This window comes from Polypterus senegalus, chromosome 15 (genome assembly GCF_016835505.1).
Source record: "Polypterus senegalus isolate Bchr_013 chromosome 15, ASM1683550v1, whole genome shotgun sequence".
Classification (NCBI taxonomy): Eukaryota; Metazoa; Chordata; class Cladistia; order Polypteriformes; family Polypteridae; genus Polypterus; species Polypterus senegalus.
Window position 1 is genome coordinate 61,132,500 of NC_053168.1, and position 288,358 is coordinate 61,420,857.

General features: G+C 37.6%; 2 protein-coding genes across 2 annotated transcripts; both read right to left on the minus strand.

Annotated features, from left to right (window-relative positions):
• Positions 1–37,929: 37,929 nt before the first annotated feature.
• arl4aa (ADP-ribosylation factor-like 4aa) lies at positions 37,930–39,906 on the minus strand. The gene is made up of 2 exons (XM_039736894.1): positions 39,770–39,906; positions 37,930–39,040 (listed from the first exon to the last, which is right to left on the minus strand). The coding sequence occupies exon 2, from the start codon at positions 38,937–38,939 to the stop codon at positions 38,337–38,339; it is 603 nt and encodes a 200-aa protein (XP_039592828.1). The 5' UTR covers positions 38,940–39,040; positions 39,770–39,906; the 3' UTR covers positions 37,930–38,336.
• An 81,318-nt stretch (positions 39,907–121,224) lies between these two features.
• scin (scinderin) lies at positions 121,225–241,828 on the minus strand. The gene is made up of 16 exons (XM_039736324.1): positions 241,497–241,828; positions 225,229–225,383; positions 199,980–200,141; positions 190,311–190,460; positions 177,806–177,898; positions 177,066–177,198; positions 171,091–171,179; positions 169,034–169,249; positions 164,033–164,154; positions 161,241–161,331; positions 154,470–154,640; positions 149,687–149,864; positions 141,558–141,679; positions 138,323–138,400; positions 128,632–128,692; positions 121,225–125,792 (listed from the first exon to the last, which is right to left on the minus strand). The coding sequence occupies exons 1-16, from the start codon at positions 241,684–241,686 to the stop codon at positions 125,620–125,622; spliced, it is 2,184 nt and encodes a 727-aa protein (XP_039592258.1). The 5' UTR covers positions 241,687–241,828; the 3' UTR covers positions 121,225–125,619.
• Positions 241,829–288,358: the final 46,530 nt, after the last annotated feature.

Below are 288,358 nucleotides of genomic sequence, written 5' to 3' on the forward strand. Positions count from 1 at the left end.
TTTAATTTTATTCATCCATTTCTATGTGCACAAGTGTACCAATGAGTGCAATGAGAGCACTTGAAGTTTAACTGACTGCCTCAGAAACACACAGTAATGTCATTGGTTTTAATAAGTTCATAATGGTAAGATTTATAAGTGAATCAGTGCAGCCGACACGTGCAAGCCACACATTACTAATTTTACACTTCCTTTTTTAAGTTATATGCCATGGGCAATAAAGGCATTTTAAACTATAACGTCCACAAAAATAGAAGTAGCATTTATTTTGAACGTGAATTATGATATATCACCCCACATTTTTAGTATAGTGTCAAAGAAACCATACATTTACCAGCAAGTTTAAATTTAACTGTTCCAATGTGGTGCTGTGGTTTCACCCGCTGCACTCAGGTCCCAGTCTAGGTGATGTGGTGGGTGCAGCAAGACGCTATCAGTGCGTGCTCCCAACCTCTTCTCTTAACTTCAAGTGATGAAAGGTACCATTTCTAAAGAAAACAAGTCAGTACTAAAGCTCATAGCCTTAAGCTGATATAATGAAGAACTTTGTGAAGCTGCAATTTAATGACAACACAAGATATTATAATGCCTTACTGTACATGAACCTAATGTACAGGTACAGTACATCAAAGAGGTTGAAGATAACAAAAAGGTAGAAAATTAAGTGGCACCATTTCAATGAATGACTTTTTATGATGCTAAAAATAAGTTCAGGATTTTTTTTTGAATATTAGGAATAACAAAGTGTGAAATGTTGGAATAGGTCATTTGTCTTGTTTGTTTTATCTCTACCTGTACAGTCTTACAGTTCCAGATACAGCAGCTTATGAAAGTATAACTGAAAAGAGAGGATAGAAACCGAGCAATCTATAATTAATTTTAATTAAGTAAAACATTTCCTCTCACATTTTTATAGTCAGTGTAGATTCTTGTGGATAAGAAGACTAAATCTACACAATTACATGTTCAGATGTTACTACTTTAGTCTTTCTCTGTTTGCTGTTTCACACAGCATGTAAGAAGATAATAACATAAGAAATTTGACAAACATGAGGAGACTATTCAGCCCATCAAGTCTGTTTGTTCAGCTCATAGCTAAGCTGTCCCAACACCTTACCAAGATTCTTCTTAAAGTTTCTGCATTAACTACATGTCTCAGTAGTTTGTTTCGGATTCCCACAACTCTTTAGGTAGAAGTATCTCCTGGCTTCATTTTTAAATGCACTTCTTGATTATGCACGTCCTTGAGTATGTGATTCACCCTTAAGATGAAAGAATGTTGCTGGATTTAGAGTTAATTGTAATAAAATGAAAACATTTAACAAAAATAACAATAACAATAATTGAAATGCTTTACTGCATTTTAATATGTTTAGGCAGCCATTCATTTCTCAAGTCCAATACAAGACCTTGATTTCTCAATTTATTGGTGGCAAATAGTTTGTATGTAACCAAAAAATGTTTTTTAAAGTAAAAATGCATAAACCTAGTTAAACATTCATTAAATTCACATACTAGCTTGTTTCCTATTCTTTTTTGAAATAATGAAAAATACAGTTAGAACAAGTCATATGTGATTTTTTCCAAGGGTCAAAACTCCCTAGGATAACTTTAACATAACATTACTTTTTAAATATAATTACATTTTCTAAAGAAAGAAACCTATCAAATGCAACACATCTATTATTAATCTGTAAATAAAAAATAGCAAAGAGAACCAGCTAACAATTTTTTTTTTATTAATTTTATTACAATCCATACAAAGCAATCAAGTTTTTACAAAAAAAAGAATTATGTTAAGAACAGATCGATCCCCACCCCTGAGAGAGAGAGCAAGCTAAACGGTGTAAAATTTAAGGCTTGTAAACATACCTAAATTAATAAATTCTCTGTGCTTTATAAACTTATTTTAAAATATTACTGATTAGATCCTGCCATGTTCTGAAAAAAGTCTGTACGGATCTTCTAACTGAGTATTTGATTTTTTCCAACTTCAAATAATATAACACATCAGTTTCCCACTGACTTAAAAGAGGAGAGTTTGGGTTCTTCCAGCTTATCAGAATAAGTCTGCGTGCCAAGAGTGTAGTGAATGCAATCACAATTTGTTTGTCTTTCTCCACTTTAAAACCAGCTAACAATTTAAAAGAATAAAAAAAATCCCATTGTAGATTACCTAAGACAACCTTCCGTTTTTCACATGACAGTAATTATATTGAAAAGCAATAAGTCCAGAGTGGTTCATTAAAGGAAAATATTCTCTATTGCAAGTTGGCAAAGTAGAAACACAGCAACACAGATGATTATTGATTATTCATTATTTATACTCAAAATAATATTAGTAAAATACAGTAGATGCCCAGACATTCCTACATAATTTAACAAATCGTCCAGTGTTCAGAGAACTGTGTGATAGAAGCATAAATAAAAAAATGGGGAAAGACCATCAGCCACATACAGGTGACGTTCTTTAAAATGAGGCAAAGCATACAATAGCTTGCCATCATCTTTAAAAAACAAGCAACTAAAAATATAATTTACTCTTTCATGATTACCTCCTCATGCCCAATAGAATCACAGAGTTGTAGAAAAATGTAAAAACAATATACAATATATGTCATTTTTATTTTTTAGAGAGTCATAACAATACAAAGAAATTTAATAAATAATTATGTCTGATCTTTTGCATCCTTTTCTATGTATACATCTGTACAAATGGAAGCACTTGAAGTAAGGGTCATGTCTTTTGATTGAAAACTGCTCCTGATGTTACACTCAAATCAATGGTACCAGAGCATTTAGATTATAACATCTGAGTTTACTTTAATACTTTCAGTGTTTGGAACAGTGTGCATAGAGATAGATAGATAGATAGATAGATAGATAGATAGATAGATAGATAGATAGATAGATAGATAGATAGATAGATAGATAGATAGATAGATAGATAGATAGATAGATAGATAGAAATGTTATAGTTCTAGTATGCCTCAAAAAGACTGATTTAGGCTGTCATACACTTACTGTATGTATATTAACAGATTTATTCTAGATAATTCCCTAAAGCACTGACCGACAGAACTAAAAACTATTACAGCTATAAAATTTATGAGATTTTTAGGTTTATAAGCTTTAGGCTTACTAGTTTGCTTTTAGACTTTCATAATTACTCCTGTCCACCACTGTGACATAAATGCTTGTGACATCTATTTTCTCAAATACTTGAGGCAGAAAAAAATGTTAAAATCATCAGAGCAATGCCATATAACTTTGTCTCTCTCATGCCATGGAGGAAAGGTTGATGGACAAGCATCTGCAGACAAAGAGATCAGCAGGGATGTGTGCCCAGTGAACTTGTGAACCCCAAAGCAAATTTGCATTTGTTCTGTATTCTACTGAAAAAAAAGGTTTCCTCCGAGGCAGTCCTCCTCTGTTCTTCTAAGACTTATCACTGCCTGTATGCAGAATTTTTATGGTGCAAGTAATGTAAGTTTAACTCTACAGTTAAAAGGCCAACGGTTCAAGTAACTATTAAACCAACTAGGAACAATAAGCCTGTGGAGTGTCTATGCTTGTGAGCATAAACCAGATAGTAATGCATTATTATTTATATTTATGCATATGTATATATACAAAGATGCTTTAACCTAAAAAGACCTACTAATCACAAGTGCATGAATAGAAATAATAGAGCAGCTATACAAGTGCTAACTAAAGTACACTATCCCTGAATCTTATTTACAAGTTAACAGCCATTATTAGTGGGCCATCCTTGAAGTACACAGCAATCTTTTGTTATTTTAATGTTTTTAAAAGCCCACAAAGGAAGTGCAATTCCTCTTTTCTTTTTACATTGTCTTTAAAAACTATCTGATCTTTAAAATAAATAATGAATTGGAACTAATGTTAGATTATTTAATTCTGAAAAATCATACTCCTAGGTCCTCTTATTGATGTTCTACTCTAAGCTAAATTTGCTGTTCTAGATTATATGGTGAACAGCTTGTCCTTTTCTTCCAGCCTTTTAAAAAACGTATAGTTGATTCTGTGTTTCCAACTGCCTCATATTATCAGTTAATAAATAATACATATTTTGGCTGATGTGTCTGACAGTTTGTCAATTTTATGAGAAGAGGATTCCCCAACAAAAAAGGAGAAGGAGCATGAGTAACAGAAAAAGAGACTCTAAGCTATGTGTTCATTTTTGCATCAGCCTTTATTTATTACATGAGTTTGTGCATTCTCCTGTCTCCAAATGCATCCACAGTGTTGTGCTCACACACAGCTTCAGTGACCCTTGCGCAGCACCAGCTCTGCATCATTTAGAGTCAAAATGAATGTCTCATAAAACATAAGTGCATTTAGTATTTCTTTCCCTTGGTTCCAAATGCACTCCCCATTGATGTGCAATGACAAAGAATGGCACATGCAGAGAATTCACTAAATGTTTACTACCTGCTGTCTTTTAATGATTGCATGCAAAATGACTAGGGTAGTACTGCATATGTTTTTTCTGAATACATAGGTACATTTAAAAATTGCTGTGAAGCCTTCTGACCGTAATGGAGAGGACTAGACAATTTAAAGGTATCTGTCATGTGGAATGTTAGGACTGGTTTTGCTTTATTTTCCCATTTAATCAATTAAGTGTCCCTGCAATTGTACAGAAATGGCACACAAATAGTTGAATGGCTTATGATCAATGTATTTGTAATCTTCAGAAGTAAACTAGTAAACACAGGTATAGCTTTTGAACCCTATCTCAATGTTTGCTATAAGTAAGCCATTGGACGATTACCTTCTTGTCTGGTATACCTGTTGTAATAATAATATGTTGTAATAATGTTGATATATGTTGTTCTTCCCATGTTATATTATATAGCAACACTATTGGAAGGATGACAATAGACTCTCATGAAAATAAGTCCACGTGCATATGCCGGTTGTCTATGGAGATCTAGCGGCGGAGACGTTAAGCACATGCATAGTGTGCAATCAAGTAACAAGAGCTGATCATAAGTGCATTTGCTGAGGGGTAAATTTAGTTTAGGGTCACAAAGAGCTAGTGATTATAGCAGCTGAACTGGGTATAAGGAAAGAAGTAAACGTGGTAGACTGTACATCGGTACACCTTTGTAGAGCACAGTTCCACAGCCAATCCAATCCAATAACAGAAAACTATCAAGTAAAGTATAAATTTTGATAAATCCAGTTACTGTATTTGCAATAGATATTTTACAACTAGTAGTGCAGCGGCTAATGTTCATACATCAAATCTTCAGGGGCTCAGGTTGGGAATGGAAAATTGAGATGGATGCTTTTTACTTTACAGCACATGAAGAACTAAACATTTCTGGTAACTGAGAAGTATGAGAGTAAATCAAAAAGCAAAGTCTATTTGATAATTATGCAGCGACAGATAGAAGCTGACGCAAAACGACATGTTTGCAATGGTTTATGGTTAGTTTGAACTCACACAGTGTTGCGCTCTGAAGTTAGTCTAGTTGATGCAAAGGTCAAATGAACATGGATGTTCTGCTGTAATGGCACCATTACTGAACAATGTGCCGTGATGTGATTTCTTTCGGCAGAGGAAGTGAAACCTGATGAAATTCACCAAAGGATATCATCTCAGTATGGAGGTGAAAACAGCCTGACTCAACAAAAGAGTGTTGAGTGAATGGGTGGAAAGGTTTAAAGACAGAAGAACACGTGTAATTGACAAAGCTGGATCTGGTTGACCATCAGCATTGCGCATACAAGCCCACATTTTCATGGAGAATACCTTCATCAGAGAATACCAATGGATTACTTTGTCGGCTGTTGCTGCACATTTGGATATCTGCTATAGGTCTGCACACACCATAGTGCATGATGACTTGAAGTCATTGTGCAAGATGGGTACCCAAACAGCTTACTTACTATGCAAAAGCCAACAACCTTTAACGAATTTCATCAGGTTTCATTCCCTCTGCCTAAAAAAAACTTACTATGGCCCATTGTACAACAATGGTCGCAATCCTGCGTCCATGTTCATTTGACCTTGGCTAAAAGCAGAGTGCTGCACTGTTCATGATCAAATTACCCATAAGCCATTGCAAATGTACTGTGTTGCAACAGCGTCTGTACTTTGTGGTTAATGCATAATTTTCAAATTGACTTTACTTTTTGATTTACCCTTGTATTTCTGACAAATTTTCAGCAAGTATTTTTAAAACAGATAATCATTCACAGTAACCACACTCAGTAATACTAATCAATCTCCAAATGCATGATGAAAACAGGCAAGTCATATGCAGATCTTGGTGCTGTGAAGTAGGGAAGTTAGCTCTGTGCTGCCACTCTGCTTATGTAAAAACATCTGTACTAAACTATTAAACTTTAGCCTGATTAAAACTAAATGTTTGTCTAGAACTTTTGTTCAGCTCTTGTCACTTGACTGCATGTTTGCTTAATCTCCACCTCAATAACAAGACAACTGAAGCACAGCATACATGATGTTACCAGCAGGAGCAAAATAGCATAATCTGGGAAATAACACAATAACAAAATATTTTTTGAGTATAGAAAATAAACCTTAGTAGTGAATAATTATTACAAATACAATTATATATGATTTTAATAATCCAAAAAAAAAAGATTTAGGTGAAGTTTATTTATTTTATGTGACTTAGGAAAATATTGCAGGAATATATAATATAGTGAAATGTGCATTATACTTTTAAAAATGCCATTTAAATAAAATCATTGCACATTGCTGGCAGCTGAAAAGAGTGAAAATATAATCTGTATATAAAAATGAAAATAAGATGTTAATGTGCCTGATAGAAACAGTGAAACCTTGAATAATTACATTAAAATGGGCATTGAAAGTCATAGCATTCACAGTTTTACAATAACTGCACCAAACATGACATTCACATGCATATTATATTCTATTTCAAAGAAGATGTGTAGTTCATTGGTCTTTTTTATTAAATAAAGACATTTCTATAATTGTTTTTTCTAGCTGTGTCTTTGGTAGCCAACGACTACCTTAGCTACAACTGGCTAAAGGAAATAACCCCCGCCCTTAAAGGGATAGGAGGAATTGTTATTAATATTAATGACCAATTTATAAAATAAAAATAATCTGCCACCAATCATCAATTAAAGATATATTATTACTAATCTTATTTTTACTATCAGATTTTTATGTGTCCTAGTGGAATAAATGTTTCACCATGTTTTATAGAAGAAAAAAGAAAACTTTTCATCAGACAGCACAGCTGAAGCAATACATATTAGCTAGTACTAGACTACTTACTGTAGCTGTAATTTACCTGTTTTTCTGTAAAATCAGTTAAGTTTTGGGTTTATTAACTTCCCTGACATTTTCACCTTTACATCTTTTCTTAGGTTCCCCGGTTTCCTCCCACAGTCCAAAGACTTGCAGGTTAGGTGTATTGGCGATCCTAAATTGTCCCTAGTGTGTGCTTGGTGTGTGGGTGTTTGTGTGTGTGTGCCCTGTGGTGGGCTGGCGCCCTGCCCGAGGTTTGTTTCCTGCATTGTGCCCTGTGTTGGCTCGGATTGGCTCCAGTAGACCCCCGTGACCCTGTAGTTAGGATATAGCAGGTTGGATAATGGATGGATGGATGGATCTTTTCTTAGATTCACTTTCTCTGAGAGGTCTTGTGTTATCTGATTCTTATTACTTTTAAATCTCCGTTGCTAAATGTCTCCTCTAATGTACATATTTTTGTGGGTAAACTTCAAGGGTTCCTATGAATTATACAAGTGTATGGAAAAGGGGTGCATAATTTAGTTATGGTGGTAGTTAGAAATGCTGCTTTACAATTCCAGCAAAGTGGACTTGAATCCCAGTCAGGTCACTGGCTGGGTGGAGTTAGCAGTTTCTCCTTTTTCTGAGTACATGCAATTCAGGTTAATCGGTGATAGTGTAGTAAATTCGATATGTTCAACATGAGTGTGGATGTGTGTACCAAATTATGTCCTGTAAAGAACTATTGCTTTGGGGTGGTTTCTGTCTTGCACCTGCTGTTGCCAGGCTGGGTTCCTGCTCAACATGACACAATGACTGAATTGAGCACGTGAAATTAAAAAAATAAACTGTTCTCCTATTAATGTTTATTTAAAAAGTCTAATTATGTAGAGTATCTAAATGCATATTGATTTAGCCATATTTGTAACCCCTTCATTTACTGAACACATTCATATTCTTCTAAGCTGTCTGCCAAGTTTTACAATCTATGAATATTCTTACATATGTACCTTCCGAAAGCTGCTTGTTTTCTTTTCCTTGTCAACAGTGAATGCCAGCATTAAGCTTTATCTGAAGTGCAGGATGAAGACAGATGCAGTACAGAAAAATGCTGGTTGTGCCTGACAAAAGGCCAATGAATGCAATGTTTATTTTAGACACAAGACAGCAGTAAAGGGGTTGGGACAGCCTCCCAACAGACTTGAATTACTTTAGCGCCAAAAACTTTACATACATCCATGGAAGACAAAAGCATTTTCACAGCTGAAAGTATCCCATTCATGTAGCAGCTGTCTCGGCTTTAGCTTCTTTAAGGAGGCAAGCAGAACCATCTTTAGAATTCAACTGACTCTCAAAGAATGGTCATCACCTTGACAATGAAGCTGCAATTAAAGGACTGCTGGTGCTCTGCATGAAAAGCACCCTGGCTAGACAGCCCAATGGTGACTGTCAAGTAAGTGCATTCATGCAGGATCCAGAGATTCGGGCATTCTACTTTCTTTTTCATTTAAGCAACATTAATCATTCTGGAGGCTAATGGACAGGCAATATTGAAGAATAATACAGCCTAATTAAAAGATGATATTTTCAGGTGTTTAAAGCACATAGCACACTTTAGGGTAGAATACGCAACGTGACTCGTGGCTGTTTATGCTAAAAAATGCTTTCAGTCAAATTAATGATTGTGATGACGGACATGCTGGCTTCATTTGGGTTATTTTGCAAGTAATGAGGAAATGGATATGCCTCTGAAAGAACATATGGTTATTTAATTAATGCATGCAATGTGCTTTGTGAAGAAGTCCATGATGCATACTGGGATAAGATGAGGGAAGTAAGGTGGGAGGGTACGATTGAAGGGTAGGATGTTCAGAATTATCATGGTGCTTTCCGTAAGAACGATCCTGGAATATAACAGAATTTAAAATATACTACTGCCATGTAATACATGGTGTAGAAGCATATATTTGTATTAAAATATTTAGATTTGGTGTGTATTTAATAAAATGGATGGGTGAGTAATGCAGATTTGTTATAAAAATTCAAACCTTGAACTCTGTCATAACTGAACTATAATCTTTGCCTGTTGAAGTTTATCCAAAAAATGTACACATGAGAAGAGGTATTTATTAGCTCAGATTTTAGATTAATACAAATCAGAAAGCTTAGAGCCTCTCAAGAGACTGTAAATCTAAGAAAAGATATAAAGATGCAAATATATGGTGAAGGTAATAAAAACATATCATCATTTTTTCACCATTCATGCCAAATAAGATATTTCTTTGCTGTGAATTTGATTAGCCTTATGAGACCTACTGCTGATTTGCTTATTTCATAAATGTAAATGAATAACTTCTAACATTTTTCAGTATTATATGGTAAGCAAGCCTACAACGCATGTCTAACTGTTCAATATACTAACATGTTTAGTAATTTTTGCTAACACTGATAGTTTTCCCACTATACACTATAAGTGCTGCCTCTCAGCTTCACATCTTCTCTACTTCGAGCTCAATAAAGAGCAGCCAAATATCTGTTTTATTTGATGAAAGAGTCTTTCTGTACACAAAATGGGAGTTTTTTTTTAACTGAATATAATTGTAAAAAGGTTCAACAAAAAATGTCCTCATTTGTTTAATCTACTACAATATTTTCAAGCATTGAACCTTTCTAGAAAAAAACTTTATTTCTGGTCACAAAAATCATTTGGACAATTTTCTGTATGCCTCACAAGTATAAAAAGATGGAAGCTCCAAAGCATTGTCATGGCTAGATAAGATGGGAAAGTGCAGGAAATAAAAGGGAAACAAGCAGTACACTTAGACAACGAAGGGCAGCAGAAGGTTATAATCACAACACTTTTACCCACCATTTCCAAAGGCCTTGCTGTTTATCCATTTTTCTTCCTTAAATATAAAGTAATTGAATTGTAGTATGTTGAAAATACTATTGATAAATCAGAAGTGTTTGAGAGTTTGCCTATTATTGTTAGTCAGCAAAATAATCTTTAATTATTAATTTGTGTGACAAGTTAATATTCTACCAAGTTTGTTTGGCTCAATCTGCTATGCTGTGGATTGCCGGAGGTGTAATACAAGCTCAAGATGCCAAACACATGGTCTGTTGTCCTGGAGCACATTGAAACAGCACTCCGGTCCTGATGGACCACAGTGGCTGCAGGTTTTCATTCTAACCATCTTCTTAATTAGTGAGCCATTTTTGCTGCAGATTAACTTGTTTTGCCTTAGTTTTAATTGACGTGACTCAGATTCCTTAGTTCTTTCTTTTTCCTTAATGAGCAGCCAAACAATAATGAGACACAAAACAAGCTGCCACATGACCAGCTATCCTGAAAATAAAAAAAGGTGAAGGTCTCGTTCATGTTGGTCTGCTCAGGTCACTTAAACATCTTGACAGTGATCTTAGAAAAAACACAAAATCAACAGTCTGCTGTGGCAGAATGAGAGCAGCAACAAGTCATGACATTCAATAACGGCTTCAATTAACAGTAACAATTGGCTTCTCATTAAGAAACTCTAAGGCTCTTTTTATATTGGTGGACAACTTAAAATCGGAAATACCAACATTATTAGCCTTGATATACATGTATACCCAGCAATACTCACCAATGTCACATTCAATCAACACTCATTCTCATCACTGATGGCAAGGGCTACCTCAAATTCAGCATATTAATGATGGCCAAGGCTGACTACCTTGGCGCCAATAGCTTAGCCAGGGCTGGAAGTTGCATCATTTAGAGACAGCACTCCTGTAAGGACACAAGAATCACTATCCCTGAGAGGGCTACACTTCAAACTAACTTAGAAAAGGCCAACAGCTAATTCAAGACCTGCAATCTGTGACAGCTGGGGATTTTGCCCGGCCGGGATGCCCTTTTGAAGAGAAGACCGGGGGAGGGGACATATGACCAGCAGTACCTCACCTGGGACAAAAGAGGGCAGCCCCCTTGGTTTACAACAGCTCCAGAGTCTGGGCATGAAGCACTTCTGCCATGTCCGGAGGTGAATTTATATGCAGCACTTCCACCACCGGGAGACACCTGGAGCACTTCCGGGGTTGCAGTATAAAGGAGGCTGTCTCACTCCTTTCGGACGCCTGAGCCAGGAGGACTTGGACAACATTTAGAGAAGTGGAGTGGAGAAGGCAGAATGAAAGAAAAGAAGAAGACGAAAAGAACTGTGTATGGTGGAGACTGATACTCTGTGTTGTGTGTAGGAACTAAAAGAGAGAATAAATTTGTGTGTCTTGGGACAATTGGTGTCTGTGTCTGCCTGTGTCCGGGGTTCAAGTTCACACCATATATCTACCTTTGGAAGGGTTGAACTGTGGTATAGCGGGACCACAGCTCATAATTGGTGCCACTTTTTATAAACAATCAATTGGCTGGCTGCTGGGAGTTGATGAACCAATTAGGGTGAGATGCACCTGCACGTGAAGATGCTATCTTTCTCTATTGTTTCATCAGCTTCCTGCGGTGCATGATTGAGACGCTACACCCACACATCCTTATAAAAACGAGCCAGACATCAGAAGGGAGGTTAATGAAAGATAACGGCAGGAAGGTGTGAGAGTGAGCGCCAATGCAGGAATGAGCGACCTAAAAAGAGTGGGTTTAAGAGAGAGAGATAAGGCAGACAGCTGGGAGGAGAGCCCCTGAAGAGGAGTATGTGGCATACACTCGAGGGCGGTTTGAATTGGATCACTCCGGCAGAATATATATGAGGGGTGGGAGTGACTGGGAGTGCAAATGGCTCGCGGCAGAAGACCGGGAGGGCAGCGGGGGTTGATGAGGTTTTTTACTGAGTGCCCCAATGTGAGTGTCATGGCCTTTGGGGACTCAAGCCTAGGTCCACAGAGAGAGCGAGCCTTACTATAGCCATGAGGCGGCAGGGACAGGGGCCTGTGGAAGGTTGGCTGTATCTGTTAGGGCAGCTCCTCTGCTGTGAGGCCCATTTGGGATAAGCAGAGGAGACAACAATTTTATGAAAGATACGCTGGGCTCTTAGAAAAGGACAGTTTCCTGCCAGATGGTTTTTAGCCTAATTTTTAATGGGTTAATTTATTTGAATTTTAACCTCCACAAATTCACCTTTTTAATTAGATTATTTATTTATTTGGGAACTGCGCACTGCACTTTTGAGCAGTTTGGTTTTTAAATAGTTTTAATAAAACACTTGATCACTTTGCACCATCCCCTTGCTTTGTGTGGTGTCCTCATTTGCCAAGCTCATCCCTCAGAAACATTACTAGCATTGGCGGGTTGAAGAGGCTCCCAGAATGAAAGTGGACCTGGAGCCGACCCATGCTGTCACATGAACAAGTCAAACACATTAGCAATATGGCTGAGGCTGGCTTCCTCAGCTTCAATTATTTAGCAGGGACGAGAGGCTGACTACCTCATTATTACTCCTGAAAGAGTTGCACAACAGAGGGTTTAAGGATATCCTGCTAGGTTACCTTTTTTGGTTTGAAAAGAAAGCTAAACAGATAACAAACCACTTGGATGGACAACCCCAATAAATAAAGAAAGTTTCAGTAAGACAATATTTGAACATTAATTTAATCAATACTTATATTTTTTGCAAAGAAACCAGGCATTAAATACTAGAAGTCAAAAGTAGAGCAAAACTTACAACTTCCATCCATCCATTTTCCAACCCGCTGAATCCGAACACTGGGTCGCAAGGGTCTGCTGGAGCCAATCCCTGCCAACACAGGGCACAAGGCAGGAACCAATCCTGGCCAGGGTGCCAACCCACCGCAGAACCTCCAACTTGAACAATTCAAATCAATGGCAATAAAAGCAAGCTTCACTTCAATATAACTTGGAAGGAGATGTCCATATAATTTGAAGAATCCATTCTTCTTTATCCACATAAAGCCTGGTTTATACTAGTTCCGCCCAAGATTGTCATGAGGGCTGTACAGTAAAAATGATGTCAGACATAGAGATACGCCACGGCACTTATCTCATGCGTAGTGCAGAGAATTTTTCCTGACTAGGTAGCAATGTGGGCGTGGCACTATGAATCCAAAATGGCAAATTTTGAGGAGAAGCTGATGGCAAATTTGATCCTACCACGCTTAAGTTGGATCCTGGAAGATCGAAAGGCTGAATATGATGCAACAGGTCATCATAATACAAGGAAGACATGCAAAAATAAAATTATCATATAATAAATACACCCCTTCATCATGCACACCACCCAGTCATGAGAATCATATACTTGCCCTCCCTTTGCTGATTTTGGTTGATGTGTCTGACACTCCACCTTGTCTTTTTTTTTTTGTTTAAATAACGCCAGTAATAATAGGGTTTGTTACTACCCAGTCTGCGTTACTGTCAATATCTTTTGTCGAACAATCATGTAAACTATTCACTTCCTAAGCTGAGACATTGTAAGGTATGTGACATTGACCAAACACTGTCACACACTGACCAGGAGAATATCAATATACTGATTGAATGGGCCACCACAAGTATAAATGTGTTTTGGTTGCTAATAGCCCATGCACTTTACATTGCATTCTGTGTGAAAGCTTCATGTGGTAAGTATAAACAAGGCTTTACTCACCTAAAAGAGGCATAGACAAGTACAAGAAACAAAAAATTGAGATGAATGCAGGAAGAAATTAAGTCTAATAATTACAATAAAAAAAATAGCCATTATACACTGGGTGAAATGTGTATATACGTTGTTCTTCTTCAAAGACAGAAAAATATACATATTTACACAAAAAATAGCCCAAAATAAAACACCACAGGGCAACATTCACACAATATGTATACATACATATATCAATGTAAATTCACAGTAAAAAATGATTAAGTTTAAAAACATGTTATGGGAAAAAGTAAAAGAAAAAGGCATAAAAAAGCTTACACCACACTCTGTTACAGTGCTCAAAGTGGTCACCACCTGTGAGGGGTTTATATGTTGTTTCTGTGTCTGCTAGCATGGATTTCCTGCAGGTATTCCAGTTTTATTCCCCATCTGAAAAGTGTAGGTTAAGTTCACTGCCTGCTCTAAATTGACTTTGGGTTAAGAGTTGAAGTGGGTTTGCACATGAGTGTGCTCTGTAATCGAGCGACATTCTGTCCGTTTGATTCCTACCTTTCAAACAGTATTGCTGGGGTACACCATAGCTCTCTAGCAATTAGATATAATTAAATTTTAAAATAGTAAAGCAGCAAAATATCAAAATGTGTTTTTATTCATTTTTTGGATTATGTTTTGTGCCAATTTAGGAAAAAATTGCATACAGTTTGGGCATGGGTGTGTAAAAGGAATTTATAAAAAAAAATGCATTTATATTTCATTGACGTTATCAATATTTAACAGCTGAGTAAAGGTTTAGGAATGCAGTTATTTCAAAATAATTGCTGTATCCATGGCATAGGTTCTTTATAGCACAATGTACAAATAAACACAACCACAAATGACTCAGGGCAGGGTGTGCATTTTTATGATGATAGTTTGCAAAATGTAGTGTTCCAAGACGGTAGAATCCAGTTAACTGTATTTCCTGTTTTGGCCTTTAGTACTTTCATTTATTTAAAAGCATGTGACATTTTAGCAAATGGTTATATCCAGATAAGAAAAGGATCATTCAAATTATCATTCATACTGTGGAAAAGCCCATAAGGGAAGCAGTAAACAAATAATATAACCTGACATTGCTGTGCATCAAAATAAAATGTAGCAGTAATATATCTGAGTTTCTCTTACTTCAAAGAATGACATATGTTTTTATTAAAATTATAAAACCTAACATATTGCAGAGACAAGAAACTGCCTCATACATTTCTGTATGCACCGAAAGTGATTTGATATGACAGAACCAGCATGAAATCTTTGTTAAATAGCAATGTATGCAAACTACCTAAATACTGGGAACAAAACACTCTAGGGTCTAGCCTTGATTTACTAGGCTTTGTAGTGTATAGAAATGAATGTGAATGCATCCTTACTTTGGAGAGACATTCAAGAAGGAAGCTGTTCATTTAACACACAAATGAATGATGCTGTCGTAAAGGCTCCAAACTGGTCTTTGTAACAATTAAAAAATAAATACGTAATACTGCTATGTATATTAGACAAAGAAATCAAGAAGATTAAATCAAGGTGTTAAAATGAAATAAATAGTGGCAGGTATTAAATTATGTTTATATTGTAAAATATTAATTCTAATTAATAAATTAAAAATATATATATAGTCATTTCATTATATATATATATTATCAGAAACATCAATAGTAGTGTATTATTATTATATCATTAGTAAAGTATTTATCAAAAATCATTGGCAAAAACAAAAAAGTAAAACATTTCTGCATTTACTCACCTCTAAATTGTCTGTGCATGTCAAATTATGAATGTGAGTCTGTGATGACTGGTACCCCGTCTGACTGGTCCTGCCTTGCTGCAGATAACTCTAAGATAGACTCTGGCCACTAATAACTCTTAACTGGATAAAAGAATTCAGAAACTGAATGAATAACTGTTTATATTAACATATTGCTGCAGGGAGCACAAAAACAGGAATACCATTATTAAAAGATCCAAAGAGATAAGCACAAGAATTGAAAGTATCAAATAAATAGAAACATAAAATAAAATAGAGCAGCCCCATGGGGCCTAACTATGCAGATGTTATTTTCCCAACCTATTTGGTGGAGAGCTTTCTTGTCTTCTTGCCTTATCAATCAAAAGTCTTTTGCTTTCTTTTCCAAACCACACATGATTGTCATACTTGTTACTTGATACTTGTTACCTACATCATGGCTAAATATCATACTGACACAAAGTGAGCTTTAAATCTCACTTGGTGGTTATTTTGGGTCAATTTCTAAAATCACTTTCAGGGTCACCAAGGCCTAAAATACTGAATCCTTAAACCCTTCTAGTCAAGGCCAAGTCCTGCATGACAGCCTGCTGGTGGGAATCTCCGTCTGACAATTGCAAACTTTGAATTCCTGGCTTCCTCCCACTCTTGTATTTCCTTGTTGCCAGTTGATAGCAAGATCTTAGATGTTTCCTTTAAGGAATGCTCACTGATTCTTAGCTGCAAAAGGGATATATATATTCATTTCTCTCAAGACCCTATGTGCTCCGAAAACACTACATATTGGCATCACTTCCCCTGTTGGTAGCTCTCTCAGTTGAGTTACAAAGGACCTCCCTTGCCTGGTCAGGTATCACTTTGTGGTGGAGTATTCCTTTTTTTAAAGGCTGGAAAAACACTGTTTGTGGGCCATACACGGACAGTACCTATATCTGGTTCCTTCAGCTTGTGCAAATTTCTCCTTTCTAACTACCAAATGGACTTCACTTTGTCTCCTTTCAGAATGTCTGACATTTACAGAGTATGAATGAGTGCACTATACCTTTTAATGTTTTTGCTGCTTACACTTCAATGCCACCATACAGTATGTATACCCGTATAAAGAAAAAACATACTTTGTTATAAGAGCTGAAGGGTGTAAAATTGTGAAGTGGCTTGTAAGTCCATTTGTTGAAATAAAATGTGGGTCAGGCTATAGACCAGCACTGAAAATGAACAGAGCCAAGAAATGGTGAAAACCTTATTGTTTTTTTTTCCTAAGGCTATGAGTTCAGTAAGAGTACTTATATGTGAATTCACATTGCTTTTCATGTGCTTTGTCTGCTTTGAAGAAATCAGAATTAGCTGCCATTGCCAGCCCCTTTCGTCTTGATCTTATGATCAAAAGCAGTTGACTTTATCTTTCTGCACATTGTCATAGACCTGGCTTAGGCTCACTGATGTGTTTTTCGGAATGGCTTTGACAAAAGCTGACAAATAATACAGGAAGACATTCTTAAAAATGGAAACAGAGACCCATAAATTAACTGGTAAGATCAGTAAGCATCAGTTTATTATTTTGTACAAGGCAATTAACTAGAACAAAAATCTCCACAGTATTTAGTTTTAAAATGTTTGAAAATCAAGTGTACTAAACCGTCTTACAAAGAAGTCATTGTGAGAAACTGATAATGAAAATTTTCATTGATTTAAAAAAAAAACCCACTGAATATTAAATATAACTGAAAGTACTTGCTTAATATTTATTTTTAAAGGCTTTCTACTGGCATAATATACATCACCACCATAAAATTGCAACATTCATGACACACCAAGTTGGGATAATAAACAATAAAATTAATTTATTGTGATGAGAAAGGACCATCCTGTGTTGTTCCTAAAACTAAAACCAGCAATGGAGATTCAAGCATAAAAGTATAAGTAGTTTTATTACAAAGACATAGTACAGGGAGAACAAAACATGTAACGGAAATGGAAAAAAATGATGAAGACCTGGTACCCCAAACTGCTTACCTATATATATGGATCTTCTAAACTACTACATCGGAATCACTTAACCAAAAGTACTTTCCTTCCAACAACAAAACCTCTTCATACTCTGGCCTCTCCTCTTGCTTGCTAAAGTCTCACAATCCTCATAGCAAAGTACTTTGTGGCTGAAAAGGGCTTTTAAACCTTGGCCGGTGACTACATTTCAAATGCAGCCCTGAGGAGACCCCAATGACTGCAGATTTTTATACCAACCAATTTCATAATCAGTGGGTCATTCTTATTTTTAATTGTTATCATTTTTTAATTATCTTCCAGCACGTATTTCCAAAGGCTATGTCATGTTACATGAATTTTCCATTGATTTTCGTAGCTTTCACTTGCATACTGTAATCTTAGCAAGTCAGAGAAAGTAAACAGCATGCTCCTGTCAAGCTGGTTGTGTAAAGTGACATGCCCAGCAACTCTCTCCAACTGACCCAAGGTTCGCTTCATATTTCATTTTGTCTTAGTTGTAGTGGTGAGCTCTGTGTGCAGAAGTGCTGACAACCAATGAATGCTTATTCAGATATAAAATTAATCTAATGCAGCAACAAGGAATAATGAACATGGGTATTTTGGACCACATAAACAGAAGAGAAGCTCATCTGTCTGATGTCTCATCTTATAAATACCGCGATAGAATGGAAAAAGAAGAAAAAAATCCATACTTGTTAACTTTTGGGCTTCACCAGTTCCAATTAAAAAGCTCATTATTGGCTGTTACAAAAAGGGGTGAGTGTGATTCTTCTGGAAGATTGGTAAATTAGACATGCCCAGCAATTTTCCATCGCTAAAACTGACATGGTCCAGAGATGAGATCAGCAACAATGGATGGCAAGTCTGACATAACCCACAACTAAAAGTAATGTAATGTGACATCAGCTTAAGAAATTTAAAACATGCAATTAGACAGCTGCCTTGGAGACATAAACCCTTAAGAGTAATGAAAAGTTCATGGATGTAAGTACAAAAAAGACCATGCTAGGACACAATGGAAAGTTGCTCTAACAGCAGACAAAATTAAGAGATGCAGAATTAAATGCAGAAGTAATATTGAAATGGGGTTCAATGCTGTCTCAGCAGCCATGGCCTATCGAGTTAGGAAAAGAGTGGACAAAGAAACAATGAACTCAATGAAAATACAGCTAGAGTCTGGCGATGGAAGGAAACTAAGAAAGGTGAGTAGTAAAAAAAGAATTTGCTTGGATATGCACTAGTGTGAACAAGTGATTGACCAAGATGTGGTTCTGATCAATTAAACATTCAGCGATAAAATAACAATTCCAAAAACATTATGATAGTGAAACTAAAAACTACATAATAAAAAAAGACACACAAAAATGATTACGTAAAATCTTAAACAATAAAATTGCTGTTTGGTTGCTAAAAGACAAATATTCATAAACATACAAAAACTTCAGTGTTTTAAGATGAAAACCTGTTACAAAATTATAGTAAATAGGTGTGTATTCAACTATTTTGTAAGAGATCAGAGGGACAGATGGGATGAAGTGGACAAATACATTGTTCTACAGTTTAGGAGCAATGGATTAGAAATCTATAATTCCTAATTGCTGTTTAGTGTTGGGGGATTCAAATATTATTTAAATAGTGACTAGTGTGGAGACTGGCCCGGCCACAGACAGGTAGACACGTTGGTTTCACCACACACATGTTTATTATACATTATTTACAATTATTAAAGTGCACACAACCCAAAAGACCCCACAAAGTCCTGCCACAACAATGCTTCACTTTCTCTTCGGACCGCCTTCTCTCCCTTCTCCTATTTAGTCCACTCCACTCCCGACTCTCGCCATTATATGAAGGGACGCGGCCCCTTTTATAAACACCCGGATGTGCTCCAGGTGCTTCCCGGCAATCTCCCACCGACATGTCCCCATGTGGCGAAAGTGCCGGCTGCGTACCAGGAAGCATTCCAGGTGTCCCCAGTCTTCTTCCCACCAGCACTTGTGTGGCGGAAGTGCTGAGGTCCAGGGCTCTAAAGGCATGGGGCGCCCCCTGGCGGTGACCACGGGCCCCTACAGGGTGGAGCATCAAAGCACTGTACCCGTGGTCCCCAAAGGAACCAGGGCGGTCGCCCCCACATGGTCTGGGGAAGGTGTAAGCCCTCCTCCGGTCTTCCTAGGCGTAACGGACAGGTCGCCACCCCAGCCATCTCTCACACTGGCCTGACATATCTTTGATGTAAGTAGATTATAAGCAATTGTGAGGAGCAGAACGCCAGGGTAGAAAGACAGCAATCCTGGTTGCAGTGTATATCCTGCAGATGCCAATATGAGAGGTCAGAACGTGGTAGAGCTTATTATGCCCTGTATGTGTTCTAGGTGACCCAGAAGGGCAACAAGCAGAGCTTCAATCTAGGAGAGAATGACATGCAGCCTAGATGGAAGTGTGCAGCGTTCCCACAACATAGCAGACGGGATGTGACCCTAGACAGTCAGTCATGAGGCCAGAAAATGTCCTCGCTTACAGATGACAGCCCTGTTAGATGTATAAGCCTGGCCTAGTTTCCCATTCAAGAGTAACTCCCAAGAAGACTGATAGAACTTTCACCTATCCTCAAGGGGGCAATCTAATTTTACTGCTTTATGGAAATGAGAAGCTGAAGGATTGTCTTGTAGACCTGGCCTTTTAATGGCCAAAGAGGTTTTAGGGATGTCTGGCATTCTGGTATCAGAAACAAGGCCAACCTAATTCCAGGACTTTCCTGGAATGACCTTTATTAAGGGTTTAAAGCCACGGATTGTCCAATGGTGCATTTGCATATAGAGTTGTGAAGAAACTAGGAGGTGCCAGGGTCAAAAGTACGAGAGATGCAAGAGAGAGAACATCCAGAGATGACAGTGTGAGTGCTTTTTGGTCCTGGAAATGTCGAGGAGCTACCTACTTAATAGATTTGGTACAAAAGCAGTACAAGTATTTGCAAAAAATCAGTTTGTTGTTTTGCCTCTCTTTTATTTATACTTCATATTGTGGTGTTCAACCCTCCTTTTGTTTATTTTGTAATAAAGTTGCCATTTTTGTTTCATTTTTGGCTTGCTTGATGTTATTCTGTTATACAACTTAAAGCTCAACAATACAGAAATACGGAGTAATGCCACAACTGAAATGTTAAGACTTTGCTTTTTTAGTCCTAGTTAAGATACATTCCAGTAACTACAATGGTTTGGTTGACAACAGCATCACATTGCAGCATTTTAGTCTAGAAATGATTAAAGACTACATTACAATTTTTTTATCTGAAGAAGCAGGGCTACTTCCAACATGGATGTCTAACACATAGCATCACCTTTATATTTCTTGGGAATTCTTACAGTTCATTTGTACACACACATGCACACGCACACAAAATGTTAGTTATAATTTTATTTTTTAAATCGAGCTCTAATAATCTTTTAGCGTAGTAAGAAGCATACATTATTAAATGTTTCTCAAGGTGTTGTGTAATGGTTTATGAAAAGTATTCTTTGTTAGGGATGCTGCATAAAATAATTAATTAAGTGATCAATGGCACAGGATATAGAAATTCAATCCATAAAATCTAATTTGGGCAAAAGAAAGGAGTGAATACTGGATGGAATGGCAATCCATCAGAGGATAACTTAAACTGATAAAGATGAAATGTATCTATTGACTGAGTATATAGCACTGTATGTAAACTGTTGTGATAAATAACTAAAAAAGGTACACTTAGTAACATTATCACCACATTGTATTCAGTAATAGTTATCTTTGAATGCAAAATAATAACAGAAACTACCAAACTCATATTTTTGCCTGTTTTAGAAGTTTCAAAGTAACACTAAAACTGAAAAGAGTGTAAAAATAGACTCCCCACCTCACAGAATACTGTATGTTAGCTGGATATTAAAACTGTTAAAACAAGTTTGATACGTTGCTTTAAGAAAAACCCCCATATTTTAAATTCACTATTTCTGAACAAACAGACATACAGGAAAAAGAATACAAGAAAAATACAAGAAGCCACACTGAAAGAATTCAGAACTATTGGGCAGCTGCCTTAGCCTATTCATCCTGAAAATGATTCCTTAACATTGCTTTAGATATCTATATTAGTAAAGCAGACTGACAAATCATTGCTCGTTACATTTAATAACTGGATTCGGATTAAAAGGCAACATTCAGAGGAGGTTCAGTATGAAATGACCAAAATCATTTGACCTTTTCTGAATAGGTGTCTCTATGTCTTTTACCACAAGTCTGCTCAAATTCAAATGCAAATAAAGCTCCCTTCAGAGCCACTGTAAAAGAATATGGATGCTGACACAACATCTCTACATATGCATAATCATGATAACAGAAAAAAAGAGGCAATTACTTCATGGTGTTTGCTTTCGCATTATTCATACCCATCACCTGTCACCTTCCTTTTTAAACAGGGCACATCAGTTATTCTGGTCATTGGCCACAAAATGCTTGTGAATGAGAAGCAGAGGAGGAGATTTTAATTCATTATGCACTTTGCTGTTCATTTTGAAAAGGAATATAATTACAATTTTAGAACTCTTATGACAGAAAAATACTATTAGGAAATAAAGAACATTATGTTTTAATTCTTCAAATAAGCTGCCTTTAACAAGCAGTTCAAACAAAAACACTTTCAACATGCAACACAAAATAGGGCACTATACTTTATTAAGCTGTACTCAGATCCACCAATTCTTTTTTTTTTTTGCATTTTTCTTTACATACAAATCAGTTTTCACATTTTTTTTATATAAAATAATCATAAAATAAAAATGTCTTTCATTGTAAATAAAATTAGACCTTCACCTATTGTTGTAGTCATTACTTGACTACACTAGAGTTTAGTTACTGAATTTCACATTCATGACCTCAGCAGAGCTTAACTGAACTGTTTCACATCCTGGATGATAAAGTGGGCTCTGTCTAATCAGCCCAGAACTGTTCTCAGGAAACGTTAGGAGTGGCTACAAATATCTATCAAGCCGTTCCCCTGCAGGCAGGGCCCTCTAGTCCCACCCATCCTATTTCAGTGAAATGGGAAACAGGGTCCCTTATCTTTGCATTACATTTTGTTCTGTTTCAAGAGTCACTGAAAGAAAATGAAACATCCAAAGGCCCATTAATAAATTCTAATCCAAAACCAAATATGATCTCATGGTGATGGTTTAAAAATTCTGTTTAAATTAATGTAATTAAAAAATAAAACTACATTTTATTTCAGATTAAATAACTTTATGATCCACACACACACACACATATATATACAGTATATTTATATACAGTATATAACTAAACACACAGAGAAAAAGTTATAATAATGTATATGATAGACAAACTGTTCTAATATGAACTACAGAAGACAGTAAAGCTCCAGCTAAGAAATCCAATGGATTTTGCACTGTATGAGGTTTTTTTTTTGTTCACAGTATTACCCACGTTTAAGGACAACTTTCAAGGACATTTGATTGAATTCATATTATACTAAATTTAATAATGTGTGTAATTTATTCAGGGATTCTCCCTGCCTTGTACCCGATCATTACTGGGATATGTTCCAGCTCCCTCATGACCCAGTACTAGAAATGTGTACTCTGAAGATGTATTTATTGATGGATGGATAAATTGAAAAGGAAAAATATAATTATGAAATGGTGCTTTAAACTGTCCATTGAATTAAAAAAAAAAAACTATCATACATAACTAAAACAATGGCATCTTATTTTATATACAGGTACAAATATACAGTATAAAAATGCACCTAAAAACTCCCCTTTGTCTCTTACATTTATTCATTTTTTATAACAATGGTGACTCTAACCTAACTGAAATTCAGATCTAATATTCATGTCATTATATTTTATTCGGATTATTTTGTATTTGAAGGCTCTTCTCAGAGCTTAATTATTGCCTTTGATTTATCTTGGTTTTGAATTATCTTAATGAAAATAAATCAAGATTATTAGTTAATTAAAGTCTTATTGTATCTGTCTTATTATGGGTAAACTTAGTTTTAACTCTTCACATGTTGCTTTTCTTTTACCTTATTATATACTCCACATATGATGAAACTACCACACAAACGTTTAACTGTTGACATGATGCACATGAGGTCTTTCTAACCTCAGGCTGTTCTTGTTCTTCACCTTTTCACACGTTTACTTAAGTGCACAGGAAAGCCAAAATGAATGGAAATTAGAATTCTTGTCAAACTCACCTATCCACAATTTTGTTTTAATTGACTTCTTCAAACAAAAGCAACTCTTCAGGCTTTACTGCATGGCTTTCACAATCAGCTCAATTTTAAACCATTTTATTATGTACCCATTTTTACAAATGCATTCATGACAGATGAATTAACTTGTAAATGTTTCTTCATGGGTCCTCCCTGCATGGAGATTGCATGTTCTCCCAGTGTCTGCGTGGGTTTCCTCTGGGCGCTCTGGTTTTCTCCCACAGTCCAAAGTCATGCAGGTTAGGTGCATTGGCGATTCTAAATTGTCCCTATTTTGTGCTTGGTGTGTGTGAGCCCTGCGGTGGGCTGGCACCCTGCCAGGGGTTTGTTTCCTACCTTGCACCCTATGTTGGCTGGGATTGGCTCCAGCAGACCCCTGTGACCCTGTAGTTATGATATAGTGGGTTGGATAATGGATGGACGTTTCTGCAGTGAGACCTGAACATACAACAAGCCAGCATCTTCGGCAAATGAACTGTACAAGCCAAAGTGCTAGGGAACATGACACATACAGTAAAATCATTTTAATTACTGTGCAAAGGAATGGCAGAATTGCTAGCATTTTCGTTGCACAACTCTGGAGTCCTGGATATACTGTAGTTGAACTACAAATACAGTCTGCATCCTACTGACTGTCTCTGCATCTTCTGTTTTTCTATCAAAACTAAAAATGTGGATATTACTTTACTTTGTAACTCCAAACTGGAATAGTATGACTAACTATGTGTGTGCTGTATGATGGGCTGACAATCTTTCTGGTCTAATTCCTGCCTTATGTTCAATTCTGTGGATAGCATTTGTTATTCTGTAACCCAGTGATGGAAAGGGGGAGTTCAGAAATTAAGTCTGAGTTTTTATTTGAATTTGCTTACACCAGAAGTAAAATGTAAATGTAGTGCTGTATTCTTTAGTGCTTGATACATAAAGACATTTTAGTTTGGTACTCTTTTTTTGTGCATTACACAATCTTCAGCAGTGTCCTGTTTGTTTCAGGAAATGAACAAAATACAAAAGGAACACTTGTCGTCTCGTTTTGTCAAACACCGAGCAGACTATCTTGGATTGTTTATAAAGGGAGGGACAGTGCAGTTTATAAATGTGAAATTAAGGGAACTGAATGTTTGGATTTTGCTACACTGACTCAGCTGTTAATGGTGGGAAAGGAAGCTTGTTCTTAGATTTCTAAACTCCACCAAAAGCATAATCCCTTGCTAATTGCATCACGAGTTCAAAGCACAGGGACGCACCATTCTGCTTATAAAGATTATGAGAGGGAAAAATGACTTGTGAAAAACAGAAAGCAAGCCTCATTACTCTACTATTGTTTTCCTTTTATATGTTTTCTCTTTTAGCCATTTTAAACTGCTTTTTGATTTTTGCCACATGAACCATTTCTGGTCCATTCATTATATTTTCAGACACATTAAATTAGTAAGCCACATTAAGTTAATATAATATTAGCTCAAAGATATTCTATTTGCAGTGGGTAAGCTTTAAACCATGCTGTTTTGAAGGAATAATTTACATTTGCTTTTTTTATTTTGTTTGCTACTCTGAAAGACAAACCAGTTACGCAAAATATACTGAAAAACAATTTTTAAAATATGATTTGGTGTATAACCAATAGATACATTTACTTTAGCATTGGGTTCAAAAGCAAAGACTGCTTAGGAATGTGAACAAATACAACATTATACTGCTCCTTCTCTGATTGAGTTACTGGATTTTTGTTAACAAAATCTTTGCCTTTTTAAACATTGGTATTATTCATATGGAAAATACGGGAAAGGGTATAATCCTTGAGACATGATTTCTATTCTTCAGGTATAAGGTGAGGACAAGGTTATGGGATGATGTAGTCTCTTGGACTCTGATTAAGTTACATTAAATAGAGATGAAGATGCACTGATGACCAGAGCTGCCTTACAGCATAGTCAATGTATGTGTGGAATTTACATATTCTTGCCTATTATCTACAAATGAATTTCTCTGCATTTCTTTATATATGCCAAAGACTTCTTTCTGCCAAAGCATTTTGTTTGACTGGCAACTCAAAGTTGGCGTAGCATGAGAAAGTGTGTGCAAGTCCTATGATACAATGGCACTCTGTCAAGGGCTAGTTCCTTCCTTCCTTAAGCCTAATTCTTCTGGGATAGGCCCTGGCATTCTATGAAGCAAACCTGCAATGAAAAAAAAGAAACATTCAGTAAAAGGACAGATGCAATGCATGGACATTGTGGTGAGAAGGCAGCTGACTAGGTTAAAATACAGATATGGTCGCCATCTTTGTCAAATTTACCCATATAATTTGTGTCTACATATATATTTCACCAGCTTTCCTCATACATCATAAGACTTGCATGCTACTTTAACTGCTGATACTAAATTGTGGTAGTTGAGTGACTATTCTGTGGAAAAGATATATGGTAGAGGTACTAGAAAAAAAAAAAAAATCAATCCATAGGTTGTTAGAAGTGGGTACATAAAAATGGTATGTTCACAGGTTACAAGTGCAAGCTTAAACTGTAGAAAGTGTGTGAGGAGATGCAATATAGTACAGTACCTGACAAATATCTTGTCACTTATGTACAAATTGAACTGAAGTGCCGCTAAAATATATTTATAATCAAGATTAGAGATTTACCCAGAAAACAGTGAAGTTTGGTGGAGGCAAACTCATGGTCTGGGGTTACATCCAGTATGGGGGTATGCGAGGGATCTGCAGGGTGGAAGGCAACATCAATAGTCTAAAATACAAAGAAATCTTAGCTACCTCTTATATTCCCAACCATAAAAAGGGCCAAATTCTGTAGCAGGATGGTGCTCCATCGTATACTTCCACCTCCACATCAAAGTTCCTTAAAGCGAAGAAGATCAAGATGCTCCAGGATTGGCCAGCCTGTACTGTAAGTGTAAAGGCTGCCATTCTCTAAAGAACCATCTTCGACAGTAAAGAGAAACGTTTATGAAGGTTGTGTGAGGTGTGGCATGCTCTGTGTCATGGGAGTAAGACATTGCCAGTGAGGTTAATACAAGAAGAACCCAGTGTCTTTGGGCATTTTATGTTCTCTACATGTCTGCCTAGATTTTCTCTGAGCACCATTCGTTTAATGGCATCTCTACGCTGACCTTGGTTGTGTTCATGTGAGCCCTGGGTATATACAGTGTTGAAAGGCATCATATCCGAGGCTGGTTCACTGCCTGGAGCTCTGTGCCACTGGAATAATGCAATGCAATAATGCAGAAATGGAGATTCCCCCCTCCACCCCAAACTAACAGCTACAGTAAAAAAAAAAGGGTAAATAAGAACCAATATTACTGTGTGATTATACAGTCCAAGCAATACGAACCAAAGCAGGGCATAAATATAATAAACGTGATATTTTTGGTTTATGGCTTTCTCATTTGTTCCTCTACTAAATAAATTTGGTGATAGTTACCCCTTTGTTTTTAAAACAAGAGAAGAGTTTATTAATTTATTTAAAAGAATATGAAATGTCAATAATATAAACAATGCAAATAAATATATAAAGAAATCATTTAAATCGTTCCTGAATTCTTAACAATTATGTTACTGAACAATATGCCTGGACATTAGAGACACCTAGAAAACAGCTGAAGACTTGCTTGAAAACTCCCTATAGAATTATTAGTACCAGAAAAGGGGTTGAATTAAAATGTAATAATACGTCACAGAAAATAAACAAAATATATGCTTCCTTATCAAGTGTGCACAAAAAGAGGTCAACTACATGTTTAAGAGGCAAGTATTTATATGAATGTGGCAAAAGAATCTACTTCATGGACTCATTTCTCCATTTTTTTGAAAATATAACTGCGTATGTGAAAAGGTTGACAGCCCACAGCTACTTGATTTCAATCGGAGCACGTCCTTTAGCCATAATTTATTTATAAGTAACAACATGCTGCTGACAAAATTTAGCCCAATCTCTTACTAAAACCATTTTCATTTACTTCTTGCAGTCTTAAAAATTTAATCTGTCTTGTTTGTGAAGGACTTCATGCTGACTTCTTTTCCATGTTTACTGTGCTCACTTCATTTCCATTTGCATATCATAACCTAATTGTTCATTTGCAGATCATTATCCAATGTCTCATTTTGTCAATCTGATCATTAGCAAATATTCAAATGAGAAGTAATTTGCAGAGGGTTGTTAAAGCTGCATTTTTACCTTTGAATTCAATGAAAATTTGTGTTTTAATCATTTTTGTCTTTCCTTAAGTGTCAGCTAAAACCACCAGTCTACCGAATAATGGTAGCAAAGATTGTAATGTAGACTTCCTTTCCACTAAAGTATATAAATATATGATCCTGTTAGTATTTCTACTGCTGTGAGAAAACAGAAGGAAGTCAATAGGTATTTTGAAAATATCAGTTTATTTGTGCTACACATGGAAATTGCTGCCCATGAATTTGTTAGGCCATCCTGTGTTGCTATGCATGGCACCAGCATTCTCTTGCAGGTATCTCTTCATGAAAGTGAACAGAAAGCATGCAAGTTGCTGCAACCATAAACAATTTCTTTTTCTTCCTGGAAAACAGACATAGCATCACACCACTGCAAGGTAACAACTTCCAATATCAGAATTTCACAACCCTGAACCCCACCCTCACCTAGCCCAATAGGCAAGCTTGCTCGAGCCTATCATTTTTAAATAATGCAGAATGAAAAAAAAAAACAAAAACACAGAAGTGAATAAAAAACACTACGACATTATTTGAAAAACTTCCCAATACCAGTATATGGTCAAGGCCAGGGGTGGGCAATGTCAGTCCTGGAGAGCCACAGTGGCTGCAGGTTTTTGCTCCAACCCAGTTTCTTAATAAGAAGTCGATTATTGCTGATGAAGAAGCACTTACTGCTCAAGTGACATTTTGATACTTCATTTCAGTGGTCTCGCTTGTTAAGGTTCCCCACCCTTGCTTATTTCAATCTTAAACAGCTGCATTCACTGTTTTAATGACTCCTTATTAGCAATAAGATGTAAATGACAAAGCAGCCAGCAGTTCTCCTTTTTTATTCCATTTACATCCGCGTGTGTTCATTATGGACTATTTGATTTAATAAAACACTTAAAAGAAAAATGTAACAGACTGAATATTATCCGTTTTAAGCTTCAAATCATTTGGATGATATCCTTGGAAAGGAAAAATATCTATGATATAAGAACCTAACATTGCAGACTAACAAGCCATAAAATTAGATAAGGTCTGAGATTGGCAAGGATTGGTTTCTAAATAAGCAATTGGGCTGGAATGAAAACCTGTAGCCACTGTGGCTCTCCAGGACCAATATTGCCCACCCTTGTTCTAGGCTAAAGAAAAGCAAAACGAGCAAGCAAGAATGTAGGTGAGTCATGCAAAAAGACAGAAGTAATACAGTGGGATGCAAAAGTTTGGGCAACCTTGTTAATAGTCATTATTTTCCTGTATAAATCGTTGGTTGTTATGATAAAAAATGTCAGTTAAATATATCATATAGGAGACACACACAGTGATATTTGAGAACTGAAATGAAGTTTATTGGATTTACAGAAAGTGTGCCATAATTGTTCAAACAAAATCAGGCAGGTGCATAAATTTGGGCACCACAAAAAAGAAATGAAATCAATATTTAGTAGATCCGCCTTTTGCAGAAATTACAGCCTCTAAACGCTTCCTGTAGGTTCCAATGAGAGTCTGGATTGTGGTTGAAGGTTTTTTGGACCATTCCTCTTTACAAAACATCTCTAGTTCATTTCATTTAACTCACACCACAGATTTTCAATTATATTCAGGTCTGGGGACTGAGATGGCCATTCCAGAACGTTGTACTTGTTCCTCTGCATTAATGCCTTAGTGGATTTTGAGCAGTGTTTCGGGTCATTGTCTTGTTGAAAGATCCAGCCCCGGCGCAGCTTCAGCTTTGTCACTGATTCCTGGACACTGGTCTCCAGAATCTGCTGATACTGAGTGGAATCCATGCGTCCCTCAACTTTGACAAGATGCCCAGTCCCTGCACTGGCCACACAGCCCCACAACATGATGGAACCACCACCATATTTTACTGTAGGTAGCAGGTGTTTTTCTTGGAATGATGTGTTCTTTTTCCTCCATGCATAACACCCCTTGTTATGCCCAAATAACTCAATTTTAGTTTCATCAGTCCACAGCACCTTATTTCAAAATGAAGCTGGCATGTCCAAATGTGCTTGAGCATACCTCAAGAGAGAAAAGGCTTCCTCTGCGTCACTCTCGCATACAGCATCTCCTTTTATAAAGTGCGCCGAATGGTTGAACGATGCACAGTGACTCCATCTGCTGCAAGATGATGTTGTAGGTCTTTGGTGCTGGTCTGTGGGTTGACTCTGACTGTTCTCACCATTGTTCGCTTCTGTCTACCCGAAATCTTTCTTGGTCTGCCACTTCGAGCATTAACTTGAACTGAGCCTGTGGTCTTCCATTTCCTCAATATGTTCCTAACTGTGGAAACAGACAGCTTAAATCTCTGGGACAGCTTCATGTATCCTTTCCCTAAACCATGATGGTGAACAATCTTTGTCTTCAGGTCATTTGAGAGTTGTTTTGTGACCCCCATGTTGCTACTCTTCAGAGAAAATTAAAGGAGGTAAACTTACAATTGCCCCCCTTAAATACTCTTTCTCATTATAGGATTCACCTGTGTGTGTACCACAAGACTGAGAAATGCCACACAATGAAAGAAAAGCAGTGATTAAGAGAAGCAAATTAAATAGCTACGTTATCAATTAATAGCCTCACCTGAGTGCATAGTAATTGACACTGCCTGTCATCTGCAACTGATATTAGCATTGGAAAGAATTGCAAATGACATGGTCAAGCATGAGACACGCCATTAGTTCAGTTTTGAACATTGTTTGCAGATGCATTAACCTGTATCAAGAACTTTATATTACTTAGTTAACAGCAATATCTGCTACATAAAATGTAAAAAATAAATAAGACATTGAAAGAGCAGGAACATGTACTGCACTAGTGCTATTGGTGTTAACTTGAAATAATACAGCATGCTCCTTTCATCTTTTGTTGATAACAAGTACTATAAAGCCCGTTACAAAGACAATATTTAAAGGGAATTGCTCTGTTTTAATCCATTTTGTATTCCTTACATTTAAAGGTTTACAAGAAATCATTCCCTGTTGTTTAGCAAAACCATCTTTCACAAAGCTGGAGTCCATGAAAGAAACACAAGGAGAATATGCTCTCTCAAAAAAAAAGCCTGATATTAAACTTAAGACCACGTGCTCAGAGTAAAAAACCATACCTTTTTTGCAACTTGTTATACTGCCCTAAAATACATGTATATTACAAATAAATCATCTTATAATGAAACAGCTACTTGCACATGACAATATACAAAATGACATGACAATAACAGGTTTAATGGTTATAATGGTTTATTATGTTATTTGATGCTAAATTGCACTAATGTGAAGGTGTGTACAAAAATGTCTGCATTCTCACAGTAGAATCCTGTTCAGTACATGTTGAGGTATCACACTGGGGAAAAGTTCCAAGCCAACTGTGACATTTACCAGACCGGTTTTGTACAGTTTCAGGGTTCAGGGTTGTGCTTAGCTGAAGTCAATCTGGACAGAAACCAGCAACCAATCAAAGCTTTGAGGCAAAAGCCAATACAAAAACAGTACATTGGCTCTCAGTAATTACAGACATTATAAAATTACATTATTATGCCCCACTTTGTTACTTATTAGCTATATTTCAAAACATATGTTATTTACATAGCAGCCATATTCTAATAAATACCAAAATCTTATTCCTGTAACACAACCTGAAAATTAAATTTTACTAATTTAAAGCCCACAAAAATATTAACTTTGATGCTCATGGAATTTTCAAAAACCTCCCAGGATGTATTGATCAGCAAAATTGTACAAATTTTCTTTGAAGTTTGGTGCAAACTTTGGAAAAAATACCACTTAAAACAGGGTTGCCCAAAAAGGTAGTGCAGGTCGATTGCGTTGCATTCAAAAAAAAATTTTTTTAACATGAATCTATATATCCTCCCTATGGCATTTGCCACTTGATTGACAAACAGGGCGGCCAGTCTGAGATCTCTTTTCTTCTAACACACTGGTCATCCCGCACACACGATCAAACGCGCAAGCTACTGGATTTTTATTTAAAAGAGGATTTTTTTTCTTACAATGTCACAATCGAAGTGCGTTTGTCTGCTCTGTCAATATATCATTGCTATAACAAAGAAGAAAAATGTGGAAAGGCACTTTCGAACTGTTCATAAAAACTACGAAACTGACTTCCTTCCGAAAAGCAATCTGAGAAAGAGAAAGGAGAGGGAACTAAAATCACAATTAATCGGACAGCCATCATTTTTCACTCGGCTGAATTCAAAAGCAAAGGCAGACACACCGAAGCATCGTTCCGGGTGAGTCACTCGATCATTAAGCATAAGTCCTTCCAAGATGGAGAGATGATAAAAGAGGCCTTTGTCGAGACAGATGGCTAGGGAGAAATTCCTGCTGAGATTTCAAGACCCCTGGCCGGAGAAAAAGGGGTTTCTCCTTGTCATTAAACAGGCAGAATACAAGCAACTTAATAACGATCAATGGTCATTAGACATTTTTTTTTCCGATCTGACCAACATGTTGAATGAGCTTAATTTACAGCTGCAAGGAAAAGAGAACTCCATGGTTAATAAGATTAGCTCAATTAATGCTTTCAAATGAAAAATGCTACATCTGTCCTCAAAGCTGCAGCTCCTTCATTCGCTACACAGAGCAGATTGAAAATTGCTTGTCAGACTTCTGATAGACGGTTTCAAAACTCAGCTTTACTTGAGCCAATCGCTACATTTAAGTGCTATCCATTTAGGGAAGATGTTGAGGGTGATTCACCCCCATCAAAAATTGCAACACTGTTTCACGTAAAACTCCCCTACAGTGGAGAATAAGATTTTGACACTACAAGATGACATTCAGCTGAAGTCTGGGGCACTTGGACAGTTTTGGAACTTACTCACAGTGGAAAAGTACCCAAACATGAGGAAATGTGCTACCTCCTTGACTGCATTATTTGGCTCTACTTATTTATGCGAGTCAGCCTTTTCCTGCATGAAGATTATTAAATTCAAATACTGCAGTGACCATAAATGTATTGAATTGTTATTGTGAACAATTGTTATTCAGTTATGCAAGGTATGACAACATATATTTTATGTATAAAGTATACTCAATATATATTTATATAGCATTTTTAATGTAGGCAGATCATTTTGATTTGGTTATGTTAAAAGTAGCTTGCAAGCCGAAAAAGTGTGGGCAACCCTGACGTAAAACATCAAATGAGCTTAAAGCTTACCTGTTGTAATTTGGTTGGATGGTTCTAATCCATACCATATACCACCCAATAAATATAGGCATTATGGGAAAATATTTTGTGGACTGTTGAAATCACATGCAGGCCAGCAACTTTTTAATGGTCAATGAAATCAGGCTTATAAGAAAAACAATACCCTTCCTACAGTTAAATATGGTGAATGATCCATAATGTTGTGGGGATGATTCCAGTTCTTATAGGATTGGTGAACTATTATGGGAATCATGAAACATAAGGATTAACGGAGCATTTTACAGCAGAATATGCTATGCAGTGGTAGAAAACTAGATATAGGTCAAGTCCCAAAACACACATTTAATTCTCACAAAAAAGGAAAAACAAAAAGTGTCTACTAAACTGGCCAGCAATGGGTCTTGATTTCAATTCGATTAGAAAACCTTTAGAAAGAGGTCAAGTCTAAAAGGAATCCTATAAACATTCAATAGCTAGGGAAAATTTAAACTGAAGAGTGAGAGAAATGTTTAAGAAGCTTATAGATGATGAAAAGAAATGCTTGTGACTGTCATAATATTAAAGGTGCTGTACCTGGTCATTTTTTTCTGTGAAAAAATACTTGCAAATTAAAGGGTTTTTTTATGATAATAGTTTGTCTGAAAGTAGGTACATTTCCATTTACTTCTCCATATATTCTACATGATTTACCTTAAGTAAAAAGTTGTCAATAATTATGACAATTGTATTTTCTTTTTTTTTTTTTTTTTCATTGAACAATTTCACAAAAAAAATCTACTAATCATAGAGAATTGCAGTGTGTAGTTTGTTCAAATTAGAGAAATTACAGGGAGTAATACGCAAAACACTATTTGTATTTGGGTGCATGTATAGACAGATAGCCTGACAGACCAAAAAACACTAGATATGGATATGAAGTACAGGTATATAATTAATTTGAAAAGGAGGTAGCACAGTGGTGGAATGGTTAATACTGCTGTCTCACAGGTCTGGGAAATTGGGCTTAAATTCTGGGCTGGTCACTTTGTGTGGCATTTACATTTTCTTCCTCCTGGTTTGTTGGTGAAGTTCCCTCCCACATTCCAACAAAATGTCATTAAGCACACTATAAATTGACGTGGTGTGTGTAACTAGATGCATGTGTACCTATATTAGACTAGGTGTTCCAAAAGACTATTAAATCAAATATCACCATTTCATAAAATTAGATAAATGATACATTAAAAATCTTTTAGATTTTACTGCAATTCCTTTTATATAATGCATCAAGCAGCAAATATCTTTTATTGACAAAAATGTGGTCACATACATTAAAAAAAAAAAACAAAGAAATGTGGTGAGAAATCAAGATTCTTCCTAAATACTACTGCAATAAATCTGTTTCAAATGGTTGGCATATTAACAATTGCTATATGAAATAAATTTCAAGTATGATGCACCAAAGAGATGCATTCTGCAGTTGTTTCAAATTGAGATGTATACCTTTGACACTAACTTTATTATACAAATTCTGATAAAGTATTCTCCATATTCCATCCATCCATCCATTATCTAACCCGCTATATCCTAACTATAGCTAACACAGGGCGCAAGGCAGGAAACAAACCCCAGGCAGGGCGCGCCAGTCCACCGCAGATTCTCCATATTCAATTCAGCTATATGCACATCATCACTGGCTTATGGCAAAACATTAATGATGAATACCAGATATAAATGTAGTATTCGAGTTTATTCTTTTTTAAAAATTTTGGTCACTATTTGATATGCAAGATGAGAGTAGGTCAACAATATTTATACAGTATTTAAAGCACTTTTAACAACTCATTTATTAAAATGTCAACACGGAAGGCAGGATCCTCATCGGAAGAATGTAAACTCATCCAGTAACCGGTAGGATCAGTGTTCACAAATACATATCAACTCTTAATTAAAATAAATAAAAGACTATTGCTGGAATGTGACTGCACATGCCTGCAAATTATCTTGAAGAGATTTGATTCTTATTTGAATGATGATGTTTGACAATGTGCATACAACTTCCTATGATTACCAATGAAAATGACTCATTTGTTCGGACTAAAAACACATTTCTTCTGCAAGTACATATTTCATGTGTTGTTCCACTAACAAGGACAATACATCATTTTTTTCCAAAACTGGCACTCCAATGTGTATCTATATTAAAATGTAGACTAAAACATTAAAACAAATTTGTCATGTTGCTGTGTTTTTTTACAATTTAAAATGCATACACACAAAGCAGAACTGCAACCCAGTGGGGATCACAGTATAACTGTTAGAATATGCATAAAACCAGAAGCCCAATCTTTCGTAACAAAACTTGCTTGCAGCAAAACTGAGAACGCTTTCATCTATTCAAACGGCAGAAAAAGGACAACCCAATAAATGTTTCAAGAGGCCTAGTTTGTAAGACGTTATATCTAATATCTGTGTGCAGCATACAGTTACATGAAAACTGGGTTACTTGCAGGCAACAAGTCTGCTGTAACAGCATGTCCAAAAAAGACCACCATTTGTAATATCCAAACAGGTTGTATATATGCAATGTTCTGAAATTGATGATTGCTAAAAAAATAAAATAAGCCACAAATGCAAAGCATAAATCTTTTCTACAGGTAGAGGCCCCCTTATTAAAGGGGACAAAAAGATATATGAATATTCATGTGCATTCCCAAGATAACAACAATCTGTACAGACAAGGCCAAGTGCACTGGTGTGAATATGCAAAACAAACAAGTTTCAATGTCAAGGTACATACTGAAAACCAGGTTTCAAAAACATTTTACTCCAAAGGATCAATAGTAATAATAAACCATTTAACTTTAGTGAAACTCTTAAAGCCTATGGGAACTACAGCCTCTTGCTTGTTTTGCTCCAGTATCTATTTTGGTTAAACATTTAAAATACATTTCACAATATAACCAATCACTTTAAAACTTACAAGAGTCATTTATAGTTTTTAGGTTGGGCAATGTACTGTAAGTTGCATATAATGCTATATACACTCACATTTTGAAAGCAGAACCAACAAAAACAGGTCCACATCCACAGTGTTTGAGCAGGTGATCCTACTTTATTTAACTTGATTACTTAAGAGATACTGAATCAAGTTACTGAAAAAAAAAAAAGAACAAAATCCATCAGATGTGCTTTAAGCACATTTTGCTCAATATAGATTAAGCTACATCCTCCAAACATTACTTACCAAAATATATCAACTAATCATATAAACAGAAACTGTGTTTTCTCAAGCTAAACTACCTTACTAAAACAACTGGGAAAAAAATCTAACATGGGAAAAAATCTTACACAGGAACTGGCAGATAGCACTCAACTCTTCTTAGCACAAAAGGCACTCATGTAGCAAGAGACGAAAATGATTAAGCACACGTAACAGGGAGGACAACCAACAAAATTATTTTAAAAAAAAAAACACAAACACCACCACCACACACTAAACAAGGGCACATTTTGCTGTGGAATTTAAAATTACTGATCATTTTATAACTAGGGAAAAAAAAAAAAAAAGGTTAAAAAAAGGATTGAAATAAATGACTTACTGTATACTTTCCGTGAAGATGACGACCATCTTAATTTTACTTTCCATATGTATGAGAAAACAGGAAATTTGTTGTTATCTAAACTACAATGGCAGTTCATGGCCTGACCATTGCCAGTGAAGTTTATTGAAATTGCTTTACTGAGTAAAGAAAAACAAATAACCCACCCATACACACACAAATATGACAAGGGAACACAAAACTACTTTGTTCATGTGTGTCAGGTTGTTTATTAAGATCTAACAAAAAAATCAAATATAAATATAAACAAACATTACACATTCAGTGACTTTAATGCCACTAGTGCAGGTGGTACCCACGTGACTAGTTTACAAAAGCTCCCTCAGAAGCTACTTGATATTGTTTAAATATAAATGTTGAAACTCCATAAAAACTGATGTTACAAGTTGCAGACCATAAAGTGCATTTTATTGTAAAACATGGAAGCCTATTTACAACAAAAACTGTTCAGTTGTTAAACACAGAAACAATCTGGAGAACCAATCATACACAACACCGCACCCCTTTAGAGCAGCTGCCAAAACTGAAATGGTAGTCAAAAGATGACATACTTAGTGTGAAGAGCTCATCAAAAAATACTTCTAAAAACTTGTTTGACTCAAAATATTTTTGTAATTAAAAATAAGCAGTTCTAGATTTTGGTTTTCTGCAGAAAACACTGCACACAGTATGCCCAATAGTATTTAATTTTGATTGGACCAGCAGTGGATTTAAATTTCCAGTGATATGGTGAGCAAACAAGTTTAATTATTGAGTTAATTTGGTACATTTGCTAATAAAAAGAAATTCATAAAAGCTATTACCAAGGAGAAGAGCTTAAAGCTGAGATTATTGGTAAATAAACTTAAGTGACTTTGTTTACTGCTTAACGGAAAAAGAAAAAAGGGGGGTCTTTGGTAATCTACTGATTAGGGCTATTTTGACTTTTCAACAGGTAGCTGATGACTAGGAAATTACTAATGCTGGAAGAACATTTGTCAGTTATGACCTATTGCCTTAGGTTTTACCAGCTGCCAGCAAATTTGGTTTATACGTATATTCGTTTAAAAAAAACCCACACACACACACAAAGCAAAACAATTGCATGGTAGTGCTCAACAGTTCTGGAGTTAAATGCAGCTGCCACACACCCACTTGGGTGATCATTACTCCCGATAACCTCCAGCAGCAGAAGGGACACACTTCTAATATCCCCAACACATTTTAATTGCATTTAAAATCCCTAGAATGGTCAGAAACAAGCCACTTTGAACAGAGACAAAACGGTTGTTTTCATGCATCGAATGCAACCCTATGAGAGCATATGATAAAACTTCTCTTTACCAATAATTCATTGGGACTTTAGTCACCTGACCAGCAATAACAGATCAGATCCCAGATCTTCTGTAGCAAACAGTAACACTAGAAAAACAGCTCACGACGCTGCAATAATAAGTCAATTTGATTTTCCTTCTGAAATCATCTTTTCCTTTTTTGCTGTTTTATCATCTTTCGTCGCTTAATTATCATTTCATATAATTTTTCCAAGCCTTCCCCAAGTCCATCACCTATGATTGCACAGGTAGGTTGTAGATGCCAAGGAGTGGCAGAGCCAAGTTCGTGTAGTGCCAACATTTTTTCAACCTCTGCCAGAGAAAGAGAGTTCCTCAAATCCTGCTTGTTGGCTATCACTAAAACAGGTACTCCTTGGTTTTCCGAAATCTTTGTTATCTTGTGTAGTTCAGTTTTTGCCTCTTCCATCCTTTCCACATCCACAGAGTCTACCACAAATATAATGCCATCAGTGCACCTTGTATAAGACTTCCAAAGAGGCCTCAGTTTCTCTTGGCCACCAACATCCCAGAAGTGAAAAGTTACCGTACGTGATCCCCCCAGCGTTACTTTGATTTTCTCTGTATTAAATCCTTTTGTCGGGACCGTGTTAACGAACTCGTTGAACTGCAATCGATACAAAACTGTAGTTTTTCCTGCGCAGTCCAAACCCAGAATAACAATATGCAGAGACTGAAAAGATGGTAGGCTTGACAAAATAGGATTCTGTTCCGATAATCCATTCCCCATTTTTGGGTATAAAAACAGCAGGCACCACCAGGCTTTTAAGAGAGAAATGCGAGTCCATAAATTATGCAGTGCAAAACAGAGGGGTGGATGAAGTTCGACACCTGTTTGAAAGTTGCAAAAGAAAAATCAGCTTAGAGAGGCAGTAATAATAGAAAAATACAATAAAAACACAACCCTTAAAACACTTTTCACCAATGTACTTCGTGTGTAGGACTGCTTTTTAACTTTGTCGCATACAGCCAAAGCGTCTGAACCGGAGGCTAAGGTGCGACGCAAACACGTGATCATGCGCTTCGTATACGAGCTGCATATCATTCACAGCTGTTTGTGAATTTTGGATACAATTATGGGTGCTTATATTCAACTACCAGCTTTGCAATGAGTCAGCGTCAGACACCTTCTCCATTAAGCGGATGGGCCAAACTGTACAGCATTGTTTTGACAATAAAAATATAAAATATTTCGAGGAGAGACTCTAATGCTCAAGAATGGACAGAGTCGACAAAATAAAAAAAAGGCCGACCTTCCTTTGCATCATCAAGCCCATGCACCCAACACAGAAAAAGCGCCTTTTAAAAGAGTTGCGCTTAAAGACGAGGTTATATTGTATCACTATCTAAAGCTAAATTATTAACTCAGAACCTACAGTCGAATAACAGGACAAATACTGCATGTAAAACATTTCATTTGCATTTGAGAAGATTTATGCTAAAATTAACGTTAACTGCAAAATACTCTACACTCCCTTCCCTCGGGAAAATAATTCATAAAATTACAACACAAACTACGGTATGCATTATATATTGAAACTGCTTGAGATTTCAACCTACCATTTACGAAAACGGACACAGTTCACATCGCTCTTGTGTTTTAAAAGAAGCAAGTAAGGCAGCAGCCAAATCCCTCTTAAAATCCCAAAGGTACCTCTCCACTGCGAGAGCACCACTCTCACACTGACTATGTATTGCAGATGCAATCCCTAATCACCCAAAGCTGCAGACTCCGCCCACCTCGAGAAACTCCAGAATGTAAGGCACTGGCGTCACAACATGCGTCAACAGTATCTCAAAGTCTGATTGGCCACTATGTTTGTCGTTCCAACTCATTGTCCACGCCTAGAACCATGCTTGAGTTTACCTGTTGCTGTTTCGTGCAATAACGCGTGCAGTGTTATTGGTTAGCATTAGGAAACTCAACATTTTCAATGCAAGCACGTACAGCAACTAAACCATATTTTCTGGCTTACTTTTTTGTCTAGGTTAGGCATTTAACCGCTTACATTAATTAACTTTAAATGACAATGATCTGAATGTTTCATTAACAATATGCGTTTATGTTTACGCAGTCGATCGTGTAATACCAGAACTTTTTAATGAAACTAAGATGCCCAGGGATATAGAATACGGTAAACAAAGAGTACATTTTCCACATAACAAGTACCGCTAATGTAATAATGACTGAATCGGATTTAATTTATTATTAAGATATGGCGGCGAATTGTCCTGACCTGGGTTTATCGGCGAGTGTTTTGGACTAGCCGCTCCGCTAGCACCGTAACCCAGTTCCTATTTGAATAGTAATTTTGGAACAGGGTAGCCGTGATCTGTGTCTAGTCCAGTTGAAAACACCCTCGTACCGGCACTACTTCTCATGAGGCAGCTCAGTTTTCCTTGTTAATTACAATACACGTCCAGCCTCGATCGTTTCCACTTTACTGTAAAACTATTCAGATTACTTATCGTATCGTTTAAGAGTCCATAATGTGCATCCAGGACAACAGTGCCACCCTATGGCTGTATTGCATTTTTCGCTTGCCGCTGTTTATGTTTAAATTGATTGGCTGAAAACATGCAAGAAACAAAAGCCTTTTTAAAGATGTTTGGCGGGAAGGGGAAAAAATGTGGGGGCGGGGGCGTGGGGCGGTGACAATTTAATGTTTATAATAAGACAAATGTATGGCAATTTACACATGCTACTTTTTACTATTGGTACTTATATTATTTCATTTCACGGCGAATATGCAATCGTGAAAACAACTTTGATGAAACTAACCTTAATAAGACAAATGTATGGCAATTTACACATGCTACTTTTTACTATTGGTACTTATATTATTTCATTCCACGGCGAATATGCAATCGTGAAAACTACTTTGATGAAACTAACCACGGGGGAAAAGAATAGCATCTAGCTCGACTTTAAGCTCAGAGCTATCCTAATGCTCTATCCACCATAAACGCCGGCAACTCCGGGAATAACATGGCTGGAGTATCCACAATTGAGTCTAGCTGCAGAAGAAACATTTTGACGCCTAAAATGTATTCGCCGTCCTAGTTGGCGGTGTTTCACCTCTTCAAAAAAAATACACTCACACCTACTGCTTGCTTGGTGTACGGCATTTAAGTTGGAGGAGTGAGATCATATTTTTAAAGACAGTTGTTTTAGTCAGTGGAAGAAATATAAATCTAAAACGGCAGCGTGCGTATATTGCAGGCTTCCACATATATCGATGAAATAACGGGTTTAATTTTTATTCACTGCTTGCTTTAGCCAACACTACGTCATTGATACTTGTAAGCTCACGAGGGTGAGAAAGTCGCATTATTAGGTGACATTTTAAGTAAAAGGATAAAAACAAAAGGCAATGACCACAGGATGCGGTTCTTGATTATTAAACAGGAAGAACTTTGTATGTCTATGTGTTTTGTTTTTTTTTTTATATTTTTTAATATGATTATTTTTAATGTGTATGCTTTAGTGTAAACAGATGTAGCATTTATTTATAATAAATGATGCCCTCTGAAGTAGGGACATTACCAGTTCTTTCCTGCCTAGATAGTCCCAGCCCAAGGTTCGACTATAATAAAACTGCAGAGATGAAAAAACAATTCTGTTGCAGATTATATAGGAGCTCCTGTATCTAACCTCTCATTTGTAAGTCACAGCATTTAGTTTTAGAAGTCATGAAATGTATTTGTAGTAGTAGTTTCTAGTCTTGGTGTTGATCGGCCATAGTGGCTACAGACATTCACACTAGCCAATTCTTTATCTACACTATAGACAAATTGTTGTGGCTCATGTGTCATTCCATTCAATTAGATATTCTGCACTTTCTTCTTATTCTAGTCTAGAATATACAATACTTGGTTTAAACATTCAACAGAATGATATGTGAATTGGAGATTTCATTTCTTCAAATATCTATCTATCTATCTATCTATCTATCTATCTATCTATCTATCTATCTATCTATCTATCTATCTATCTATCTATCTATCTATCTATCTATCAGTTCAAATGGTTAGTAAATTTGCTAGTTTATTAAAAGCAGAACAATCGTTTTACTCCTTATGGTTTCAATGCTAGCTGAAAGCTAAACTCAAATAAAACCAAAGCTACTTGATGGTAGATTGGATAAATATAGCTTCCAGTATCCACAAGGAGAGCAGAGACATAAAACCTCTAACCAGTACAAAGATGTTGCATAAAGTGTCAAAAGGCAACTTAGCTATTTAGGAAACAGCCCAGGATAAATACATTAGACATGTGCCCTTGCCACTACGTCAAGACTGAAATATTTGGGTTCAGAAAATTGATCAATTAATTTTCTTTTCTAAATATTTTATTTGAACAGACTCCAAGATTACTAGTTGGTTGTTGAGAGCTTAATGACGAACATACCCATCTGAAAATGACACCCAGTCAGTTGGTGGCTACCTTATTTTTTATTATGTTCCAACTAGCATTAATTTACGTATAGAGTTGTGGAGGTCAGTGCAGTGGTAGCACTGCTGCCTCACAATTTGGAGAGCTGGGTTTGTATTCTGGGTGCTTCCTGTGCTGAGTTTGCTTGTTCTCCTGGTGTTCACATGGGTTTTCTCTGGGTGCTCCAATTTCTTTACAGTTTTACAAAGACATAGATTGGGGTTTCTAAATTGACCCTGTTTTCTATGTTCTGTGTTTACAAATTCTTTGTAAGTTGTGGTAATTATACTTCAAAGACACATGATATTCTATATGGTGTTCCACAAGGCTCTATCCTGGGTCCGCTGCTCTTTTTGATTTACATGCTTCCGTTAGGTCAGATTATCTTGGGGCATAACGTGAGCTACCATAGCTATGATGACGACACATAACTGTATTTATCAATAGCGCCTGACGACCTCGACTCTCTTGATTCACTGACACAATGTCCTACTTGTGTTTCTGAATAGATGAGTGGTAAATACAGAGAAAACAGAAATTATAGTGATTGGCAATAATGGATATAATGAGGTTATTAGAAATAAACTTGATGCATTAGGATTACAAGTCATGATGGAGGTAAAGAATTTAGGGGTAACTATTGACTCTGACCTGAATTTTAAATCACATATTAATCAGATATCTAGGACAGCATTTTTCCACTTAAGAAATATAGTAAAAGAAGACCCCTTATAACATTGCATGATGCTGAGAAATTAATCCACGTTTTTGTTTTCATTTGACTAGATTACTGTAACGCTCTCCTCTCAGGACTACCCAAAAAAGACATAAATTGATTGCAACTAGTGCAGAATGCAGCTGCTAGAATCTTAACTAGGAAAAGAATATTTAAGCATATCTCTTTAGTTTTGATGTCACTACATTGGTTACCTGTGTCATTTAGATTTGACTTTAAAGTCCTGCTTATAGTTTACAAAGCCTTAAATAATCTCGCTCCATCTTATATTGCGGAATGTCTTACACCTTACACTCCAAATTGTAACCTTAGTTCTTCAAATGAGTGTCTGCTTAGAATTGCAAGAGCTAAACTTAAAAGAAGTGGTGAGGTGGTTTTCTGCTGTTATGCACCTAAAATCTGGAATACCTTGCCATTCGGAATTCGCCAGGCTAATACAGTGGAGAGTTTTAAAAAACTGCTGAAAACACATTACTTTAACATGGCTTTCTCATAGCTTCATCTTAGTTTAATCCAGATGCTCTGTATATTCAATTAATTATCATTATTATTCATGGTATTCATATTCAAAATCCGTACTCACCCCAACTTTCTCTTCTGTTCTTTTTCCGGTTTTCTGGGGTGGCGGCCTGCGCCATTACCACCTGATCAAAGCACCGTGATGTCCCTACATTAATGGATTAAAGAAGTCCACATGACCATCATCATCAAGTTCTTCCATGAGAACCCTGAATACCATGAGTACTGATTGAGGTCATTTATGTTAGGTAGAATGCCTAGAGGGAGCTGGGTGGTCTCGTGGCCTGGAACCCCTGCAGATTTTATTTTTTTTCTCCAGCTGGCTAGAGTTTTTATTTTGTATTTTCTGTCCTCTCTGGCCATCAGACCTTACTTTTATTCTATGTTAATTAGTATTCCCTTATTTTAATTCTTATTTATTTTGTCTTTTTTCTCTTTCTTCATCATGTAAAACACTTTGAGCTGCATTATTTGTATGAAAATGTGCTATATAAATAAATGTTGCTGTTGTTGTTGAGGAAATTGCTACTCACCCATTCAGAAATACAAGACAGTCATTGGGTCAGGGAGGCCAGATCATCAGGATTATCAGGTGCTATAGGAAGGTAGAGCTGCATGTCAGCTGCATAGTCATGGTAGTTCACCTTGTGTTTTGAAATGATCTGACCTAATGGGAATATATAGATTGAAAATAAGAGTGAATCCATAATAGTCGTCCTGTGGTATGCCATGTACAATATCATTAATGTTTAAACTACAATCATCACATCTAAATATTTTCAATTGGAATTTTCTACCTCTTAAATAAGACTGAAACCAATTCAGAACACTGCCCGAGATGCCCATACATTGACTAAGGCAATTTATTAGAATACTGTGGTCTATGGTGTCAAATGTTGCACTTAGGTCTAAGAAAACAAGAAGAGATATGTGCCCTCTGTTGGCATTAACCTGTAAATCATTTATTTTAAGCAGTGCAATTTCTGTACTATGATTTGTTCTAAAACCTGACTGTAAATTTTTAAGAATAGAATCTTTATTTAAATAGTCATTTAATTGTTGAAAAACTACTTTTTCTAGAATTTTACTTTAAAATGGCAGGTTAGAAATAGGTCTAAAGAGTTGTCAAGTACAGAGGAGTCAAGATTATTTTTCTTAAGCAGATGGTTTAACTACTGGAGTCTTCAGAAAATTTGGGAATACCCCAGTATCTAATAATGAGTTCTCTGTGTCAACTAGGCTATCAGATGTCTTTAAAAAATCTTGTTGGGACTAGGACAAGGACACAAGTAGAAGGTTATGTGAGACATGAGGAAACCTATTGCAGTGAAAGAATGTAATTCTCTTAAAAGATCATGCTGAGTTTCAAAAAGATTAATTTTTTGAGAGATGTAATATATTATTTTTAATATCTGTTCTTTTGTGTTTAAAAATGTGGCATACGTCTCACAAGTTTCACTAGATGTTTTCAGGAGGCATTCCATTAAATTAACTGGTTTTAGAAGATGGTCTGTCATTGAAAATAAAAATCTTGGATTTATAGCATTATATTTTATAATTTTAGGAAAATAGGACTATCTCTCAAGATGGACTGCTTTGCCATATTCAGCTAAATGTGCCTTTAATATTTTACAGTGGACTGCTAATCTAGTTTTTCTTCATATACACTCAGCTCTGCTGCATTTTCTCTGAAGACACTAAGTGAATGTGATGCCTTTATAAACATCAGAAAGCATGTCTGAATAAGTTAAATTAAATCCAATATAAAACACAGAAAGGAAGGAGTCAGGAAAATAAATACCTACTTACTATAAGCACTTTGAGCTACTGTTTGTATGAAAATGTGCTATATAAATAAATGTTGTTGTTGTTGTTGTACTCTGCATACAGTAGGCGGACAATGATTGCTTAAGACTTAAAGTTTGAACATCTAATGGATGTTTTTTAAAACAGCTAAATGTAATGCAGACTGATTCTTCAAATTAAATATTCTCAATAGAACTGATCTAGAAATAAATTTAGATCACATCCTGCATCCCAGTGAAAAAATTCAAATATAAGCAGTGTAGCCAATAAAGAAACTTATACCTGAACAAACTCTGCTTGTTCCACTTTGTAAAAACATTTTACAGATACAGAGCAGAGCATGACTATGTACATACAGAATATGATATGGATATTTCTGTTAATTCAAACATTTATAAACACTACAATTCTAGATAACGCATAAGTCTACTATAGTTCAAAGTCCAGTATGGTCAAGATCTGAGCCATGATAAAACAACTTTTCAGTCAGATAATGAGCAGTATTTGTCACTTTGGATAAAGGAAATTAAAATGCAAAGTCGACACATTTGCTTTTGTGTTACAGATCCTGAGAAAGTACCAAGTACAAGTGACCACACCCTAGCCATTCAAACAGTCCATTATGAGCAATCATGGCTACAAAAAAAGAACAGGTGTGGTCACTGCCAGGCAGATCAGCTAGAGACAGGCATGCATATTGTCCTACATAAAAGTAAATGCTCCCATAAATTTGTAAGAGGTACCACTATATTTTAAGAAAACATTCCAAATTCACTGTTTGGTCTGTCATAGTGTATTCAGAGAAGCAGTGAGTACCCAATCACGTATATTAATCCGTATGTGTTACACTGCATTTATATGCTTATAAATATAAATAAATATTTAGTTATATATATATAAAATCCTGAGCCTAAAAGTACAACAATTTTGTGCAATGATTTTATGTGACATTTTTATGTCACATTTTTTGTCACGCTTTAAATCGGGTTTATTTTAAAACCTACATATGTATGTTTCAGAATTTATCGAACTTTAATGTGATGTTGGTAGATTTTCAGATTCTTATTCCATTTTTAAATTATAAAATATTATAAACTAAAAAATATCAAGAACTCACGTCCTGCGAGACGAGATTTAACCAAGAGTGCCAAGAGATTTAACCACACCCAGGGCCAGAAATAATAGACAAAGAGTAGGACAGCTGTTGTACAGGCTTTTAAAATGTCCGAAGCACCGTGAGAGATGCAGATCATGTGGCACGGCAGCAGCAGCAAGCCAGCAGCTGATCAAGCCAAGAGGAGGAAAAAAAAAAAAACTGTATTTGTTTCCCATGCCAGGTAATCTGAAAATTGCTACTGTATTTTCAACGTTAAAAAGTCTGGACTTGACTCTGATAGAATAGGTTTCTTCCAGTTTCTCACTTTTTAAAGTTCTTGAGTGTACAGTGGAATCTCAGCTCACTAATCGCTCGACTTCTACTAACTATATGGAACCATTTCACTCCAATATCAGAATGTAGCATATTTGTGTCAAATTATCATCTTAATTCTATTAGACCTTCGATGAGAATTTGATATGGGTCAATCACAATACTGTACTGTCCAGAATGCAGAGCATCCTTGCTATCTGTAGTAACTGTAGATTAAGCTCAAGGCCAATTACACAATCAGTTTTTGAAGGTTTTAAGCTTGGGTAACTGATTTTTTGTATCTACTATACATGATGTAATGTGATCATATATCTGAATTATCATTTTAAAGTGGATTCTATACATATTTATGAGTATTAATCGATGGTTTTTTAAAACTGGCTGCAATATTACATATTACTGGCTGCCACTTTACATGCACTTGTTACATGTAATGTTTTAAAAGCTCAATCCATAATGCCAAGTATTTGATTGCTTACATCTACTCAGAAATTGTTTGTGATGTTTAAAGAAAGGCGTTTATTGTGTGTATGTGTTGGTTAACTGAACTACATCCAGTCTTGAGCAACTAGGTGACATTTTTCCAGCTTCTCAGCAAGCTAGCAACTGTAACTGCTCCACTACAGATGCTACCAGAGATGCACAGTGGCTAAACATTTAACTGAACCAGCGAGATATTTCACATATTGAAATCTTGCACATGAAATTATATACCTTCTGTGAGAGGTGTTGAGTTGCACAGGAATTTTCCACACTTTGAGAACAGATTTAACACACGGTCTGTTGCATCTGTTCTGTTCATTTAATTACCGAATGGTCATTTTGGCTGTAACATTCTTAAGAGGGTGGCACAGTATCACAGTGGTAGGGCTGCTGCCTTGCTGTCAAGAGACAAGGATTCACGTTCCAGGTCCTCTGTGTGCAGTTTGCACATTTCCCCCTTGTCTTTGTGAGTTTCCTGAAGATGCTCCGGTTTTCTCCCACATTCCAAAGACATGCAGATTAGGTGGATTGATAATGCTAAATTAGTTGGTGTGCATATGTTCACATTGGGATGGACTGGGATAGACTCCTGTGACCCTGCCCTGAATAAAACAGGTTTAGAAAATGGATGGATGTTCATAAGATTATTTTACTTCTTTAAACCCCTTTTGTCAGAAGAACACTATATTGTATCTGTGTATGGTAAATGTACATCTGGTATAACATTTTGTAGTTGTTAGCTTCCAGTTTAGTAATAAGCTGTCCTAATGTGTTGTGAACGTGTTTTGCTTAGCCAATGTGTTTTTTAGATAGATAGATAGATAGATAGATAGATAGATAGATAGATAGATAGATAGATAGATAGATACATTATTAATCCCAAGGGGAAATTCACATACACCAGCAGCAGCATACTGATAAACAACAACAACATTTATTTATATAGGACATTTTCATATAAACAGTAGCTTAAAGTGCTTTACATATTAAAGAATAGAAAAATGAAAGACACAATTATAAAACAAAATAAATCAACATTAATTAACATCGAATAAGAGTAAGGTTCAATGGCCAGGGGGGACAGAAAAACAAAAACTCCAGACGGCTGGAGAAAAAATAAAATCTGTAGGGATTCCAGACCATGAGACCGCCCAGTCCCCTCTGGGCATTCTACCTAACATAAATGAAACAGTCCTCTTTGGATTTAGGGTTCTCACGGAAGGGCTTGATGATGATGATGGTCACGTAGACTTCTGCCTTTTAATCCGTCCATCATTGTTTGAGCATCATGATCCTTTCCAAAGAAACCGGAAAAAGAAACAGAAAAGAGAGTAGGGGTCAGTACGGATTTTAGAGCCACCATGAATAGTTATTATGAGGAAATTGAACATATAGAGTATCAGGATTAAGTTAAATTAAGATTAAAATGAGGTTATAAAAAGGCCATGTTAAAGTAATGTGTTTTCAGAAGTGTTTTAAAGTGCTCTACTCTATCAGCCTGGTGAATTCCTATTGGCAGGCTATTCCAGATTTTAGGTGCATAGCAGCAGAAGGCCGCCTCACCACTTCTTTTAAGTTTTGTTCTTGGAATTCTAAGGAGACACTCATTTGATGATCTGAGGTTACGATTTGGAATATAAGGTGTCAGACATTCCGATATATAAGATGGGGCAAGATTATTTAAGGCTTTATAAACCATAAGCAGAATTTTAAAGTCAATTCTGAATGACACAGGTAACCAGTGTAGTGACATTAAAACTGGAGAAATGTGTTCGGATTTTCTTTTCCTGGTTAGGATTCTAGCAGCTGCATTCTGCACTAGTTGCAAACGATTTATGTCTTTTTTGGGTAGTCCTGAGAGGAGTGCGTTGCAGTAATCTAGTCGACTGAAAACAAACGCGTGAACTAATTTCTCTTCTTTATCATCTTTCAGTGATATAAGCGGTCTAACTTTACTTATGTTTCTTAAGTGAAAAAATGCTGTCCTAATGATCTGATTAATATGTGATTTAAAATTCAGATTACAGTCAACAATTACCCCTAAGCTTTTTACCTCCGTCTTGACTTTTAATCCTAATGTATCCAGTTTATTTCTAATAGCCTCATTGTATCCATTATTGCTGATCACTAAGATTTCAGTTTTCTCTTTATTTAACTTGAGAAAATTACTATTCATCCATTCTGAGATACAAGTCAGACATTCTGTTAGTGAATCAAGAGAATGTGGGTCATCAGGAGCTATTGATAAGTACAGCTGTGTGTCATCAGCATAGCTGTGGTAGCTCACGTTGTGCCCTGAGATAATCTGACCTAACGGAAGCATGTAGATTGAGAATAACAGCGGACCCAGGATAGAGCCTTGTGGAACACCATATCGGATATCATGTGTCTTCGAGTTGTAATTCCCACAACTAACAAAAATTTTCTCCCTGTCAGGTAGGATTCAAACCAATTTAAGACTGTGCCAGAGAGGCCCACCCATTGACTAAGGCGATTTCTAAGAATGTTGTGATCAATGGTGTCAAATGCAGCACTCGGATCTAAGAGGATGAGAACAGATAAATGGCCTCTGTCTGCATTTACCCGCAAGTCATTTACTACTTTAACGAGTGCAGTTTCTGTGCTGTGATTTGTTCTAAAACCCGACTGAAATTTATCAAGAATAGCATGTTTATTTAGGTGGTCATTTAACTGCATAATGGCTGCCTTCTCCAGAACTTTACTTAAGAAAGGCAGGTTAGAGATGGGTCTAAAAAGAACAATATTAATTTAAAGAGTGATAAAAATGCAGGTATTATAGACAGTAACTTTGTATAATGTTAACGTTTACATTTACACCTATCTTTTAACCTCACAAACTCAGTGCACATGTGAGTGGCCACATACTTGGTACTCTAGGTAGAGCTGTTATACTATTGCATGGAAACATGATGGCATTGGTGACTTGGAATCACAGCAGTGCCATTTGACAGAACCTATTGATTGTACCTGTTATTTCAGTTAATGTCAATTAGAGATATCTGTCTTACAACTGATCTTGGAAGAAAATACTGAATGAAACACAGCTATTTAAAATAATTTGCAGTACACAAGAATCTATTGTAATTGACACTAATGAAGTTATTTTCTTTCACTCTGTGTAATGAAATGATCATAGCATAAAATAGTTGTCAACTTGCTACTCTGTAACATATCCAGTGGCCGTTATCTTTACTGATTCTGAGAAGCTTGTCCAGCCTTCATCAACACTCTGGATGAATTTAAACAATGCTTTTTATTGGCAGGTGCCCCTTCTAACCTATTATGATAACTAAAGTGCGTTCAAAACTATGCTACAAAATTTTTCACTTTGATTCACAGCAGTGAGGACATAAATCCTGTCATGTTCAATATTCTCTTATTCTTTCTGTTTTCAGAGATTGAGTACAAAGCCACGTTCTGTCTTGTACAGTTTTAAATGGCTCTTTTATTCTTTTTGTTTTCAAAGATTGAGTGCAATGTCATGTTCTGTCCTGTACAGTTTTAAATTGCTTTCTTATTCTTTCTGTTTTCAAAGATTGAGTACAAAGTCACGTTCTGTCCTGTAGAGTTTTAAATGGCATTGGATCAGACTATGTCAGTAACCTCCAGCATTGCTTTACTCCAGTATACCCACTGAGGTCCATTGATGCAAGTGTTTTGTACATCCCCAGGCTAACCTATGCTCTTTACAAGTGACAGAGCCTTCAGCTATGTAGCACTCAGACTTCAAAATGACCTGCTCAATCAATTCACTTTAATAAAAATCCATCTATTCGGGGAGGTATTACACTTACAAGGACAACTCTTTCTTTCTCTCTGTATTTAAAACTATATTACTTTTTTCTTTATCATACAGTCAGACAGTCATCAGTAAGTCATTATCTAACCTGCTATATCCAAACACAGGGTCACACAAGGCTGTGAATTTTATTCCTGTTCATTATTTTCTTGAGTCTACATTTTTGTTTTTCACTTATTTATCTTTTTTTGATTGTTAATATTTTGATAGTTCCTATCCAGTGGTATTTATTAAGAATTTCTGTGCTATTTTTATAATACCCTTTTTATATTTTTGAAACAATTTGTGTGCTGTATTAATAATATTTATTATTATTAGACCTTTTCATACTGTATTAATAATGTTTATTATTATTATTAGACTTTTTCTTGTATCTGAAGTGTTTTACACCAGCCACAGTGTCTTATTTGCTGCTTGCTGTTATGTGAATATTGGTAAATTTGCTTATGCACAGATGAAACTGGCCCTCTTGTTGTGCTGGATTATGTGTCTCTAATGAAATATGGGCATGTGTCTTATCTGTGTTGTAAATTTCCACATTGAATGGTTTAAGGAGTTAAGAGTAAAGTTATTACATCAATTTAAACCCAGAGGTTCCTTTGCGGAGAGGGATACACAAATGAATTCTCCTTGAGAGCAAATATCTATGGTTACTATCACTGTTTTCTCTTGCACCTTCTACCTGCCATAAGCACAGAAGCACAGTGAAGGCAGTCACCTTAACAAAAGCTTGTAATAACCTGTTTCTGAAGAATTCCTGTGAAGAGAAGTGAGGGAAAGAAAGGTGTTAAACTCGTAAAAGTCAAATTGGTTCTTGGGCAAATATAACAAAATGGATCCATATTGCTTTTTATAATAGAGGGCACTCTTAAGTGCTTTTGTGGTTTAACTTGAATGAGACTGTTCATCACCAGGGAAATGTGATTGTGTGACAGATACAAGACCACGTTGGGAGCTGTCATTCTTAAAAATGACAAGTTTTAAGCAATTGGAATGATTCCACATGTGAATTGAAGACAAATGATTTCATAGTGTCATCTAACAAGCGAGCAGTATACAAATGCTTTTTTCAAACTGTTATGGTTAGGCCTGATAGTAGCCATTCCCTTTGATAAAGATGGCATTTACTGGAAGTTTCCAGCATGTCTTGTGCATTATGTACTCTATGTCACATTTTAAGGTAGACCCCTATCTAGAAAAATAGCTTTCATTGTTTTTTATGGACTTCAAATGTGCTTAACATAATAAAAAGCCTGACATGGCATGAAAATGCATGCTTATGCAGGTGTGTAAATATTAAATATAATAATATAAAATATTATTCTATTAAGTACAGACATATCTACTGTTCTCACTACATCATAACAGATTATTTTCTCATCTATAATGAGAAATATATTAACCTCAAGCTATGGTTCAACATGCTTTTTCTGTATAAAGTTAATTGCTAATTTACTCCAACTGCCTCCATCACTCAGTTTATTTCCTCTATACCTGTCTTCATTCTTGAGGCAGCACTTGTCATCTTGAAGGAAACTCTGGACATCTATTAACATGATTATTCTAAGGTCAGCACTTTCTAATGTAACTAAACATTTGTCCTTTACCTTTCACATTTCATTCTCATACATCATAAAAGTCCCTTTGTAGTTGGTACAAAACATCCCTTCAGTGCTTGGTAAGCTCATTTACAAGTTTGAATGGGGGTCATATCTCCTCACCACCATAGAACCTACATCTTTTTTATGCATTTCCAAGTAGCATAGCATCCATACTTTTTCCAGTCTAGATATTGCTGATAACATATTTTATGAACTGATATGTGAGTATTTTATTGTGCCATTATAAGGCATACCTTCAGAAAACCTGATCTTAGTATCCTAAGGTCTGCCCAATTCTTAGCGTATTATATTTTAGCAAGCTTTCCATTTCTGTATACCTGCGATGTCTGAGATTTTATCTCTTTTTGTTTTGTTTTCTTTGGTTTGGTGGGGAAGTGGTTAACACTGTTACCTCATTTATCCGGCATCTTTGGTTCAAATCCAGTGACTCAATTCTGTCAATTTAGAATAATCATTTTCTACCATGTCTGTGTGATTTTTTTTGTGCTCCATCATCCCAAAGATATGTGTTAGAATAGCTAGCAATTATAAATTATATGTGTGAGCATGAGAGAGCTCCACAAAGAAATACTGTATTAGCCTATCTTGGGTTGTGCCCAATGTTGCCAGGATAGCCTCTGATTCAGGAGGTTAAGAAGAACAACTTTTTTGCTTAGCTGTCTAATCCAAGTTTTACCACCCTTCTTTACCAAGGCATTAACATGAGTACTTTCAGTTTCACACTGAATTACAATTAACAGGCTTGAGGAGATTATTTTATATTTTTTGATAATTACCTTATTATATATCTGAATTTGTGTACACTGGGTTATTGAATGTTATTGAATGTTACAAACTGTAACAGGAACATTTTACATTACTGCATATTTTTTACAATGAATATAATCAAATATTAAATAAAAATGGATCCTGAATGGACAGATGACACAAGCAATTTAGTTATTAAATACAGTTATCCTTTATACAATTAACAGTGTAAAAAATAATTTACCTGTATACTCAATAACTGGTAACACTACCTTAATCAGCACTACTTCAAGCAGCCATTTCTTCTGGTTATTTTACTGCACTGAGAACGTATTTTGGCCTGTTATACCATACAGATCATGCATGGCGCATTTCAGGTTCTTCCTCAACATCTCAGTGCAGTTTTGGGTCGGGACTTTACGTAGGATCATTCAAATATAACAATTCTCTCTTTCTACAAAAATTCTCATGACCGCTGTCTTTTAATTTACTTGCCTGAATGATAACACATCATTTCTCTCCTTTTACAGCTAAATGGCAATACAAGAATTGTGCTTGAACACTGTTGTGGAGCTGCTTGTCTAGAATGCAGTGACAGCTTTTCTCTCAACACAGCAAGGAACATGTCGATCAAGCAGTAGCTGTCCATGAAACACTGTTATTGAACTCTCATACACCATTACGATGCATTTTGTCTAACTATAGACAACTTTTTTGGATGTTATTAGTTAGCAGTCATATCTGCCATGATAGTTTACACTTGATCATACTTTTATCTATTGCCTTTCTAATTAAAGAGTTATTAATATTAACCTTAGCAGAAGTGAGACCTGGAGAGCCATAGGTGTAGTTGTAGTAACATTGTGACTTTATGCAAAATTTTGCTGTTTGTTCTTTTGACAGGTTAGTTGCTTCAATAAGGTTTCCTATGGCCCCAGACTTTAATCATTTTGGTAACATGGCTCTGATGTAGTCTGTTTGAGCTCCAGAGTCTTAATGGCTTTACAACTCTTAACAAACTGATACCCATCAAACAGTTTACAGAAATTTCTTTTGATCATGGCTTGATGTGCTGCAAGATTCTTTGTGCTGATGTGTCTCTGTTGGTAATGATCAAAGTCAGTTGGATTTGTATTGGGCAGGGCCAGCTTAAGTCCAGCCTAATTGTTAACTAAAGTATTCAAATGTTTACCCTATTATCCTTTTAATAAGACAGAGTTCACTAGGGGTACCTTTTTCACACCTGATGATTGGATGTTTGCTAATTTTACACACAAAACAAATAGAAAAACCAAACTACCCTCCTGAGTATTACTACAACCAGTTTAAAGATCTGACAAAATTCACTTTGAAAATTATACTCAAATGTGTATAATCAAACAAGCCATTTTTTTAAAAGGCACTTTATCTTTATTTTTAATGCTGAGGTTTTGATTGTCAGTACAAGATCACAGATTACAACAGACTCCGAACAGACACCTAATAACCCCACCATCACCTTCACATCTACTGTCCTTATCTGAAGTGCTTCATTAAATATTGACATATTATCTAGTAATCCACACCTATTTTTTTCACTGACGCACCTTCCTTTTTTTCACAGTACCCCAAAAAACACCATCTCCCTTTCTTAAAAATATGTAGCACACCTGCTTTCCTTTCCCTTGTTTTTTGATTTGTTTTTGGGCATTTAACCAAATTGCATTTAACTAAGGCTCATTTGTTACAAGGCAGGTCTGTTGTGGCTACAGGTTACAGAACAAGGTCTCAGACTTTGTAGTTTGAGACAGTGGGACGTACACAAACTGCTAAGTGTATTTGGAACATGTTTGTTTTAAACTAACATACAAATTTGCTAACAAAATAAATATCCATAAGCAAAAATAAATATGTGCAAAAGTGACTACTGTACAAAAATACTCTCTCTTCAGGATCCACTTCAGACTGGACTTTAGCATTTGGTTCCTGGAAACATTGACGAATGGACTATCCAAAGGCAATAAGCTGGCAATGCCATCCTCAAAACTCCATGCATACATGTGAAAAAAATGTAAAGTAAAAAGTTCCTAATGCAGTGTATAAAAATTTCACCACCCTTCTTTATCCATGGCATTAACATAAGTACTTTCAGTTTCTTCTTCTTCTTTTGGCTGCTCCTGTTAGGGATCATCAAAAATTGTTGTCCGCATATTGATTTGACAAAAGTTTACACCGGATGCCCTTCCTGATGTAAGTTGTTTCTAAAGTGATTAAAACACACTTCACAAGCACCAAAAAAGCATAAGCAGAAATAATACATTTTATAAATGAGCAGGAATTGAGACAGTGATGCTACATCTCACTGCAAGAGTCCTGGATTCAGATCTCTGTGTAGTCAGTGAACCCCAGGGAAAATGTTGGCTTTTTTAATATAACAGCCAAACATTAGATCTTCATATAAACAGTGCCTACAGATGAAGATATACATGAACAAATAACACTAAAATGGCATATTCTCTAATTTAATTTTAACAAAAATGCACATTTGTTACATTTAAACTATTGATATGTATGTTGTTATAATGCCAAGAACAAAAGAGCTCTCTAAAGCCCATGTGACGTTATACGACTTTTTAAACGTCAACATTTTCTATGAGATGTACCTACTTTTTCAAAATTAGTCCTGCCTGAGAGAGTCTGTGTGTGTGTGTGTGTGTATGTGTGTGTGCTTTACAGTGATATGTGTCTCTCTGTCCAGAATAAGCTCCTATCTTGTTTGAGGCTTCACCCAGTAATCCTGAAATTGATTAATTGCGTCAGAAAATGGATGGTTGATTATTAATATGAACAGTAAATTTTAAAATTAATTCTTAACTATTTTCTCCATCATGTTTTCATAAAGTCTTCACTTCATATCATTATAATTGAGTGTACTTTAAATGTAAATGAAGAAGGATGATAAAGTACAAAAAATATTTAGCTGTACATGGAAGATAAAACTTCACATTTGTGTCGGCATGTTACACACTCTCAGTCTACCTGAGTCTAGCCAAATTACAAAGACAACTGACTGAAACCCCTCTGAATCTTCTTGTCACCCAGATCGGTGTGTTTACTATGTGTGGAATTATAAACCTGGTGGAAAGAGATACTGTAAGTCACAAGCTGGGTTGCAATGCTAGTTTAAAAGATGTAAAATTTAATCTGATTTTTGATTCATTCTTTTCAAGACTCTCAGTTATTCTCAGTGCAATGACTTCATCTCTCACCTTCTTGTTGTTCTTGAACTTTGGACATTTGCATTTGTTCATTCAATTTAGCAAGTTATTTGCTTTATTTTTTGGAGTGGTGCTATGACTGTTTCCCTGTTTTCTCTCTGTGTTTTTCTCCTTTGCTCTTCATTTTAAAGCATTTGACTATTTATTTTTGACTATGTCTGCCACATATTATCATATCTACTTAAAGACAATGCTACAAGAAGCTTATGTTGCTGCCACTATGCCTCTTGTGACTACTAAATCCAGATGATTCAATGAGAAGGCAGGTGTTTGAACATGTAGCAAGTGAGGGTCAAGACCCAGTTTGGAATTATGATATGAACATACAGCCATCTGACGCATCTTGACTGCCATTTAATCCCCACCCCTTCTTTGTGAGCCTTACTAGATGCTCTCTGTTGCATGTTTTTACCTACTTGTAGAGGCTTTGTATCTCATATTTTCCATGTTATTCTTTGTTTAATTTCAAATAGCTTCACAACCCATTGAACTTAGTCTGGCCATTGTTAAATCCACTGCCAGCATTCTGCATTTATTTCATAGCCTTTAACCTCATTATTAAATGTGCCTGCATATTAACAAAAGTAGCAGGTTACTAAACAGAGAGTCCTTGAAGAAACGTATGTTATAGGAGAATGGCTAGATGAAGTATGTAATCCTTAGAGATTTGTGGAACATTTAATACAGGCATGCAAAGACACTGTTTAAATATTTATGAGGAATTTCAAATATTTTTAACTTAGAGATAACAAATTTCCTTATTATATGTCTGCTGTTTTTCCAGCATCTTTACATTTTATATTTCCATGCATAAAATTGTCATTATCTAAATTGGAGACATGCAATGTCACTGAAACTTCTCACCCATGAAGCTGTATATGTCTATCCAAGCAGTGATTGCATATCTAAGAGAGAAATAAGGGATTTGTGTTACAAATGACAGAGTACTTCAGCACAGATTCTGTGCTTTTATCTGAAAATGAATATCTGCTCTGTCAATACTTGTGCCAAATATACACATTATAAATTAAGTGGCTGCAGTTTTCTCTCCATATTGCGATATTTTATAACTGTGGTAGCATGATAGCTCACCTAAAGCCATTTACATGACACAACTTTTCCAGCGAATTCCAGTCATAGATTTCAGTTACAAATCTTACTGAGTCAAGGGCAGTCACGGCATGCTCTCGTGACCGCCAGTTATGTAGTGTGATATACCGATGACTTAGTCCAACTAGTCTGCAACTGGCTCCCAAAAATCAAATAAGGTTGATGCGCAGACACCGGCTTTGTCAGACAGTATGTTATTGGCTGTCTGAAAAATGGGCGAGCTTGCCATACTTTGGAAATGTGAGACTGTGTTGGAAAGTTGTGATGCAGTCATGTAATCTGACATGCCTTCCAATTTCTAGTTGTGTAAATTGACATACTCCCGTGCCGAGATCATCTATGGCAGTCGTCACTTTTGACATATCCTCCGACTGGAAATTGCAAAATATAACATCAGCTTTAGATAGTTCTATTCCCGGATGTGGCACCTTTAGCATGCAATTTGAATGACCTTAACATGTTCTCATAAGTTTCCTGCAGGCATTCATTTCCTCTCAGACTCAACAGATTAACCTCTTACACTGCTATCAGTATTGTGGGTATGCTTGCTGGGTTCCAATGACCTGGTACTGAATAAATGAGTGCATCTTACATAAAATTAGTTCAGCTTGGTGTTTTGTGAGATTGGAAAAATGGATATACAATTACTTTATTGAAATCTATGTAAACATCAACCACCAACACTAGCATTTTATTTTTTGACTTGTGTTCTGGCCTTTCACCAATTACTGGCATTTGGTTTAGGGTCTTCTTTACACAAGTCAAACAACCAAAGGTTGCCAAAGATTAAGTTTACAATTCCTTATCCCCTTGCATTGGCCCTCCCTGTACCTGTTTTATCCACAATGACCCTTTGCCAGTAAATCTTTAGACCCAAGTCACACATTGACAAAACCTTTTAAAGTAGTACTACCTGACAAAACCTACTTTTTTTGCAGAGGATAACATCTCTAAGAATGCAAAATAAACTGGAGACACAAGCAACATTTAAATAGTAGCGCACAGACAAAGCTTTGCATTGTCTTCAGTTCATAAACCTCAAGCATTCAATGCCAAAGGTTAAAAAATATTAAAAGTCAAAGTTGTTCTGTTCAAAAATAACTAAAAGTATAATTCATTTAATCTCTGTAATCAGCTATAGCTCAAAATTTACAAACTTTCATAACATAAAAAGCAAAGCCTTTGAATATATATATGTTACAGCCAAAACCCAAAGTTCAGCCAGTTCCCGAATTGGCCGGCCGTTTCACATTTTGGCCGCAAGGTGTGGCCAAAGTCTGAATTACTAGAAATGACCAGCTTATATGCTAGTTTGGCTGGCCATTTCTCAAAGTGGTGAGAACACCCTGGCCAAAATCCGCTGCGCTGATGTAAAACTGTCCGCTCAAGGTGCGAAGATACTTACTAAGTTTCAGATACAGATTCAAAGGTGAGTTTTCCATTCTGCACGAGAAATTGCTCAAGGTGGGTCTTGTTCAGAAAACGGATGCCACTTGAGACAACCTTCCCTTCTCCCAAACACTAACCTTAAGGTCAATAAAATAGGTCCCTGATGTTAAGTCACTGTTTTAGGGCTAAAATGATAACAGAAATGTGAAACCTACTTATATACCTAATCTTTATTATTGCGAAACAACCAAATGATGTCTGCTTTCTGAACAAGAACCGCCAAGACTACACTCGATGCAATTGCACTACTAAGTGTGCAACAAATCGCTGCTCATGCCTTTTTTCTTCGCAAACTGGCTGGTCAAATCTCGAAATCAAGGAAAAGATCGGGCATTGTCTGGTCAATTTACAGCAACAATTGGCCATTTCCCGATTTGGCTGGACACTTCCCGCTTTGGCCGATTTCGGATTTTGGCCATTATATATGTATATATATATATATTGTGGCCATATATATATTGGAACACGTACAAATTGGTTTACGACCAAAAAGTTCGCCAAACTTTTGCATGTGTTCATGACCATAGACTCAGTATATGAACAAGCCAGTTTCCATTTCGGTTTCTGCGCGCCGATGATTTCTGCACGTGTTCAGTCTCTCCCTGTGCAATCCCTGTGCAGCGAGAGAGAGAGACACACAGACACACACACACACAGACACGAACGCGAGAGAGACACATGCGCATGACACACACACACACACACGTGCGAGAAAGAGAGAGACAGCTGGACGCTTAAGGCCGAGAAGGCAGCTAAAGAATGCAGCAGGTTTGTTTTTAAAGAGACAGATTCGAGCATTGTTTTAACCTCGTTGTACTTAATGAAGACTTTTTTCTATTTGATTTTAACCTTCACTTCTGTTTACAGTGATCGGTTCGTAGCATGCATTGTTGCAATGTTATTTTTCTTTGTGGTTTATTAAATTACGGATTTTTCAAATGTTCATTTTTTTCCCTGTGCTTAAAACTCATTAAAAAAAAGTGTTTTTAGCTAGCAGTTCATAGCGCTATAGCGCAAACTCTTGCAGTGTTAGTTTTCTCTGTTGTTCAAGGTTTTCTCAGTGTTATTCAATGTTTTTACATTTAGTTTACTATTACGCTGTGCATTCTATTGTATAATTAACTATATTTGTGCTTAAAAATCTTTAAAAAAATATATTTACATACAGTTGGTACAGCCTGGAATGGATTAATTGTATTTACATACAAGCCTATTGGGGAAATTACTTCAGTTCACGACCAAATCGGTTTACGACCAGAGTTTTGGAACGAATTATGGTCGTCAACCGAGGTTCCACTGTATACGTATATATTGTGGCAGTAGGGGGCGCTAGTGCTCCCTTGAACCCTCAGGTACCACGCAAGACACTGGATAAAAGTCCAATATTCTTTATTCTTCTTTTGCACAGTGCACCAAGCACCCTCCACACTACTCATATATTTAATTAACAACCAACTAAACACAATAATCTCTCCTCCTCACCCAGACACTTCACCCTGCTACCTCCCAGCTCAGCTCACCGTCTGGGTTTTCCCAGAGTCCTTTTATACACCCAGACCCGGAGGTGTTCCTGCCCAATCAGTCAACAGTTCCTTATTCCTTCCGGGTCAGGGTAAACAGTCCTTTTCTTCAACCCGGGAGCACGTCGTTTCTTCCTGTCACGTGACTGTGATGTTCTCCCGGGTTATAGGGCACAGATGAGCCCACAAGCCCCCCTACAGCGACTCCCAGTGGCCCCCAAGGTATCCAGCAGGGCTGTGTATAAACACTCCAAGGTCCATGATGCCCTGCTGGAAGTCGGGGCACGATCCTGCTGTCGGGAGAGCTCCTCCTGGCGGCCTGGGGGGGAGGACCAGAGTATGAAGCCGGCAGTCCTCCACATATATATATATATATATATATATATATATATATATATATATATATATATATATATAAATTAATACAAAGTTAACTGACTCACTCATCAACAAAAACACTATTTCCTATTTAGTTAAAAAGCTAAAATTTGGTAAGATGTTACATCTAGGCTAGTAGGTAATCACTAAGAAAGGACATTTCGATATATATCAATGTTTAGGGGTAACTCACCCCCATAATAGAAAAACTAAATACCCAAAAATCTACCACTTGTGAACTGTTAGCTGCATCAAAAATTCTTACAAGTATTTGAAGTTTACAGAAATTGCGTATTATTTTATGAATTTGGGGTAAAAAGTTGGCCAGTTAAAAGGCTGCATTTCACAGGTGCTTTATGCGAAGGGTCATTTACATGTTTGCAAACCTATTACTACTATTGATAATGCTCAAACTCAAAATTGCTTAAACCAAACATCGCAATTAAATATTTTCTCTTGCTTATCTCATGTGAGTGAATTATCACAAAACTATATTAATAAAGCAAGAAAAAGTAAGCGCTGTAGTAGATCTACCTATTGAGATTTTTCCTCAAAATATTAAGCAACACAAAATGAAAAGAATGTTGCAATATATAAATCAATTGAAAAAAAATAGCCTTCCCTGGTGGCCATTCCTTATAGAAAACACATTTTCATTGATGCCTTCAGAGTCTCTCCTTTATTACACAGGTGTGAAATACTGAATCATCATGTCTTAAGAAGGGGTTTCTGAAGACATCATACAGTAAAAGTAGCCAATGCTTATAAGCCAGGAAAAAGTTACAAGGCCATTTTTAAGTCTGTGGTCTTTATCAATGGACTGCCAGCATTGTATTGACCCAATGAAGAAAATTCAGTGGCACTGCTGCTGTTTCCTGTAGGGGCTGCCTAATTAAAATTACTCAAAGAGCATGAAATGTATTACTCCAGGAGGTCACAAAGAACCTCTAAGGTCATAAATCAGCAGTCCTCAATTGATTTGACAAATATTAGTGTTAATATGTTTATTATTAAAGAAAATACCAAGCAAGAATTCCATTCAATGGAGGACAGCAAAAAACCAACATAGCACACCCCTTCAGTTTGCCCGATGTCACCTGGCTGATTCAGAATGCTGTTGACAGATTAGAAAAAAGAAACACTGTGTTGACATTGAAAATAAATATTATGTTTGGGTAAAAAAATAAAAAAACAGCTGTGAAGAATGGTGTTTGGGGTGCTTCTCTTTTCAGATTCAACAAATGTATGATGACTTTAGTGTATTGAGTGAACAATAAATTTTACATTATACTAGTCACATCAGAGAATATCAGTATATACTGTAAGTCAATTTGCTTAAGTATAATCTGAGCAATGTAGCATATATTAGTTCACAACACAATCCCTAACAAAACGGCTGGACCAGAGGTAATTTAGCAATTTTTTTCTGGCCACTGTAGAACAATTTGTAAAATACAGTATATCAAACTTTTCCTACTCTGAATGTGAATGTTTTTTTCAAACCTTTAAATTATCTTGGAGTAAATTGCATCACTATTCAGTTTAGGTTTTTCCTGGCGAGAATTAAATTAAGTGAGGCCTTTGTGTGGTGAGGTAGCAACACCACTCAGTGCAGTGTTATGCTGTCCACTTGAAAAATATCACATTTTTAATAGAAAAGAAAACTAATGTTGGGCATATAGAAATCATTGAATTTTTAATACTAGAATATGGCAATGTCAAACCTTGGCTTGCATGCCAGTCCATCAGAGGAGATGCCTATGCCCACAGCTGCAATCAGTCTAACTGTGCTAACTTAGGGACACCAGTGAATGAAAATTTTAGTGCTCAGAGTAAATGGACAATTTGCTTAAAGACAGTGGCTGGACCTGAAAACTTGAATGCTGAGGTTTAGGGATTGATTATAAAGCATACTCTTGTATATGCTATGTTATTTAAACTTTTTCCATTTAGTTGTGTTCTATTATACACAATATTGTGCTATTTCCAAATAAAAGGAATTAAAATTTAAAAAATGCAGTGGTTGGTCAAGGGACCTAACAAGGACTAAATAAAAATAATTAAATTGACCTAACTTAACCTAACCTAACCTAAAAAGGATGCCTGAAGCTGTGAGGCTGCAATGCACCAAGTTGCCCATTTAGAAATTTTGTAGTTAGTAATTACAATGAAAACTAGAGTAACAGAATTGTTAATGCTAATGTTTTATTAGATGTTATTTATTTATCATTTTAAACTATAAATTCTAACTATAGCAAAAAAGACATGAAGACTTAAATGAACAAATTATTTAACAACATTGTTAGATTTGTATTCATCCATCCATTTCCCAAACTTTATCCTTCAGCAGTGTGTCACTTGGAGCAAGAGTCTATTTCAGTGAATCATAAATATATTGCTTTTCCTTTGTTACTTCTCCTTTGAGGTCATCTTTTCAGATCTTTAAAATAACCCACAATCAGGATATAAACTATAGGGGAATGAACCAGCCAACACATCAAAAGAAAAAGAATAAAGGGGAACTTATGTTCATCCTAAGAATATCAGTTTTTAGTGTTGAAGTTAGAAATGGCTGGCCTTAGCATGCATTTAATGACAAAGATGGTAAGAGATTCACATACAGACACCATGAGAGAGATCTAGACTTATACAATCCCTAACCTTCAGGCTATAGCTACGGTATGATGTGCTGCATTCTATGATCTATATACGTTATTGCGTAGAATCCGTACATCCTAGTATGTATAATGCAATGAAATGCCGCAACAGTTATAATGGTTATTTGAATATTTTTAATTGTTTGCTTAATTTTTTTATTTGATGTCTTACATATTTAAAACAGATGATCTAATTAATGTTATAGGATAGTTTAGTTGTAGAGACCTCCACAAAATGAGTTATGGAACAGCACTGAATGTGCTACACAGTGCACCAAATAATGTATATGTCAGTTATTTGGGTTTCATACAGTAATAGGTTATGTTATGAGCTGTGTACTTTGAATTGTACAACTGTAATGGAAAGAGATGTATACATAAATGTGTATCCCATACTGTATTGCACTTTTTTCATACTGGTAAAAGTAAATTTTTTCTCCTGCTTTTACATTTTATAAAATTGCTCTTTCTCAGGATGCCACTGTGATTTTTTGCAATACATTTACTTCAGTTCACAGCATGACTGCATTCCATTGTGTCAAATGTCTGGCACCTTTGAAACGGCAGGGCGGGGTGTTACGAGAAAGGGGTGGGCGGTGTTGGGTAACTGCAGAATAGGATTGTCTGGGTAACGTCTAGCTTAAATGAGGTCGTCTCTTTGCCCTCCTCCCTTACCTCCTGAAAAGTGTATTTGGTGTGTAACGTCAGTTTTCATTCTTTCATCGTCACTGACTGGTTGTCACTGCTATCTGGTCGATATAGAGCTGTACTTTTTAAAAGTAACTCAGTTAAAAGAGACCCAATGTCTCAAAATATAATATGACTTTTAAAACATATTAAGTATTATTGTTCTGTAAAAAGTATAAAATAAATGTAAATTTCCTGTTTTATTCTTCTTTTGTTTTAGTGTAGCTTGTTTTGCTACAAAGTAAATACTGCTAAAACCTGTACAGAGTATTATTATTTGAATAGCAAATGTTTAGTTCTTTGCTGTAGTTCACACTAATTATTTGAATGAATGTGTAGTTATGAGTGGAAGTACAATGGTTAGTACTACTACATCAAAATTTTAGTATTCGTTGCTTTCTTTGCGGAGTTTGCCTTTTCTCCCTGTGTCTGTGCAGGTTAGGTTAATTAGTGACTTTGACTTGGCGTTAGTGTGAGTAAATGTGAATGCGTGTGAGTTTTCCTCTATATACTACATCACTTGCAAAGGACTGGTGCCTTGTCCAGTGTTTTTGCTGCCTTGTTTCCAGTGCTGCAGGGATTGGCTTTTGTCCCTCTGAAACCATTAACTGGATTAATCATGTGTTTGAAAACATAAGTAATGGTATGTATTTATTGGAGCTACCCAATTTGTTAAAAGTTCATTTGATTATTGGCTGATTGTAAATTACCAAAGATCACTGTTGTTAATTTTGAATTATTAGGTTTTATATCAGAGGCAGCTCCAGAAATTCTGGCCAGGTCACAATCTGTGTGAAGTGTGTATGTTCTCCTTTGTATAAGCATGGATTTCTTTTACTATGATCCAGGCTTTTCTTGTACACCCCAAAGTCATTCTTTTAAAACCTAGCCAACCTGCAGCATACCATACGCTGCATAATCAGGCCGTTTTTTTAATGATTTTTGAGCACAGGGAGAAAATTAACATTTGAAAATTCGGCAACGTAATAAATCAGTAATAACCTCAGTTGTAAAGGATTGTTTTAAGGATCCCATGGGATACCCCTCGCAAACCATTTTACACGCTGCATATGGCGATTCACCTCCGCAAGAAACATGCCTCTATGAACAGTCAATGTGGATCGGAGGTGCATGTGGCCTCTACGACAGACAAATATAAATGACGCCGTTTTTTCTGTGCAGTCGCATCCGAGTTGGTGGGCGTGGCTCTGCGAGTTGTCGTCGTATGGTCTGCAGTATCTCTATCTCCGGTGATCCCCAAGGGGCAAGGCAATCCTAGTGTCTTTCACAAAAATACTAATGAGATCCTTTACCCTGGAAAAAACGCAAAAGACTTTTACTTGCCATGGTTTTGTGTCATTCTTTTTAAGGTAAGAACAATACCTTCTACTTCCCTTCTCATTCTCATCCATTTTTATACTGCACTTGTTTCTCACTCAGTCCTAGATGCTTTTTAACTTGTTTATGTGTCTGCTGTCCACAACCTTCTCGTCTGTTCCAGACTAACTGTTGTGAGTACCATAATAATTGGACAGGTGTCCCAACTTGAATGGAGGGCAATCCCTTGCCCAGAATGCCATAATGAGAGAAAATGGACAAATGGGCATTCCCGCTGGATTGGTTGGAGAAACCACCCAATAATAATGTCAGTAGGCCATGACAGAAGGACAGAAGATGTCTTTTCCCAGAGTTATATATTTCCCAGATTCGCTGGGTTCACAGCATTCCTCTGGCAGAGCTCCCATTGGTACACCTTCAGGGCATGCTGGGAGTTGTAGTCCAAATGGTCAGCCGTTTTGGTGTACTTGGTTATCGCCAGGGGGAGCTACAGGAGAGCGATGTCTCTACCTTTGGTGGCTTCCACGTGACTTGGAAGTGCTTCCAGCATGTGGGACACCAGAAGTACTCCACAGTTTGTCATTAAAGAAGACACCTCATCTTCATCAGGGAGTTGGAGTCAGGAGAGAAGTTGGACAACACTCTCCTGAAAGAAGTTCAGGAGAAGAAAAGAAAGGGTTTCTTTTGCTGTGCTGTGCTATACATGAAGAAGCTTGTTAATATTACTTTTTAAAATAAAAGTATGTGTTTGAACCCAGGACTGTGTCTCTGAGGTTATGTTCTGGATGTGAGAGGTGCTGCCATGCCCCTTTCTGGTCACACTATCTACCTTTGATGTTTTACTCAGCCATCTTCCCAAGAATATTGTTATTTTTAGATGTTACTTCTTACTTATGTTACTTTGTTCATCACATATAATTAATCTCTTGGTCTGCATTGTAACCTACAAAAATTTTTAGAATCTCATCTGTAAAGTCTGACTTGGTTCTGAAGAATCCAACCCTAACACCCTAGAAGGCATAGTCTATGCCTAACTAATTAGGTGCTTAACAAACAGCCATTAGTTTGAATCTTTGTAGTCTGAATTTTGGTCTCACTGTAGCACTTAGCTATTTTAGACATTGTCAGAACCTCTTCTTTATTCTTGTTACTGGATGCACCTATTTAATTTTGCTTGTTGGGCTCTCTGCTACCTTGTCATTTTTTTACCTTAAATACTCATTAAAATGATGAAATAACTACTCTGGACTTACTTTAATGGGTCTTTCTTAAACTAGTTTGTACATCTTCAGTCACATGCTGTCAGTTGTCTTTGGTAGAAAACAAAAATCTCTTATTTGGATTTCCCCACATTTTCATGTATGGTTCAGTTTTCTTCAATATCTATATGTTGCTACCGGGGTGCTTTAATTGAGCAGGGTGACCTCATATTCCACTAGAATGCTGTTGAAACCCTGCTCCACACGATGATCATTCCCGCATGGATATTAAATGTCGACTCAATTTATTCAGTACACTGTGATATCTGCTAAAGCATTACAGCAGAACACAAACAAAACCTCATAGCTTCCTGTGGGATATCCAACTCGGTACAAAAATCATTGGTTAACCAACCATGGAGTCAAGCTTGACAGCATTTTCTGTTTTGAAGATCACATATCTGTAGCTGTAAATACAACTTCAAGCACCTAGAGATCACAATAAAAGTTTGACTTTTTCTCTCTTCGTGTACATCACGTTAATCAGTTCTAGATTGGATTAGTTTACAATACAGTGAATTCAGAAAGTACTCAGACCCCTTCACTTTCTGCACTCTTTATTGTGTTGCATATTTTATTTTAAAGGAATACATTTGCCATTTTTGCCCATCAATCTACATCAATATCCCATAATGATAGTGTGAAAACATGTTTTCAGAAAGGTTGGCACATTTATTAAAAATCATAAATTGAAATCTGTTATTCGTATAAGTATTCAGACCCTCCAAATTGTGGGCAGATGCATCATGTTTGCTATAAATATCCTTGAGATATGTGTATAACTTTAATGAAGTTCACTTGTAGCAAACTGAATTGATTGGACATAGCTTAGATTGGCACACACCTGTAAATATAAGGTCCCACAATTCACACTGCATGACAGGACAAAAACTAAACCATGAAGTCCAAGATGCTCTCTGTAGGCCTCTGTGATCAAGGTGTGTTGAGACATAGATCAGGGCAAGGGTATAAAACCATTTCTAAAGCTCTGCATGTTCCAAGAAGCACAGTGGCCCCGATCACTGTGAAGTGGAAAACATTTGGAACCAACAGAACTCTTCTTAGATTTGGGTGTCTAGCCAAACTGAATAACCAGGCAAGAAGGGCCTTGGTCGGTAGGTGACCAAGAAACTAATGCTCATGCTAACAGAGCAGCAGAAGTCTTGTGCTCAGATAGGAGTACCTGCCAGAAGGAAAACAATATCAGCAGCACTCCATCAGTCAGGCATTTATGGTAGAGGGAAGCCACTATTAAGTAAAACATACTGTATATGACAGTTTAAAGGACTCAGAAAGCATAAGGAAAAGGTTTCTCTGTTCTGATGAGACAAAATTTGCACTTTTTGGGCAGAACTCCAAGCACTATGTCAGGGTGAAATTATGCACTGCTCTCATCTGCCTAATACCATCCTCACGGTGAAACATGCTTGTAGCAGCATCATACTATGATGGTGCTTTTCAGCGTCAGGGATGAGTTAACTAGTCAGAATTGAAAGAATAATGACTGCAGCCAAATACAAAGAGGTCCTTGAATAAACCTGCTCCAGAGTGCATGCACGCTGAGACTGGGGTGATGGTTCTCCATTCAGCATGACAAGGACCTGAAGCTTACAGCCATGACTATGCTGAAGTGACTTCGGAAAAAGTCATCGACTGTCCCTGAGTGGCCCAGTCAAAGACCTGACTTAAACCCTATGGAACATTTGTGGACAGACCTGAGGATGGCAGTTTACCATCCAATCTGACTGAGCAAGGGATGATCTGCCAGGAAGAATAGGATTAAACTGTCTAAATCCAAGTGTGTAAAGCTTGTAGAGACTTACCCAAGAATACTGAAAGCTGTAATTGCTGCCAAAGGGTCAGAATACTGATAAAAATGATAAATTTCAGTTTTTGATTTTTAATAAATTTGCAAACCTCTCTGAAAATGTTTTCACTTTGTCATTACAGGTTATTGAGTGCAGATTGATGAGCACAAATGGCAAATATATCAATTTAAAATGAAATCTACAACCCAATAAAATATGTAGACAGTGTAGGGGTCTGGATACTTTATGAATCTACTGTATATTTAATGGAGGATATGCGCCAGCTGCCCTGCAACCCTGCGATGCATAAGCTGGTTAAGAAGATGAATGAATGAATATATATATGGATGGTGTTCCTGTTTAAAGTTTGAACAGAAAACAATAAGCTGAAAACTACAAGAATTCTGTTATAGGTTAGACATAAAAAACCCATTACCACTCAACTTGCAACCTCTGCTGGCGTCTTGCATGATATATTATTTTCAAACTCCACTACTGACTGACTCAGTCCAGTAGCCCAGATTACTTATCATTGATTGCACCATTCCAACCTGCCAGACGCCTGGAATCCCCCAATACCGGCCTGTTTGCTGTTTCAAAAGACTTGTTACATAACTTTTACTGACCATTCAGGTCATCTTTCAAAACTCTGGAATTCCTCATGAGGCTCTGTATTTTTTCCTGACAAAATTGAGCCTGAAGAACCACGTTTAAACTTGCCATTGAATCAATTTTAATTCAAGTCTTTAAATGAATCTTCTGTATGTTTAGTACTGATTCTCTTTCAGTTCATACTGTCTATCTAGTGTCATGTTTGTTTTGTGAATTACTCAAAGCTTCTTTAATTCAAACTTCTTTTATACTGTGCTTTATTTTCTTACTTTAAATTGTACCCTTTTTTGCTTTGTGTTATAATGCTGTTTAAAATAAAGATTAAATGAATAAGTAGAATGAGATGCAAACAACTAGCAAGACAGGTATTAAGATTGACCATACTGTGTGTAGCTGACCATTTCTAAATCACAAATGCAATTAAAGGATACCATAGTGGTGCTGTGATTAGCTCCAGACACCCAAGTCTGAATTCCAGCCCAAGAACAATCTGTGCGGGATTTGTACATTCTCCCCATATCTATGTGGGTGTTCCACGTTTCTGCTCACATCCCGTATATTAATTGATGGCGCTTAGTGAACTCTTACATGAATAAATGTAACTTTATGTGAATAAACTGGCATACCATAAAGAACTGATTTCTGTTTTTCATCCAATGCTGCAGTGCTAGACTCCAGCTTCCATAAGAACTGATGTCTTTCTATTGCTTCTGAAATGACGACAGGGCTTACTTATAAATGTTTTAATGATTGGTATGGAATCCAGCTTTTAGGAGGTGGGGAAGGAGCTAGCATTATGCTGAGACTGAAAGTCTGATCTGCAGATCTAACCTGCAACTGCTGCTGTTAGGACATTAATGATCCTCAGTGATAATACATCAGGTTTAGAAAATTTGAAAGCTCTGCTGTCAAGGGATCGATCAATGGGTTGAATTAAAAAAATAATAGTGATTTGAGTGTGCCATATCAAGACCTGAATTGCAGGATTGTAGGGTATGAGCTATGAGGAAAGACTGAATAAGTTGAACCTTTTCAGTTTAAGCAAGCAGTGATTAACTGTTGACATGATTGAAGTGAATTATGAATTATGAAGAGAATTAGCTCAGTGGATCCCAGGGATTACTATAAGCCTGGTTTGTTTCTACAAGAATGTGGGGATATTGAGTGAAAACTGCCAAGGAGAACTTTTGCACAAACATTAGAAACATATTCTTCAGATGAGGTGCTATAGGCATATGGAATTGGTTATCAAGTACCACAGTAACACAGAAGGACTTTGGAAGCCTTCAAAACTTGAATGAATGTCATTTTAAAGAAATTAGATGAATGGGGATTGTTGAATTTGTTTGGGCTATGTGGTCCATTCTCTTCAAAATTGTTCTATTGTTCTAATCATGTACAGTAGGTTCCATTACCTCAACAGCCTCACCTCAGATAATATGAGACGGGATGGCGGCTTTGATGGCAATGTTTGGTGTCTTTTCAAAAGTAGACAGTCATATGATTGCTACATGAAAGAATATCAATAAAAAGATCTTTGCTTAGCCTTTGTCCTTTACCATATGCAATTGGGTGAGTTCTTAACCTCTGAAATGCAGTATTATACCTCAGTTTCTCAACTAGGTAATGTACTGTATATAAAGTTAAATTGCTAAATGTATATAAAAAAACCAATAAAGCCAGATTGATTGACTTAATGATGTGCTTGTTAGGTTAATTTGGAAATATAAACTGTCCCAGAGTGTGTAGATGTGCATGAGTGTGCCCAGCAAAAACTAGTGCCCTGTATGAGGTTGCAATCTGTGCTGTTGCGATAGGCATCGCTTCCCCACTACCCTGAACTGGACGAGCAGGTTAGAAAATGAAAAGGGAGAGGAAAGTAGCAATGCAGAGAATTCACTCGAGCTCCATATGCGCAAAGCATACAATTATACAACTTAAAATTATATATCGAGCACATCTGTCTCAACTAAAACTCTCCAAAATGTTCCCAGGGCATTATCCAACCTGTGAACATTGCAACCAAGTTCCAGCCTCACTAGGTCACATGTTCTGGGCCTGCACCAAATTAACATTATTCTGGACAACCCAAACTCTCCTCTTTTAAGTCAGTGGGAAACCGATGTGTAATATTATTTGAAATTGGAAAAAATCAAATACTCAGTTAGAGGATCCGTATAGACTTTTTTCAAAACATGGCAGGATCTAATCAGTAATATTTTCAAATAAGTTCATAAAGCACAGAGAATTTATTAATTTAGGTATGTTTACAAGCCTTAAATTTAACGCTGTTCGGCTTGCTCTCTCTCTCAGGGGTGGGGATCGATCTGTTCTTAACTCAATTTTTCTTTTTGTGAAAACTTGATTGCTTTGTGTGGATTGTAATAAAATTAATAAAAATAATAAAAAAAAAGAAAATGAATAGATAGAATATTAGTTTTGTTTATAATGTATCTAGGGTATGTCGGCATAACTACAGAAACTAAATACAGAATAGGATCAATTGCTGTTTTGTAGGTAAATCAGAAACCTCAACGTTTTTGGAAACATGTTATGTTTTCTATTTCTCAGTAATAATTTTGTAAAAAATAAGCAGCCTTTGTTGTACTTATCGATTACAAATGAAGTTTCTAAACCAAAATAAAGTTAAGTATGTGACTTTGTGACCTAATCTTCTTGCTGTAAAAGTTTTACATCACTGGTGCCAGGGTTTCATTTTGATTTATTTTGTTAAATTAGGTATTGCAAGGGTGATGTTATGTTAATGAGCTTTCACTGATAATGGGCCGTCTGTTTCAATTTATATGACTCCTCTGGGATTGCTTATCTCTGAAAATCCTGCTCTTGTATCTCTTCAATTGCTTCTTGCAATAAAAAGAATTTTTAGCAGTTAGGAGCTTGAAATTTTCTTCAGCAGTTTTTCTTGATCATGGACTCATTGTCCTTATTAGCAAGAAACACCATATTTCAGGAAAGCTGCTTTTAAGGATTTTTTTACAGCCTAAAGATGTGAAAAGATATATTTTGTGACATTTATGAACAATCCATCATTTAAGGAGAATGTCACTCAGGAATGCTTTTAGTGAAGTGTGATAATGAAGTGGTGTTGCACCTTCTTGAAAACCTAAAAACAGAATAGCTTTGAATCTTCAAAAAATGTAACTTTGTGTGTTTTTAGTAGTTAAGTTGCAATTAAAAGTTCAAAGTGTTCAGCTGTTTATTCTGTCTACATAGTAAATGTTCATATCGTACAGTCCATAAATAATCAGACTCATTAAATCCAGTTAAGAGACACGAGGAGCAGGGACTCATCCTGACTTCACAGGCAGTCAGTCCATCTTGGGGCTCATTCACACACACACACACACAGAACAGTTTGGAAGCAGTAGATAATCTAACCTGCATGTGCTTATAGATGTGGAAGGAAAACTACAATACACAAAAACAAACTCAAACAAACGTAATGAGAACATGTGAATGACACACAGACAACTGGTCATAGAATTTGAACCGAGGACACCAAATCTGTGAGATACCAACTGCACCACCATACTTTCCAGTAAATAATCAGTATGTTTATAGTAATATATTGTACATACAGTACCACTAATAATCAAACTTACCTAATCTAGTTCAGGGTTACGTATGCTATTGTCAACATCAAGTGAAAGGATAAAACAATCCCGGCACTGGGTGCTACTCCATCTTAGGGCATACTCATATGCTCATTTTGTACCCTGTAGTGACTCATACTGCACAATTAATGGAACATTCCTGTCTGTGGGATGTGGGAGGATAACTGAAGGCCAAGAGAATGTGCAAATATTATTGAAATGTTCTGCATCAGCCAAAAGCTCTGATTCTGCAAATAAAGAGTGTCACGGGCATATTGATAAAACAAAGTATATTTTATCAGACGTGATTAACTACAAGGATTACTGTGAATCCTACACAAACTATCAAGAATGTTTTATAATGAATAAAGTAAAAAATGTTTTTTTTGCCACTGAAGTAGACATTTTCCACGTTTTAAAATCCACCGATTTTAAAATAAATGAATGTTCTTAACCGGCATTTTATCCATCCATCCATCCATCCATTATCCAACCCGCTATATCTTAACTACAGGGTCACGGGGGTTTGCTGGAGCCAATCCCAGCCAACATAGGGCGCAAGGCAGGAAACAAACCCCAGGCATGGCGCCAGCCCACCACAGCCAGCATTTTATGGTGGAAAATTAAACTAATTTCTTTATTTTCTTAGTGACACTTCCAATTACTAGTGATTGCTGGTAAGGATACAGAAACATGATACAGTATTAAGAGTAAACTACGGCACAATAAAATATTTGAAATGCCTATGTGATCATTAAACACAGAGCACCACTTGAACAAAACTAGAGGTGCCCCACTCCTGTCCACAGAATACCTCATGTGCTTTTATTTCTTTGTCTAAAATGCTAAGTGAAAATTTATGTAAGCTCTTGTCTCTTTCACAGAAGTTTGTTTTGTTTTTAATCATGTTGATAAAAATTCTTAGAGAGCTTCAATGCTTCTTACTAAAATTTTGTACTTTTCTGGTCAAATAATGTTTACAGAAAAACAGAACACAAGATTGTTTTTCTACTAGTGTGTTGATGTCACTTTGAAGATACGTTACTTATAAATCACAAAACTTGTATTTAATCTACCTAGTTCATGTATGAGTCAGTTAATATCTACTCCTTTAAATATTTTAGATTTTTATTTTTATATCATTTTAAGGGGAAGACAAACCTTATACTGTTACCATCAGGAACAAACCACAAAACAGCTCTCAAATGAATACCTGGTTAATTGTCTCTATAAAGACAAGTCCAAAATTTCAGACAGCATCAGCTATCAGAAATCCCATAATACAATATTCAAAATCAGATTTTGACACCATCACCTTATATCTGTGACATGGACCAGTAACACATAAACATTCATAGCAATACAGGAATTGTGATGCATGTGAGGAATATCAAAGGCAATGTAGTAGTGTTGCTGCCTCTTAACAAAGAGACTGTAATTCAACTCCCAGGTACTCTCTGCTTGTAGTTTTCATATTCTCCCAGTGCTAAATAGGCCCTTGATATGTGTGTGTGTATTTATCCTGTGATGGCCTGGAACAGTGTCCAGGAATTGTTCCAGCTTTATGCCTGATGCTTTCTGAGACTGGCTCTGGATAAGCAGGTTTGGAAAATGGATGGATGAAACATCATGAAAACCTGTTTAATGCAGAAAAAGTATATACAGTAGCAGTGGTTAAAAAAGAGCAAATCCTTAAAATGTCCATGTAAAGTTCATTTATAATTTACAAAATTATGAACAAATTTGAACAAATCCAAATCCTATTATGTGATATCATTTACTGTTGAATTCTTCTATGTACTTGTAATATTTCTTTTGCACTATTATATTGTATTGATGATTACTTATATTCTGTTCCGTGTATTGTATTATATTTACCCTCTTTTTTGACACCCACTGCACACCCAACCTACATGGAAAGGGGTCTCTCTTTGATCTGCATTTGCTAAGGTTTCTTCCATTTTTTTCCTATAAGGGTTTTTTTTTGGGAGTTTTTCCTTGTCTTCTTAGAGAGTCAAGGCTGGGGGGCTGTCAAAAGGCAGGGCCAGTTAAAGATAATCATGGCACTTTTTGTGTGATTTTAGGCTATACTAAAATAAATTGTATTGTATTGTGGTATTGTATGAGGAAGTCGGGAGTGGCAGAGAAGTATGTAAGAGTTGAACAGTATAAGTACGAGGGAAGTGTGACAGTGGTGAGGTCTGTGGTAGGAGTGACCAATGCATTCAAGATGGAGGTGGGATAACATCAGGGATCTGCTCTGAGCCCTTTCTTATTTGCAATGGTGATGGACAGGTTGACAGACAAGATTAGACAGGAGTCCCCGTGGACTATGATGCTTGCTGATAACATTGTAAATTGTAGCGAGAGCAGGCAGCAGGTTGAGAAGATCCTAGAGAGGTGGAGATATGCTCTGCAGAGGAGAGGAATGAAGGTCAGTAGGAACAAGTCAGAATACTTGTGTGTAAATGAGAGGGTGGTCAGTGGAATAGTGAGGATGTAAGGAGTAGAGTTGGCGAAGGTGGATGAGTTTAAATACTTGGGATCAACAGTACAGAGTAATGGGGATTGTGGAAGAGAGAGTGCAGGCAGGGTGGAATGGGTGGAGAAGAGTGTCAGGAGTAATTTGTGACATACAGGTATCAACAAGAGTGAAAGGGAAGGTCTACAGGATGGCAGTGAGACCAGCTATGATATATGGGTTGGAGACGGTGGCGTGGTGACCAGAAAACAGGAGACAAAGCTGGAGGTGGCAGAGTTAAAGATGTTAAAATTTGCATTGGGTGTGACGAGGATGGATAGAATTAGAAATGAGTACATTAGAGGATCAGCTCAGGTTGGACGGTTTGGAAACAAAGTCAGAGTGGCCAGATTGCGTTGGTTTGGACATGTGCAGAGGAGAGATGCTGCGTATATTGGGAAAAGAATGCTACAGATGGAGCTGCCAGGTAAGTGGAAAAGAGGAAGCCCTAAGAGGAGGTTTATTAATGTGGTGAGAGAGGACATGCAGGTGGTGAGTGTAACAAGATGCAGAAGACAATATGATATGGAAGAAGATGATCTGCTGTGGCAACCCCTAATGGGAGCAGCCAAAAGAAGAAGAATACACCTGTGTAACCCATTTATTGTTTAATTGATTAGCTTTATTTTATTTAAATTTTTCATGGTGTTTGAGAGCTGTAAAAGAGAGAGAGAGCAAATAAATACTGTTCAGGCATCAGTTGGAGCATGGTCTCATCTGTACCAGGAGAAAGCTTTCAGAAGAAGCTACGTTAGTGTCAGCATCAAACATTCTTGAATGACGTACAGTATCTATGGGTAGACTGTCCTATAAAGCATTTTCAAATATTTGAAATCTTGGATGTATTATATTACTCAGCTTTCACACATGCTTTAAATGGAATATGGGACATTCCTGGTGAGTCTAACAGAAAAAATGGAAAATAAACCATAAGATGTGTTGTCCTTTAGACTGTTATTGCATTTTCCATCAGCTTCATTATTCATTACACTAATGTAATTAGCTCTCAGCTAATTATAGGTTAGTTCTAATTGTGGTTGGAAGTGTGCTCCTTTACACAGTGATATGTTAGGACAGAACAGCTGACACCAGCAGATTTAAGAAGTTAATCAGGAAGACCAGGTCTATTTTAAAGACTAGCCTGCACTTTCAAGAAGCAATAGTTGACTGACGGATTATGACAAAGCTACTCACCATCTGAAACAGTTACACCCAATGCATCACACCCTGGTCAGCCTGCAGAGCTCCATCACAGCAAGTTTAATTTTACTATCTTACTCCAGGGAGCACTATTACACGTCTCTTTCGCTTGCAGCCTTTAGATGTTATAGCAGATCCTTTGGCTAGAATCAATTTTTCTGAAATTTTAAATAAATTGAACAATTATTTTTTTTATTAGATTATCTGACTGTTTCATCTTTTTTTATACCAGTGCAGCCTTTATGCATTGTCTGCTATAACACTGCACATTTCCTTTGGGAACAATATATAGCTGTCTATCTGTAATTCGCATCTCAGTGTATTTCTCATATGCCTCAAATTTTCTGTCTATGCATTGGATTTAAAACACACCTTAATTTCCTGCATTTTTGCTGTAGTTACACACAAATACTGAGATGCCTTAACATAAGCTTTGTGATGCTTGACACTTCCTGACAAGATTAGTTCATCTATAATAAATCTGCAGCATGAAAGCTGACGTTGGATGACACTTTGTCATTTTTTATTAGGGAAAGAACTAAACAATTTCCATCAGGCAGATGCCCTTTCCGTGACTTATTATGTCACCTCAAAAAGAGTCCAGCAACACAACATACTGTATCCTCCAGTACTCAAAGTATCACAAGTTATCATTTACAATATTGTGTGAGAATGTTGTTTTTTCCTTTTTTTTAAACTTTATTGATTTAATTAAAATGAAATAACATTCCATACAAATAACCCAAAACAAATCATCCCCCACCCCTGAAAAAGAGAGCTAGGCCAGCAGAGTAAAACTTTAAGCTAGTAAAAATAAGTAAATAGATAAATGAATAAAGATGAATGGAGTAAAAGATGGGAGAGAACCTGCTTCCTCAATTGAAATGCTTATTCTAAAATGTTATTGATTAGATCCTGCCAGGTTTTAAAAATGTTTTGTACAGATCCTCTAAGTGCGAATTTGATTTTCTTTTTTCTTTTTTTATCCTCGTGTTGTTATTATATCTCTAGATTTTATTTTATGATGAAATTATTCACTGCAAGTAATTGGCCTCTTTAGATATTGTGTTTTTTGTTTTAATCACTTCTGACTAATATTGCCTAGTCATTCAAACATGACTGATGCATTGTGACATATAAAAGATTATGTGATGCATATTTCACACCCACCACTTATGTTCCAAAGCTGATATTTATGTTTTATATGATAATGTCAAAGTTAATCTCTTCCTTGGCTGTTGGTTTCTCATTATGGTGACACGTTTTAAGAATCTTCCTTGCTTACACACTATTGAAATAAAATCTTTGATTATTTATCAGGCATTCTTGAAATCATAGTAATCCCCAATCATCTACTTGAACTTACACTTAATAGGACATTAAGTTTATAAATTACAATACACTGTTGGTATGCCACATACCCAAAAATACCATAACACAATAGGAAAGTGATGTTCTATTTTACTTCAATTATGAAAAAAATGAATGCACTTTATGAGAAGAAATTTCAAAGTATTTCATAATATGGCAGGTATTTTATAAGTGCTGTTCTTAATGAATGGAATATGCTAAACCATTTTGGATTTCCCAGTATCTCGGAGTGATTACTTCATATTAAAGGTTTTCTTATTTTGCTCTTTAGATGGGTATAGGAGAAGTGTCTCATCTGAATAAGATGTAGTACCGTAAGTGTGACTTTTCAGCAGTTTATACATTGTAATGATTTTTTCTTAATATTTTTTTGTAATGAAGCCACCTCTTATCCATCCATCCATCCATTATCCAACCCGCTATATCCGAACTACAGGGTCACGGGGGTCTGCTGGAGCCTATCCCAGCCAACACAGGGCACGAGACAGGACACAAACCCCGGGCATGGCACCAGCCCACCGCAGACCTCTTATTTTATATTTGACAATTAATACCAAAATAAAAAAAAAAAAAGTGATGTACCCTTCACACTACAGACATTACTTGCATTCTAAATGTTATACACCAGTTTGTCCTCCAAAGCCATTGCATTTAACATTATATAATTTTAATTAAATTTATCTCTGGCTTGTTTGCTACAAAAGCAATTACAAGTAACCTTCTATGCACCATAACACCTCCCTTCTGGGCATTATTGGAGCTTTCAGTACTGCCGTTTTAGTTAATAACACTGAGCCAGTCAAACTGTGATAATCGAACATGCCAGTTATATTGTGCCATGAAAAGGCTTATTTGTGACATAAGGGCTATATACGTCATTCATGCAGCATGGCATGTTCCTGCCTATTTGAAGTTGCTCCTGGGTCATTGAGTCTATTGCTAAGAAACCGTGTTGTAATTTTAGGTTGCTCTAAAACAATCTATAAAATACACTTGCTGAGTGAAATCACCTTCCCGCTATGGTCATCAATCAATCAGTTTAATTTCATACCGTGCCATTAACAAAATGTACCATCACGCAGCACTTTAGAGAGCAAACAATATTAGAATAGACTATCAGGTATACAAACTTAGCTGAATGATAAAAGCAACAGAACAATTTTGAGAAATGCAGCACTCAAAAATACTGTCCAGTAAAATTAGGCTTGCCATTGCATTGCACTGTGCTCTCCTGCAAACCTACTTCATCCCATGCTGTTGGGTCTGTTATTATAAATAACTTCATTAAATTGCTATCTAACTCATTCTTTATAAAACACCAAGAAACAAAAGTAACACTTTAGGTTTTTAGTGTATGCTTTAACAATCCTAAAATACATGTTTCACACTAAGAATTGTAAAGGCAGTTCATTTAGATTTGTATTAAAGGAGTTTAGTCAACTATACCATTCATAAGTAGGATTCATTTTTTTACGTACTAACTCCTTCTACTCCTCCTCTATCACTCAATAAGCCATTCTGTTTTATTTTTCCTGAATGCATTTATTATAATACATGATCCATGAGGCCTGCGCTTGTATTGGTAACTTCAGGAGCAAAGCAACTAAAATGGATTGGTCTCCGATCCATTACTATGCATATTCATGCACAAATACAGACTCTCATGTACTCACATCCAGTTGAATTTCCACTTGAATTTGGCGTCATTCTGTCAACCTAACGTGATCATCATCAGTATGTGAAGAAAACAGCAGAGTCCTGGGAACAATCCATCCTGCAATGGCTGCAGGTTTCCACTCAAACCAATTTCTTTTTTTTATTGTTTTTATTGATTTTAATTAGAAACAGATAATATTCCATACAGTCAAGTCAAATTTAACAAATAAAAGCAAAAATTGACCCCCACTCTTGAGAAAGAGAGGAGAGCCAAAAACCAAAGCTACTCTATTAAAGGAGCAAGAAAAGAAAAGCATCCTTTTCCCTGAAATGGAAGCTTATTCTAAAATGTTATTGATTAGATCCTGCCATATTTTTAAAAAGTTTTGGGCAGATCTTTTGAGTCAGAATTTGAATTTTTCCAAATTCAAGTAGCATAGAACATCAGTTACAAACTGACTTAAGGATGGTGGGGTGGGATTCTTCCAGTTGAACAAGATAAGTAGTAGTAGTGCTAGCAGTGAAGTAAACGAAATTACAGTTTGTTTGTCCTTCTCCACTTTAAGGCCATCTGGGAGTACACCAAACACAGGCATTAATGGATTAGGAGGGATTGTGACACCAAGGCTGTCTGATAGGCAGGCAACGATTTTTGTCCAAAATGTTGTTAATTTGATACATGCCCAAAACATGTGGCCCAGTGAGGCTGGAGCTTGATTGCAATGTTCACAGCTTGAATCTTGCCCTGGAAACATTTTGGACAATTTTAAATGAGATAAATGCTCTTGATAAAAAATTTTAAGTTGAATGACTGAATGCTTTGCACATATGGAGCTGGAGTGTATTCTGTTCATGGCCCCAACCAATTTCTTAATTTAAAGACAATTCTTGCTTTTGATGAAACATATTAATTAGTTCAGTATTTCGTAAAATATGGATCTCAAGCCCAATCGGGTCTTGGACATGTTTGTGGTGGGTGGCTATATGATTGTGTAGAAAAATTATCTTAGTTTGCCTATTTCAAGAGTAATATGCCACCCTATATATAGATTTTTATTCATTGTGCTTATATACAATCCAAGGCATATCCTATCAACAATGCTGTTCACCCATCACAGAGAGATTTTATTTCCCTGCAGCATCACCACCTCCACACATTCCAAGATGACTGACAAGTAAAGACATGAATGATAGAGGGGGAGACAGATAAGTTTGTGAGGAGAAGGCACCATGCAGTTAGTTTGTAATGTCAGAATGAAAAGTAGTGAGTGAGACTCAAGATGTGCTGTCAGGGGTAAGTCAATGGGGTGGGGGTGCAATACTGGTGTGGTAGTGGTGTATGCTAAATGCAGTTTCAGGTGGCAACAGACAACTGGTCAGTGCCTCATTAGGGCCTTTGGTACTCAGCACAATGTTTTTACATTTCAAACTGGAATGTTTGTCTAATTCATTAAGATTTATTCATCACCCGTATAAAATACAAGCATCATTTAGCTCTGTTTTTTTACTGTTTATTGAATTATTAAATCAAATCCAGTATATACTGAACAATTTGCAAACTCATATAGAAGAATGTAGGCCTATTATTAATACTGGAGCTCATTTGAAACATGTTGTTTTTTAAAGAATTGCATTATTTAAGACAAGGTAAATAAACTGCATTAATTAATTCTTTTTTTTTTTCTCTACTTTATTCTTCATCTAGAACCATGAGTCAGTTAGGTGACTGAGTAATGTCATACTTTTCTTTCAAAAAATATTTTATCCTCTTACCAACCATGTTATAAAGAAAAATGGATTTTTCTACACCTTAATAAAATTTACACTGAGCATTTATATTGACAGTGACATACTCAAGAATCTAATACATGTTTTGATTGATGTTATTGTTTTATTATCACTATGTCTGCTCTTCACTTTTCTATTTTAGTAATATTCATGTGAGAAATGCAAAATATGACAATTTAATTCCCAGAATGGTCCTATAGAAAAAAATGTTTTTGTATCTGTGTACTACAGGCTACTGTTGCCTTAGAAGCAATCGCCTTCTGCAGTTATGTATTTAGATCAGGGGTGTCAAACTCCAGTCCTGGAGGGCCGCAGTGGCTGCAGGTTTTCATTTTAACAATTTTCCTAATCAGTGACCAGTTTTCACTGCTAATTAACTTAATTTCCCTTCATTTTAATAGTCCTGTTTTTAAGGATTCAGTCCTCTGAATTGCTTCTTTTCTCCATTAAATGGGAGCCAAACAGAAATGAGATGTGAAATGAGCCGACAGATGACCAGCTAAATTTAAACATCAAACTCTACCCAATTTCACTCCAACTAGTTTCTTAATGAGGAGCCTATTCTTGTTGTTAATTAAACCCGGTATTTATTTCCATGGCTTGTTTCTGCTCTCATTCTGCCACAGCAAACATTTCCAAAACTGTGGAGCCCTCAAAATGTTTTGGTGACCTGAGCAGATTAACCTTACTGAGACCTTCACCTTTCTTTGTTTTCAGATACTGTGGTTAGCTGGTCACACAGCGTCATGTTTTGCGTCTCATTATCATTAGGCTGCTAATTAAGGGAAAATAAACAAATAGGAGGTTCAAGTAAAGTTAATAAAACTAAGGCAAAAGAAATTAATTAGCAGCAAAAACTGGTCACTAGTTAAGAAGGTGGTTAGAATGAAAACTTGCAGCCCTCCAGGACTGGAGTTCGACACCCGTGACTTAGATGGACGACTTTGCCATTGCGGACGGCACGGTGACACACTGGTTAGCATTGCTACCTCACAATTAGTTGACCCGGGTTCACTTCCCGGGTCCACCCTTCGTGGAGTTTGCATGTTCTCTCTGTGTCTGCGTGGGTTTCCTCTGGGTACTCCGGTTTCCTCCCACAGTCCAAAGACACGCAGGTTAGGTGGATTGGCGATTCTCAATTGTCCCTAGTGTGTGCTTGGTGTGGGGTGTGTGTGTGTGTGTGCGCACCCTGCAGTGGGCTGGCGCGCTGCCCTTGGTTTGTTTCCTGCTTTGCGCCTTGTGTTCGCTGGGATTGGCCCCAGCAGACCCCTGTGACCCTGTAGATAGGATATAGTGGGTTGGATAATGGATGGATGGATGGACTTTGCCATAGCTGGAAATATGCCTGGCACATAATGCTGGAATGTCTTAAAGCCTTCATCTTTCCATGGCAGTGTTTTTTTTTATTTGAAGAGCCAGAAATCACTAGGGACTAAGTCAGGAGAAAAGTGTGGATGATCCAATTTGGTAAGTGATTTCTTAGCCAGGAAATTGCGAACACTGAACACATCATGGCTTGGGGCATTGTCATAATAGGTGGTTCACTGCTCGTGATGTCATTCACATCTTCTCGTCCCTCCTTGAACCTCTTATGCTGATTAAACCAATGTTTCAGTACCACTTTTACCAATCTTCATGCACAATTTGATGTTAATGTGCTACTCGAAATTTTTAGTATTAATTTTTACATCAAAACTTAAACACAGACTTCTACAGCTTGTATAGCTTTCACAATTGCTTTCTCAACAAATGACAGTACTGGTCCGGTGTTTACACTTGCATTAGTTGAAACATTTTCAGTAATGCATAGGCATCGTCACATAGGCAACACTACAGGGCCATTGTGGGAATTAAATTATCACACCTTGTATATTTGAATGGAAGCAAAATGTTTATTATTTTTTATTATATGGCCATTGCTATTTGACTATGTATGGCTCTGCTGTCATTATGGTAATAATCCTTTTGGGCCCCAATGTGATAATTGTTTTTCTTATTAAAGTCTTTAGAAAAATTTAAGAGGTTATACGGTATGACTTTCTTACTGTTCTCATTCTGCCAAGTCGTTTATTTCTAGTAAAGAATATAGAATCTAAAGTAGATTTTACTTTTATGAAAACATCATCAGGATGTTTTGTGACCAAGAACTGAATATGCCATAAAGCAAAATAACTTTTTTTTAATCAACTTTTTATTTCAAAACAGTGTTCTTTACTGAATCTGACATCTTGTAGAATCAGTTGGTGCTAGTTAAATTCCAGTTTCACAAATGGATTTAGCACACTTAAATCTATAAGGTGAAGTTTTCTTATGGGAGGATTTTGGTGCAAACCTATGTACAGTAATTTCACATCTCTTCCCATATTTTTCTGTCTTGTTTCATTTTCTGTTCTTGAGTGCTTTATAAATTGTCCTTTAAAAGTATGCACAGTAGAACACACTATATAAAAGCAGAGATTAATTGAAAATAAAAATGTTAAAGAACACTTTGGAATTGTGCTAAGTGCAGCTGTGGTTTGCTTTACACCAGGCATTAACATGCATTTTGTTAATGGATTGAATTGGATATAATTTAGCTGGATTTCTTTTATATCTGCCATTAAAAAGCATCTCCATTGTCTTGCAAAATTCAAATCAGCTTCAGCTTAGGTGGTTGTTGTTTTCATATAAAAAGTGCTATTTGCTTACACAAGATCAGATCACAAAAATGCAAGTTAATGCTGAGTAGAGGGCTTATAAATGAGCTACTACTGTATAACAAGACCTTAATAATGGCTTATTTGTGCTACGTAGCAATGAGTGGTTAAGAGATTGTGCTAAAACAAGTCCTTAAAGCCCTTACTCAATCAAAACTTCAATGTTGTAGAAAAGCAGAACTAGTTAAAATTTATTTTTATTTTTTTGTTGTGGCTGGAGTGATGGCTTATCTTCTTGTATTTAACATTACTTATGTCATTTTAGTTCATCATGCTCAAGAGCTGTATCCACTATATAAGAGGGCTGCATTTTTAAGAACAATCCTATACATAGTAAACTAAACCCAGTTTAGCTAAAAAGCTGAAATTTGGCAGGATAGTATATCTATGGCAGTTGGTATCCACTAAGAAAGTACACTTTGATATATCAACTCCCCCCCCACACACAATAGAAAACTACGAACCTCAAAATTTTAAAAATGTCTTATTTGATTGAAATTTAGTGATGTAGAAATAGAAAATTAGTGAATATGTGTGTTTTTTTTAATTTGTTGTTAAAAATGCTATAGTGAGTAGGACATTCTAACACAGTGTGTCCCCTTTTCACCTGCGATCACACAAAGAAATGGGGTGTGTTGTTTATGCAAATGAAGGCCTTCTGCAGAAGTGAAGTGAAAGGAGCAAAGTCTGGTAAAGCTCAAAAAAGACACGTTCAGCAAGCCTTATAAACCTTAAGTGCTTGCCAGACTCTGTGACTATGAGTGTGGTCAATTTCACGCAACTGATTCAGTAAGAAAGATATTTAATATATACAGTATTACCCACCCTCTTTTTACCTTTTTTTTTTCTGCAACCTTGTGGAAAATGCCAACGACCTGACTGCAATTCCCAGTTTGCTTATCATTACCTATTGTGAAGTTTAATTTGATATAATCTATGAAGCGAGATTCTGGCAGCCGGAACAGGGGTGGCCTCATGGACCTAACCATACATGCACTTCATTTTACTGTGTCCACCATATGTGACAATAAATCTGAGATAAACCGATTACACAACATTTTATTTTTATTAGTGCATAGCCTTGCGTTTTTGGAAACAGCAAGTGTTTTCCACCTACATATTGTCATTAAGTTCACAATACTAATCAACAATAAGTGCTTTTTCAAGTTAAAAAAATAAAGAGAAAATAAAGAAAGAAACCCACACACACACTGCAAATTAACTGATGGAGCCAAATGATAATTGAACAGAATGTGGTTCGATTTTATCTATAGCTGATGGAGAGGCTGTTTTTATGAGAACGTGATAAGAAGAGAACAGGAAAGTAGTTTTGAGTGAGTAATAGTACTTAGTAACTTTTGTTTTGTTGTTTTATTTTTGTTTTTTTGTTGGTACACATTTATTCAGACTCTCTTAAGTACCATCAAATGAATGAGTCACAGACATCATGAAGGTTTGGGGGAAGCCACCCGTATATTGTTTCACTGATGCAAAATGATTAATTTGAAAAGAGATGTTCACAGATTCGAGTTCAAAACAGAACTAATGTTATTGAAGTAAGATGGCAGGTCAGTAAAGGAAATGATGTCAGTGGGGCCGGAAACGGATGTGATGTCATTGGGACTGGAAGTAACATCATCATTGGCACCGGAGCCAGAACTGACGTCATCATTGGCGGCGGAACTGGAAGTGATGTTTTCTTCAGGGCCTGAAGTGACGTCATCATTGGTGCTGGTACCCTGCGGGATTTCCCGTGGATGGTCTGCAAGAAATTAAGAAAGACAGTCAGCGCACCCCACCACCTCCTGGTCTGGTATGGAATTACTATCATTTAGGCCCTTCAGTTGTCTCCCAATCGCATGTGTGTGACAGTATATACTGAGGCAGTAATAATTTTAGGCCTTGGTGCTAATGGAGAGTGAAGATTTTTAAGCTTTTAGATCTGAATACATCAACATTTAATCATCTTTGTAACATTACTGAATACCCCAATTTGGTGATGTCCTTTAATATGATATGGTAGAACTGCTGCCTTGTGAGGAGTCTTGGGTTCACCTCCTGGGTCCTCCCTGAGTGGAGTTTGCATGTTTTCCCATGTCTCGGTGGTTTACTTCTAGGTGCTCCAGTTTCCTCCCGCTGTCCAAAGACATGCAAGTTAGACAGACAGACAGACAGACAGATAGATAGATAGATAGATAGATAGATAGATAGATAGATAGATAGATAGATAGATAGATAGATAGATAGATAGATAGATAGATAGATAGATAGATACTTTATTAATCCCAAGGGGAAATTCACATAATCCAGCAGCAGCATACAGATACAAAAAAAATAAATTAAAGAGTAATAAATCCAAACAATCCCACAATCCAAAGACACGCAGATTAGGTGGATTGATAATGCTAAATTAGTTGGTGTGCATATGTTCACATTGTGATGGACTGGGATAGACTCCTGTGACCCTGCCCTGAATAAAACAGGTTTAGAAAATGGATGGATGTTCATAAGATTATTTTACTTCTTTAAACCCCTTTTGTCAGAAGAACACTATATTGTATCTAAGTGTATGGTAAATATACATCTGGTATAACATTTTGTAGTTGTTAGCTTCCAGTTTAGTAATAAGCTGTCCTAATGTGTTGTGAACGTGTTTTGCTTAGCCAATGTGTTATTTAGATAGATAGATAGATAGATAGATAGATAGATAGATAGATAGATAGATAGATAGATAGATAGATAGATAGATAGATAGATAGATAGATACTTTATTAATCCCAAGGGGAAATTCACATAATCCAGCAGCAGCATACAGATACAAAAAAAAATAAATTAAAGAGTAATAAAAATGCAGGTAAAAACAGACAATAACTTTGAATAATGTTAGCGTAAATTGGCAACAATAAATTGTGTGTTTGGTGTGTGGGTGTGCATGTTTGCACTCTAATGGACTGGGACCCTGTCTGGGGTTGGTTTCTGGGTTGCACCGCATGCTAACTGCGATAGCCTCCAGCCCCTAAACCCCATGCCCCCCCACTCCAAAACCCTGGTCTGGATTAAGCGAGTTAGACATGACATGACATGACAAATACCTTTAACACAAAGTTCGGCTGCAATCTATTTCACAGTAAGCAGTTTAAGTGAAGTAATAATGTTAACCCCTGGTAAAAAACAAACAAATATTGTATATAGAACAGTACTTTGTACGTTTCATATATCTAATTAACCAAACGCACTTTAACTGAGGCCCAATACCAGGCAAAGCTGGGTAATGCAGCTAGTAATACATAAATATGTAATTGTGTTTTTGTCTAGTATGCAAATCCATATTGTTGATCCTATCTCCACTAAATTTTGCAGAGATTCCCAATTTGTACAGAGATAGATTCTAGGTTATTTTTCATTCCAAAAATGTTCCCCTTGGGAACTTAATGTACTGACCACAACTATGTTTCCTTTAGGGAAGTGCCTTGAGTTCTTCCACTTGGGACTTTTTTGGGACTTGGTACAGGTATGCAACGTTGATTCCTCAAATTTTAGTTTTGGGCCAAACTTTGCCCCCTGGGAAATGTATTTAGTGACCACACCTGTATTTCACACCAGGCAGCACTGGGCACCCCTATATCTCTTTTATATTCTATTTCCAATGTCTGTCTGTCTGTATGTCTGTCCGCTTTTTACGAGAGAACTACTTAACGGATTTAGATAATGTGTTTTTCCATAATTTGCTTGAACATTCTGGTTGATTTTGCGAATTCTCTCATCGTGCTTAGTATGATAGTTCACTTGCAGTACCGATTTATTTGCGCAAATTCGAGAGAGACCTCAGGAGTGTGAAGCTGGGTGGGGCCTTCCTTACTTATGCTCCAGCCTCTGTTCGAGTAGGTCTACCTCTCACCACATGTTGGAGTGTACCTTGCCTCCACTTAGCTAGCGATACCTGTTTGTTCAGTAGACATTATCATCGAGAGATTGTTAAGGAGTAACTTTTGATGTGTGTTTTAGAAGGTAGCTGCTGATTGCCAGAGATATCACAGCCACGTGGTTTTCTCCCCATGCAGGGAACACTCTCCTGTCATAGCTGAACATGACCAGATACAGTGCCAGCATTTGATGTTGAAGGTACCGACTTTCCGCTTGGCCAGAATTACATTTTTTTATTTGATTTTAAAGTTTGTCCTGTTTCACTACTATGTGGGTGGAGCCACTGGGGACAGCTTGTTAATATGTAAAGCTGAAGGTATATTTGTCAGATATGTAAATCCACACTACTGAACCTTGGCCAAATTCTCTGCTTGTGGATGGGATAACTGTAAGGCTATGTTTTATTTATTTAGGGAAATTTACTTAGTGACTACACCTGCACTTTATCCCATTCCAGCCTACACCAGGTATTCCTGCTAGTATAAAAAGATACGTGCACAAACTTCTATATTGCCAGTTATGCTTGTTTGCATCATTTAGCAGAAACTGATAATTTTGTAAGACAATAAATACACAGATCTATGAGCACTGCTTTATTTCCTCCGTTAGGCCAGAGGGCTGTGGAAATATAAAAAGAAGAAGGACAAAATTAAGCTGTTACATGTTGGAAATCAAAACCACCCCTATAAACAACAGTTTAATTTAAACTTCCAGCATCAGGGATTATCCAGTTGGCAGAGTAAAAGTAAAATAAACATTCAGTCAGTAACAACTAAGCATGTGGTAATGGGGGCCTCACTTATGTTTGCATTCAGAATAATCTTAAGAGTCTCTAAAGACGCTCACTGTTGTCTCCGTGTTTTCTTCAAGATAAATTATTTCACAAATTAACAGCGTAATGGTTGGGGGTGCACACTTTCTTTTAACGGGAAAGAAAATCAAAGCAAAAGTTCCAGTGTTGACATTTAAAAATAGCACTTAAATGACTGTATATGGGAATGTTTCTATACAGTATGGAAACATTTCCATATACAGACATGTAAGTACTAATTTAACACTCAAAGTATATGTTTAATCCTGCTGATATGGCTGCAAGGTAAGGACTCCAGTAGAGGTGACCCTCTTTGCAAAGACATGTACGCCACCAGCCCTTTTACTGAACCCTGTAATACAGTTGTGGGACAACAGAGACCACCTTGGCACTTTAATGAACACACTTAAACTCACTCATCCTGGGTCAATTTAGAGAAAGAACATTATCTGTATACTGGAGGAATGTCGGAGTACCTCGAGAAAACCCACATGGACGCCTAAGTAAGAACTACTTTTTAAAGCATTAGAAGAAAAGTGCACTGTCATGAACAAAACAGACAGCAAGCCTAATGGTTATACTTAAGTAAATCAGTAATTACATTTATTCATAGGTGAACCATATCAGTTTCTGATGTGGAAATAAAAAAATAATTTACCCCCACTGCTTCTACACATTTAAAACCATGCAGCCCTGGATATTGTACATAATCAAATTATGTAGCTTATTTAAGCTTTATTTTATGTATCCAACCATTTTCTGAACCTTAATGTTCCAATTCAGGGATCTAATCTCTTAATGACAATAGAACGCTCTCGGACTGGGATAACCTGAGCTGCTGTGGGGAGTCTCAATCAATTAAAATTACATGGTACACTCACTGGTCTCTCCAATATCTTTGGCCGGAAGCCTGTCCATTTGACAAGTTGGGGGTTTAGTACTCAAACATCAGGAGTTGGACATCTGAACTTAGGGGTTAAGGCCACAGGAGTTTCCCCCGAATTACATCACTGCCTCACACTTACTCATAACAGCTTAGCTTAGATTTGGCAATCAACCTATTGGACACTTCTTTGAGATACCAAAAAACCTTCACAGTGAGAATATGTAACATCCAAACAGTGGGATTTGAATCCAGGTGTCTACAGAAATTTGGCAGCAGCAATAACAATCACACTATTCTTTATGTAACCTTCTAAACAAAAATAGTATTACTTCACCACACTAAAAACTGAATATTGCTCAATTGTTGATTACTAAATAAATAAGTTGCATTTTTCTTTAGACAAAGTTAAAACAGGTACTTCATTTTGTAAACAAAGTTTTTCATAACATTAAATTATGCTAGCCAACCCGCGGCGTAGCATACGCCGCATAATCAGGCCGCTTTTTAAATTATTTTTAAGCACAGAGGAAAAAATAAACATTTGAAAAATCCGTAATTTAATAAACCACCAAGAAAAGTAACATTGCAACAATGCACGCTACGAAGCAACATACAATTGTCCGTGACTGAAAACCGGAGGCGCCTTCTCCTTCCAAAGCGAAGGACGGGGTTGAACGGCGCTCGTTCAGTACGCACTGCACGCTTATGTGCCCGCCCCCAACTCCCTACCTGAGTCGCTTTTGTCTGTGTACAGTCCACACGCACCTGTGAGTCACGTTGACTGTTAATTTTCCAAACACCGCCTCAGTCGGTTTCCACGTTGACTTTTCATTGTTCTTTGCGGTTCTGGGTGCTTTTTATATATAATCCACCAAGTCACCCAACCGGGGGGTGGGATGGGGTTACAAAGGGCAGGAACGTAATCAGTCCGAGCGTATGACCCGCACGTACTGGGAATTTCTCGTTCGTGGGGAACAATCGCAAGCCACGGTCTCCATCACGAATGGGGTGCAGTACCGGACATGCAAGTGCATCACAGACCTGTTAATGCTCAATCTCACGTGGCTGAAAGCCACTTGTCCCTCTAAGAATTTGGACGCCGACCGCTGTTGGGTCGTGTAACTATTTAGCAGGCGGGAGTCTCGTTCGTTTTCGGAAATAAGCATCCAAATCGCTCCACTAAGTAAGAACTGCCATGCTCCACCACAAACAGAATAAAATACGGAATCGTCCCGTATTTGAGAATGAAATTGCGCGTCCCGTGGTCTTGGCCCCCAAGGGATGTGGCCCCCGCTGCAGTATGCGTCCCTTATTTTTTGTATTAAAAGTGGTAACCGTACCTGTGACTCACGTAGACTTTTCATTGCTTTGTGCAGTTTTGGCTGCCTTTCTATATATAATCCACGAAGACACCCGACCACGGTGGGAGGGGGGGTTGTGTACAAAGTGCAGGAGCATCTAAGAAGACGCATGTTTGTCACAGATGCGAATTGCTGTATGTAGCGTGTAAAACAGTTTGCTATGAGCAACAGTTTCGTCAATGACATTTCTCCAAAAAAACCCGACTGACAGAAACAAACAGTTACCTGAAGCAGGAATTTCTATAACATTGAAAGAAGTGTTGTTTCCATGAAATACATTTGAAGCGGCAGCCATGGAGGGCAAAAGAATAGTCAATGTGGCTCACAGCTGGGTTTGGACTGGAGCACAGACCAAAGCGAGTGAGTATGTGTTTGATGAGCTGTTTGATTTCCTGAGCACATGGGAGGAGGGGTAGAGTTTGTGGGCGGGGCTTCATTGTTCCTTTCGCATGGTTTTTCATGGTGGACGCGGTTGGTGTCGAAACCGAAAAGAATAATGAATAGTCAACGTGGCTTAGACGTGCATGTGGACTCCTAGCACAGACTAAAGGGGCTAACTGGGTGGTCGGTGAGTTTTTGCGTCCGGGCACATGGGTAGGCAGTGTGAATGCGTAGAGAGCGAGGGTAGACGCGGGCCGGTGAAAAGGAGTGTTGGTGGGCAGGAAAACGTCTTCCGTGTTCCTGCAGGAGCATCTAAGAAGACGCATGTTTGTCGCGGATGCGAATTGCTGTATGTAGCGTGTAAAACAGTTTGCTATGGTGCAAGCGGTCATGCGTTGTAACCGAAAACTCGTAGACTGCTTACTTCATTGTGTTTTAACCTCAGTTGTAAATGATTGTTTTAAAGATCCCATGAGATACCCCTCGCAAACCGTTTCACACGCTGCATATGGCGATTCACCTCTGCGAGAAACATGCCTCTATGAACAGTCAACGTAACTCGGAGGTGCATGACATGAACATGGCATTAACCTGACCTGCACCGCATGTGGCCTCCACGACAGACGAATATAAATGACGCCACTTTTTCTGTGTCCTCGCGTCCGACTTGGTGGGCGTGGCCCTGCGAGTTGTCGTCATATCCAATGGTCTTGGAGTTGGTGGGCGTGGCTCCTTCCTGCGTGTGCCATAGGTGTCTCACTTGTCGGCGCTTAGTGAATCCACGCCCCTTCTGGCGTGCTTTTCATGGTTGTCTTGCCTTAGTGAATTATATATATAGATATGGGTCTCTGTATCAAATATTTTTGGAAAAATAAGAAGTCAGAAACATGTTGTAGCTTGAAGCGGGATTCTCACTGTCCCCTGAACCCAAACAAAGGTGGAAAACTAAGAGTATAAAAGGAAGAAAAGAATTATTATAGCCAAAGGGAAGAAATACATGGCTCTGATATAAGAGAAAACAATAAAAACCTCTTTCATGTTCAGCTGTTTAGTCTTCCTTCCTTTCTTCCTTTTTGGATCTCTCTTCCTCCTCTCTTGTTGAACTCTTCTCCACTCTTCACCCAGCTTTAAGTTCATTTGTGGTCAGGATAGTCTTTTGAATCCCTTTTTGGAAGTTTATCTGAGGGCAAGCCAGCTACCCCTACTGAAATCTGAAAGAGCAAGGCAGATCCTCTGGTCACCCTGACAGAATGTCCTCTGCAAGTGCCCCTACATCCCTGGATCCCATCCTTCCATTTTAAGTTCTTGCAACCCCCTAGGACAGTGTTTCTCAACCTTTACGATGTTGCAACCCAGTTTCTCCCAAGTTAGTGTGTTCACAACCCACAAGGGGGTGAATTGAGCATGATTGTCAGAGAATGGGGAGCTTCATGCAGGGAATACAGGTGTGGCACCACCTGCAATATCATCTGCCCTATACACTTACCCATCATTCTGGGGAGCAGAGAGACTCATATTTATATAATCAGTCTAATTCCATGGTGAACTTCAGACACACCACCCAACATTCCCCAAACTGCCCTGAACTTTCATTGGTCTCCCAATTAAACATCATATACAGTATTATGATATACTGCCCCCTAATGACAGTGGCTCCTTTTCACTGGTAAGGAAAGTGCTGCCAGTGTACTGTATGTGCCACCTAGGCATCCTGCAGCCCAATTCCTGTCATGTACTGGGAAACACTGTTACAGTTTCTGTCACCGGCCTTACTCAGCCCCCTTTTACAATGTCAGAAACAAAGAAACAAATTCTTTAGTAGATTTTTGTTTTCCAAATATTAAAGTATTAATTAAAAAATACCTAAAAGGTTCAATTTGCTATCTGCTGCAAACCTAGTTACATTATGTCTATAACTTGTCTATAAATCTGCTTAGCCTTCACATCCTAAGTCCATTTTGCATGAGCAGCACTTTTATTTTATTGAAGTGTCTTTAGTAGGCTAGATTTAGTACATGTTACCGCAGCCATCACTTTTCAACTGATGTCTTTAAATATACATACTCAATATGCAGGGAATGCCATGTAATGTAAAAAGATTTATCCAGGATGAAATCACTGTGTCAGAATGTCAATAGCAGCTTGATTTTCTTCCATTGCTGTATAAAGCTGCAACAGCCACACTGAACACACTGTGTGGCTGCCTTTGCATGTAAGTCCCTAGCAAATGCAATGGTGAGAGCAATTTTTAAATGTAACTTTTCTTTATTTTTTAATTATGTATTTATTCTCAGACATCCACATAGAACATAAAGCTACCTAGCAGTTTAAGTGCTCGTATTTGTCTCTAAGGTGCATTGTTTTTAGCAGTTCTTTGTTTTGCAGATATCTTTCTCTCTTAACCACTTATTTCAATAATCATCATTTTATAATACCCTTCTGACCCTGGTCTACAGATAAACAATTCCTTTTAAATTATCTTTATCTTTATACAGTGCATTACCATTTAGAATGGCTCCATGTATATCTACATCTACACATAAAATACCTTTAAAACAAAATAAAAAGCTCCATTCTATCTCTGGCCCCACTCTCTCTCTATATTTATATATGCTTACATGTATATATAATGTATGCATTGTGGCAGGCGGCTGGCGTCCATGCCCAGCTGGGACGCCCCTGCACACTATATTCAGGGGGAGCAGCCCTGGACAGTGCAATACCTCCCCCTGGACACTAGATGGCCGCCCCCCTGGGGTGGAGCAGTGCCTCAGTTTTCCACAGGGCTCCCTGGGAATTGGAGTTGGGTGCAGCCCTGTTGGTTCCCGCAGGCAACTCCAGGGGGTGCTGTGTTTGGGACCCCTGAGCCCGTTCGGGGCAGCATATTCATCACACCCAGAAGTGCAGTTGGAACTCAGTGATCAAGCACCTGGAGCACTTCCGGGTGAACTATAAAAGAAGCCAGCAGCCACCACTCAGCGGCCAGAGTCGGGTGTTAGAGGACAAGGTTGCCTGGGAGGAGTTTTGGTGCCGAGAGGAAGAGAAAAGTGCTTTTGTGCTTTGTTACTTGTGTGCTTGGGACTGTGTTGTGGCTAGAGAGTTTACGGGGAAGACGTGCCCTCCAGCTGAAGAAAAATAAAAGTCTATTTATTTTACACGTGCCTCCCGTGCCAGTCTGTGTCGGATCGGGCGCTATATAGCGTCCATCTTACAGCATGTATACACATATAGTGGATGATAGGAGGAGCTCTTGTAGCAATTTCAATCCAGTATAAAGCCAAGGTGGCCAAAATATATCTCTCTATTATAAAAAAAACGATACAAGACTTTTTTCCTGCGATGAGACGTCATCTTTGGAATAGAGATCTTTTGAAGAGAGATAGAGAGACACTTTCACATCCCATGAGATGGACGAGTCACATCATACTTACAACCTTTGGAAGCAAGTCCCGTGATACACATGCAGAGCAGGTTAGAGATGGAAGTAGGAAAATCCGAAAGTCTCAAAAAAATGAGAGTGAAGATTGCATTAGCACAAACAAAATGGAAAATTTTACTCTGTGAATTAATGGAACAGGGAAAAGAGATCGCATAGTGTTTGAGGATGTCTGGGGGACAAGAGAAACAAGGCAATGAGACAAAAGGACAGGTGCTGTACAGGCTTTTAAATGTTCGAAGCAGTGCATGAAATGCAGATCACATGTCATGGCAGCAGCAGCAATCCAGCAGCTGATCGAGCAAAGAGGAGGTAAAAAAAAATGTATTTGCTTCCCATTGTATCACCATTTAAAAGGAGTTTCGGAGGAGTGGGCATGTCTCCTTGGGGTGCGTTCAGCCCCCCTCTTCACAACGCCGCATATCGCTGGCAGGGGGGTGGAAGGGGTAAGCGAGCAAAGTGCAGATCATGTGACACGACAGCAGCAGCAACCCAGCAGCTGATTGAGTAAAGAGGAGGTTAAAAAAAATGAGGAGAGGTCTCGTATTCTTGGGGTGCGTTCAGCCCCCTTCTTCACAACTGTGCGTATCGCTGGTGGGGAAGGGTTGGTGAGCAAAGCCCCCTAGTAGTAATAAAGAAAAGGAAGGGATAAAAAGGAGAGATATATAGAAAAATAACTAACTAAATAAATGGATCAGAAAGCAATCCCTGCCTGTGTGGTTATATAAATTGTATCTGCGAGGAAGGGTAGCTAGCACACATGCCTTCCTTAAAGTACCTAAGTAGACATTCCTTGTTCTTCTCCCATGTCTGAAGGCCCTCCGTCAGACTCTGTTTCTCCTTCCATTTGAGCACTTGTCACTGTATTCCTCTTAACTCCGCACTCAAGGAACAGCCTTTAGCAGTCATAGTAGTAGTAATAGTATTGTCATAAGTACAGAGTCCAGTGAAATTATTACTTAGATGTATGTCCAGTTTTGTGATAGACAATAATGTGTTGAAATACACCACTTTATTAATTTAATAGAAAATACACATTAGGTCCCTTGATATACTCCTTACTGATGTTGTCATGCTACTTCTTCAGTTTTGCTCCCAGTTCCTGGAAAAGCTGAGAAAAAAAACTGCAGAAAAGTTCCTACTATGAGTCAAAGAAGTAATCTGAACCTACAACCTGCCTATTATGAGTCAAAGATGGAAACTGAACCTGCAACCTCGGGTCTCCAAGTCCAAAAGTTTCAATGTCAAGGGCAGCCCTATAATTACAACAAAGACACCAGCAGCCTCTGGTGTCTCTGAGCACCCAAGTCTTCCACTGACCTTAAAGTGACACTTCTCCCATGAAGCTCTTAGCTTTTGGCACTATCAGAGCAACATTACTGTTTCTTTTATCCCCTCCAAGAAGAAATTATTCTTCCTTAGTTTCCTGTAGGTAATTTAATACAGTTATATACTTTACTGCATGCTGTTTATGGATCTTATGTAGGAGAGTGGTAGTGTTGATGCATGTTGGTCAGATATCCAAGTAAGAATTTTACTATACTCTGAACTTATGACAATATTATTTTAAGTACTACTGCCACAGAGAAGGCTGGCATGATGTATGGGCGTTTCCCTCTGTTCCCATGAGCATTGCTAAGCCCCAGCCCTGTCCATTAGAATTCCCTCCAGCCTTCTGTTCCCTTGCTTACTTGCATGAACAATACTATAAACTTTACATGTATATACATATTTATCCATTTTCTATACATGCTTATCAATTTCATGATGATGGGGGATGGAATTTTTGGAAGCAAAACTAGAAACCCCCAATCGATTGTACTCCATTCTTACAAAGGCCACACACATGTACACACACTCATGCAGTGTCAGCTTAGAGTCACTAATCAGCTAACCACGCATGTCATTGGGATGTGGGAGGAAGCATTTTTGTACCACATGGACACAGAGATAACACACAATCTTCACACAGACAGTGACCAGCTTGGTATTTAAACCTTGTCTCCTCTAGCTGTGAGGCAGTGTCTCAGTCAAACAATGTGCTACCAGCCTTCACAAAAGTATTTTGCCCACCACTCTACTAATTTTTCACACTTTATCAATGACTGTGATTTTTGAATATGCAGTTTTATTTTTTCTCATCAGTGTTCTTGTTTTCAGCACTCTCTTATTAGACCTTATAATATCCATCCATTATCCAACCCACTATATCCTAACTACAGGGTCATGGCGATCTTCTGGAGCCAATCCACCTAACCTGCATGTTTGTGGACTGTGAAAGGAAACTGGAGTACCTGGAGGAATCCCATGCAGACACAGGGAGAACATGCAAACTCCACGCAGGGATGACCTGGGAAGTGAACCTGGGTCTCCTAACTGCGAGGCAGTTTGTCATTAGACAAAATGGAACTTCCTTTCACTTTAACTTACGTTGTTTTTAAACTGCTTTATTTATAGCCCGTTTTTAAAGACAATCTGTGGTTATCTGCTGATAATCTGCAATATGATGATTGTAAAGTTTTATGTTGTAAGCATATTAATTAATCTTGAAGATCTGTTATTATTAACATGCTGGATTTTTTATTTCTTGTCTGCTTATTTATTGGGAAGGCCAGGAATTGGTCAAAATTAATTAAATAATGATTTTAAATGGTTTGTTAACAATGAAGATAATTACATTTTCTATGCTAATGCAAAGAGAGATAATTAAATCTAGCATATTACAAGATGGACATTTCACTGTTGCCTGAACAGATTCAAACTAGAATATAAAATGTTTGCTGAAGGTGTCATTTCCCATATGATATAAGCATTAAACCACCCATCGTGAATGCATTAAAAATTCAGATAGAAGGTTATTAAATACTGTTAAGAGTAAAGAATATGGTTTAAAAATATTGTAAATTATTAACAGAATTAACCTTGATTTGGTTTTAATATCCAACATTTGAGCCTAACAGCTTTATTACCTTTTTAGAATATATTTAATAAAGAAGCTGAAGGACAGGTACCCTCTCCAAAAACCAGAATGAAAGCTAAAAAGTGCATAAAAAATAGATGTGGGTTAATTTCCCAATCTGTTTATCTGAACACTACAATAAGCACACCTCTGTCCTGATCTCCTCCCATAATCCTCTGGTGTTTCTTCCTCCCAACAATTATGTCTTTGCCATAACTTACCTCCTAAATTCAGGTTCACTGCCTAAGTATCTAGAAGCAACCAGTTCACATATAATATGGAAGGCCTCCTTGCTCCCTCTAGCAGTCCAGATGTCTTCTACTAAATTACCTTATGAAGACCTGCGACCTTCCACTTAGGACTGGCAGGACCAAGATGTCTAGTAGCCAGGACCAAGTACCAGTGAATCCTTATCAGAGTCCAGAAATACCAGTGGGTTTGTGCAAAAAACAGCTTTATTGCACTACAATAAAAATAATGTTTAAAAGACATTAAAAAAATAAGAGTTTGGAAAAATAATATGGACAGACCTGTGACAAAAACAGAGGAAGGAAAAAAAATCTGTCTTTCCAAGTATTTTTACACTCTCTTTAGAAATGAGAGCATGGTCTTTTCTTCTCTGTACTCAAAGAAATTCAACACCTTTTGATTTCTGTGACCCCCTTCAATATACATACTGCCCACTCTTACACCATTTGCTATTTCACACTGTGGCGGATGGGTGGGGATCCTACCCAGCCGGGACGCCTGGAAGAACTGGGAGAGAGACAATACCTCCCCCAGGCCATGAGAGGGAAGCCGCCCTGGTTCACCTCAGCTCAACCCTGTTGGAGCCCGTGGCCACCTTGGATTGCAGTACTTCCGCCACAACAGGAAGTGCTGCCAGAACAGGAACTAAGTACACCTAGAGTGCTTCCGGGTGCAAGGGCAGTACTTCTGTCAGACCAGAAAGTGCTGCCAGAAGATCATCATGGAGCATCTGGAGCGCATCCAGGGCATTGTAAAAGGGGAAGCCTCACTCCAGTTGATGAGCCGGTGTTGGGAGGAAGTGGACAGAGCTTGCGAGGAGAGGAGTGAGGGCGAAAGAAAGAGAAGAGAAGAGAAAGAAGGGACTGAGGATTTGGTTTTGGGTATTGTGTGGTTGTGTGTATTACCAGAAGTGTAATAAATGTGTGTGTTTCTTGACATCTGTTGTCTGTCTGTTTGTTTCTGAGGGCTGGTCTTCCAAAATACGAACACATTGACAACAGTGTCTCATTTATACTTGTATACTTTATTACATTATTAAACAAAGGCTACTGTGCATGTGTGCCCGCATACCAGCAACCTTGCCTGCACACACACATTCACTCAGACACAAACCATGTGTAGAACTCAACAGAACTACTAAGCATGCCATCCTCCTGCCTACCCTCCTCAGCAGGACCTCCAGATCATCCACTATAGTGTAGCATACGCTACCCAGGACAGTTGATTGATCTCCACTGGGAGGAAGTTAGTATGTGTCCAATATCAATTGCAGTTTAAAGGACATTCAAATTAACATGAACAAGCTGCCATCACATCTATATCTGATGGATGAAAAAGAATGGTCAAATCCTATATTGTAAGTGGTAATCTGCATTTAATATGTGGCCACACTCTTAGCAAAATACAACCCCATAATATTACAATGTTACTACATACAATCCATGTAGCCATTTTTATATGCTGTTTCTGGAATTTACTGGTTGTTCCTCTGTTAATGATAAATATTTTCTGATATTTTTTAGGTGATAAAGACAGGAGTTTTGAGGTTAGGTAATTATTTCAAATAAAGGAGGCAGTGCTTTTGGTATAAGATAGTTATAATCACTCTTTATTTAAGGCCCTACTCCTGTCAAGTACTGCCCCTTCACTGTTCACTGTTGCCTAGTTTTCGAAACGTCAGACCTGTACTCCCACCAGCTCTGAACACATAGGGTAGGCCCCATCTGCTCAAATCAGACTGGTCCAAAACTGGAGAAGCAGACTTCACAACCTGTACAGGTGAAAATAGGCCAGACATAAAAAATCACCAAAAGGCAACTATTAAAACCCCAAATGTCAAAAACGTAATTTCTTTCCTTTCTATAATTAAAGACTTTCTAAACAAAACTTTCAAAACAAGAGCTAAACAGAAGCATCATTAATCAAAAAGTGTTTACCAAAAAAGTAAACTTTAAATAAACAAAACCAAGTCTGTAATGCAAAAGCAAAGTAAAATAAAAAACAACAGCCAAAAAAATCAAAAAATAACACAAGAAAAAGGAGATATAAAACATGACTTGAGAAACAAAAGCTTAAATTAATTTCCTAGTGCTAGTAATCTTATCTAAGCTGTAGCATCAGGGGGTCCTGCCTCCTTAGGCTCAACTTGGAGTCCACAAGGCTTATACTGTAACAAGTAATGTATATATTTGTCAGAGGGGGACATTTTTGTACACTGGGTCATTCCATTTCTCTGTTAGGAAAAGAAACATGCAAATATTACATTTAAAGCCCAGCAGATGAACAGGCAATAGGCACCCATTGTTGGCAGTGGGGGTGAGAAGTAAAAAGGCTGTCTGCAGATTGTAGGTATTTGCTGTATTGCAAAGGAGTCACCACTTTGAAGGTTTTGGCTGGTTCAGATTACAAACAATACAGAGTTGTGATAACAGAACTGTCTCCTTCCTTGGAGGATTTCTGCATTTACCTGACTTGGCAATTAACATGTTTGACAATATTGGTTTCTAAACAGCAGATCTTTACTCATTAATGGTTGGTAACAATACATTTTGTTGACTTGTGCTTTCATTAATTGTTAAACCCAGGAAATGTAGATGTGCCATTGTTTAATCTGATTGTCCAGAACTGATAATGGCAGGGACTGAAGGAGATTTAAGCTCTGGCCAGGAGAAGGCAACAGGGAGGACAGTCCACTGAGAGCACTGCCAAGACACTCGGATGGAGCACAGAGGCTCGCAGGCTGACAAGGGTACGTGGCTGGCACGACGTGAGGCACAAGGACGGCAATACTCCCAGGGAGGAAGAGACAGCTCTACAAGGAGACGCCGGTTGTGGGTCCAGCGAGAGAGGGAAGCCGCATGAAAGGACCGAGCAAAGCTGGCAGACAAGAAATAAGGCGTGCCTTAGGTCACAGCAACACAAGGAGCCCAGCGAGGAAAAAAGGAACAGCAAAGAGACGCCAACAGGGATTCCACGATTCTCTTGGAAACGAGTGTCCAGGGAACAGAGTGCATCTGTGGACAGTTGAGCAATTAAGTGTTGGGGTAACACTGAGAACAAACAGGACTTTGCACCACTACAGGTTGTATCATCCAATTCATGTTTTTAATGGACTTTTAGAGTGTGGACTGTGGGCTTTCCTTTCTAAGATAAGAAATTTTCTTCATGATACTGTTAGATTTGGTTTATGTTCATTTACCTTTTTCATGTACTTATTATTGTCTAGTGTAATAGAAGTTACTGTTACTTCCTGAAATTGCAGTTGTGTCTTTCATTGTGTGTTTACTCACCGCCCAATTTAAAGAAACCTGTGTGCTATAATTGGTAAATTTCAGGAGTTCCCAGTCTCTTAATAAAACTGGGTGGCGTAGTCGGATATTTGGATGGTGTCTAGTTAGATTACCTGAAAGTGTGACAGACACCTGTTACATATTAACAGGCCAATATAGAATTCATTAAGCAATGTACACAACGACGCAATACATTAAAAACAAAATAGAGATATACTAAATAAACACTTTACAAAATCATAATGAAACAGAAACAAAAGTACTGAATTTAAAGGAAAGATGCTTGAGCCAGAAATGAAACTGTGGTTATTCCATAATATTCACTTCCCCAACCTGGCATCCTAATAAAACATTTTTGGGTTTGTATTCAGTCATTTCATGTACAAAAATGATTTATGCAGGTTTGCCTGGTAGAAGACCTGACTTTAATTTGTGGTCTCATTATTATCCTTGTGTTTTAAAAGTAATTTCTACTTTTGTTGATTTGGAATCAGTAAAACAAATGATTTTTGAAGTCCCTTGTGATAGTTGTTTTTTGTGAAAGACGGAAAGATGTATTATGCTTTTCCAAAAATAATATATGTATAATATTTTAGAATCCTTTTGTCCTTTTATTTATGCGTCCTTTTTTCCCATTTAAGTTTGCAGCTGAAAAAGCCCACCCTAGATGCCAATATTCACGAGGTGGGACATTTTTACAAATCACCCATGAGTAAAAAATTATTGAGAACTAAGAGTGATGAAGACAAATAGGCTTAGTTAATTGAATAGACTGCAGTGCTTCAGTAGCTTTGTAATTTTAGCTGCAAGCTATTTTTGCTCGCTTATCTGTGCTGCACTGTACCTGACCTGCATTTTGTCATCCTGACCAGTACCTGCACGGTGTACGTAAAGACTTTTGAGTCAAATGTGAGTAGACTGTGGTGCACTAACAAGCCGACCTGCATATTAATTACTAGTCTAGAATAGCTCTAAGGAATTTGGGAGGAGATTAAAGGCTGAAGTGTTCACAACTCTGATTGTATACATTTATTAAAATGGGGGAACACTTAAAGGATATTCTTTTCAAGTATTATAACTGACAGTGACAAGTAAAAGATACCATAAGCTGCAACTTTTAAGAAGTTGACATCTCAGTAAGTATGATGAGGATTAAAATTCCGTTTTAGGTGTGATTGTGATGCGGCTGAAAAAAATTCTGAAGCAACACTAAGGGGAAATGAGACAACTTGATATAACAATACAAATTACTGAATAAATACATGATAAGAGCATTGGTTTATTTTTTAAAGAAATTTTTTCCTCAACATTTCTCCTGAGAACGGAAGCTAGCACCAATTTATTTATCTTTTAATGTTTTCACGTTTTGGCTTTAAAATGTAGCTTTGATGCACAATCTCTTCAACAATCTTACATAAATACATCACTAAGCACATTGCCAGCCTTTCAGCAACAGTACTGCAGTGAATGTTTTTGCTGTTCTGATTTTTGTCACTAGATGGCAGTACAGAAACTGAAGTGGTCTGTCACTACAATGTAACTGATAACATGGACGGCAGGTAAAAAAAAAAGAATAAAATTAATTTTAACTACAGTTTAGTTATATTTTGAAAACCACCAAAACACAAGAATTGGTGATAAGGATTGTACTGTTTTCCTTTGAAATTTTTTGGAAGACTGGTTGGAGAACTGAAATATTATAATCTGTACACATTTATAAATTTCTGTCAGTCATTTTCTAACCTGCTTAGTCATAAACAGGGTAATGGAGTGTGCTGGTGCCTATCCCAGCTAGCACAGGGCACAAGGCAGAAACAAACCCCAGACAGGGTGCCAGTCCATCACAGGGTGAACACACAAACATCCCATCCACATACTAAGGCCAATTCAGTGTCACCAATCCACCTAATTCACATGTCTTTGGACTACACTAAACCGGACCAAACCAACACAGACACAGGGGGGAACATGCAGACTTTACATAAGAAGGACTGGGGATGCAATCCCAGATCTCCTTACTGTGAGGTTAGCAGCACCACCATCATGTCACCATCCCACCCCTAAGTCTGCACACAGTTGTTTCATATACATTAGTGCATGATAAGAAATTAAAACAATTATAAAGAATAACCAATATCCAAACAACAAAGAGATATCAATTATTTTCATTTTGGGTCTTTTAAGCATTGCAGCATTAGTGCTTTGCTAATGACTGTCAAACTGAATCTATTCTCTGAAACAAATTGACCAAACCTGAACTTACTTTTCTTCATGTCTAAAAAAAAGTAAAGCGGATCTTGTTTATTTTATAAAGCAACAGTTGCCACAAATATGGGTCAAACGTACTATAAGTAGCAGTCCCTTACCTAAACATGGGTTCTGTATTTTAGCTTTGTCTGAGCACTTTTACTGACCAATAGTTGCAAATGCATATACTACCTACATTTCAGCTTGTTTTATTTTCAAATGAGGCAATGAAGCTTTGAGATGTCTTCCTTTAATGTTTATGTAAATCCAAAACAAAATAGAACAGAATACACTTTGCAATGATCAAGTGACTGGTTTTAGGATGTGGGGCTGCATGACAGTCAGTCCCATCTCGGTAGGGAGCGGGGACAAAAATCTATTTCATTCATCCATTTTTGGATTTCACATTTATCTTTACAGGATTTTAGATAGTTTTAGCATGTTAAGGTAGTGTCAGGTGGAAGGTAGGAGGTGGGACTCACTTATGCTGTGTATATTTAGAGTCAAGCATTAATCTACCTGAACATTAAAGTATGAGAGGAACATCCATACAGACTTGGCAGAACATGCTAACTTCATACAGTGGTTACTAGGCTGGTAGTCTAACAAGGATCTGTGGATATGCCAAACAAAACTGCAGGAAGTAGAAACTCAGCCAACCCTTTATAAAAAAAATGGAGGGTAAAAGTATATATTGTAGATAATGGATGATAAAATGTGTCACAAATGTTCCTGTTGTCAGAAGATGTGCCTATATCTAAACACAGCTAAATGAGCATTTAGGCTCTAGCAGTTTAGTTAAATCAGTGAGCATCTGAACCCTCCAAAGTGAACAAATTACAATGAAAAGTCTACAATGATTACTTTAACTTAGTGCTGTAACAGTTAAACACCTTAGGAAGAATGACACCAAAAACAAAGAAAAGAAGAAAAGGTTATATTTTTGGAGTAAATACCGATGTTCTACCTTTGGCCACTAGATGGCAGTCTAGGCAATGAAGTGATCTGATAAAGATGGCTGTGATTGATCAAAAGAAAAAAGGTGAACAAAAATAAATATATGGGCTTAGTTACAAGGTGTTTTGCGTTCTGTACACTTCTTTTTTTTACTTATATTTTTATATATATATATATAAATATAACCCTTCAACCTTTTTCAACTTTTTGTTATTTTGCAGCATTGTGCTTAAATCATTTCAATTCATTTTTCCTGACTTCTAGTAACATTCAATACCCAGAATGCCAAGGTAAAAGCAGGAATTTAGATTTTTTTCTAAATTTATTAAACATAAAAATCTGAACTAGCACACTGACACAAGTATTTAGACCTCCTTTGACACCTGAAATTTGGCTCAGATGTATCCTATTCTATTGAGCATTATTGAAATGTTTCTACTCCTTGTTTGGAGTCCACCTGAGATTAATTCAGCTGATTGGAGATAATTAGGAATGTAACACAACTATCTATAGAAGGTCTCACAGATGATAATGTGTATCAGAGCAAAAGTCTAATTGTGATCTGGGGAATACAGTGAAAACATTCCTGCAGCATTGATGGTTCCCAAGAGCACAGTTGCTTTCATAATTCCTAAACAGAAGAATTTTGGAGCATCCATGACTCTTCCTAGTGCTGGCCACTTGATCAAACTGAGCAATCAGGGGAGAAAGGCCTTGGTAAGAAAGGTGGCCAAGAACCTGATGATCTCCAGATAACCTGTATGGTTATGGGAGAAACTTCCAGAAGGGAAGCCGTCACTGCAACACTCCACTGATCTGGGCTTTATAATGAAGTGGCCAGACAGAAGTCTCTTCTCAATAAAAGACACCTGGAAGTCATGTCTGGATGAAACCAGGAACTGCTTATCACCTGTGCAATATCATTCCAATAATGAAGCATGATGGTGGCTGAAGAGAGCACAATACAGAAATATACTTAATGAAAATCTGCCCCTGAGTACTGTTAACCTCATACTGGACTAAAGCTTCACCTTCCAACAAAACAATGACCCTAAGCACAAAAGAACTGCAATACGGGAGCAGATTGGGACAACTCTGGGAATGTCCTTCTGCCACCAAGCCAGAGCCCAGACTTCAGCCCAATAAAACATCTCTGGAGAAACCTGAACATAGCTGTACACCAATGGTCTCCCTCCAACTTGACAGAGTATGAAAGAAGAATAGCAGGAAATCCCCAAAATCAGGTGTGTGAAGCATGTTATATCAGACCCAAGAAGACTCTAGGCTGTATTGCCTGCCAAAGGTGCTTCAACTAAGTACTGAGTAAAAGATCTGAATACTTGAGCCTATGTGATATTCCACGTTTTTATATTTATCAATTATCCTCAAAATTCTAGAATCTTGTTTTTGCATTGTCATTCTGGGGTATTTCAGTGTTGCTTGACTTGTGGCGAAATACGATTAAATGATGTTAGCACAAGGTTACAACTTGAATGTGAAAAAGTGAAGGAGTCTGAATATTTTCTGAATCCATTGGAGATATACACTCACCTAAAGGATTATTAGGAATACCATACTAATACGTGTTTGACCCCCTTTCGCCTTCAGAACTGCCTTAATTCTACGTGGCATTGATTCAACAAGGTGCTGAAAGCATTCTTTAGAAATGTTGGCCCATCTTGATAGGATAGCATCTTGCAGTTGATGGAGATTTGTGGGATGCACATCCAGGGCACGAAGCTCCGGTTCCACCACATCCCAAAGATGCTCTATTGGGTTGAGATCTGGTGACTGTGGGGGCCATTTTAGTACAGTAAACTCATTGTCATGTTCAAGAAACCAATTTGAAATGATTCGAGCTTTGTGGCATGGTGCATTATCCTGCTGGAAGTAGCCATCAGAGGATGGGTACATGGTGTTCATGAAGGGATGGACATGGTTAGAAACAATGCTCAGGTAGCCCGTGGCATTTAAACGATGCCCAATTGGCACTAAGGGGCCTAAAGTGTGCCAAGAAAACATCCCCACACCATTACACCACCAGCCTGCACAGTGGTAACAAGGCATGATGGATCCATGATCTCATTCTGTTTACGCCAAATTCTGACTCTACCATTTGAATGTCTCAACAGAAATCGAGACTCATCAGACCAGGCAACATTTTTCCAGTCTTCAACTGTCCAATTTTGGTGAGCTTGTGCAAATTGTAGCCTCTTTTCCTATTTGTAGTGGAGATGAGTGGTACCCGGTGGGGTCTTCTGCTGTTGTAGCCCATCCGCCTCAAGGTTGTGCGTGTTGTGGCTTCACAAATGCTTTGCTGCATACCTCTGTTGTAACGAGTGGTTATTTCAGTCAAAGTTGCTCTTCTATCAGCTTGAATCAGTCGGCCCATTCTCCTCTGACCTCTAGCATCAACAAGGCATTTTCGCCCACAGGACTGCCGCATACTGGATGTTTTTCCTTTTCACACCATTCTTTGTAAACCCTAGAAATGGTTGTGCGTGAAAATCCCAGTAACTGAGCAGATTGTGAAATACTCAGACCGCCCGTCTGGCACCAACAACCATGCCACGCTCAAATTGCTTAAATCACCTTTCTTTCCCATTCTGACATTCAGTTTGGAGTTCAGGAGATTGTCTTGACCAGGACCACACCCCTAAATGCATTGAAGCAACTGCCATGTGATTGGTTGATTAGATAATTGCATTAATGAGAAATTGAACAGGTGTTCCTAATAATCCTTTAGGTGAGTGTATATATATATATATATATATATATATATACAGTATATGTGGTGGACAGCCGGGACTGTTGCCCAGCTGGGTCGCCTTGGTAAGAGAAGGACTGGAGAAAGGTTCTTGCACAGGGCAATATCTCCCCCAGAACAACAGAGGGTAGCAAGGGGAATGGTTGAGTCTTCACTAGCAGCACTGCTGCCACACCTGTAAGAACACCCAGAAGGAGATCATGGGACATCTGGGGCAATTCCAAGTGCTCTATAAAATGAGCCACCTCACTCCATTCAGAGAGCCAGAGTCAGGAGGAAGCGGTCGAAGCTTGAGGAATGAAGAAAAGAAAGGAATGTGTATTTATTCTGCTTGCTGCTTTGTAATGTGCTGTGCTATAGGGAGCAAGGGAAAAGCATTTCCCCACTGAATTTCTCCGTTTCAAAAAATAGTGTATAGAAATTGTATTCAGGTCTTTTAAATTGCTTCAAGACATTTATCAAGTGGATCCCACACAATTTTTCCTGGTTGAAACCTACACACAGTGAGAAAGAGGCAATTATTCATTGAAGATGGATCCAGAGGACAGTTTTTCACTCATTGGGAAATGGCTATTTGAAACATTCTTCCCACTGATGGACCTGAAGCAGATATTGCTGCTAGGTGTATTTAAGTTTCACCTAAAATCCTCAATCAAAAAACGCTTTTAACATTTGATCAGGACATGATTGTACACAGCAAAATCTTCAGGGTTAAAATAATACATTAAGTTTATATGTGGGTCTATTCTTTCCATGTGTATACCTTAAACCATTAATCAGATACTTTAACAGTTAATTTAGCACTTGCAATTTTGTTGTGTAGTATCAGTACTTAGGATGTGAAAGAAATGTCCCTGGTGAAGAAATACAGCACATATCTAATCAGTGTGGTAGGGTACAATGTGTTCTGTGTAAGATGGAAGTATAAACTCTCTCCCTTACTAACTCATGGCACTAAACATGATGAATGAATAAACAATACAATCTTCTTACTTTCTTATTGCTGTTTTGACTATTAAGTATTTATCCATTGTGACCACTAGGGGGCTCCAGCCGCCCCAAACACCCAAACAAACCAGTAACACAATGTTACACCGTACATGTATTATTTACTACATTTGGGAATGCTTCCCCAACCCATTCCCACAAACAGCACAGTATAATATAGAGTATTCAGAACTTTCTTTTTCTTTTCTGTTCTTCCTTGTCTCTCTCTCCCCCCCTCTCCTTCCACCTTCACTTCCACCAAGCTTTGTCCTTTTCCTCCCGACTCCGGCTCTCCAAGTGAAGTGAGGTGGCTCGTTTAATGCTGTTACCTGGGAGCGCTCCAGGTAACTCATTAGCCAGATCTGGAATCAGTCCCCAATGTGGTGAAAGTCCAATGTAGCAGGGCTCTGCAATCCCCACAGCTCCCTCTGGCGGCATCCACAGAACCCGATAGGGCTGCAGTGAACTCCCATGAAGCTTTCTGTGAATCTGAGGTGCCGCTGCAACCCAGGGAGGCTACCATCTAGCACTTCGGGAAAGACAGTGACCTGTGCACATCTGCTCCCCCGGTCCTTCTAATTGTCACACAAATGAGTCAAAGACATCAAGAAGGTTTGGGGCAGCTACCCATATATTGTTCCAAGGCTACAAAACAGACTTAAATTAGAACAGAGATGTTCACAAATCTGAGTCCAAAACAGAATTGAAGGTATGGTAGCAAAGATGGCATATTTATTAGGCAGTACAGGAAGTGACGTCATTGGTGCTGGAACCAGAAGTGATGTTATCAGTGGCACCGGAACCGGATGTGACATCATCATCTGCACCGGAAACCAGAAGTGTCATTATCAGAGGCCCACAGAAGTGGAAATGACACCATCAGAGGTGCTGGAAAGCTGGTGGGTTTTTCTGAGAAAGGTCTGAAAGGAACTGAGAGAGACAGTCAGCGCACCCTGCCGACCTCAGATCTGGCGTGGGATTATTATTACTCAGGTCCTTTAGCTGCCTCCTACTCGCATGTGTGTGACACAATATACTGGCCTCTTCAAGTGCACACTTCATGTAAAGTACTCTTGGTGAGACATTTGGACGCCATAGCAATTTATCCACCAGATTTGTCAGATGTACTGAATGTTTTGCTCTGGTTTGTTAAATTTTCTTTGCTCTTAAACTCCTTTTTTTTCCTACAAAAAGAATTACTGGTTAGCAAGATTGCTCATCTGTATTTACTATGCTGCAGTTTTATAAAAAGAGCTTTGAACTTCCATTCAAATTCTGTTAAGAAAATAGTGCCCTCTGATCTTGTAACAACATTATATTTTTGGATACAGAAACTTTACAAATAAATATACTGCTGAGTTCATGTGCTAAGAGAAATATGAAGAATTCAAGCTTCCCAGTGGGAAATTTCATATGAACGTCTTTCCAAGTGGTAACTTCAAGTTAGATAAATTGGAGGTCACCTTCATACATGGAAGTGACAAGTTGCAAGTTGATGCAACGCTGACCTGTCATCTCATTTTAATAGACATTTTACAAAAAATTAATTATAAACACATGTAATTTGGCGGTAATGTTTTATTTGGAACAATTCAATACTTACTGAATGTGTTTCTTGTACTTTATATTTGCACAGTTAAAATGAATATGGTGGCACTGGGAATTGTATTGTGTTTGGCATCCCATCCAAGAAGACACTGGGGCATTGCCTGGTTTGGATGTTAAAACCCGATTGAAGAGAGTGATTAATGCATTCCTAGGAATGGATAAGGTTATAAGTGAGAATTACTAGTGGATATGTTTCAATACGAAATCATTCCTCTTGGATAATCAGTGTCAGCGGCTATTATATGCTGATGTACTACAGACTCTTACAAGTTACCTGGGAGCTATAGTTCTCACTGGCTAGCCTGTCTGCAAACAATCCTAGGGCTGTTGGACTAAAATGATGGCCTCAATATTTTAGTACATTTCAGGCTGATCCCATGTCAGCCCATAAAAGAGTCTCCTAGCCATTGTACAGGTAAGTCTGATGCTGAGAGCAAAATGAAGAGAAGGGTTGATTGGACAGAGAGAAAATGGAGGCCAGTGTAATTCTGAAAAAGGACTTGGAAGGTTTGGAAGTGCTTGTAAGGTTGTTAGGCCATTTTCCCCTTATGGTACATGATACACTTCTCTTAATGTGTGGCTTATTAATAAACCCTTATTTATAAACCCTGACTTTTTTCTTTTGTAAAAGGTCTGGCCACATTACCAAGAAAAAGACATGTCATTTTTAGCATCTTTTATTGCACAGCAAAGCAACGACGCCTTTGCTTTTTTCCAAAACACCACCCAGAATTGTGTGTGAGTATGAGCAAGGTGGAGGTGCAACATCAAAAATGGTAACTCCAAAAATTCCCATAGTGTATTAATACATCATACATTTTTTTAAAATGTTCCAGTTAGACAGTTACTTGGAAATAAATCAGTGGTACAAGAGTTGGATATGACACCTATTTGGGGGTTCATTTTAGAAACTCCATCCTTATGGTTGTTACAGGATCGCGAAAACAAGAACTAAGAAAGCTCTCATCTCTGTAATGATGAACAGTTACATCTAAGACTTCATTGATTATCTGCCTGCTTTTAAATAAGAAGTTCGGGTCAGGCATGAAGTTATGTTTGGGAGGAAAGGTTAAGCAAACTACAATCTTGCGCTAACCCCAATCCTCCCAAATCATGTGGACAACTAAGACCTTAGGTGATGTATGAGTGCAGAGATCAGGTAAAGAGAAAATAACACCCAACTCAACCAGGACAGGAGAAGTAAAACAAGCTGGAGGTAAAAAGGAGATGCTGAAAAAGTGAGGCTGCTGGGAAGCTTTTTCTAAAAGCAGAAACTGCATGTTCCAGAAAACCTCCTAAACTAGAGAGATGGTTTTGATCATTTTTGTTTATATGTTTCATACAGTACACTGGCAAATACTCTCAGTGTGTCTTATTTTTCAGTCTCCATTAACTTTTAATTTAAATAACAAACAGCCTAAGATATCGGGTGACTTAGTTTTTGAAACTTCCTGTATTTAAACCTCTTCAGCCTGAGACATTATGTGATGTTTTTAATTCTCATTATAAGTTGTGAACAGTAGGGGGAACCAAACCCCAGTCACACAGGACACAACATTACACAAGTTCTGAACTAAAGGACTTTTAATTCACTCAGCTCAGTACAATTACAATTACAGGCAATATACAGAGTTTTAAGTTCTCTTTCCTTCTCTTCTCTCTCTCCTTCTCTCCTTCAGTTAGTGTTGCCCACTGCCTCCCTACTTTGACTCGTACATGTGTTGCACTGGACTTATTTTATGCTGGACCCAGGATCACTTCTGGTGATGTGACATTGCCATTTGGAAGTACTTTTGGGTCATAAGAAAGTCAAGGAAGTCCTTCCCCGGCTGTACCCTCAATCACCCCCCAGGGACCCACCCATACATGACTGCACTTCTGGACTCCAACTCCAATGCAGCAATGTGGATGTCCAAACTGGGATTCTATTTGAGGGACACTGCCACCTAGTGCAGTGGGAGATGTACTGCTCCCTGCTGTCCTATCTTACTGGTTCCTGTAGCTTTCGGGCATCCCACTCAGGATGGAAATCATAAGGTATCCTAGCTGGGTATTTCCCACACTTAGTCCATCCTTCCATTATGGCATCCCAGCTGAGTGAGAGATCCATTTCTGTCCTGGGCGGGATGTCCATTTGTTCTCTGGGGCATCTACAAAGCCTAATCTCAGCAAGAGTCCCACTGAGCTGAAACAGAGTGGTTTAAAGACACAATTTTGGGTGGGTGAAGAGTTAAATGATTTAAGTAGAGAAAGCTGAGCAAAATTTGTCATCTCTAGCAACTGCACAGTAAGTCAAAGCTGTATTGTTTAAATGTATTTTTATTCTTCTGAACGTGTTTCTGTGTGAATCTTATTATTAAATGAGGAATATAAAGGGAAGGCAAAATAAAATACAATTGTGATACATTATATTAACAATGATATGTCTTAAAATCATAATAAAAGAAAGATTTTGCTTGTCCTTTGTGGACTTCACCTATAGCTGAAATGTTATATAAAGAATGCATTTTGGAAACTTAGATTCAATACATTAAATAGAAAATCACTTCTGTTATTTGCAGGTTAATGACAAAAATGGTGTCAGAGATCTTAACTTAAGGGAGGCTGTGCTGCCTGCTTTATTAACTTTTACTACAGTCATACTGGCTATCACTATGTATTTGGAAAGTTGTTTTTTAATGGATCACAGTGCAGAGGCTGCACTCTATCAGCTGCATGCAACATCACTGCCATCTAGAGCAAATAAATGATACAGCAGCAGCACTTTAAGGGTATGGCTGCCACAAGCAGAGAGAGTACAGTTAACCGTGATGTTCTGTATAGTCATCCAGGGTAAACGTAACCATTTTAATTCCTCAGACTGGGAACTGCTATGGCACATATTGTCTTATTGTACAACTTCAGGTTTAATGACAAAAATTGCATTTATTATCCCTACAAACATTTAAGGAATAAGTTAAACCAATGAATATTCAGCTCCTGTTTGTATGTGGCATGTTATCCAAAATGTTATGCTGAAGTGGCTTGTTTTTGCAGTGTTCTTGGATTATTATTGCAACACACCTTGTTTAATGAGGTAACACAGTTAATTCTGTCCTGGAGTAACCTCACTCCCTCCCTTCAGTCCAATCTGACAATCATTAAAATGAATATTGCCTTTCATTTAAATTTTATTAGTTCAATGCTCACTCTTCCCCCATTTTCCTCCTTTTGGTACCAGGTCAGATAAGCCTTTACCTCTTTTTTTATGGAGTGGCAAAAGACCTGCTATCGAATTTGCCACTTTGTTTTGAGCCAGTTCACATGGCGGTATTTCTTTTCCTGATTTTGAACTTATACTATTAGGCATTTGTCCTATGTCCAATCTCCCCATGGTTAAACCCTTCACTTTCACACTCTCCTAGCTGCTTATCGAGACAAACCTTGTCTCTCCTCATTCTCTACAGCAGCTACCATTTATCAAGTTTAATACAAAAAAAAAGGGGTAGATGAATATAATCATTTTATAAACTGTGTTCTGCATGTTTGGCACAAGGTAGAACAGCACCTTGTCCCCATTCCACAATGGCACTCAATTACACCATTATTTCACAGTAGCTCTCTAAACACTGATGGACAAACCACCTCTTATCCAACTTGGGCTTCATGAGGTATCAGCACACTGTGAGCTCTAAACGGAAACTAGAAGTGCACTGCTCAAAAAACTAACATAGGAAGAACATGCAGCAGACAGTGTTCTGGTATGGTTATTGAACTCCTCACGCTTGAACTGTAAAACTGCACGTTGCTATATTAAAAGCAGTACTTACAAGGAAGCGTAGCATCAAGTCCTTCATCGTACATGTATAGCTGTCTAAAACCCAGCTAAGATTCACACTGCCTGATGATGGTGATTTATTTATTTTTTCGGTGTGGAACCCAGGAACACACCCAGCATTGGCCGACTCATACACACTCAATCACAGAGACAAAAAGCAACCTGAACTAAAAGAGAAATTCACAAACGTATTAAACAATAATAAAGGAAATTTAACCACACAAACCAAAACAATCCTATCCCAGTTCCCTTTCCGGCGAATATACCATAAACATGAACTCAGAAACAACTAACAAATAACAAAAATCACACACGATGAAGTCCATAACAAAGTCCAGCCGATGTAGTGAAATGGAGATTGAATGATACAGAGATCAGCTTGTGTAAGTAAATGTAAAGAAAAGTCCTACCGGTATATCCTGATGATGAAGAATTGGGAGCACTCCTTCTCCGAAGGTTGATGAACAATCCACTTCAGTCCTCACACAGCAGGCAGACACCAGACAGTTCATACACACGAACAAGTACAGGAAGCTAATCAAAGACTTTGTTAAATGGTGTGACTCAAACCATTTACACCTGAACACCAGCAAGACCAAGGAACTGGTGCTGGATTTTAGAAGGCCCAGGCCCCTCATGGACCCCGTGATCATCAGAGGAGACTGTGTGCAGAGGGTACAGACCTATAAATACCTGGGAGTGCAGCTGGATGACAAATTGGACTGGACTGCCAATACTGATGCTCTATGTAAGAAAGGTCAGAGCAGACTATACTTTCTTAGAAGGTTGGTATCCTTCAACATCTGCAATAAGATGCTGCAGATGTTCTACCAGACGGTTGTGACGAGTGCCATCTTCTACGCTGTGGTGTGCTGGGGAGGCAGCATAAAGAAGAAGGACTTCTCACGCCTGGACAAACTTGTTAAGAAGGCAGGCTGTATTGTAGGAATGAAGCTGGACAGTTTAACATCTGTGGCAGAGCGACGGGCACTAAGCAAACTCCTATCAATCATGAAGAATCCACTGCATCCACTGAACAGTGTCATCTCCAGGCAGAGGAGTATCTTCAGTGACAGACTTTTGTCACCGTCCTGCTCCACTGACAGACTGAGGAGATCGTTCCTCCCCCACACTATGCGACTCTTCAATTCCACCCGGGGGAGTAAATGCTAACATTATTCAAAGTTATTGTCTGTTTTTACATGCATTTTTATTACTCTTTAATTTAATATTGTTTTTTGTGTCAGTATACCGCTGCTGTATTATGTGAATTTCCCCTTGGGATTAATAAAGTATCTATCTATCTATCTATCTATCTATCTATCTATCTATCTATCTATCTATCTATCTATCTATCTATCTATCTATCTATCTATCTATATAGCTATCTATATAGCTATCTATCTATCAAGAGATAATCCAGGACAAGAACAATGATCCAAAAGCAATGAACAGAAAGAAAAAACAGGCATGTAACTCCCATCACAACACAGCTTGTCTTCTCCCCATAAAACTTGCGCTGGCCTTCTTGTTCCGAGCAGCCCCGGCACCCTTAGCAGGCATCCGATCAGATCAATGACAAGGACTGCTGGGAGTTTAAGTTTTTATTGCCCAGTAGCACTGTTACACATGTAATTCGCAGTGAGTCACAACTGTGATCAGAAGCTGACTCAAACTTTGTGAGTAATGTTACATAAAATGAGCTGTTGGAGAAGCAGTTTGTTTCCTGTCTTTTGTACACAGCTGTAATATGTTGAGCAATTACCAATCAGGGACAAATATACATGATTAGAATGGGCTGAAATTCAGCTGTCCAATGATACTGAGTCCTTCACTGAATGTGGCTTGAAGAAGGTGAGCTCTTTCAGGTCTAGGGGGCCAAAAAGGGGGGGAACTATAAAAAGCAATCTTGCATTAATATACATCAAGATGAGTCAGGTAGGATATCATATCTGGGGTTTTCTCATACCGGTTAGTCAGGAAGTGCCAGACAATAAAAAACTGAAGTGATTTCAATGTGTTCAGTAGTACTTCTTATAAACACAGTTAGTACATTTTTATTGGCAAGTAGCATGATGGTGTGGTAGTCAGCACTGCTGTCTCAAAGCTCCAGGATTCTGAATTCAAGCACTGCCTAGAAGTGGAGTTTGCATGTTCTTTCTCAGTTTATACAGGTAATGGGTTACTCACATTTCTGGGTTTGCCACTTTCCTTCCACATTCCAAACAGGTGCATATCATCCAAGATTGCTTTATGCTTTGTGCCTGCAAACATGTATTGTAATATGCAAAGTTAGGAAACTCTAGAGTTTTGAAAGAAAAAATGGCATTTGCATAACCAGTCGTTTGCTTTAAAAATGCTACCTTTATAAGAAATTTTAGCCTGATTTCCACCCCAGTTACTGCACAGAAACAGGCGTATTGTGACTGGTGTCACCACTGATTCATGTCGTTACCGACTCGGCGGCAGTTGCTCAAAGACAGTTCGGTAGCTCCTTCACTGCATATTCCTATCACATTATGCCGACAACTGCACACTGACACTCTGTTAGCTGGCTCTCTATTAAACAGGAAACCAATGGCAAAGAAACACATCTGCCTATCAAAAAAACCCTCTTAAATAATGTGAAACAACACACTCTTAACTAGCCCTCTGCGTAATCATCTGCAGATTTGCAGCCTTACTGTGTAACGTTTTTCTCACACAATGTTTAGAACATTTAAGAGACCAATCCCTGACCAGCTAAATTGCTTGCTTTCCTGTCCTCTCTCTTCCAGACTGTGTCTGCCCCAGCCACTGCTTCTGAGCCACTCTACCTGCTTGACGAAGAAGACTTTGTGTTCTTTTAAACTGAAGAAGTGAGTTAGAGCAGGATGTTCGCCAGTTGTAACCTGTCTGCTGAAGACAACCTCCTTTTTTTAAATAAAGTATGAGACGGTTTCTGTTTGATCGGCAATAAAGTTATTGTTCCTTGGAAACCTGGCCTTACCTTCCTATATCTAGTGCAACTTTGTGACTCAAGCTTGACAGTATATTGGGATGTAAATTATATTGTAATATCCTCTTGTATATCCTGTTGTAATATCAAGAGTGAATGCCATCAAGTTACAGAAAGAAGTTATCCATGTCATACTTAAAGGAGAATCTGTTATTGAAATTGAGAGATATCAGCAGGAAAGAAGGAACACAGCTTTAGCAATGACCATGGAGATTTATATTCATGCAGCCTATAATTAGTGTGGGTAGAAGATTTGAAAACTCTGGTTGGGGTAGATAAGATGTCAATCAGGTTGTTCTTATCAAGTGTGAGGAAATATTGACTTTACCTAGGGATAATGGAGTGGTGAAACTCAAGCAGGAAACATCTGGGTCCATTTCTGAGTCACTGCAACAGCAGTTTAAAAGCTCTACAAAGGGAGGCTGCATTATTGGAAGAGACTATCAGAAACACTGGATTGTTGTGTGAATATTGCACTATATCTTGGTTAATATGCCTCTTATACATTGTGTAGAAGAGGAAAACTGCTTTGGGGTTGGCAACTGGGATGGTGTTCTTTTACTGAGGCAGCACACTTGTCAGCCTCTCTGGTAAATATTTCCTTCACTACTGGATTAAAAACACTGGTTAATAATTAGTAACGGTCCAGGCAAGTGTAGAAGCAGGAGTCTTGGAGATAGACAGCCTATTGTTGCACACATGACTCTTAGAAGCTGTCCTATAACCAGAGTGAGTGGAGTTCCACTTTACAGCTCACTGAGATAAAGCAGCTCCTTTGAAATCCGAAGTCTTTACTGGTTCACATTGTGCATGATGAGAGGCTGAGAGAAAAATAGAAAGCTTACTGTTTCACATTTTAAAGTGTGCCCTCGCAAGTCAAGAGACAACTCCCCACTGAACCAATTTAACTTATCTGGATAAGATGGCGAATTAGTATTCCAAAGCTTACTTTTTCTTGGCTGACAGACAGTATTTGGCTGTTACATTATTATCATTACATATGGTCACAAGTTCTGATTAGTGATCAAAAGAATAAGATGGTTATAAAACTAACAAATTCTGGTTCTTCCCCAAGGTTCGAAGCTCAGTTTGTCTAGAAGAATGAGGAGTTTACCAGTATGGAAAGACCTTGAAGTAGAACTGTGGCTTGTCTGGAACAAGAGGAGCTTTGTGAATTGCTTTGGATGAAGATACTACATACTAGAGGTGCCCCTTGTAGGTAGTGCAGCAGAAGACAATGCAGACAGTTTCGTGGGATTGGGTGGTCTGAACTGGAAGACACAGCATATTGCCACCATGAACCTCTATAGAAAAATCCAATGGGAATTGAATAAGCTGAATTGAATAAAGAAATAGATTAAGTCTTCGGAACAAAAAAAAACAAAACTGTAAACACCCATTCATTACTGATGTTGTACCTACTTTTAGTTTTATTGATTTGTTTCTTTCGACACGTATTAAACTTAATGTTTAATGTTTAGTTAACTTCACAAAGAGTTTTGTTTATCTTTAAAGCCATAAGACCTGTTTCATTCCTAAAGAATTTTCTTCTTTCGGCTGCTCCCAATTGGGGATGCCTTAGTGGATCTTCTTGTTCCATATCTTCCTGTCTTCTGCATCTTGCTCTGTCACACCCATCACCTGCATGTCTTCTCTCACCATATCCATAAACCTTCTCTTAAGCTTTCCTCTTTTCCTCTTGCCTGGCAGCTCTATCCTTAGCATCCTTTTCCCAATAATGATTTGGCTGAATTCAAAATTCTTCATAAAACTTTCCTTGAAAGATATGAATTCAGACAGACTGACTATTATTCTGTTATTGAAGAAAACAGAGATTAAGATGGAGCATAGTGGTGAAAGTTCTGAAAGGAATTAGAGCAGATCCCAGTTGTTACTTTGAAATAAATTCTGCAACAGGACACACAGGCAGAGGAATATCGGCAGAGTTTCTTTGCAGCCTTTGTTGGTTTTCGTAAAGCGTTCAACTCAGTTGATCGAGCTGCCCTGTGGGATATCCTTAGGGTTCGCGGGATCCCCTTGAGGTTGCTAGACATCATGGCCGGCCTATACACTGGTACTGTGTGCTGTGCAGAGTGGAGGCAGAACCTCTGTGTTTTTCCCAGTTGATTCTGGGGATCATCAGAGGTGAATTCTTGCTCCTACTCTGTTCAATGCTTGTATGGACTGGGTGTTGGGCAAGGTCGTGGGGTCCAGTGGCTGTGGGGCATCTGTTGGTGAAGAAAGATTCACGGATCTTGACTTTGCTGATGATGCTGTGATCTTCGCGGCATCAATGGAGGCTCTGATCGGAGCACTCGAGAGACTGAGCGAGGAGTCTGAGTGTCTGGGCTTGTGAGTGTCCTGGATAAAAACCAAGATCCAGGCCTTTAATGACCTCTTGGGCACAGCCATCAGCAGTATGTTTGTCTGCGGAGAGATTGTCAACCTTGTCGAGAGGTTTACTTACCTTGGCAGTGACATTCATGTCTCAGGTGAATCTCCCTATGAAGTCAGTAAACGGTTTGGGAGCACATGGAGGGTCATGAGGTTGCTGGAAAGGGGTGTGTGGCACTCCCGATATCTATGCAAAAGGACGAAGGTCCAAGTCTTTAGAGTCCTGGTGCTTCCTGTCTTGCTATATGATTGCGAGACATGGACGCTATCCAATGACCTGAGAAGAAGACTCCTTTGGTACTGTGTCTCTCCGGAAAATCCTTGGGTACCACTAGTTTCACTTTGTGTTGAATGAGCGGTTGCTCATGGAGTTCCGAATGAGGCACATTACCTGCATTGTGAGGGAGCGTCAGTTACGGCACTACGGCCATGTGGCGCGTTTCCCTGAGGGTGATCCAACTCGTAAGAACCTCATTGTTGGGGACCCGAGTGGCTGGACCAGGCCAAGGAGTCACCCACGTATCACCTGGCTGCGGCAGATAGAGGGTTATTTCCAGAGGGTGGGACTGGGCCGCATGTCTGCCTAGGGGGTTGCCAATGGGAATCCCAAGTTGTTTCATTGTGTAGTGGGTGCGACAACACACTGTACCAGTGCATGTTCCCCAACTTGACTTGACTTGAACACAGGGCAATGGCTGAAAGCTTGTTAAGGGCAGATTTCACACAAATGTTAGGAAGTTTCTCTTCATACAAAGAACCAGAGGCAAACTGAATAAATGACGAAGTAGTGTGGTGGAGAGCAGCACTTTAGAGAACTTCAAATCTTGACTTGATGATATCTAGGACATTCTAAAAGAACAGGATGGACCAGGAAATTGGGCTGAATTTCTTGTTCTCATCACAATTTTTCTAAAGTTCTAATTTGACCTGTCATTTCTACAGATTTTAGGTCAGCTTCTTTTAAGTATTTTAGTGTCAATGTATTTCCAAAAGTCAAATACATCGTTTTATTTATTACAGTCACATTGCTTAAATTTTAGAAAAGCAATATTGTTCTGTGCATACGGAGTATTTCTGAAACCTCATACTTTCATACCTGTGCTCTCAGGCAATGCAAAACATTCACCAAATTGTTATATACTGTAAAACATTGTACAAGGCATACATTAAAGATGTGCATATTTTTCTATTAGTTTATTGATTGGTGCTCTCTCCTTGTTTCCAGGGATCCATAATTGGTGTGGCATCATGATTTTAAAGAAGAATGATCACATGCCACCATAAGCATTTCATAATCTTATAAGCTTTACCCATGACTATAATCAGTGATTCAGTTTCCTCACGCTGAGTAGACATCAGTTTCTTGCAGCTTTTTATTTTGTCTCACTTTTTCATTCAGTTGATTAATAATGACAGACTTCAAAATATTTCTAGGGGGAGATTTTATTATATACCCTCAAGTTCGTATTTTTTCAAACAAAGCAAGGCATAAAAAATGTATACTGTAAATTCTCAAAGATGATAAATGAAATATACAATTTATATCTTAATACTAAAGCCATAATAATGACAAAAATAGGAGTTTTTAAAAAATATCAGGTTGGCCTTGAAGTTAATTGGTTACTTATTACATCTTACATATCTTAAAGTAATGTGTCATTATAGTCACTATAATTTGATAAAGCAGTAAAAAAGTGCCTTTAATTATTTAAGTATTAACATGAGTTTCTGACAGCTTTATAACATTTTGTTAAAAAACCTAAATAGTGAAAGAAAGCATGCAACAAAAGTTTGGAATTGTGACTAAACTGGTGGGTATTAGTTTATACCGAAAAAATAATAGAGCAGTATAGTGCTGCCATTCCATATCTTGGGTTTGATCCCAGCACCGTGACCTTGTCTGTGTGGAGTTTGCACATTCTCTTCCATGCGTGGACATGCCTACTTGGTAAATTGGTGACTTTAAATTGGCCCTTTCTCAGTTGTTTGCATGACCAGGCTATGCAATGCAATGGCATCCTGTCCAGGGAATTTCCTGCTTTGTGCGAAGTAATTCTGAAATAAGCTAAAACCTTCTGTGGCTCTGAATGGAATAAACAGGATTTAAGAATGTTATGCTATGATAATATATATTTGTGGATTAATATCCTATGTGATGCACATGTGATTAGGAGCTCTGACAAAGTAAGCGCTACCACCCTGGGACTAGTGGAGGCCCTGTTGTTAACAACCTTGTCTTTCCATCCATAGCCCTGAAGAAAAGCAGTCAGACGATGCCTAATCACGCCCATGCAGCCCTCCAAAGTCCCGCCCATTTTTGGCTGCGGTTATAAAAGCAGCAGTGTCTTCATTTGACTCAGGTGGGAGACAGAATGAGATGACCAAAATTCTCGCCAGTTTAAGGAGTGACTTGTAAATTGTTAGCAGCAGTGGCCATTATTTTACTTAATAACTTTAAATTTATTTTCATTTCATTTAAAAGGGGGTTGGTGGACCCAAAATTTTAAAACTGCATTCATTCTTCTGTTCCACAACACATGCTAACATTATGTTTTTGTGTCTCTCTATAACATCTTTGCTTCATTTGTAATGTTTGGAAGACGAGTGATGAATGTTTAGTTAGCGTGTAACAGACAGGCAAAGGAGTTGGAGTCTTTGTGCAAGTTTTATTAAGACCAATTTTACTTATAATAGTAACCAGTATCCCATGTGTGAAGGGAGTGTTAGGGTATTGTACTGTGTTAGCCATTATGGATGTAGTGACAAGTTAAGTAAAATGACACCTTTAATTGGCTAACAATAAAGATTACAATATGCAAGCTTTTGAGGAAACTCAGGGCCCTTCTTCAGGTTAGATGTAATCTCACAGGTGTGAAAGGAGAAACACAGAGAAGTGTAAAAGTTAATAGAAAAGTGTGAAACTGAATGTGTGGAAAGTAAACGAATATTGAGTATTCTCTTATGAAACAGGGGTCCAGGGGTCTGTTAAAAGTTTTATCTTAAGTAGGAAGCAAGAAAGGAGATTATTAGGTAGACTCAGGAACAGGCTTTGAGGATTCTATAAATTTAGTCAGCATATATAAGCACTCTGCTGAAGTGGGGGCTGCATGCTTGTTAGGCAAGTTTCTGTTCTGTTTGGGAGGTCCAAAACACTTGTGTTCCTTATTGCTTGTTTCTGCATTAGCTGCATTGTGCTTCCAGATGAGCACTGATTGGTTGCCAGCTGTCATGCACACAAAACCCAGCCCTACAACTAAAGACAAAATTAAAGCTTTTAGATGTTATTAGAGTGAGTACCAGACTGGTTGGACTGATCTGCTGGGTTTATTTAACTAGAGGACTGGCTGTCATGGGAGCCTCCAACTTCTTAAGATTATGTAAACAAAGGTTATGACTAAAAATCACTGGAAAAGTCATGTAATGTGACATAGCCTTTAAGGTTTACTCAGGGAAGAGTGTGACATATATCCATCCACATGATGATACTGGCATATGACAATAAACTACTGAGTTGCGACTTACAGTTAAAGAAACTGCATCTATTTAGCTTTTATTCAAACTCATAATTAAAAACAAGGGTGGCATGGTTGCTCATTAGTTTGGGGCAGTTGCCAGTAATCTGGGTTCACTGTCTGCGAGTTTCATGTTGCCTTAGTTTTTGCTTTTGTCAAAGAAATATGGTCTTCCTGTCACATCCCAGAGATGTTAATTGGTGACCCTAAATTGGAGTAAAGATGTATCCCTGACTGTGCTTGCTGAAAGTCTGGCGCCCTCTCTAGGGCTGGTTCCTGTCAATTATTTCATGATGCAAGATAGGTGGGTGCAGCAACTTGCTGTACCAGTGCATGCTCCCCAACCTGACCTGACCTGACCTGCATGATAGGCATCATCTCCCTGAAAACCCAAAACAGGTTGGTTACTACCTTGCGCCTGATGTTACCAGGATGGATTTTATCTCCTTGAGACCCTGAAGTTCAGGGGATGGAGATTAAAAGAACTTATACAAAAACTAGAAAAAATCCTGCACAAAAATTAATAATGGAATCAGTAACTGTAGATCAGCTAATCACATGTAAATTAATGTAAATGATTATGAAAGGCAAAATATATTAAAAACAGTTATCCAGGGCAGTTGGCATTACTTTCGACATCAGAGATCTTAATTTAATATGCTTTATGTAGAAATAATGAGAACACTTTAAAACAATACCCCTACATCTTCTGTTTCAGTATCAAAGGAAGTAATAGAACATCCCAGAGGCATTGGCAAGACATACTCACCCCTACATCCAGGGCCAGTGTTCATCCAGTGTTTGTAATTAACCTAAAATGTGGTCACATGCATGTACGTGAGGGAGAGCTTAAAGGCTTTGGTAATGGTAATTAGCTGCAGGAACAGGGGTTGGTGCTGTATACTAATGCCTTCTCTTCTCTCTCTGCAGAATGAAAGATTGGCAGCCACTCCTCCTCTGATGTCACTTCCACGTTCATCTGCCTGAACATCCCCTTCCTGCCACTTGAACTTAGCTGGAATTCGGCTGTCTTGATTCAGTTGCTAAGTAGAACTCAGGTCTGAAAAGACTACTCTGAGTTTTCTGCATGTTTTCTTTGTTTTTTCTCATTCAGTTCTATGGGGGTCACCAAGGTGATGCCCTAACTCTTTTATCATTGTTTGTGTCCTACTTTACAATGAATTAATTTGGGAAACATCAGAGGAAAGCAGAATAGACAGTACAAATCTACACAGGCACACAAATGAGCTTGACTGTAAGTGAAGGTCAACAGTTGTAACAACCCAATGCCACCATTGAAAGCAATGAAGTGTACATTATCTTTCAAAAAATATTTTTTTTAATGAATCTGAATTATATTTTCAGACGTTTTGCATAAAATACCCCATGTAACTGCTTTTTTCAGCTGTATCTCTTCCTGAATTATATGATGCTAGTTATGGGTTGCCTCATAGATTAGTCCAGAACTGCTGCTGCTTTTAATTTATAGAAATTATTTAAATATAACTGATGTTGGTTAAATTTGCAGTTTACACTTGTTTAGGTAGATTAGCTGAATACTATAGACTAATCACTACAGGTGTGGGAGGCTATGTGGTAAATGAAACTTAATGCAAATAAATGTAAACTTTGTACACATAAGAAATTAAAACATTTACACAGAGTTGTTGCCATCTGTCAATTTAAAATACGTTCTTCAAGGGCACAAGAAACATTTGTTCATACAGATAGCTGTAAATACATGTACACAGAAATGTACTTGAAATTGGCACCTTAAAAGAAACTCAAACCTAATGTTAATTTTGAACATTTCACAAAGCCAGGAATTATTGAGTTGTACATAGTTGTTGTCTAAATGTTTCTTGTACCCTTAATAAAATACATTTATATATCACATTAGGTAGGCATCTTTAATGGACTATACAATATATTTTATATTAACTGCTGTTAAACAATCATCTAGGGATACTTGGGAAATATCGTTATTGTTAAGTAATAAAACTTGCTGGTGTTTGCAACGAAACATTCATTCAAATTTTATGTGTTAATTACTCACAATAGTCGTCTAATCAAATATTTATAGAACTTGCAACCCCTGAGCAAATGTCTCACTGAATATTTTTCCAAATTCACATCCATATATTAACTTTTATTTGGCCGTTCACAATAAACTTAGCTAAAGCAGATATATTAGTAAGGCACAAAATAAATGTTTTACTCAATGCTATATGTTTACTTTAAGTGAAGTGGCTTGGAGCTTTGGGAAGTGAAACTCCATGCTTCTCTGTTAGCTCCAGTTTCCCAACTCTTATGCCACTTTCATAGCAGACAAGGCCTGGGCGACAGGATCACTGTTCCATCTAGTGGGGTCCCATGCTAAAAACCAGCCAGTGAAAGTGCATGGCTCGTGGCCTTGTTTCACAATGACGATCGGTGTCCTATTATCTCTGCCTGATGGATCTGTCTCAATATAGCGTTTTGCTGAAATGAATAACAAGTAATATTATGTTATAATAAACAATCACTGCTATTTCAAGTAGAAGAAGGTGTTCAAAATTTACAAAAAGCACAGCCAACCAACAGGACGTATTTAAAAAAAAAAGCTCAAAAATAAACTCTTTTTCTTTTTCACCTCTTACCTCTTTAGGTGAAGTACTTAAAGTAAAATGTAAAGATAGATAGACAGATAGATAGATACTTTATTAATCCCAAGGGGAAAGGTAAAATCTTTTCCTGGTATTCTGTGTTACATACAACATAGTTGTTCCTTTTCATCTTCCTAGTTTTAAAATTTTTAAAGATGCGCTGTTTATTTCCAAAGAGAGGCACCAATATTGGCAGTAAATAAAATAATGAATTAAATTACATTTATATAGCAATTTCCTAGATGCTCAAAGCATTTTATATAGACCGTGGGGAGATACTTTAACCACCACCAACTTGCAGCATCCACCTCAATGATGTGATGGCAGCCATTCTTGCACAAGTAAGCTCACCACACATTAGCTATTAAGTTGTGAAGGAGGGATGATTAGGGAGGGCAGAATGGATGAGGCTGTGATGGACACTTTATGATTCTGATTCTGAATTTAGCCAGGACATTGGGGTACACCTTATTCTTTTTGAAAGATGCCAAGGGATCTTTCATGACCACAGAGAGTCAGGGCCTTGATTTTATGTCTCATCGGAAGGTCAGTGGCAATTTTTATACCACAGTGTCACTGTCACTGCAGTGGGGCATTGGGATCCATACACAGACCACAGAGTATGTACCCCCTGCTGTCCTCACCAACACTTCTTCTAGCAGCAACCCAAAGTTTCCTGATTGTTCTCCTGTCCAAGTTCTAGCTGGGCCCAAACTTCCTGAGCTTTGGGTGGATGACCTGTTCTGAAGTGCGCCTGGTATGGCTGCTGGCAGGAAAATTACTTCTATATTTCACAATATTTTTTAATACTTCTGTATCTAAAGGAAGATTTTTCAAAGGATACATTAGTATTATTAGCACAGAGGTCTCTAGAGGTCCAGATACTAAATAAATTCCATGAATTTAACACTTTAGGTTAAGCATGGCTAGAACATGTAATTATTGTGCATGGGAGCAACTAATAGTAGCAACTTGGTCTTAAAGTGTCTCTTTTATAAGTCCCACATTTTGAATGATTGACAAACCATCGGATTACTGGTAATGTGACAATAATTAGAAATCATAGAAACACATAGCAAAGCATATAGAGAAGAGGTTAATGAGGATTTCTTTTACATATCTAACCAAGCAGGTTTCATTACTTTCTGCTACCTTCAAAGTAAAAACATTTGTGATGTAGTAATTATATTAAATGTTAGGTTGCGCCATGCCCACAACTTCGGGCCTTTCATTTCCAAATGAATTAAGTTACATTTGTATTTAAATTTTTCACCTATGTATTCATACTCTATATTAATATATAGGAATATATATTCCTATATATATAGGAATACTCTGTAAAAGATATAGTGGCTTTGGAAAGGGGATTCATTAGAATAATATTAATCATACTCACAAAATATCTTACAAATACAAAAACTTATACTAAAATATATTCATAGTTTTCTGTGTCAAAGTTACCAGTTGAATTGATCAAATTAGTTTATAATACTTTATTTTTCTTCCTAGCAAAGTGGATTATGTTCATATTATACAGATGTCCTATGACATACTGGATTATGGCCCTTCACCTATTTAGGATGGTGATGTATAGCTACTGGCAACCTAGGTTTAGGATATTTAAAAAAAAAATGAATGATACAGTAGTGCTGTGTTAAAATATCTCTAGTTAGGGCTCTCTGTCTTCCTAGTTCTGGACTTTTGAAACTTTTTTGGTGTTTCTTTTTCATCTTTGACTTTGGCCTTGTTGATTATATTTTTAACTTCTTGGTTTTCTGACCTCTGCTTGTAAGTTTGACTAAGATATGTCTGTCACTTTGGCCCTTTTCATCTATATATCCTATCTATTTTGTGGACATCTTCCATTTGGAGGTGTTTCATAAATGCCTTTCCTTTTTATTATGCTCTTCTTTTTATTTAGTCTGATCCTTTTGTAAGTAGTGTGAGCAGATGACCCCTTGTTTTTGGGACAGTCCAATTTTGATTTATTGTGTCCCACGTTATGTATTTCTCCCTAGAATTTAACAAAATGTCATGTTTTTAATCACCCGGCCATTTAATTAAAGCTTTTTGATGTAACATACATTTTTAACAACATGGACAAAACTTAAAGGGGAACCACACCACAAATTAAACTACGTCTACTACGCTCACTTAATTAATGACTTATGTCCTGTTTTGCGACTATGAAAATTTGGTTAGCTTTTTTTGTAAAAGTATTCAGGACAAAGTGATTAGTGTTACCCTTAATCGATCTGGTCAATGTATCCATAGTTTTCTGTGGCAATATTTGTCAATAAAATTTACTATGAAAGTAATGAGATCAGGCAGCCATTATCCGTCCTCACTTTAACCAAACTCCATTTGAAATCTCTTTAATACCAGTGCAGTGTTCACTACTTTCCTTGATGTATTTTGTAATTTTACTTGATTATCACTTAGTCATTGTGCTCACTAAGACAGTCAGCAGAAAAATAAAAATAGTTTATAATTTAAGACTAGCTCACAGTTCCTGCATGTACGTAAAATGTCTCTTAATTAATTTTTATCTGTAATTTAGATATGTAATTTGATATGTTTACTGACACTTGGCACAGTGGGGAATCATATTTAATTCAAAATTTTAAGAAATGCAACAGGTTTTGAGTAAATTATGTAAAGATGTGGTCACATACCTGATTTGACAGACTCTGTTTTCTCAACTTCATTTGCTTCTTTGCCAATCCACACAAATACCTTCAGAAAAATAAACTGGTTAGGATGATAATAGATCAAATATTTCAGAGACATCAAAAATATACATATTTTTGGTCTTGATGTATACATAGCTTTCTAAATGTATTTTATTTTGAAGCAATGGAAAAATGCGTTGTTGCTTCTAGCTCAAGTTTATGCATTTAATGATAAATCATGAGTTTAATTTTCATGTCACTCGTTTTCACTTCCTTGACAAACTTAAAATATTAATGTACTTGTATATTGTAGACTAATTGGATAACAGATTGGGCATTGTCTCCAAAAGCTATCAAGAGAATATTTTAAATAAAGTCACCATGAAGCAGTAAATTGGATCATAACCAGATATTATTATTGTGTGCAGCGTTAAGAGGTTAGTGAGCCCAACAGAGAATTTGAGTATGTGGAGATTACTGGAGAGGTCCTCGTAATGGTGATGGAAACAAGCCATGCTGAAGGCTGTTTTTAATAAATGTTCAAACTCACAATGCTGAGGTATAAATTAAACCATATATTGCCAAATGTCCCCGTGTAGACAAATACATTTCTATCTATCTATCTATCTATCTATCTATCTATCTATCTATCTATCTATCTATCTATCTATAATGAAAACTTTAACAGAGTAACTTTGACTTCAAATAATGAAAACAATCCAAGTCTGAACTGTGAAATTTACTTCTCAATTACAAATTAACAAGTTGCTACAAAGACTGCAAATGTTCATAACAATCCATATTTGAACTGTATAAGTTCTTAAACAGGCTGTAGAGAAGTGCTCAGGGAAACTACACTTTCACCTGCTGAAATCTTTATTTGATACTTTTCATCTTTTAAATGGTAGCAGCAAAAATTGCTGGGTATTTGATTGTAACTCTTTATCCTTATTGATTTGAACTTTGTGTTTTTTCTTCATTCTTTTAGAGCCACAGACTGCTAGGAATGTCCAGAAAACAACCTTTGTATTATTCTGGGGTTATTATGATTAGCACTGATATCATCCTGGGAAAAGAACACAATTTTGTAATGCCAACATGATAGTGGTTTTAAGATTATCGATCACTTGTGTAATCATTGTGAACTCCATGTGGAGAGAGAGACCTTTACATTTGGGTTTTATGTTACACAAGGTAAAAGAAAAACAGAGAGAAAAGAAGATCTGCACCATCACCCATACAAGATGTCTGTATTCTCTCCGAGACTGACAGATGCAAGACTACCACAGACTGTACAAATTCTTTAAAAAAACTATGCACCCAAGCTTGAAGGGATTCATCTTCTTTATCATCTATATCCTTAAAGAAAGTATCCTTTTAAATTAATTTGCTATTTTTTCTACTACTGGTTTTACAGTGTTTTATTAATTTTGATTTATTGCGATAGCAACTGTATATTGTTTAGTCAGGACAAGGTACATTGTTAAGTGTGGGCACTTGCCATATAGCCGCAGGGGTTAAGGGGGTATGTTGTTCATGTGGGGTGGTATAATATACATAGTATACATATACGCACCAGTTTTTTGTTTCTTTGTTTTTTGGTTAGAAATTTGTATTTTATTTTTGAAAAGCAGAACATTAAAATATCATACCACTCAATCAAACATAATAATAACATAACAGATACAACTATTTACCTTAACATCAATACAGAGAAAACAAAAGGAAATTAGAAATATAAAACCAAAAAAGCAAAACAAGATCAACCCTGACCCAAGAAAAAGAGAAAAAGAACAAAAACACAAGCAGAAATCCATCCATTTAATTTGTTAAATATAATAGAACAATTAATAGCATATGAGAGTCAATTGTAGCCAGAGCATAATTCTAAAATAATAATATTAATGAATTCTTGCCATGTGTTCAAAACATTTTTTCTCTAACAGATAATTTGACATTTTCTAATTTAAGATAATAAAGAACATCGTCTAGACCCTGTGTTATAGAAGGTGGATTAGAATTCTTCCAGTTTAGCAAGACAGGTCTGCATGCTTGTAGCGAGGAATAGGATACTCAATGGATTTTCCCTACTCACTTTAATTCCATCCGGGATTACACCAAACACCACCGTTAATGGATTAGGAGAGATTGTGACACCAAGTCTATCTGAGAAGTATATGAAGATTTTGTCCAAAGTTATGTTAATTTATTGCATTTTCTAAACATATTGTCTAGTTATACTGTAGCTAGATGGCAATACTCACAGGCTGGATCTTGTCCTTGGTACATTTAAAAAAAATTTAAATGAGATAAATGAGATTGAAGAAAGATTTTTAGTTGAATTATGGAATGCTTAGCGCATACTTTGTAGAGCTAAAGTGTATTCCATATTTGAAATGGCTGAGTTCCACTTCTTTTCTGAGATCCTATTTGAAAGGTTAGATATAGTTAATTACAACTACATAGCGTAGATGAAGCAAATTAGCGGAACAGTGGAACTTCCACCATAATACAATCCTGATTCTGTGTTGGGGAGGCAATAGTACAGCGGTTACCATTTATGTTCGGTTAATTAACAATAAACTCTCTCTGTACATAAAATATCAAGGAATACTCATGTACAGTATAAACTGTGGATGTTAAAAATTTATAACCCTCAACTATGTCACTGAATTGTTTTTTTTCTTAAATACATTTTTTCCATTCATTTATTGTGAATATTCTTAAATTCTTCTTTCAAGGAACATGGCCATATGTTTGTTTCAGATTAATTGTTTAGATTGAGAAAGATTTTTACATTTCTGTTATTTAATTTTAAGTGCACTACATCCCATTTTAGAGTCTCACCATTTTGTTAGCAAGATGCTCAGATTCACTGCACTATTGCTATGTAATGCCACCCTGGAGGCAATGTGTGTGGTGTCATGAAGGATTCGGTATAAAACTTTAAAACTCAGTGTAACACTTCTGGATTGAAATCTTGAACAGCATTGGTCATTACCTCATAGCATTAGGTATTCTAATTAATGACTCATAAATTCCCAGTTCTCAGTTCGGTTCACAGTCTTATAAGTTTGGTTTTGGTGATATATAATATTTGCAACAACTCCTGGCAATTCTAGTTTTGACTTCACTTACAATTTAGCCCTATAGGTTTTGCTTTTGATAAAAGCATTGTTATTCTAGAAAACTGTTTTGCTCCATTTTGCAAAAAAAATGTGCACATCCCCTGGTCCTTACAATAGGTCACAATCCACTGTGCCAACAGAACAATACAATGAGGATGGCTGGAATTAAAAAAACAGGTGGAGCGAATCTTTTCTTTGTTCCAGCTGAGACATTTTGAGAATCCACAACTGGCATAACAGAGTAAACACCTTAACAGATGCACTTCAAGGTGTCATTATGGCCTAAAGTTCTTTATTCAGTTTATAATTCTAGCCTTGATCTCTGCTTTCAATCAGTCATAAATACTGGATGTATTGTGCTCAGATGCTGAAGCAGGACACATGAACACACATTTCAGAATGTAAGAATAGAAGTTTAACAAACAATAGAAGTTCATTATGTCTATGAAGCTTGTTGGTTAGCTGACCAAATTATATATATACATATATATATACAGTATTTAACATCTGGAATGCGTGTTGTGTAAGCAATTCTGGCTGGTGTCCGAGGAAGGCAAGAGCACATCACAGCATCGCTGGTTATTTTGCCTTTCTGACCCACCCAAAAAAAAATCTGAAAATGAAATAGTATACATAACAATATGTCTATGCCAAACAAGGTTGCATGGAATTGACAGAAGTGCAAGAGGCAGCAGGTTGACACAAGACAGAGGACAGGTTCAGCAATGGCCTAAGAGAGATGCATGCAATAGCACCTCTACATGTCTTTATGGGAAGACTAATTCAGTTAAAGGTTTATATAACTATAGAGGCCAGAATGATTGAGATGTACCAGAGAACTAGACAGAAGCGAACATGTCTTCCAAGCTGATAGATGGCAGCAGGTTAATAATACATGGGATTGGTGGGCCCTACTGCCCTTGAACAAAAGAAGTTAGGCCAGAAGTTGCCTTGATGATGCTACTCTTTAAAAACCTTTTAGGAATACCTGAAGACTGCTAGAGGATGGGACCATTTAGTGAGGCATTGTTTTTAGTTGCCAATTCCTGGAGATGATTCTTGTGTTTTATGACAGAAGTTAAGTGTGTCTGGGATCAGGAGTTGGGCTAAAGTTTACTGTCTCAAGCAATAGATTAGAGTCCTGTTGAAAGAGACATAAAACAGAAACGCAGTACATGAGAACATTTGATGATGGAAATCAACCCACAAGGCATTAATAGAAAAGGAAAGCATAGTGGCAATACAGCCTTTCTTTTTTATTGCTGTTATTTTCTTTGTTCCTTTTATATACTGTAAGCATGGGCACTCAGCAGTGACTTAAGGTGGGTAGGCAGGAAATGCAACCCATCTGAGAGGAACTAGCATCTGTTTTTAGTAAAGTTGGTGGGGCAGACAGGAGGTAGGTTGTGTTTTGTTCCTATTCTGTCTTCAGTTTCTCTCTTTCTTCATGGAAGCTGTTAGCTACAGACCAAATACAAATATTTAGGGAGCTTGAACTTGATGTCTGAATTTGTGTTTGAAAAGACTTCCATTACTGTCAGACATTATTTCATAAGATAAAAATGGAACACAATTAAGTGAAAGGACTTTAAAGAGTGTCTTACACATGTTAGTATTCCTTCAAAACTTTCTTTTAAATATTATTTTGATCCAGTAATTTTGTCAACCATTTGCTTAAACCATAGAGAGGTATTTATTTCCTTTTTCAATTTTTACTTTGTTAACTATGTTTAAGTCAATAAATGAAACACATTCAGTGCTCTTTAGAATGCGGAAGGTATGCTGAAGGAAGAAAATAGTTTGAATTAAGAGGAAGACATTTCCAAGTTAATGAACAAATATGTAAATTGTATTTCCTGAGAAAGAAAGCTGGAATGCAAACCAGGAAGGCATCGAATACCTCTTGGAACAATTAAAAGCTACTTTAGTTCCCATATCCTGCTTAAATGTGTTCAGCTGGCATAGCAAGTCACATCTAGATGATGTACCTTTTGTAAATATTGTAATTCACCACGCAGCACACTAGGACACTTCTTTTATTATTGTCTTTTATAGTAAACTAGCAAAATACCCGCACTTCGCATCGGCGAAGTACTGCATTAAAATTTTTATTAAGAAGAAAATTAAACCTTTTTAAACTGAGGGAAAATATGTCAATAATTATTTGTTAAGGATCTCTTTGTATACCACATTGTGAGTTCGGCCCTCCGGTTGTAAAATGACCAAACTGTGCACTGAGCTTACTCTTGAGCATGCAACTTACAGTTGGCCATGTGAACAGTAATCTTGTTTCAAATCTCACAGCTTGGATTGCTGCTGTCATAATCGGTTTGAGTTTCATGATTTGTTTCAAGTACGACAGTATTTGCAGGACTTGTGTTGAAGTGACATTTGGCATCTGTCAAGCGTTGTAAGCATACAATCGGTTTCATCGAAAACTTCACATCCAGCTTTGGAGAGTTTAAACATTCATAAACATCAAAGTGTCCACTACTGAAATAGTCACCTGTGAATCTAAGATGTTTAAGAGGCATTGGCGGTTGTCAAAAGGTGTAAAATATTTGGCCCTTTCGGGACATTTGAAAGCGACAACCGAACAATTCAGCGCCAGCCATCAACTCACATGCAGAACCATTTCACTCTTATAGTGCTCCTGTGTAGTATAATTATCTCCTGTACCGTCATCAGTCCACACCTTGAACCTGTCCCAGTCATTCAATACATAAGACACAATGTTCCTCCGGATATCAAGAGTGAGCCTGATATGGCCGTGCAATATGTAACAAAGAGAATGGAAAAGGTAGGTGCCATCTCTAGGCATGGAAACCACTCGGTAAGTGACAGTTCTTTGAACGATGGTGATCACCTCGATAGACATGGTAATGGGGGTACGGTTGGAATGATAAAGGAAATGGGTACCTGAGCAATGTAAAGTAAGTCTAAAATACCTACACAATAACTATAATCGTAATAAACAAACAATAAAACAGTGGAGAAGCCGTGGATTAAATAAAAAGGCTGTAGTTATCAGTAGGGAGACGTGAATCCCGTGGCGAAGCAAGGAAGGGAATGTAGAGACCGGAGCGACGGACGGCCTTATATAGGCAGGCAGCCAACAATGTGGGAGGCGTTGGGATGGGGGAACCAACGGCGCCTCACACGGTGACCGAGCTGCAGGCTATGAACGTATATATGTATGTAAGTAGGATTCAGTTAGCGTTGGGAACCCGTGTACCAAATTTCTTGAAGATGGGCCCATAAGTAACAAAGACTGTTGAAAAGTTCAATATGGGGGCCAACAGTGGCATCATACCACCAAAATAAGTACGTACATTGGTTTCGGTTAGCGCAGGGAAGCCGCCTACCAAATTTCGTGAAGATGGGGCCATAATTAAGAAAGTTCAACATGGCGGACGTTGTCGACCGTTATGACCATTACATGTAGAATTTCTAAATGAAACCTACTCAACTTTTGTAAGTAAGCTGTAAGAAATGAGCCTGCCAAATTTCTGCCTTCTACCTACACGGGAAGTTGGAGAATTAGTGACGTTGGAAAGTTCAATATGGCGGCTGACAGTGGCGTCATACCACCGGAATAAGTACGTACATTGGTTTCGGTTAGCTCAGGGAAGCCGCCTACCAAATTTTGTGAAGATGGGGCCATAAATAAGAAAGTTCAACATGGCGGACGTTGTTGACCGTTATGATCGTTACGCGTAGAATCTCAAAATGAAACCTGCTTAACTTTTGTAAGTAAGCTGTAAGAAATAAGCCTGCCAAAATTTAAGCCTTCTACCTACACGGGAAGTTGGAGAATTAGTGACGTTGGAAAGTCCGATATTGCAGCTGACAGTGGCGTCATACCAACAAAATAAGTACGTACATCGGTTTTTGTTAGCGCAGGGAAGCCGCCTACCAAATTTCGCGAAGATGGGGTCAGCCTTCTACCTACATGGGAAGATGGAGAATTAGTGACGTTGGAAAGTTCAATATGGCGGCCGACAGTGGCGTCATACCATCGAAATAAGTACGTACATAGGTTTCGGTTAGCGCAGGGAAGCCACCTACCAAATTTCGTGAAGATGAGGCCATAAATAAGAAAGTTCAACATGGCGGACGTTGTTGACCGTTATGACTGTTACGTGTAGAATTTTGAAATGAAACCTGCTTAACTTTTGTAAGTAAGCTGTAAGGAATAAGCCTGCCAAATTTCAGCCTTCTACTTACACAGGAAGTTGGAGAATTAGTGATGAGTGAGTGAGTCAGTGAGGGCTTTGCCTTTTATTAGTATAGATAAAAACCAGACACATAGTATTGAATCTTATTCTTGCCACTTTAAAAAAAAAATTTATTTTGCAAAATACTTGCCTTATTTCACAAAAAAATTGCCTGCTTGCTTCCCATAGTAGAATCGGAATCACTTTATTGCTAGCACATACCAGAATTGACTTTGGTTAGGTGCCAAACACGGAACATAAGACATAACCAACTCAAGACAATATAATTTCAACCCACTTTTAACCTGACACTATGGAAACCATTATACAAATACAACAATTTCTTGAATAAAACATTGACAGACTTCAAAAGTCTGTAATACATTGAAAACTGTACAGAATAATATAGATATCAAATAGTGCAAGCTGAGCAAGTATGAAGTATTTACGAATAGACAAACAGCACAGTTACCAGTTATATATTGTAAAAACAATTAGAATTAAATTTATTTAGGATCTAGGATAGATTTAGGATAATTTGAGGAAAGAGGCTGTAGAGATAGCATTTAGTTCAAGTCGCAATAGACCTGTACCTCCTCTGTAATGGCAATTTAATGAACAGATGGTGCTGGGGTGGGTGGAGTCAGTTGCCTTCTTTCCTGCTCTCTTTTTTGCTCTGGAGATGAACAGATCTTTTAATGTTGGGAGATAACAGCCAATGACTTTCACAGCTAAACAAATCACCTCCTGCAACCAAGTCTTAGAAAGAGAGGAGGCAGAAAACAACCAGTGATGGAGGAAGTCACAATACTCTCAATGATGGCTGAGTAATAATTTAACAATATACGCCTTGATATGCCAAGCTTTTTATGCTGGCGAAGGAAGAATAATCTCTGCCTGGCTTTCTTGAGGATGGTGGTGATGTGCTTGTCCCATTTGTATTAGTGAATGTAGTCCCCAGAATTTAAATGACTGAACCATCAACACATTATGGCCATTAATTTGCAAATCTGGACAATTGGTGACTTGTTGACGGAAATCAATCCTCATTTTCCACCTCTCTTTGATAAGAAAACACGTCATTATTGGAAATGAGACTCACTACGGTTGTGTCATTTGTAAAGTTTAGGATTTTTACATATTTGTCAATGGATCTACAATCATTTGTATAAAGTGAAAACAGGAGGGCTGAAAGAGCACAGCTTTGGGGGAAGCCTATGCTAGCTGACATTGGATCCAACATATAAGGGCCCAATCTCACATACTACTTCCTTCCTGTCAAGAAACTCATAATCCACTGGCAGACACAATAGGGTACACCTAACTGGATCTGTTTACTGTAAAGCAACTCCGAAACAATGGTACTGAAGACTGCGCAGAACTCCACAAACAAGACCCTCACATACGTATTAGGCAAGTCCAGGTGTTGAAGAATATAGTGGAGGCATAAATTCACTGCATCCTCCACTGAATGATTTGCCCTGTATGCAAACTGAAGTGGATCAGGAGAGGACCACTGATGCAGTGCAGTGACACATTTCCAAAACAGTAATCCCTCCTCGATCGCGGGGGTTGCGTTCCAGACCCCCCCGCGATAGGTGAAAATCCGCGACGTAGAAACCATATGTTTGTATGGTTATTTTTATATATTTTAAGCCCTTATAAACTCTCCCACCCTGTTAACATTATTAGAGCCCTCTAGACATGAAATAACACCCTTTAGTCAAACGTTTAAACTGTGCTCCATTACAAGACAGAGATGACAGTTCTTTCTCACAATTAAAAGAAAGCAAACATATCTTATCTTCAAGGGAGCGCCGTCATAAAGGAGCGCCGTCAGGAGCAGAGAATGTCAGAGAGAGCGCTCGCTAAGTAAAGCAAACAATCAAAAAATCAATACGTGCTTTTAAGTATACAGAAGCACCGTGATAAAGCGGCATTTTGTAGAGGAGCGTCCGTGTCCTCTGTGCAAACAGCCCCTCTGCTCACACCCCCTCTGTCAGGCAGAGAGAGTGAGAAAGATAGGGAGAAGCAAACAAGCACCGCGCGGGAAGCATATCTTATATCATTGAGGAATTTTAGTTAATATGTAATACATGCTCTGATTGGGTAGCTTCTAAGCCATCCACCATTAGCGTCCCTTGTATGAAATCAACTGGGCAATCAAACTGAGGAAGCATGTAACCTAAATTAAAAGACCCATTGTCCGCAGAAAGCAGCGAACCAGCGAAAAATCTGTGATATATATTTAGATGTGCTTACATTTAAAATCCGCGATAGAGTGAAGCCGCGAAATTTGAAGCGCGATATAGTGAGGGATTACTGTATATAAAAATTTGTTTATAGTACCTGATCCCATGCATCCAACAACATTACATCATCCTCTGCTAAGTCATCTTGTGTGAATTCTCCTGGAATCTCTTCAATCTAAAAAATATAAAATAAAAACAATTAATTCTCTTACACCTGGTTATATCTAATCTGTTATTTCTTTTTCATCTTTGTTTACACAGCCCCCTTTTTGATCTTTTGGTTAAAAGATGGACCTAATTATAATGTGCACTTGACTTTATACAATAGGTTGTCTAAACTTTCTTTTTTTACTTTACTTCCCCAATTTGTGAATTGTTTTTAATATGTTTAATTTCTTTTTCATCTTTAAAATAAGTATGCTGTCTTATCTCAAAACGCATTGGTCAACATGTTATATTATACCGATGAGTAAAAAATCCAATGAAACTTCACCCATATGATATCCCTGGTATAAACTAAGGATTAAGTGGTTTACTAAGTGTCCTTGCATAATTTTGTATATTCATTTTTGTAATACTTCTTAGACACTTTGTTTTCATTTTCTTTCATTGCCTCCATTTTTATTTTGATGGTAATTACATTTAAATTTTGGTATTTCTTCAATGTTTCATTTTCTTTTCTTTTGTAGTAATTCTATGTAGGAACCTTGATAGAAGGTGACTTCTTATCAATTTATTGTAATAAAGTGTGTTCTTATTCTACCGGTACATGACCACCCATTGTAATTTATTAGTAGTTATCCGTTAGGACCTTGTATGTAATTGTTTTTCCTTATGAAACATTGGTTTACTCTTAATAAAGGTTTTGATATGTGCATTATCTACATGTTTACTAGATTTGCTTTTTTGTTAATTTCCCTGCTTATTGTATATAGTGGATTTAATATTAGTAAGCAGGTTTATCCTGATATCTTGTGGATTGCACTGTTTTGTCCTATTTTGGTGCTACCAGAATCCAGACATGGACTAAACACATCACTCGAATGATTCCATTACACTGGCTTAAAATCAAATATGAAAAGCATCTCCAAAATTGTGAAACTATTAATTCTAGCACCTCCTTGTACTTTTCTTTACTCTTTTCCTTGTGCCACACTGCCAGACTTCTGAGATTTTATGATGCTCCATCAATAAAAACCATAAATCAAGTTTTATAAAAAAACTACTAGCAAAATACCCGCGCTTCACAGCGGAGAATTAGCGTGTTAAAGAAGTAATGAAAAAGAAAAGTAAACATTTTGAAAATAACATAACATGATTGACAATGTAATTGCTTTGTCATTGTCATGAGTCTTGCTGGCATATATATATATATATATATATATATATATATATATACATATACATACATGTCTACATATATAGACACACACATATACATACATATATATATATCTGTATATATCTATATATATCTATCTATATATCTATCTATATAATCTATATAACTATCTATCTATATCTATATATGTATATCTATATCTATATCTATATATATATATATCGACTTTGGGGTGCAAGCAGCTGTCCATCGAGGAAGAAAAATTTAAAACATTATTTGTACAAAATGTTAATTTTTCTATCCATTCCTAAATAATTAAATGGGCAGGCTATTTCGTATCAGTGCAATATGCTGCATGTTAAAACGGATGACTCCTGCTCTTACGTGCACTTAGTGCTGCGTGGATATTATGAACTATCGTATCTGTTCAAGTTCTATTTAAATTTTAAATATAAGTAATTTTTATTTAGTCAACAGAAATATGTTTAGTAGGAATGTAAGTTAAATTTAGTCAACATTGCATACATTTTTCTTCACCATAGAAATTTAAAGACTAAATTCAACTTCCATTCCTACCAAAGATATTTCTGGCGACTAAATAGAACCTACTTATATCCAAATTCGAGCTATTGAGCTGTCGCCTGCCTGCCTGAATAAGTCACCCTCGCTTCGCTCTTACTTTTTTACCTTTTATTTAATCATGGCTAGTTGCGGAAAAATTATGAAATGGAAGGGGGATCACACTGAGTATGGCTTTACCAAAACAATTATTGATGGGGAATAAAGTATCCATTATTCATAAAGCTTCAATTGGTGATCTGCTTGTCTGCATTAACCACATATTTTTTCATACTTCTTCTCAAACCAAGGGGGTGGGAGGGTAAAATGAATCGGGAAGCGCTGATCAATGTAATTGGTGTACCAGGAAATCATGCATTGAGAGAAGTTCCCCTTTGCTTGGAATGCAAAGTGTGATTAAATGCGTTAATTTTTAACGCGTTATGGAGCACATGCATCAAAGTTTCTCAGCTGTGTTTGTGCTAAGAACAGGAAACATTTTAAAAATAATGCAACATGATTGTCAATGTAACCTTTTGTAAGTAGTGCCTGGAGGATTCAGAATGTGGAGAAACTCTAGAGACAGCGTGTGTATTAACTTGTGGATTTTTCTGTGAGTATTTGGTGGCAGTGTCACAAAGTTGGTTCCGCAAGACTGCGTTAGCCACGGAGCTCAGCTCAGAGCGAAATGAGGTGAATGGGAGGGGAGATGATGATGTGACTCCCCCACCCACCTTAACTGTCAATCCCCCCACAAAGACAGTCTATCGGAATTTGCATAAGCACAGCCCTTCAACAGCAATTTTAACTTGGTTACAAAGTGATCAAAACTCTTGTTTATATCCTGCGTCCTCTCATTAAACTTGTATCCCGCATTAGCCGTGGGCATGACAAACGCCAGCGGCAGCCTGTCTATGGACTTAATTTAAACTTTAGGTTTACACTGTGCTTTGTTCCCGAAGTAGCTGCACTCATGAATATGGTAGTATGTGTCAGTCGCTCGCTTCTTATTGTTTCGCTGCCTTCTCAATTGTATAATGCATGTTTTCTTCAGCGCTTTTTGGAGCTCTTCCTTGTTTTCTACGTACTGCGTTGACAGTTCACGTGATTACGTGGGAGGCGTGATGATGTCACACGAAACTCCGCCCCCACGGCCATCGAGCTCAACTCCATTACAGTATATGGAGAAAAATAGCTTCCAGTTATGACCATTACGCGTAGAATTTCGAAATTAAACCTGCCCAACTTTTGTAAGTAAGCTGTAAGGAATGAGCCTACCAAATTTCAGCGTTCTACTTACACGGGAAGTTGGAGAACTAGTGATGAGTCAGTGAGTGAGTGAGTCAGTGAGGGCTTTGCCTTTTATTAGTATAGATAACATGCAATTGAAATGCAAAAATTTCAGAAAATAACAATTATGACGAATACTTACAATAAATTTACCAGTCTTATTGGAACAGGCATACAAACGTGGAGGATGGTCCATTATTTTGTTTTCTAACAAAGAAGAGGTTTGGTACTCTTTTTTCCCACCCAGGGCTTTCCAAAATTCATCTGCAAAAACAAAACACAAGTAGGAGACATTGTAACACTTCTGAAATTGAGCATCATTTTGGGTCTGAGATGTGGCTCATCCCTTTTTTTTTCAGATTTATATTATGCTGAAACTTGGAACCCGCCGATTACACCACTAAGACAATAGAATATTCTTTCTCCTCCAGAGACATCTGTATGTTACTCTTCTATATCTATATTTAAAAGCTAGGGGGCTTTGCCCCCTGCTCGCTTTGCTCGCCAACCCCCGTACCTGCGCTACACGCTAGCCTGTTTGCGGTTCTGTTGCACGCGTATGGGGATGCAGTTGTACAATTTAAGCAGATGTTTATTTTCAGGGAATTGTTACATATGCATAGTAGAACTATTTTACATTACAGCGAGTAATTAACCATATTAAAAAAGAGTAAAACGTAATAATTTGAAAGTAAATTGCGTTTCATGTTGCATTAGAGGTATTCAATGTGCAATATGATTTTGTTGTTTGGCTTTGAAATTAAAATGGGAATACTTTTTAAACTTACACTTTTACTGTACTGTAAAACTGCAGTAAAAACAATTTTTTTAATTAAATTTTCATCAATATCGCATTGAATTTTGATTCTGTGTTTGGACTTTCATCATGACAACACAACGTATAACTGCCTGTGTTTGAATTTCGTTTCTTTCTCTCTATTAAATAAAATTACTTTTTCGAATGTTTGACGCAGAGATTTTTCAATTGTCTTTATAAAAGCTATTCTAACAGGAAACTGTTAACATTTTAATATGAATGGCATATTAAGATCTCCTTTGTTGTATAATGTTATCTGCGGAAGATGTACTAAATTACCTTTCTTGGATACATCCTTATTTTTACAGTAATTCGTGCGGTGGAAGACCGGACAGCGTTAAAAGTTCTAGATATTCTTCGGGATATTGTAAGTTGATGTTTTCATCTTCCACATTATCACCAGCAACTGTTTCAGCATAGTCTTCATACACATTTAACCATTTTGCCGTGTAACTGATCATCATTTTTAGTGTTAATTCATTTCACATCATCATTTCTCAGTACTAGGGTTGCCCATGTGCTCAGATTTTCTGTTGATAACCCTTCAAGATAAAATTCTTAAATAAGATTTGGACATAATACATCTTCTTTAATTGGGAACTTAAAGTGAGGAAAACATTAAAATTCATAAGAACTGAGAGAGCAGAGACTGTGTCTGTCAAAAGCATTCAGACGAATGAGAGGTGAGAGTACCGTGTGTGTGGTTGAAAATGGTTAAGAGGAGGGAGTGATTTGAAAAAACCTCATGGCCAAGGTCTCAACTCGCGAGACTTGAAAAAATCTTCCAAAAAGTCTTGTTAGGTTGCAAGATTTTTTTTATATTGTCACACTTGGGTCACAGATTTGCACAGAAACACATTGAGATTGTAGAGATAGGAACTTTATTGAAACACTACAAATGAACATATGTCTCTTTCAAAAGTAAAACAAACTCCATGTGAAGACAGACTTAACAGTTCCGTCTCTCAGTTAAAAGAATGCAAAAACATTGTCCTCATCATTGGGGTGCGTGTCAGGAGGATGTCTGGAGTAGGAGAGAGAGACAAAGCAAAAAGCCAAAAAGGACAGGTGCTGTTCAGGCTTTTAAGTATGCGAAGTGCTGCGCGAGAAGCATATCACACGACAGAGTAGCAGCACCAGTCCAGCAAGTAAGGGAGCAAATAAGAGGTAAACTGTATTTATTCCCCTTGTGTCAGCATTTAAGAGGGGGTTTTGGAGGAGCGTCCATGTCTTCTAGGGGTGTGTTCAGCCCCCCTGTTCACAATATAATATATAATATATATAATCTATACTAATAAAAGGCAAAGCCCTCACTCACTCACTCACTCACTCACTCACTCACTCACTCACTCACTCACTGACTCATCACTAATTCTCCAACTTCCCGTGTGGGTGGAAGGCTGAAATTTGGCAGGTTCATTCCTTACAGCTTCCTTACAAAAGTTGGGCAGGTTTTATATCGAAATTCTACGCGTAATGGTCATAACTGGAAGCTGTTTTTCTCCATTTACTGTAATGGAGATGAGCTTGAATGCCGTGGGGGCGGAGTTTCGTGTGACATCATCACGCCTCCCACGTAATCACGCAGCACATAGAAAACCAGGAAGACCTCAAAAAAGCGCTGAAGAAAACATGCATTATATAATTGAGAAGGCAGCGAAACAATAAGAAGCGAGCGAGTGACATATACAACCATGTTCATGAGTTCTGCTACTTCGGAAACAAAGCACGATGTAAACCTACACTTTAAATTAAGTTCATAGACAGGCTGCGCTGGCGTTTGTAATTTAGTGCCTGCCCATATAAGGCCGTCCGTCAGCGGCAATCCAATAGCAAACTCCCACTAAATATTCACGGGTGAAGGACTGTGTTTATGGAGAGGAAGATGAGATGGTCAGGGTGGTGTTTGACACAAACTCAGCGAAACTGCGAGAGAAAGTTTTAAGTGCCAGGACTAAGGTAACATTAAATACAGCCACGGACATAGCACGAGATGGCACCAGCACAGCTGGGAACCTTCGCATGCATGTACACCGCGGCTCACGTGAACTGGCGCAGTGCAGAGATAAAAGGCAACAGTTCCAAAGAGCTGAACAAAACCGAATTACACAATTGAAAAGGCAGCAAAAATATGAAGCGTCTGATAAGCATATTCATAAATCCAGCTACTGCGGAAACAAAGCACACGGTGGAAAAAGTCAATGTCCGCTAAAGGAAGACAGTGTAAAAAAAAACGTGCATGCAGTGTGTCAGGTCTCAGATAAAGAAGAAGACGAGCTGTTTATTGATGCAGTAAGAAACGAATCGATGAAAGAAACCTGTCATCTTTACAACGATTGACAAACACGGAATGTAACTTGAACACAACACATCCTACAAATACGAGCCTGATTGAAAGAAATAATGATAATCAAATCCTTGATGACAGCAACACTCAGTAACACTCACAAAACAAATACTGTATATTGACAGTCATGTTACGTTATTTTTAAAATGTTCCCTTTTCTTTTCTAGCTTTTTAACACACTACTTCTCGCTGCGATACGCGGGTATATATATATATATATGTATATATATATTCCGATCTACATACTCGAATAATGGATAATTTATTAGCCATCAATGATTGTTTTGGTAAAGCCATACTCAGTGTATTCATTAGATGAGCGGTAAAAAGTAAGAGCGAGGGAGGATGCAGGCTGTAGTCTTGCGTCAACTCTATCTGAATTGCGCGATCACATTTCAAAAATATATCTTTTCAAGTTCTATTTAGTCCATATTTGTCAAACTCAAGGGCCACGGGCCACATCCGCACGGCGTGTAATTATATCCGCCCCGAGATCATTTTATATACTGTATTATTGTTATTAATGGCCCAGGTATATGAAGCGCTGGTAACACAATAAACTACAGATCCCATAATGCAGCGCTTCAGCTGCCTTGCCGAACACTTATTGAAGTTAGCTCACGCGATGCTGGAGAGAAAAGTTCATTCTGAAAATAGAGCCTTTAAAAGCGATGGGAGGCTGAGTATATGTTTACTGAACCCGTGTGTCTCATTTGTGGAGCTAATGTGGCTGTAATTACAGAATTTAATCTAAGACGGCACTATGAGACAAAACATCAGGGTAACCTGAATGCAATGCAGAAGATACAGAAAGCAGAATAATTAAATAAGAATCTGACACTTCAGCGGACGTTTTACCCGTGCACAATCACAAAGTGATGTCAAGTGAAGCTGCTTTTATGAGAGACACAAATGCACCAGTACAACTTTCCCCTCTTTCCCTGTTGCCAAGTAATGTTAAACCAAGTCGTCACTACGGTGTTCCCAAATCGCACTTTGCTGATAAACTGGCGCACTGAGTTTGCACGGCGCTTTGGTGACTTTGAAGAACAAAAAGTCCGTCTACATGCGGCTCGAACCTTGTGCATGTTTGGTAGCACATATCTGTGTGAGAAGCTCTTCTCAGTGATAAAGACTAACAAAACAGCACACAGGAGTCGCCTCACTGATGAGCACCTGCAATCCATCCTGAGAATCTCCACAACACAGAACCTCACAGCAAACAGAAACGAACTTGTGGCCAAAAAGATGCCAGGCGTCCAGCTCTAAAATGACATATGAGCAAAGACAACTGAATGATTTGATTTGTTATTGCTGAAAGGAACACATTTTATTTATATTTCCAGGTTTTGTTATGCAGCATGTTCATATTTGAATTTGTATAATTTTGACAGGATATATTTTTATGGAGAGCAAAATCTTTTGGGATATTTAAAATCTAAGTTTATTTTTATATAAAATTACATAAGAGTAAAGAAATTTGAATGTTTGTTCTTTTAATGTTTACTTTATTTCTAACTTGTATAATTTAGACAGGATATATTTTTATGGAGAGCAAAATATTATAAGTTGTTTAAGGTTTGAGTTGATTTATTCAGGAATAATATTCCTGTCTGTTTTTACCATTCCTACCAAAGATATTTCTGTCGACTAAATAAAAATTCCTTCTATTTAAAATTTAAATAGAACTTGAACAAATACGATAGTTCATAATATCCACGCAGACTTGCACATAAGAGCGGGAGTTATCCGTTTTAACAAGCAGCGTATTGCACTGATACGAAATAGCTGTGTGTGTATATATGTAGATATGTATGTATATGTATATATATGTTTATATATGTGTGTGTGTATGTATGTATATATATATGTATTTGTGTGTATATATGTGTGTGTATGTATGTATGTGTGTATGTATATGTATGTGTATATATGTAGATATATATATGTATGTATATATGTGTATATGTATAGATATGTATATATATATGTTTATGTGTGTGTGTAAATATATATATATGACAACAACACTCATCACACACAACAGTGACAAAACAATTACATTGACAATCATGTTACGTTATTTTCAAAATGTTTCCTTTTCTTTTTCATTGCTTCTTTAACACACTACTTCTCCGCTGCGAAGCGCGGGTATTTTGCTAGTATATAATATAATAAAAAATCCAGTGTTTGTCTGTCTGTATGTCTGCTTTTCACGAGACAACTACTTAACAGATTTAGATTGGATTTTTTTCTATAATTTGAATATTCTGGTGGATTTTGTGACTTCTTCAAGTATCATAGTTCGCTTGCAGTACCAATTTGTTTGCGTGAATCTGAATGATTGGCTGCGGGCCGAGGGGAGGGGGGCAGGGCCTCACTCACTTGCCAGCCTCCGTTCGTGTCACTCTACATCTCACCATGCGTTGGAGCGTACCTTGCCTCTGCTTAGCTAGCAATACCTGTTTGTTCAACAGACATTATCATCTAATAAGGAGTAATGCTTGACGTTTCTGAAAGAGAGATATGAGCTATGTGTGTTTTAGAGGGTAGCTGCTGATTGGCAGAGGTATCATAATCATGTGCTTTTCTCCCCACGCAGGGGACGCTCTCCCGTCAGAGCTGAACACAATCAGATACAGCACCAACGTTTGACGTTGGAGCGCACCTACCTTCCACTTGGTCAGAATTATTTTTTTTTACTTTTTCATTGATTTTTAAAGATTGTCCTGTTTCACTACTATGTGGGTAGAGCCGCGGGGGACAGCTAGTATGCTATAAATTTGGCAGTATTAAATTACCACTTAAAACACTTTTAAGGGTTAAGTTATCACTGCCAATTTTGCTGTGATATGCCACATAGTACATTTTTATCTAATAGCTGCTATTTAAAAAAAGAAGATTTGGGATTGTTTTGACAATCAAAATTTTAAATGCTTTTTATATTACCTGTACTGCTTGTTATATTGCTCACTATGAACTACACAATCCTCTTTAATAAAACCCCTGTTTGTGTCCAGGTGTCCGTGTGTGTGTGTCTTCTGGTGAAGTGTGCCTGTGCGGGGCCACACTGCACATGTTCAGTCTCTTTCTGTGCATTCCCTGTGTGTGCAGAGAGAGAGAGACACACACAGGTACGTGCACACGAGAGACAGACAGACACGCAGGCCCGCCCGAGATACAGACATGCACGCACGCACGCAGGCCCACGCAAGAGACAGTCACACACGCACGCACGAAAGACAGACATGCACGCGCACACACACGCATGCACACAGGCAGGCAGGCCCTCGCTAGAGACACACTCACACACACACACAGGCAGACTTGCATGGGGGACAGACACGCTCGCGCACAGGCCCGCGACAGAGACAGACATGCACGCACGCACACACAGGCGCACGCGTGCATTGTTGCAATGTTACTTTTCTTGGTTGTTTATTAGATTTCAGGTTTTTCAAATGTTCATTTTTTTCCCTGTGCTTAAAACTCATTAAAAAAAGGTGTTTTTAGCGAGCGAGTCGTAAGCCTATAGCGCAAACTCTTGCAGTGTTAGTTTTCTCTGTTTTTCAAGGTTTTCTTAGTGTTATTCAATGTTTTTACATTTAGTTTACTATTACGCTGTGAATTCAAAAATATATATTTACATACAGTTCATACGGTCTGGAACGGATTAATTGTATTTACATACAATCCTATGGGGGAAATTTTTTCGGTTCCACTGTATTACTGTTTTACAAAATTACAGGCATTTTACGGAAATACAAACCAGTATTACTGAGAGAGAAAATTAAAGGCACACAATACAGTGATGCATATTACAGCCACATACAAGGTCCTTTGCCATTTAATATAGACTGTTCCTGCTAATGTTTATGCACTACTGTTCTAGCGCCCGTTATTGTAACGGGCTTAATGTCTAGTTATAAAATAAAGAGTGATTGACTGATCATTAAGATTGAGAATTGGAAAACTCCAATATGCTCATTATTTTGAGGCAGTACAGTGATCAGTCCTGTTTTCTAGCGCCCCCGAGTCCTGTTTTCAGATCCCATACCTAGCAGTGTCTGTGAGCACTTTGCACATTCTCCAAGTGTTTCCTCTCAGGATGCTCCATTATTGCTCATAAAAACTCCAAAAACATACTTCTTGATTGATTACTTGAGTGTGCATGTGTGGGTGTGTTTGTGTGTGTGCATGTGTGCATATATGGGTAAATGTGCTCTGACACCTAACACCAGTTCCTTCACTGTTGGGGATAGGATCTGACCCTTATTGCAATGAAATTAATTAAATGGGGGATAAAGATGTATGTTGTGGAGGAAAATTTCAGATTGATTCAATTTTAAAATTCAGCAAATAATAAATAAACAAATATGCAAATAAATAAATAAATATATTTTAAAATGTGACAATACATAAAACTACTAAACAAATGTGTTATAAACGATGTTTTTTTCTTATATCTTGATGAATTTATTTAATTATTACTTCATTTATTTATTTCAGTGATACCATATGCAACATGAAATACAGCCTGAAACGTAAACTGTCATTGTCACCTGGCAAAATTGCAACAGGGGAGGGCAGTCACAACTTTCCACATGCCTAGGAACGATTCCCAGGGCAAGCAAAGCGCACACCCAAAGTCATGACTGTGTATGTCTGTGGCAGATACAAATGCAAAAAAATATTGGCTAGAACTATTACACAAAGCAGCTACTTTAATTCAAGAAGCCCTGAATTCATCAGCCTCTCAGGAGTCTGCATCTAAGATGTGTGTCTGTCCAAAGATTTATGTGAACTCTACCAATAACTCACCAATTAAAATACAATACTTGCTAGAGCCATCTCTCAGCTCTAATGGGTGAAAATGAAAAGTTGTGTGCTGTAACTAAAATTAATAAAAGAATAAGTAAATACATGAAGAAATAAGCAACAAAAGCATATTTCATGACACGTAATTATTTATGCTAACATATCCTTTATTTTTTTATTTATTGTCACATTTAACAATACATTTATTTATTTGCATATTTATTTAATTAATTTTGTCATCTGCAACCACCAAAGTAAATTTCATATTTTTATTTTTCCATAAACCCACCTGGTTCATCTCCTTCTAAAATCCTGTCGGCTTTGCACTGTAGAACCTCATTAATGTAGATTGCTCCCTTTTCTTCTTCTGTACTGGCTCCTTTCCCCACCCAAATATAAGATTTATTTTTAGGAAGCTTCATGAGAAAAGCATCATTTGAGTTCAGAGACATTGCATCCACATCAACCTGGAAACCAAACAAAGATTACTACAGTTAAAAAAGAGAAAAAAAAAAGTCAAATTAAAACATTTGATCAAATATCAGACAAGAAACAATTGTTGATTGATGAGGCAATAGTAGTATTGCTGTAGCATGAAAAGTGATTAATAAAGAACCCCTAATGTTTGAACAGGATATTACAAGAATCCTATTGGATCATAATGGTCTTTCGTTTTGGGGCAAAACAAATGAGTAGTTGTTGGCATCAGCAAAACCAAAGACAAAGTTGAAACAAAACTATAATTGAAATTAGAAACCTTTTCCTAAATTATTTGTTGGATTATTTCTTTGAGTAACCCAGCCACAGGGGATTCACAAACCAGTGTGTTTCTTCATGCCGGTCCCAAGCCTGGATAAAGAGGAGGGTTACGTCAGCAAGGGCATCCGGTGTAAAATTTTGCTATATCAATATGCGGACAACAATACAAATTTCCATACTGGATCAGTCCAGCCCTGGGTTAACAACGACTGCCACCAGTACTGTTAGCCAACAGGGTGCTGGCGGAAATTGGGCTACTGTTGGCCGAAGAAGAAGAAGAGGGGGGAGATGTGTCCGGAGGCAGGAGGAGAGGAGGAAAGTAAAGAGAGTGGAACTGAGGGTAGGAACTTTGACTGTTGGTAGTATGACTGGTAAGGGGAGATAGTTAGTAGATATGATGGAGAGAAGGAAGTTTGATATATTGTGCGTGCAAGAGACTAAATGGAAGGGGAGTAAAGCCAGGTTGATCAGAGGTGGAATCAAATTGTTCTATCATGGTGTGGATGGGAGAAATGGGGTAGGGGTTATTCTGAAGGAACAGTATGTCAGCAGTGTTTTGGAGGTGAAAAGAGTGTCAGACAGAGTAATGATAATGAAGATGGAAACTGGAGGTGTGATGATGAATGTTGTTAGAGCATATTCCTAATAAATTGGATGTGCGATTGAGGAAAAAGAAGATTTTTGGAGTCAGTTGGATGAAGTGATGAACAGTGTACCCAAGGGACAAAAAGTGGTGATTGGACATGTTGGTGAAGGGAAAAGAGGAGACGAGGATGTCATGGGTAGGTATGGTGTCAAGGAGAGGAATGAAGAAGGTCAGATGATAGTGGATTTTGCCAAAAGGATGGACATGGCTGTGGTGAATACGTATTTTAAGAAGAGGGAGGAACATAGAGTTATGTACAAGAGTGGAGGAAGATGCACACAGGTAGATTACATCCTATGCAGAAGAGTCAATCTGAAGGAGATTGAAGACTGCAAAGTGGTAGCAGGGGAAAGTGTAGTTAAACAGCATAGGATGGTAGTCTGTAGGATGGCATTGGAGATCAAGAAGAGGAAGAGAGTGAGGGCAGAGCCAAGGATCTAATGGTGGAATTTGAAAAAGGAAGGCTGCAAGGTTGAGTTTAGGGAGGAGGTGAGACAGGCACTGTGTGGTAGTGAAGAGTTACCAGACAGCTGGGAAACTACAGCAGAAGCAGTAAGGATGACAGCAAGAAGGGTGCTTGGAGTCACATCTGGACAGAGGAAGCAAGAAAAGGAAACCTGGTGGTGGAATGGGGAAGTACAGGAGAGTATACAGAGGAAGAGGATGGCAAAGAAGAAGTGGGATAGTCAGAGAGATGCAGAAAGTAGACAAGAGTACAAGGAGATAAGGCACAAGGTGAAGAGAGAGGTGGCAAAGGCTAAAGAAAAGGCGCATGATGAGTTGCATGAAAGGTAGGACACTAAGGAGGGAGAAAGGGACCTGTACCGATTGGCTAGACAGAGGGACCGAGCTGGGACAAATGTGCAGAAGGTTAGGGTGATAAAGGATAAAGATGGAAACATACTCACAAGCGAGGAGAAAGTGTTGAGCAGATGGAAAGAGTACTTTGAGTGGCTGATGAATGAAGAGAACGAGAGAGAGAGGAGGTTGGTGTGGTATAGCAGGTCCACAGCTCAGATCAAAGACCGCTTTTTAATTAAATAATCGCGACCCTCTCGGCATAGAGAGAGGTCGTGGTAGTGTGGCCGGAGAGATTCCCAGGTGATTTGTGATGCGAATGGTCCTCTCTTAAGTGCATAGGTGAGGAGTCGTCCGCATCCGTAATTGTTGCCGGGAGCTGCTGATTGCCACACCTGATCCATGTCCCCGAAATATTTAGTAGAAATGCGAGGCGGATGAAAGGAAAGGAAAAGAGAGAGAGAAGGAATGGAGGTTAATGGGGAAAAAGGCGGCAGGAAGGAGTATGCCAGTACGTGAGAGCAAGAGCAGGTTGGACGGTAATGGAGCTGGTAGGAGAGCCCCAGGGGAGTGTTTGGCCGACTCTCGGAGGGGGCAGATTGAAGCGGTCGCTCCAGCTGAGCAGTTTGGAGGAGCTGGAATGACCGGTAGTGGAGTCGACTAGCTGCTGGAGGAAGCAGAGTCATGGAGGCTTTGGGCGTGTTGAGCCCCAGCTTGAGTGCCCTGGCCGTTGGGGAAGGAACCCAAGTCTCGATCTGGCTGGAGCCCGACGTAGCCGGGGATTGGAGGGCTACTGGACCAGTATTGAAGGGAGCTGCATTTGCTGCTGAACACACCTAGCTTTAGTTTTAAAAAGACTACCTCCAGCCATTTTTTTTAACCTTGTTGTTTTAACACTAGAATTACCAGAGCCTACGAAAAAATTTGTAGATCCACCCACCTTAAAATGCCTCGCACCTCTCCGTCAGCATCTTTTGTCCTTTAAATGTGTTAATAAGTAGCCAACAGCAAGCAGCCTGCTATCACATCCCCCACCCCGCACAGTTTTCTCAGCTCAAGTCTGTTTACCTGTGTGTCAGTTGCTTAGAGTTGTACGGAGTGAGAAGTCAAGCAAAATGACACCTTTTATAAATACTATATCGTTATTTGGAACACTTGCATTTCATGTGTGTTCTGTGTCTACAATGATCTATGCACAGTAAACACATCGTTAAAACAGAGTCGTTTTTCATGTTTTAGTAATAATTGATAAAATGTAGATATGAAGTGTATAATGTGTGAAGCCTGAATTCCAAATATCAAAGAAACACTTTCACAAAAGGTACAAATATAACAGAACAAATGCACTTTTTTCCAAGACTATAACCGAAGAAAAAGAAATCAGTTTAGTGTTGTGTGTTGTCCTGACTTCTTGGGTATTATACTGGTTAAAGCTGCTGACTCCAATTCAGAAGGTTGTAGGTTCAAGTCTTAACGTCTCCCAAAATAAACGTTTTTAGTAAGCTGTTCTTATTGTTAATATTATACAATAAAAGCATACATTTGATTTGCGTCTACATACATTTTTCTTTCTTTTATTTTACAAAGGTCCTGCTTTCATGGTAGGGCCATAAGAGACTGCAGTCTATTGTGGTAGCATTGGGTAGTGCATGCATAGGAACCTATACTATCCCTTCCAGTACATACATCATATCTTATATACTGTACAGCACAAAAATAAACATCATTCTCCTGCTTGATTTTGAAAAGGGAAATGCAATTCTATAACAACTTCAGTTTTATCTTGTCTGCTTGAGTTTTGGTAAAGACGTTAGCACAGAAACATAAATTTGATTTCCTGATCAGCCACTACTGGTATGCAGTTTGCACATACTTTCAGCATCTGTGTGACCTTTTCCAGATCCTTCAGTTTCCTATTACATCCCAAACACATACAGAGTGGATTGAGTTAGCTCCTTGTTCTTTCCCAGTGCTGCCAGTATAGTCTGTGTGAACCTGTAAAGGGAAAGTCTGATTTCGAAATTGAACTGATGGTTAATTGAGTGCTGGAGTTCTCTGCAGTCAACTTATCAGCATGAGATAGTTCAAGGATAAGTTGCCTTAGCAAATTGCCTTCATTTTAAAGTCAATAACATTGTGATTTCAGTTCCGCATTTGGGAAAATGGTTGCCTTTCTATAGAATATTTGATGAACAGGAAGCTTAATATCAAGTAATTAATTTGAAACAAATTCTCAAAAGAAAACCAACTTGGTACTGCATACCTCAACTGTCATCAGGTAAACTGTTTGGTGAGTAATCAATCCATTATTCACCCATTGTTGGACCCTATTTATTTCTTTACAATGTTGCAGGGAACTGAAACATATCCTGGTAGGTTCTGACATAAAGTGGGAACCAACCTGGTATAAGGTGTCAGCCGATCATAGGACACACTCCATATTCACACAATTTAGAGTTACCAAACATCTTAAATTAACTAATTTTGATGGAAAATTTAGCCGAAAATAGATTATAGACGAGTAAGTGAACTCCCTAGACTGTGAGGCAACTGTGCCATCTTATGTGCTGCAGTGCCAACTAATTCAAATTAATAGTACAAGTTAAATATACAGTTCCCTTTTTAAAGACTCAACACATTGAACTTTGTCCTGTTCTTGATTAACCAATGGTAGGAATATTTTCTATTATGCAATATTGGAAATAAAACTAGCCATGTGAAAAGATTTTTATGAAAATAGAAAGAACGTTTTAGCCTAATTCTTCTTTGAATACTAAAACATTTCATTACATAGAAATCTGTTTTAATCTTTTGTTTCTTCGTAGTCATTTCAGTAATGATGCATTTGGTTTGGATTGCACAAACTCACCTCTGAAATTCGAGTAATGGATGCCAGGTTTCTACGCACTTGAAAGAGACGTGTTTGAGGAGCAGGGACTTCACCAAACTTTCTTGATGTTCCATTTTTATAAACTATCAAAGGCTTTTCTTTGAATAAGCTTAATAAGTGAGGTGGCTCCTTGCCTTGAGATACTCTGACCTAAACAAGGAAAACAGCATATCATTGAGGGCATATTTGCAGCACAAATGGCATTTTATTGTGGGTTTTGTGGCTATATGTCACAATGCTTGGGCACTTATGACCAAAAAAAGATAAAACATTAAAAGAGTAATTGCGTTTGGACATATTGTGAGAGGAATTATACAGATATAAATGGCTGACAGAAGTTGAAAGTTACAATATAATACAATTAAACTTAAAAGCAAAGTTCAGTATTAGTACACCAAACCATTTTTGCATCCATTTCTTGATCTTTTGATAAATTTTAATGCCAATTTTTCAAATAACATAAAATGTACTAAAATTGAATCAAGTTACTGTGCTTCTAACAATATCCATTTTTGACACTATTACACCTTCAAAAAAATGTCAAAAGTTTAAAAAAGAAAAAACTTTATTATTGTCAGCACAGCTTAATCATATTTTCTTAATTTATTTTATTTCATTACTTATAGGAAACATAACTTCTTCATGACCTGCCATCATCATTTAATTACAAACTTTTTATTGCTTATTACATTTCATAATTATAAAAATAGAAAATATTAAGTTACAAAAAGGAAAATCTGCTAAAACAAGGTGTGAAGCAGCCATATGTAGTAGTGGGTGCTTCTTCAATTTTGTTAAAGCTTATATTTTATAACATGTAACAGTTTTAAAAATGGTGTAAATGGTGACTGCCATTAGTTTACTAATTGGTTTGTGTGTCAGAAGAGGATGAACAACTCTTTTCATGCCATTTTCAGTACGTCAGCATCACCACCAACCACCTGTTTATCAATCCAACTCTGTGTAGCTTGAAAGTACTAGACATACTAAGCCTGAAAATAAGATGTGAGTATCAGTCTGACTACTTAATGATGTGGATTTACTCAAGCTGATAAAATGAAAACCAAACTGTTTATACAAAGGCGAGAGCTTGTAACACAGAGCTAAAAAGGTCAAATAATTAGCTTCTCTATACAGCCAAACTTTAACATCAGGATCAGAATTCACTTAATTGGCCAAGTACACTCATGTGAATTAGGAATTTGTCTTGATAGTATTGGTGCAACATACAAGGACAACACAGAATACAAAAGATAAATATAAAAAGATAAACTTTAAAATGATAAAATATTGATGTCTTGTCTTGAAAGAGTTACAAACAGATTTCTTAGAGTTAATTCTGGAAATGTGGTTTGGAGAGTGCAGGGATCAGTATACTAATATTTAAAATGAGGATTCAAACAGAAGGACTAAAGAAGCTTGAAAATCTGGGTCAAAACCAGGCCAAAAAGCCTTAAAAGGGAAATTATAAAAGAAACAAGTTTTCTCACGCCAAGGACAAAGGTCCTTCCTTTGTAAGCAAAGTTCAGAGAATGATAAAGCACCTTGCTCAGTCATAAACAGGATGGCTGCCCAAACCCTATGATCATGCCCCATTATGCCTGTTACACACACCCATATGCAGCCACACCTCCTTGTGACATGAGGCACCATATCAATCATAACCAAATGTGATTATGACATGATCAGTATGTGACATCCACACAAAAAAAAACCAAAACAAAGTAAATCACACACTCAATACATTCTTGCACAAAAGGTAAAAAACAGTGATGGTGCTAATTTTGGGGATGATTTGCTGCCTTGGGACCTAGATGGCTTTTGATCACTGAAGAATCCATAAATTCAGATTATTCTTTAAAAGAATATCAGGCCTTCTTTCCAGGAAATGAAGGTGAAATGTAGCTAGGTTATGTAGCAAGACAAAAAAATCAGAAACAATATAGGTCTTTCATGAGAACAGTCAAAGATAAAAATCTGCAGATTTTCTAATCGGTCTAGTGAAAATTTCAGTAATTGCTCATTAGGATTCTGTGGCACAATCCCAAAAACCAAAAAATAGCATTAAGGCAAAGTAGGTCTGCAGTAAACGTTCATGTAGAGAACTTCAAATGAGTGAGCAATAGCTGAAGGATCACTTTTTAATTATGAAAATGAATATTGGATAATCTTATTTTATATGTTAATGAAATAAGGATCACATTTTGAGTTATTTGTTTTCTTGAGGTTCATTTTAATTAATATTAGATTTTGCATAAAGATCTAATTATAAGCACTGTAAAAAAACTGCAATAGACAGACAAGGTTAAAATACACTCAAAGTAGTCTAACATCTCTGCATGCAAGCAAGATGCCAACCCTAAATGGGATGTCCATCACAGAACATATTTACACACATTTGAATTTAGTGTTACTGATCATCCTAATAGGCACGTACACACGATTTGGGAGGAAACCTGAGCGCTTGGCGAAAGCCCATACAGTACAAACACAGGAAAATGTGGGAACTGCTAACCACTGCACCTTTTTCCTATTATGTTCTTCCTCTCAAATCCCTTGCTCATTTCTAGACTATTGCCCAAGAAGCAGTGGTTGTGGTTGTCTGACTAATGAGAAGCGATAGATATTTTTAATCATTAAATCTTTCTTCTCTCTGCTTATCTTTGCACTAACAGATATGTTCCTTTCATTTAACAGGCGATTAAATTGTGAAGTTTTACAGTGGGTTGCAAATCGAGCTCAGAAGCTTACCTGTAGTCTGGTCCCAAAAATGATTTTTTACAAGTATATAAAATACGATAAACAAGAAGGCTATGTCTATTTATGACTTGCATAGTATTTATTTTTGTGGCATTTTTTTTTCTAACGCATACTGTATAACAGATGATTCTCATTGCCACTTTTGAAATAAACTACATAATTATCTTTAAAGACCTATGGGGGAATAACAATACTTTTACAGAATGGTGTGTTATTGAGCCCTGCCAAGAACAAAATTGAGGTAAAATTACTACATATCCTAACTCAACAATATGTACTGAAAACAACTTAGCTGTCATTTTTACACAGTTGTATTTTTGTTTTCCTGAGCCAACTGGCAGCATTGCTCAGTAGTATTGGCAAATATAAACATGAAAAAGTCTCCATAAACACTGTCAGTTTCAGATAATTCTTTGAAATACCCTTCTACGAAGACCCCACATCACGTCTTTGAAAGTCTGAGCACTTTAGAACAAGTTCTGTCATATAATCCTGTAAATGATGCAATGTGACATAGAAAAAGACCTATCCATGCTTTGAATTTTCCCACTTAAATGATGAGGAGGCCAAAGAATTGAAAAAACGATCTGAATATTTTCGCTGATAGCATTTTTTTTTTTTTTTACAGAAAACTCTACATGTCTCCATTACTAAAGCCATGTGATTCAGTCATGGGGTCTGGGGCTAGGATAATTGGGACCAGACAATTTCATGACACAGTCATGCAGTGCCAGTTCACAGTTTGTAACTGGCGTAACAGGACCCAAGTCTGCGCTGATGCCCTGTCCACAGTTGGTTAGGGTCTAGTGCCCAGTGTTATCAAGAAAAAATTTGCCTTCCATAATATTGAACTGAACTAGGCAGTTTTAAGAATATTGTGCTATATTAATTAATTAAACACATATATTTTTTGGATATGGACATAAATTTTGGGTATCCATTAAAAAAAAAAAAACAACCACACACACACACTCAGTTTGGCTTAAAATAGAAACCAACGCAGGAAATCACGGTTTCTCAGTTTATATATTTGTAATTATCAGTTTATAATGCAATTAATTTCTTATGTAGTAACAACATTTTTAAATAAGTGATAAATGCTTTTTATAGATGGAGAGGATAAGCTTACAAATCAACTCTATTACTGAGAATTAAAAAGAAGTCTGAAGACCACATAAAGCATCTAATTGTCACAAAGTTACTGTACTGTAGCTTGATACAGTGAGGGACACGATTCAGTGATGCATTCATTTGTACAATACTAGATTTTAATAATTTCGTGTTCTCTCTTCCTAATTAAATTCTACCTCTATTATCTGGACTTCCCCTTATTTCTTCTTATCAACCTACCTCAGGAAATGCATTCACTTTTCAGCTACTTTCATCACATTCATACAAATAAACCCACAAGTCAAGTCAACTGTATTTTGAACATTAGTTGCTGCAGTAGTTACTGTAGGTAAGCTATATGATTTAAAAGAAAGAAGCCAAAGTACTTTGTATATCTCATATAACTTTAGGATTAAAGCAACTACCTTTCAGGTGTCCATTCCCAACAACTAATAATTACGACATATTGCAACAGAGGAGACCAGTGGGTGGAATGAATATTGTGTGGCACACAACTGAGCCTCCAAATGGACTGAATAATTAATTTACTAATCAGGTAACAAAAACTAAAGCTTCGTATGTTCAATTAGTGGAGCAATCCACATTTTTATCTGGAGTACAACTATCTAGAGCGGGGTGGGCAAAGTCGTTCTTGGAGGGCCACAGTGGCTGTGGTTTTTGTTCCAACCTGATTGCTTAATAAGAAGCACTTATTGCTCAAGTAACACTTCTACTTCATTTTTGTTGTATCGCTCATTAAGATTTTGAACCCTTATTGCCTATTTTAGTCTTAAACAGCTGTTGTCTTGGTTTTTAAATTGTTCTTTATTATCAATAAGATGCAAAATGACAAAAGAAACCAGCAGTTCTCCATTTAGCTTGTTTCCATTTACCTGTGTGTATTTATCATGCACTATTAGGTTTAATTAGATACTTGGAAGGATAGTGAAGAGAAAAAAGTGAAGGACTGACAATTACTCATCCGGTTTTAAACTTCAAATCATTTGATGATATCCTTAGAAAGGGGAAGAAAATCTAGGATATGAGAATGACTTGACATGACAGAGCTAAAGTAGTAACAAGCCATGAAATTAAATTATTGGCAACAATTGTTTTCTAATTAAACAATTGGGTTGGAGCAAAAACTCCAGGACTGATTTTGCCCACCCCTGATCTAGAGGGAGACAGTACAAATGTTTAATAAGCAAATAAGCTCTTTACTCTATTATTATCACTGATTAATCTTCCCACACACTTGTCATGCATCATTTGAGTCATCTTTTTTTTCCCCCTTCACTTTGTGGCCACATGACAGCAGTGTGACTTGCTTCTGTTTATCGGAAAGTACACTTTGACATACAGAATACTCCATTGTTTCTGACGCAGAGTTTGCAGAATTCTAAGACTAAGATATTATACTGTAAATTTATAATTCATGAGTTTTAAACATTAGAGTTTTATAATAATTATGAAGAATATTCACTGCTTTATAATAGACTGTATACCAGGGTCTTCAGCTACGGTCCTGGAGGTCTGTAGTGGCTGCAGGTTTTCATACCAACCAGTTTCATAAATAGAAGCCAGGCCTGGGAAATTAATGAAAATCCATCCATCCAGCCAGCCAAACTGCTGAATCTGAACACAGGGTCACGGGGGTCTGCTGGAGCCAATCCCAGCCAACACAGGGCACAAGGCAGGAACCAATCCCGGGCAGGGTGCCAACCCACCGCAGGATTAATGAAAATTGGTATTTAATTATATGGCTTGTTAGTGCATTCATTCTTGCAAGACAAATCCGTATCACATTGTAGATTATTTTTTCTGACAACATCATCCACATATTTTGTGGTCCAGGACAGATCTGTATCTCTTGGTTTTTCGATTCTTTCTCATTTATTTCAAAGCATTGTATTAAAACAGAAACTTAATGTTGCATGTACACAGGTTTAATTGGGAGCACTTTAGCTGGTTGCTCCTTTGTCATTTGCACCTCATTATTAAAACATGACTGGTTAAGAAAATGGGCAACAATGAAATCCTAAATACAGCTGTTGAAAACTAAAATAGGCAATTAGATAGATAGATAGATAGATAGATAGATAGATAGATAGATAGATAGATAGATAGAGCACACAGAGAGTACACACAGAGATGGTTTTGCTAAACTGTGTAACTTTGTTGATCTGATTATTCACAAAACCAACTTAACATCTAAATCAAAATCCTGAAATATCTGATTCATTTTAAATCTCAAGTTAAAAAATTAAAGAGCAGGTAGGTAACAAATAAACATAACATAGCAGTCTGAGATGATGGATGGGTTATCTTATCTGTAGTGATTTTTTAATGAGGGTTCTATAAAAAAAATGAACAGACTGATGGAACCTTTTTTGTTGAATTAGGAAACATTTATAAAAGGCTGCTGTTCTACAATGAAAGTGTAACCAAACAACTCTTTTGAAAGGATGCTCTTAAAACATATACTTTGAAATGCTCTTTTGTATAATAAACAGAGATCTTAGGGATTTTGTTTAAGATTCAGAGAAAACTGCTGACACAACATCATCTGACAGTGGTGTTCCGAGACATTTACAAAGATCACTGATGAAACCACAAAATGGCTGATGCATGACAAGCTGTTGAAAAGCATATCAGTTCAGAAGAAATGCATCTAAAGAAACAAAAGCAGGGTTAAAGAATTTCAAACCACTAGTTGTAACTGACAAATGCTCAGTGTACTGCGAAGTGCACAGTTAAATGAAGACAGTGTTCCAAAATATTACAAGAACTACTTCATACCTTATTAAAAGATGATAACATTAAAAAGATAAATACACTTAAGCTGAATTGAATGAAAAGAAGCACAGATCATCAGATTACCTGAACTGCTAGTCCGCCAAGCGAGCGATCGAGCTGAACAGTCAGAAAGGCTGATGCAGTCAGTTCATCTCTGCTTGCACTTGAGCCTTGCCTGAAATGAAATGTCAGGGATCAGTTAATTTAGATGTTTGCAGTCTTAGTTAAAATTGTTTTGTTAAGTATCTGAAACTAATTAATCTGGAACAGAGCTGTAGCACTAAGTAATCTACAACACATCTCTGCCCTCCATTAAGTTTTGACATCATTTCTACACGGTGTGACTGAAACATATGCAAACACCCTTAAATGAAAGTCGGCAATGTACTCTTTAATCACGTATGAATTTTTTGATTTGTAATTTTAAATTATGGAGCAGAGAGCTAAATCAAGAAAAAATGTGTCCTTGTCCTAAACATTAAGGAAAGCATTTTATTTCATAATATGTAATGATATTAAGTCACCCTGCCAGAGAAAATGATATGGCAGAAAAACAGAAACAGTTTAATTCTCTAAATTGGTACTGTTTCTTTCACTGTATGTTTGGATTAAAGAGAACATAAGTTTTACTTTATACTCTAACTGTAATAATCTCAGCAGTTCACTACTTCGAGTCCAAGGAGAGTCCAGTTGTTTAATTCTTTCAGGGGTGTATTTTTATAATTAGTTTGCAATGAGGAATCCCAAGATGTGTGACTTTCCTTGTTAATAAAAAAAAAAAGGTTTTCTGTGAAACTCTTCTGAAAGTCCCCTAGATGTCTCATTGATTAGTTTTATAATGAAATGTTTTAGATGGCACAATCTATGAGTATTGTCCCACAAAAGACTGTGACAAGAATCAGAATTAACAGATATAAGAATAATCTTTATGTGACTGAAAAGTAATTTGGGGCAGGTTAAGCAATCATGACATAGCTATATAAACCAAATCAGTCTTGTCAGGAGTTTGAATTGTTTTGATGTATATGCCTTTAAAAATTACTGAAGTTATGAAGGGACAATCAGCTGGGACCAGAGATGCAGGCAATTATGTTCAGTATGGCACAAGGATAGGGCCATAAAACACCCTGGTGGAGAATACAATACATTTAATAATGCATGTAGTACTAGGGCATCATAAGTATATGTTGTATGTCTCTTAATTAAAGGAATTCCAAAGTTAGGCATAATTATTTGGTGGTTGGACTGTGAGGAACTCTTGGTAATACAGTAGGGGTCACTCTGGTAGACAGATGGCAGCAGAGAGACCCATTTTGGCTCTTTGTTACCCAATATAATGCTCAGGTGACCTGGAGGATGACTGTCCCTTACATTAGAAGCTAGGGCTAAGGACAGCAGGAATCCTTGATGCTGTTCTTGGAGCTCAAGGAGAATGGCAACAAGTGTTTTAATAGCTAGCCCTGACCCCAGAAGTCTTCCCCAGGGTGCTCATGGAAGTAGTTCATTGGAAGTCACATCTGTTTTTTCTATAAAGGAGTGTTGAGCTTGGGGGAACATTAAGGGCAGGCACTTCACTGGCTAGAGGGGTTGGGGTGGGGGGACTTTAAGAAAAATAAAGAATAAGTATAAGCAAGAGGAAGCCTGAGATAAGGTACATTTTCACAATTACGTGGATAGTCAAGGACCATCGTTATGTTCCTAAAGGCACAGGATGGCCATAGGGTTTTGTCCTCTTCTGTTTTGTTATGCAATTTGTTCTTCGGTACTCGTGACTCTGACAATATAATAATTTTTGTTAATAAACCTCCTTGTTTGTTTATATTATCTGTTGGCAAATGGAAACTTTTCTTCAAAATGTTTTTAGTGAGTCAGGGAGAAGAACAGATGCTTGTAGCAGTAGAGTAGTGTTAAGACCATCTCACTGAGTATCAAAGTGGGCAAAATCAAGGTACATCAGTCACATGTGAGAAAAAGGTAATTGGAGAAAACTTTTGATTGAGTACCCTTAGTATGTAGCTATCAAAAAAGACCATACTGTATATAACCCATGATTGGGTGTTTAGGAGTGACTGAGGATTTCTAGGCCAATTTGTTTTTAATTGATTAAATATGAGCATGCTTGTTTTGTAAATTTATTCCTTAAGGATACAGGTTTCTTTAATGTGCCTTTGTGCCTCTGTGTGCAAACAGGAATTTATAGTCAGAATGTGGATGCTGTAATAGCGTGTTATTTTCAAGTCTGGTGTACAAATTTGGAAGCTAAAGCTGCAACATAACTTCTGAAAATGGATATTTTAATCAATAAATACCATTTTTTGAATCGGTTGATGTTAATATTACATATATCATAGATGTTTTTTCACCAAAGGGGTCTTATAGGTCATGCAGTACAGCAGCCTGAGTGATCTCCTTTTGTTGCAATGTTCCCTCAGAATCCTAAAAGAACCCTGCCAGGAATTCTTGACCTTTTACACAGAGAGTGAAGATTGTTGATAAGAAGTTGCTAGATTATCTGGTTACTTAAAATTACATAGTCCATTGTGGTATCAGGTGCTGCCCCTTTAAGGGTCTGGCTAAGATGAGGGATAGCATGATAAGCCCTGTATTTTAAAGGCTACTGAATGCTCAGGTGTTCTGGAACACCACAAGCTATTAGAGGAAGTTGTAGCCTTGTTTCCTAGTAGCAACATTAAGGTCACTTATGTGACATTTGATTGGTAGAAAAACTAGAAGAAGAGCACATGCACACTGCAGACGCAGAGCAAATGAGCCTAGGTTTAGAAAACAATGTGTAAATACATAAATTGTATACAGTATCATTTATTCTCTGTTATTCTTATATGTTTATGAGATTAAATAAAATTCAAAGGACATACCAGGTGTAAATAATCTGACCGCAGTTATAGGTGTATAGAATTATGTAGCAATCTCCACCGTAGAACTGTCCATAGGTAGCTGGATCAACTGGGACTCTGCCGTTGCTTTCAACACGCCATATCTGGAATAGGGAAGTACAGAGTACAGCAATTTGATTATATTACAATATAAGAATCATTATAATGCAACATTTTCTGTTTAGATAGAATTCAATTTAATGAAACGGTATTTATTTTTCTTATTTCTGTTATTTTTTTACCACATGATACCCTAGTGTTTATCTGTTAGCCCTGTTTCTATGTTTCTTCAAATTCTTTAAATAGAATTTCACACACACTAATGTTGTCTCAAACTCTCATAGTTTTATCAGTTCTTTCCACCTTTTCCAGGAACTTCATACACTTTCTGTATGCCATGCTTCTACAGGGCATAGAGCCCCCAGTCTGGTATTTGTCCACACTGGTATCTAACTTGCCTTCTCACCTTCACCAGTTTGGGTTCTTCTCTTAACTTCTTCTAACAGCATCATGCCCTGCCTTACTGTGCTTTTTTCATCACAGTATTTCAGGCCAAACATTGAAAACTAAGATACATTTTATTATCTTCAATATGCAATGAATGCAATATATATATTGCGACAGACAGCTGGATCCCCTTTAATGGAAGGACCAGGAGAGAGACTGTCTTCATGGTATTATCTTCCCCGGAACACTAGAGAGGCTTGCTGTAGGGCCATGGGTTTGAAGTTTGGAAGCTCCACCCTGCTGGGGCCATTGGCCACTGCCAGAGGGCACTTGGACATTGTTAGAGCTCTGGGTTGCAGCACTTCCGCCACACCCAGAAGTGCTGCCGAAACACGGTCAACGAGCACCTGCAGCACTTCCTTATAAAAGGAGTCAGTAACCACTACTCTGGGAGCCATGGTCGGGTGGAAGAGGACAAAGTTTGCTGGAGGAGGTGTGGCAGCTAGAAAATGGCAAAGAGAGAAGAGAAGAAAAGGACTGTGAGCAGTGTGTTTTAGTGTCTTGTGTACTGGAGAACTATGCTGTAAAGTTGGGGAGCAGGGGGAAGCTGTTCCCACGTGAAAAAATAAAGGGATGTTGCACCTTTACTTGTGATTATATATATATATATATATATATCTTTATACTGTATATAATACGCTACCGTGGCTGTTCATTTCTCTGTCCAGGATTTTAAATCACCTGTAGCTCATAAACCGTTTGACCTATTGACCTGAAATTTGGTACACATATACTACTTGATGTCTACTATCCGCTTTCGGGGTGATGATTGACCTCTAAGGTTATTCCGCTTTTTATTTTTATTTTATTTTATTGCAGAATCAACTCTCGGCAGCGGCCAGCAGAGCAGCTGTGCAGCGCATGTGTACGGGCGCTGTTCTCATCCCTACCACCTTCGCCATCACTTCCCCTACCTCTTCATATCTTAAATTGTTCTTGAGGCAGATTGAAGACTTAAGTGCCAGCCTATGTGAAAAAATTAAGAAAACGTACTAAGTAATTGCAACACCAACACTGACTTAATCAGTTTTGAAAAGATGCAGACGAAAAAAGAGAAGAAGTGGGCCGCTAGGGTGGAGAGAAGAAGAGCTGCTCAGGAAATAGCAAGCACATCAACCTTAGAGCAAACGAATGCTAAATGTACAGTGAAACAGGATGAAAACTAGGAATGGTCAAATCAAATGTATTCACTGCACGTTATCGTGCAGTGTGGCGTTACTGGTGCATATATATATATATATATATCAAATATAAAACATTATTGTACATATTATTTGTTATTTTTTTTTTTTATTATTTGTACATTTTATTTCATAGGAAATCTTGACCCATTTAATTTTTGGCAGGGTTTTCTTTTTGTCTTAATGTCTCAGATCCTCCACCTATCCATTTCCTGAAGCCACTTTCCAGTTGTGGTGAGTTTGACCCAGCACCCCCTAGATAAACTGGGCACACAAAACATCCCTTTCCTCATTTCCTTCCTCTTCCTGAGGAATTTCCCAGGCCAGCTCTGAGCCATAACCCCTGCTGTATGACCTATACCAGCTCTATGTCTTCCTGCTAAATTTCACACAGAAGGCTCTCAGCAGTCATCCTCATCTGATGCCTAAACTGCCTGGAATGGCTTCTCTTGATTCAGAATTGCTGCAGTCCTGCAAGTAATATGGAAATTGTTGGAATGATGGACTGGTTCATATTTCTCTTTCCTTGTTGCAAGGGTGATTAAAGAAACTCCACATTAGAAGTAAAATGAGCAATGAGATTGAAATTAATTGTAGCTTGTTTAGTGTTACAGATTAAAGACAATGTTTAATACTGGGGTGGCGCAGTGGTAGTTCTGCTGCCTCGCAGTTAGGAGACCCGGATTCGCATCCTGGGTCCTTCCTGCGTGGAGTCCGCATGTTCTTCCCATGTCTGCGTGGGTTTCCTCCGGGTGCTCCGGTTTCCTCTTACAATCCAAAGACATGCAGGTTAGGTGCATTGTCCCTAGTGTGTGCTTGGTGTGTGGGTGTTTGTTTCCTGCCTTGCGCCCTGTGTTGGCTGGGTTTGGCTCCAGAAGACCCCCATGACCCTGTAGTTAGGATATAGCGGGTTGGATAGTGGATGGATGGATGTTTAATACTGAGGTGTTAGAAGGGAACATGGAATGCCACATGTTAGAGACATCACTGAGTTTACTGATTACAGTTATCCCCATTTTGTACTTATTTCCATGGTAGATTTGTACCTTTTTGCTGTGGAAATGATTTTGTTCAAAGCCATTTTATAAATATGATGCTTGTGTTGTTGGCAAAATAAGTTGCAAATCTCATACAGTATGTCATTGAAAAGTGATCTGTTTTATAGAGACTGTGTTTTTATAAAGTACACCATATTTAGTTATTTATTTATTTATCAAATGCAAATTGTGACTAACCTCGTCAGACAAAGAATGGTAAGTGTTGGGAGTCCCTCTGGCTTTTGTCACTATGTATGAATGGCATTATTTTAATCCAACTTAATAAAAGGACACGTGTCTGTGTGTCTGCCCTGTTGCTATGTCTCTGTCATTCCAAAAGATGGCACATCACAAACATTAACTCTGCTTTTATGATACCATAAGAATAATGGCATATAAAGGAGACATATGTATTGCATGGTGCACAGCAAACGTTAATGATGAGGTCTACATCGATAACTTGGATTTCAACCATTCACAGACGGGTAGCGCAGTTAGTTAGTCATTAAGTAATAAAAAGTGAAAGGGCCGTCACCCAAGGGGAACTTCAAGCAGTTAAACATTCAGATAATTTATGTTTATTGCCATAGAAAATTTCATAAACAACAAAAGGAAGTGAAACAAAAATTTTATTTCACCACCTTGATCACCATGGTACATTTCCAGTATTTGATATACACTACCAGTCAAACATTTTAGAACATCCGCAATTTTTTTTTAACCCTTAACAGAGGTTAAAAAAAAGGTGTTTAGCTTACCAAAAATTGAAAAATAAAACAAAATACACATTTCAAATTTATAAACTTAGGCCTTTTCCACAGAACAAGCAATGGATTAACAGCTTACAGGTTTTCTGCTGCAATAGAAGTGAATTAAGCCTTGAAAGGTGATGCAAACAGTTGCTACAGATGTTCCAACATTTTCTGAAAATGTAACAAATCTTTTGTGTGCATAATAGCAGTGTTGGAACAGACTGTGATGCTAGCCTGCTACACCCTCAGCATTATTTGGACAATATTGCACTGTATATATGGCGATAATAGTGAGAAAGAGGCAATTAACTAAGGAAGGCTGACAGAGACCATTAGAATGCTTAAACATGTAGGTTTTCCTTTAGAGAAACTACAAAGATAGCCAGTGTTTCAATGAGTACAGTTTCCTACACCATCAAAAGGAATTTGGAAACTAAAGAAAACTCTGGCACAAGAGAATCAGCAGACAAGTTTCCAAGAATCAATGCCTTGCTTGATATTTAAAATAAAATGACCCCGTTTATGAAAGAGAGCAAAATCCCTGAAAACCCTGCCATTCAATATGATGCTAATGTGCAGATCCCATCCAGACTTATTTTTTTGTATAGAATTATTTGAACATATGGCCTCAGGTACCTTCTTGCTATGATGCTGAATTTGATAGCTTCTATTGTAACCCTGAAAACCTTAAAGCTCCTCTTACATTCAAAATATTTTTAATGAAATATATGCTATGTTAATTTTTCATTATTAATAAGCATTGTAAAATTGTACTTCTACTCAAAGATTACTTCCTACAGATCCTGTAATTAACAGAATATTATATTTTAGGAAGTGGTCTCATATTGGCAATAAGGATAAAAAGCTTTCCACAGGAGAGCACTTATTATGACTAGAAAGTTAATAATTACAGTAATTATCATCCTTCCACTTGTCTGAATCTGGTTTTTCTGCATGCTTTCAAAAAAATGTAATATGACAGAATATATTGAAGGTTTTCATATATTTAAGATCACTGAATTTGTTACTTGATGTATCCAAAATCACAGGTCAGCACCGTCATGTTTCTGTATCTTCTTCACTTGTGCTAAAGGACCAAATCTGCAGCATAATTATGACAAAACCATATTGACAGTGAAATATTAAAATGTATTTTGTTCATGGTGTCATGGAGGCCAAGTCTTACAAGCCATGAAATCTACCGAATATGTGTGCAAAAATTCAGCCTGTAAAATGAACAAATGTGAGTCTCAACCAAATAAGATAAATAAGTTGAAGCAGAAACTCTGCTATTATTTTTAAAATTTAAATCTTATTTTAAAACAATATATTATTTCACGACTTGTATTTTGTTGTATTCAGTAAAATGACATCACAAAACAACAAAATAGTTAAAAGCTAATTCTGCACAGGAAAATGAACGTAATTTAAGATGAAGGATATGCCTATCATTAGCCTACAATGTTTGCCCAAATAGATTAAATAGATTAAAGTATGCTGCAGTACCTCTGTTTTTCCTGTGCCATTGTCAACCATGTTGTATTGTGCAGCCATGTGACGAGATTCATGAAGTTTGGAGGCATCAAACTGGACCTGTTCAATTTTTGCGATCCTCTCAGTGACATAAACTTTTCCAAACCCTTCACTTTGGTCAATATCTTTCCAGTCCACGAAGAATTGCTTAAAGGTTGGGGTTTCTCCGCCCTCCGGAAGCACTTGAACCTGTTGTATAAAACATTTCATTTTTTATCATGTCTATAACTATTATCCATTCATTCATCCAGTCATCTGTTCATTTTCTAAGCATGCTTTATCCACTACAAGGCTGTGAGGGTTCATCAGATAGAAAGCAGAAAATCAACTCCGGACAGGATATCAGCCCTTCATAAGTAAGACATCCTCAAGCACAATTTAGCATCACAAAGTAAATAGCAGCATCTAAAAACTGAAAAGTCAGTGGGAAGAGGAAACTCCCCATAGGGAGATGTCAACACAGGAATGTGTGATCCATGGAATATGACCAAACCAGAGTAGATGGTTATTGTTTTATCAACATAACTAAAAATTAGTGAGTAATGAATTTGAAAGAAAATCTATGAAAATCTTATGACTTGCCTAACAACATGCAAAGTAGTAGTAGTAGCAGCAGTAGTAGCTGTGTTAATGAATATGCTTCTTGGAATCTTCAGAGTTAAATAAAAGTCATTTAAATTTGAAATGCATGTAATTATGTGATCTCTAAATGCAAAACTCAAAAAACCACCAGAAATTCATTATCAAGCAATAAAGGCACATTGCACGACTGGTTTTATAAACTTTATGAAAATCTTTAAAAAAATTTTTAAAAAACTTTTTTTTTGTTGACAGTGCCCTCCATAATGTTTGAAGTAAAGATACAATTCAGACCTGATTCGAGTGCACATTGCAGACTTTCATTTAAAGGTATATGCATACATTTCAGGCATGCCATGGTGGGTTTGGAATTCATACTTTTTGATCAAATCTAATGCATTTTATATAGAGCATATTCACTAGAAACAATTTTTTTTACGTCAAATGTAAGTTACTAAAAAAACTATTTATATTTTATATTCAATTTGTAAAGCGGCTTTTTCCTTTTTGTGGCCAGAAGTGGGTGAAGATCTGCCCTGTAAGCAATTAACTACAAATAACGCAGCAGTCAGTCACCGGGCACACATGTAGGAATTCCTGGGGTGCCCAGTGTTCTTTCTGGTACTTTTTTATACTGTTTTATGCTATACACTTGATTTTTCATCTCATATAATACTGCGACCCTGTGTTAGGATGTAGCGGGTTGGATAATGGATGGATGGATGCATAATACTGGCCCAAATGGTGTACTTAATGACAGATTAAAGTTTTCAAGTAGTCTCAATATATTTTAGTATTACTCTATGGTCCAGTGCAATTTCTGTGGCATTTAATTAAGTATACAAAATTTTAAAAAGTGAAAAGAACTGATTGATTAATGTTTAACAACTATGAGAAAGCGACCTCTTCGACCCACCAGTAACCACAATATTTACTTTCAGGCGTTACCAGGAAGAGATGAATCTGAATAAAGTTCAGTGTGAAAAAAACAAGAATATGATATGGCATAATTCCTGGCTGTGTGTGCAAAAACTGTTCACCAAAGACAGCCCACATGAACACAAGAAAGGCAAAAAATCTCCAGAGACATCCCTACATGAAAACAAAACACAATCTAAGCACAGTGAAACAGTAATGCCTTCAGGTCAGTCTTTTACTTACTTCTGTATATGAAGATATACAGTTCTTATTAGATTAGATTAGATAAACTTTATTAATGCCAAGGGGAAATTCACATGCACACAGCAGCAGAAACATAAAAAAATAAGGATACAGACAAATAATATGGCCAATCAATCAAAAACTCAATAAATTAATAAATGTACAGTATATATGATAATAATATTACATAAAGCAATGACGTGCAATACAGCATGAGTTAGTCTTTAGTATTCTTAACAAAGCTAGTGAGTGATTATGAAATAAAACACCTTTTACAAACCATAACTCACCTGTGTGTTTGGAGGATAGCCCATCTGCTTAATAAAACCTTCTGCAGTTGCCATTGCTGTCTTTCTCTCGTTAGGATTAGCATTTTTACCTAAATGAAAAAAGTCATGCCATTTAAAAAAAAGGAGAAAATGTAAAAAAAAATTCCCTAGAAAATATTATATTTACAAGCAAAAATTAATCCTTCCTGCCATTTTTCAACCTTATTAATTATAACCAACACAGTATCTGATTGGACTCAAATATAATAGAACTGATGCTAACATGCTTCTTTCAATTGTGGAATAATTAATTTGATGTTGTTAAGATTCACTATGCCGGGTATTTTGCCATAAAGAATGGCTGACACAAAAGGACCAGGTGAAAATTAATTAATTCAAACTACAGTAAAAAGAGTAACATGCAGGGAAAATACGTTTGAAAAGAAAATAAATTATGGCATCTCCTATGTTGCATTTGCCCCAACCTTCCCATCGCTCACAGTGCTTCTACCCTATTATTCCTTCCACACAGTGCATCGCAAGATAGGTAAGGCACTTCTTATAATCCATTCTTCATTCCCTGTACTATTAGCCAATTTACTGAATCTGAATAAACAATGGACGGACGGAAACTCGAGAGTACGCCTTATGAGAATGATTTAGGAGTCATAGTAGACTCTAAGCTGTTGACTTCCAGACAGTGTTCAGAAGCCATTAAATAGGCTAACAGAATGTTAGGTTATATAGCATGATGTGTGGAGTACAAGTCCAAGGAGGTTCTGCTCAAGCTTTATAATGCACTGGCGAGGCCTCATCTGGAATACTGTGTGCAGTTTTGGTCTCCAGGCTACAAACAGGACATGGCAGCACTAGAAAAGGTCCAGAGAAGAGAGACTAGGATGATTCCAGGACTACAGGGGTTGAATTATGAGGAAATATTAAAAGAGCTGAGCCTATGCAGTTTAAGCAAAAGAAGATTAAGAGGTGACATGATTGAAGTGTTTAAAATTATGAGGGGAATTATAGTACAGTGGATCGAGACTGTTATTTTAAAATGAGTTCATCAAGAACACATGGACACAGTTGGAAACATATTAAGGGTAAATTTCGCACAAACATTAGGAACTTTTAGTTTACACAAAGAACAATAGACACTTGGAATAAGCTACCAAGTAGTGTGGTAGACAGTAAGACTTTAGGGACTTTTAAAACTTGACTTGATGTTTATTTGGAAGTAATAAGTGGATAAGACTGGCGAGCTTTGTTGGGCTGAATGGCCTGTTCTCTTCTAAAGTGTTCTGTTGTTCTAATGTTCTACTGTATTTCGAATTCAATATGCGCTCTACTGAAGTCACCATTATTACATTATTATATTTGTGTCTCAAAGGTGGCAGGGTACCTTATCGTGTTACTCTCATTTGTTTTATGTAGCAAATTATTTCATTTAAAGAAAACATTTTAGGTCTTCTTCTGTTACTTGCAACAATTAAATGGTCAGCGATAAGTAAATACGAGGGCAAATGACCAAAATGAGAGAAAATTTCAGAAAACAAATAGTTAATTACAATGGCAGTTAATTATTTTAATTAATAGTTGTTAAAAAAATGTACTTCTTATAATACACACAGTAGTTGAGTAGTTGTGTATCTCAAAACAATTCTATTTATTTTTTGTGTTTTTAGGAAGAGATTCTTTTTAGAATTACTGATTGACATAAATGCAAAGGTTATACATAAGTCAATTCATCCTTAGACAAAAGTACAACCAAAATACAAAAATCAAAATCTAAACAAAGTTCAAGAAATGGGTAGAAATCTACACCATGTAAGTTGCCTGTAGATGATGTAATTCAAGCTGTAGTCACATACAAGCAATACAGTATACAAGCTGTCATGCATGTTTGCGGGGATGACCTTACAGGCTCTGCGAAGGTAAGTAGTACCACCCCAGGATGAGAGGGGCTGCTGACTCTAACAAGAATTTCTCTCTCCGTTGTATTCCTAGGAGGACTTTAGAGGATATTATTTAGCTCCAACCACAATGCTAAGAGAAGGCTCCACCCCTTCTACCTGGAATGCTATAAGAATGGCTGGTCCCTTGAAGGAGACGTTCATTTGAAACCAGAACACCAATGGAGACAGAGCACCCACTGGAGTACCTTTATTATGGGCTAAGAAAAGCCAAGGATAGTACAGTTCCTTTTGTTTTGGCAACAATCATTAAACAGGGTTGCTCGGTTGGCACCCCAGCTTTTCTTCTGGCTTCTAGGTCTTGTCACTCAGTCAGGAAGCTTAAATGAAAGTAAAGAACCACACTCACATCACACAGACAAATTGAGTTTGAAATGAAATGATTTATGTGTAAATTACAAAGTAATGAATAAATAACATTTTTAGATCATAACAATTTGGTACATATAGGGAAATATGATTGTTGAGTGAAAATTTGTCTTTTAAGGATGAGCAATTTCAGAGAGTTTTCCCTTAATAAACAAGATGGAAATTAACAACACTTAATTTTTGCAATATTTCTGTAGGTGGGTAAAATTTCACATACAGGCTCTGTTGGGCAGGGTTTTACTTTTAGTTATCCCTTAATTAGGGTAAACTATTTCCTTCACCTGAACATCTTATTTAATTTTTGTTAGACTTCTTGCTAATATTACCTCACTTAGTTCTTGAAATAATGATATCCTTACAGAAGGAAAACCAGAAGAGTCACTTTATTCATGCTGGCCTTCCATCCATTATGACACAATGTTTACAATGACCGAAAGCTAATCATTTTGAATATACTGTCCAAAGTATATAAATGTGAAAACACTGGGTATTGCACAACAGTGCAGATGAGGATACTAAGCTTTTTGAAAATGTAGGGGGTGGCGGAGTGTGCTGACTGTCTTTCTCAGTTACTTTCAGACCATTCCCGGGAAATCCCGCCAGGTTCCGGCATTCTCAATGACATAACTCCCGGTCCAGATGATGTCACTTTCCCTTTCTGGCTCCAGAGATGATGTCACTTCCGGTTTCGGGCTCAAAGATGACGTCACTTCCTGAATGGGCGTATAAAGGCACCATCTTTCTTGTCTTTGATCAGTTTTGTTTTCGACTCAGTCTTGTGAACATCTCTGTTCAACAATTTCAACTTTAGCAACCAGGATACATTATATGGGTGTCTGCCCCAAACCTTTATCATGTTTTTTGGTATTCTTTATCACAAAGTGAATATTTGACTGTATTATTCCAACAGAAATATATATATTTTCCAAAGCTTTGGCAACATTATACTCATGTGTTACCTTTAAAACCAGTAGTAATTCATCATCTGTCCATATAAAAAAATCTGTTTTATTTTTTTCTTCATTCTTTAGGAGAGCAGTTTTGAAGAGGATTTCATTGAGATCTACTGAATGGGGCAAATGTTACTTGTGCAATGCTGAAAGCCAAAACATGGCAAATGTTTCCCCACATGATTGTATTGTAGTCAGTTAGGAGCTATCTAAATCCAGCCTAATTTACATTCGGATGAAGAGAAGAGGACAATAACATCCACAAGCAACAGAATCTGAAATTCCTTATGTTCTTGGCAACAGGTTGACATCCAGTTCATAAGGACCTTCAACAGAAGAGGTTCACTACACCTAAATAAAGAACTTGTAAGTATTCCCACTGCTGCACAAATGATGTGCAAAACAGGAGGAGGTCATAAAATTCCCTAGTGGGATTACAGGAACACTAATGGGTGGCACTGTGTTCCAATTTAGTAATTGCTCAGTTAGTTACTTTTTGGGCACAAAATGATACTAGGAGATGTGTTAAAAAATGCAGATATATACGTGGCAGCAAAGCATTATGGTAGTTTGTCTATAGCCTCTTGTCAGCTCATATGACAAATAGGTAGCCTAGGGTTGGTCTGGCACATTAAGTAGATGTTGGGAGCCAGACCTGCAGTGACACCAGGGTCTCTACACAGAGCTCTAGTCAGAAAACCCACAGAGTTCCTTGGAACACTTTTGACCTTAGAAATTATCCAGGAGCCTTCCCCAGAAGGACTTTTGTTCTAGAAATCTAAAGGCCCTTCTGGTTACCAGCCAGATGAGCTTGGAGCTGGGGGGAAGAACATTTGCAAGCACTCAGTTGATAGAGTAAAGAAGGGCCTGAGGTGGTGAATTACACAAGGTGTAAGGAATGCAGATTTGGAGTACATTGTGAGTTAGGTAGGGGAACAAATCGGTCTGGGAAGGCCCTTTGGGACATATATTTTTTTTTTCTACTTTTTATTTGTGCTTTATGTTTGTTCCTTATTTACTGACCTTGTATACTGTACATTATTTTTACAACAAAAAAAAAAAACACCTTTGTAGCCTTTTGCAGTCTTTGGTCCAATTTGGATTTGGGGATAGCTCAAGCATACCCCTTTGACTTAAAAAAAATAAAAATCATGCATTCAAATAAAATAAGAATTGTTCTGTAAATTCAGGATCCAAATCCTATGAAATAATAGCATTGGAACTTTATTCCTGCAGTGCCTTCCACAAGATAACACGGAGTGCACTGTCATAAGTCTTCTCTCAGTTAGTAAAGCCCATGTACATAGGATTGGCACATTCTAACAATCTTTCAAATATGTGTGCAAGGACACAGGATTAGTTTGCTGTTCCATGTTGCATCGCTCTTCTTGAATCCAAGGTAAACTGTTAAATGAAATTTCAGTTCTAGCACTCAAGTTGAGAACTTCCTACAGAGTTTGAAGAGTGTGATCCCATGGGGATTGGAATCATAAGTGATCTTCTTGTTAATGCTTCCTAAGAAATGCAATTTTCACCCTAACCCAGCAATCTAAAGGTGCCGTCTTTCTTTATTTTGCCCCTACAAATGAGCCATTTGTTCCTGTTAATTGGTGCTTAATGATGTATTATATGTAAATTATCTTGAGAAATACAAGTATTTCACAGTTACCCTAGAAGATATTTTTTATGGGTCAGGGATCAGGACATCTCATTTAATCAGGTCCACATTTTCTATTTCAGCATCCTCTTTTTTTCTCTTTCTTCATCTCTGGTCTGTTATAAGGTCTCGTGGTATCTCTTTGTTTACTACACTCTCCTCTCATTCTCTTTTAATTTTTTCTTATTACGAAACATGTCTCTGTTATTTATGCCTTTTAATGCGAGGCTCCCTCCAAACCCATTTAATCAGTCTGGAACAGAAAAGGTCTATTTATTGCTGATTGGGACCTGCTTTTTGAGAACATCAGTTTTGCTTCTACAATATCTAATTCACGCATTGCATGTATTTCACCACCCATAAATGATTTGCTATAGGCCTTTCTAATGATCCTCTTTGTTTTCATTGTACTTCTAAATATGTACTTTTTTAAATATGTTCTAACATTTCAATCTTTTGACTACCTGCTTTGTAGTTTCTTTCTTCAGTCCTGTACTATTCCCTTTCCTCTTCAACCTTTCATCCTCTTGAATCGTTCTGCTCCCTCTCTTTCCAACAGAGATTGTTCTTTATGGGCACAATTGCTACAACGTTAGCCATAGCTTTAAGCTATACATCTCGTCACTATCTATTTAATTATTTCTTGAAATCTTCTTTCTATAGCCTTATGGTTTTTGAACTATCTGCTCCTCAAATGAATCATGTGACAGGCTCAGATATTTCTAAGTGCCAATCCTATGTACATGTCGTTCAGCTTTGCTTGGATGTGCGCCTTGACTTGACATCCACATTGAGTCTGCAGCTGTGCCTTCTCTCCTTTGTGATTAAGCTCTGCTGCTTGGCCTGAGGGCTGGGTGTTTTTTATATGTATTGATGTTTTCCTGGTTTTCACTAATGTGTATAAAATTAAATTTTAATGAAACAACAATTAAATGATAAAGTTCTACAGAAATAGCTTTCCTTGAATAGGGCCTTTTTGACAACTTTCTTAATCTACAGTTCCAGTGAATGTTTTGTAGGTATGTTAAGAATGAAATAGAGTGTCAGCACCTTTCCAGACGTATATAATTTTGTTGGTTCCATGGTCCAATATAAAGCATTCCTCAGAGAGCAGTAGCTTTTGTGGGAACGGATTTTCATCTGCTACCATAGACACCTGCATGGACCCACTAGAGTCTGTCACCTGCAATAAAATATGCCGTTATTTAAAATGAAATTGTTTTAGCTTCCTTTAAAAATACTTTTTGTTTTTTTTTAAATAGGAAACCCAAAAAAGTTCAGGTAGTTGAACCACAACTGAAGCTGTGTAAAAGCCTTCTAGTATTGTAACTTCCTTTTCTTAATGAGGAAGGAAAAGAAAAATATGAACGGCGCACTACCTTTACTAAGTTACCCATAAAGTATTCTATTGAATTTTTTATTTTAATATTCAAGAAAATCCTTGTGTAGTTTTAGCTAAATGCATAATACATATTGTAAGGCTTATTCATTTTTCTATATTGCAGTTTGCTTTGTTTAAAGCAGTACACATTTTAATGTATGTTGCAAAACACGTGGATAAAAGACAACTACATACAGCAGTTGTGGTCAAAAAGAGCTTCGTAAAAGAGGCTGTTGACTCATGATAGAATAAAAGTAGGGTTAAAAACCTACACCACATTTTGTGAACAGAGTGGAACATAAACTTATTAAGAGCAATCTGAAATTTAGCAGGCAATGCTTCTTATGTACATCTGCTTGAACCAACAAAGCCAAGTGAAATACACAAGAGAGGAAAAAAGTAAGCTTACCATATACAGCTTTGCCAGTTTTCTGTTGGAAATGTCTGCTATTTCATCATCATTGTCATCTCCTTTGGGTAGTTCTGGCTTTCTTCCCAAGACCTAAAAAGGATGTAAATATGAAAGAGTTATTGCATTTCATAGCTAAAACAATGCAATATGTGCTTATTATTAAAAATATGGCTTGCTAGATTATATAGCCTCAGAATTGTGTGCTGTACATGCTGCGCTCTGTATGACACATTCGGGACTGGGAATGTATAGCAACTACCCCGAAAGGCTCCTTTCTTTATGGTTATGTGCTTCAATCACTATTGGCTTTTTTAACGTTGAACTCTTTGAAATAGAAACTTCAGTGTCAATCATCAATTTGATCAGCTGACTCATTTTTTATTTGCAAATAATGTAAATTCTAGTGCCTAATCGTATAAACTTCTCCTTACAGTAGATTTATCTAATACAAATACTGTAGACCTCATAATATTGACTAAATTATTTTTCTTTTTTATTTAAAAGAATAAAACACAATCTAATAAAAAATAGCACATATAATAATACTATTTTCCAGAGAACATCCTTTAAACTCAGCTTTGAGCAGGCTAGGAAAATGGAAGGGTAGATGATTTCTCTGAGCAATGTAGATTCCTCCTAAATCTCAGAGACAAATACTGTACTACATTTCAGTTTATGTGGTGATTTTTACATTAGTCTGGTATGAAGGAGTGTGTACTGCATTTGTGCAGCGTCCTGAGATCCAGTACAAGTCAAATGTTTAATAGGTGGCACCTGATACTACCAACATGGGTTTGGGGGGTACATATGATTAAATAATTAGGGTGTACAATTGAGTTAATAAATACAGTAGATATTGTATTACAATATTAGGCATACATGTTTCTTTAAGAGTGAGTTTTTCATCTCCTTTTCACTGCTGTTCCCCAGGGGCTTTCATAGCCATACTTTGGGAGACAGTGAGTATACTGCATGTTAAACAGCAACACTCTAATGAGAAGGAATTATTAATGATGCTGACATACTTATTAACAGTAAAGAAAACAGCTTTGCTTTGTTTTATTTGCATTCTTTTATTTCACATTTGAAGTAGTGCTCTCCATTCATTTCCAAATTAATTAATTCTAATTATGGGCGTCATAGTGTTGGGATTGTAATGATTACCTAGGCCCTTACTGTGTGGTGGGATCTCTCAAAGCCAGGAATGAAAAGGACGTGTGACCGACATGGACTAAGAGGAAGGGGCCCACAGAGACTGCTTATGTATAGGGCCCAGAATTCTGTGCTACATCCCTGATTCTAACAGATGGTTATACTACTGTATGCTGGTAGCAATCCCTGCAGTTGTAACTATCTATGGACGGGGCACTAGTTCCTCACTGGATACACTAATGAATAATGACTCATTTGGAATCGTCAGTCAAAATAATCTGCATGTGTCTTTTTTTTTGTTTGTTTTTTTTTTATTACCTTAAAAGGAACCCAGAGTACCCTGAGAAAATCTGTGTAGACGCATCAGATGGTTCATGCTCCAGGCAGTCAGAAAATGGGTAAGAAATACAACCAGCAGTTATTCTTGAGATGAAGGGCAGTAGTGATAAACTATATGCCTCCATGCCAAGCCCCTTTGTGAACCAAATCAAGAAAAATTGGTGTAGATAATTAATGGCTTGAAAACAAAACAAATTGTAAAATGAATAAATAATACAGATGGACTACACTCAGGTAATATCTACCAACACTGCAGCCCATTGCTACTCCTCAAGCACACAAACACAAAAGCAAATTATTTTAATATATTCTACTATTGTTCTGCTTAGCCAACATTTTTACATATTCATTCACAATACCAGCAGCACAAATGTTCACTGTATTAAAATACAGGCCATAACACTTTTGACAATAATACTTTGGCAGTCTATTTATTTATTTATGACTAACATATGCCTAGGGCTTAAATAACAAACACAAAGAGTTCTAAAGGAAAACAATAGTGTGCTTACAGTAAAAAACAAAATACAAGCTTAACCTAAAAACTCCCCCAATATACTTTAAGCAGCCTCTTTTATTAAGTATCATTATGTCATTCATTCCTTTTCACTGTTTATTATTCCACAAAAGGTTTTTTTTTTGACAAGTACTCAAATTACTTCACTGCAATATTGAGCAAATTAACATTTATATCTAACTAGCAGAATACCCGCGCTTCGCAGCAGAGAAGTAGTGTGTTAAAGAAGGTACGAAAAAGAAAAGGAAAAATTTTAAAAATAACGTAACATGATTGTTAATGTAATTGTTTTGTCATTGATATGAGTGTTGTTCTCATATCTATCTATCTATCTATCTATCTATCTATCTATCTATCTATCTATATATATATATATATATATATATATATATATATATGTTGTTCTCATATCTATCTATCTATCTATCTATATATATATATATATATATATATATATATATATATATATATATAGCCAGCTTGGCAGCGGAGAAGTAGTGTGTTAAAGAAGTTATGAAAAGAAAAGGAAACATTTTAAAAATAATATAACATGATTGTCAAAGTAATTGTTTTGTGTATTTGGCAGCGTCACAAAGTTGTTTTCGTAGCTGCATCAGAAAATGTACCACGACATCTGACACGCCTCCTTTTTACTGTTTTCTCACAGCTTGGATTGCTGCTGTCATATATATACACACACACACACAGACACACACACATACATACATACATACATACACATATATATACACATACATATCTTCATATCTACATATCTATATACATATCTACATATACACACATATATATATACATACCTATGTACATCATATATACACATACATACATACATACACACACAAATTATATATATGTGTGTATGTATGTATGTATGTATATATGTATGTATGTGTGTGTATATATATATATATATATATATATACACATACATACATATATATATACATACATATACTTGTGTGTATAGCTTTTATATATGTGTGTGTATAGCTTTGGTCACTGAGTGCAAGGGAGAAATAATAAAATATAGTCTATAAGTTATTAAACAGTAAAACATTAACGTTTTAAGAAGTACAGGTACATTGAGCACTACTGGAGTGGTTGCGGGTAAACTACATTTTAAAGACTGTGTAACACAACAGGTAAGTAACTAACAGCAGCTAAAATATATATGGATCATCTCTCGGTAGTAGATCCTTTTGAAAGCGCTACACGACGGCTGTGGTATAGAAATTACATTTTCTATGTGAACGTTCAAATTTGTGCCTCTGGTAATGTGCCTTACCGGCATTTAAAGAAAATTAGTTTTGTGTCCTCTGCAGTGTTAAGCGAGAAAGGCTTTGGTTTGGGATAAAAGGAAAAAAGGTGTAAAGAAAGGAAAGTTGCCTTTTTCTTTTATATAGTATAGAGATGTGTTCGCTGCGTTATGATCGCCTTTTGAGGACAGTCGCGGTGGGTCTTGTGTAGACTGGTGAGGCGTCCTCGCCATTAATCGGCTGTGATGGCACTGTCAGTCCTCTACTCGTGTGCGTGTCTTAATAATCCGGGTGAGAACCTCATAATCGTATCGTGCAAAAGAAAGTGTGAATCGCCTTAATATTATTTTGCCGTGGTGTAGAAAAGGGGTCCGTGTTTGCACTTGTCTGGGCTATAGCGCAGGGGGAGGATGAAAAAAATTAAAAGTGCTCACTTTGACTTAAGGCAGAAGCGCAGTCAGCGTCTCAAAGGCCGGCACAGCTATGCACGCGCGCTGGCTGCTCGACTTTTGCAGGGCAGGAGACCACAGTTTTTGCAGACACGTTCATGATATCAAAAGTCTCAGCGCTCTTTGGAGGTCATTCATATATTATATGATATATATATATATATATATATATATATATATATCAAAATACCCGCCCAGCGGAGAAGTAGTGTGTTAAAGAAGTAATGAAAGAGAAAAGGAAACATTTTAATAATAACGTAACATGATTGACATTGTCATGAGTGTTGCTGTCATATATATGCCTGCCTAAATAAGTCACCCTCGCTTTGCTCTTACTTTATTTACCGTTCATTTAATCACGGCTAGTGGCGGAAAAATTATAAAATGGAAGGAGGATGGCTTTACCAAAACAATTATTGATGGCGAATCGATTATTCATAAAGCTTGAATTGGTGATGTTTTTCTGTGTTAACCTCATATTTTTTCATACTTCTTCTCAAACTAAGGTGGTGCGAGGGTAAAATGAATCGGGATGCGCTGATCAAAGTAATCGGTGTACCAGGAAATCATGCATTGACAAAAGCTCCCTTTGCTTGTAATGCAAAGTGTGATTAAATGCATTATTTTTAAGCGTTATGGAGCACATGCATCGAAGCTTCTCAGCTGTGCTTGTGCTAAGAAAAGGAAAGATTTTAAAAATAACGTAACACGATTGTCAATGTAACCTTTTGTAAGTAGTGCCTGGAGGATTCAGTGTGGAGAAACTCTACAGAGACAGCGTGTGTATTAACTTGTGGATTTTTCTGTGAGTATTTGGTGGCAGTCTGACGAAGGAAGACGGCGTTAGCTGCAGAGCTCAGCTCAGAGCCAAATGAGATGAATGGGAGGGGAGATGATGATGTGACTCCCCACCGCCTTAACTGTCAATCCCCCACAAACACAGTCTCTCGGAATTTGCATAAGCACACCCCTTCACCTACAATTTTAACTTAGTTATAAAGTGATCAAAACTCTCGTTTATATCCTGCGTCCTCTCATTAAACTTGTATCCCGCATTACCTGTGGGCATGTGAAACGCCAGCGGTAGCCTGTTTATGAACTTAATTTAAAGTTTAGGTTTACACCTTGCTTTCTTTCCGAGGTAGCAGCAGTCATGAATATGGTAGTATATGTCACTTGCTCGCTTCTTATTGTTTCGCTGCCTTCTCAATTATATAATGCATGTTTTCTTAAGCGCTTTTTGGAGTTCTTCCTGGTTTTCTACGCACTGCGTTGACAGTCAGTTCACGTGATTACGTGAGAGGCGTGATGATGTCACACGAAACTCCGCCCCACATCATTCCAGCTCAACTCCATTACAGTTAATGGAGAAAAATACCTTCCAGTTATGACCATTAAGCGTAGAATTTCGAAATGAAACCTGCCCAACTTTTGTAAGTAAGCTGTAAGGAATGAGCCTGCCAAATTTCAGCCTTCTACCTACACGGGAAGTTGGAGAATTAGTGATGAGTCAGTGAGTGAGTGAGTGAGTGAATTATTCATGTCAGTCACACAATTGTAAAGTTTACGTCCAAATAAAAGTGGACTTCTTGTTTCCCTTTTGAACATGCATCCCTTTATCGCAAGTTTACTTGTTTACTTTTTGACTCCTTTAAAACATGATTTCCATATAGAGTGAAGTGAGTAATTTCTCCTAAATTATTTTTGTTGACTCGTTATTTTCTACCTTATGATTTTTGTCATTTTTACATTTTACAGGATTTGATGGTATCTGCACCTGTATCGGTTATGTAAACTAGCAGTTTTATAATTGATCCTTCAAACAATTTATTGGGTAAGCTTATATATATTTTTGCTTACATACTTTTTAATGTAAAAAGATGTGGAATAAATACTATTACATGAAATGTTATTGAATCAGATTATAATATAACCTAATCCACATCCAGTCTTCACATGCACTCTGCTGCAAACTCGAGGATGCACTGTAAACTCCTGTAAATGGTCTCACGCCTTAGATTTATGAACAATGGTCACTGTAGTGCAACATTAATTTTTGGAAAGTTTTTCACATCAGCAGAGTGACAGAGTGAAAACGACGATAAAACGTTATAAATACTGAGAAACAACGGAGTTTTGCTTCATATACAGTTTCACACAATCACCCCTAAAACTCATCTAACATGCTTCACTGTTGTGAAATGTAAAACTCACTCGAGTGTTTTTAAAAAAGGGGGAGTGAGAAATATTGCTCACTAGGTTATTTCATAGCCACTGTCTCCTTCACTGTCCCAATTTTCCATGGTTCCTTCCATGTGTCCCTACAATCTCTCATCTTCCTTATGTACTGTCTGCCTGCAAATTCACAGGCAGCTCTAATTCACCTGCTCACTTGGGGTCAGAGGTAATTTTCCATAACTCCATAAGACGATCCAATTCAGGATCCTTCTGGAGGCATGCTAGTCACTAGTCACACATGATTAATTAATTTAATCACTGTAAGTGTGCTGTTGTACAGTTGGAAGGTACAAATGTATGCTACCTCAATGATTCCCACCAGGAGCAATGGCGAGAAATTGCAGGACAAATGATTACAGTGGAATGGAATGATTGTGATCAGTATTGTTTAATTCATACACTGTTTATAAAACATAACATTCTCAAACTTCTTCAGTAAGATCTATCCCAGCAGCACTGGGTGTAGGGCAAATAAAAGCCATGGACAGTGGCCTAGTCCATTACAGACTCACTTACAAACACACACACACATGCACTCACACCTACATGAGGGCAATGTAGAGCCACCAACTAATCTAACATGCATGTCTTTGGGGGTTGTAGGAGGAAAACTCATGCAGACATGAAGCAAATGCACAACTCAACATGGGCACAACTCAGCGTTAAGGAACCAAAGGCACTGAATCTATGAATCAGCAGCACTAACAGGTCAGGTCAGGTTGGGGAGCACGCACTGATACAGCATGTTACCACACTCGGGATCCTGGTTGGCAAACCCCCGAAGCAGACATGCGGTTCAGTCCCACCTTCCAGAAATGACCCTCTATCTACCACAGCCAGGTGTTACGCGGGTGTCCCCTTGGCTTGGTCCAGCTGCTCGAGTCCTGCAAGCTGGATCACCCTCAGGGAATAAACCACATGGCCTCAGTGCCGTAAATGACACTTCCTCAAAATGCAGGTAATATGCCTCATTCAGGAGTACATAAGCAACCGCTCATTTGACACAAAGTCAAACTAGCGGTACCCAAGGATTCTCCGAAGAGACACATTACTAAAGGAGTCCAGTCTTCATCTTAGGTCACTGGATAGAGTCCTTGTCTCGCAAACATATAGCAAAGCAGGAAGCACCAGGACTCTAAAGAATTGGACCTTTGTCCTTTTACAAAGATACTGGGAGCGCCACACACCATTTTCCAAGAACCTTATGACCCCCATCTACTGACTTCATAGGAAGAGTCACCTGAGACATGAATGTCACTTTTGAGGAAGTAAAGCTCTCGACAAGGTTGACACTCTCTCCACAGACAGACACACTACTGATGGCTGTGCCCAAGTGGTCACTAAAGGCCTGGATCTTGGTTTTTATCCAGGACATTTGCAACCCCAGACACTCAGACTTCTCGCTCAGTCTCTTGAAAGCCCCAATCAGAGCCTCCATTGACTCAGCGAAGATCACAGCATCGTCAGCAAAGTCAAGATTCGTGAATCTTTCTTTACTAACAGATGCACCACAGCCACTGGACCACATGACCCTACCCAACACCTAGTCCATGCAAGCAATGAACTGAGTAGAAGCAAGAAAACACCCCTGATGAACCCCAAAATCAACCTGGGAAAAATGCAGAGGTTCCACCTCAACTCTGCACAGCACTTACAGTACCAGTGTACAGGCCAGCCATGATACCCAGCAACTTCGAGAGGATCCCGCAAAGTCTCAGGATGTCCCACAGGGCAGTTAGATCAGCTGAGTCGAATGCTTTACCAAAATTGACAAAGGCTGCAAAGAAACTCTGCCGATATTTGTGCTTGTGCTCCATGTTAACCTACTCAGTGCCAGGATGCGGTCATTGTTAGACTTCTTAGGCATAAAACTAGACTGCTCCAGTCACTGGTAAGTGAGCAAGTGATCACGGATCCTATTGAGGATGACCCTAGAAAGGACCTTACCCAGAACAGAGAGAGGTGTTATCCCCCTGTAGTTGCCGCAATCCAGGAGATAACTCTTCCTTTTCCAGATAGGGAAAACAACTCCCGTTTTCCTGTCAGTTGGGATGACGGCCATCTCCCAAATGGAAGCAAAGATTACTTAGTTGGTTTTGAATCTTCTGAGATTGAGGCTCCTAAGGGTTTTTCCCCCATCCCATTCATAATGTGAGCAGCTTTCATATGGGCAGCTGTAACAGAGCTACTCCCTCAGAGAACAGAAAGGAGTCCCATCTGTCGTCTCAGAGCTGCATGAAGTTTTTTTTTTTTTTTTACAGAGGCTAGAGTGCCATCCTGCCTCCAACCTCCAAGATTTCCGTACAAGTTGGAGGATCTTTTGCAGGGCCAAATGCAGCTTAATGTCATACCCAGGACATAACTAACCACTGTGTGACTTTGTATTGTAAAACCAATTACTGCTAGCCTTATCTTAGGCTCACCATTCTCCTGTCATGTATACTGGGATTCACTTCCTCTTTTATGGATAAGATTTACATTTGCAATTTTCTAGTTGTCTGCTTTGTACCACTAAATGAGCAGTTCTCAAGAGTTTCAGATACAATTCATTTTTTTTCAGCACTACTAATAAATTCTCTAAAGGATTAGGGAATTTGTTTGCATGTAAGGGCCCTCATTTCCACAAACATTAGTGCTTCTTCTATTTTAAAAATCTTCCCTGTAATAGGCTGGCAGGCTTACAAGATATTGCTTTATAGACTCTGTCCTATGTAAACTCATGGTGAATTAAGTGGATATGGTTATGAATAGGTAAAAGTATATTTTTTAAATCTTTAAATAGTGTGTGATTCTGTTTTGCTGATTGTATACAGAAGTATCAATGTAGAGTAAACCCTACAGCTAAGACTGCTAGAACAAAAAATGTTACTTTGAGTCTTTCCTCTTTAGCTTCCTGTAAAGTAGCTGGTTAAGAGTATTAGTCAGAAAGTGGTTTCAAACACTCCTGTCAGGAGGAATTTTGTGTACAACATAGCATGTCAAAAGCTTTCACTTTCCTCTGTGGTGTAATTTAAAATTCAATGGAAATTTACCTTGTTCCATTTTCCACTCTCACGCACTCTCATTTTGTGTGCTTTGTTGTAGTATGTTAAAAGCTTTCAATTTCTACTGTAGTGTAATTTGAAATTCAATGGAAATGTGTTTATCTCTCATTTTATAATCTACATGCACAAATGTAGCTTTAGCCACATTTTTAAATCTGCACAGTGGATCCAGTAAAGGATACTGTAAGTTACTATAATGCAATGTTTTCACTTTTAAAAGGCTAAACTGATAGGAGTCCGACAGTTATTGCAGTACTATCTTGAAGTCCTGCTGTTACACATCTGGATGTCTATTAATGTGGCATTTTGGCTAAATGATGCTTTAAACCTTATGATTGTCAGTAAATATTGACTCACTGCATGATCCTAAGTAAGGCACTTTACTTTTACAAAACTGAAAAAAGTGTGTAAACAGCTATATTATATCTCTCAAGATGTATTCAAAACAGAAAGTAAAAATAGTGTAAAACTCTACCATGTCAATTGGAATGGCCAGTGACAAATCCACCTGTCCATCAGTGTGTACTGTCAATAACTGAAGTCCAAGTTAGGAGACAAGTAAGAAAGCTACACACAGGAAAAAATACAGGACCAGATGGAGTCAGTTCTCAAGTTCTTAAGGCCTGTGCTGATCTACTTTGTGGTGTCCTCTGTCACCTGCTCAGTCTGTCTCTAAGGCTCCAGAAAGAGATCCTGCTGTGGAAAACATCCTGCATTGTTCCTGCTCCAAAAAATGCAGACTCCTCTTCACCTAATGACTAAAGACAAGTGGCACATCCATCTCACATCATGAACACCTTTGACAGGCTGATCCTGGACTATATGAGCCCTCATGTGGTAGACCATCTGGACCTACTGCAGTTTAGGCAGACTGCAGTTTGTGAGATTCAAGGACTGTGTTTCTGATACAGATGTGAGCAACACTGGAGCACAACAAGGAACAGTTCTGCCTCGTTTTCTCTTCACTCTGTACACCTCCGACTATAAATATCACACCAGGTTGTATCACTTGCAGAAATTGTCGGATGATTCTGCATTTATGGTGTGTTTTAATAAAGGGGATGAGAGAGAGTATCAGAGTCATATAGAAAAGATTGTTTCTTGGTGCAAAGAGAATTGTCTGCATCTTAACATTGGCAAAACCAAGAAACTGGTTATTGAATATTTAAATTCATTCAACACCAAAGAGCCTCTATACCATATCACTATTCAAGGAGTGGATGCAAGGTGGTCCACTCCTACAAGTACTTGGGGTCCACATTAATGACATGTTTAACTGGGTTTGGAACACAGAGTAACTATATAAGGGCAGAGCAGGCTCTTCTTCTTTAGAAGACTCCATTCCTTTAATGTGGGAAGTGACAGCCATCACATCTTCTATAACTGTGATGACAAGTGCAATTGTTCTACACTGTAGTGTACTGGGCTGCTAACATCACTTCAATAGAGTCCCATCGAATCAACAAGCTATACAAAAGGGCAAGGTTAGTTTTAGAACACACTCTGGACCCCCTGGAGGTAGTATCAAAGGAGAGAATAAAAACAAAACTGAGTGCCATTATGAACAATACTGCACATCCTCTCCATGACATACTAGCACTGAGGACTTTTAGCCAACAAATTATTCAGCTGAATTGTATCAAGAAATGCTGTGGGGCTCCTTTATATCAACAGCACTTGCATAATGTTTCACTGTGACTGGGACTGCCAAGTCAGAGTTTTTCTTTCTTTTTCATTTTCTTGCTTTATAGTAATTCTGTTGTTCCTCCGGACCAAAGTGTGTGTGTATATTTTTTATTTACTTACTTATCTACCTATTTATATGTTTATTTATTTAATGGCCTTCTATACAAAAGCAAAATTTATACCTCTGGACAAATAAAGTTCTATCTATCTATCTATCTATCTATCTATCTATCTATCTATCTATCTATCTATCTATCTATCTATCTATATTATACTGGTGGTTCCCCAGCCCCCTTATTCACCTGACCTCAGTGCGTGTGACTTTTTCCTTTTTCCTAAAGTGAAAAATATCCTCAAAGGACGTCATTTCGGGACTTTAGAAAACATCCAAAAGAGTGTAACGGACATGCTGAAGACCATACCGGTTGAAGACTTCCAGCGCTGCTACCAACAGTGGGAACAACGTCTCCATCGGTGTGTAGCTGCCCAAGGAACTACTTTGAAGGGGATAACAATGATGTTTGAAAAAAATAAAAACTTTGGTAAATAAAAAATCAGTCTCATTACTTTTCTGCCACATCTATCTATCTATCTATCTATCTATCTATCTATCTATCTATCTATCTATCTATCTATCTATCTATCTATCTATCTATCTATCTATATTATACTGGTAGACTTGGTCACACTCATAGATAAGTGATATACTTGTGTTTAAGCAAAACACATCTTAAACACTTATTTTGGTTTAAAATGCATACATTTGTGGGAATCTGCATTTTAGTCACTTTGTGGTCTCCCTATTTGTGGTTGTTTCTTGCCGGATGTGTGTTGATTAACGTTTGCAGCTAATGCCAATCCCACCTAGCTATTCAGAGGCCTAATGGGAGCTGCATTTGTGGTGTTTGGGGTATCCGGTGTACTGTTATAGATTTTGAGATTGTAGATACAAACAAATTCAACCCTGGGGACCTTTAGAAATGCTAGGTCTTGTTTCAATAATTTCTTAACCAATTGCTAATTCTACCCTTAAATTACTTATGTAATTTGTTTTTGGTCTTAATTGTTAAATTAAATTTACCAATTGTAGTTTTTGTTCTTTTTAATATAACTTTCAAGATACACACTCTATAAATATAAACTGTATATACAAACAAATATACTATAGTAATATAATTACTTAAATTATTTAAAGTTATTTCATAAGTTGTAAATTATCCACCAAAACAGTTTTATAAAATCTATTCCAACTGATCTGAAGCCAAATCCAGATAAAAACCATAACATTGTACGGTACTTTGAAAGTAGCATATTTAAACCTTTAAATGTAAAACCGGCCCCATTGCAGTCACCTTACTGGAGACAGTGAAATATCCTTAATAATGACAGAGAAATAAATATACAAAATACTGTACGTTCTGTCCTTAAGGAGGCAAATCTGCTCACAGGAAAGAAACAACATTATACTGTATATATATATATATATATATATATATATATATATATATATATATATATATATATATATATATATATATATATATATATATATTTAATGTTTAATTTAATTTTAATTTAATAATTTAAATTTAATTTAATGTTTAAATTAACTAAATATTTACTGTGGTTTATCCTCATACTTTAAGTATTTGATTGCTGTGCTAAGCCACAAACTCATTCAGCTTTGACTTGCTACATGTTAGCAAATTAATCGGTCAAATTACATATTTTGTTTCTGCAAGTGGCAGCATCTGCTGGTGGCACCTAGCAGCAGCCTAAAACTGCATAGCCGTGGTTTACCTTGATCATGTGTTGTGGTTCACTTCCATCTTCTACGACGACTAGCTGAGCTCTTCCATTTCTCTCGTTGTCACGAATGCCAACTCCGACCTGAGCAGCTTTGAGACGTTCATACTTGTTGCAGTTTGAGCCACACCACTGGTAAATTGTCTGCAATGAACACAGTTGAGATGAGTTTACTATTAAATATTAAAATATACAAATCTGAGAAATGAACACATAAAAACATAAAATGTATGAAAAAACATATAAGTCATTTTCAAAATTTAATGTAACCTATTATTTTTTTCCCTGTTTACACATATCCAATAGGAAGGTTGAACAAAAGCCACGATAGAATGGCTGCTTTTAAAACTGCTCTGGAAATATAGCTCTCCTTGTTCTTATGTTTCTAGTTTTAAGTATCATATTCCACAGCTTTCTTTTCACGTTTTCCTGGGAATAGTGTGCTGATAATTTGATTCCTTAAATATTTCTAGGTTTATATTATTTCCTGTAAAGTCTCTTTATGTTTTTTACACTACGGCCCTACTGTATTCTAAATATACCACAGAGTAGAGATATCAAAAGTCATGCCAGAATTACTCAGGTATGTATTCAGAGATTCATTATTTTTTGGGCTCAGGAGTTTCACAAACTGTTCCTTTCACCTTTTTGATTGAGGTTGATTGTTGAGTCATGTAATATTTTGCCATAAACTCTGCAATGAATTCTGGTAGTCATTGTCACTGATCACACATCACATGCCCTGAAAATCCCAGCACATCTCTCCAGTTTTGATGTCACTGCATTGGTTGCCTGTGCCATTTAGAATTGCATTTAAAATACTGCTTATGGTTAACAAAGCCTTAATCGTGCTCCATCCTATATTTCAGAATGTCTTTCACCTAACACTTCAAATCGTAACCTTAGATCTTTAAATGAGTGCCTGCTTATACTGTAATTACAGAGCTAAACTTAAAGGAGTGGTGAGGCAGCCTTCTGCTGTTATGCACCTAAAATCTGGAATATCTTACCGATAGAAATTTGCCAGGCTAATACAGTAGAGCACTTTAAAAAACTGCTAAAAACCCATAACTTTCACATGGCTTTCTTGTAGCTTCATTTTAGGGTAACCCTGGTGTTCTGTATCTGCATTTAATTATCATTTTTCATGGCTCCAAAATCCATACTAACCCCTACTATCTCTGCTGTTCTTTTCTGTACGGTTTTCTGTAGTGGCGATCTGCGCCACCACCACCTGATCAAAGCACATTGTTGGATTGAAGGCCAGAGGTCCACATGACCATCAGTGTCTAATTCTTTCACATGAAGCCTGAAAAACATGAGGACTGATTGAGATCATTTATGTTAGGTAGAATGCCTAACGTGGGCTAGGAGATTTGATGGTCTTGGAACCCCGGCAGATTGTTTTTTTTTCTTAATTTATTCTTTGTTAATTAGTATTGCTTTTTATGGTTTTTTTCTTGATCTTGCAAAGCACTTTGAGCTACATCATTTTTATGAAAATGTGCTATACAAATAAATGTTGTTTTTGTTTTCCCGGTCTTATGATGCATTTAGCCTGAGACTCTATTTCTTTCCTCCAGCATCTCTCCTGATACTATTTCAATAGAGACCTTAGTTTTTAATATGTTGGCTTTCGACACATTATCGACAAGCTTTAACAAGTTCAAAGGTTTCTTTCAAGACCATTATTGAGCACATTTCAGCAACAGCCTCTGACAGTAACATCCAGTTCTGACTTTTTCAACATATGCCATTTGGACTTCCAATCCATGACCTGCTCATGATGGAGAAACTCTGAAGGAGGGAGTAGAACTTAACCCAAAGAATGGCATCCTCTCCCTATTTACAGAACACTGTCTTTATCTGTTTGAGTGTCTAAAGTCAATACACCAGACACCAGGTACTTAGTTGACAAACGGCTTAAATCTATCCCAATAGCATCAACTGTAGGGTAGAAACTAAATCTGGATAGAGTACTAGTCCATTAAAGGGAACAGTCACTCATATAAGGTCAATTTAGAATGATCAGTCATAGTAACCTGAAAGTCTTTGAAAATCTTTAATATATGGAAGAAACCAGAGCATTGGATAGGGAGAGTAATCTAGATACATTAACTTGACTTAAGCATAGAAACTGTTGATATGTTTAAATTTTGCATTAAGGACATGCAGAACATGAGATCCATCATTGAGTTTTAAATGTTTATCAACTTTCAGCCATTTTAAGACAGACCTAAGAAATAATGAGCAATCCAGTGGTACAATGGTAACATTTCACAGCTCCAGGGTCTTGACTGATAATACTGGCCTAAGCATTTTTACATTCTCCAATGACTGAATGGATTTCTCTGCCAGTACTCTCATTTTACTCCAACATTTCAAGATTAATGGACAACTTTACACTTGCCAAGTATGAATTAGTGTGTGAATATACCATGTGAAGAACTGGTTACTAACTTAACATCTGATCCAGCACCCATAACACCTACATAATTATCTCTTTTTTGACAAGCTAGTGTTTGGTTGCTTCAGCAAATAAGGAACTCAGCATCATGCTTTTTATGCCTCCTCAATGCTTGTATTGTAATTTTTTGCTGATTTTTTTTTTCAGTCAGATGAGTTATGTTACCCTTGGAACACACTTCCATGCTATATGGTGCTGCTATTTTGTTGATAGATCCTATCTTTCAGATATAGGGCATGATACAATATCTTTCAAAGGGGGGTTTTACTTTAAATTTTAGCACATAAAAACAAAATGGGGGTTTTATCAAAGGAATACTTTTCTAGGCTGTGGTGGGCTGGGCTGATAACATCACTTTAATAGAAGACCACCTAATTAATAAGTCAATTAAAAGGGCAGGCTCAGTTATGGGAAAAACTCTCAATAAGACAATGAAAACAAATCTGAGATTACATAATAAGCTTCATTAAAAAGCTAAATATCCCCCTCAGGATAAATATAAGTTCAATCTGTCTATCTATTAAATTTTATGAAGTGTTTCTCTAAAACTTTTCTTTATGTAAATTTTTTATATGGTTTGGAGACAGTGGCACTGACCAGAAAGCAGGAGACAGAGCTGGAGGTAGCAGAGTTAAAGATGCTAAGAATTGCACTGGATGTGACAAGGATGGAGAGGATTAGAAAAGAGTACATTAGAGAGTCAGCTCAAGTTGGACAGTTGGGAGACAAAGTCAGAGAGGTGAGATTGCGTTGGTTTGGACATGTGCAGAGGAGAGATGCTGGATATATTTGGTAAAGGATGCTAAAGACAGAGCTGCCAGGCAAGAGAAAAAGAGGAAGGCCTAAGAGAAGGATTATGGATGTGGTGAGAGAGGACATGCAGGTGACGGGTGTAACAGAACAAGATACAGAGGACAGAAAGATATGGAAAAAGATGATCTGCTGTGGAGCAGCTGAAAGAAGAAGAAGGAATGTAAATAAAACAAAATAGGTGATTAAAGGTATTACAAAAAAGTGAATGGCTTCACCTAGTAAAATAAATAATTATTTGTTAAAGTTGCATCCTATAATCTTAGGAATTCTGGTTGATGTTCATATAAAATGTTTGTTAAGAAATTTCAATTTAGTCAATTTTCATGTAATCAGAATCATTTCAATATTAACATCTGTATTCTACAAGTGTTCTTCTGTATTGTAGAACAGCACGAGGTGTGGCAGAAAGGTAATGAGACTGATTTTTTATCTACCAAAGTTTTTATTTTTTTCAAACATCAATGTTATCCCCTTCAAAGTAGTTCCCTTGCACAGCTACACACCGATGGAGACGTTGTTCCCACTGTTGGAAGTCTTCAACCGGTATGGTCTTCAGCATGTCCGTTACACTCTTTTGGATGTTTTCTAAAGTCCTGAAATGACGTCCTTTGAGGACATTTTTCAGTTTAGGAAAAAGGAAAAAGTCACACTGACTGAGGTCAGGTGAATAAGGGGGCTGGGGAACCACAGGAATGCCTTTTGAGGTCAAAAATTCTGTTATGGAGAGGGCAGTTTTTCGGCACCATTTTGGCACAGACCTTTCGCATGTGCATATGTTCAGTCAAAATTTGATGAACGGTAAATCTGTTCAAATTTAATTGTTCACTCAACATTCTTAATGTTAAACGACGGTCTGATCTCACAAGAGTGTTCACACGTTCGATGTTTTCATTGGTTTTGAAGTTGAAGTCCTCCCTGAACGGTGTTCATCTTCAACGTGTTTTCTGCCTTCCAAAAATGATTTGTGCCAGCGAAAAACTTGAGCTCGGGATAAAGAATGTTCCCCATAGGCCTGTTTTAACTTTTCAAACGTCACACTTGCCGTTTAATGGAACAACGTTGCTCCAAATTCCGCTGTTCCATTTTGTGTGATGCACAACCAAAAACACAACTTCGCTAATAGCAGTCACAAAAATCACGTAGTTAACGGAAGGAGTTGAAACTCGCACTGAGCTATGGGAGGGTACTGATACACGTGCTCTATCAAGGACAACAGCGCAGCGTTGCCAGATCGCTTGCAGTGTTGCCAGTCTCATTACTTTTCTGCCACACCTCGTATGTCCTTTAGAATGACATGTGCGTTCTCAAATGATAGTGCATGATTAAAGCAGCAAGCAGAGTCACTAGAGTTGATCAAATATCTGTAAAACAGTTAAATGCAAAAGTTGTCCTAAAAGAGATTACGTAAGTAAAGGGCTGTGTCAGTGTGCATATGAAAAAGTAACAAATTAGAAAATGTATGTTTGGTGTAACATTCTAGTGCATTCTGGAACTTAGTTACCTAAATTGAAAGTTGGAGAGTTTAACATTTTAGTTACTTCATCAAAGATTACATATTTCATTTTCAAAAATTATAGTGGTAATAATGTTCATGTGTTAGTTAAAAACATTTCAACAAATTTGCTCCACATGGAAATGGCCAAACAAGAAAATAAAATGTAAAGCAAGCAAATAAAGTTCACATATGTTTGCAACCCGAGATTTTTTTTCTTTTTGCCCTGTCTTTCAAGAAAGTTGACAGCGTCGATGGCGAAATTACGAATTTACTGTTAAAGTTTTTTTTCCTACTGCTATCGAGAGCTGCAAAAATGTAAAGTTTTTTTTTCTAAAATTAACTGGTATCGTTTTTTCGTGTCTGCCGTTTCTATAGGAGGGTGACAATAAGTTAAATTCCAATGGATGTTTTTTAAATGTTGACGAGCAATAAGCTAAAGGTATCACTGAAAACTGCAGGAAACAAAAAAGGCAAAAAAAAAAAAAAAAAACTGTACAAGGAAAGTTCGAAGAAATAAAAAAAATTACAATGTTTCTGTTTGGGGATCATTGTGCACAACTGAGCTGCGGCCACAGAACTAGCTGCTCTGCGGATGATTCATTCAGGCATTTCAAGGTCTTTTGGGCACTTCGTTATAATGAAAGTATCTGCTGAATGTACTTCGTAATAACGAGATTTCTATATACTCGTGTCATATGGGGAAACAGTCAGAACCATAAAAATACTTTGTTGTAATGAAAATTTCATTATAAAGATATTCGTTATAACAGAATTTAACCAGTATTACTTTTATAGAAGAGAAATTTAGGCTAATAACACTATACTCATTTTCACTACATTTAGTTTGTTGTGCAATGACCCTTAGACAATGTAATGTTATTTTAATAATAATCCATCCATCCATTTTCCAACCTGCTGAATCTGAACACAGGGTCACGGGGGACTGCTGGAGCTAATCCCAGCCAACACAGGGCACAAGGCAGGAACCATGTCACGAGTACCATAATATTAAAAAGAGAATTTACAATTACAGCATCTACATTAAATAACCCAACAGAGGATTCAAAGGAACTCCTTCATCTTTAATAGATAAGTGTAGTCTTACATTAAGTTAAACAACACATACACAGTATATCATTGAATTGTATCCAAACAGAGCACATTGCTCACAAACACAGAATATTTTAAAGTAATGTAATACATTGCAGTGATAATCAACATCTTCATCATACAATATCATCTAATAAGGATGATATTTTGGACAGTTATCACAGTTCAGAATTAATACAAAGAGAACTGCTGAGCATCTAGTTGTTCCTGAACTGTCAAAAACATTTTTTGACAGCATTGGCACCCAAAAGGTTATTTCCTGTAAAATTTGCATATGCCTGAAGTTTTTCTTTTATCTTTTCTACTAACTACCATTGTCATTAAAATAAATACATTTATTCACTAACATCCGATACATTTTGCACTTTGACTTTGTTTTCTCGGGTGGTGCAGTAGTAGCTCTACTACCTTACCATAAGGAGCTGTACAGTAAGGAGACCAGGGTTCACATCCCAGTTCCTTCCTGCGTGGAATCTGCATGTTATCCCTGTGTCTGCAGGGTTTCTTCTGGCTGCTCCAGTTTCCTCCAACAGTCTGAAGACATGCAGGTTTGATGAACTGGTGTTTCTAAACTGGTCCTAGTCTGTGCTTGATGTGTGGGTGGGAATGTGTACCCTGTGAAGGACTTGGCACCCTGTCCAGGGTTTGTTCCCTGCCTTGCGCCCTATGCTAGCTGGGAGAGGCTCCAGCAGACCCCCACAACACTGTTCAGGACAAAGTGGGTTAGGAAATGACTGCATGACTCTGTTTGCTCTGGTTGTAACCAAACCTGTGGATAAGAGTGTTTTACAAATAGAAATTAAATTCAAATTGAAAGAAGCTTAAACTTTCTTCCAAAGACAATTATTATGGTTTGCTTATTTTACAGTTTTTTATGTTGCTTTGTGAATTACTATTGAGCATTTATATATTCATTTTACCTTAGTGGTCACTCAGAGATTTATTGATTTCTGTTTTATATTTCTACTCAACATATATACCACATACATCAAAAAAAGATTCTGTGCCACCTTTAAACAAAATGTTATATTTAATGTTCACTACCTAAAATATCTATGGCAATTTAAGGCTCACAACTTGCCTTAATAAAATGAGTGTTTTAAGTGTAAACTGATTATTCAAAATGACCCCGGGGCTGTTGGTAAATGATCTTGTTTAAGTGTAGTTTTAAGCACAAGAACTCTGAAATCTTTTTTCATTCTTGAAAGAGGTGATAATGTATTTTAAAAAGCTGTAATATAACACATCCATGCAGAATTGATCACTTAACTGGTTGTTTAAAACAAGTACATAATTTTATTGCTCTTAAACTGTTAGTGAAAAGCAACAAGCAAATGTATGCATGGTAAAATGGAATACAGGAGGCTGATTTCAGATACTTTCATTTAAGTAGCTTATACAATGTGGCGCATTTTATAGGAATCCAAAATTACAGATTACACCAACAATATATATGGCTTTAATAATTTTTTTTTATAAAAAAAAAATCCTTATTATCCTTTGCTTAAAGTTTTTTTTTAGTTCTCTCTCCCATTATAAAGCCTATTGAAACTCTGCACGAAATTCTCTGTAAGGCCATTTAAAAGCCCCTATCAATACTCTCAGCCTGGCTGCATATTACACCCTTACCCTTACCCTTATCATTAAATCCTGTTTTTAAAAATGTCCCTTCTGTCCTTCAAAAATTCAAATTATTAACAAGTTTAATTCAAATATGTCTATTGCTTAATCTTACTCTCCGCATATCTAGGCTCCTGGGAGTTTTCTGCATGCAGCATGTTCTGGGAGTGCCCTCCCGCCTATGTTTTCCCTCTAGTCTGCAGTTCCCAGTTTTCTGTGCTCTATTCTCCCATTTAACTTTCTCTTCCAGTCTCACCTATCTACTTTTTTCCTCTTTTATTTCCAGCAAATGCTCTTTGATGTTGGGTGTTGGGAGTCTGGACGGTCTTTGACTCATTTACTATTTCAACTTTTGCCAGAATGGTTTGACAAATTCATGCTTTTCTTTACCTTTAGTATTTTATTTCAAAAAACATATTATCACTAAATAAAAAAAATAAAATAAAATAAGTACATATTTGCCAAATTGCAAAATATATTCTGTTTCACTTCTCTATTTAGGCGTTACATTTTTAGCTTCTGCGTTTCCTGTCAAATACCACATGCACCATAGTATATTACTATAACATGGCCTGCCATTGTGGCTCTCTAACATACAAATCCATTTCAGTTATTTAGTAGACAACCTTGTTTATGGTTTAAGAAAAGATGTGTGTGGAAGAAATGCTTATGAGTAGAGAAAGGACTGTGTGAAGTACGAACAGATATAGAAAGAATTTCAAAAGGGTTTGTTGGATTGTGGGGTGGTCCATATCCCTTGAGTCTAAATGAATTAACTTTTTTGATTCACATTGAGATAAATATCAATAAAGTTTGATTAAAAAACTTAGAGTCAAGTTTGAAATAACAAATTATTATAGTCCCAGAAATTTTAGTCCCATATAATTTAAGTGTAGTATAACATGAAGAATTGGCTATAAGGTATGAGCTAGGCCTGCAGGCCAATCGCAATCACAATCACAAATATTCCTACAATTACGATGTAGACCCTCAGATTAACCTGAAACCACAATGTTTGAGGTGAAGGAAACATAAAATTGCAGTAACATGATAGAAATCCCATACAGACACTGAAATGACATACAAGTGCAATACAAAAAGTATTACTAGTAGCAGTAGTATTGTCATGTGTGCAGATATATGAAAAATAAAGTGAGTGCCTCGGATCTGAACCCATTCTCCTGGAGGCATACAGCACCAACCCTGCATCATTTCAGATTTTCTTCAGGTCTTCTACTTTTCTTTCCACATCCCAAAGACATGTATGTAGATTAAGTGGAGACTTTACATGGACTGTTGCCCTGTGCAGGCTTGACTCTTAGATGTTACGAGGATAAGCACTAGCCCCCACAGCCCTAGATTAGGTTGTGTGATTTGGAGATGGATGGGTGTAACTTTTTACTATTCTCTCTATATGGAACTACTTTCCTACTTAATTTAACCTTTACAAAATATCTGAAGATTTTGCTGTTTACAACTTGGCAATCATTTGTACATTTGTTTTGCTATATTAGTAAAACAGCAAGAGTTGTTTCAGTATTAAATTTGTCTTATTGTTAGGTGGATTGGGGGGGCATCTCCCTTCCTGATTTTGAATTGTATCATTGGGCCTATACACCCTGTTCACTTTGGCACTGGATCATCTCTCCTTCAAATCTCCTTGCCTTGCTACAAATGGAACATAACTGTATCTCTTCTCACCCTCCATGTTTACTCCAATCTCTGACTTAAAGAATCAAAAATTTACCCCCAAAAGAGACCCCTTATTTTCTATGCCCTTCTGACATGGCATCATGTTAAGAAATTATTGGGGTTGCTTCTGAGATGGCATTTCCATACCCTTCTCCTTAAAAAGTCAAAATTAAACAAACTGTAGGTGACACAACATTTGTTTTTCCTAGTTGGTCTACAAGGGGTATTTGTACATTTGCTCACTGGAAGACATCCTTCTTCAACCTAACTTCCTTGAAACTCTCTCCATTTCTGATCAGCAATTCACCCAGTTCTACAATTCAAAGATGGCTGAGACTCTTTAATTTTACATGATCATGATCATCATCAAGTAACTCTTCTTCCAATAACCTTCAGGGTGCTGCCTATCATCTCTATATCATCTCAATAAACTGTATTACTAATTAATTGTCAGTCCTGTACTTACGGCTCCAAGATCAACGATGAAACAGTCTCCTTTGTTGAAACTTGACCAAGTGAGAGGAACTTCTGTTGCTCTGACCACTCTTCTTCCTTTAATATGTAATAGCCTTTCAGCTGATAGATCATTGGTAACAACATGTTGAAACCCTGAAGCAACACCACCAGCCTAAAATAAAATAAATAGCATTAAAACATAAGAAAATGTATAATAGGGACACATTAGCACTCTTTTCTGAATGGCTTAGTATAATATGGCGAATGTGTCAAAACGTAGTTTTGTTTAGTTATTTTTTCATTTAGGAAACATAGCAAAAGTTAGACCTCTTATATCATTGAAAGATGCTGAGAAATTAGTTCACGCTTTTGTTTTCAGTCGACTAGATTACTGTAACGCACTCCTCTCAGGACTACCCAATAAAGACATAAATCGATTGCAACTCGTGCAGAATGCAGCTGCTAGAATCTTATCTAGGAAAAGAAAATCCGAGCACATTTCTCCAGTTTTGATGTCCCTATATTGGTTACCTGTGTCATTCAGGATTGACTTTAAAATACTGCTTATGGTTTATAAAGCCTTAAATAATCTTGCACCATCTTATATTTCGGAATGTCTGACACCTTATATTCCAAATCGTAACCTTAGATCTTCAAATGAGTGTCTGTTTAGAATTCCAAGAGCTAAACTTAAAAGAAGTGGTTAGGCAGCCTTCATCTGTTAGGCACCTAAAATCTGGAATAGCCTGCCAATAGGAATTCGCCAGGCTAATACAGTGGAGCACTTTAAAACACTGCTGAAAACACATTACTTTAACATGGCTTTCTCATAGCTTCATTTTAGTTTAATCCTGATGCTCTGTATATTCAATTAATTATAATTATTATTCATGGTGGCTTGAAGAATCTGTACTAAACCCTACTCTCTCTTCTGTTCTTTTTGCTGTTCTTCTGATCTGCGCCACCACCTCCTAATCAAAGCACCGTGATGTTCCTACATTGATGGATTAAAGACCAGAAGTCGACGTGACCGCCATCGTCAAGTCCTTCCATGAGAACTCTGAATACCATGAGGACTGATTGATGTCATTTATGTTAGGTAGAATGCCTAGAGAGGGCTGGGCGGTCTCATGGCCTGGAACCCCTGCAGATTTTATTTTTGCTCCAGTCGTCTGGAGTTTTTTTGTTTTTTCTGTTCTCCCTGGCCATCGGACCTTACTTTTATTCTATGTTAATTAGTGTTCTCTTATTTTAATTCTTACTTTGTCTTTTTTTCTCTTTCTTCATCATGTAAAGCACTTTGAGCTATATTATTTGTATGAAAATGTGCTATGTAAATAAATGTTGTTGTTATTGTTGTTGTAGGGGAACAATTATTAGTGTTGTCCTTATACCGTATATTTGTATTGCTGTTTATTTATATACACTGCACTAAATTGAATCATGCAATTGATGTTGGTAAGGCAAAAGATAATAAAGTAATGTAAATTAAGATAAATAAATAAATGTAACCAGGAAACCATCCTCTCCTTCTTGCTCATATGGGGTTAGGTAAGAGCTCAGCTGTCCAGTGATCTGTTGTTTCTTAAAAGATGGCATGGATCTGTCTCAGCATCCTGACTTGGCAGTCTAGTCCAGACTCTTACTTTCTGTTATGGGAAGAAAATACTTCTTCTTTCCTATCTTATTTGCCCATATGACTTTTGTTAACACATGAACAAAGATCATGAGGTGAATTATGAAATTTGTATTTAAATAAACTATAACATTTTCTCATGGTCTAGTTGATTCATTTCAAAATGTGTACTTTGTGACTCAACTGATTGCATCCTCTCACTTCTTTCATGCACTTTATAGTGACACTGTAAATAATGAAAGCCATAAGCTTATTTTTTTAAAAAAAAAGGTATAAACACATTTTTATTACAGAAACAAAAAAGTACTTTTTTTTATAAGTATGGTCAACTGCTTCTGACAGATGGCATTAGTTACAATTTAACCAACAGATCTCCAGTACCTAAGCCATTAAACTGAGCAGATGGTTCATTCTTCCAGCAATGCACTACATTGAACAGTTGCTATCAGTTTCCATTTGTACTATACATCCACAGAAAACATCCTAAATATCATCTGTTCTTAAGGAGTGCCACTACTACAGGTCACAATGGTCTATCAATATAAATTAGGTTACAAGATGAAAACTATGACATCTAGGGAACCAAAAAAGGGGTGCCAGAATTGGGTCAAAAAAGACCTGGAAGGCACAGCATTGAGTCAGCACTAAAAGACATTGAAAGGTTTAATGGTTCTATAGTAGTTTAAGAAATGAAGCCGATTTTTTAAGCATTATGTACAAATATATAACTGTACTGTTACAACCACAGTAACAAGACACCGTTCATCATGATACTACAAAGTAACACACAAGCTCAAATTAATATACTTCCAATAACTTTTTATTTAATTTAAACTGTGATGGCTTGGTAGTTATTCTACAATATATGTGCAGAAAGTGATTGTGTCCCACATAGGATGGTAGAGTCACCATTACAAACAATTCAGAATGTTCACTTGACTTTAATTGCAAATCACTATATGTCATAATGTCTCAGAGGAATTTAAGAATGTCACCCTGCCCAGGATTGGTTCCTGCCTTGTGCCCTGTGTTGGCTGGGATTGGCTCCAGCAGACCCCCGTGACCCTGTGTTCAGATTCAGCGGGTTAGAAAATGGATGGATGGATGGAATTTAAGAATTGGCATTTAACAATGGCAGAACAATTACTGAAAAATATAAATTAGACTATCTTTCATATCTTCAGCTAGAATGGCTGGTATTGTTGCTCATGGTGCATTGTGTCATGTAATTGTGTAACCTGCTTAATCCAGACCAGGATCATGACGGGGCTGGAGCCTATCCCAGCTAGCATTGGCACAAGGCCGGTGCAAACCATGGACAGGGCACCAGCCCAGCACAGGGCTTACACATGCACACACCGGACACACACTAGAGCCAATTTAGGATTGCAAATTCACAACACCTGCATGTCTTTGGTTGGTAGAGAAAACCAGAGCACCCACAGGAAACCCACAGAGGCACAGGGGGAACATTGAAACTCCACACAGGGAGGAACCGGGATGTGAAATTTGGTCTCCTTACGGTGAGGCAGCAGCACTGCCCCATGGTACAGACCTTTATAATTATAAATATCACCTCAACTGGTGTCAGGGTGGTGCAGTGGTAAGTGGTGCTACCTCATAAGCAGATTTAAATCTCATTTGTAGAGTTTACATGTTCTCCCATGTGGGACTGAATTTTCCTCCATAGATGTGAGCATTTAGATAATAGACTATTCTAAGTTGGCCATCTGTGTTTGATTATGCCCCCTGAATGAATGGCACGCCATCCATACTTGCTTCATGCCTTGCACCTGTTGCTGCAGGAATAGGTTGTTACCTGCCATGACTTCAGAATTAAGCAGTTACAATAAATTTATAAAAGGATTGGTGGATATCTGCTGGCTCCAAATTTCTGTTGCTTTTTTATTTGTTTCTGTTTTGCCCAAGTGACTTCTCCTATCAATCTGACATTCATTCATTCTCTGAATCTGCTTAGTACTTTACATTTGAAAGTTAAAGGTGGGTTGGTAGCCATTTTTATCATGGGAAGCATGTGAAGAAAGTCCATCATATCATCATATCATATTTATCTTGAATGAATTTAGGATGAGTGATGAAACTGGAGTACCCAGAAGACATGCACATGAACATAGAGAAAAAATAGAAATGTCTTACAAATATTGCCTGAGTCAGGCTTTGGGCCTAAGGCTTTGGGCCTAAGACTCTGGAGCTGTGCTACAGTGTTGATCGATATATGAAAAAATTTAGAGAAACATTCTATTTGTAGCCTACTTTATACAAAGTATTCTTTGCAATTGATACATTGCCATAACAAATAAAGTGGAAGAAAATCAGTGAATGTAAGCACATGTGTGTGCGTATTTTTCTTCATTTTTTTCTGAAGCAAAAAGGCACTTTCCTTTTTTTGTATCTGCAGTATTCATTTCTGAGACTTTATCAGTATTCTAAAACACGGCAATCTCAGTTTTGTCAATACATTTACCAATAGGACTTTTGTGTTATGTGAATATTTTGCATTTGGGTGATATCATATCTTACAGGACAGACAAACAACTGCAAGTATGCTTAGGCTTTAACTTTTGCTCCTTCAAACATTTTATGTTTTCTGCTTCTGTCAGTATCACAGGATCACTGATATGAAAGGCTGCTGTGTCCTGGGATGAGACATTTTTACCGTATGACGCACAAGTCTCAATACACAGCAGGAGCGCCCAGCTCCAATCCTGGAAGGCCACAGTGGCTACAGATTCTTAATTAGTGCCCAGTTTTTTTCTGCTAGTTAACTTCATTTATTTATTTTGCTATTTAAGACTCAGACCCTTTAAATCAGGGCTGAGCAGCATTAGTCCTGGAGGGGCTGATGTTGCTGCAGGTTTTTGTTCCAACCCAACTGCTTCATGAGAAGTCATTTATTGCTGATGAAGCACTTATTGCTCAAGTGCCATATTTCTCCTTCATTTTAGCTGTCTCACTTGTTAAGATTTTGAAGCCTTAATTACTTATTTTAGTCATAAACAGCTGCATTTACTTTTTAATTGCTCTTTTTTAACAATCAGATTTAAATTTAAAATTAAAATTTTACCCTGTTGCTTTTAGGGCACTGAATGCCACCTAATCACCTCCAATGCAGTAGCGCAATAGATGACATCTTGTGCAATAGTGTTTCTTGTGCAATTAAGGTCTTATGTTGAATGTTTGTGTTCTACCTTACTTCTTCTTATCCTTTCCTATCTTTTTGTAATTATATTTATTTATATTTTGACACCACAGGGACTGCACCTAAGTTTTGTTGTATTTTTTACAATGGCAATAAAGATATTCTGATTCTGATTCTAAATGTCAAAGGAACTGGCAGTTCTCCATCTACTGTAACTTGTCTCCATTTACACCTGGGTGTATGTTTTTTGTACTATTTGGTTTAATAAAATAGTTAACAGGAAAGCTGAAGAGAAAATGAAGAACTGAAAATTACTCATCTCTTTTATGCTTCAAATTATTTGGTTGACATCTTTAAAAGGAATAAAATATCTATGAAATAAAAATGGCCTGACATTGCAGAGCTAAAACAATACTAATAAACCATGAAATTAATTAACATCTACTATTGGCAAGGATTATTTTCTAATGAAGCAACTGGGTTGGAACAAAAACCTACAGCCACTGCGGCCCTCCAGGACTGACACTGATCACCCTTGACACAGAACACTTGCTTTATTACAAAATTCTGAACACAAAACAAAAAGAGCATTTTTATATCTACAGTCAAATATGCATTACATCTGTTTCTAGATTTTCTCAATATTCTTTCGATTTTTGGGTCTCTCTGCCTTATCCTTGTCTAAAGCTATAGACATTCTTTTGAACACTAAGGATGTTATTTCTATTAACATATTATCTGGTGATCTTTATAAGTGCTCTGCTAACTTCCTTTTTTAATGCTGTCTTTTGCTTCATTTAGAGAATCCTTTCTCTGACCTTGCAGATTTTTATATTTGTCTAAATACTTACAACGTTGTAAATGATATCCTCCTCCCACTTCTGAAATCACTTATCCAAATACACCAGAGGTTGAAGTCTTTCAGAAAAGCCTTAGATGCAAGGAAGGAAACAACCTTCTATCTTGGGGTACAATCACTTATCATCACTTAAAATGCCAATTATTCTAAGAGTTAACTCTGAGATAAAACAGGCAAAAATGATAACAAGCGGTTATTGATCGGTAATAAAAAAAACGAGTGAGGAGAGTAAAGGTGAGTGAATTGTCAGGATGGATCTGAGATTGCTCATAGATAAGGTCGTAAGAAAAAACTTGCACTTGAAGTTTTATTCATCCAAGCCATACTGCCCAAAGAGAATACAAACGTATTATGTTTTATAACAGGGCTGTTATGGGTTCAACTCTTGTCCTGCAGTCTATGTCATGTCTACACTACTTACATGCTTAAAAACATAGGTGCTAGAGTGATTCTTCTGAGCAATGCCATAGGGGAACCATTTTTGGTTTCCAAAAGACCCATCCACATGAAGGTTCTAGAAAGAACCTTTATTTATTTCGATCCATAACCGGCTCCATACAGTACATAACCATGAATAGATTAGTAGAGTAATAACAGATTTGTGAAATAACAATGGCTCATGATTTTAAAAGGACTCTTGGAGCACACACATGTAACACAGCCAATCCTGGTTTTCTTATTCTGTTAGTGTCATACTAGCTAGTTGTACCATACATTAAAAATTCAATTTTTTTTGTTCTACTTATTATGAGGTTTCTCAAAGCACAATAAACCAACTTTATATGCAAAGAACCCTTCCCATAATGACATAGTGGTTTGACAAGCAATAGTTCGACAATCATTCTTTAAGTTAATATTGCTCTTTATGTATGCTGCTGCTGGATTATGTGAATTTCCCCTTGGGATTAATTAAGTATCTATCTATCTATCTATCTATCTATCTATCTATCTATCTATCTATCTATCTATCTATCTATCTATCTATCTATCTATCTATCTATCTAAGGAATCACACAACCCAGTAAAGAGCCATAAAATTCCAATTTAGAACCATTATTTTTAAGAGTGTACTACAAAATACAGCATAAAACAGATCTTTAACTATTTCTATCTTAGAATTTTCATGCAGATTTTTGGTCTGGGTTACTTTTCCCCAGAGTTGAAGTAAATCCCAGAGGAATTTCATTCATCAATCTTTGTATAGTTTAAAATCCCTAACATATTAACTCTGATTAAGAAAAAAGTGTCACCAACAAGCCGAGCTTACTAAGTTAGCTTGTAGACCTCTTCTCTGTAAGCCATCTATGATGGCGGTGTCATCAGCAAATTTAATGATGCCTTTGGAGCTGTGTCTGGTCACACAGTCAGAGGTGAAAAAGGAGTACAGAAGAATTTAATATCATTCAAATTCCACAAAACAAAGCACGTAAATTCTATTACCTCATCAATATTTTTTAAGATGTAGAACTAAAATTTATTCGAAAAAGTCCATGCTCATTTCTGTAACTGCCTCGTATTTTGCACATTGTCACATTTAGCTATTACCAAAACATATTTAAACAATTGAACACATTAAATGTTAAACCTTTTGAAATAATTATATTTATCAATCAATATACTGTACCATAATGCCATTTTAAGCAAAGTGTTTTGTGATTAAATATTCAGGAAGGACTAGCACTCAAAAGTAATTGACAAAAGACTAGAAATCCCTAATGAATGTCCCCTTTTCAGATCATTTCCCATACCTCACTGGCAATTGGTGTAAAGATAGCAATGCTAAACATACTAGGAATTAAATTATTGTTACTTCAACAATAGATACAATATATATTTCACAGATCATTTAAAAATTGTTTCAAAAGATTGACATAGTCCGTGTTCCTGGTCTGTCAATATGCATTGTTCAATGAACTAAATTAAACAGAAATATAATGCAATACATTAAGGCTTGGTTTGTAAATAAGGAAGTACAAATAATAAAGTACAAATATTACTACTTAAAACAGCCAAGTTAAATACAGCTTTAAGAATTAAATAAACAATTCACAACATGCAAATTATTATTCTAATATGGTCTGGCAAGGAAAATCTGATATGAGTCAGAATGTGTTCTCAAATTCAAATGTTTTTTAGTAAAATTAAATGTACTTAAAAATAAACTGCACAAGAATGGGGCACACATATTTTGTATCTAGACATCTATTTTACATACACCCTTGATAAAAACATCTTGATATTAGCCCTGTATTTGCAGCAGTATAAGATACATTTTTGTCCTGCCAAGAAATGTCTTAAATATTGTGTTACCTTTCTAGCTAATATTTAATATTTCAACATAAAATACTATCTGCAATAAATTCATCACCATCATCATCATTTTCTTTTCTCTTTTCTTAGAGAGGGCTGCAGTAACTATCCACCGAGAAGAAGCCCCTGTCTACAACAACTAAACCCAGAACATTTTAGGGAATACCTAGATCCTACAAGGAAAAACAAAAAAGATTAATTTTACCCAGGGTGTCATGGGTGTGCTTCTCAGTCTTCTCCAAGTGAGTCCAGCTTTGTACTCCTCCCAGGGGACATCCTATACCCAAAACACGTCAACTGCCTCCTCTCAATCTGGAAAAGCAGTAGTTCTACTCTGAGGACCTTGTGTATCTTCGTTATGAGTGGGCCCAGCAACTTTATTCAAGAACCTAATTTTGAGTATTTGTACTAAAATCTCATTTGTAGAGCTTGTGACCATAGGTGAGGGTGTGGACTCACTGGTGAATGAACAGCTTTATATGTGGGTTTAACTCCCATTTCATCACCATGGCTCAGTACAATGTCTGCTAAACCTGCACCAATGTGTTAGTCCATGTCATGATCACCTCTATACTCACTGGTGAACAAGACCCAGAAATATTTGAAATTCTGCACTTGGGGCAGCTGCTCTCCCCTTTTCTTCAAGGAACAAGCCACTCTTTTCCAGGAGAGGCCTACTGTGAGTCCTCTGAAATTGGAACACACCCTTTTGTTCTCTTTCTAAGTATGGTAAACACAACCCAGGTCAGACAGACACTAGGCTCTCTCTCCATTCAGATATCCAGTGATTTCAACATTTCCATTTGGATCTCAATCAGTAATGTGGCTGCAGAGAAGGACCCAATCCCCAACCAGTGCTTCTGGCACTACCTCATCTGTGGACAGTGTATCCAAAGGATTTACAAATTCCTCAAAGCGATATGTCTAGCACAGAAAATTATTATCAATTCACAACTTCAGCCCACTTCAGGCAGGCTGTTCCTGCCAATCACACTCCCCAAAATATTTCCAGAATTACCCATGTGATCGGGGCTCTCGAGAGACTGAGCGAGGAGTCTGAATGTCTGGGCTTGCTAGTGTACTTGATGAAAACCAAGATGCAGGCTTTTAATGACCCCTTGGGCACAGCCATCGGCAGTGTGTGTCGCTCTGTGTAGAGAGTGTCAGCCTTGTTGAGAGGTTTACTTACCTAGGTAGTGACATTCATGTTTCTGGTGACCCTTTCTATGAAGTCAGTAGACGGATTGGGAGAGCATGGGGAGTCATGAGGTCTCTAGAAAGGGTAGTGTCGTGTTCCCGATGTCTATGCAAAAGGACGAAGGTTCAAGTCTTTACAGTCCTTGTGCTTCCTGTTTTTCTATATGGCTTTGAGACATGGATGCTATATAGTGACCTGAGATGAAGACTGGACTTCTTCGATACTGTGTCTCTTTGGGGAATACTTGGGTACTGCTGGTTTGACTTTGTGTTGAAAGAGTGGTTGCTCACAGAGTTCCGAATGAGACACATTACCTTCATTGTGAGAAAGCATCAGTTACAGCACTATGACCATGTGGCACGAATCCCCGAGTGTGATCTGGCTCACAGGACTCTCATTGTTGAAGGCCAAGACCAGGACAAGGGGATGCCCAAATAACACCTGGCTGTGGCAGATAGATTGTTATTTCTGGGGATGGAACTGGACTGCGTGTCAGCCTGAGGGGTTGCCAACCAGGATCTCAAGCTGTTTTGTCATGTAGTGGGTGCGGCAACACGCTGTACCAGTGCATGCTCCCCAACCTGACCTGGTAAGTCAATCAGGAGACCATATCTCCAAACAACACTGCTGTAGGAAACACTGATGCATAATAAGCCCCCAGGGTCACAATTCTAGGATAGGTCCAATAATTCATGCTGAAATATTAAATGATAAAAAATACAATTTGGCATTTTATAAAAAACACAATAATGACTGATGATGCAATAATCAGGTAATGATTTGCATTGAAAAAACATTTAATTGAAAAAGTTTTAAATCCAGCATTGCACCATATTATTAAAATAAATAAGTAAACTACAAAATTACACCCCAGCCAAAAAAACAATGCTAGTGCAGCCACAACAGCACATCTTTACTTTAAACTGAATTAGAACCTCAAAACAAGATATGCCTGAATGGACGTCATCCTTTGGTGGAACACAACTTCCCTTTGTCAGTTCTAGCTCTTCTCATTTTACTTGAGAAAAAGAATCCTAATTTGCTTGCTGTTTTACAATGGGAACAAAAAATACTACACTACTCAAAAAAAGGTATTTCAATAGATATTTAAATCATAGCATTTCATTACCACATTCATGCACATCTCACATTACAAGAATCAAACAACGGGATTGTGGTTATCCAAGGGAATGACAGGCTGATATAGGGATAGATTTTGGGGTACCAACGTAGCCATTCCCATTTACCCAAAGGTTTAAACAAAACAATAATGTTGGATGGCGTATGAATGAAACACAAAATACTGCTATGTGCAAAATATGCTAAGAGGCTATCTCAGTCACAACTACTTCATCTGTCGTTAGGTAAGAGTGAAGCTCCTTTGTTCTGGTTGCTTGGGTAAGAAGTGACGTCTCCTTCCAGGTAGTTGCACTTTTATGGCCCAGAGACCTGGAGGAGTGGAGTCAGTTGCCTTTATTAGGTGTTTTTTTTTCTGCATTGTGGAGGAAGAAGAAGATAAGACAGTTATCGGTTGCACTCCCTCTCGGCCCGGGGTGTATCATATATCTGGAAGGAACTTGGAGGGTGACCCTCTGATGTGCATGCGTGTCAGGATGCTGCTGTCTGGTCTATCTCAAGTGACATTAGATTGTTGTGATACAGTACCTTCTGATATCATCATCATCTGACAAAGCAACTCAGCACTAACCACCGTGTGATGTTTTGACGGTCAACTTGAGACCATGCAAACAATTGAAAAAATTATTTTCTACATGTCTGTTCTTTCTGTGCTAGTGCCATGCACGTCTGACAGTAAGCAGGATCATACTTCTGGCATCTGCAAACTCCCCAACCATAATCTGAATGGCACCTCCTGCCACCATGATGCCCAGCTTCCTTATAAGTCATTATATTAATACAGTTTCATTTTTTGTTTTTTAAATATTTTTTGATGGTTCGCTATTTTATAAAAATACATTTTTAACTGATCAAAGGAAGACTTTTGTCAATCTGTGGTTTATAGTGTCACCTGAATTACTTTCAAAATCCCTCAGTGAAAGATGAGGGTTGAGATTTGTACTGTACACCTGGTTTGATGTGTTTGTCTAAAACTGATCAGACATGCAGCATATCTTTGCTACTTTACAACATGCTTTCAATAGAACATTTATCTGGCAAAGGCTGTGCAAGAAGAAAAAATGTTTCATTGGCAGTAATAATTTGTAAGATTTGTTTATCAGATGTCCATTTTTTTAAACTTATTAGTTTGTTTCTAACAAATCTTTGGATGCAGAATTTTTTTAAAAAGCTTTTATTTAAGAACACATTACAAGTAAATTATTCTCATAACAATACCAGGAGCCTGCATAGCACAAATCTTCGAATTTGGAATGTTCCACTAATGCCTCTTTTCCACCAGCGGCAGAAAGTGATAAAGGCCACTGGACTGGTTGCAGGTCTTTCCCATTTCAAGAAAGAAGTCTAAAGGATTCATGACCGGTGCACTGATCACATTAAACAAAAGTGATGGATATTTGAGTAATAATAATGTATATGGTACATCAACCATAATAAAAGGATACATGTCTGTGTGTCTGTCTGGGTGCTATATCCTGGTCATTCCAAAAGATGGCACATCACCAACATTAGCAGTACTTTTACAATTCCATACCAAATGCAATATAACAGAGACATATGCATTGAATGGTGGGTGCACTGCAAACATTAATGCTGAGGTCTTAGATGGGTAGCACAAAATAATAATGGAAAAAAGTTATTTTGAAACATGTGGATGGAACCGATCTGAAACAGAATCACTGCACTTGAGTTTATTTTCTAGGGAGGTCACTGACTGTGTGTCATTTTGCTGTTCTCTGTTAATGACCCAGTGTTAAAAATATGAATAGGTATCATGTCCATGGCTGGTCCTTGTGTTGTAAAGATAGTCTATATCACCTTGTAACACTATGATGGAAAAGCTGGTTTCAAATAATAGATAGATTGGCCATTTGGTTAAAATAGGCAAATTTGAAGTTGAACTTGTAATATTTTAAAGAGATTGTAATAGATCTAGTTAATTTTAAGGAACTTAATACAGCTCAGTCTCATTTTTTTAACAATACCTGACTGACTGTCATGTGATTACTCGCAAACTAATGGGGCTAGAACCTTGTTATTGGTTATAATCGAAATCTTATGACCTGATCTATTCTGGAAGTTCAAAAACATTTAAGTCGCATTTACCTTATGGTCATGAACTAAGGTTGGACTGTTTATAGCAAAGTGAGTGAGGAACCAAGCGATGACCACAATGATGGCAAAAAGAAAAAGAACAGTAGTGACATTATCTGAGCATCAGGTACATTGCAAAAGATGATTAAATGATGAAGATCAAGAAAGAATAAGAAAACAAGGTGGTGAAGTACACAAGTAAGTAAATATCCATCCACCCATCCATTATCCAACCCGCTATATCCTAACTACAGGGTCACGGGGGTCTGCTGGAGCCAACCCAGCCAACAAAGGGCGCAAGGCAGGAAACAAACCCCGGGCAGGGTGCCAGCCCACCGCAGGTAAGTAAACATGGATCCTGAATATAAAAATTTAGCTAGTGGCAGCCTAGTGGCCATAAATGATGGCAAACTGACCATTGGTTGTGTGTTTACAGCAAAGTGATTAAGAAACCCGCTAATAATTTCCATAATGGCAGAAAGATAAAAAAGAGCAGTGGCATCTGCTGAACATCAAGCAATTCACAGAAGACGATAAAGTGACAAAGAACGAGAAAGAACAGGAAGACAACATACTGAACGATACTGACAAACAAGATGGGATCCTGTATAAAAACATTTGAGAAGCAGACAAACATGATAACTCATAGGAATGAAAGACAAAGTGCAAGATAAATAACGCAAGAGTGCCCAAGGAACAGAAATGCTCAGTGATAATTGAGAAGATCTACATTGTTAAAACTGCTGAAAATATCAGATTTCTTTAACATACTGATATTAATACTTCTTTGAAGACCACTACTTAGTAAAATTAAATCAAGCTGGTAATTAGGTCAAGAATTTGTTAGTTCTGTTTGCTCTAAATGAGCCAACAGAAGTAATAAAATAGATTATGACTTTTTCAGGAACTGAAGTGTCAGCAGCTCCTTATCTTCAAGTTGGTTTTCATTTATATTTTGTTTTAGGACTGTAGATCCACATGTTTCACCTCTATGGAATAAATTACTCTGGTGAGAATTATTCTTTTTGAATGTATAATGACATCATTGCAACAGGTTATGTGTCTACTGAAACCACTACTGTACACACACAATGGAGCTGGAATTAGGACTGTTTGATAATGTAATGATTATCATATACCATTAATTTGGCCACTTCATTGTTGCAATTATGTGTTTTTTCCTCCATAACCACTTTATTTCTTAAAAGATCCATCCATTTTCTAACCCGCTGAATCTGAATACAGGGTCACGGGGGTCTGCTGGAGCCAATCCCAACCAACACAGGGCAGGAACCAATCCCAGGCAGCGTGCCAACCCACCACGGGACACACACAAACACACCCACGCGGCCAATTTAGAATCGTCAATCCACCTAACCTGCATGTCTTTGGATTGTGGGAGGAAACCCACGCAGACACGGGGAGAACATGCAAACTCCATGCAGGGAGGACCCAGGAAGCAAACCCGGGTCTCCTAACTGCAAGGCAGCAGCACTACCACTGCGCCACCATGCCGCCCTTTCTTAAAAGATGCACAATAAAATTGAGTGGAAACTGTTGCAGATTATACAGGATGGTCTTTTTGTTTTCTATTCACGAAAATACCCTCAACATTTAACATTAATTTCAAATAAAATTTTACAGCTCAGATTATATTTTTGGCCACAATAATCAGTCCAGCATACAGTAACTGGCTGACACATACCTAGCCCTCAGGGAAACATAAAACACCATTGCACCATCATAGGCCACACAAAACCAATTCAGTTCTTCTCGCCAAATTGACATTTTGTGGATTTTGGCAAAGTTTTTGAACATTTCTGTGATTTCGTCAAACTCATGGCTAAGTGAAATCTGCAGTGTTTGCTCATCGGTATTGAAGAGCAACCAAAATGTAGTTTTTGATTTGGCAAACAGACTCACAAGAAAAATTCTGTTCCAGTTGAAAATAAGTCTTCATGTTTCAGCTGAGAAGCAAAATCAGTAGAAATATTATAAAAGCCATTTCCCATTTAATTTGTTGTTAACATCATAATAGAGGCATGTAACAAGTGGACAAGCTTAGCTTTAGCCTATCTCCCTATTCCTGCTTCATGTGGCCCACCATTTTCTCACAGCATGAATCTGAACAAAACAAAAAAACAAAAAACTAATCTAAATGTCAGAGGCACAGGACAACGGAAGAAACAACCAAGTACAGCTAACATCATCTAAATTTTTATAACTACATAGCACTAGATTAATGTCATTCGTTCATTCATAGATAATATGGTTAACATAGGCATTATAAAAAAAATTAGAATAGAGCTATCTACAAAAGAAAAAGAAGGTTAATTTTTAATTCCATGCTGAAAAAAAACCAAAGAGATGTGAGTCTCAAACACAGTAAGATATTCCCACAATGATACATTCACTAGTGTTAATGTCATTTTTGAGCACAAGACCTTTTCCAGGCCATGTGTAGTACATCAGAGGATTTATTTTTAATGGATTAAAGCATTTTGTCCAGTGTGGGTTTCCAATAGGATAAGTTAAAAAAATTTAATTGTCGGCCTGTGCATCTGTGTGATCTCTGAGTTGTCAATAAAACAGTCAATGATGCTATGGTGCTCAATAAAAATCCCTTGCCTTGAGGAAAATGGCTCATCGCTGCCTTGGATGGCTCTGCAGTTTTCTACATTTGACCTATTTTTAGTGCCCCTTTACTCACACAAGAAAAGCATCACTACTGTTTTCCATCACACACCCATGCCCTTTGTATTTAATTCTGCTCCAACCTACTTTAAAAATGCACATTGTTTTTAATATTATCCCCAGAGTTTTACTGTGCTTAGGTTATACTGAGAGCCAAGTGTGTTTATTCAAAATGTTGCAGTGTGACATTCCACAGCACAAAGGCTTTTGATTGTAGTCAATATATAGCCTAAAATTGTGTCTACTGGGGTTAGCAATAGGCAGCTACTGCGTACGTCCTCTGCAGCCTGTTTCGCTTCTGAGGATTGCTTAAGGCTGTCACTATTGATAATAGTGCAGCATTTCTTCACCTTATTCTAATTCTTTCTTTCTAAGAGGTACTGTATATGAATTATATCAACATGGCTTTGTATAATCTGCAGGAAACAGAGGCACACAATGCATCAATTAGATCGTAAAAAATGAGTTATTGATCAGTAAAGATGGTATATATATTCTTGCTGTCACTTAACACCACAGTATTGTATTGTAATCATAATATTATCTATAATTTTCACCTTCGACGGCACGGTGGCCCAGTGGTAGTGCTACTGCCTCGCAGTTAGGAGACATGGGTTTGCTTCCTGGGTCCTCCCTGCGTGGAGTTTGCATGTTCTCCCCGTGTCTGCGTGGGTTTCCTTCCATAGTCCAGAGACATGCAGGTTAGGTGGATTGGCAATTCTAAATTGGCCCTAGTGTGTGCTTGGTGTGTGGGTGTGTTTGTGTGTGTCCTGTGGTGGGTTGGCTCCCTGCCCAGGATAGGTTCCTGCCTTGTGCCCTGTGTTGGCTGGGATTGGCTCCAGCAGACCCCTGTGTTCGGATTCAGCGGGTTGGAAAATGGATGGATGGATTTTCACCTTCCTAGTGTTATCATTTAAGACCACTAGTCTTGTCCGCACACACGACATACTTAGTTTTAATTAAAAAAATAAAGTTATTTATAAGCCCCGAGCTATGAAAATGTGTGTGTTGCTTCCTTGTTTTAATGTTCCAAAAGATTTCATATTTACTGATCCAAATCGTGATCGTTTTGTTTTGTGGATATGGTGGTAATGCCAGTGAACTCCCTATTTCCTGTCTCCTTAAAGGGTCGTTAAATAAAACAGTTTTTTGGTCCAAAAATGTCATGTGAAAAGACAGTTTCCCCCCAGGGATTAATATCAAAATCAAAATGAAAAATCAGACACTAGATTTTTAAATCAACTATACAGTAAATATTTATAAAATATATAAATTTATATACTATATATATATAGCATAGTTTACTGTCTGCAAAGAGTACGCGACATGTGTTTCGCCCTTATTTGGGCTTATCAGGCATACACACTCCACTGCTCCCCTTACGGGGATTGAACCTCAGATGTCAGCGTCAGAGACAAAGTCCCTTTACGCTGCGCCACGGCGTGTAGTTCATTTATTAGACAGCCTGTAGATCGGAGTAATTATATTCATTGCATTCGTAGTCTGAGTCCCAACTTAATTGTATGGGTGGTTACCTACCAGGAAACTATGCAACATTCCACGATCTGCTTCTCGCAACTGAAAGAGGGCCCTGTGGTGGATGTCTGCTTAATGGCAGACCAACCACATGCGTTACCTGGTAGGTAAACACCCATACAATCAGGTCAGGACTCAGACTACGAATGCAATGAATATATATATATATGTATATTGTCACACACATGCGAGTAGGAGTCATCTAAAGGGCCTGAATAATGGCAATTCCACATCCGACCAGGGGGCGGCAAGATGCACTAATTGTCTTTCTCGATCCCTTGCAGACCATTCTCAGGAAATCCCACAGGGTTCCGGCGCATCTGATGATGCCACTTCCTGTTCCGGTCCTGCCTCTGACGACGTTACTTCCGATCCCGCCTTTGATGACATCACTTCCCCCTTTGGCCTGGATGATGTAATTTCCTACCCTGGCCTTTAAAGCCGCCATCTTGGCTTCATATAATCAGTTCTGTTTTGTACTCTGTCTTGTAAACATCTCTTAAAAAATACAGTACATTTTTGCAGCCAGGATATATTATATGGGTGGCTGCCCCAAACCTTTATAATGACTTTCATCATTCTTGTGACAATATATTTATACTGTATATATAGTAAATAAATGTATTGTAATGACCCAGAGGATGTGAGAGACAGATGAATGAATTCAGCCACCTTATGCCAGCTCATTAGTATGGCTCTAAAAAGGACATTTGGCTTCTTTAGCGATGCCTCTACCAGGCTAACAAGCATTACCAGTAGCTTTGTCCCCTTGGCCCACACAGACACACGTCCATTTAACTCACCAGAGGTCAGAAGAAACCCGATTGCCACACTATTCATGACCTGATCCAAGCCCAGGGCCACCTCAAAAGCTTGCCGGCAACGACCCACAAAGTCCAATAGTCCTTAGCAGCAGGAGGACACCGAATACAGTGCTTTCTCTCAGTTCACGGGCAAATTTATATAGCCAGACATCTCCATCCCATCTCCATCCCAAGGAGCGTGTCTGTCGATACTCTGCCCTTCTCTCAGAACTATCATCTATTAGGGTAACATGAACTCTATTTGCTTGGACACTCAAGGTGTTTGAGACAACCAGACTGCCCAGTCTGAAGTGAGCAGTTTTAAGTGTGGTTGAGGGGTCCACCAGCATTAGTGCTAACTGAGTTTTCTGTTCTGGGGGCATTAGTTGGTTCTATCCCACAGCTGACACCACTGTAATAATGTGAGGGGCGTACACACATGGTACTGTGAGAAAGTACTTTATTCTGCATCTTCCAACTGAGGACTACCTTATTATGCTGGAAATGTGTTTCATGAGTAGAGTCTAATTTTCAAACTCTGCTTTCTTTACAGAGATAGTGGAGTTATACTAAAGATTGAAACACTTGAAAAATACACATAATGTATTAGACTACCAATTCAGGAACTCCAACTGTACGCTGCACGCTTCATTGCTTGTGCTTGTTCTTCTGTGTAGTCAGTTTAATTTAGGTTGAGTACACAGTTTCATCTTTGCCATCTGTGCCATGCCAACATTTTTGCAATTAATGCTTTTGACTTTTTCTAAAATTGCAAACATTGTGTATGTTCAAACTCTTAAAGCTCACACTAAAATAACCAGAAATGAAAAGATGTGTTTTTCATTTAAAACTTAAAAAATGATATAATATATATTTGTATGCTCCAGCAAATAAATACTTACCTTTCACCAAGATTCTTAAGCTAATAAAAACTTTTATTACCTTCTAATGGCTTGTAGCTTGCCTAGCAACTACTGAATGTACTGTAGTTTAATTGCAAGCCTATAATCTCTACAAATGACTCAATAAATAATGAATTACATAACACTTTTTGAGACAGTCTTGCCTGAGCAAATCATTTCAGTCAAAACTGTAAAAGATACATACAGTATAATTAAAAAGAAGCATTTAATATTTTACAATGAGATATTTTTAACTACTGTGTTTGCTTGAGTAACTATACTTTCCAAACACACCCAGTGATAAGCTAGGTAAATGTTATAAAAACTAAAGGTGTGTTTATATAAGGAAAATGAATAAAAATTAAACTAATGAAAGAATGGAGCACCTGAAAAATGGTGGACACCCCTGAGCAATGTTACCAGATTAGAGCTCCTGCAGTACAAAGTATTTAAAACGAGAGGTATGGCTTCCTTGGTAGAGAAAACATTCCTTTATAGCTACTGTGTATTGTCTCTGAACCTTTCTAAGAGAATGTGATAAGTTTCATGATGATTTAGCTAAAGTTGCACATTGAAGTCATGTCTATGTGTAACCACAAAATGTGAAAGAAGATGGGCAGACACAGCAAATAAGGAAAAAGAATTCTGAATGAAGCTCACATCTACTGACACTCTGAAAATTAGATGGGTTAGTACAGTGATATAATAAGGCCAAAGTTAAGCCAACTGTGCTGAACATTTACTCATACAGTCTAGTAGTTAATGCGTCAGTGGAATGAAGAATCAACTCCTTAAGGATAAAGAGTATTTAGAGCTTTCTTATGCTAATTCAGAAAAAGCCTAATGTCCTGTATATCTAACAAACTGAAGTGAAAGATGTATGGCAGTAAATTTATTTTAAGGGCTTGCCATGAAAATCAGGTAACTTTTGTTTGCATTCACTGTTGGATGGCATTAAATTAATACTTTATGAGGTAACAAATACTTCCTTAAATTGTGTACATAAAAGAGCTCAAACATTAAAATATTTTGGCTGATGGATGAAACATCAATTCAAATATTCAGTTCTAATAAACTAATTTTAACTCAGATATTTATTTGATGACATTTAATGAAAAGTTAGCTATGAAACTTCAAATTGCATGTAAAGTTTGACTCTAGTTTATTTTCTACGCATAGAAGAATTAAGAGATACTATGAGTCTGCTATGTATCAATCCAGACTTACCAATGCAAGAAGTCTACCATATCACTCCATATCAAGCCATTCTCAAAGTTAGTCCAATTGACGGATTGTGGGAAACGATTCAAAACTAAGAGAGAAATAGTTGCATTTTGAGCTACAGACTATAATCATGATTACATATACAGTAGGAATAATGAATGCGCTGTTTCCACAACACAATCCCAGCCTCTCTGCATGGACCTCTCAGAATGCCTTTGCAATTAACTGAAGTTATCTAAAGTTGGGAACACATAAATCAGTGAGATGCCAGCCACAAAGGAATATTCTCCTGTATTTGCTGTTTGGCTAGTTGTGTTCTACAGCAGTGATCCTCAACCTTTCTGGTTCATGACCCACCTTTTTTCATTTAATTATTTTTGTGACTCACCAAAGACGGGTGGGTCTCAATTAATGAACTGAGAGCAATCGTCAGAGTGTCGACCAACTCATAACCCACTTGAGAACCACCAGTGACCCATTTTGCGATACACTACCATTATAAACAATAGCAACTCATGACCGACCGGTCAGTGGCAGCCCCCCCAAATCACTTTTGCAGTTAAGAAACACTGTTCTACAACATATATTTCCATACCAGCAGAATGTTAAATGGCATATTCATTAAGATGTATGGGAAACGAAAAAAGCAATTGTGACAGTCAGAACTGTGGACTGGTTTGGAGCCTTCCTTTCAGGAAAGGGAAGCTTTTGGTGAGCTTTGTAGGGCTGAATGGCCTGTTCCCGTCTAGAGTTTTCTAATGTTCTAATGTTCCTTTGCTTTGGTTATTAAATACATGTTCAATAAATTGAGTACCAATATACCATATGTGCTTTATTAGTTTAATTGAAATTGGTTATAATGATAACTTATCAATACATAAGAGGCTATGCTTTCAGTATACGCTAATGTTTTTGGGCTATACCAACCCTAACTCTTATTTACTAGTTAGATATACTGAATGTCATTTGAAGTTGCTGATCATTCTTTCTTGCAAAGTATTTATAATAGAAAATAACTACATACTCTGTGAGCAGACTTATAGTATGCAATGTAATTTGTTATGTTACTATTGCTATTATCTCTATAAACCACTTCAGGACTAACGTGAACTGTTGCTATCAGTACCATCAGATGCAAGGTGGGAATGAAACCAAGATGGAGTGGCAGTCCACTCACAGTCACTGAAGCAGTTTATGTATTCCCATAAACCCAAGATGCACATTTGGCATGTAAGAGGAAAAACAGAGTACCCAGGGGAAAAACCGACAGAGACAGAGGAAGATTGTCCAAACTCCAAATTACTAAGTATCCATGTGCTGGGGATAAAGTAAAAGGAGCAGAAGAGGGGGATGTTGGTAAAACAAGGAATATCATATGCCAGTCTCTTTCTTCTGCTGCTCAGAAGTGGCTAATCCAAATGAAAAATTGTGACCCTATCCAGACTTCACTCACCTCTCCAAATTCTGCCACTCCCACTACACATGGCCCCTTTATCCACCTTTTATCGTCTAGTGAATGGATGAAAGCAGGGCTCCGTTCTACTTATCAAAGTGCAGCAGACACCATCTTCTTACCGTCTCAGCAATAAACAGTGATTGACCCATCTGAGACACCAAACATTAATCTTATCTCTGCGTTTAACTTTATATATGTGATATTTGACATCAGATAGTTAAAGCTACTGATAAAAATTAGGGAAGACTGCATTATTTTTGTGAATCACAGAGATCTCAAATACTTTCAAAACAAATACGGAAATATAATAGCAACAACAGGTCAAACATTTCCTCATCTTACACCAGTTTTGCAAATTATTCTTATCAAAATTTCCGTATCTTCCTGTACTCTGTTGATATAGCATAATCATGTTTAGTCTGCAGTGTACTCTTATCCTTAAATTTAACATTTATAAGGTGCAAGACTGTTCTTCAGACCAGATATTGGCATTTTTTTGTTATATTTCAAATAGTCTAGTAAAAACCATTAAATAGCAGCATCCTGCCCAAAGCCTACACAGAAACAGGGACAACATTGAAATTTCCACACAAGGAGTTATTAAGTCAAACTTTGAACCCTGATGTCTGGAAATGTCAGGCAATAGTTCTAACCTCTGTAGCACTTCACTGCTTGTATAGTAAGCTATGTTGTAGTTAATTAAAAATACGACCAATACAGTTGATTTGGCTCCAAAACATACATTTTACAGTTTTCGTACAATCAAATAAAAATAATTCATATTTTTTTAGGGCTGAAGAAAAAAATACCTGTGTTTTTAATTTTGTTTGGAGTCTTTCATTACAAACAATATCATAAGAACCGTTACTAAGAATATAATGATATTACAATGAAAAATATATGTTCATGGAATATGTATAAGACTAAATTGTAGCAAATTATATTGGCAAAAAAAGTATGTTTTCACCATAAACTAGTCATGCAGTGTGATCTGATCTTCATCTAAATCACAAATATATACAACCACAACATGCTTACACTAATAACACAAGTATAATATTTCATGCCTTTATTGAACACAGCTATTACATATTCACAGTGTGCTGTGGAACATGTAAGCAAACTCTTTAATAACTGGTCAAGTCTGTTTTGGCAGCATTAACATCAAACAAGTGCTTCCAGTGGCAACAATTCATACCTGCACAATTTTGAGGAGGACTCTTGGACCATTCTCCCTTACAGAACTGTTTCAGCATTTTCGGGCTTAGTCAGGCCGTAGCCTACTATTGTAGATGGGAGTAAGCTGGACTGGGTGAGCCACTACTTGGTTGGCCAGTGGCCTTCCTTTGGTGGCTGTGTTGGAGGCCTCATCCCTTTTCACCAGGCATGAGACTCTATTTCATGACATCTGTTTTTTTGTCAAACAGAGTAGATACTGAATGTCATATCACACAGTTCATAAAAGAAGCAAGAGTCCATTTGTTTTTAATTTCATCAATACCTTTTAGTGTTTACTGTTAAAATAGCTCCATACTGTGCCGAAGATTTATTTTACACTCACTCACCAAATGATATAATCTTGCCACAGAGTCTTGAGCTTGTTCCTGCTCCACCCTCCAATGTGTCATGGCATGTATACCTGTTGAGGGAGGGACCCAAGTTCTTTGGGGATACTTGAACTCTTCACCATGAGAGAGAGTAGTGGTTTTGGGAAGGAGCCTCTTTTCAAATTCCTGGTCCCCTAAACCTCAATCTTTAAATCACTACCCACATTTAATGACAAAATATGAGTATGTGGACATAAACTAATTAGTAATTGAGAGCTCTGTGACAAGTGTTAATTCCTAATTTACTACCACCATCCAGTAAAATGCCATCTGAATTGTCACCTCTGCATCTGGGTTTTACTTTATCTCAGTCTCATGATAATTGCTCTTTTTCTACCATGGTCCTTTACTTATGACATCTTCTAGAAGGAACAAACCAGCCTTTATTCTATTAATAGAGCAATCCAATAGTAATTAGCATTTGTCTCAGAATCTGAAAATAATTACAAATGTCCATAAGGTCCAGTTATAAGTCTTCAGCATGTTCACAAAACATTTGTAGATGGTATTAGCAAACTCCTGCAAACTCTCATATAAGCAAGTGAGGACAAAATTTACCAGAGCATAATAAACCTTGAGTATATAAAGATTGACCATTGGCTGGATTCAGTATGTCACATTAGGTTTTCCCTGGAAGTTCCAGGAGTGATGTCTCTCAGTATTGGGAAAATACTTTTGTGTCTCCCTACTGTAATGTTGAGTACCACACCATTCTGCCAATTTCAAAGTACTTTGCTCAGCAAGCAAGCAATAAAGGACCTGCTTGCACCAGATGCATTATCTTCTCTAAATATGTTGTGTCCACTCTCTTTAGAAATCCCTCAAAATGTTCTTATCAAATCTTAACAGTATCATCGTTTGAGGACAACCTTTATCATTGTCGTCAAGTCAGAAAACACATTGGACAGATTATACGTTGCATTGGAGGGGCTTTAAATTGTAAACCAAAAGATCTCTCGGTAAGTCATAACTATGACCATGGACAAAAAGATGTCCTACCCAAACATTCAGCACTACAGGAGCTCTAAGCCAATTTGGGCACATACTGTAGTCCAAACATCTGGTTTGATGATTAGAGACACCAATCCAACCAATGCTCTTCCAAGAAGAGTTTGATGAGATTTCAGTATGCATATTGGCAGGAACATAGTCCAAGTTCTGAGACTTTGCAGAGGAAGCACAGGGAGAAATTTGGGCCTGACTAGCCTGACTGGCAGAAGCTAGAGGACTGGGATTGCTACAATTACAGCAGGTGTGACAAAACCCAATGAGTACTACAAACTTGCAACCAGTATAAGACAAAGGACAAAACAGCTAACTTAGTGAAAAGTGCCAGTCATTCGAATAGCAAATTCAGTGGGCAGCCTTGCTCTTCCTAGTGACCTGATCTTGCAAAAAAAGGACCTTACAAAAAGGTAAACTTCACAAGTTTACAAAATCTGTCAGAAAAGAATGAGTCTTCATGTGGATTGTGATAACTTGCTTTATTGTTATCAGTGTCATCTTCTGGATGAAGGTACATCACAGCTAGGTTAGGCCAAGCTCCTGCAGGACAATGGGGCAGTGGATAAATCACTTTGAATTTTATACAGTAAATGCATCTTTTGACTGTGAAACTTATATTTCTTTTAGTCAGTCAGTCATTCTCTAACCCGCTGTATCCTAGCATAAGGTCATGGGGGTCTGCTGGAGCCAATGCCAGCTGCACAGGGCGCAAGGCAGGAGCCCCGGGCAGGGCGCCAGCCCACTGCAGGGCACACACACACACACACACAGACCCACGCATCAAGCACACACTAGGGACAATTTAGGATTGCCAATGCACCTAACTTGCATGTCTTGCTGGTAATTGGCGTCCTCCTTATCTACAGGTCCAGAACATATGGTCAGAAATCGGATTGTATGATTGTAAAGTAAGAACTGAATTTTGACCTATGCTACATTTACCAGGTAAACCTATGAATATTGTCTTCAAACATGGTTGCCAATACAAATTAATTCATAGTTTGCCCAGAAATCTGTATGTCATGCATGTAAAGGAAATTTAATATAAAAAAATAAAATAGTGGTACTATATACAGGGTGGTCCAGATCTAATTATGCAGATCCAAATCATCTGGATGGCTTTGATTTATGCAGGGACGATTCCAGTTCGGCACGAAGGCAATTCTTCATGTCGTCAGTTTGCACACTTTTCAATGGTCCGGGATTTTTCAGGTGATTTTCTATGTAATAAACTTAATAAGTTATAGTGTAATGAACATTGCATAATTAGATCTGGGCCACCCTATATAACGGAAGATCAATCACAGATTATGGTGGCAAAAATACACTTATTTTAATCTGCATCTTAGATTTTAAAAGGTATTTCAATGACTTTCAGTTCCACTATAGGTTATTGTTAATTTTAATTCTATTCAATGTATTCTTATAATGAACTTCACTGACTTCAGGATCAGAAGGGGAATTCAAAGGGGTCTATTTCCACTCCTACGTAATCCTACTTGCTTATCATGGCTGAAAAATGTCTTCATGCCACAAAATTCGCCCTGAAGATGTACTTTTGGAAATCAATTCATAAAATAGAAGATTTGAGAAAAAAATATAAGACTGAAAAAAATATGTATCCATTTAATAGTATACCTTATATTTAATTCCTCCTTTGAAATAAGAAGTAAAAGTTGTTGATTCATATCCCTGAAGCTCTCTGTATTGCACAGGTTTTCCCCCTAAGTAATCATCCATTTGCACTGTGAATATTGCAGCAGATGTACTCTCGTCTTGAGTGCATTCCTTACCTGAAAACAAAATGTAGAGTTTGATATATTAAACAATTATTGTTACTCATGAACATGTTAAAGCACAAAGAAGCAGTAAACATTAAAGTAATTATTAGAACCTCTAGCAAGTAAAACTTACAATCACTTTGGTAAAGTTTAAAGAACTTATGCAGCACTCACAAATAATTTGTGAGGCGGTTTATTTTAACTACCCCAAAGAATTTGTTTATTAAAATGTATTAATTTGCCTTTATCATGATCAGGATGAAGGTAGCCTGCTAAATTCTTGAAAGCACCTCTGTAATGGATCGCAGAAATAGACATTAAATACACTACTGTAATTTTGTAGTAATTTTAGTGGTCAAAAATGTTTAATTATTCATTCAACTATTTCCTAAATGCACTTTTTCCAGTGCTGTGTGGGAAAGACCGAGCCGATACTAGCAGAATGTGCTGTAACCATCCTCAGAGGGATTCCATTTAGTCACATGGTAGACTTTTGCACTCGCTCACACTGGGTAATTTAAAATCACCAGTCAATCTAAAATACTTCTCAGAGAAGTAAGTACAGTATGCACACACATGGTCATTAAGGCCACATTTCTAGAACTAATTGCTGCATGGCCCATAATAAACATCTTGCTACCCCATCCAACTTTTGAACTGACATTTGCAGTTCATGATCGCAGGGAGCCAGTTCCTACCTTGGTAAAAGAGTGCATAAGGCCGGAATTAGCCTGGGATGTGGCATTAGTCAATCACGGGGCATCATGCACTCACATACATTCAACAGTTTGGGGCAAACTGAGAGTTATCAGTCATCCTCACCTGGAAGTCTTTGGGGTTATGTGCGAAGTTCAGAATTCCTCAGAAAATACTCATGCAGACAAGGGAAGATTGTGCACTCTCCGAGAACTCCAATGTATCATCCAAATGTACTTTCTTACGCAAAGAATAAGTTATCAGAAATTATCATTCTTGTCTTCAGGTACTGAAGTGTGTGAGAGGTTAGTAAAACTACAACACAGGTACAATACATATTTTCTGTATATTCCTTTCTTTTTCCTTCCAAACAATCTTTAAGACCCTCAAACACAATTATGCACCCTAGGAAACATTTCACTGCCTTTTTCCCGATACCACAAACACTGATCTTGGGGCTTCCATTCCTAAAGCTTCATTCTACCATACTCAGTGGTTGAACATCTATTTTGTGGCAAGCCAAGCTTTTACAAAGATACCTTGGTATTTGTGGAGGAGGATCCCTTTATTTCAGCATTTAAGTGTAGACTGATAATTTGCCTATTCTCTATTACAGTTTGAAACTAAGATTCCATTGAGTAACCATGACATGGTGTTACTGTATATATATATATATAGTGAACTTGGAAAATGAGTGCGTAAATAAAACTCTTGGTAGGCACTGTAATGAATTGTGATGTGCAATGTCCCTTGCGTGATAAAATCTTTAGTAATAAAATTAAAAAAGGGAGTACATTAAAATAATTCAGTAGTACTGGCACCTATCCTGTAGCACACTCATGAGACTTGAAAAATACAGTTCATTTCACATTTGGATTCACATGGCATCATTTACAATCATCACTTTGTTGACTATGCATAGATTATGTGGTGAGCAAAGGGGAGTTTCTGTATGCAAACATCTTTTTGTTTGTAATGTCAGTAAATAGCTGTATTGCATTGTACTTTAGTGTTTTTGTAATACTGTATATTACTATTTTGGCATTTACTGGCATGGTTGCCTTTATAAATGGGTAGTGGAGGAGAACATGCCATAGGGTTTTGGTGCAGGCTTCACTTCATCTGGTCCCACTTTAGTGGTGATTCAAGCTTTAAACAAATCTGATTGCAATCTAATCACCCAAAATGAGTGTACAGTATGTCCTTTTCATGCCACCTTTTTAATTGAATGCAGATTTTCTTTAGTAGAATACTCAAATAGAAATTAAAATGTGTTGCTTAAAATTTTATATTTATGTTTTTTTTTTGCTTTACTGCTGCTAAATTTAAAATGCTTATGATGTTCAGCTAATGAAGATCAAGTAGATCTGTCTAATTCTAAATTGAATTATTGAATATCAATATTTTTCACCAGATACACAATACTGTGTAATTATAGCTCTTGGACAAGACTGCACAGTGTTGTTGTTTTTATTGGACCTTGAACTGAATAAAAGTCTGCTAGTTCTTTGTCATCAGCAATTTAATTTTGGCATGCCTGCAACAAAAGCTTCAAAGCATAAAACCTGAAAACAAGGGCAGGATGTGAAGAAAATCTTGTCTCCTTCATGCCAAGCTATTCACTCACATTAGTCAGATACAGTATTTTAGTATTTGTATTAACAAAGAATCAAGGTTTGTGTGGTGGAAAAATGACATCAAGTTCAATGCTAATTATGTATGATTTAAAAAAAACATTAAATGTAGGAATGCATTCGGACATGGGTGAACAAAAAGCTCTCTTTGGCATATTGTTCGAACGGATATATATGATGATGGAGGAAATTAAGCATGTTGAGAAAGGAGAGGAGCCTTGAAATTGTAGAGATCTTTATCCACTACAGTGAGAGAAATGATCATAACCAAACTAGACAAAAATCTGAAATCTGCCTTCACTGAGGAGAACTTGTCCACTAAGTTCAAGAGTTCATAAAAATACTTCCATGCCTTTTTTTTAAATTACCTGATCCATAGTCTCTTCATTTGTCATGTAACAGGGACCATCCAAACTATTGAAACTCTATATCCCCAACTTTGCCTATGATATATCGGAAGCTCTTCCATCAGTCAGAGTTGAACTCAACCCCTTAGTGACATCTGCGATGCATTCTAAAGATTCTGTTACCGCCTAGGTGTTTTTTAGCAAAGACTTGGACCTCTGCTTAAGCTCATGTTTGGAAAGTTGTACCACAGATGAGAACTTACAAATGCAAAGTCAATCGATTAACTTGTACCAAGTAACTTTATGAGCAAACTTGCTTTCAAAATGGTGTTTTGTCCAATAAGGGCAATGCATGACTTCTTGAGAAATTCAGGAAGAATTCCCTGCTCAAATTCAGATCACACATCATTTGTCACATGAATATTAAACTCTTCCATTAAGATTAAGACTAAAGTGTCACCCAGAATGCTATATTTTGAACAGTTGTTACAAACACATATGCAAACAACATTTTTGTCTTTGCGATCCTCAAATCAACAGGTTTCAACTCTCCTAATCTAGATGGCACTGGTGCCTACTCTGACTCCATTGCCATTTGGTTACTTTAAGAAAAGACACTATCCTGTTTGAAGCTTATAATCTTTTTCTTTTTAAATCTAGTGTGATCTAGTTCTACTGGCTCTAAAGAATTACTAAGAAATTGTTTTTCTAATCACCTTTAATTGCTATTGGAGAATGCATTCATCCTATTGTTTTATATTTTCTTATGCAGTATTTTCTTTCATTAATGTTTTTATTATAAAAGCCATATGGCCCTCGTTCTCTCAAATTATATATTAACAATACAATAGAAACATAATGGAATAAGTTCTATCACTAATAGTAACAGCTGCATAAAACAGGTGATCTAAAATAGTGTTTTAAAACATTTTCCTGGAGGATACCCACACAGACACGTGTGCTATGCATCACATGACAGTACTGTAAATGATAGACTTGAGCATTTTGTTTGCCTCTTTCTTTACCGTACCCTTCTAATGAAATATGTCAGACAGAACCATCCATCTGACATGTTTATTCCATTTCAGACACTGTAGTCTACCCTGTCAGAATTGTGTACAGGAAGCCAAGAAGGAGTGTCACTCCATTGCATAACAGGGCATGACTTGTGTGGGGGCAATTTGAAGTCACTGGTAAGCATATTTCTTTGACAACATAATTAGCTGAATACAAATCTATGCAGATCAGGAGGAATGCACAAATTCCACACAGGTAGTGCCCCAGCTGGGATTTGGACCTAGGAGTCTGGCATGATAAGATGGAGGGATAATGACAGTGGCTACAGTAGAATTGACTTGCCTAAACTGCTCAGGAAAAGAGAATGACCTTGACTAGTGAAGTCTATCGAATAGTCGCTCTTAGTTTTTTCAAAGTTCATGTGGTTTTTACTAGTTTTTGCTAATACAAGTTTAGAGATTGTTCACACATTTAAAATTCAAATGCTACACATTGTAATAATTCTAATACTAGTAAATTGGTAGGTTATAGACAGCAAATATACTGGTAAAACAACTCTAATATAAGAGCTGTTCATTTGGTCAAAGTGAACTTGTGCTGGACCACTTAGTCAAAGCTCATGACATCTTCAGCAAAATCATCCCATATTGGGTGTTTTATATTTGTAATTAATTTAGATCACTTTGCAGAAACATTGTTTTACTTTGACATCAAAGAGTCTTTCTCTGATGATCAACATCAAAAAAGATTCAAATTTGTATAACAATAAATCGTGAAACTTCCAAGGAGGTGAATACTTTTTATAGGCACTGTGTTCTTCAGTGCAATACAACATGAACTGAAGTGCACAGTTTTTGCCACTGCACAATTCTAACAGATTGAATCATCTGTTATCCTTGATACTGATGTATATACAAATGTTTGAAATTTACCTTACAATGACCTTTCAGTTGCAGTTTGGATGTGTAGGGCTGCGAATGCAGCTCTTTCTTAAAAGCATTCCTCTTGCTAAACAGAATATTAATAAAGTCACTCCAGGGTCAGATGGTAATTACTGGTGGCCCTGGATGAACATTTTGTTATGATTCAATTAGAGAAAAATCTCCACCAGAAGGTCACCATGCATCCTTCTATATAAAAGCGGTCGGTGTCCTTCCGTCCCGTGAGTGCTACGCAGGCACGGAGTTTCACACACGCCCCGTCCATTTTGCAATGCACGATGGGATTTGTAGTTTCGTTTTTCCAGGTAAAAGATGATTTTCTACTCCAGACTGTGCGATATTTTCTTCTTCTTTCTTACTATATAAAAGCGGTCGGGATTGTCCTTCTGTCCCGTGAGTGGAAAGCGTAGCGGTATTCCGCTTATCACAGACTTACTATTTGCAGCTTGCGGTACGAAGCGACATGATGTGAGCAGAGTTCTGGTGCTCCCATCGTTCCCTTGCTTTTGTGTGCTATGCGCTGGAAAAATAGACAAAATTATGTCTCTGGAAATAATTAATGTTGATGGAGTACCACGTAATAAATATCAGGGTGGTTCAAAAGGGTGACCTCAATATAGAAAAAAAGTTTACATTTCATCACAAAAATAACAGAAACTACGAGTGTTAAAGTAATACCGCTCAAAAGCAATATAACCAAATTAATGAGTTTGTATAAAATATCAAATTGATCAACATATTGAATTGCCTTAAGAAGTGGTCAACTTAAAAGTCGGTCGCCTTAAAAGGCGGGTCAGCCTAGTATATGGATATTTTGTGCATGCACCTATTGTGGACATTTGAAGGATGTAGAAGGCTGATTTAGTAGGCTATACTTTATTATGCCCTTGAACAAAGAATGAGACTTTTATTCTAACAGAATAAATTCTATTTTTCTGGTTGCCTGTAGCATTCCATAACAGCATAACACCCTCTATCGCATTCTTCACACCAAGCAGTATCTGGTAGCTAATATCACCTAGATACTCAAACATTATATATTATAAGAAGCCATGGTGAGTCCTACTTCTTACTTATCTAGATGTTCAGTTAGCTTCTCTGCTTTTAAAACCTCTTGGAGGGCATTATGTATCCACCTGTGGTCTGGCTCCAAAGATTATGGTGAGTCATCATGTGCCTTTTAGGAGGTGCCTTTGTTGTATGATAGGCCTGCAATGACTCCCTTGTTGTAGTGATTCTACATACTGCCAGTGCCTGCTTTTTATGACCCTCTGGATCTTTAGATGCTCTTGTAGCATTTTGTTATTTGTGGCATCTATAACTTTTTTTCCTGTGATGAGATCATATTAACATGCACTGTCAGATGTCGGTTCTACTCTTTATGTGCATCAGGCAGAACATCATTCTTTCAGTGGAGGGAACACTCACATTATCCATCAGCTATGGTGTGTTGCATTGTTGCCCTTTTCATTTCAAGTTTACTTTTCTTAAGCTGCGGATTGTTCCTTCCTTTACTTGGTAGATGCACACCATCAGTGGCAGAGCTGCCATTTTACTTTTTATTATTTTATTAAAATCAAATAACATTCCATGCAAGCAAGTCATGTTTAACAAAACTAGGTTCGAAACACATCAACCCCCACCCATATTACACTATTTAATATAATTTGTCTGTGTAATGTAGGAAGCTCCTCCGAGGTGTTGTGTGTGTAGCTTTCTGATCTCTTCTGCCCAGTCGTTCTGTGTGGTTACCCATATCATTCTCCATCTTTCTTTTTCAATATTGGCATGGCCTGCTCCCTTTCACTTTTGGATTCTGTGTTTCTTATCAGTGGGATCTATTGAATTCCTGTTACTAAATGATACATCGTTTGTGCCCATTTAGACAAATCTCGGGCCATTCTGACCACTTACTTCAGCTCAATCTCAAATACTCTTCTCTTTTTATGCTTATACACCACTTTAGATCTTGCTTGAAGTTTTGTAGCTCGTCCTCATTCTATTCTTTTTATAAATTATTTTTTATATTATTTTTAAGATAAAAATGGGACAGCAAGATAAGAATATCAAAAAGAGGATAAAATCCCCATTGTCCCCATCCCACTGGCACCAGAACTCTACTTTGGCTGGAAAAAAATGAGCTAGCCTCATGCCCTACACATATCGATTACAACAAAACAAGTGATTTTTAATAAGTGCAACTGTTTTTTTCTAAAGATGATATACATAGTGGATGGAGAAGAGAAATTAATATTAGCTGCTGAAAGTTCACAAAGAAATAAGTTGTAACACAAGTTCCTCCAGACATTGGTCTTGCCTTTTCCAGATGCCAGGAGGCTGCTTAGCAGCTATTCTTATGAGAGAATGAAAAGGAGTGTGATGTAAAATCAAGTATAAAACAAGCTGAGGAGAAAGAGGAAAAAGACATCTAAAATGATCGAAAGGGAGTTGGAAATTTAATGTAAATAAGTGTAAAGCATTACATGTAGGAAGTTTAAATGTTAGGTATGAATACACAATAGGAGATCTGAGGGTTGAGGGTACATCTTTATGGGAAATCATAGTGGACTTGTCACTATCTACTGCCAGAGAGTGTTCAGAAGCCATTTAGAATTTGAGGTTATATAGCACAATGTGTAGAGTACGAGTCCAATGAGGTTATTCTGAAGCTTTATATCGCACTGGTGAGGCCTCATCTGGAGACATAGCAGCTCTAGACCAGAGAAGAGCAACTAGGCTGATTCCAGGACTGTGTGGGATGAATTATGAAGAAAGATTAAAAGAGCTGAGCATTTTCAGTTTAAGCAAAAGAAAATTAAGAGATGATATGATCGAAGTGTTTAAAATTATGAAGGGAAAGTGCAGTGGATTGAGACTGTTATTTTAAAATGAGTTCATCAAGAACACAGGGACACAGTTGGAAACTTGTTAAGGGTAAGTTTCACATAAAAATTAGAAATATTTTCTTCACCCAGAGAATCACAGACACATGGAATAAGTTTCTAAGCATGGTGTTCTAGACAGTAGAACTTTAGGGGCTCAACTTGATGTTATTTTAGAAGAAATAAGTGGCTAGGACTCGTTGGCTTTGTTGGCTGAATGGCCTAATCTTGTCAAGATTGTTCTAATGTTTCTAATGTTCTAATATAAAAAAGGAACTGGGTACTTTAAGTTAGAAAAGATTACAAACTGGGTCAGGGGCTAATCCCATTAAACATCATTTAAAAGCAGCTTGTCCTCATTCTGAAGCACACTTTTTTCTTGCTGTCTCCTTTCTTAACCAATGTTTGTTTGGCTTGACTAGCCTGAGTATTTCCATCACCAGATGCAATGACACCAGGGAAGATGCTGAGATCAACGTGAGAAATGCCTTGATTCCTAAGGGTGTGTAGGACCCACTAATTAATCCTTTGGACCAAACCCCTCCCAAACTGAAAATCAAAAGGGGGCATTTGCTGAAAGCACATTTTAATGATATGGTTTTATAAATTACTTTTTGCCCATCGCTGTATTTGAAAGAAAATATGATAGCAGCCAGCACAGAACATTTCACTGGAAGAGCAGAAAGGCAGTTATGCTTTGATGCTCAAGGTAGATGCTTGAGTGGCAGTGGTACCTCCAGCAAGTGTGGGGGATAGGAATCACTTCTCTTGACAAGCCTTGAGAAAGTTCAAGAAAAAGGGTGGAGACTTTCATACAAAATAAAAAAATAGAAGTCTTACTCAGGTGTTAATGCTTGTCTTGGTGTGGCTGCAGAGTGAACAAGGGAGACATTTTGTATATGAATTGTAAGAGTGCCTTGAAATGTTAAAACTGTGCCTGTCTGTTTAATTAGGTCATCCTAACCAATTGTACCAGTATATCAAATTATGGATGCAATCATATGACATTTTAAAGTTCTATTTTGTTTTCTGATAATGATTTGCATATAAAAAGTTTTACTCTATGAACTTTTAATCTGGTTCGCTTCTCGGGTCCTCCCTGTGTGGAGTTTGCATGTTTTCTCTGTGTCTGCGTGGGTTTCCTCCGGGTGCTCTGGTTTCCTCCCACAGTCCATAGACATGCAGGTTAGGTGCTTTGGCGATCCTAAATTGTCCCTGGTGTGTGTATATGTGGCCTGCAGTGGGCTGACTGACTTTTAATCTCTTTAACTGTTTTGGAACGTGTAGATAATATTAAACCATAAGGATATTCAAAACAGCATACCTTTTATTTCTTCTCTGACTGGTGTAAATTAAAATATATTTGAATATGTTCGGTTTCCTCCCACAGTCGAAAGACATGCAGGTTAGGTGCATTGGCGATCCTAAATTATCCTTAGTGTGTGCTTGGTGTGTATGTGTGAATGTGTGCCCTGCGGTGGGCTGGCGCCCTGCCCAGGGTTTGTTTCCTGCCTTGGCTCCCTGTGTTGGCTGGGATGGTCTCCAGCAGACCCCTGTGGCCCTTTAGTTAGGATATAGCGGGTTGGATAATGGATGGATGGATGAGCCTAACTGATAAATTCTGTTAAGATTAATCCGTTTTTTTTCATAGAGAACTCAGCTGTTCACAATGCGGGGCTCCACTACTCTGGTGTAACAGAGGACGTCCATCTTCAAGTTTATGTGTAGCGGTGACTCAAGACACTTCTTTGTTTATAGAGTATTTTTTCTAACAAGTGTGATAGTGGATAACAGAAAATGACAGTGATTGCTGATATCATAATAGAAACAATGTTCACATTGCAGGGGAACACCATGAGCATAGCCACATCTTGTTTCCAGGTTGCATTTGTTTTTTCGGGGTGTTTTCCAAGGCCCATAATAATGGGAAAGGAAAGCAAAGAATCCCATCAGGCCTACAGGGCGTTTATTATTGTTTGTTTAACAAGCCCGTTATTAGGATGAACTGTTATTCATTGTGTGCTTGGGTCCATCCCCCTTGGAGTTTGCTATAATCTGCTTGAATTATTTTTTTTTCTATTAAAAGTGGCCTCTCATGTGCTTTTTTCCAGTAAGAAGACCCTGTATGGACCATGCATCCTCTCCTGACCTGCCCTCAAATGGTAGAATATTAGGCTATTGCTAACATAGGCAGAGAGAGAAGCCTGCAATCAGAAGTCAGTGGGTGCTTTTGCCTGTTTCTTCAGATTCCTCTGAGTCATCCCCAGCGTTAACGGATGCAGCTTTGGCTGTGACTTAGCACAGACAGCTCAATTATGTTACTCTTTACATTTCTGCTGTAAACTTACTTCCTTGCTCTTGGATCAGTGTCATTTTAAACCACATAGTTTGTATGGATATAAAAGTTAGTTATTTCTTTACAACTAAATGATTGCTTTGTTGTTTCTGTTTCTTTTTAATTCCTCCAAATAAAGGCAAGGCAAGTAAGGGTTATAAGTCAGTCAGCCAGTCATTTTCCAACCCGCTACATCCTAACACAGGTTCACGGGGCTGCTGCTGGAGCCAATCACAGCCAGCACAGTGCGCAAGGCAGGAAAATATCCCGGGCAGGGTGCCAGCCCACTGCAGGACACACACCCACACACCAAGCACACACTAGGGACAATTTAGGATCGGCAATGTACCGATTATGAGTGTTGTGTAAAATAAAAGAGAATCAGAGAATATGTTTCTTAAAGTTAAATAAGAAATTTTGCCATCTCTTTAAAAAGTTTGACTCCAAGTTTTCTTCTTTTAACCAAATGGGCCTTTTAATTGCCATCTATCTGTTATTCAAAACCAGCTTTTACATCATAGTGCTGCAGAGAGATGCAAAATAGAACACAATGCACGGATCAGCTCTGGACGAGACACCCATTCATATTTTTCACACTGAGTCATTAACAGAGAATAGTGAAATGGCAGTCAGTTACTTCCCTAGAAAATAAACTCAAAAGTGATTCAGCTTTATATTGGTTCCTTTCACCTCTTTTAAAATAACTTTTTTCCTTACTAGCTGTGCTACCTACTGTATCTAAGATGGGTTCATATCTAAGCAATCAACGCAGACCTCAGCATTAATGTTTGCAGTGCATGAGTCATATAAGTTGTGCTAATAAATCTCTGTGATGCACCATCTTTTGGAAATAGCAACTGGACTGACACACTGACAGACACCCAGACACTTATTCTTTTATTAAGGTAGACTAATTAAAGGTGAACCAGAATGTATCCCCTTCTGCTCAGTAAAAGATGTTGTAAAAGAAACAACCATGTATGGCATGCCTGTTTCAGGTGTCTTCCTAAAAGTAAAATAATTTGCAGTTACACAAGGAAGTAATAGGACCCAGCAGTGTGTAGTTCATCTTCATTTGTGTTGTGATTATGAATCAGTACAAGTCTGCATTGAGCACCTGAATATACTAACAAACCTCTTACCAACTGTGTTTTTTATTTTAAGCCTGCAGATTTGTGGAAGAAGATCCTCATTGTTTGTATATCCTTAAAAACTGGGCACAAAATGAAGTGAACCTTGGGAATCAGATCAATTGGGGAGTTGGAACTCTCTGAGCCATTATATGGCTATTTTTCATTACTAATTCATAAGCAGTTGGAATAGTGGTACTGTGGTTAGCACTACTGCCTCACAGCATGCAGTCAGACACCTTCCATGTGAAATCTTCACATTCTTCTTAAGTCTGCATGGGTCTTCCCTTATGGTAGTATGTTTCTCATCTAATAAACTGTAAAGTTAGATATAATGGGGACTTTATAAAGTTACACGTTCTCTTATTATGTGTTGTAAGTTTAAAAAGAACATTGCACCAGCATGTAAATTAGAAAGATCACTAACAGGTTTTCTCAGTATCTTAAACAAGCACAAATTTAAATGAACATTACTGCATTGTTTTGCTAGGGTTTACAAATTAAAACCTATTTTCTCACGTCATGCCAGCATTAGGTGGCATATAAAGCAAATAATAATCTCATTATTTGGGACATTTTAGGGATGTTGGCAATTGTAAATTGTTAGTATGCGTGTGTGCAGTGAAGGATCTGTGAAGGGTTTCTTCCTGTCCTGCTTTAGGTGCCCGTGGGATAGGTGACTCTCTTGTCACCCTGAATTGAATCAAACAGGTGACAGTATCCATGTCACATGTAGACAGCAAGTGTGTTAATTAGGCCAATGGTGGTTTACTTTTTCTCCCTGTTTATTGCCAGGCCCAGTCACCTAGGAGATTCTAAAAACAAAATGGACATGGTTTATGACACATTGCTTTTTTCTTCTAACAGTAGTGTTTAAGTGTGTGGAGGGATTTAGTGCTGTATTTGAAGGTTAAAAAAGAAAAGCCAGTGGTGTTAAGCCAGAAGGCATGCTTTACAACATGCCTACCGTCTGGGGAAATCTGTGGTGGCAGTTGGGGTTGCAGGTATTTCAGTGAGAAACAAGCACTGCAGCCCCCTAAGTGAAACTTTACTTTCATGTTAGTCCAAATAAACAGGATGTAACAAGAAACAGTCACTTCTAAAATATGGCAGCTTTTCTATTTAATTCATTGATATTTCATCATCTTATTAATAACTATGTTCAAACAAAACATAGTATGGTTGTGTCTTTGACACTTCCTTGAACATTCACCTTCCTTAATGGATTCATAGATGTACTACACAATGTATTAATAGATGCTACTGCAAGACAAACATGGCACAGTATATGTTGATTAACTATAACCACCAAAATTAGGAAGGTCAATTCACTTACCAAACAAGCAATGCAGATTCAAAATGATAATAAAATTACCAGCAATTCACTTTACCTCATAAACAGTACATGACGATTGAGAAATTACTGCAAAAAAGATCATTTGAATATTGCAAGAGCTCCGCTTTTAGTTCTTGTAAGATTTAAATGCAGAACAGGGTGGGAGCTGGAGTCATTGTGAAGTTTTGCTATTGTGATTATGGATTCATAGTTTACATAGTTATCGAACCACTGACAAAGTACAACTGTGTGTTAGGGTGCAAGCTGAGTAAGCAAATGTATCCAAAAATCTGTATGCCCAAATTTGAATGGGGTGACCCAGTTCAGTTGAGGGGGTGACACTCCCATGTCTTCCAAGTGGTTCTGGGCCGGCTTTATAAATGGCATTCATTCTTGTATTTGGATTTTTAGGTGTTTGTTCATCCTTTGGAGATTTAGCTGTAATACAGAATACCATAAATGATGACAAACTGTAAATCCATCCATCCATTATCCAACCCACTATATCCTAACTACAGGGTCACGGGGCAGAATTACCTCACACCGCTCTTCCCATGCCTTGCATGTATGTAAAGGCTCATGCAAAGTAACACATTGAATACAGCTTTACCTGCTCTCTATCAAATACTTTTGAAATTCCCAAGTAGGTGGGCAAAAATATTTGGTCACATAAAATGTCTATACCTACTGTTCTCTTAGCCAAGATAGCTGAAGTTAACTGGGTTAAAAGAAATAAATCCATCTGCAAATTGTAAATGAATTTTCCAACCAAAATGGCTCAGTTCCACTTCCAATTAATTAACACGATAATTAAAATGGCAGACTCACCGTGTGCCATTATGAACAACGTTAAACATCCTCTCTCTGACAGACTAACATTGGGTACTCTCAGCCAACAACTCTTTCAGTAGAAGTGTGTCAAGAAGCGCTACTGGGGCTCCTTCATATCAACAGAAATTTGCCTGCATAATGTCTCACTGTGGTTGCCAAGTCGTGTTTTCTTTCTTTTTGATTTTTTTCCTTTTTAGTCATTTTGGTGTGTGTTCAGACCATAATGTATTGTGTCTATCTATCTATCTATCTATCTATCTATCTATCTATCTATCTATCTATCTATCTATCTATCTATCTATCTAAATTTGTAAAAAAGGCAAATGAAAATGCAAAGTTAGGGACTAGCTTTGTCAGAACCTATATATATACAATATATGAGACACTTTTTTAACACAATTTATTAAGAATTTCAAAAACAATTTACATCACTTTTCTATATGGTCACCTTCCCTTCATTTGTGATGCAATTTTCCCAGCGTTGTACCAACTTTTTATTACCCAATTACTACTGCTCCCACCTTCACTGTTTTCAACAAAAATATAAAAGTGTGGAAACTTTTTGAATGTCCCTCATATACAGGTATATATACATATACTGTATATATATATATATATATATATATATATATATATATATATATATATATATATATATATATATATATATATATATATATATATATGTGTGTGTGTGTGTGTACTGTATGTATATATTTGCACTGTAGGTATATATAAATACATATATACATATATATATATCCTTTTATATATTTATTTATTGAAAGAGCTTCTGTAAAAAGTCAAATTTTCCCCTCTTGACAAATAATGATCTATCTAAACAATCATTAATTTAGTCAGTGTCACAGGGGTCTGCTGGAGCCAATCCCAGGGCATAAGGCAGGAACAAACCCTGGGAGGGGTGCCAGCCCACCACAGGGCACACACACCAAGCACAATTTAGGATTGCCAATGCACCTAACCTGCAAGTCTTTGGACTGAGGGAGGAAACTGGAACACCTGGAGGAAACCCACATAAACATGGGGAGAACATGCAAACTCCACGCAGGGAGGACCCAGGAAGCAAACCCAGGTCTCCTAACTGAGAGGCAGTAGATCTACCACTGGGCCACCATGCCGCCCATTAATTTAGTTATATACTTAAAAAAATAACTTACAGTTTAATTAAACAAAAAAACTTTTTCATGATTGCACTGTCATACTGAAATATCCTTCCATTCACACCTTTTCTAAACCTGCTTTGTTCCTTGCAAGATTGCCTACAGCCAGTGTTTGTCCATACGGCTTCAAGTTCAAGGCAGAAAGCCACTCCAGAATCGTACCAGTCTATCACAGGTCATGTTTACACCAGGCCAATTTGCATTGGGTATTCCCACCTGAACTAACCTGCACATCTTTGGGATAAGTAGCTTATAAAAGTTAGAAGTATAACTGATATCATGGCAACACTGCAGCCTGAAGATGCCACATATTCGGCTCAAATCCTGATCATTGTCTTTGTAGAATAGGCACATTCTCTCCATGTCCACCCATGTTTTCCTTCAGCTGCTCCACTTTTCTTCCCAAATCCTCAATCATTTGCTTTAATTAACGGCAATTCTAAGTTGCCTCTGTGCAAGTGTGAGTAGGTGGGTGTTTGTGTGTCTCAGAGGGCCCTGCTATGACTGCTGCTTTGTCCAAGGCAGGTTCTGGCCTTGTTAATGCAAAGGGCTCCAGTTCCCCTGAACCCTGAACTAAACTATGCAGGACTGAGAATGTCATGTTCTGTTACTACAAGATAAAATAATTACATTCTTTAGAGCTGTCAGACCCTTCTGCTCTTAAGTACCCTAAGAGATTCTCAGAATCTACAGATGATGCTCATACTAGCACTAGTAAAAGGAGTCATTAAAGTTTTATAATTACTAGATTCCTAAGCATAATTTTGGATTGATTTTAAATAAAACATTAATACAAATGAAAATATAAGAAACAGTAAGACCCAGTTCTCTTTTGGAGACACGCATTCCTGTGGTGCAAGGCATGGACTGTAACTGAAATTAAGCTAAAAATATACCTGAAAGACTTATTCAGAAAAGTGAACGGAGCATTTGGACAGCACAGTTAGCTTTGGAGGAGCAGAGAAATGGTAAAAACAAGTTCATGTTGATACAAGTGTTTATCTATTAATTCAACTTTTGGGGAGAAAAAGGAGGCCAAATAAGCTCCTTAATATCCTCATAATTTGGAAATATTTAAACATTTGTGCTGAAGTGTTCATCAGTAATGTTTTGAGCTTATTTAGTATTTTACTCAGACTATGGTGTAGTAATGTAAGTCTTGTAGAATTGTAAGCTACTTGGGTAAAACCAATCTTTAAAAATCAAATAAATGAATGATATAAAAATAATTCTTATATCCATCCATCCATTATCCAACCCACTATATCCCAACTACAGGGTCACGGGGGTTTGCTGGAGCCAATCCTAGCCAACACAGGGCGCAAGGCAGGAATAAACCTCGGGCAGGGCGCCAGCCCACCGCAGTAATTCTTATATGGTATATTTCAATTTACACATTGAATGTAAATAAAAGTCATAACAAAATAAAAATACATTATAAATATCAAACAAGACACAGAATAACATGTGCTACAACAAATAAATCTTGCAATGTGTACATAGAAATAAATACATTTTCACACTGCATAAATTATCTGTGTGTATGTGTGTGTACTGTATATACAATACATATATTTATAAACACACACACTGTATATACTGTATATATGCAGATTTTAATGCAGATGCTTTTTCTGTATAGTGTAATCAATTAAGTTCTTGAAGCTCCTACATATTTAAAAAGTAATATATGAGTATATTAAGTTAAGGCTGTAAAAGTAAAGCTATGACCTTCCAGAATCCTTGGTATACCTACTTTTTTTAATAAGTGAAAATTTATTCTAGTGTCACTTACCCAGCCAAAAGTGCAGATTGTAAAAATAATTGTCCTTCTGCTTAACTGTCTGCAACACAACATAAGCATCTCCTACAAAAAAATTTCCATGTAAACTTTCAGGTACAGGTGTCAGGTCCATATTTTCAATTCTCCAGATCTGAAGGCCAGGGTTCTTGCCTGCCTTATCAAATTCTTTATGATACACCATTATGCCTCCTGCATACAATTCCTTCTTGTCCTCAGAAATGAAGTGACTTTGCAAAGTCGTTGCAGTGAGCCTCAGTGCAGATCACAGCACACGTCTGAGGCCAGTTTGTTGACTTGTGCTACACTTCAAGCTCAGAGGGTGTGTCTCTCTGTCAAAGTGCACTTTCATTTGCTGCTACAATCTCTCTGGCTTCTCAGTACCTCTGACAGTGCACAGGCTGCATGGGGAGCCTAGAGCAGCTGGTTAGACTTTAACATTTACGCAAACTTTTCTGAATAAGCCTATCAATGCTGTACTTGCGCCTTTAAGAGTTTTAAAATGTAATGATTTTGGCCTGACAGGATCACATTAAAAATTTAAAAGTTTGCTTTAAACTAGCAATGTATATAAAACCAGCCAGTCAGCATTTGTGGTGTTTCTTCTGTTTTACATTTTGAGCTGTACTTAAATTAATTATTTTTACTTACTTTTCTATTAAATACGCATACCCACAGTACACAGAGTGGTGCAATGGTTAACTCCAGCATGTTAGTTCCAGACACCTAGCCTTGATTAAGTGGGTGTTTCTTCAGAAATTCAAGTTTTCATCCCACATCTCAAAGACATGCGTATTGAGTTAACCAGCTCCTGTAAATTGGCCAGTCTTTCATGTTACGTACCCTACCACAGACTGAACTGATTCCTGTCTATGCTTCCAAGATAGGAACTGGCCTCCATTGTTACTAAACCGGGTAAATCAGATAGAATATGAATAAACTGAGATATACTCACCTTATGGCATGCAGATATTTGTGAATCACTAAATTAGGAGAAAATCAGTTTTATTACCCCACACTTTTGCTCTCATATTTGTTCTTGTATTTAATATATAAAGTTAAATGTGTTTGGGTATGTTTGTTGGTCTGAAATGCAAATCTACAGTATACCGTTGAACGTGTCTTTGCCAGATTTTGCACTGATTACAGACTGTGTTTCATTATAAAATTATAAAAAATTCTCCCTGGGTAGCTTTATTTAGTAACCACATTGGCACTTTATTAAGGAAGTTCCTGTAGATGACGTTTTTGGGACTTGGCACAAAAGTTTGCAAAGTTGCTCCTCATGGTGGGTTTAGTCAGTGAAAGATTTCCTCCTGAGGAGGTTATTTAGTGTCCGCACCTGCAATTTATTCTGCCCTGGGTAGTGCTGGGTACACTATTACGTGTGAAAGTCTAGACTTTTGCTGAATCTTCCTGGTAGTTACAGTTTATCATCAAACACAGAAGAGGAACCAACACTGGATAGTGTAATGTTATTGTAGGATTCTTTTACTTTAAAATGTCAGAGACCAAAAATTAAGGGACCTCCATATTAATTTATAGATAACATTAGAAATAATTCACTTGCACATTTCAAAATACCAATGGCCTAGTATGGCTATAGTGTAAACCACACAGGCTGTGTTTCATAACATCTGCGTGGAGCTTGCTTTCCTCCTACAAAGTCAGTTCTTTTCCTTCATTTTACTACTTACTTTCTTCAACTAACCATTTACAGTATATCCAGTTCTGTAGTTACACTGAACGCCTAGGGTTAGTCATGATATCGGTTATTAGTGTGGCTGTCTGGAGGTCCCACATCGCAGGACCTAGTCAGATTTCATTTCCATTTAAATGGCAGACTGCTTGGGATATTGTTGGAATGCCACACCTATCAAATTGGAATCTTAAACGTTCGCTTTAGACGGAATGCATGATGACAGAAGCTAATTCTAAAAGTATTAGAAGTTTCCTTTTGGTATCATGACCAACCTGCTGATTCTCCTTTACACTTTTCTTCTGGTGCAGTACATGAGGACAGTCTTTGGCTCTTTGCCCATTGCATTGAACTGTCACCATATATATTGTAAGAGATGGCTGGGACGCCCAAGAAATGGAAGGATGGGAGAAGGCAGCCTCTTTAGGGCACTGCTTCCCCATTAACGTTAGATGGCAGCTCCCCTGGATTGCAATGATGCCCCGGATTCCCACGGGGCACTATGGGACGTGGAATCCTTTATCTCAGTCCTGTTGGGTACAGTGGTGCCACCAGGTGATGCCTTAAAAATGGAGGAGCCGTATGACATGAGGTTTCTGACTGGAATGTGAATCCTTGCCAAGCTGGGAAGCCATGACGAACGAACAACATGAGAGGAGGCATAACCCAGTCAGGATGGGACTTGATTATTATCTCAGTTGGAGTGAAAGATTAATGAATAGCCTGGGGGGAGATTATTTGCCAAGAACAATTAATTTCCCAATACAACATATGGCAGTGCTCCTTTGGCATGGACCCAGTATGGACAGCCGCAGGGTTCTATGACTTTCATTTATCAGAAGGACAACCCTCTTGGGGTCCTTGGGTGCCACCAGAGGGTGCTGCATCATGATGGAACACGGAAGTGCTTCCACCATTCAGTGCTATGGCACCAGAAATACTAGTTCAACATAAAAGAATCCACTTGATCTCACCCAGGTGAGTCAGAGTTGGGAGGCAGAAAGCGAAGCTCATCTGGAAAAATAAAATGAGCTATTGTGAATTGAAGCTTGTGGTGTGGACTGTCAATAAAAAGTGTTTATTTGCACTTGGGCTGTCTGGTTGTGGTAGTGTCAGTGGAGCTCTCCTGGAGGTCACTATATATATATATTCATCTATCCATTATCCAACCTGCTATATCCAAACCACAGGGTCACGGGGGGTCTGCTGGAGCCAATCCCAGCCCACAAGGCAGGAAACAAACCCCGGGCAGGGCGCCAGCCCACCGCAGGGTGCACACACACACACACACACACCCACACACCAAGTACACACTAGGGACAATTTAGAATCGTCAATGCACCTAGCCTGTATGTCTTTGGACTGTGGGAGGAAACCGGAGGAAACCCACGCATGGGGAGAACATGCAGACTCCACACAGGGAGGACCCAGGAAGCAAACCCAGGTCTGCTAACTACGAGGCAGTTGCGCTACCCCCTGCGCCACTGTGCCGCCCTACTATATATATATATATATATGTCCCACCCTTTTTCTCCCACAGTCTTGAGAAACCACCCACAGAGGGCAGTTGACTCCGTCGCTTCTGGTCCCTCCACTATAGAGCTGAGTTGCTCCCAGCATGGCTCGTCTCATCTTGTCGCTATTGCCTAACGCTTCTTCTCCTTTCTCCCCTACCAATAAGATGACTGCCAGGCCCAATGACGCCACCTCCAGGTCACATTTTCCTGGCCCTTCCCCTTCCTTTCTGGCTTCTTCTTAAGGGATACCACCATAATTTTAGTCTCAGTTTCAATTTTGACTGCAATCTGAAAAGACCATTGTATATTTGACAACTCTTTTTGTTTCATTTTCTCATGAATTATGCGGGGTTCGCCTTCAAGATGCCCCAACTGTTTATCTTGTCTTGTCTCCTGTTTTAAACTAACACGGTAGTATAGTAGTACAGTAAATATCCGTTTGACATCATTTACCTTGGTTTTTACAACACAAGATAAAGTGCCCATTTTGATATGTATATTTTCATACATATTAAATGTATATTCATGAAAAAATGAAAATATTTAACATAAAATTGGTGTCAGAATCTTGACACTTCTTGTAATTCAGAACTAAAGATAGAGATGATTTTAATTTTAATTATAAAGAGATAATTTTTTGATTCAAGCAGTATTTACATTTGCTAATATTCATTTGTAAACAGTGTTCTTACAATTTCAAGACAGAACTTGATAGTAAAGAATAAAACAACTTGAGAAGCCTTTATTTAATGCAGCACTGCCATCATCTGGATAATCAGTTATGTTGACAGATGTTTACATGAACACACATTTATATGAATTTAACCATATTACCAAACAAATATTTCATGGCTTTTTTTTTTAATTTTCACAGTTTATGTCTTTAGAAGTAGTCCAACAATAATTATATGTCAGTTGTAAGACTGTAAAGCACATTTGTTATTTTAATTAAAGTGTTTAGCATAGCAATACATAACATAGCTTTTATTACAGAAACACATACATTTTGTTAAGAGCCATTTACGTTTTAATGCAGCTGATTTATTTACACCTATGAAGGCACTGCCTAGTGATGGCCTGATAGAGAACAGCACAAGGGTGGCTTCAGTCTGGGCTGGTAGCTCCTCTTGATACGGTTCTTGGAGGTATAAATGGTACAGAATTTGTTTAGAAAGTCACTTATTTTCCTTTATATGCTTTAATTCTGTTGCTTATCTATTTAAATATTGTAAATACTCTGACATTCTATGCAGATAACTCTGAATTATGATGCCTACTTAGGGTCATAAAATACATCTTTAAAATCTTCCAAGGAGTCAATAACGCTAATCCAGCAGGATTTTGAGTCACATATTCAAGAACATAGGTGAAAATTAACAGAGAATCCAGGAAGTGTTTCTTCAAACTAAGTGCTGTAATAATAATTATAATTCTTTGTTGAGGAAATATGAAATAAATCATGGAGGGAACACAGAAAACCAGACAATTTTAAAATGCAGGTGTCTGTGGTCACTTGAAATGTTGCTTTTCAGTTATCTGTGTGACATTAGATGGCAGTCCAGTCCTGAAGTGTTTTGAGCAGGGAAAGGTGCTATATAATTATTAAATGTTCTATTATTATTAAGACACAGAACTTGAGAAAGCTGTGACAAAATATTCCATTTGAATTACTTTATGTTTTATCTGGAAATTAAGTTAATTTTAATTTATTGTGATGTGTAATGTTACATCTAGGCTTGCTTTATCTTGTGACAGAATTCAGTGTAAAAGTGGCTGATAGGTTGCGGAAAGCGAGTTGATTTATTTCTATAATGCAAAGCATTGTGTAGCAATAAACGTGGCTCCATAGTGTATTAACATGCAGCCCTGGTCATTAGTTTTTTTGGACCGGTTATAGAAAAAATGCTGTGGGGGTGGAAATAGTGCTTAATGTAACTGAAAAGGCTCTCAGTGGTTGAAGACATCTGTGGGTTGCTCTCATGAGAAATACCTCAATGATTTCTATGCATGTCTTCTACCACTTTGATAACAGAGTTGTTCATTGTCTGACCTATTGGGTTGTTGAGAAAAGTTCACCATTTAAATCACATTAGTGTTTTTTCTTAATTCACAGATCCTTGATCCTGGGTCATCGGGAGACAGAGACTATTCTGGAGCATTACTTTTAGTTTTCTATTGTTCATTTTTTGTATTAATAATTCAAATAACAATTTATAACAATAGCTTGAACATCATAAGCTTTCTTATAAACAACATAAAAAAACCTCATAATATTATAGTTTGCTGAAAACTCTGTTCTGTTAAAGGTAAGCTGAAATAATATGCCTGAGGATTGTAGTTGGAAATAGAAACGAACCAAAAGATGAAGCCAAAAGGACAAAGCAAAAGAATTGTCATGAGACAGCAAGGGTCAAATCCAGAAAGTTCAAAACCGAAGCAAAAGTCTTAGGGCAAAGAGAGAATTATAATTGTTTTAGGTAAAACTGAGGTGAAAACTGAGAAATACCTGACAGTAATCGGCACCACTGCTTTGTATCTCACTGCGTCAAACTCTGGTCACAAAGCACAAATGGGAAAATACAACTTGACAACCACTACACAAAATGGTGGTGCCCTGAAACGGAACAAGAATGACAAAAATATGATGTTAAAATTAAACAAACCATCCTTAAACAAACACTCCTCCCACAGGCTTGGCTCCAGGACATGGTCCCGGTTTCTCTTTTTCAAGCAAGGTTACTGAGTCCTTGAAAAGACTTTCCTTACAGATAATTATGAGTTGCACTTAGTCTAGTCCCTCACCTAGAATCAGTTTGCTTTGGGTAACCCTACCAGGGACAATTTCCCCAGACAACATAGCTTGTGGGATCATTAGGACACACAAACCCCTCCACCATGATAATGTGGCCATTCACTGAAGTTGTGATTGGGAGGAATGGTTTACCCACTCCGAACCTTTGTTTGTGTTGTGCTTTATTATTGAACTTTTGTGCTAGTCAAAGTTTGTCCATAAGAAAAACCAAGTTCAAACATATGGGTGTTCATAAGTGCAATTTACGAAAGGGACCAGAAAGTGTGTTCCAACTTTAGCAGTATTATATTCCTCAGCCTCCCTGGGAAGGCCTATGCCACGGTTCTGGAAAGGAGGATCTGGGTGTTGATCAAGCCTTCAATTCAGTAGGGACAATAGGGATTTGGTCCCAGTCACAGAACACTGGACTGACTTTTTACCTCCACAAGAATTCTGGAGGGTTCATGGGTGTATGCCCAACCAGTCTACATCTGTTTTATGGACTTGGAAAAGGCATATGACTGCATCTCTTGGGGTGTCCTGTGGGGGTGCTTTGGGAGTATGGGGTACCAGGCCTGTTGTTGTGGGCTCTTCAATCCCAGTATAATTGGAGCAAAAGCTTGGTTTGTATTGCCAAAATTAAGTCAGACTCACTCTCAGTGGATGTGGGATTCCACCTCGGCTGCCTTTTATTACCAATTCTGTTAATTTCTTTTATGGACAGAATTTCTAGCTGCAGTCAAGGGGTGGAGTGTGTCTGGTTTGGTGACCTCAGAATCACATCTCTGCTTTTTTTCGATGATGTGGTTTTCTTGACTTCATCAGGATATAACCTTAGACACATGCTGGAAGTGGTTTCCAGCCGGGTGAGGATCAGCACCCCTATGTCCAAGGTCATGGTTCTTAGCTGAAAAAGATTAAAGTGCTATCTCTGGGTTGGGGTTAAAGTGCTGCCTCAAGTGGAGATCAACAGGTAGAGGGTCAGTTGGGGGTGAAAAGAGAGCTGAACTGAAAGGCAAGGCTCTCAACTTACCAGTTGATCTATGTTCCTTCCCTCACCTATGATCAAAAGAAACAGATTGTGGATACAAATGGAAAAAATTAGTTTTCTTTAAAAGGTGTCTGGGCTCACCCTTAGAGATAAGTTGAGGAGCACAGACTTTCAGGAGATGCTCAGAGAAGAACCACTGCTCCTCAATATCGAAAGGAGACGGTTGAGTTGGTTCTAGCATCTGATTAGGATGCCTCCTGGATACATCCCTGGGGAAGTGTTTCAGGCATGCCCAACCTACAGGAGACCTTGGAGCAGACACACGACACTCTAGGGAGATCATATTTCTCAGCTGTCCTGGGAACACCACAGTATCCCCCAGAGGAGTTAGAGAAGATGACTAGGAAGAGGGACACTTGGACATCTTTACTTAGACTGCTGCCCCTGCAACCCGGACCCAAATAAGTGGCAGAAAATGGATGGATGGATATTAATTGCAATCACATTTGTTAATGGCACATTGCTGAGCTCTCTGTCTCCTACATATAGAAGAACTGACTCATGAATGTCATGTATGAAAATTCCATCACAGCTACTTTCCTGGCACACTCATATTGGTGTGTCCCTTCCACACATTAAAGTAGCCTGTTCAAATCACTTCATTGCATGGAGTTGCACATTTACACATTTCCGCATAATTCACTTGTGCCTGTCTACCATTTTAAATAATATGTATGCGTAATGTGCATGTATAATGCTGTCTCTCACTAAGTTGGAAAGAAACCTGTAGTACTGTATGTGATCATGTGAGCACTCATTGTATAATAAATGAAATTAATAAGCAGCAGCAGTGTAAAACTGAAGAAAAGAACCTGATACAAAACAGTACAGGGACATTACCAACCACTACTGAAGAAGCGTAATTAAAACTTCAGAAAATGTAAAAAAAAAATATTTTTGTTGAGCAGATTTGGTTTCTTGTTAACTTCTTCCAATAAAGGCTGGTTGTTTTGATATCATATTGCAAGTGTGTCAGGGAATGAACTTTGTTTAAATTGGCTCTAAAATTGTTGTTGTGTGAAATACAAAACTCACTAAAATAATTTTTTTGAGGTGGAGGTAAAACATTTTTGGGTGGTAGAAAGCAAGGAATGTCCTTCCTTCAAGCTACTTACATAGAGCTTCACATGCTCTCATCTGCCTCATGTACTGCCTGCATAAGAATTCATGTCATCAGTCCCATCTTATACCTCTCATTTGAAACCAGAGATAACACCAAATGAGCTCGCTTCCCCAACTCTGTAAACTGATTCAAGCCAGGGTCTTTACGGAGTCTAGCCAGCTGCCACCCACCCAGGCCAATGGACATAAAGGTAGACATAAAGGTTGCAAATAAGATGAAAATATATGTGATAAAAATGTGATTTTACATTTGTACCAAAATGTAGTACATTTTGGTATTTTCTTTTACTGTGAATTAAATTTTGCACAAACTATTTAGCGTATCACTAATTGTGATATACTGTATATTGCAAAACCCATTTGTACCAGAGTTGGGTTGGTTATTCATCAGAGCTGGCAAATTAACAACACTAACAAAGATTTTCAGAAATGGCTGTGTCATGTCACCATCCTGTAATGAAGAAGGGTGGTCCTAACTTTTAGGACAAAACATTTGCTCCTTTAGCTCAGAAGGCTAACCTTCTTTTAACTTGTCTTTGTGTAGGCTGGTCAAGCATTACCTGGTAGGCCCGAGATGAACCAACACAAAGCACGTGGAGTGCAAACCTGTTACATTTTCACTTAAGTTCACAACTATTTCAAATAATCAAGTGTACAATTATCACTTTTACTTACCTAAACTCCGAAAAAATGTAAAGTTTTGTTTTTCCTTAATAAATTCACAGCATGAGAAGAGTCTTTTGCATGGTGAACAACTGGTTCAGAAATGCAAATTCTCAAAGGCAAATTCTTAGCCTAAGTGTATTTCAGCCAGTGTATAGTATGGACTGGAGCCATGTCACCAAACAGCAGACAAAACCATAAAAAGCACATGCAAGTTGGGCCAAGTGTTTAACTGCAGTTATGCTTGATTTTCATAGCAAAGCTACTGCTTTTACATAAAAATCAACCATTCACCACCTTCTGACAGCACCTTTTGTCCTTATTTATTTTTTATAAAAAAATGGACACCCTTCTCTCTAGCCTACCATAGAACAGATGAGAAGCTTATTTTTGTTAACTGCAGCCAAAGCATACAATAGGTTTCAACTGTAGAAGCTAACTTGTTTCAACTGATTATAGCTAAATAAAAAAGGCGTGTTTTCATTTTTTAACATTTTAAATTGGATCAAGAAAGTAAAAAGTACACAAAATAATGGAGAGTCCTGAAAAGAAACACCCAGTAACACATACAGAGGAAGTGTAGGGGGCACCTGTATGTTCTTAGTACTTATGGGGTTCAAAATAGAGGAGATGCCCATGATGGTGTCTCCCCAACCTTCTTCTTCTTCTTTTGGCTGCTCCTGTTAGAGGTTGCCAAAGCAGATCATCTTCTTCCATATCTTTCTGTCCTCTGCATCTTGTTCTTTTACACTCATCACCTGCACGTTCTCTCTCACCACATCTATAAACCTTCTCTTAGGCCTTCCTCTTTTTCTCTTACCTGGCAGCTCTATCCTTAGCATCCTTCTCCCAATATACTCAGCATCTCTCCTTTGCACATGTCCAAACCAACGCAATCTCGCCTCTCTGACTTCGTCTCCCAACCATCCAACCTGAGCTGACCCTCTAATGTACTCATTTCTAATCCTGTCTATCCTTGTCACACCCAATACAAATCTTAGCATCTTTAACTCTGCCACCTCCAGCTCTGTCTCCTGCTTTCTGGTCAGTGCCACAGTCTCCAACCCATATAACATTGCTGGTCTCACTACTGTCCTGTAGACCTTCCCTTTCACTCTTGCTGATATCCGTATGTCACAAATCACTCCTGACACTCTTCTCCACCCATTCCACCCTGCCTGCACTCTCTTTTTCACCACTCTATTACGTATTTAAACTCATCCACCTTCGCCAACTCTACTCCTTGCATTCTCACCATTCCACTGAACTCCCTCTCATTTACACACATGTATTCTGTCTTGTTCCTACTGACCTTCATTCCTTTCCTCTCTAGAGCATATCTCCACCTCTCCAGGGTCTCCTCAACCTGCTCCCTACTATTGCTACAGATCACAATGTCATCAACAAACTCCATAGTCCACAGGGACTCCTGTCTAATCTCATCTGTCAACCTGTCCATCACCATTGCAAATAAGAAAGGGCTCAGAGTCAGTCCCTGATGTAATTCCACCTCCACCTTGAATGCATCTGTCACTTCCACCGCAGACCTCACCACAGTCACACTTCCCTTATACATATCCTGTACAACTCTAACATATTTTTCTGCCGCTCCTGACTTCCTCATACAATACCACAACTCCTCTCGAGGCACCCTGTCATATGCTTTTTCCAGGTCCACAAAGACGCAATGCAACTCCTTCTGGCCTTCTCTATACTTCTCCATCAACATCCTCAGAGCAAACATCGCATCTGTGGTACTCTTTCTTGGCATGAAACCATACTGCTGCTCACTAATCATCACCTCACTTCTTAACCTAGCTTCCATTACTCATTTCCATAACTTCATGCTGTGGCTCATCAATTTTATCCCCCTGTAGTTAATACAGTCCTGCACATCCCCCTTATTCTTAAATATCGGCACCAGTACACTTCTTCTCCACTCCTCAGGCATCTTCTCACTTTCCAAGATTCCATTAAAGAAATGGAATAAAATATGCAGTCTTGCCATGCTTCTACAGGTATATCATCTGGACCAACAATTTTTCCATTCTTCATCCTCTTTATAGCTGTCCTTACTTCCTCCTGCAATCCCAGCAATCACCAACACAAATAGAGACAAAATAACTGACCATAAAAATATAATGCACATACTTAGAGACTACTATAAATTCTTATATTCTACTGAGTTTAAAGAAGACAAAACACAATGTAATGCATTTCTGGATGCATTACAAATACCACAAATAGATATTCTTAGTGCAGAGGAATTGGATAAATTGGAATTACTAGATGCTATTAGCTCACTTCAGAGTGGGAAAGCAGCAGGCCCCGATGGCTACCCTGACAAATTTTATAAGAAATTCTCAACTCAGCTAGTTCCCCTTCTATCAGCAACATTTACAGAAGCTAGAGAAAATAAAATTCTACCTCAAACTTTTCGCCTAACATTAATTACTGTTTTTCCTAAACAAAATAAGGAGTTATTATAATGTGCACCATACAAACCAATTTCACTTCTGAATAATGATGTTAAGATACTCTCCAAAGTCCTAGCTAGAAGAATGGAGAAAGTGCTGCCTTTGGTAATATCACAAGACCAAACTGGATTTATTAAAGGCAGACACTTAGCTTCCAATCTTCAACGTCTGTTTAATGTAATATATTCACCCACAAAGTCAAACACCCCGGAGATATTATTATTGCTGGATGCAGAAAAAGCAATTGACACTACCTTTTCATTAAATTGGATAAATTTGTTTTTGGCCCGAACATTTCTGCATGAATCAAACTACTGTATACAAATCCAGAAGCTTCAGTTTGTATTAACACTATTAATTCAGAATACTTTAAGAATGTGGTAGCCTACCAGACAAGGATGCCCCTTGTTGCCACTGCTTTTTACAGTCTCCATTGAACCACTCGCAATTCACTGTCGAAATGCTTATTAGATAAAGGGAATTATCAGAGAAGGACTGGAACAGAAAGTTTCTCTATATGCAGATGATATGGTACTGTATATATCAGATCCACAAAATACTGTGCCTTTGGTCCTAACAGCACTAATAGAGTTTCGAAATATTTATGGTCTCCGAATCAATTTGAATAAAAGTGTGCTGTTCCCAGTGAATTCTCAAGCATACAATATTAGATTGGACACCTTCCCCTTTATCATCGCAGATCAGTTTAAATAGATAGGGGTAGACATCACAAGTAAACATAAAAGTCTTTATCAACAAAGTTTTGCCAATATGTATGGAAAAAAGTAAGCAAGACTTGCACAGATGGTCAACACTTCATCTCACTTTAGCTGGAAGAATTAACATTGTTAAGATGAATATTCTTCGTAAGCTTCTCTTTTTATTTCAAAACATTCCAATATACATTAATAGAATTTTTTAAGAAATTAGATTTATCCATAACCTCATTTATTTGGAATTCAAACCATCCATGTATCCAAAGGGCGACCCTAAAAAGACCTAATTTTCAATTTTATTAACTTTCAATTTTATTATTAAATATACAAGCTATAAAAAACATGGACAAGGACAGAAATAGATGAAGATACACAGGCTTGGTCCACAATAAAAAATAAAATCCTGCAGTACTTCTTTATATTCTTTGCTTTGCACCCCAATAAATACAAGTTATTGCCAATATACTAACAACCCAATTGTGCTCAATCACTCAATCAGCATATGATAGATAGATAGATAGATACTTTATTAATCCCAAGGGGAAATTCGCATAATCCAGCAGCAGTATACTGATACAAAAAACAATATTAAATTAAAGAGTGATAAAAATACATGTAAAAGCAGACAATAACTTTGAATAATGTTAGCATTTACTCCTCCGGGTGGAATTGAAGAGTTGCATGGTGTGGGGGAGGAACCATCTCCTCAGTCTGTCAGTAGAGCAGGACAGTAACAGCAGTCTGTCACTGAAGCTACTCCTCTGCCTGGAGATGACACTGTTCAGTGGATGCAGTGAATTCTCCATGATTGACAGGAGTTTGCTTAGCGCCCGTCGCTCAGCTACAGATGTTAAACTGTCCAGCTTTATTCCTACAATATAGCCTGCCTTCCTAACAAGTTTGTCCAGGCATGAGACGTCTTTCTTCTTTATGCTGCCTCCCCAGCACACCACCCAGTAGAAGAGGGCACTCACCACAACCGTCTGGTAGAACATCTGCAGCATCTTATTGCAGATGTTGAAGGACGCCAACCTTCTAAGGAAGTATAGTCTGCTCTGTCCTTTCTTACACAGAGCATCAGTATTGGCAGTCCAGTCCAATTTGTCATCCAGCTGCACTCCCAGGTATTTATAGGTCTGTACACTCTGAACACAGTCTCCTCTGATGATCACGGGGTCCATGAGGGGCCTGGGCCTCCTAAAATCCACCACCAGTTCCTTGGTCTTGCTGGTGTTCAGGTGTAAGTGGTTTAACAAAATCCATTTAACAAAGTCTTTGATTAGCTTCCTATACTCCTATACTTCCTATACACTTCCTCATGGCCACTCCTGATGCAGCCCACGAGTGTCGTCAGCAAACTTTTGCATGTGTCAGGATTCCATGTTGTATTGGAAGTCCAATGTATATAGGCTGAACAGGACTGGAGAAAGTACAGTCCCCTGCAGTGACCCTGTGTTGCTGACCACAATGTCAAACCTGCAGTTTCCAAGACGCACATACTGAGGTCTGTCTGTAAGATAGTCCACAATCCATGCCACCAGGTGTGAATCTACTCCCATCTCTGTCAGCTTGTCCCTAAGAAGCAGAGGTTGGATGGTGTTGAAGGTGCTAGAGAAGTCCAAAAACATAATTCTTACAGCACCACTGCCTCTGTCCAAGTGGGAGAGGGATTGGTGTAGCATATAGATGATGGCATCCTCCACTCACACCTTCTCCTGGTATGAGAACTGCAGAGGGTCGAGGGCGTGGCGGACCTGTGGCTTCAGGTGGTGAAGAAGCAGCTGCTCCATGGTCTTCATCACATGTGACGTCAGAGCAACAGGCCAGAAGTCATTTATCTCACTAGGACGTAATACTTTTGGGACTGGGGTGATCCAAGATGTTTTCCAAAGCCTGTTATCTTATCTTTTATCTTAGCGCCAGCTCGGCTGCCCCGATATCATCTTCTTACCTCGTCAGGTAAATAGGGAACCACACTGGAGTGGGCATTTCTTCTCAGTGCTTTAAGTTGACTACTTGAATAGGCGAGTCTTGGCATGTAAAAATCCATGTCAAGTAGTAAAAGTAGTAAAAAGTGTCCAGGGAGCGATTCCACATAAAAGAAAGTGGTAGAAGTGATCAGTGAATTAGAGAATAATAGAGAAAAAAAGGTAAAAAGATAAAGTCATACACGGAGCTGCTGGAATGGCTACCACTTGTGGCAGCGCTGGATATAGAACCAATGTAGGAAGTATTTTAAGTTAGAGAAGCATTAATCTGTGGCACGTCTGCACGAGAACCACCTTTTTCCACCCTCTCAAACATACACAGTTTTTAATGTCTGGAAAACATTTGGGATTAAATCATGTAGAGATCTGTACTTAGACAATGTCTTTGCATCATAAGAACAATAACACTCTAAATTTAACTTTCCAGCTACACACTTCTTTCACTACCTTCAAATTAGGAAGTTTGTTAAATAGAGCCTGCCCAATTTTCCTCACCTCCCACCTACCTCTACGCCGGAAAAAATATTGATCTGTCTCGAGACAGCATCTCCATAATATATAAAACCTGTTTACAGTCCCTCCCTTTCAAAGATCCAATAGGACAGTGGGAAAAGGATCTCTCACTAAAAATCTCAGAAAAGGAGTGGAAAGTAGCAATGCTGGGAATTCAGTTAGAATTATTCAACTCAAAATTATATATCGAGCGCATCTCTCTCGTTTACATATTTCCAGGGCAAGATCCAACCTACGAACTCTACAATCAAGTTCCAGGGTCACATATTTTGGGCCTGCACCAAATTAACATCATTCTGATCCAAAATCTTTGCCTTTCAGGCAGCCTTGGTGTCACAATCCCTCCTAATCCACTTACAGCTGTGTTTGGAGTACATCCAGATGGGCTTAAACTGGAGAAGGACAAACAAACTGTAATTGCCTTTACTACACTATCGGCATGTAGACTTATCTTGTTTCACTGGAAGAATCCTAACTCTCCTATTCTAAGTCAGTGGGTAACTGATGTTGCATGCTATTTGAAACTGGAAAAAATCAAATTCACACTTTCTTCAAAACCTGGCAGCATCTAATCACTAACATTTTAGAATAAGCATTTAAATTGAACAGGTTCTCTCCCATCTTTTACTCCATTTATCTTTATTCATTTATAAATTTATCTATTCACTTATTTTTACTAGCTTAAAGTTTTGCTCTGCTGGCCTACCTCTCTTTCTCAGGGGTGGGGGTTGTTTTGTTTCAAACCTTTTTTTTTAAAACCTGAGGTATTTGTATGGAATGTTATCAATAAAATTATATTAAAAAAAAACATTTTTTTTCAAGACCTATTATATCTTAACTATACTATTTATTAAATACCCAAAATGATGACTTTGGACTCCTACCCATTTTTAAATTTAGAGAGATTCAGAGCCTACATGACGCCATAGAGCTGCTGGCACAAGAAGTGCTGATTTGTTTGGGCACAAGTGTTGTTATGTTCAATGGCTTGGAGATACAATTCTTCACATGAACAACTAACATTATTTAACTTTACTCTCAAAACAGCACCAGTTATATGAAATTTGATTTTTAAACTCCTCATTAAAGACTGTTTTCCATTTTCTGCAGTACATGTGAAATTCAAGTTTTGAGAAAATGAATTAATCTCAGTTCACATTTAGTAAATACATTTCTTTATATTCCCTGTTACTCCATGTCAAAGCAGGCAGTTTTAAATTTGAGCTTATCTTATAATTTTCCAGTTATTGTAATATTTAATTTGTTCAGCTTGTGTTTTTTCTGGATGGAAGATCATTTCTTTTACTTGGACATTTTAATTGCCTAAGTTGGGTTTATTTTAATGAAACTGTCATCCCCAAATTGCTAGACCTCATAGCCATAGATAAAGGCTAATGAATGGGATAACCACTTGGTGTCCAAAACCTTTATGTTGTTGTTATTTTCATTTTTAAAATATTCACACTTTATATACGGAACATGTACAGCATATATATATATCCTTGAGTCGTCCCTGTGCCACATTTATCCTGCCCATCTTATCATTCTCAATAGTCAGCTCTATCTGACTATGTATATACATAAATAATATCTATACTTACATAAAGAGTATGTAAAATATCAGAAAAACAGTTTTTTTTTACACATACTGTATCTCGTATTTTGTTTTTAAAGAGACAACTGTTGCACATGTTGTTGGCATTTTTCTATTATCATTTTTAATTATTCTCAGAATGTATCATTTGAAAAACAGGTCAAGTTTAAATTTGCAATGATTGGTAACATCAGCATTAAGAAAACCATTGTTTTATACATTAAAGATGGGCTAATACCATTGCAAATTTCAAATTTTCTTCTAAATTGTAATAAACTTAATTTACAAAAAATAAGCTTAAAAATATACAGTACAAATACATACCCAGCCAGTAGTGCAGGAAGTAAAAACTGTTCTTGGCAGTATACAAGACAAGATATGCATCTCCTACAAAGAACTCCCCATATAAAGATTCTGGTACTGGCACCAATTCCATATTTTCAATTCTCCACACTTGTAGACCAGGATTCTTGCCTGCTTTATCAAACTCCTCATGATAGACCACCATAATTAATTTGTTTCCTCACACTTCTTTTCTTATGAAATAATTAATTTAGAAATATTGCAGTTGTACCTGTGTCGATCACTGTGTTTGCTGTGTAATGACTGTACGCCAGACAGTCATAGATCAGGCAGGGTGTGTTGCCTGCTAAAGTACGTAATAAAGTGCTGGTGTAGCATCTCTTATATGTCATTACTCTGGCAATATGTCAAAAAGTCAGTATCTCAACCTCAAAACATTTGGAAGTAATAACAGTCCAATAATTTATAATCTTACTGCAGTGGTTTGGAGTTAAATCTTATCACTTGTGAAATGCCTTCCTGGACTTGATGATAACTTACTGCCCTTATGCCAGAACTGGTTTCATTTTCTATTACATCTTCTTTGAGAGTTACAATAGTTGTTGACTGAATTTATCAAATTAGACTTCATTAACTCAGCTGCATTATCTAGCTACTTCTGGGGAATTCCCAAGGCCAAATAAAAATAATATTTCTTCTAGGATTTACTGACTGTGCCACAGGATTATGTCCAGAGCATCTTGTGTGGTCACAGAAATCCACTCTTTTCAAATCAGATTTGAGTCACTTTTATATATGGTCCAAGAACTGATACATATCTAATTCTTGACCATGAGACATGATTGAGAATTGCCAGATCGGAATTCATGTGTGTTTTTACCTATCTGTACAGGCTAATCACAGTCATCATCAGCACAAGCAGCACTTACTAGTTCTTTTCTTTATCCACACATCTTTTGGCGCAGCAGTGCCAGCAATAGCTGTGAAAACAGCAAAAGCTAGCCATCTGGCTTCTTTTCACTTTCTCATCCTAATCATGTAATCTGATGACCTTCTTTGCCATCATCCAGAGCAAAATGTGATGCATACTCTAGCTATTAGCATGTCCATTTTGTCGGTTTTAATGCCTTGGGTCGTCTAACAAATATGACATTGTTAGTAATACAAATTTGTCAATGTGCACATGTGCCATTTCGGAGGACAGATGAATTCATATTACAGTCAGATACAACTGACTTGTACTTATGAATGTAAACTGTCACGATAGGCAAACCTTGTAATCTTAACGTGTTGTTTGTTTCATGATCCAGACTACACACTGCATGGTTGATACGTTCTCATTTGTTGGATTAGCATTTGGATTTCAGAGCATAATTTGTTCACTATTGATAAAAGTCAAAAGTATATTCATTACATTTAACACAAACAGATTATCCTTTATTTGCTTAGATAATGCTTGTTTCATTTATATATTCAATATAGCAGTAAAAGCAATGATTGAAACTGAAATGAATACCACGGAAAACAGGTTTAGAGATTACAAGTAATGTGGTCCCTCAAAATTCTGACACATGTATTACCTACGGGCAGAATTATCTCAGTAGTGCAGCTATCTTGACAAAAATGTTATTTTTATGCATAGATTTTCTATTCTGAAGAACTTCCCTAGATTCTTAGAGTAGAGTTGGAATTTACGAGCATTATTGTACAAATTGAATATAGACAGATTAATGATGCTTTGCTCAGATCACATTGTAATTTTGAAACAAGCAAAGAAAAACACTTAACAGGGAGTGCAAGAGATGAGCAATTCTATCATACCCTAGCAAGTCGCTTTTCGACTCTTTCAAAACAAAAGAACGTAGCTCGTGCCTAATAAACGACAGCAGAAGAATCTGCTCACCTAACCAGTCCTATCAAGGATGAAGATGAGCATTTGCCTGTGGTAATTAACTCCTGTGAGCAATAAACAATAATAACACCACTGGCCAACAAAACAGAATAACATAACACAGCCAAAAGAAATAATAGTAATAGAACAAATGCTCGATAACAGAGTAACAAGCAGCAATCGAATCCTTTCTTTTACAAATACAGATAATGTAAAGAGTTATTTTCAAGCAAGATTCCCTATTTATTAAAATACCACCACAAAGCACAAGTAACACTGCCAGAACTGTCACTCCTGTGCACTTGTGAAAGCATGTGAAGCAATGGCTACGGATCACGTGATCACCAGCTCCAGCACTACAGGTTACAGGAAAACTACATGACTATGCAAATGAACATTGGGGTAAAAAAAATAGGAAAGCTATAAACAGTAAAAAAAGACAATATTCATATTTGTAAAACCAAATACTGTAGGATATAACTCATTCTATTGTAATGTAAAATATAGAATGGTAGTTGGAGTTTTCACAAAATATACCATGTGAACTGAAGGTAAACTTCAACACACCCCTTGAAAAAGGCTTACTTATCTTAGGGCTGTCATGATCAATCCATGCTTTTGAAAACTTTGTTTTTTATAGAACAAATGCTTTTTATTACATGTGACTGCAGTACTCTCCAGGTAGTTAATATTATTTAGGAATAAACTTTAAATAAAATACATTTGGAATGCGACAAAGCAGTGCTTTTGGTTGTCTACAAGTGTGAGTGTGCAAAAATGGGACTCAGTCTTATTTATTCATCAGTATTTACACTTGCCCACGGGGGAGACAGCTTAAGGGCTTTGGTGATGGTAATTATCTGCTGGACCAGGGGTTAGTGCTGTGTTCTAATGCCTTCTCTTCTCCTCCCTCTGCAGAATGGAAAATTTACAGACATTTCACGGCTTGTTCATTCACTTCTTTGGTCATCCAGCAGGACCCTTTCTTACCACTTGAACTCATAACACGGAAGTCAGCCATCTTGTGGTAGTTCCTATTAAGAACTCCAGTCCGAAAAGACTACTTTGCATTGACTACATGCTTTTCTCTTGTTTTAAAAATCCATTATAAGGGGTCGCCATGGAGGTGCCCTAACTGTTTATCTTTTGTTTGTGTCCTATTTAATACTATCCATCCAACCACTTACTGTCTAAACACACATATACTATATTAATACAATTGAAATTACTTGTCAAAGACAAGTAATAGAATAAATTAAAAATATTTTATTTCTCTTTCCCTACATGTACCCTCAGCATTCCTCACATGTGTGTCTCAACCTCTCTTGCTTGGCACATCCTATCTCGATAGTCTTCCCGTTATGCCTGCTTCTCAGACTCAGTCATTTCAAGGCAATTTGCTTGCCTGATGTTCGCTTTTTGATTACTGCCAATGGAAGATGGGCCTCCATTACCCATTGTTAAAACATGATTTTATTCTTGCAAATAGTTCTAGTCTTTGAAAGTAACTCTAAGAATTCTTTCTATGCCTTTCCTCCGTGTCCTTGTATGTCTCAGCCATTCTTGTCTGATGTTTCCTTTCTTGGTTGTGTTTAACTGAGCAACTAACAAGAAACAGACCAGTTAGACCAAAGCCAAAATTACCAATCAGATTACTTGGAGGGACCAGACACACACACACGCTCACACGCACATGTACACACACACACAAAGACAGTAGCGTTTTATTAAATAGTAGATAAGACCTTGAGAAAATTAATATTATCCTAGTAGCATTGGGCATATGCCAGGTGTAAATGCTCAAATGGCTGCCAGGCTATCACTATGATTTTTACTGCTCTGATGGAGCTGCTGTTGCCACCACAGTGGCCCATGCCACAGCTACAATGCTTTTCTTGGATTTAGATTACCTCAAGTAGCCTAACAGCCCATGCTTCTCTTTATCCTATTCCTGCATCTATACGCAAAGTACTTTATGATCAAGACTATGTATTACAAAAGGTCAAAACTTACAATGAATTCCAGTTTAATAAGTAACAGCATAAGCCCTCTTAGGCTAAAGTTATTTAATTTTAATTTCCCAAGGTAAAACACCATCCCTTAGTGACCCATGAAAGTAATATTGTGTTATAGCTAAAACTAATTACAAGTCTTTAGCTTTAGATGTCTATAATAAATCCACTTTAATAATGGTAAAGTCTTGTCACATCTGATTTGGTAAAACAAATCAGCAAATTCTCTATTACACCAGATGTATTTGGGTTGATGTCACATAGTATGACAAATTCCAAGTTCAAAATTCACCTCATCCTAGCATTTACTGGTAGCCTTAAGCAGGCCATTTCACTTCCTTGTTCTTTAGTCACTGATGGGAATAAAAATCAAAGTCCACTGCAAGTGATTTCAGTCTATATGATTCATTGATCACATATGGTACTTCCTGTTTAAAGACAGAGTTCATTTGTATTAGGAATGACTTTTGAATACTGTTTTTGTCTGCAAGAAATGCAAAACATTTACTTCCAGTTTAAATTAATGCTCATGATGGTTGTGGCAATCATCTTAGACATTGAGTTTATTTACTTGGCCACTTGGAAGTGTTAACTATTTATTGCAGTGGTTTTAATTAGGCTTTTTTGACATTGAAAAGGAAAAGGAAATTTTTATGTCAAAGTGAAAACAGATATTCTTAAAGCGATCTAAATGAATTACAAATATAAAACACAACATAATTGATCATATAAGTATTCACCCCCTTCAGGTCAGTATTTAGTTAGACGCACCTTTGGCAGCCATGGCAGCCTTGAGAATGTGTTCACAGGTCTCTATCAGTTTTGCACATCTGCACACTGCGGATTTCCCCATTTGTCTCTGCAATGCTGCTCAACCTCTTTCGTGTTTCACTAAGATTGTGAGTGAACAGCCTTTTTCAAGTCCAGCCACAAATTCCCAATTGGACTGGGATCTGGACTCTGACTCTGCCACTCCAGGCCATTAGCATGGTCATTCTAATTAGAACATTAGAACAATGTACAAGAGAACAGGCCGTTTAGCCCAATAAACCTTACTAGTCTTATCCACTTAATTCTTGCAAAATAACATCAAGTCTAGTTTTGAAAGTCTCTAAAGTCCTACTGTCTACCACTGTTTTGAAGCCAATACTGAGTAGCTTCAGGTCATTATATTTTTGGAAAATAAATCTCCTAAGTCATAGGTTTCTTCATGACTGCATCAAGCTTTCCACCATGATTTCCCTGAATTTGGCAGCAGTCATCTTACATGCTTCACAGTGGGGATGGTGTGTTTTTAAATAATGTACAGTGTTGTTTAGTCTAGTGTGCAAAATGCTAAATGTTGGTCTCATTGACCAGATAACATTTTTCCCAGAGTCCCGCATGCCCCTTCATTGCATTTTTTAACAGTGACACTTCTCCATAAAGCTACAACGGGTGAAGCCCACCCCAACAGGGGTTAGGTGGTGATTTCTGCCCATTTCTATTGCTTTCAAAAATTGCCCGAAAGTGACAATAAAGAACGAGGATGACTGTTAAAAAGTGAGTAGCCCCATATTAGGAGAATATCCTGTGCTTCAGCTGATCAAAACTGTGGTAAAGTGTGGGGTGTGAGGAAGGATAACAAAGCAGATTTCAGGTAGCATCTTACATAGCAGTCATTTAACAAGCAAGCAGGCTATCAGGGTAGTGCTGACTGCTGGTATCTTTCTTCATTTGCATGGGTTAGAAAGGGAGCTGTGAATGTAAGCAAATGTGTTAATCGGCAATGTCTTGATGTAGAACATGATGCAAGACTTCTGTTGAAATTATACAAAGTGGAAACCTCTATAGAACATTTTGCAAAAATTTACGATAATGAATATGGAAATGCAGTCCCTGTTCCCTGATGCCTCTGGCTAGAACAGGTCTGACTTGAGTGAATTTTAAGATCTATGCATCTGCTTTCTGGTGCAGTGGTGGTTTAGGATTTATGTAATTATCCTACATTGTTTCTTAAGCACGTAATGTAGTTTTTATGTTGCTTCATTTCTTTTTTTAATATTGGTTTCTGAAATTGAATTTAATTATACAAGAGACCTGCCTTGTGAAGTGGTGATTCCAACCTTGAACCCAAAGACTCTCAGCTGGAACAAGCATGTTGGATAATGGATGGATGAATGTGCAGAAGACAGTGTTTAAATCTTCACCCAATCACTATATTTCTGACGTTTACAAGCTCTCCTATTATCTGCATAGTTATCCTCCAAGTGCTCTGGATTTCTGCTAAAATGACAGATGACATCCTAAAGATATGTATGTTAGAGGATAACTACCATATGCAAACTGGCTTAGTATATAAATGAGCGCAAGTGTGGGTCTTGCTATGGAAATAATAGTAAAAAATATCAATATATTTCAAAGCTATTAACCTGTTTTATAATATTCATAAGTGCATTTTGACAAAATACATTTTACATTTAAATAAAAACTTCAAGCCTTGGTATTGTCCCAGTGTGCAGCACATCCTTTATGATCCTGCACAGAAGGACAGGCAGTGCCAAAGGGGGAAATGTCTGAGAATTTCATCTGCTTCAGTGCTTGTTTCCTTGTCAGGAGACAACTGTTGAAGTTTAGTGGGAGGTCTGAGGGGCGAGTTGGCAAAAAGAAGGTGTTATGGTTTTCCATTAAGAAAAAGAGAAGCATTCCCTGAGGTTCCCTCACAACAATTAAGGAAAGAGAAAAAGATTATGTACTCATACATTCCACAGAATATTTAAACTTGCAATGGAAAGGGGAGGACAGTTCATGTTGGGAGAGAAGAACAGTAAAAGCAAATGTTATCTTGCAAACTGTTACAAATAGTCCAGCAGGAGAACTGCGGTAAAAAGACACCAAGAGAAAGACCTTTATACACAGTAAAGAACAAATACTGTACATAATTTTGCTCTTTTACATAAATAAAACTAGATATGTAAAAGAAATTATAGCAGACTAATTTGTTTTGAGCTACTACATATCCTTTGGTTAATATGCTATTTAGTAATATTTCAGTTTTTAGATACAGTGCCCTTCAAACTTTTGTTACAAAGACACATTTTTCTTTGATTTACCCCTCAGCTCCACAGGTTAAAATTTCAAATCAATGAATTCAGACTATGATTGAAGTACACATTTAAGGATATTTGCATATATCTCCGGTCGCAGTGTGTACAAATGACACTTTTTCCACGTTTCCCTGATTTCAGAGCACCATAACATTTGAGACACAGCAATGTTACGTATATCAAATTACTCATATTTAGTACTTTGTTGCATATCCCTTGCATGCAATGACTGCTTGAAATCTGTGCTGAAGATCTTCTGTGGTGATGCTCTGCCAAGCCCCTAATGCAGCCATCTTCAGCTCCTGCTTGTTTTGGGGGCTTATCCCCTTAAGGATTTTGTTCAGCATATGGAGGGCATGCTCAAATGGATTTAAATCAGGTGACTGTGGAATAGCGGCTGGGCTATTAGTGGCCCATTTTAAAATAAATAAATAATTGAATGCCGGGCTTGATCTCCATGGGTGTGCATGCTTATGCAGCTGCGTGAGGTTGGTGAGGTAATTTGTGCAAGATGCACATACACTTGAGGGTGCAGCCTGTCTCAGTTGTTTATCTGCTTTCTGCGGTGCAAAGTTGAGACGCTGCACCCACGGGGGCATTTAAGGGGGAGCCGGCATTAAGAAAAGGACAGAAAAGAAAGGAAGGAGGTTAATGGGAGAGAAGTAGACAGGAAGACAGGAGAAAGAGCTGGTGCAAGAGCACATGAGTGAGAGCCAGCTCAAGTGCGAGAGGAGGCAGACAGCTGTAAGGAGGAAAGTCCAATGCTCAGGGCTGCTGATGCAGATCAATCCGGCTGAGCGTCTTAGGGAGCTGGAGTGATCAGGAGGTGTGCTGCTCGCCAGATAAGTCTGGGAAGGCAGCAGGAGTTAGTGAAAGTAGGCTTGGATTGTGAACCTTACTGAAGTCCATGGACAGTAAGGACCCGAATCTGGGTCCAGATTGGGAGCTGTACTGGGGGCCATTGAAACAGCAGGGACCTGGACCTGAAGTCAGAAGAAGGCTGTGTCTGTCAGAGGGGCGTCTCCTCTGCTGCAAGGCTTTGAGGGAGGTGAGCAGAAGAGACGTCAGTTTTTAATGAGTTGCACCGGGACACATGTTTTTATGGACAGATTCCTGTGCTATGTGTTTTAAACCTTGCTCTTAAAGGATTATTTATTGGATTGATTAATTGTAGCCTCCGTGAACACTCAATTTTAAATGGATTATTTATTTATTTATTGGATTGGAACACCGCACAGTTTTTGGATGCTGCTTGTTTGGATAATTTTAATAAAAACACTTTGCACTTACACTTTCCCCTTTGTTATGTATGTTTGTTTGGTCTCATCTGCTGGCTCATCCCTTGGGTATGTTATTGGAGGTAGCGGGTTCAAGAGGCTCCCCAAATCAACTGGGAGTGTGGAGCTGACCCTCATCGTCTCAGTGACTGGCTTGGCAATTCAAGAATTTTCCATTTTTTAGCTTTGAAAAACTCTTATGTTGCCTTAGCAGTATTGTTGGGATAATTATCTAGTTATAGGATGAAATGCCACCCTATGAGTTTGGAGGCATTTACTGGAATTTAATCAGGTAAAATGCTTCTGTATACCTCAAAATTCATTGTGCAACTTCTGTCAGCAGTTACATCATCAATGAAGAGAAGTTCAGCAGTACATGTGGCAGCCATACATGCCCAAGCCATAACACCCCCACCACTACCATGTTTAAGAAATGACGTGGTCTGCTTTGGGTCTTGGGCAATTTCGTTTTGCCTCTACACTTTACTCTTGCCATCACTCTGATGCAGGTTCATCTTTGTCCACAAGACCTTTTTCCAGAATTCTGCAGGCTCTTTTCAGTACTTAGAGTACACAAAGTGTAATCTGGCCATCGTATATTTGTGGCTAACTAGTGGTTTGCATCTTGCAGTATGGCCTCTCTATTTCTGTTGATGAAGTTCCCTGCAGATAGTCGTCTATGACACATACACATCTGCCTCCTGAAGACTGTTTCTGGTCTGTTGGACAGGCATTTGGGGATTTTTTGTTACCATAGAGAGGATTCTTCTGTCATCAGCAGTGGAGGTCTTGCTTGGCCTGTCAGTCCCTCCATGATTACTGAGGTCACCAGTGCATTCTTTCTTCTTTATGATATTTGTGACAGTTGATTTAAGTCATCCTAAGGTTTTACTGATGTCTCTAAAGGTTTTATTCTTGTTTTTCAGCCTCATTATGGTTTCTTCAACTTTAATTGGAACAGCTCTTATCCTCATGCTGAAATAATGGCAACTATAGACTCCATCAGTGTTGTGCAAGTTCACACCTCACAAGAAATAGCTCAAAGTTCAGTTCACACAATGAATAAATTCATATTCATAGTTCACCATTTCAGTTTCGAACTAGTTCATGCTCAGTTCATTTTGTATTTTTTAAGGAGTGAGAATAAATGACCCATGAGTTTACTTTTTTCAATTTTGCATGCCTTATATTAGGCTATTACAGTGTTCTTGAATAAAATCCAATAATTATGAAGATTTTTTTATTTAAATACACTTTACTGAGTTATACCCAGAAACAAACATGTATGACCATATATGCTAATATCCTCCCGGTCAAAAAAGAAATTAAATAGATGGAAGTATTTATATAAATTACCGCTCTATTTCCAACCGTGTGACACAAATGGCGACTGTGGAACCAGCGTGTAGGTGAACTAACCTATTACGATGCCAATCAAAATTGATGTCACATATTGCATGTCCAATGAGGAAAAATATAAAGTGGCCATTCGAAGTACAACATTTTCCTAAACGCGAAAGTGGAGCTTCCCCATGTGCAGGGGTGCAGCTTAAGCACAAGCAACCAGACACAGACAGTGCCTATTTGATTTTACGTTTAACTTCTTCACTTGCAAATACATTACGTTAAGTTCACCATTCTTAGAAAAATTAGCTTGTTCAATGAATGCGCTCTTTCAAACTAGTTCATGCACAACACTGGACTCCAAAGGGTAAAAGCAAGCCGAGGCATCTTAAGAAGCCATGAAAACATCTGAGGAATCACAAACACCTGTGACGTCAATTGTCCCAAACATTTTGGAGCCCTGAAATTTGGGTGGGCGGGGGGGTTCATGTATAATAAGTGTTGTAATGTCTACATGGTGTGACCGAAATGTATGCAAATACCCTTAAATGAAAGTCTGCAATGTGCACTTTAATCACATCTGAACTGTTTGATTTGTAATTTTAAACTGTGGAGCAGAAGGGTAAATCAAGGAAAAATGTGCCTTTGTCACAAACATTATGGAGGGCGCTGTAGAAGAGGGCAGGAATATTTAATGCCTTGTTTAAGCAGAATTAAAAAAAAAAAAACCTGTGCCATTCTCCCAACAGAACAATTTTCTATCAACTGTATGCCCTTGGAATGTGTCATATTTTATTGTGTGATGGACAGTGGGCGTGGGCCCACAGGCGTGGGCTGTCATCACATCCAGGATGGTGCATGATTCCATACCTGGGTGGGAAGTCGATGCACTGAATGGTCGAGAAGAAAGGCAGACTGCTCCCTGCATTTGCCAGGAGGTTGGCAGGAGGTGCCATGAAATTTTATAAATTAATGTGGTGTTGTTCACTTCACTGTGTAAAACGGCCCTGTCACAGAGACATCACCTTATAAGTTACTGCTGTTGATTTTATTCATTTTGCCGTCTCAGTATTATGACACACGCATATATCACACAAACCGCACATGCAATTGTTAAATGGGTGTACTTTTTCATTTCATTCGATTTCTAAACACAGCAGTTGCCACAACGTATGTATGCCTTCCTATTTCAGCGTTAGCAATTAATGGCTAGTTGATCCTGTGCCGAAGGAAAACAATGGTATTTTTTTCCCCTTGAGGATCAAGTTCCTTGAACGTACTTACCAAACATTTAACAGCAAAAAACTGTAAAACAATACATGTAGAAGCCAATGCTAATAGCAACCAAGAATGCTAACAAAACTTTAGTTTCTCAGGGTGCTCTTATAAAACAGGTTCTCACACTTTGTTTACCTACCTTAGATCTAGTTTTGAGGCTGACACCTTCAACAGAAGCAGATTCATTTTTAGACGATTCTTTTCTATGGATATTTCTATTTTTGATGGCTTATTCTCTGCAAGTTTGGTTGCTGGTGTTGGAGGGAGCTGCTCTTTTGACTAGGAATGCTGTTAACTTGTCATGGAGTTGCTCTCATGAATACCATCTGCACTTCTACTGGTAACTCAGCCTACACTTTCAAGACTTGGCATAGTCAGCATCTCTTTTTGAAACTGTCTTTAGGTTTGTAATTGAACAGAAAGATAAGACAGGTTTATTACCATTTAAATACATATAAATTCTGACAAGGGTTAAATTTCTGATTTAATTAGTTACTAATCAGCTGACATGTATATGTCAGTAAAGCAATTTGTCAATGTTTTTAAGTGATTGTGATATTCTGTAAGTGCAGTCCCTGAAACCTTCAACTGAGTTATTCAGATAGGATGATGGATGTGCTTTAAATCTACCTTATTAAATATGTTCATTTGAACAGTTTTATACACCTGTGTATTGAGAATTTATGCACAATCACAATAACAATTATTTAAATTTATGAAAAAACAATTAGATTTATTAAATAACAAGCAGTTAAACTAATGCATATGCTTTATATTTTATGCTTTCAAGATTTATTATGCAGAATGGCAGATCTCTAGTCAGGCCTTGCATCCTATCTAGGATTGATTCCTGCTTTCCAGCTGATGATGCCAAGTTAGGCTCCAGCCCCTAACAACCCTAAACTTGGATTAAGAGGGTTCAGAAAATGGATGAATGGAAGTCTAAGAAGGTTCTACGGAAGGCTCTGCCTCTAGTTCCTGCCGTCTTTGACAAAGATGTTCCTCTACGAAGTACATTCACTCTAGTGTGCCCACGAGTGTGTGGGTTTCTCAGTGAACTATAGTAGGAAATACACATCCTGGTGTTTTGTGATCGAGCCTTGAGCAATAAGGAAATCATGAGTACATCCATACAGTAGTGCAGCTGCAAGACCTATGAATTAAACATTAAACATGTATGAACATGATTTTATTTGAATACCAGGAATATAACATGTGTTCTAGAAAGTGGATTCTGAATCAACTTTCTAGAATTTCCTTACCTAGATTATTGAGCATGCATTGAGACATTATATGTGTTCAATTGCTTGAAATGAATAAAATTTGATTCAAATTTTGAAATGTGTCTGTAATTAGCATTCTGACCTAAATAATGAAGAATTATTTAGATTCTTGGCTTCAACATTCAATATTTGCACTTAGCTAAAGTAAGTTATGCGAAATGCAACCTGATACCTTTGAAATGTTTATAGCAAGATTATAATAAAATGACTCTTAAAATGATGTGAATTGTTTTGTTTGTAATGTTAGAAACCACAAAATTTAAATTGTAACAACATATAAAATAAGTTATGAGCAATTTCGAAAATGTATTAAGTCCAGGTTGGTCATTTTGAGATTCTACTACATAGCTGCTCCTGCAACATGTTTATATAGAAGATATAAACAAGATGAGAAGTCATTAAGTCCATACATTAACACTAAACCAAAACTATGACATACTGTTTAAAAAAGTAAAAAGACATACACAATGGTGCTATTTTTTTATGTTTGCAATTGTGATTATACACTTAATACCTGTTATTGTGAAATTTACTAAGACAATAACAAGAAAATGATGTTGAAAATTACAAGAAAATTAATACAAATGTTGAAAAATCATTATATATTTTGGCTGTGTGAGGAATGCCAAGTCCACAGAATAAATGTTGGTGTATCTAGCATGTCATTTAAAGCACATATTACAAAGTTATCCAAATCATGTTTCTTCCATTTTAAAAATGTTGGGAAATTAAGGCGCTTTCTAAATAAACAGGATTCTGAGAAGTTAATTCATGCATTTATTTCTAGTAGGATTGACTACTGCAATGCGGTGTTCACTGGATGCTCAAACTGTTCTTTCAGCCTCGAGTTGATCCAAAATGCTGCTGCAAGAATTATGACAAGAACAAGAAAATACAAACACATAACTCCAGTTCTTAAATCCTTACACTGGCTCCCGGTTAGGTTTAGGGCAGATTTCAAAATCCTCCTTTTAACATATAAAGCCTTAATTTGCCAATGTCCAGCTTACTTGTCTGAACTTATCATGACTTACACCCCAGAGTGCATATTAAGATCTCAGGATGCCAGTCTGGTTATGATTCCAAAAATTAATAAAATAACAGTGGGAGGTTGAGCCTTTAGTTACAGGGCCCCAAAAACTGTGGAATGGTCTACTTGCTGCTAAAAGAGATGCCCCTTTGGTCTCAGCTTTTAAATCCCGGCTGAAGACTCACTACTTCAGTTTGGCATATCCTGGCTAGAGCTGATGATTAACTGTACAGACTGCATCTCTGTTGTTGGCCATTATCACTAAAACATTAGTAACATGTTATAATTTGTTACTAACCCTCACTCATTCTGCTTCTCTTCTTGGTACTCAAATGTGCCAAGTTGTTTTGCCTGCCTAAGGTAAAGTCATCCCTGATGGAGGATCACAGGAATCATGGGATAGAGGGGTACTTTCATCAGATTGGCTGGCCCAGCGCTGTTTCAGCTGTGGAATGGCCAAATGGGGGAGGCAGCTTGATGGCTAAGGTCTCCAGGACTCTAAACAAATCCAAATCATATTATGTGATATCATCTACTGTTAAATTCTGTTCCATTCTTGTAAAATTTTTATTTTTATACTGTATTGAGGATTTGTTCTGTTCTGTGTATTGTATCGTATTGACCCCCTTCTTTTTGACACCCACTGCACGCCCAACCTACCTGGAAAGGGATCTCTTTTTGAGCTGCCTTTCCCAAGGTTTCTTCCATTTTTTCCCTACAAGGGTTTTGTTGGGAATTTTTCCTTGTCTTCTTAGAGAGTCAAGGCTGGGGGGCTGTCAAGAGGCAGGGCCTGTTAAAGTCCATTGCGGCACTTCTTGTGTGAGTTTGGGGTATGCAAAAATGAATTGTATTGTATTGTATTGTATCCACTAGGCCATCCCCATTTACTTCAATGTCATTTTAAGGAACAGAAAGGTTGTACAATGGCAAAAGTAACCAAAAGAAATGAAAACAAAACATAATAGCCACTCTGTGGTTGGTAGCAATAAAGATTGTCTCTCTTTATCCGGGTTTGGTCAGGGAGTTTCATCTTACTGGTCGCTCGCTCAACTAATGATGCTTCATTCCAGCTCACTTGGAATGTTTAGGCCGGGGTCCTGAAAGGTCAGAATCAGTTGCCCTTACTGGGCGTCTTCTTGGTGCTGTGAAAGGAAAAGAAGAGGACATAATTAACGACAGTGCCCCCTCTCATCCCACAGAGGTAAGTACACACCTCAGACAATCCCTGAAGGTGAGCCTGTGGCACAATATATATGTGTGTGTGCGTGATTTTTTTTTTCTAATGTATTACATAACATTTTCAAACTTGCTTAATTCATTTCTGAAACACACCCACATTCACACAAGACTAATTATGGAATCTGTGGAATTACCCTAACCTGGAATAGCAGAGGAAAACCCATGCAGACATGGGAAGAATATACATCTTCCACATTAATAATGACCGCATGTACAATATCAATACAGGAGTCACTTGTAAGCCCCAAAGTCTTGAGTTTGATTCCCAGCATGGCCAATGTCTATGTGGATGTTACACCTTTACCCCAAGTTAATGTAGGTAATGTAGGTCCTGCCTGATGTGATTGAGGTCCAACAGGCTCAAAAAGGCCTGAATTCTTCCAAAGGCTTAAGTCCTAAATATCACATCCACGGGGAATGGAATTGTCAAACCACTGGTCCAAAATTACAAATCTTTAATTCTTAAATTTTATTTCTTTGAATTAAATAAGAAGATTGAAAAAAGCACAACTCTTCAAAAAGAATAACAGAAAAAATGTGCAATTCCAAAATAATAACACTTTTTAAAAACAAAACAGCAAAAAACAACAAACCGAAAACTTTATTGAAAAAAAAGCAGCAAAACAAAAGATAATCCAAAAATAACAAAATAAGTCTATTAAACCAAAAAAAAGTCAAGAACAACAGTCAAAAGCCAAAACACAAATATTCAATCTAAAATTGGTCTAAACACTACCAAGATCCTTAAAACCAGGAATGTGAGGAAAGCACAAAAGGGGGCCAAACAGCAAAAGCCATTGGTAACAAATGCATTAGCAATGATCCTGAGGCCTGCTATTGACCAACATAAAGAGTACTAAACACAAAACTAAACTCACACAATTAAAAGACAAAAGAAAAAAATACAAAATGATTGAGCTTGATGAAAAATAAAATAAATAAGCAAGACCAGGGATAGAGCTCTAGCACTCCTGACCATGCTGATATTCTTTAAAAAAATCCATTCCAGTTTTGAAGATTCCTTTTAAATTGCCTCACTTAAATAAACATTACTGATTTGTTTCTACAGTTGTTACATGAACGTAGTCCTGTATTAATGGAATTATAGACTAATGCTGCAGTTCTGAGCCAATACTGTACATGAGGAAATACAAAAGAGGGTCGCAGGGAAGTGGGCTTTAGAAAGGACCAATAGCTACACAATGGATGAACCTGAGTGTCCATTCTAGGCTATGTTTCAATTCCAATGCTCCATCTCATAGTTCTCTTGCAGCGTGTCTCCATTCCTGTGTTGCTCACATGACCTTGTTCTCCTATCTTGTGCCTATTGCCTGGACCAGTTCATGCCTGTGGCATCCGAGGTAACAGTTTCATTTCCTTTCCTACTTCTTTAAGCAGTAACAAATATGATTTTTACTATTTGACTATTATAACCATTTTACTATTAGCTTTTACTCTTAGCACTCTTAGAAAAAAAAATAATTAAAGCCTTTTGACTGGTGACCTAGTCTCTCAGCTATGTAAGGTTAAGAACTGATAAGAGTTGGTACAAGAAGGAGAACAAGAAAATATCCTGACTCCAGGGTCCTGTTTATTAGTAACTTGCAAGGACATGAGAAATACCCATTAATCTCGTACTCCTGTATTTAACTGCTGTCACACATGTGCGATTGGGAGACAGCTAAAGGACATGATTAATAGCAATTTCACCCCAGACCAGGGGGCTGCGATGTGCACTGACTTTCTTTTCAACCCCCTGCAGGCCATCCACGGGAAATCCCGCAGGGTTCCAGCACCACTGATGATGTCACTTCTGACCTCGGCATATAAAGCCACCATCTTAACGGCTACCAAAATACGTTCTGTTTTGGACTTGTACAGGTTAATATCTCTCAACTATTTAACCATTTTGCAGCCAAGGCACAATATACGGGTGGCTGCTCAAAACCTTGTTGATGACTTTGTGTAATTTTTGTGACACTGTGTACTAAAGAAGTGTAATTAACAGCTCTAATTTAGTCAATGCCTTCATTGTACTGCAGATGACTCCATGGATGTTGATAAAGATTTAAAAACACAGACCTACACAAAAACTATCAATAATCCCTTGCTAAGACTCAATTTCTTAAGGGGGCAGTTGGGAGAGCTTATAAAGTAATATCACCTTTAAGTTCAAGTTCAAAGTTTATTGTCATGTGCACAGTAAGGAAACATGTTTTCCTGTGCAATGAGATTCTTTCTTTGCTGTCCACACCAACTGACAAAACCAACGTATAAAGATAAACATAAATAATAAGTAGCAGATAGATAATAAGTAACAGAGGCAGCATAAAGTACAAAAATAGAATAGAAGTATAAAGTGTAATTGTGCAGGTAGGTGGGTGATGGAGAAGTCAAATACAGTTGTGTGAGGTAGATAGAATGAGGTGGCCCATGGTTATAAACTCCATTCAGTTATTTAGGAGTTTAATGGCCTTGGAAAAGAAAGAGTTCTTTAGCCTAGAAGTCCTGCATTTCATACTTCTAGTTGTATGTAGTAGGAGTTCAGTACTCACCAATTTAAAAAAAATTATATATATATTGTGGTACTTAAAAAACATGTCAATTTCTGGATGTGGCCTGCCAAGAAAAGTGCAGGGTACCCCAGCCTGGAGCTATCACATAATCGTTAATACTCTGCAATACTTAATACTGCAATATTAGTTCTGCCATTGTTGAAAATCATGCTGTTAGCACAAAACATGATCTAAAATAATACCCCGGTTCGCTGCATCAAGTTTATATTTATTAGTGGGGTGTCCACCATGCTGGCACAACAAAGTTGTTAGGCCTTGGCTTAAAAATGTTTGGGAACCCCTGCCCTAGACAACTCTTGCAAGCTGTGTAACCCTCTGCATTAGGTCTTTATTATTGCATAGCTGTAAACCAGCCTCAAATTGAAATGAAGTTTCCTGAAATAAATAAATAAAGCAAATGATAACTTCACTGGAAAGGTAAAGCACACGTCACACTTCAATGCAACCCTCAAAACCCTGGACAGGACATACCTATTTTAGATGGTACCATCCCTCTTATGATACGCTTTTTTTACGCAGTATGACTGTCAACTGTAATAAAATCCTCAGCTAAAAATCCTGGAGTTGTATATTTCACGCTATGAACTTGCATTTTCATTATTCATTTCCTCGTTGTAACATGACCAGATTTTTGAACTATTGAACTTTTCCTTTTCCTTTCAGCTCTCTCAATGTAGAATTTATTCTTCAATGTTCCTGCTTTAATCATTCAACATCCTATTTTATGCAAGGTGATAATTTGGATTAAATGGGTCCTATATGTACATGTAAAGCTTACTGGGAAACCTTAACTGACCCTATAAAAGTCTGGTTGCTAGTGAGTGTTATGAGTGTGTTCTGCAATAGATGGTTTCCCATCCATGATTGCACCTAATGGTGTAGCATAAGATAATGTGATAATCTTTGCTGTGTAGTGCCTCTGTCCCGTCACATTATTACACGTTATCACATTATGTATATGTTACTGTAGCCCTGGGGGCAATTATTTTGTGCCACTGTATGGTGCAATACTGTGTATGGTTAGTATGGCAATAAAGCCACTTGACGTGACTAGATTCTGCAGCCATAGATGTTACAGTAAGGGAAACAAACTGTATAGTTGACAGATGTTGCTTCCTATTAAATTCTGCTGTTCTCACACAGCAATGGAAAATGTGTATGGCCAAACTACAATAGGACAAAATTTGAGGAGGTAGGTTTTGATTTCTGTTGTGTTTGCCCATCATATTTTTTCATTGTGAGCTTCATGGGTTCCTTATGGGACTAAATGTCCATTAACTTCCCAAATGACTGAAATTCACATGTATGTGGACCAGAGTGCCATTAAAAACATTTTGCATAAAAGATAAGAAAATGATTCAGAATTTTTAATGATAAGTGAAGCATTCTTTTTTCACAGTTCTGCCTAAAACAGAAAGAACATTTTAACAGTAGAATTACCAGAGCCTTTGAAAAAACTCGTAGATCCGTCCCACCTTAAATCGCTTCTTAAAACCGATCTCACCTCTCTGCCAGGGTATTTTGTTAATCTAAATGTGCTAATAATGAAAAGTTGCAAGTAGCTGGCTATTCCATCACCCCACCAATTTAGAACGTGCACAAACTTCTCCCAGCTCATGCCTTGATTGATTATCTGGGAGTGAAGTGGAGTTTTAGAGTGGAAATAATAGATCATTATTTGGAATACACACATTTCACATGTGTTTCGTTTCTACAGTAATCCGTGTAAACACATTTTTAAAACAGAAACGTTTTTCATATTGTAGTAGTAAATGACAAAATGTAGGCATAAACTATATAATGTACAGTATGAAGCCTGAAGTCCAAATATCAAAGAAACAGTTTCACAAAAGGTACAAATATAACAGAACAAGTGTGCTTTTATTCAAAAATATAACTGCAGAAAAAAAGCCACCTTAGCATGCCACATTGACACATACTTATTACAACTGCCATGGTAGTGTAATGGTATCAGCTCCTGACTAGTAATCAATATGTCATGAGTTAAATCCTGCACAGTTCAGTTTTGAGAAGTAAACTGCTATTATTCTTACTATTTTAAAATAAAAACATACATTTGATTTCAGTGTGTTACAGCCAGTGTAATTTATGATACTTGTAAAGGTTAGTTTTTTTTATTCACTTTTCATTCTCTCAGTCGTGTTTAAGATCCTTCCCTACCTCCCCCCCCAATCTGACACTGCTGTTTTCACATAAAGTTGCGCTGTAGCTCTGCGGCGTACTTGTGACTGCATTCTCGTACCAATGCTTGCAAACTGCAGTGCCTGCGTGCACTTTTCGTGGCATTACACGTCTACCAATAAAAAGACAACTTTCAAAAACTGAAATGCCAACAACTTATAAGTATTGGAACTCCAAAAGGATTTGGTTGAACCCACAGAGTAGAAAATGTAGCCACTAAGACCTTTGAACTCTGCACACTATAGAAGTTGATACTCGGGCTGAAAGCCTCTCGTGGCACGTGATAGATCTCAAGTAAAATTTCAACAGCTTTCAAGATGGAAACTTCTCTCATAAGAGGAAACAGAGATAGGAACAGTCAGGACTGCTGAGAGACCACATTTTGGCTTGTTCCCAACTCACCCTGTGGCTGAACTGGTGCTGCTGATTTTTTATCGTGCACAGTGCCTTCTGTAGGGACTGTAGCCAAATCAGAAAAAGCCAGATTGTCTAATCCTGTTTTTGCTCACAAACATGTAAATACTCTTAATGATTTTTACATTTAAATTTATTGAAAAATTTACCTCACAAACACTGAAAATCCATCCTTTATCCAGCCCGCTACATCCTAACTACAGTACAAGGTCACGGGGATCTGCTGGAGCCAATCCCAGCCAACACAGGGTGCAAGGCAGCAACAAATCCCGGGTAGGGCGCCAGCCCACCGCAGGGCACACACACACACACACTTTAGGGACAATTTAGGATCGCCAATGCACCTAACCTGCAATTCTTTGGACTGTGGGAGGAAAACCACACAGACACGGGGAGAACATGTAAATTCCACGCAGGGAGGACCAGGGAAGCGAACCTGGGTCACCCAACTGCGAGGCAGCAGCACTACCTACTGCGCCACCCTACATTGAAAATCTCACAGCAGAAATTGCGGTTGCCATTAGGGGAGTTTCCATCTGTGTCATTGTAGTTTGTCAATGCTATGCTACCACGGGAATTCCTATAGACTAGTTGTTGCAATGAGTACCTATGTAAACAGATGCCATCCATTTTGGAGCCCAGGCAATTGCCTAACTTGTCTCCTGTCACTCTGCCTCTGGCATGAAGGTCTGGATTCTCACTGAATCACTCAAAAATCCTCAGTTTTTTTCATTTTAAGCCAGTTGCTCTTCCAATCGGTTTTGGATGATTGTCCCGTTAAAAGACAAACTCAAACGTTTTACTCTGGCTGTTGGCCTTCTTCTCTTTCTCATCGGTGGGAGGTGAATTGAATTTAGTTTTGTTAAGTTTGACTTGATTGTATGGAATGTTATATGCTTCAAATAAATTCAATTAAAGTAAAAAAAAAATTTTGGGTGGAGGGGAGACGGCTTTCCTCCAAGATCTGTCTGAAGTGTGCATCAGTCATCTTTCCATCAATCCTGTCTGGCTTGCCAGCCCCTGCTGCTCCCCACAGCATAATGCTGTCACCGTTACATTTTACAGTAGAGATGGCGTTCCCGGTCTGGTGTACAGTTTTTCAGCCAAGGACTGTTTCTTGCCACTCTTTCATAAAGGCCTTTTCATGCACTGCCCTGAATATCCCCTTTAACTGCAGTCACTGACTGCTGCGACTCTGTTGAGGTGACAGTTGGTATTACAATAGCCTTTCTGGAACATGCCATTCTTGTTCAACAACTAATCTTAGAGGGTATGACTAAATATGAAATAGTCATATTTCTATTTTTTCCACTTCCATATAATGGTCTGCACGGAGCTTCGAGGTATGTATACAGAAATAATCATTTAACAAATCCTTCAAAAACTTTGAATTTGATTGTAACATGATAAGATAAACAATATCTTATTCTGAATGCTAAAAAGACCAAAGAAATTATAATTGACTTGTGACCAAAAGGCTCCAAACTCAAATGAACCCATACAGTCACGAATATAAATAAAGTGACTTTTATTATACAACATTAGCTTTCATAGGTTCTTGCTTCAAAGAGAAAATGATCTCACGAACAAACTCAATCATCTCCCTGCACAGTCCTCCAGGCAAGTGTTGTCCTCTTTCACCCGACTCCGGCTCATCTTGATGAAGTTATTCTGCTTCTTTTATGTTGGACCTGGGAGTACATGCCATAGCACTGAATGGCAGAAGTTCTTCCGGGTCACGTAGAAGCCCCACAAAACAAGGAGTTCTTCTCTCTTCAGTGCCCTCTGGTGGCACCCAATGACCCCCGCAGTGTTGTCCTTCATAACTACAAAGATCATGGATCCCTGCAGGTGTCCATATTGGGGCCATGCCAGAGGAGCACTGCCATCTATTGTATTGGGTAAGGAATACACAGTCACCCCAAGTCCTCTTATTAATCTTCTACTCTGACTGAGATAATAATCAAGAATCATCCCAGCTGGGTTATGCCTCCATATATAGTGTCCATTTATTGCGACCTCTCGTCTGGTTCAAATGAATTGTCCCTCATTCCAGTCAGGGTGCCATCCCTTAGGGCAGTTACAGACTTTAAGAGACAGAAATCTGCATGTTCACCCATCATTGTTCTGGCAGAGGAGGTAGAAATAGTGACTGAGTATAAATACTTAGGAACTACCCTAGACAATAGTCTTAACTGGAATACAAATACAGCAAACATATTATCTAAATGCAATCAGCACGTATTTCTTCCCTGTAAGCTCAGACTATTTAAAGTGGACAAGAACCTCATGTTGTTCTTTCTTCAGTCATCACTTTCAGCCTCATTGCCTGCTTTGGTAGTCTAACCAACCAAAATTTATAAAAGCTGCAGCACAAAACGTGCAGCTAAAGCAATTATTGTGTTTTAAAGGGCAATGTTGAAGAAACTGGAAGTCATCTCAACTGAAGATAGACACCCTAAACACACAGAACTTAATTTCAGTAAATCAGGGTGGACAATCACTTTGAAGACACACACACATCACTCCAAAAATTCCTTTCTCTCCATTCTGTTTGATAAGGAATATCAAAGATAATTTCAGAAGTATATAGTTTTTCTGAATCATTTATTGTTAAATAACCATGCCCATTACCAGGCTGAACTCGAATTCAGTGTGTGTTTTGGATTTTACATCTTGGTGCTCATTACAGTATTATTCTTGATGTTGTGAAGTGTTCCAGTTCAGTGCTGGACTCTAGAGTACTTCATAAGAGTGGTATAAACCTATTATTTGAATATAATCATGTCCCTTAAAATATTATTCTCATTATCTTTATGGGGAAGATTTAGCATTAGTATTGGAAAACTACAAAACATCACCATGACTTCCAAGGAAACTGCAAAATGTCTTCATGAGTAAAATCATGATGTTGTTTATTCTCAAATGTAAGCTCTTATTCCTCCCTGGGAGTGAGAGTAGGTTGCTTCAAAACTACATTTCATGTCCTGCTCAGGGAAGGAATAAATTCTAATCCTAGTCAGAGGTTTAGTGAAGGTACTAGGAGTACTTCTGAGATGCTTGACAAATACAGGCACTGGTGTGGCCAGTGACAGATGTTTATGAAGAACCCTAGTCAGAGGAAAGTTCCCAGTTCAACCTGTGTTGATCAAGCTTACAGCTTTAACTTACTTACTTACTTACTTACTCATACTTAAGTTTCTATTAAAGTTTTTTTTTTGCTTAGCTTATTGTTTCCTTACTAAGATATCCACATCAGCCATGACAAGCTTGGTAGAAGCTGCTTGACAACCTTTGTGCTCCCATACAAATGGCGTGCTCTCTGTGAGGCTCTCACTGCAGTGGAGGTTCTGTGGGGGACATACGTCAGCCCTGTGCCCACATGGTGGTGCCCTTGTCAGACAGACAGCCACGCCCACCCACTGGCTTGTATGCAGTTTATACTTATGTAATTAACACATATGTCTTCATTCATCCATTCTGTCCATCCATTCAGTGAATATTCCTAGTTCATGGTTGGTCCCAACCTTTTGTTAAATACTCCTGAGACAGGCTCAGGCTTTGAATAACTCGAGTTTAGATAATAAATGACTGAATAAAAATGTATTTACTTTTAAATGGTGTAGAAATTAACCCTGACACAGACAGGCAGACCACACAAGTGCAAGCACACACGCTTTTAAACTTTTTTTTCCCTTTTTTCTTTTACACAGTACACAGTGCACAAATCAACCACAATAAGCTCAGTCCCATCTTTCTTTCCCTTTCTTTTTCCTTTTCTCTTGTTTCTTCTGCCGCCTCTACTCCTCTCCCGCAAGCTCTGTCCTCCACCTCCCAACTCCAGCTTTCTGAATGGAGTGAGGCAGCCTCTTTTAACTGTATATCACACCCAGAAGTGCTCCAGATGCTCTTGGATTGGGTTCCGGCAGCACTCCCGCTTGTGGTACTCCAGGTGCTCCCGGATCCTCTTCCGGCAGCACTTCTGAGTGTGGCGGAGGTGCTGTTGTCAAGGGCTCTGCAAGTGTCTAAGCGCCCACTGGTGGTGACAACGGACTCCAGCAGGGCTGAGCTTCCAAGCTCCAAGCCCATGGTTCCAATGTACTCCAAAGAGGGTCACCCTCTTGTGTTCCGGGGGAGGTATTGTCCCCAATAAGTCCTCTCCCCGGGTCCTTCCGTCATAGGGGCGTCTTGGTCGGGGACCTTCCCCGGTCATCTGCCACAATGGATTAGTCTTTTTAGCCATTTGAGTTTCCATATTATTTCTCTTTAATTTCACTCAAGTAAGAATTAAATTGACAAAGTAAGAGTTAGGAGGTGAAGAGAATTTCTTAAGGTGCGCTACAGGAACCAAGCTGAGCCTTAGTTCCATGGTCAGATTCAACCATAAAATGCTGTCCTAAAAAAACAACTTGTAAAGCTGTGACCTCTTGAAACATAACTGTATCCTCTCAGTTGAATAAAACTTTTAATGTGATCATAATATTATACATCTTCCCATGGAATATGTAAACATAACCTGTAAAGCAGGAAATGTCAACCCTAGAGTGTAGCTATTCAAATAAGCCCAGGGAGGGCTACAGTGGATGCCAGTTTTATTCGATGCAGCTTCCTATTCAGCAGCAAGGATTTATTGATTATATCTTTGTTTTCTCAAATTCCCAATAGGCTTATAAAAATGTAAGAAAATATGAAATCTGACAAAGAGGAGACCATTCAGTCCAGCAAGCTTGTTTAGATACAGTAACGGCTAAGCTGCCCCAGTATCTCTTCCAGATACTTCTTAAAGGTTGTCAAGGTTTCTGATACACCTACATGGCTTGGCAGTTTATTTTAGATTCCCAAATAATTCCCTTGAATAAACAAGTGCTTCCTGGCTTTAGTCCTTAATGCAGTTTATCTTAATTTCCACTAATGTCTTTGAATATGCGAATTGAAAGAATATGGCTCGATTTACTTTATCAGTATTTTTTATGCCTCCTCATAGTCAGGACTTTGCCGTTTTTGGGTATGTTTAAACATTTTAGTCAACAGACCTATGGTGTGCATCTTTGATCACTTCATTCATCAGTCTTTATCTTATTAATCAGAACACCTTAGTTTAATTGAAAGTAAAAAGATAAAATACACTTAGAGGTAGTCCAACTGATTAAAATGTATAAAAAAGATTCTTAATATCATTTGAATGTGGTGAAGCTGGATGAAGAGTGCACTGTCATCAGTCGGAAAGGGACAAGCACCTTTTCCAAACACCAAAAACCCTTTACTGTTTACTTGTTATATAGCACACCCTGGAACTAACTTTTAAGTGCATGGATCATACTTAATCCTGTATCATTTTAATGGGAAACCACTCACCCAATAATCCAACAAAGGTGTACTTTTATTTTCTTTTTACAAAATATGGTCTCTCAATCCTCAAAGTGGGTTTGGTATGTAGACTTAGACAGGTTGACTGGCAGTGGCTCCACAGAAGCAATTTGGCACAAGACGGATGAGAGTGTTGCATTGGCAATTGAATCTGCAGAGAAAAATATAACTAACTTTGAAACAGAACATCAGAAAATACACTCGTAACTCTGAGCAGAATTCAAGTTTTGCAAACTTGTTCAGATGGCCACTTAAACAGCCTGAAAATGTTCCCCAAAACCATTTCAAGAAACTTGTTTAGCAGGTTGGGACACTTTTCTGGAGTGGTTGAAATAGTCTTCAAAGATTAAACTGACTAGATCAAGACAACAATGTGGTAGGATTCACAGTCTGTGCCACCATACCTGTTCATTGAATAAGTGCTTCACCCAGACAGGACCACGATGGCAATAAGGTGTCACAGACATCATGTGGCCCCCTAGTGTCCAACGGAATGACAGTAATGACCGAATCATTGAACTTTTCACTCTGTCATTGAGTTCCAGTCCAGCCACTCTGCAAAGAAACCCCACTTCTGCCACTTGTACTCACGGTCTCATTCTTTCGGCCGTTACTCACAGGTCATGACCATAGGTTAGAACAGGGAAGTAGACAGACTGCTAACCCGAGTGCTTTATCTTTAGACTCTGCTCCTGCTTCCCAACCATTGACTGGTACAACACCTGCAGGATAGCTGCCACCTCTTCAGTCCACTTGTGTACAAAATCCCGAAATACTTGATCCGTACTGACCCCAACTCTCTCTTCTGTTTCTTTTTCCGGTTTCTTTGTGGTGGCGGCCTGCGCCACCACCACCTACTCAAAGCATCATGATGCTCCAGCATTGATGGACTGAAAGCCAGAAGTCTACGTGACCATCATAATCAGGTCCTTCCATGAAAACCCTAAATACAAAGAGGACTGTTTGACTTATGTTAGGTAGATTGCCCAGAGGGGACTGGGTGGTCTCGTGGTCTGGAACCCCTACAGATTTTTTTTTGTTTTTTCTGTCCACCCCGGCCTTTGGACCTTACTTATTCTATGTTAATTAATGTTGACTTATGTTTATTTTTTATTGTGTCTTCTATTTTTCTATTCATTTTGTAAAGCACTTTGAGCTACATGTTTTTGTATGAATATGTGCTATATAAATAAATGTTGATTGATTGATTGATTGATTCTTCAGTAAGGGCAGACATCCCCCCCCACCCCACCTAGAGAGAACAATCCACTCTTTTCCAACAGAGAACCATAACCTCAGACTTGGAGATGCTGTTCCTCATTCCAGCTGCTTCACACTTGCCAACCAGTTCCTCAAGTATGTGGCAAAGGTCACAGTTCGATGAGGCAAAGAGGAGAGCATCATTGTCATGAACCAATGACAATACCCCTAGCCTTCCCAACTGGACACACACACATCCTTGGCTGTGCCTTGATATCCTGTCCATGTAAAGCACAAACAGGATTGTTGACAAGACACAGCCTGGAAGGAATCTACAGTACAATCCACAGTAAATTAATTCAATCTAATGGCAAATATTCAGACATTAGAGTAGAGTCCCTGCTTCTTTGGATCAAGAGAAGCCAGTTCAGGTGGTTTTGGCATGTTATAAGAATGCCCCCCGGAGTGGCTCAAGCTACTTTAGGCACATCCCACTAGGTGGAGACCCTGCAGCAAACACAGGACACGCTGCAGGGATTGTATCTCTTGGCTGGCTTGGAAATGCCTGGAAATTCCTCATCTGGAATCTGTAGCTGGGGACAGGAAAGTCTGGGCTGACTGGCTTGGCCTGCTGTTGCTGCAACGCTCTCAACAGAAAAAGCAGTTGAGAAGATGAGATGACAGTAATGACTCCCTTTCAAAGCAGTTGAAATTCCAACTAAAGAACATGTTGTTCACTCATGTGAAAAGGTTTACATGAAAGGAAACCAGAGTGATTCATCCTTTGGTAATTTAGATTCTATACAAAAGGGTCTACATTAGAAGCCTCCAATATTTTTTACGATGACAGAAGACTTTCTACATGAGAGTGCAGTAATTGAATAAACTTCACTTTTAGAATGCTCAGGAATGGAATGGGAAACAGGTCTGCCAAAGTGATGAGCTCTTTGCCCAGAGAGAGAAAAAGATTTAACGATTGTATTGGAAAATATGGAGGAGTCAGTGATACCTGCCTGTGGTCGTCAGAACAGCACTCGCAATATACTATAGGTTAGTACCAATGCTCATAGCTTATGCATATACACACACAAACACACACACCAAGGCCTTAGGGCTCCTTTATGTAACAGTCTTCATAAGCATATTTAAAAGAACAAGAAACAAAAGAAAACGCTGCAAGATCCTGGTGCCAGTGACAGAAGAGGTGTTACAGGTTGCAAAGGTGGGGCCACTGTGATTAAAAAATGAAAAGAATGGAGATTTATGTAAGCTGTTGCTTCAGGGAACAAACCTTCTTCGTGGTATGCAGCAAAACTGTCAATGTAAAATTAACTCTTAAAGAGTCAAAGTAATCTTTAAAAGCATAAACATGTAAGGAGTTGAGTTTTGCTTTGTAGGGCACCTGTTCAACATTGAGGTGCATCTTTCTATAGCAGCCAACATGGTAGGGAAACATTAGGCAGAAAACAGTGGTAGCAAGCTCTAGTCCAGGTCCATCCATGCAAGTTAAAACCCGAAAATGCAGTTCCGGTTCACAGGGAGTCAGATCCTGTTTCAACATAAACATGTAAAAGGTGGGGGTCAGCCCTACACAAAGTGCCAGTCATTCACTGGGCACACATATATACACACACAAAGTCACAGTCATCCATGCCAGTTCAATCTGAGGTAAGAATTAAATGAATACAAATCTCTTTGGAATGTTGGAGCAAAACGGGAATTCCCAGCTTGGGTTAGAGTCAGAGTATCCCCTGCAATAGAGTGGCACCATGTCCAGGGTTAATTCCTGACCCAGACAGACAGACACTGAATGTTCCAAAACACACACATTTTATTGTCACAGTCCGGCACACAACACAGTGCTCTTGCTCAAAGATGCCTTTAGCACACTCCTTTTCTCTCGTCTCCGGACTTCTCTTTCCGCCTTTTCACCTCTCCTCCCGAGGGAGGCAGCTTCTTTTATAATCACCCGGATGTGATCCAGGTGCTCTGTGATGGCCTGGTGTGGCGGAAGTGCCACATGAGCACCCGAAAGCACTCTGGGTGTCCCTCGTATTTCTTCCGGCAGCACTTCCGGGTGTGGCGGAAGTGCTGACATCCAGGGCACTTCAGTCCTCTGGGTGCCTCCTTGTGGTGGCCATAGGCCCCAATAGGGTTGAGCTTTCGTGCTTGGGTTCTGTGGCCCCCATACAGACCAGGGCTGCGGCCCTCTTATGGTCCAAGGGAAGTGTAGTTTCTCTCCTGGTCCTTCCAGGCATCCCAGCGTGGGCACAATCCCCCAACTGTCTACCACAATGGATAATTAGCCAATTCGCTCTCTTTTCTGTTGAGGGTAAAAGTGGTAACACATTCTTGCTTTATGCAAATCTGGAATGGAAATACTGGGACCCAGACATGTGGGGATCTGATTGCTTGTTGATAACTTAAACCATATGGACTAGGTGAGCTTAGCCCAAAGAAACATGGAGCTGCCATGTGGACTCATCACCTGCAGGTTAAAAGGTGGCAATCAAATGTGATGTCACACAGGAGGCAATTAATTATGGGAAATGTTCATATTGTGTTCTTGATCCACAGGATCATGTGTGTATGTACCTGGAAGAGAGCAACTGGCAATACTAATAATAATATTGTGTGAGTGAAACCGGGGAGGAGCACGTGGTACTGCTAGTGTACTACATGCTGTTAATTGGAGAAGGCAAAATGAGATCAACTGGAAGGAGTTATGCATTCTCCGGTAGGCAATATTTAATGCCTGAGGGCGACAATGTAGAGTTAGTGTTAGTCCGAGGAGTCTGAATGTTCTTGTCTTTCAGAGTTGAGTTTTGTGCTTGAGAAGTATTTTTTGTGGTTGGTCTGTATTCCTGCATTTTACATGTTGGGATCTAACCTGCTTAACAAACTGGAGAAAGGCCAGGGAGGAGAGATTCACAGACTGAGTCCTCATTATACTGGGTAAATGATCTGTAGGTCCTGAGAACAGCAACATGCTTTGCGACTGGGCCACTGAATAAGTAGAAATAATCAAGGTGTGTAACCAGTTGCAGGCAAATCACTTATACAGAAGTTTTGTGAAGTAAAGAGCAATTGGACCACCAGCTACCCTGAGGGAATGGAGGCATGGAACAAATCACTGAGTGTGCCAAGTCATTTTTACTTCCTGTTCAAGTGGAGAGGGTGAGAAGATTGGTTTTCTGTTTTTTTTTTTGTTTGTTAATTCAAAGCAGGATGTCTGTCTGGATTTTTTAAAGCATTTTGATATTTTCTATTGTCACAGGTGGCTGTGGGTGGTACCCAGCCAGGACGCCCCGGAGGACTGGAGGAAGGCTTACGCCTCCCCCAGACCACGTGGGGGCGGCCACCCTGGTGGCTTTGGGGACCACGAGAACTTAGCTTGGAAGCTCAACCCTATAGGTGCCAGTGGTCACCACCAGGGGGTGCCCCAATGCCTTTGGAGCCCTGGCCCTCAGTGCTTCCGCCACACCCAGAAGTGCTAAGGTGAAGAAGACCAGGGATACCTGGAGTGCTTCCGGGTGTGCAGCCAGTACTTCTGCCACACTGGGGAGTGCCAGCAGAAGATTATCGGGAGGCACCTGGAGCAGGTCCGGGTGTGTATAAAAGGAACCACCTCCCTCCATTCGATGGCTGGAGTCGGGTGGAAGAGGACAGAGCTTGTGGAGGTGGTTAGAGACAAAGAGGAGGCATTGGATAGAAAGGCCTGTACTTTGGGGGAGTTTTGGGGGTTGTGTGCTGCACCTTTTATATAGCAATTATAAATAAACGTGTGTGGGTGAGTTAAAACCATGTCTACCTGTCTGTGTCTGGGCCACCTCCAACACTATTCACTTTGTATGTGAGCCTATACTATTGTGGGTGGGATCTATTAAGTGCATGAAGGAACTGTGTTTGAGGAGTCTGCATTTCACTGTCTTTCAATGGGAAGTCAGCCGTGAAGTACAAAATGCCCAGGGTTCAAAGCATGCTGGGGTCAAGGGCATGGGGCATCCCAGTTGCAATGCTGCTTTACTGCAAATTTATAACTTTCTTTCTTTCTTTCTTTCTTTCTTTCTTTCTTTCTTTCTTTCTTTCTTTCTTTCTTTCTTTCTTTCTTTCTTTCTATAGTTGTTTTAAAGCAGTTCTGAATAATAATGATTAATATCTGAAGCTCATTTGGAAATTATTTAATATAATGGTAAACTTTACAGGAAATGTATTTCTCTATT

Coding starts and splice junctions, on each gene's coding strand:
- arl4aa (XM_039736894.1), bottom strand. CDS start 38,939: ATGGGGAATGGATTATCGGAACAGAATCCTATTTTGTCAAGCCTACCA.
- scin (XM_039736324.1), bottom strand. CDS start 241,686: ATGGTGTATCATAAAGAATTTGATAAGGCAGGCAAGAACCCTGGCCTT. Junction 190,461..199,979: donor TCATCGTTGATCTTGGAGCC/GTAAGTACAGGA, acceptor TGTTCATTGCAG/ACAATTTACCAGTGGTGTGG. Junction 171,180..177,065: donor AATTATATACGTCTGGAAAG/GTGCTGACACTC, acceptor TTTTTCATTTAG/GTAAAAATGCTAATCCTAAC.